The 288,358-nt window shown below is 38.8% G+C and overlaps 8 protein-coding genes, 1 non-coding gene and 2 pseudogenes across 18 annotated transcripts; 3 read left to right on the top strand and 8 right to left on the bottom strand.

Annotated features, from left to right (window-relative positions):
- Positions 1–26,856: 26,856 nt before the first annotated feature.
- On the bottom strand, positions 26,857–27,210 carry LOC143638618 (small ribosomal subunit protein eS26 pseudogene; annotated as a pseudogene).
- A 1,707-nt stretch (positions 27,211–28,917) lies between these two features.
- Positions 28,918–29,523, top strand: Rab9b (RAB9B, member RAS oncogene family). Its single transcript, XM_077107534.1, has one exon. The coding sequence runs from the start codon at positions 28,918–28,920 to the stop codon at positions 29,521–29,523; it is 606 nt and encodes a 201-aa protein (XP_076963649.1).
- Positions 29,524–67,869: 38,346 nt separating this feature from the next.
- On the bottom strand, positions 67,870–133,460 carry Plp1 (proteolipid protein 1). Of its 4 annotated transcripts, none has more exons than XM_077107555.1 (10): positions 133,430–133,460; positions 122,731–122,839; positions 86,306–86,454; positions 83,681–83,827; positions 74,819–75,005; positions 73,919–74,075; positions 72,500–72,668; positions 71,973–72,046; positions 70,969–71,034; positions 67,870–69,878 (listed from the first exon to the last, which is right to left on the bottom strand). In XM_077107555.1, the coding sequence occupies exons 4-10, from the start codon at positions 83,682–83,684 to the stop codon at positions 69,807–69,809; spliced, it is 729 nt and encodes a 242-aa protein (XP_076963670.1). In that variant the 5' UTR covers positions 83,685–83,827; positions 86,306–86,454; positions 122,731–122,839; positions 133,430–133,460; the 3' UTR covers positions 67,870–69,806. The 4 variants fall into 4 exon arrangements, with proteins under 4 accessions (XP_076963670.1, XP_076963669.1, XP_076963672.1 ...); XM_077107554.1 differs by lacking the exon at positions 133,430–133,460 and adding an exon at positions 128,430–128,767; XM_077107557.1 differs by lacking the exon at positions 133,430–133,460 and adding an exon at positions 128,430–128,767 and having other exon boundaries at positions 86,312–86,454.
- An 11-nt stretch (positions 133,461–133,471) lies between these two features.
- On the top strand, positions 133,472–158,336 carry LOC143639412 (glycine receptor subunit alpha-4). 3 transcript variants are annotated; one of them, XM_077107551.1, is made up of 9 exons: positions 133,472–133,542; positions 137,201–137,331; positions 137,599–137,666; positions 138,310–138,533; positions 138,671–138,753; positions 140,590–140,730; positions 144,298–144,512; positions 149,552–149,701; positions 158,247–158,336. In XM_077107551.1, exons 1-9 carry the CDS (start codon positions 133,472–133,474, stop codon positions 158,334–158,336), a joined length of 1,173 nt encoding a protein of 390 aa, XP_076963666.1. The 3 variants fall into 3 exon arrangements, with proteins under 3 accessions (XP_076963666.1, XP_076963664.1, XP_076963665.1); XM_077107549.1 differs by lacking the exon at positions 158,247–158,336 and adding an exon at positions 155,948–156,238; XM_077107550.1 differs by lacking the exons at positions 133,472–133,542; positions 137,599–137,666; positions 158,247–158,336 and adding an exon at positions 155,948–156,238 and having other exon boundaries at positions 137,221–137,331.
- Positions 158,337–171,688: 13,352 nt separating this feature from the next.
- Positions 171,689–182,527, top strand: Morf4l2 (mortality factor 4 like 2). 2 transcript variants are annotated; one of them, XM_077107553.1, is made up of 4 exons: positions 171,689–171,772; positions 174,410–174,499; positions 179,818–179,919; positions 181,021–182,527. In XM_077107553.1, exon 4 carries the CDS (start codon positions 181,045–181,047, stop codon positions 181,909–181,911), a length of 867 nt encoding a protein of 288 aa, XP_076963668.1. In that variant the 5' UTR covers positions 171,689–171,772; positions 174,410–174,499; positions 179,818–179,919; positions 181,021–181,044; the 3' UTR covers positions 181,912–182,527. The 2 variants fall into 2 exon arrangements, with proteins under 2 accessions (XP_076963668.1, XP_076963667.1); XM_077107552.1 differs by lacking the exon at positions 171,689–171,772 and adding an exon at positions 172,890–173,061.
- A 26,070-nt stretch (positions 182,528–208,597) lies between these two features.
- On the bottom strand, positions 208,598–210,578 carry Tceal1 (transcription elongation factor A like 1). 3 transcript variants are annotated; one of them, XM_077107243.1, is made up of 2 exons: positions 210,391–210,578; positions 208,598–209,656 (listed from the first exon to the last, which is right to left on the bottom strand). In XM_077107243.1, the coding sequence occupies exon 2, from the start codon at positions 209,622–209,624 to the stop codon at positions 209,142–209,144; it is 483 nt and encodes a 160-aa protein (XP_076963358.1). In that variant the 5' UTR covers positions 209,625–209,656; positions 210,391–210,578; the 3' UTR covers positions 208,598–209,141. The 3 variants fall into 3 exon arrangements, with proteins under 3 accessions (XP_076963358.1, XP_076963360.1, XP_076963359.1); XM_077107245.1 differs by having other exon boundaries at positions 210,456–210,578; XM_077107244.1 differs by having other exon boundaries at positions 210,485–210,578.
- A 6,245-nt stretch (positions 210,579–216,823) lies between these two features.
- Positions 216,824–230,574, bottom strand: LOC143638617 (syncoilin-like; annotated as a pseudogene).
- A 1,191-nt stretch (positions 230,575–231,765) lies between these two features.
- LOC143639612 (U6 spliceosomal RNA) lies at positions 231,766–231,872 on the bottom strand. The gene has a single exon (XR_013154755.1). It is a non-coding gene; the product is annotated as a U6 spliceosomal RNA (small nuclear RNA).
- A 13,219-nt stretch (positions 231,873–245,091) lies between these two features.
- Positions 245,092–246,768, bottom strand: Tceal3 (transcription elongation factor A like 3). The gene is made up of 3 exons (XM_077107535.1): positions 246,696–246,768; positions 246,076–246,155; positions 245,092–245,716 (listed from the first exon to the last, which is right to left on the bottom strand). Exon 3 carries the CDS (start codon positions 245,695–245,697, stop codon positions 245,092–245,094), a length of 606 nt encoding a protein of 201 aa, XP_076963650.1. The 5' UTR covers positions 245,698–245,716; positions 246,076–246,155; positions 246,696–246,768.
- Positions 246,769–257,673: 10,905 nt separating this feature from the next.
- LOC143403396 (small ubiquitin-related modifier 1) lies at positions 257,674–258,043 on the bottom strand. The gene has a single exon (XM_077106470.1). It carries the CDS (start codon positions 257,989–257,991, stop codon positions 257,674–257,676), a length of 318 nt encoding a protein of 105 aa, XP_076962585.1. The 5' UTR covers positions 257,992–258,043.
- Positions 258,044–274,574: 16,531 nt separating this feature from the next.
- Positions 274,575–276,888, bottom strand: Tceal4 (transcription elongation factor A like 4). Of its 2 annotated transcripts, none has more exons than XM_077107202.1 (3): positions 276,810–276,888; positions 276,177–276,248; positions 274,575–275,788 (listed from the first exon to the last, which is right to left on the bottom strand). In XM_077107202.1, the coding sequence occupies exon 3, from the start codon at positions 275,764–275,766 to the stop codon at positions 275,188–275,190; it is 579 nt and encodes a 192-aa protein (XP_076963317.1). In that variant the 5' UTR covers positions 275,767–275,788; positions 276,177–276,248; positions 276,810–276,888; the 3' UTR covers positions 274,575–275,187. The 2 variants fall into 2 exon arrangements, with proteins under 2 accessions (XP_076963317.1, XP_076963318.1); XM_077107203.1 differs by having other exon boundaries at positions 276,769–276,855.
- Positions 276,889–288,358: the final 11,470 nt, after the last annotated feature.

Genomic DNA, 288,358 nt, shown 5'->3' with positions numbered 1-288,358 from the left:
AAAAAAAACATTTAGCCATTACACAACGGCGCGACATTTCCTGAATTTGCTCAATTCTCCTTTTCTCTTCTTTGATTTTCTCCCTATACTCCCTAGGATTACAAATCCACTAACTAAGCCATTACTGTTAATTTCTCAAGCAGAGCAGTCTAGTACAGGTTTATTCTAACCATGATGCAAGGGTAATCTTTGAGCAATCAAAATGACCAACCAAAGTGTTAAGCTAAAACAAACATAGATTCTTCCCCCAAGAGGAAATTTACAGTTATTTAACTCTTAAACTGACACTTTTATTTTCTCTCCATTAGATAGTTCATGTTGTTTTTCAGGCATGAATTGATCAACACCTGGTCTAATAGAGTCATAATAGGATTGAAAATAAAAGGACAGGTGTGTGGTGCATTAGGTGAGAAAAATAAACCAACAAATTATGATACCTATCTAGATATGGATGAAAGCCCAGGAGAGGGAAGATATCCATTCAACAACAGGGCTTGAAGCCTAGGTGACTGAGAATCTTGATGTTTTAGGTTTAGCTTTGCTGGAGCCTGCTAAGAGTTTTGCTATCATTTTCTCTAGCAAATGATTAATTTGGCCACCATGAAATGTTGAATTCTTCCTCTTTCTCTCTCCACTCCCCCTACCTCTCTCATGTTTGTGTCACATGCAATGGATGTAGCATGAAGTGACAAAATTCTAGTCAGGCAAGTCCTACCAGAAAGACCTACCTATCCCACCTACCACTTGCCTAGTTGAAATGTGTACTTTCTTCATATTGTGTCCCTTTTACATTATTTAATCAGGCTCATTTCTGATCTTACACAAAGATATATAGAAGCTCAATGACATGATCTTTTCCATCCACTGGGAGTAAGATAGTTTGAATCCCAGGCTATGTTTCTCTCTTTGCTCTCCTTTTCTCCAATTTCTCTACTTTGCCTTATGCCAATTTTTTGTCTTCTAGAAGCCAGAGAGTGGATCTGGGCCATAGTCATAGATTCTTTAACCCACATCCCAACACCTTAAATAACCACACTAAGCCATATTTCCTCAATGTGAAAAATCAGACTTTCTCATATTGCTCCTGAAGCATTATAAAGGACCAATATCTAGCTGCCTTTTTATAAAATAACTTAACACACCATAAATTAACTCTTTAAAATGTATAATTTAGTTATTTTTAGTATATGCACTGAGTTGTACAACTACTACCATGATCTAATTTCAGAATATTTTCATTATTCTGAAAAGAAAACTTATACCCATTAAGAGCCACTCTTATCTCCTCGCCCCTTACATTCTCAGCAACCATTAATCTACTTTCTGTCTATATTTTTACATATTCTGGACATTTTATATAAATATGATTATTTTAACTGACTTCTTTCACTTAGCATAACCAAGGTTTATCCATGTTGTAGCATCAGCCAGAATTTCATTATTTTTTATGACTGAATAACATTCCAATGTGTGAATACACCATATTTGTTTATCAATTCACCAGTTGATGGACATTTGGTTGTTTCTACCTTTGGGCTATTATTAGTAACGTTGCTATTAATATTCATGTATGAGTCTTGTGTAAACATGCTTTCATTTTTTATGGCTATATACATGGCAGTGGAATTGCTGGGTTACATTTTGAAGAATTGTCTAACTGTTTTCCAAAGCAGCTGCACTGTTTGCTATTCCATCAGTAACATGTGTAGGTTCCAATTTTTTTTTGAATTTCTAACACTTGTTATTATTTGCCTTTTTAAATTTTATCCAACCTATGAGGAGGGAAGTGGTATTTCATTGTGGCTTTAATTTGCATCTTCCTGATTACTAGTGAGATTTTTTATATGCTTATTACCTATTTGTATGTCTTCTTTGGAGAAATGTCTATCCAGTTGGAAATGATTTTTTAAATTAGGCAATTCTTGTTATTTGGTTGTAAGAGTTCTTTATATATTCTCTGAAGTCCCTTGTGAGATATATGATTTGAAAAGATCTCCCATTGTTCAGGTCTCCCCTTTTCTTGATGGTATCCTTTGAAGCACAAAACATTTATATTTTGATAAAGTCCTGTATATCTGTTTTTATTCTCCGGTTATTGTACTTGGGGTGTCATATCTGAGAAACTATGGCCTAATCCAAAGTCAGAAAGATTTACCCCTGTGTTTTCTTCTTAGAGTTCTAAAATTTTAGCTCTTTGCAGCAGCTCAGGAGGCTGAGGCAGGAGGATCACGAGTTCAAAGCCAGTCTCAGCAGAAGTGAGGTGCTAAGCAACTCAGTGAGACCTTGTCTCTAAATAAAATATAAAAAATAGGACTGGAGATGTGGCTCAGTGCCAGAGTGTCCCTGATTTCAATCCCTGGTACCACCCCCCAAAATTTAGCTCTTTAATTCAGGTCTATAATCCATTTTGAATTAATTCTTGTAATATACTATAAAGAACAGGTTCCCTAACGAGCATACCATATCTTTCCACGTCAGTATTTTTTATCATTTTAAATTACTTTTGATGGCCAGTTATTATAGTCATGCCTTACTAATTTTTTTTCTTTCATAGCTTACTTTGTCAGAATATAGCTTAGCTAAGTATAGTGACCTTGGTACCACCGGTTATCCACAACAAGTCCTGCTTCCCCACATGTTGAAGTTTGAACATAGAGAAGCATGCCAAGGCAAGCATATGAAGCAGGATTTATTTAAAAAGGGGTAACATAGACTTCTGCCGCGAGGGAGAAGGGGGCCATAGTTGGTATCATGGTATCCCAAGAAACGGGGTGTTCTGCCCTTTTTATATGTCCTAGGCTTCCTTTGTTCACCTGCCCTCTTCCCCTTATCTTTCTCCTTCCTTCATGTGTGACTAGGCCCAGGAATACTCGGTGGGATGCCCAGATGGTGGGAAACAGGTGGGCTGAAGGGGGAAGTCCAGGATGGAGCAGCCCAGGACACATTAACAACCTTATAGCTCCCTGTAAGGAGGGGCAATTCCTGGGACAGGTTACCTTGGCAACAGTTGGAGCAGGGCAGGTTCTTGATAAGATCCCTCAGGGGACAGTCTCCAACTTCCCAGACTCACTCAAAATTGGCCTCCTTGATCTGACCTAACTGATTTACCTATCTACACTGACTGCCTGTGTAATTCTGGCTTCAACATTGGGCTTTTTTTTTTCTTTTTTTCTTTTCTTTCTTACTTTTCTTTTTCTTTTTCTTTTTTTTTTTTTTTTTTTTTTTTTAGGAGAGAGATTAAGGAGGGCTTTCATAGGAAAAGAAAAAAAGCCCCTGAAGTCAACCAGTGCTGCAATACATCTTTCCTACTTATAGGAGAAATGATAATGACAGCTTACTGCTGCCACCTGCTGTTAGGCACAGCTTAGACAACAATAGTTAGCTCTAGAAGTTAGTTGCCAGTTTTAGCAAACAACTTCAGGGACTGGGTAGGCAGTAACAATGAATGAAAGGTGCCGATTAGGAACTATGTTGAGTTAGCTAGCACCAGCCCATATTAAGTAGGCAGCAGCTGTTTTTGGTACGGGGATTGGACCCAGAGGCACTCAACCACTGAGCCACATCACATCCCCAGACCTTTATGTGTGTGTTTTATTTAGAGACAGGGTCTCCTTAAATTGCTTAGGGCCTCGCTAAATTGCCAAGGCTGACTTTGAACTTGCAATCCTTCTGCCTCACCCTCCTGAGTCACTAGGATTACAGGCAGGCAGCAACTCTTTACCTCCAGAGAATTATCACCACAAGGAAACACTGGTTCAGTAAGGCCAGATTTTTAGGGGTTTTTCTTTTGTTTTGTTTTATAAGATTATCCTGAAATCTAGATTTTAAATATGAACTCTCCCAATTTTTTACTGATAGTATAAATTATATAAAAAAATGCAAACCAAACAAAATAGTCTCTGGGATAGTAGTTTGCAATCTATCTCCTGCAACAGTCCTAAGGAATGGCTTGAAAAATAGAGGCATCTTCAGGCTGTCTGATTTATTTTTCAACCTGAAGACACATGGACTTTCTCGGGACTGGAGACTAAATGTTCTGCATCTGCATAGCCTCATCAGTGAGTAGATTCCCCAGATGGAGCAGATGTTCAATCGGCACAAGATGGGTGAACAAGTTTATGCTTTGGCCCTGCTGCTGAACAGCTATGAAATCTTGAGTGAATCAATTAGGCTTTCCGAGTGTCCATTTCTTCATCTATAAAATGTGAACTATGAGGCTTTATTTTTGTAGAAGTAATCTTTATTCAAACGCAACATCTTAGTGGCAAATGACCAGCTGGATAAAAGAATATTTAAATTCTTTGAAAAGAGGTTTCTGAGTACACACTGGGTTACCTATAGCCCAAATGTCTCCAGAACTCAGGGAAAGTAATGGAATATTAAATAGAACCCTGATGAAAATCAGTCCCAGAATAATTTAATACAGACTGAGAAGATGGAGTGTTTCAGTGTTCAAATATAAATTAAATTAGATGATTAAGGCTAAGTCCACAACTTTGCCTTCATTCACTATTCAAAACCCTCTGCCTAATTAATTTTATGAAGTATGAATATTTCCAGTCTTTAAAATTTTATAGATTATGGAGATTGTGAGAGTCAAGTGTCAAGATGCAAAGGTCAGTGAGTTGCAAGCCAGAGGAAATTTTTCCCAAAATTATCTGATCATAGCACTGTTCTCTATGTGGGCCTTATTAAAATACAGATTCCTCAAGATTATGGTTCAGTAGATAGGGAGAGACAGAATTTATCTGTATTTTCCAATACAGGTGATTCATGTGATCATGTAAGTTTGGAAAAGTCTGAAGGGTATGTGGCTCAAAATCTTGGGTCTAGGCACTTGCTGTAACATTCATTTGGTGAGTCATAAACTCTTTGAGTTTCCCCCACCTATAATAAAACGAGTTACCAGATTTAGTTTTAATTACCAGATTTGAAAGGGTGCTTTAAGATCTAAAAATCTATGTAGTATATTCACAAGTGTGTGTGTGTGTGTGTATATATATATATATATATATATATATATATATATATATATGAAAAAAAGACCATTAACTTCATTTCCTCATGCCTTTTGTTCCTACTCCTTCAGAAGCCCCATATCTCTAAAAAGGAAAAACCATTTCAAATAATTTTCGCATTCTATAAGGGCTCTATTTAGACTTTTAGTGATTTCTTCAGATAAGATTGCACATCTGGGAAATCCAGTTTGAGTTCCAGGGATAAAAATGACTAGATTGAAGAAAATGAAATGTATAAGACAACTTTAAACTTGTCTCTTATTACTGAACCACAGGCCACAAAGAACATTATTGATTACATTCTAAATCTTTTGTGGATATATTACATTACGTGGAGGATTTGGTGGTGTTAGAATTGTCAATGTGTTTAATATAATCATTTTAAACACCTCATGATGTTTAAAGCTTCTTTTAAATTGTCTTTATTGTTTTTTAATATATTAAGAAGCTTCAAAATAATGGTAATTGCCAAGGCATCTTTCAAACTCTATCTCTAAGTATCTCTAAGTATCTAAGTATCTCTAAGTATACACTGGAAATTTCCTTCATCTTATGCAGTGCTAATTGTTCCACTCATTCTCATTCTCTTAGTCCATTACTTCACCCTAGAGAAAACCTTTTCCCATTATTTGTTGCAGTGTGTCCCTCTTTAGGATCTCCCCTACATAACTTTTCCTTCTTTTAAAAAAAAATTAAAGTTATGGAGGGACATAGTATCTTTATTTTGTTTATTTATTTTTATGTGGTGCTGAGGATCAAACCCAGTGCCTCACATGTGCAAGGTAAATGCTTTGCCACCAAGCCACAACCCCAGCCTCAACTTTTCCTTCTTGATCTTCTTCAAATAATATTCTTCCTCCTTCAGTCCTCAGATGGGTTTTCCCAGCCTTCAGTCATGGTTCACACAAATTCTGCTCACAGGGGCCAGGCAGTACACATAAATGACTCAGTGTTGGTGGTTTCTACTTGGGTGTCTCAATATCCTATTCAAATTCCATTTCAATCAGTTCTCTGTCTACTCCTGCTTTATTTTCTTTGTCAGTGGCATGATAGTTACCCATATCCATCAGTCTAAGGGAAATGAAGAGTCTTGACAAAAATGAATCAGAAAAAGATGGGCTGGTGATACTAGCTTGGTCGGGATACTGGCACATCTCTAGTTAGAATTCGGGATGAGTCTGGAAACAGTCATCATGGTAATGGATGATGAAGTCAACATGGGTAATGGCATATCAGGACTAAGGAAGATTTAAGGTACTTTAGATAATGCCAAAAAGTATTTCAAAACCAGGGAAGTCTCAGGCAGACTTGTTCATAGATCCAAGGAAAGCCCTACAGAAATGGTTCCTTTAACTATGTTCTCTAGTTACACTTTAATTAAGGCAATTCAGAACTGCTGACTGGCCCAACTCCCAGGGAAGGACCAGTCCTTCAGTGAATGATTCTTAGCCTTTTCTGGGTCACGAACCCCTATGACAATCTAAAGAAAGCTATATAATTTTTTCCCTAGAAAATAAAACAGATTAACATATTTCTAGATTATTATTCCAAATTTCAGAGTTTCCATTAGCCATTTGAGCCAATATATACATCCCAGGCTAAGATCCTCTGCCACAGACCTTAAAGGACATTAGATAAATAAAGCAATACTGAATCTCCTTAGGAGCAGGGAGGGTCAGGGATAAATAATCCTTGCTTAGGAGTCTGAATTTAGGATCGGAGTTTCCTATGTCCTTCCTGTTTTTTGTTTTTGTTTTTTTCCTCCTGATGGATTCTATTGAGCTAGAAATCCAATATCTATTTTTCCTGGTACTGGGTGTTGAACCCAGGGGTGTTCTGCCACTGAGTTATATTTGCAGCCCTTTCTATTTGTATTTTGAGACAGGGTCTCGTAAAGTTGCTGAGGTCAGCCTCCAACTTGCAATCCTCCTGCCTCAGCCTTCTAAGTCACTAGGATTACAGGCTTGCACCACCATGCTTGACCACAATGTATTAAATAAAGCCCTCAGGCCTGTCATTTTAAACTTTTTGTTCAAGAATCATTTATTGATAGATTACTATATGTTGGGTATAAGGACAGGACTTGAGGAATCAGCTGTGAACAAGAGAGACAAACATGGTCTTTTGGCCTAGTGAGGGATATTGACATTAAACAAAATAAAATACATTAATGAAAAATTTGTAAGTTGTAAATGTTAATGAAATAAAAATTAAAGGCACAATTATTTCTCATAAGATGACAAGAAAAGGCCTTCTGAGGAAGAGACACATATGCTGAGACCTAAGAATTTTGTTTTGAGAAAAATCAACGTAAGAGTGTTCTAGATTGAATGGACAGTATTAAAAAGGCCTTGAAATAGTAAAGAGGTTTCTTTGTTTGAAAAGGTGAAAAAAGATAAATGTGGGGTTGGAATTGTGCTCAGTGGTAGAGCACTTGCCTAGCATGTGTGAGGCACTGGGTTTGCTCCTCAGCACCCCATATAAATAAATAAATAAAACAAAGGTATTGTGTCCATCTACAACTAAAAAGAATAAAATAATAAAAAAGACACAGCCCTGAGTATAAAATAAATCCTTTTAAGAAAACAAGTGTGCCTGGAGAAGAAAGCATGATGGGGAGAAGTGTGAAAGATGTGAGCATCAAAAAAGCAAGGAATCCAGGTCATGGTACCTGACTGAATTTTATTCAAAATATGACCAGAAACCATTGAACAATTCTAAGTAGGAAAATCACATTATTCACTCAATATTTTTAAAAAATTACTCTACTAGAATGGTAATCATTAAGAATACAAATAATGATTATTGCTGGTGAAGATATAGGGGAAGAGCTACACTTATACATTATTGGTGGGACTGAAAATTAGTATAACCATTTTGGAAAGCAGTACGGAGGTTCCTCAAAATATTAGGACTGGAACCTCCATATGACCTAGCTGTCCTATTCCTTCATATTTATCCAAAAAATCTAAAATCGGCATGCAAGAATGATATATGTATATCAATGTTTAGAACAGCCCAATCCAGCCTAGGTATCCATCAACAGAAGAATGGATAAAGAAAAGGTGTTATATATACCAAATGGAATTCTATTCAGCCATAAAGAGTGAAAATATGTGATTTGCTTATAAATGAATGGACTGGAGAACATTATGAAGAGTGAAATAACCCAGAGTCAGAAAGACAAGGGCCAAATGTTTTCTCTCATGTTTAGTGGAAGCTACAGAGAAAAAAAAAGGAATAATAAAAGGGTATCTCATAAAAATAGAAGGAATAACAGTAGAGTAGAAGCAGGGGACCAGGGATGAGGAAAGAGTCAAAGGGAAGGACCAGGGGAAAAAGTTGACAAAATTATGCCATGTATATATATGAATATATCATGATGCATTTCAACTATAAATATATGTGTATATAATGTACCAATTTAAATAAGGAAATAAATAAAAGGAAGACCAAGAGGAAAGGAATAGAGTAGAGGAAGAGATCAGGAGGAGTGAGGAGAGAAAGGAAGGTGATATTTCTCAGGAATAAAGTGGAGAAAACTCTTATATCCATTTATGTCTATGTCAAAATGAACCCAACTATAATGTAAAATTACAAGCACTAAAAATTTAAATCACTCTACTATGTAGTGAATTAATTAAAAGAGGCAATCATTGAAGCCAGGAAAACAGATTGGAAGCTACTGTAGTATGCTCAAGTGACATATACAGTGCTTTGACTAAAATGGTAGCAATAGAAGTCAAAGGTAGGTTCTATTTATATGTTGACACTGCAATTAGTATGATTTGCTGGTGTTTCTGTTTCAAGGAAGAGTAAGGCATTATGGATCTACTCAACCACCGACTGGAACCTCCAAAACTTTAAGCCAAAATAAACAGAAAGTTGACTTACACAACCCATACCTCTCAATATGATTGCATTTGGAGATAGGGTTTTAGGAGGTAAATTTAGGTTAAATTAAGTCGAGAGTGGAGCCCTAATCTGATATGGCTGATATTTTTAAAACAAGTGAATGAAAGATTAGAGTGAGACCTCCGTGTCTCTCTCTCTCTCTCTTTCCCCCCTCCCCCTCCCTCACTCCCTCTCTCCTGCTCTCTCTGTTTCTCTTTGATATGTGAGGATACAATGACTAGGAAGCCATTGGCATGCTAGGAAAAGAACCCTCACCGGAAACCAAATCTTTCCAGGCCTTCATCTTGGATTTTCCAGCCTCAAACAGAAATACATCTCTGTTTTTTATCAGTCTTTGGTATTCACTATGACAGATCCAGTTGACTAACACAGAAACCAATAGAATATTTCAAAAGAAGAAAGGAGTGTTATTGAGGAGTCAAATAAATAAAAAGAATGCAGTGATTACTGAACTTGATAGGTAATTATTGTTCTCAATGAAAACAGTCTCCATAGAGTGATGGAAATGGAAACCAGAAAAGGGTGATCTGAGGATAAATGAAGAGATGAGTTTGTCAAGACAGCACCTACAGACAGCTTTACTGGAAAGTTTGTTGTAAAAAGAAACAGAGAATCAGAACAGCGATTGAAGGGGGACCTAGATTCAAACTGCTTTTCTTGAGAAATTTTATGTTGATGGACGTGATCAAACAGAAACAGAAATTAAGGTGAAGGAGAGATAGAATAAACAATTAAAAGAGCAAGTTCCTTGAAAGATACATAGGGATAATGCTTAAAGCGCCTGTTGAGAATTTAACCTTGGTAAGAGGATGGATGCTTATTCAGTTATAAGGGAAAATAATAGGAAAATGTGGGTGAAAGCATAGGAAGGATTGGAGACTTGAGATGGGAAGAAACAGGAGTTTTATGTAATGGCTTGCATATTTGTTAAACGATATGAATCAAGGTCAGCAGATAGAAGTGAAAGCGAAGGAGGAGACATGGAAGGTTTGATGAGAGAAGAAAAAGTTTAAAAGAGTGTCATAAATTGTGCCTCTTAGACATACATTGGAACATTGTCAGACATAGTTATGCATGCATTTGGAGACAGAGGTCATGGATTTAAAAGAAGCTAGTCATTTATTAGCTTTAATGTTTTTAAAAGTGAATTTCATTGGAATATTTGAGGTATGCAACATGATATTAGGGGTATATGTAAATAACAAAATGGTTCACTGTAGTGTAGAAAATTGACATATCCATCATTTCACATAGTTACCTTTTTCTATTACAAGAGCAGTTAAATTTATTTAACAAAAATCTCTAATATGATTTTATTAACTGCAGTCTTTATGTTGTACATTACTTCTCTAGACTTGTTTGTCCTATGTATTTGCTACTTTGTATTCTTTGACCTATATCTCCTTATTTCTTTTCCCCACCCCATAATCATGATTTTATTCTATATCTCTGTATATTTGACCTTTTAAAAAGATTCTATCTATAAGTGAGATTATGCAATATTTTTCTTTCTGCTTCTGGCTTATTTCACTTAAAATGTTCATCTGTGTTGTGGCAAATGGCAGGATCTCTTTTTATGATTGAACAACATATACATTCATCAGTTGATGAATATAGGTTTATTCCATATCTGAGCTATTATTAAATGTGCTTCAGTGAACATGGGAGTGCAGATAGCTTTATCTGATGGATTTTCATCTCTTTGGGGTATACTTTCCAAAGCAGAATTTCTAGGTCTATAATTTCTTTAAGAATCTCTATACTGATTTCTATAACAATGCACAAGCATTCCCTCTTCTACACACCCTTGCCAACATTTATCTTTTGTCATTTTTATAATAATCATCTAGTGAGTATGAGGTAATATCTCATAGTGGTTTTGATTTGAATTTTCCTGATATTGTTGAGCACCTTTGTATATACTTGACAATTTTTATGTCTTCTTTGAATAAATATTTGTTCAGGTCCTTTGCAAGATTTTAAAATGGATTCCTTAGGATTTTCTATATTCAAGAACTTGTCATCTATAAATATTGTTTTACTTTTCCTTTTCAATCTGGGTGCCTTTTATCTAATCTTATTGTCTAATGGCTCTGGTTAGAACCTCAAATACAATGTTACATAGAAGTGATGAGAGTCGATCTCTGTGTCTTGTTCCTGATCTTAGGTTGAAAGTTTCTAGTCTTTTGCCCATTAAGTATAGTGGTGTCTTTGGGGTTTTTGTAGACGGTCTATGAGGTCAAGGAATTTACCTTTTACTCCTAGTCTGTTGAGAATTTTGTCAACTGCTTTTTGTATGTCTATCAAACAACACTTTTCTCAGCTTTCCTTTTTAAAGTTTTAAGTCAATTTCTTATTTTCTTTAATTGTTATTGCCGCAAACATCTGCAATGTTAAACAATTGACAGAGATTGTTTTACACAAATTCCCTGAAGAAAAGAGTGTTCTGCTATGAGCAAGCTATGAACAAGCTCTGAGGTAAAGTGAGTTAAAGAGAAGTTCTGTGAGTGGAGTTTTTAGGAAATTGCCAGACAGGACACATAATGACAGTTCTCTGGAAATGAGGTTTTGAAAGAGTCCAACCCCATTTTGACCCGTCTAGTAACTGTAAGTCTGCTGCTTTTCACTGTTACGATAGGCTGTTGGGTTTCAATGCTACCACAAAAGTGAGGAAAAAGGATGGGAATAGGATAAGTTAAAATGACAGAGAGCTTCCTATTCTTACTGAGATTCAGCTAACTTGCTTCAACAAATGCTCATTGAATTATTTCAAGTCTCTGGTAAATTTCCATGTGAGGCTGACACTGATAACACTTTGAGGACCACTGAATTAGATTATAACTATCACTTTAAAAATTCTACATTATCTGTTCTAATATCCTAGCTCCTTTATTTTATAGCAGTAGTTGAATATGAGAGTGGGGAGGGGACCAACTTAAGATAACATCATCAGCACTGATAACATATATATATATGATATATGATCAAATATATGATATTTCCTGGTATTGCATGCTGTTTGTTATTTGTTACCTTGTAAGTGAACAAGAAGGACAAGAGCCCATAACTCAGAGTGCTGAAGATATATAATTGTGGAAGATGAATATATTTGGAAGCCATTGGATTTACCCCTTAAACCTTGAAGCTTTTATAGGTTTTTGTTGGTTGGTTGGTGGGTTTTTTTTGGGGGGGGGGTGTACTGGGGATTGAACCCGTGCAGTGCTTTACCACTGAGTTACATCCCCAGCTCTGTTTCATTATTTTTATATTGAGGCAGGGTCTTGCTACATTGTTTAGGGCCTTACTAAGTTGCTGATGCTGGCCTTGAACTTGCAACCCCCTGCCTCAGCCTTCCAAGTTCCTGGGATTCCAGGTGTGTGCCACTTCACCTGGCTGCTTTTTTTTTTTTTTTAAGACTGAGTTTTTTTCAGGAACTGATTCATCTTCAGTAATTTCAGCACTATTCTGTCATTCTCCCCTAATTGTGATATTATGTTATATCTGATTCTTATTTTAAAAAGTACCCATGTGATATTTTTATTTATGCTGGCCTTAGAAAAGCTTCTAACAAATGCATTGGAAGTTCATAGACAAAATGAGACACTAGCAGGACCAAGATATGAACTTTCCATACAAAATGAATTATTACGTAATTAGAACTATTTCAAGAGGTAAAATACTTCATAATTTCAATTTACCTTTTACTAAAATGCATCATAAAAGTAATTATTTCTACATGAATCTTCATTTGGTCATGTGATGCCATAATTTTTGTGGGGAGGGGCATGATGTTTAAAAAAATAACTTTTGAAACTGTAAAGCAATATACAAATCATAGTGATCAATACCTTAAAGTTCCCTTATAAAAGAGCTATAGAGCTGTATGAGGGAATAACATCTTCCTAACCTATCTAGAATTAAAACAAAATTACTAATAAATGTAAGAAACTTATATTTCCAGGCTGCTTTTCATTTTCCAAAGGGCTCAGTGAACTTTATCTCATTTAGTTTTTCCCAGAAACATTATGATGATGGCAGGATAGGTAATATTACCCTCATTTTATAGATAAAGAAACTGTAGCCAAGGTTAAGTGACTTAGCAGAGTTCTCATATATCCTATATGACAGAGTCAGCCAGCACCAAGACCCAAGCATGCTAACAACTGGTTTCATACCCTTACCATGATGTCAAATGCCTCCTCCAAACAGTAATAGAAACACATTTCACCCATATATTAGCCTGCATTCTTTTTATATTTAATCGATAATAACCATGAACTCCATATTATCCCCTCCAGTCTGTGGCATAATATACTGTAGATTTGCTGTTTGTCTATAGTGTAGAATATACCCATGGTATTTCCTTCTATAGGCATTGAATGTGTGTGTTTGGATTATTGTACTGACAGGGCATCATATATGTCTTCCTTGATAGTGGAGTAATATCTTGTTTTGCTCAGCAGATGTTGAATTTTACAGCGAGTTACAGGGCAATCCAAACACTTTCCATCTAAACAAAGTTTCTCCTCTAAAGCGCTCCTGTGCTGGTGCAAGACATAACAACTGTTCCAGATTATTCTCTGTAATAATAGATGTTGCTGATATCCTATAGACATCATGGCATTTAGATTTTTATCCACTAAATTATAAATGTCTGACATGAGGTACCTTGTCTTTGTTTGCTTATCACCATATTTCCAGGTTCTAGAGCAAGGCCAGTCAGAGGGTAGGCACCCACCTGTGTTTATTAGTTGGATGAATCAATACCTGAATTATGGTATTGAGAACATGCTAACTAAATTAATAAATGAAACCAAATTAGGAGAAGATGCCAGCATCTTAAAAACACATAGTAAGAATAATTTTATATGACCATGACAAATGGAAGAAATAGCCAGAAATGAAACAAAATGATCACTGATAGAGCAAAATAAGTAACATTTTTGGAAATTATTGTTAATTCTATAAATGTGGTTGGAACATATTTGTATTGACTTCAGGGTAGGTACCATATTTCTGGAGGAACAGTATGTAACTTGTATTGGTAGAGAAGAATGAATTATCTAAAAATCTGCTCCACCTGAATACTGATTTTAAAACTTGAAGATTCTAAAAATGGGGAAAAGAAAGCTTAAATAGTATGAGAGAGCAACCTGGATATCTGGAAAACAGTTATGTTTAAGAGGGATTGCATTGGCTAGTACATGGTGTGTAGATTGCCATCATCCTGTTCCTGTCCCCATAGTAGACACTACAGTATTTTTTCCCATTGTTATCTAGCTAAATTGGCAAATGAAGTAAACTTTCATTAATTAAGCCAATAAACTTTTGTGCTACATATAAGATTTAAGGGGCTGGGGTTGTGGCTCAGCTGTAGAGTGCTGGCCTAGCATGTCCTAGGCTATGTGTTTGATCCACAGCACCACATAAAATAAATAAAATAAAGGTTAAAAAAAGATTTAAGGACACAATTTTCTAAGATAATCAGGAGATTAAACTTTATCTTTACTGTCAAGATAAATAGATCCTTTATAGACTTTGAACACAATGCTTTAATAAAGGTTGAGTCAGCTTACTTTGGATATTTTGTATTAGCTGACACAATTTTTAAAACATTAATTTTCATTCAAACCATTATATTATGACTTACATATTCATCAGAACAATGTTTTTCAGAATTTGGAACAACTATAAGACAACAGATCTGTAATGTTATTAAAAGGAATAAAAAGTAAATTATTGAATCTTTCAGCTTGAAAAAATCTTATAAAAGTGAAATTGTTAGTATCTTAGCAAATAAGAACTTCTTGCACAGAGATGCTGAACATTGTACTTTCTTTGAATTTTTTTCTTTAAACCTTCAATCTTGCTGGCAAGCAACCTATTTTTAGAAGCTATCCACATTCTCAAAGAAGAAACTTGTATTTCTGATTTTATTTGTCCCTATATTAAGAGAGACTTCTACAAAACCTATCCACCAGCTCTGAGATCAGGACTAGTATCAAATTAGTTTGAGTTAGAAATTTCAGATTTCATCATTTCATAAAGAAGAATTTTCTAGCAAAGCAAATTGCCTAAATGATAGGGTAGGCTAATTATAAAGTCATTATTCAGACAGGTGCTGAGTAACCACAAGTCAAGGAATTATAGAAAGAGCTAGGAAAAGTCCATGGTTCCTAAATGCTTGTAGATGGGCCATCTTATTAGAATTCCCTAAGGAACTTATTAAAAAATGTAGATTCCTGGTCCCCGCTGCAGAGATTTCCAAGGCAGGGACATCGACTCTGTACTTTTTTATGTGATTTTGATGTGCAACTAGATTTGAGAATCACTGGATTCGATGATTTCTAATGCCCCCATCAAAACCTAGAATCTATATAGTAAGTTGTATAGATATCAGGTGAAGGTTTGCTGTTTTAGCAGAACTTTGAAGGATGGAAGAACCATGGTGAATGGGCAAGATATGGCATATTGTATGTAGAGTTGCAGGTTCCAGAAAACTTCAAGGAGACTGATACATACTAATCAAACCCATGATGGTCATGGTCCCAATTTATTCACTTACAATGAAGAATCATATTCGACAAAACATGGATTCTCATATCATTCTACAGACTAAACCAGGACCAAGGTACTAAAGAAAGAGTAATATGAGGAGCTTTTAACAACATAGAAGGAAGCAAATAGAATGAAATAATGAGAACTCCAGAAAAAGGTTTAGATTCCTTTTACTCTATAGATTTGTCTATAGGTTCCCCTTCTATATCTTTTATTCTCCTCCCTGCAATTTTTGGGGCTCAACTTTATTGAGATATAATTGAGATATTTTTTCACTTTTTTGGTTTTTATCATGGAAATTTCAAACATGTACAAAAGGATAGTGTAGTATGTACTATGTACCCATTATACAGCTTCAATTATGTCCAGTTTAGTTTTATCTAAACCTCCATAATTCCACTTCCACCACTTGGATTATTTTTTAAAAATCCAAAATATTATATCACTTAATCTATAAACATTTCAGTATGCATCTGTAAAAGATAAAGATTCTTTCTAAATCATAACCACATTACTTTTATCACAACTGAAATAAATTATCAATTACTTAATATCATAAAATATATGTCCCAGTGCTCAAAATTTCCCTGATTATCTTTTTTTTTTTTTTTTTGTACTGTGGATTGAATCCAAGGGCGCTTTACCACTGAGCTGCATCCCCAGCCATTTCTTTGTTTTATTTAGAGACAGGGTCTAAGTTGCTTAGGGCCTTGCTAGGTTGCTGAGGCTGGCTTTGAATTTGAGATCCTCCTGTCTCAGACTCCCAAGCTGCTAGTAATACAGATGTGCACCACTACACCTGGATCCTGGTTGTCCTTTTTTTAAAAAAAACTTTTTATAGCTTTATTTTATTTTTTATTTCTATGTGGTGCTGAGGATCGAACCCAGTGCCTCACATGTGCTAAGAGAGGGCTCTACCACTGAACCACAACCCCAGCCCCTGATTGTCTTTTTTAACAGTTGTTTTACTTGTGTCAAAATCAGAATTAGGACTCTCCAGGAAAGGTAATAACACTGCAATTGGTTGATGTATTGCTTAGGTGGTGGTTGTTGTTTTAATGGTTTAAAGAGTTTAGTAGAGATGATGTTTAGTTTAACTTTAAATTAGAACTCCAGAAAAAGGTTTAGATTCCTTTTATTCTATAGATTTGTCTATAGGTTCCCCTTCTATATCTTTTATTCTCCTCCCTGCAATTTTTGGGGTTCAACTTTATTGAGATATAATTCATACATACAGCATAGTGTTGATCCATTTAAATGTACAATTAAAGAGGTTTTAGTACACCCACAGAGTTATGCAACCATCTTAACAATCAATTTTGGAACATCTTCATCACCTCAAAAAGAAAATTCATACCCTTTAGCTGTCAACCCCCAATATTCCCAATTACCTTCCAGTACTAAGCAATCATGAATCTATTTTTTCTGTATATTTGCTTATTGTTAGCATTTAATATAAATGCAATCACATAAGATGCAGTTTTTTGTGACTGGCTTCTTTCACCCGGCATAATGTTTTAAAGGTTCATGTATGTTATAGCATGTATCAGAACTTTGTTCCTTTTAATGGCTGAATAATATTCTTTTATAGGGATATATCACAATTTGTTAGCCATTAATCAGTTGACAGAAATTTAATATTTTCCTACCTTTTGTTTACCATGAATAATGCTACAATAAATGATCATGTAGAAATTTTATGTGGACATAAGTTTTCATTTCTCTTAGGTGCGTAAGTGCTTGATCACATGGTAATGTTATGTTTAACTTTTTTTTTCCTTTTTGGTACCAGGTATTGAACCCAGGGTTGCTTAAACACTGAGTCACCTGCAGCCCTTTTTAATATTTTATTTAGAGACAGGGTCTCGCTGAGTTGCTAAATGCCTTGCTAATCTGCTGAGACTGGCTTTGAATTTGCAATCCTTTTGCCTCAGCTCCCAAGTTGCTGGGATTGAAGGCATGCACCATTGAACCCAGGTATGTAACCTTCTAAGAAACTGCTGAGTGTTTTTCCAGAGTGGCTACAGCATTTTACGTTCCCACCCCTGTAGCATATGAAGGTAATACTTTACATTTTCTCCATATCATTGTCAACATTTGGTATTATCTGACTTTTTGATTGTAGCCATCCTAGCAGGTGTGGATTGGTATCTTATTGTAGCTTTGATTTGCATTTCTCTAATGAATAAAGGTGCTGAGCATCTTTTCATATATTTTTCGTCATTTGTACATGTTTAGAGAAAAGTCTATTCAGATCTTTAGCTTACTTTTTAAACTTGGGTTATCTTTTTATCTTTAAGTTGCAATAAACTTTTTATATGCTAGTCTCGCATTAGATATATGATATGCAAATATTTATCCTCATTCTGTGAGTTGTCTTTTTGAATTCTTGATAGTGTCCTTTGAAGTACAAAAGTTTTTCATTTCAATGAAGCCAGATGTATCTCTTTTGTCTTTTATTGCTCTTGCTTTTCGTATCATATCTAAGAATTCATTGCCTTAATCCAAGGCTATGAAGATTTACTACATTTTCTTCTAAGAGTTCCAAGTGTATAAACTCTTTTAATATACACTTTGCAGTTTATGAGAATCTGGGATAATATGGATTTTGCTTACTCCAAAGGGTCCAGTATTCTCCAAATGTCTAATGTCTTCCGCAATTATGAGGCCCTGAGTTCAGAACAAATTATCCAAAACTAGAAATTAAAATGCCTTTAAAACTTGCAAGTAGAGGGGCTGGGGTTGTGGCTCAGTGATGGGATACTCAGTGATGGAATACTAACATGTGTGAGGCATGGGGTTCAATCCTCAGAACCACATTAAAAAATAAATAAAATAAAGGTACAACTAAAAATATTTTTTAAAAATTGGAAGTAGGTTTGGGAATTCTCAAATATTATTAAACTGTTGGAAAATAGCATCTATGAGAAAAAGATAAAAGAGTCTAGATAATTACACTTCAAGATGAGACTTTAATGTGAAGAACAATTATTTAGTGTAATTCACAAAATAATTCATTGGGGTACAGAATGAAAACATCAATATACTTACTTTTCTCATCTTTAAAAATTTCTATGTTGAAGTATTTTAATGTACATATGTTATAGGTATAAAATAATGCATAGAATATGTTGTACATGTATATAATCTATAAATACATATAAAAATGTTGAGATTTGTCTTTTGTGTTGCTATAACAAAATGCTTGAGGTTGGGGGACTTATGAATCAAAGAAATTTATTTGGCTCATGATTCTAGTGGCTGGAGGATATGAACAGCATAGTACCAGCATCTTGGTGTAGGCCCTTCAGATGCATCACAGCATGCAGAAGGGAAAAGGTAAATGGCTAAGTGCAAAAGGGGTATCTAGTGTGCCCTCATTTTATAACAACTTGCTGTTGAAAAAGTATCTCACTACTGAGAGACCCAGACCACTCTTCAAGAACAGCATTAATCCATTTATGAATGTGGAGCCTCCTTGAGCTAATTACCTTTCCACTAGGCTCCACCTATTAAAGATTCTACCACTTAAACACCCCCACACTGCGGACCAAGCTTCCTGCACATGAACCTTTGGGGGATTAAACTATATTCAAACTCTAGCAGGGTCAATGCTCAATCATTTTCTGTCTTTTATTTCAGATTAGAATGAGTAAAAATTTAATTTAGAGGATTTATGTGTATGTATCTTTTCTCCATCAGAAGAGTATTATGCTGTATTTGTGTGGGAAGTAGTGCTGGTTTAAATTAAGAACACAAGGGATTCCATTAAATTGATTTTTTTAAAAAAAATAACCACAGTTATTGACGATACAGCCTTTATATTCAACAAATATTTTGTGAGTATATCATATGCATCTAGGCTCTGTGACTATGCTAGTGAACCTAAATAATCACAGTCCTTGACCTCATTGGGCAATATAGCTTAGTGGGGGAAGAAAATTATCAACCAAATAATTATACTTTTTAATTTACCACCATAAATGATAACTGTTATAAAGTAAAAATACAGCAAACTGCAGGAGACGATAAGATAATAACTTGAGGCACTGTCTCTATTCTGATGTTATGGAGCATGGTTATCCTGAGAAGTGATGTTTAAGCTGGGACCTGGTGGGATTGATTGAGTGGTGTTTGACTTGTGAAGAGGTAGAGGAAGAGTGTTCTAAATGGTGAGAGGTCGGGTGTGAAGGCCTTTCAGGGGCACATGGTGAATACAGGCAGTGCTACACAGACACAGGTTTTCAGACAACAGAGAAGCTTAAAAGATGAATCTGATTCACAGTGAGGTGGAGTGCAAGTTAAATGACCTCAAGAGATTTGTCTTTGATTCCAGGAGGTGTGGGGAATCACAAGCTATTTGACAGTACCAGAGACATAGGATTTGACAGTACCAGAGATGCAGGTAGGCACAACTGGAACACTGAATTTTACCCCAACAACAATTCTGAGAACCTCAAGTAATGGTGTCTGTGGTCCCCTAGACAATAACTGGTAAGGATAAAGGGCCCTGTGTCTTCTGTGCCTAAACTACAGATGTGGTGGGACTTTCCTTTTGGACTGTCATGAGAATTACATGAGCGGTAACCACCTCCAGGGACTATTAATGTTGTGATCGTATTTCCTGAGTTATTTGAAATGAGAAGATGTATGTGTGTCCCCTTGGCAAAAATGAAAGGATTTGGAGTTCCGGTAAACGCGGTAGATCGGTGGGTAACTGCAGGGAATGGGGCTGTGGCTAGCTCTGTCTGAGGACCTTATGCCCCTTGTTGCAGAGGAGCTAAACCGGAGAGCAATGTTTGATGCCCATTGTGCCTACTAATAATAAGGCTAGGGGCGGGGGGGAGGAGGATGAGGGAGATCAGGGTTGGGCACTGAGCAAGAAATAAGAACGAGCCAACCAGGGAGCGCTCTCCACATGGAAGGGCGAGAAGCGGCCACAATGGGTCCCCAGCGCCAAGAAAGGGGCACGAGGAGGCGGCGCGGGCCCCGCCCCCTCCCCTGGCGGGCGCGGGCGCGAGACGCTGCGCGGCGGCAGCGGCGGGAGCGAGCGGCAGCTGTCAGGCCACCGAGGTCCAAGCTGCACTTGCTGCCCCATTGAGGACGAGGCAGCAGCAGGAGCTGTGACGGTGTCGCTGAGGAGCCATACTCGCGGCACGCAGAACTGACCTGCCTGGTACCCGCAACCCTCTCCTTTCTCCTTCCCATTGTGTTGGGTAAGGTGCCTGTGCGTGGGCAGAAAGAGGGGCTAAGACTGGCGGACCCGGGAGGCCAGGAGGTGGGGGCCTGTGGGAAGAGGGAGAAGGGACCTTATAGGTGACCCCCAGGGCCACCTGCACCTTGGGAAAAGGGCCTAGGCTCTGCTGGGGTCGGAGTCGGGGATATTTGATGGTGGAGGGGGCGTTGCTGAGTAATCCGTAGTGGCTGCCAAAGCCCGGCAGAGGCGCAGAGCTCCTTGGGGAGCGGGTGTGGCCCAGTGCGCATGCGCCACAGCTGACTCGCTCTAAGAGCTGGGGGTGAGGTGAGAGGACCTGGGTTCTAGGTAGTTGGGACTATGCGTGGCATCTCACTTCCTAAGTCCTGAATGCTAACAGTGCAGATGAGGTACATTTGCCAGCATTCCTGGTCTCCTAAGCAAGCTTCTTTAATGTCATCAAAACCTTACCTACCTATATTGGGGGTGGGGGAGTGGCCTAGGAACAGTGCCAAATTGCTACCTAATGTGTCTTTGGGCTTATAGCCCCAGAGCTGTGATTGTGAAGAGCCAAAGATTAGACATGAAATTCCACATTGGACCCTTTGAGTTGCAAATAAGATATAAAAGTGGGCATGAATGTAGGAACAGCATTTCAGTGACATGGCAGCTATGACATTTGGACTCATAGCAGGTATATAGCTGAAAACTTGTTTCTGCAAAATGAATCTAGTGCGTCATAGAGCTTTCCCGCTTTGAAAGACCTCCCCCCCGCCAACACACACACACACACACACACACACACACACACACACACCAAGCATCAGGTTGTATTAGAAACAATCTACATCTTTTTATGTTAAAGGATCTGAAAGATCCAATCATTTCTTATTTGTGTTGGTTTTTACATATGTTAAAGAAAGCCGCACTCAATTCTCCAATTCAGTATTTCAGAATATTGTGCTAGAATTCAACAGTGAGTTGAATGGCCCTAATCAGTTTGTTGCAACAAGATGGGCTTTCCCCACAAATCCAGTTATGGCTTCTCCTCTGTGCAGACTTCCACGAAGGCTACTCTCATACACTGCCTAGCCATCCCCTGTTGCTCTTCCCCCACCCAGCCCTGCAGTACACATCCCTTTCAAGACTTGCTTTCAAATAATATGCACTACTGATTTTGAGCACAATTCCATCCCATGGCAACTGGACTGACATTGTCTGTTTGCTTGTCTGTCTCTCTCCTGTCATCACACTAAAGTGTACTATTTTCAAAGGTTCAATCTTTCTCTTCATTGTACTGCTTATCCTTCACCTCCACCCCCACTCACAAGCATCTCCAACTAAATACAATAATTTTAATAGCCTGTGTGGGTGCAGGAACAGCAGATTCAAAAGATTTCAAGTGTGCTGAAGAACAAAGAGCTGGGGATTATTGAATTCTCAATTCACTATACTGTCCAAGACTGAGACCCTAATTGGAAAAAAAATGAATAAGCTATCTTCAGAGAGTGCTTGTTAATCTGTTTGAGGAATAACAAAGGGGAATTGCATCTCTTGGATATTTGAGTCAAAGCCAGATCTTTCTCTGAATAAGATTAAAATCAGAATAAATATTTTGGTGCAAGGGCTGGAGTTGTAGCTCAGTGGTAGGGCACTTACCTAGCATGTGCAAGGTCCTAGGTTAAATCCCCAGGGCTGGGGAAAAATTGGGTCCAAATCATAGCCTATATAGGACTACAAGAAATGCATACAGAAGTTGACTTTTCTATTAAATGTATTTTTAATTATCAAAGTTTTTTGCCTTCTTAATCCTACCTTCTTTTAAGGTTTGGATTAAATATGGCATATTCTGGGGGAGAAAATTATTTCATTGGTTTTTATACTATGCAGGTTGTTTTTTAATTTAAATATGTAATGAAGGACATCGTATTCACTTTAAAACATTGACAAATAATAGTGGGGATGATAGCATCCATTGAAAACATGAAGTAATTTGCTCATGATATTTTTTGGGTACTGGGGACTGAACTCAGGGCACTTGGCCACTGAGCCACATCCCCAGCCCTATTCTGTATTTTATTTAGAGACAGGCTCTCACTGAGTTGCTTAGCATCTCACTTTTGCTGAGGCTGGCTTTGAATTCATGATCCTCCTATCTCAGCCTCCCAAACTGCTGGGATTATAGATGTGTGCTACCACACCCAGCTGCTCATAATTTTAGTAGTAATGGAGATAGTGTTTGAAATATTTATTAATTTTTAAAATGTGGTAGGGGAAGGAAACTGGAGCATTTCCAGATGGAATTCCTATTAAATCCTGTCTGAAAAATGATCCAGTGAAGTTCATCACTTCTACTCTTTAGGGACCTTTCATAAAATAATATTTGGACATTTTATAGAACTATAGATCTATTGTATCTTGGCATTAATTCAGAGGCATTAATTCTCCTGCCTGATCAGTTAATTCATAACCAAATCTTTATTGATTACCGCTATGAAGGTGTTGCATGCTAAAGGGGCTTCAGAGAAATATACAAACCAACATGGTATTGCACTCCTAGAATACCAGCTACTCAGGAGGCTGAGGGAGGAGAATGGCAAGTTCAAGGCCAGCCTGAAAAGCTTAATGAGACCCTGTCTCAAAATATAAAAAGAGCTGGGGATGTAGCTCAGTTGTAGAGTACCCTTGGGTTCAATCCCCAGTACCAAACAGAGGGAAAAATATACCAACAGAGGTCTTACTATCTGGGAATTCTTTTTGTACTTTTCAGTTATACATGACAGTAGAGTATAATTTACCTATTTATACAAACATGAAGTACATCTTATTCTAATTAGGATCCTGATATTATGGTTGTACACGATGTAAAGATTCACTGTAGCATATTCATATATGTACATAGGAAAATTATGTTAGAACCATTCCACTGTCTTTCGTATTCCCTTAAAATTCCTTCAGGAATTTTAAATTGATTGTGTAGGAAATACATACATTAAAATTTTGTTAACAAAATCAATGAGTATAATGTAAATTATATAGGATGAGTTTTTTAATTGAGACATAATATTTGGATACATCTGTGGGGTACAATATCACAATTTTATATGCATATATAATATGTAATGATCAAATCAGGGTAATAAGCACCTCCATCTCCTCAGGCATTAATAATTTGTGTGTTTTGGGAACTTTCATATTCTTCTAGTTATTTTGAAATAGATCATAGAATTTCACAGACAGTATATACCCTGCTTGAGATCTTAAGTTTATATGTTAATTTGTAAACTTGAGGGAAAGTCCTTGCCTTAAATACTTATGCATTTCAAATTTCATCATGGGTGTTCAAGTGATAAAGCTTTACAAAGATTGGGTAAAGTGAAACCAGAGGCAGGCAGAGAAGAGCCAGGAAGCTCTCAAAATAAATTGGATATGAGGAGATATGGATCAAATTGAGGATGGAGCTGGGTCTTGTGGCTTGTACCTGTATTCCCAGATACTTTGGGAGATTGAGGCAGGAAGATTGCTTGAGCCCAGGAGTTCAAGGCCAGCCTGAACAACATGGTAAGAATAGTGAGATCTTGTCTTAAAACAACAACAACAAGATGGTAGAAAAGGGCATTTTAAGGAAATGTCAGTAGGATTTAGTGACAGAGACAAGCCTAAATTTCATTCATTTCTACTTCCAGTGAACAAGTGGGAATTGGAAACATCAGGGGGTTTGTAGAGGATCATCTTGGTAAGAACACAGCACAAAATAGACAGTCAAATATCTCCTCAATGTCAGTAGCAGGATTAGACCAGAAGATCCTTTAGGTCCTTGCAGTGCTGAGATTCTGTGCCATAGGCAGATGCCCAAGATTATTCGGAAATAAGTTTTTCTTAGCTATGGAAGAAAGAAAAGGAAAATTTTTTATCCTCTAACTAGCAAGCCCTTTCTGAGAAGGGTGAATACTGAGACAGAGATCCCGACCAGTGAATGAAAGGGGATGGAGGAGCCAAGGGAACAGAAATCTCAAGCCAACACTTTCAAGAAATGCTTACAAATGTTTACAAACATCCTAAATTGTTCTCCTCTAAATCCCGTGAGTTAAATAGGGAGGGTATTTCCAGGTCTGTTTTTATAATAGGAAGATATTGAAACAGAGAAAGATTAAACAACCTGCCTAAGTACATAAAATAAATGAATAGTGTCACAGTGAGGAAGACCCTGATATTCTATTGGCTGCCAGCCCAGTGCTTTTGACAATGGAATAACATTGGTTTTCTTCCTTTATCCCTGGCACAAAGCCTATGTACCCAGAAGTTATGCGTGTACATAACCAAATGGAGAAATGTACAACTGAAGCATTATCTCAGATACGTATTAATACTTCATCATTATTCCTGGAGCTGAGCATTTGGTTTCCATATTCATTCAGTCCAAGAACCATCTATTGAGTTTATCCACAGCCGAGAATGTAAGGTTAGTGAGTCATTTAATGATATGAACACCTGTTTGCTAGGAACTTCAGGAAACTCACTTGACATGCACCATTAATAACAGCAATCAGTGTTGTGCCCAAGTTTGTACTTCCTTCTGTTACTTTTTAAAAGAGTTAAAGAGTACTGCATTGTAAAATTATCCTATAGATTGGTATGAAAAATAAGTGTGAGCTGGGGTGTAGCTCAGGGGAAACACACTTGCCTAGCATGGGCATGAAGACTTGGGTTCAAGCTCCAGCACAACAAAAAATAAATAAATCAAGAAACAAAAGAAACAAAGGAAGGAAAGAAGGAATAAAGGAAGAATATTATAAAGAGATAATAAAGAAGTGTGCTGACATTTGTTCCACCTCCATTACAAGAAATGTTTGTTCCTGGAGCTAGATTCAACAACACCTATTTGAAATCAGATAAAAATAGGACAAAAAAATTCAGGAGTTGTAGGAGACTTGAGAATTCTATAGAGTAGATACAGATCAAGAAGGAAGACAAAGCCTATTAAAATTTAGGAGATATTGTTTAAATTCATAATTACTTATTTTACATGAACTCCTGATTATTTTTTAAATAGCATGGAATTACTAAACCCAGGATTTTTGTAAAGCTTCTTTATCCCTCATTAAACAGTTCTAGGAACTGTTTTTCTTTTGAGGCCAGTACTTTTTTTTAATTTTGTATCAGGGATTTAACTCAGGGATACTCAACCACTGAGCCACATCCCCAGCCATATTTTATATTTTATTTAGAGAAAGGGTCTCACTGAGTAGCTTAGTGCCTTACTTTTGCTGAGGCTGGATTTGAACTCACAATCCTCCTGCCTCAGCCTCCTGAGCCACTGGGATTACAGACATGCGCCCCCATGCCCAGCTGGTGCTACTGGTGCCAATACTCTTGATGTTGCTTCAATAAGACTCTTACCATAATTAAGTATAATATTAAATGAAAGTATGTTTGAATGAAATAAGGCAAGCTAAATATTAACACCTGTGTTCAAGATGATGATTTAAATTAATGAATAAAATAATTAGCCAATAGTATATATTGTAAACAGGAAGCCCACAAACATAATTTTATTTTCTGCTGTGATCATGAGAAATCAATGAAACACAACCTCAAGGCAGATTGGTGAGTGTACTAATGACTTTTTGGAGTTGAGAATGTTGGTAGGTATAAAGGGAACGAGTTTTATTTCTGAATTAATATTTCAAAATATTTAGATTCCTCTGTGCTTTCTTTTTATGAACATCACCTATTAGGAAATCAGCTACTCTCTTTGATTTACTTTTATTTGAGTGAAGAATTCAATAGAAAAATGACATCATTTTAATTTTTTTTTAGTTGTTGATAGACCTTTATTTCATTTATTTATATGTGGTGCTGAGAATTGAACCCAGTGCCTCACACATGCCAGGCAAGTGCACTACCGCTGAGCCCCAGCCCCAGCCCTGACATCATTTTTTAAATTACATAAAGTACACTCAAATTAAGAAAAGTTAAATTTTTGTGATAGAATCATGTTCATCTGAATCAGTTTGAATTCAAGTATATTCGTGAAAAGTATCCTCTGAAAGTTACTCAAGATTGCTTTAGGGTCCCCCTTACTTGAATGTGTTTTCTTTTTTCATTATAATTTCCATTTTATTTTTTTATTTTTCCCTGAGGATAGCTTTTCTTTACTCCTTCAGGACCTTACATGGGCTTTGGTGGAAGTTATGGGGCAGCCCCAGCAGGTATAAATCATCTGGGTGGGGGTGTACCATCCTTCCAGGCTTCGCAAGATTAGGAAATCACCTTGCTGTGAATGGTACAACTGACACAGTAATGCAGTTTAACAAAGAGCTTGGGAAGCATGTAAGCATTAAAAACACTCTCCAGAAATGTCCTTGATGGCTGCAGCTTCTACAATGATGTTTTGAATGAGGAACTTTTTAATGGCCTTGTCCTGAGGTACACACTGGGTACAGTTCATACAATGAATAGGGTGCACAGGCCTTTTTTGGCACAAACATTATTTCTTCTTTTTTTTTTTTTTTTTTTGTTCATCTTGGAAGCAAGAACCAAAGAGAGCTTGAATGTATTTTTATATATAGACTTACCTTAATTTTATTATGCATGCTTTTTAAAAATAGTAATGTTTCTCATTCTGTTTTTTAGAATCATAAAAAGAAAAAAAATAAAGCAACAACTGGAAAAAAGAAAAAACGATTAAAATTTCGACAAAAACCTGACTAGGTAGGTATGTCATGGGGGTACACTCTGGATTTTGATATTTTAAAATTTGAAATATTTAAGACTGGGGCTGGGGCTCAGTGGCAGAGCTCTTGCCTAACATGTGTGAGACACTGGGTTAGATCCTCAGCACCACATAAAAATAAATATATAAAATAAAGGTATTATGTGCATCTACAATTAAAATATTTTTAAAAAGAAATATTTAGAAAATATATAGTTAGTACACATACATTTCAAAATAATTTTAAGACTACTGATTTTTTAAAATTATATTTTAAATATCTGTGCTTCCAGAAGCTCTTTGGTATGTACCCCTTTGATTAGTAATTAGTTTTCATCCCTTTGGGTGTCTTGCATAAATATCACTCAATTAGCATAATCATTGTTGAGTTCCCACAGTGGACCTAATGTGAAAAAGTACCTAACAGAATATGGCAAAAGGTACTTATTCAGTAGACATTTGATCTTTGTACTGTAAGATATACTCTGGTAGTCTATGAGTCAACATGTTGAAGAGGTAACAAGAAAGGTACTGTATAATTATTAGCACTTAGATTTCACCATGAGTTTTCATATGTTGCTTTTATGGAATTAGAACATACATCCAAACACTAGTTAGCTATTCAACATTCACTTCCTTAATAATCTGTTATATTGATAGTCAGTTAGCTATCATCAACTTAAGTGTCTGTAGCAATGCAAGTACAATGTGGTAAATGCCTGAAAAAACTTGACATTTTTCTCTCTTCCATATTCTGGGGTCTAGTCTGATTCTGACCCACACCTCTACTTGCAAATAAAAAAATACAGCTTATTTAGGCCTGGTGACATAGGCCTGTTATCTCTGTGTCTCAGGAGGCTGAGGCAGGAGGATCACAAATTCAAAGCTAGCCTCAGCAACTTAGCAAAGCCCTAAGCAACTTAGCGAGACCTTGTCTCCAAAATAAAATATAAAAAGGGCTGGGAAAGTGGCTCAGTGGTAAAGAACCCCTGAGTTAAATCCCTGGTACCAAAAAAAAAAAGTTTATGCAGCTTTCCCTCCTCAATACTTATTGAATTTTTTACATCCCTGAGGAGCAAATTTCAAACCTCAAATCAATTTCATACAATTTGTCTCTCATTTGGAACTCTCCAAATTGGAAGCTTCTATGATCACACATTTGAGTGGCATTTCTCTTCTAGGCTCTTTCCCCTAGAATAGGGTCACAACTGAACCAAATTATAGGACCATCTGCTAGTTGGTTTACTCATGGCATTCAGCCATTTTTCTGGCACAGGCAAAAGATTTGAGAAAAACAAGACCTGTTTTCCCCCATATGCAAAAAGTGTTATTTCTTCTGCTATTCTATGTCAATTAATGAGTGTAAATCAACAGAAGCTAAATTAGAAGACCTCATATTTCAGAGAAATGTGCTATAAAGTTGATTTCAGTTTCAGGTTTAACTGTTTCCCCACCACTTTTTCATATATTTTCAGGTTCTCTTGGTTACAAATTCCTCCCTGTCTGGTGCTGCAACAATGAGCGGGAAATCCCTCCTCTTAAAGGTCATTCTCTTGGGTGATGGTGGAGTGGGGAAAAGCTCGCTTATGAACCGTTATGTAACCAATAAGTTTGACTCCCAGGCTTTTCACACCATAGGGGTAGAGTTCTTAAATCGAGATCTGGAGGTAGATGGACGCTTTGTAACCCTCCAGATCTGGGACACTGCAGGGCAGGAACGGTTCAAGAGCCTTAGAACACCGTTCTACAGGGGAGCAGACTGCTGCCTCTTGACCTTCAGTGTGGATGACCGGCAGAGCTTCGAAAACCTTGGTAACTGGCAAAAAGAATTCATCTACTATGCAGATGTGAAAGACCCTGAGCACTTCCCCTTTGTAGTTCTGGGTAACAAGGTAGACAAAGAGGATAGGCAGGTAACTACTGAGGAAGCACAAGCCTGGTGCATGGAGAATGGGGATTACCCTTATTTAGAAACAAGTGCCAAAGATGATACTAATGTGACAGTGGCCTTTGAAGAAGCTGTCAGGCAAGTGCTGGCTGTAGAGGAACAGCTGGAGCATTGCATGTTAGGTCACACCATTGACTTGAACAGTGGCTCCAAAGCAGGTTCTTCATGCTGTTAAAAAAGTGTGCCCTAAATTGGTCAATCAGTAGTGTAAGAATTACTGTGCCCCTCTAAGTGTGCACACACACACAAGAGGGTAAGAGGTAAGGTTCTGATTGGGAATCAGAACCTTTCAAATTGAAGTTATAGAGTGATTTTAAAAAAGCTTTATTGAGCCAAGTGTATTTTGCGTGATTTCTGCTATTTTCCCTTCCTGTGTGTCTCAGAACACTTCAGAGAGTTTTAGTCCTAAGAGATTTAAATATTTTAAAAAATCACAGTTTAAATCTAGAACCCAGCCGCATGAAGGAGTTAAAGAGCTACAGCTATCCCTTAAGGCGTTCCATTAATCAACTAGCAAATGTCACCATCAGACTCCTGCCAAATAGTTTCTGACATTTCTGCTAAAGGGAAAAACACAAACAAACTCTGAGCTATGTTATGATAAAATAATATACAAACAAGAATTTCTAAGCTTGAATTATAAAGAGATTATGATGATTAGGAATATAAAAGTTTAAGATGTACACTGATTTGTTTAAATCCTTATATATGTTTACTCCCATCTGAGATTTAAAAAAAAATACCATCTCAATATGAGATTCTAATGATACTGGAAATTAATTGCAGTCCTGTGATCTAAAGTTACAGGATACTAGTGAATGGATTATGCTTAAATATTCCAATCACCCATGCAAATAAATGGTTGATCTGCTTTTTCTTCGTAAGTCTACTGTTGCTACATAGAGATGTTGCTTCTCTGACAACCTCTTTTCAATTTAGCAGTGCTGCTTAGTATATGGCTTTGGGTGCAGTGTTCCCTGTTCATAATTTAGATGGTCCTTTGGTTCACCATGCTGGCTTAAGGAGAAGGCTTCAGAAAAGTTTGGGAGATAACAGGCTTTTCTCACCAGGTTTGAGTCAAGATTCAAATAAATTTAGTAGAGAAGAAGGAACTGATTTCTTATATGTAGTACTGTATGTTTGGCCAGCCAATCTAGGACATTGAAGGTGACAAAAGAACAGATTTTAATATTGTGTTGGAATGAATTTTTTATAGCTAGAGTTGTCCAACAGTGGAATAGATTGCCTTAATAGCGAACTCCCTTCCAGTGAAAATACTCACTGAATGATCATCTGTTAAAATACTATAAAAAGAATTTCTGTATTGGCTACATGTTTAGCATAAGGTCTTTTCCAGCTCTAAGTTCTGTGAATTTATAAACCATGTCAGTGCCATGTTGTGGATACATTTATCTGAAGATAACAGCTAAGACTGCAGAGAGGGACTTTAAAAATTCTCAAACCATTCTGTGATCAGCTTTTAACAGCAACTATATAGCTTTTTGCTTTTGCACTATAGCAGGAAAAATCCTTAAGCTCTTATACAAACTGCCTAAAGATAGCATATTAAAAATGAAAATGGTTTGACAATTTTTATTACCATGACTGCCAATTGTGTACTGTATTATGAGCATGCAGTCTGGTTCTTGTTGGTTGATCTGTTCATCCTGCATAGTTTTAATCTGTACTTAAAACATCTATGAATCATGACCCAGTGTAGTAAGGGACAGTTAGAAAGGACCCTCAAAAGAGGGAACTTTCACAGTAATACAGCCTAGAACTCTCCATTGTAGCCACATATGGAATCAGCCTTACATGTGGGACCTTATGTGCTTTAAGAGCTCTGGGACTTTTTGGCCACATAGACAAGAGGAGACAGTTTCTCAACTCAGTCAAACTCAGTATTTCCAATTCATATATAGTCCTGACCCCATTGTCCAATTAACTTTGATGCCAGAAGTCAAAGCCAGAACTGGGACCCCACAGCTCTTAAGTATTGGTTCCTATCCTGCCTATGCCTATAGTGAGCCACACTGGTTTTCCAAGTCCTATGATCCTTTTGCTACAATCATGTTAGAGTGAAATCTGTATGTCAGAACTGTTAAATGCTAAGTATTTTTAAGTGCATGAGACCTGGGGCCTTCTCTTTCTACTTGCACTCTGCTTATAATAGTTTCTATTTGTAGATCTCAGGCCTTCGTAAAGACCTCCATCAATTCACAAAATTACTTGTCTTGTAGAGTGGCATGTGGTCATTTGAGTAAAAAGTTACATGGGTATTTAATTCATAGGTATCCTGTTCATCCAAGATAACTGTTAATTTTATCAGCAGGTCAACTGAAGCCCCTTTCTTCTTAGCCATACCATGTTTTTCTGCCAAATTACTACACAATATCTGAACAAAAGTACTTAATGTTAAGTTACAAAAACAGTGGCATTTTGGTATCACTCAGTGGGTGCTGGCATATAGTTTAGGTAAGATTAAAACACCAAAGGCTGATGTCTGTGTGTACCAGGAACTGTGCATATAGGTTTAGAATTTGACTGTGTACCCTAGAATGTGCAGTACAATATTTTCAATAGGTGTTTTTTAATGAACACTAGATTTTTGGAATAATATATTTCTAATTAGAAGTATAGTGTTTTTCAATGGTCCATTAAAACATCATGCAGAATATTTATTTAGTTTATTGTCATGTATTGGCTAACTTTCAGGGGGCCTCAGATTCCATATGTCTTTAGTGGATTGACAAATTTCAGGTTCATTTGTGCCTGCCTCAGCCATCTCTACATTATCTGAGGTATTCTATAATCTCTTGTTGCAGGTGCTGCTAAAAAATCTCAAAATTGTGTATCAGATATTTTCTTTCAATTGTATAAATTCATCTGTGTGAATAAAAGTGAATAAAAGTGCATTTTAAATAACCAATATACGATGTTTATGTTTCTTTCCTCCCTCATTTTGAGGGATTTGTGGGTGTGACAAATAGTATTTGTCCATCAAATCACTTTTTTTTTCCCAGATGTACCTGATGTGTCCTCCAGATCATATTTCATGTGATAAATTCCAAGCAGCTCTACCTAGTAATCAGGCAGATACTGCTGTATTGATTGGGAAGCAAACTCAAAAGATTGTGGTGGGGAGCTTCCTTTTACTTTATACTACTTTCTAATGCATGCAGTGTATTAGGAGTAGAAATCAGATCTTAACTATTTCTTTAGTACAATTTAAAATTAGTGTTAAAATATCATAAATAGAAACAAAATATAAATATTCCTTTTATATTCTTGACTGGTGAATTGTCCAGATCTTAGAAAAATATGAAAATATAGGTGAAACAAATCAGAAAACAAAGGCTAATTTTGTTAAATATTCTTATCTCTTGACTCTCACATAACAGACATTAAAGATACACCAGCATTTGGGCCTGGGGTTGTAACTCAGTGGTAGAGTGCTTGCCTAGCACGTGTGAGGCACTGGGTTCAATCCTCAGCACCACATAATAAATAAATAAATAAAGATATTTTTTAAATGTATTTTTTTAGTTGTAGATGGACACAATACTTTTATTTTTATGTGGTGCTGTGGATCCAACCCAGTGCCTCACGTGTGCCAAGCGTGTGCTCTACCCCTGAGCCACAGCCACAGCCCCTAAGAAAAATACTTTAAAAAAAGATACACTAGCATCACATGGCTTGGATATTCATGATGATGACCTTTTAATAATCTCTCCATTGCATATAATTTCATCATATTGATTCTATCTGCCATTTATTTATCCCTCTTTTCCCCTTTATCTACTATTGCCTATTGGAACTTTGGACAATTAATGTCAGAAAGAAAAAAATTATTTTTGCCATGTAATTTCACACCATGCTTCAAATACAGTACCTCAAATCCTTTAGATTACCTTATAATAATGCAACTTTCAGGCTATAGAAGGTCATAAATTTACAGCACCCTAAAAAGGATTTACTCAGGCTGATGATGTAGCTCAGTGGTAAAACATTTGCCTTGAAATGCATGAAGCCCTGGGTCTGATCCCCAGCAGTGCAATGGAAAAAAGTATTTTCTCATTCGTGACTGATATTATCAAAGCAGAAAGGTGGATTTCTGTTATTGTTGTATTTCTGCCTGATTCATCACCCAATAGGAAATCCCTTCTTGGTATCTTAAGAAATAGAATGGAGTCTGATTTAGGTGGGGGAATAGTTTACCTGTGGTGCTTCTAGAAAGTGGGGGGTGTAGAGTACATGGTTTCTCTTCTATTCTATAATCAAATTCTCAAAATGTACTGGAAAATTGAGGAATTCGCTTGGATAATTTCGGGCAGGAAGTTGAGGTGGGCATCTCTACTTTCATTTTATTTATCCAGAGTCATCCCTATGGCATTTTTTAACCTCAGTGATCCAGACAATTTCACTTCTTTCATCCAGATATTTCACTTCTTTCCTTACCGTGGAGATGTATCATTAATTATAGTGGAGTGATTTTTCTCACACTTGATTTTAGGGAAGGTAAACTATGATACCCTTAGTACAAACTGCTATAACAAAATGCCACATAATAGATGGCTTATAAAGAACAGAATTTTATTTCTCATGATTCTGAAGGATTGGGACTCCAACATCAAGATGCTGGCAGATTCATTGTCTGGTAAGGGCCTGATTTCTGGCTCATAAATGGCACCTTCTCGCTGTGTGGAGGAGACAAGGGGTCCCTCCGGGGCCTCTTTTATAAAAGCACTAGTCCCATTTATGGGAGCTATGCCCTCATCACCTTATTACCTCCCCAAAAGATCCACATCCTAATACTACCATCACCTTAGGAGTTATGATTTCAACATATATATTTGTGTGTGGGGGGGAACATTCATGTCATAGCAAAATGTTAATATGTGAGTGAGTTTTGGTATATTCACTAATATTCCCCTTTTCCAAGCTGATCTCTTTTATTTTCTCAAGTTTCCACACTAACAGAATCCACATTATTTAGTCTTTTTAACAGAAGTAAGGGATAATGACAGAATCTGGGCAAGTTTACAAAATAAAATAAAGATTATTAAAAGTCTTCTTATTGATGTGCTTACAAAATCTGATGATCAATTATCTGCCTTTTATTTTGCTTTGTGGTGGTGGTGGTGATATTTATGTAATGTTTTCTTGGATTTTTTTTTTCAGAGAATAAAGGGTTACTTAGTGTTTTCCTAGTGAGAAAAAAGCATTTTCACAGCTCAAGATGAGAGTTATCACCTTTAGTCATGTAGGAACTGCTGCAGTGATCTGTGTGTCTTCATAAATCTCTTTGTCTTCTCCAAGGAAACACAGAGAATTATGATTCAGCCATAGATGAATGACTTTTTAAACAGTGGGCTTTATGTGTGTGAACATGTGTATTTTAGGTAATCTGTCGATTCCTTTCTAGCTCTGTAAACTATGGGTAAATGTGCAATGAGTCTCACTATAGCATTTTTGAATTTTAACCAGACCTGCCAAACTGTGCTGCTTCCATGGAATTGATAAAAAGGAATTAGAAAATGTTGCCTTAATGAAAGAAATAGCTCTTAATTCCACATTAGCTCTATCGATTAGAGTAAAAATGCAAATCATGCCTTCCTGTGGTTCATGCGTGAGCAAGCAAAAAACAGGCTCATATCTTCTCTTTTCCCTTACATTGTTCCTGGCTGCTTCAGAAAAAGCATATATTCAGGGGTGTGTTCTGTAATATATCACTCAAAAGTCTGCTGATTGATGAACACATATTGGTAGCCCTTGAATCTTAATGTCACCAGTAAACATTTTTAAACTTTGTCTTTATTTTTTTTCTTATTACAAACATTCATGGCAGAAAAATGAGGGAACAGAAGAAAAAGAAAAGCAATAAAAAGAAAATGAAAGTCATCCTTAATCTTATTACTCCAAGATAAAGAGATTTTAATTTTTACTGAGGATTTTCAATATATATTTTATATCAAGAAGTTGATGAGATACTTATAGACTGATTGTAATATTTTTTATGCAATATAACTTTATTGTGAAAAGAAAAAAATAGAATTACATTACATTTTGATTGTAATATTTTTCACTTAGTACACACTAAACTCTTTGCTGTAATCTTTTCTTTTAGGAATTATATTTAATATTTGCAAAACAATATATTAAAGGATTAGCCAAAATATAAGTAATCAAACATGTACTGCTAGGCAGGTTATTTTCCAGTTGTCTCCTTTTCATGAAATAAAGCAGTAGTAAGTGTCCCTAATATTAATACTAATTCATATCTCTGTTTCCTATAAGTGAAATTTCTGGACCAAAGAATATGAATATTCTGATGGATTTTAGTATGTATTACCAAATTGTCATCTAGAAAATTGTCCCAAATGATATCAATACTAGTAGAATAAGAGCAGGCCTATTTTCCCAAACACCCACATATATAAAAAATTATCTTCCTTTTAAACCACATTTGCCCAAATTGAGGGATGAGAAAATGTGTGTTTTCATTTGCATTTATTTAATTCCTTGAGAGTCATATTTTCTCATATATGTATTGACTATTTTTGGTTTTTTAAAGTAAATGGACCCTTCTGCTTTTTAGCACATTTGGGATGGGGAACATTCATTTTTATTTCTTATTGATTTCTAGGAACTGCTTTTTATATAATTGGTATTACCTTCAATCTTATCCATATCACTGATTTTTGCAATCCCCTCCCATATCTCTTTCTTTTAATTTTGTTTATGGTATTTTAAACATATACTAGCAAATCATTAAAAGGATTGTGTTCTGATAAAATAGAAAACAATGGAAGGTGGGAGAGAAATGCTTCTTTGATTTGTCCTTTGTTCCGGATCACATTTGAGACCACATGTACTACTTTCTTTAGAAAGTTTATGAGCTTAAGCCGATGTCAACATGATAAGAACTTATCAAAAGCAAAATATTCATTCATCCAGATACCTTATCTGCATGGTATCACAGAGCTGGCTTGAATTGAGTTTATTTTTGTTATAAAAACAGATTATTCTGAAGTCTTATACAAATACAGTGAGAGGAACAGTTCAGCTTTCACCCACAAGAGGACAATAAAGACCAGTGTTCTGCCACAGACTAACCACAATAGGCTATACACTGTTACACTGATGGGGCACCTAGAAATCGCCCATTTAGTCCATCCCTCTCTTGTTTTATATACAAGAAAACCAAAGTCTGGAGCAGTTATGTGACTTGTTCAAGGTCACAGGGCTGGCTAGTCAAAAAGCTATGCATTAGGCACTTTCCAGTTTACCATACTGTGGTTTTTTTCCTGATTTTTAAATTGTTTTACTTTTTTTTTAATTGAAGTAAGATTCACATACAACCATTAACTATTTATTTATTTATTTATTTATGGTACTGGGGATTGAATCCAGAAGCACTTTACCACTGAAATATATCCCCAGCCTCTTTTTTATTGTTTTTAATTTTGACACAGGGTTTTGTTAAATTGCTGAGGGCTTTGCTAAATTGTTGAGGCTGGTCTTGAGCTTGTGATCCTCCAGACTCAGCCTCCCATTTTGCTATGATTACAGGCATGCACCTAGCCCATTAACCATTTTAAAGTATACAGTTTAGTTGTATTTACTGTACTCACAATTTTTTAAGCAAATACACTTAAATCTTCCTGAATTCAAATCACTAAACGGCTGTTACCTTAGGTTAGTTGTGTGAATTTGCTGAGCCTCAGTTTCTTCAGCTTGTGTGAGGGAGTAAACAATGTTTTCCTTATCCTATTGGTGTGAAGATTACCAGAAATTAAATGCATAAGTGCCTAGAAACTCCCCTGACAAAGAGTATATGGGAAATAAATAATTCCTATCCTTCAAGATGTTAATCAGCTATTCCCCTTCTAGCATTAGTATGTTTGTGTCACATTGAGAATAGATGCCAGAGTAGGATTTTTCCTTCTCTTGAATATTACTGCATTATTTATATTGGATTTAAGTGTGCTCAGAGGTTAAAAATTAATAATAAGAACGTCAGGTTCTTGTGACATAGTTGTCAAAATATTACAGCATATAATAGATGCAAAAGGTCCTCTTTAGAACAAATAGGTTTTATGCCTGACATGGTGGCACACGCCTGTCAACCTAGCAACTCAGGAGGCTGAGGCAGGAGGAGGCCCCCTCAGCAATTAGTGAGGCCCTCAGCAACTTAGTGAGACTCTGTCCCAAAAAAGGGGGGGCTGGGAATTTGGCTTGGTGTTAATGTGCCCCTGGGTCAAATCCCCAGTACCTAAATATGTAAATAAAATTGAAAAAAAGTAAAACAAATAGGTTTCTTAGAGGAATTCTGTAAAGGGAAAGGTGAGTCCGGCTTAGAAATGAGGCGCAGAAAGCATGATGATGTGTATGCCATTTAGAACAAATGTTGAAACAAATGTTAAGGAACTATGATCCAATCCCCTCTTTTTATAGATAATAAAAATGAGGAACAGGGAAGTTAAGCAAATTCCCAAAGTCTCCACATCAAACCAGTGACCAATCAAGCCTTTAAACTCTTGTCTCCTGCTTCTCAGTTCAGGACTGTTTCCAGCACACCTCTCTGTCTGGGGCCAGAATGTTAACAATGTAGTTGGAAGAACACAGAGGGATAGGGATAGAATGGAAATGAAACCAGAGAGGCAAAGAAAGGAAAAGTTTGGTTCTAAGCAAAGCAGAGTTTAATCTTCAGATAGTGTAAAGGACAGAAGCAAACAGTAGCAAACAGCTCTTGCCTGGAAGAAATTTCCTTGGAATCAATTATAACATTAGTGCTCCACAGGAATTAATTCTAGGAGCTACTGACAATATGTGCCTCCTCAATAGCTTTTGACCTATTGAATAAACAAAAGCTATTGAAAATTGCTAAGATCAGAGCTTATGGGTCTTCTTAGCTTCCCAAGTCTTTAAGAGTTTGACTAAAAATTACCAAACTAAAATCCAAGTTTTCCTTCTAATTAGAAAAAGGAAAGAAATGCTTGACAGGGAGATCATCTCCAAGATATTCTTGCTTAGTCCCACATTCTCTGTTTCTTTTATGTAGATGTAAAATAAGAAGAACATCTATGGGCAATAAATCATGAAAATTACTGATCAATTGATGACTATGAACTAAATGTTTGCATACCCTAAAATTCGTATAATAAAGCATTAATCCCCCCATATGATGCTATTTAGAGGTAAGGTCTTCAGGAATTAATTAGAGTCAGATGAGATTATGAGGGTGGAGCCTTCGTGATGGGATTAGTGCCCATATAAGAAGAGAAAGGGATAGGAGATTCTTTCTCTCTCTTACATGAGGATACACTAAGAAGGCAGCTGTCTGCAAACCAGGAAGAGAACTCTCACCAGACACCAAATCTGTCAGCATCTTGATCTTGGCCTTCCCAGCCTCCAGAACTATGAGAAATATATATCTGTTGTTGAAGCCACCCAGTCTATGGCTTTTTGTTATAGCAGCCTAAGCAGACTAAGATATTAGCTTTTGTTATTAGTTCCATTTAAACCAAATGATCGATCCTTCTAATGTCTGATGTTATGCTTTAGATTGTCATGGCACTTTGTCCTAATGCTAATTTTTTGTACATACTAAATTGAGCTGGAGAATTATTATCTCACAACATCATGCCCTTTTATTTATTTATCTATAATTACTTTTAGTCACAAGAATAAGAGCTGGTTTATCTGGTTTTAGTCTTAGGAGTAAAAGCTTGTTTATCTGACAGTCTAGGAGAGAACTTTCTTAAATGGCATTTCTGTATTTCAATATTGTAATCAGAATTAATGTTTATAACAGTGACCTCCAGATATTTTAAGAGCCCAAATTGCTCTCTGGATCATCAAAGAAACAATAAGGGTTATTATTATTAGTTCTGTTTTATAGTATGGAAAATAGGCATTCCATGTATAGCATGTATAGATATGGTATTTATGGTAACAATTAACCACCATACTTTGTTTCCCTTTAATGGAGAGTTCATTTTCTTTCCTTGCTCTCTTTACCTTTATTTCTCTCACAAAATCCCATAACTTCAAGAAAGTTTATTTTCTTGAAGTTTCTTATATTATTAATATATATATTTTAGTTGCAGATGGACACAATACCTTTATTTTACTTATTTATTAATTTTTATGTGGTGCTGAGGATCAAACCCAGTACCTCACATGTGCTAGGCAAGTGTTCTACCACTGAGCTACAATACCAGCCCCAAGAAAGGTAAGTTATTTTGTTTAAACTCCACTCAGTGCTTAAATACTTTCACCAAAAAGTCTAAGGACTCATAGAATCAATGCTGGAATAATTCAGGTGATGGTGAATATCGTTCAAAGTGGATTATTACATCTTGAAAACAGCAGTGATCTGTCATATTGAGTAAAATTATGACTTCTTAGGACTTCCACTACTTGGTCCTAGGGTCATTGGAAACAAGCATTCCTATGGCACAGACCTTCCACACATGAAGAAAGCTCTTTCCCTCCTAGACATTATTTTTATGACTTGAAATTTCCCCAGGTACTTTAGTGAAGTATGCCATATTTAAGCACCTCATTATTCTAGTAATTAGAGAAATATTTGTTCAGGGTCTACTGAACATCAAGAACAAATGGAAGCATGAAGATGAAGAGAATAAATGGCAGCAGCAGAAGTTAAGGCAAAAGCCAAAGCAGAAAACACAACTTATGCCATATTAAAGAATGTAGATATATTTTGAATAAAATGAATAAAAGTGGGTATTTTAAGAAAAGGAGTGGGAAGCTTAACTGTACAAAATGATTACTCTAGTGAGGTAGATGATGGGATTGTAGTGGGAGTGGGGGTAATCAAATGATGACTATGTCACAGTTGTTCTCTACTGTGAACTAAATGTTTGCATACCCTAAAATTCGTATAAAAAATAATGGTGTAAAAAGAACAACAGAACAGTTGTAGCAGAACCAACTAGAGACCTCCTTAAAATGCAAATTCTTAGGCCCCCAACCAGATCTCCTTTTTCAGATTTTCTGAAGGAGGTACAGCTCAGTGATCACCTTCACAGGTCTTCCTAGTGACTTTGATGCATGTGATCTGAGGAGGAGGGATTTAAAAAGCCCAGATGGTAGCAGAGTTTGTTATTTAAGTGAAAGCCAGCAGGCATCCAAACCTCAGAGAGCCTGACTACCAAGACAAAGTGTTTGATGATGCCCGAGCCCAGTGGCAGGGACACACCTCACCTCCACATACCCAAATCTCCTATCCACTATTGCCTAGCTGATGTCTTCTTTCTCCCTAGGGGTCGAAGCTTAAACATCATCTTCAAGTTATTCCCTGGCCGTCTACTCTTACAACACCGTGTTTTTGACTCTATTTTATTTATCACAATTTGCAATCTTATATCCATATGTAATCTTATATCCATATGTAATCATATCCATATGAATGGTTCTTCTTGGGTTCCCCTCCATACTAGACTTTGACTCCAAGAGGTGGAGGCCTGGGCCTGTTTATCTAATTGCTGTTCATTCTACAACATGTAGCTCAAGGCTGGGCACAGGGTACATGGTAGCTGAATCTTGTCAGATGAAAGACCATATCAGAATGGTCAACAATGCTGGTGGCAGTATTTCCATGGGGTCAGTCCTAGAGACACAGCTGGCAGGGTTTACAGTAATGCTGCTGTCTTAGCATGGGACTCCATAAAAATACTACAAACTGGGTGACTAAAAACAATGGAAACTTATTTCTCACAGTTCTGAAGCTGGAATTCTGAGATCAGTGTGCCTATACTGTTGGGTTATGGTGAGGTCCCACTTCCTAGCTGGAAGATGACTACCAGCTCACTGTGTCCTCATATAGGGGAGAAAGACAGAGGGAGGGATTCATTCAGGGTAAATGCATGGTCCATATCACACAATTTGCAGGAGGCAGAGCAGGGCTGTGAATCCTACACCTGGTCCTGTGACTGGAGGAGTGTCCAAGGAAGGCCCTCCAAAAGGGAGAAGGGAACTACACCTTGCCCTGGACAAGTTCTTGACTATCACCAAAGAAAAGAATTTCAGGGTCTTCAGACAATAAACAGAGATTTATTCAGTGAAAGAAAGCAATAGAGCAATATATGCACTGAAAGGAAGAAAGTGTTTGGGTAATTGCTCAAGAGTGAGACACACTTTTGGTGTGTTGGGCTAGTGTTTTAAAAGAAACTCTGTGAGAAGTGGGCATGGGAACGTATGTAGGAATGACATCACCCTGCTGAACTCAGTTCTTTGTTCATATATCAAAAGACATTTAGGACAGCCTGGCCTTCTAGGTTCTTCAAGTTGCCATTGTCTCCTCTATCTAGATAATGTTTGGCATGTTCCTATAGGAACATTAATATAGGAACTGAAATACATTTTCCTGTGCTTTATCTAATTAAAAATTACACTGTGTAGGTTAATAGTGCACATAATCTTTCATTAAAATGCAACAATTTTCATAAGTGGGTGAATTTACAGTAACTTCCATATTAGTAGATTTCTCAAAAATTTGGGAGTGGCAGACTTGGAGGAAAACCATGGAAATGGGTAGTAAGTCTGATCATGGGCTTTTAAATTTGGAGCTACAGTCTCTTTTTCCTTCCCTTTTGTCTCATTCTTTTTTTTCTATCCTACCTCAACCCCAGATCCCATACTCTGAATCCCTGCTGCACATAGTACTGTCCACCTATACAGCTGAGGACTCAGAGGAAGGGAAGACCAGCAATGCCCCTGGGTTCACACAGCCCATGAATGCCTGAGCTAGAGCTAGCAATTATGTCTCCTCTCCCCGTACCTTGTCCTTCCCACCACATGGCTTACATCTCTCTAGCTACAATAGAGATCACTTGTCCCTGCTTCCAGCCAGAGTCCCAATAGTCAGGCCCAGGTCTCTTGAGTCCCATGATTGCATTTTCTCTGACTGCTCAGCCTCAGAAGGCTCTTAAGACTGGGAAGGCTTGGTGGGAGCAGGCCTTCTGGGTTGGAAACAAGCTTTGGAGAAGGATGACAGCCCCGACTAGCACTGGGCTCATCTTATGGCCACAAGCCTCCAGAGGTTCTATTCATCCTCCCGAGGCTCTGTGTGTCAGGGTCTCTGCCTCACAGCCCCTTTGGGGGCAGCTCCCCTTGACTTTCTCTCTGGTTTGCTCTGGGGGCTGGGCCTAGTAGGTCCCTCCCACCCAGGGCTCTTAATGAGAAGTTTTGTCATGCCCAGGCAGCAAAGATGAATAATTCAGGGAAGGAAACCCAGGGAATGTTATTCTTTCAGAGAAGAGTCCCTTGACAGTGGAAGAGTCAGAGAACCACTGCATCTTATTATGGGAGTAATGGGGGATGGTCTGGAGCAGGAGAAAGGCCACACAAGAATCACTACAAGTGCTTGCTTTCACTATAGCGTTTTAAACAGAAATATGGTTGGAGACTAGAATTACCTTTTTAAAAGGATACTGTGGACTTTAGTGGGATGGATCAGATTTGACGCTATTTGAAGGCTGAAAGAGCAGACAGGAGGCTCTTTCAATCATTCAGTTTTCAATTGCAAAGAGAAGGGAAAGATAGAAATGACAGGACTAGATATATGTCATGAAGGAAGAGTCTTAGATAATTCTTTGGTTTCTGAGCACTGTCATGCTAACTCTACCTTGTTAATATCTATTTTAAAATATAATTTTAGGTATGCTCAAGGACCAGAGAGTTAAATCCAACCATTAATTGCTCTTCCCACACTATGGGAGGAATCTATGTCCTGGAACATACAAAATAGGCCATGTTTTGGGCCACAGGCAGTCCTTTGTCACTACTTTCTAACTTTCCCTCCCCCAGGAACTTCATTTCTGTGGGATTTTCTGAAAATAATAAATCCCTGTTAATTCAATCTCAGATGAAATTAGCTTCCTTTGCAACTATGTCAATCTTCCTTCACTTTCTTCTTCCTTTCCTTCTTCTTTCCCTTTACTTTAACCTTTCTTAAACAGTTTTTGAATGCTTACCATATAACAGTCACTAAACTAGTATGCAAAGTGCTCATTACCATTTAAACCTCCTAGTTGGATTTCTTCTGTGTTAATCCTTGAATCCCCATCTTGTGCTATCACAAATAATCTATAGTAGATAAGGATAGGAGGCAATATTACTATATCCAATATAAGGCAGCTAATGCTGTGTGAATACATTTAGCGTGGTTAAATCAAATTGCATCTTGTTAGAGCCATCCTGTAGTTAAAATCTTTTAAAATGCTTTCTTACCCTAATTCTGGTAGCCTATATTTACTATCACTTTCAACTTTTGTTATTCACAGGTACAATATGCAATATTTTTATCTTTATCTAAGTAATTGATTATAAATTTTAATGGAATGGTCTCAAGAATAGAATTTTTTGATTAACATTAACCCACTAATTAACATTTTAGGTTATAATCATGAAACTTATAATAAACCAACATAATATATCATCAAATAGTCAATGTTTTCCCATTTGATACTCAAGACTATCATGAAGAGAACTGGTTAAATCTCATCCTGAGGTCTGGCACAAAATTCTCTTACCACTTTGGCATAGAAGGGAACCTAGAGACCTTCAAAAATCTATTCCATATATGCATGTAACAATATAGGGCCAAAATACATGATGCAAAAAAACCTGACAGAATTGACGGGAGAAATAGACAATTCAATAATAATAGTTGAATACTTCAATACCTGGCTTTCAATAATAGGCAGAATAATTTGATCAACAAGGAAACAGAAGAACTGACTAGAACTATATACCAACTAGACTTAATAGGCGTCTATAAAAAAAACTCCACCCCCCAAAAAACAGAACTATGCATATTCTTTTCCAGTGCACGAGGCACACTCTCCAGGATAGATCTTATGTTAGGCCTCAGCACAAACCTTAATCAACTTAAAAGGACATATGTTATACAAAGAGTGTTATCTGGCCACAGTAGAATAAAATTAGAAATCAACAACAGAAGGGAATTTGGAAAATTTGCAAATATGTGGAAACTAAATAACACCCACCTAAATTACCAATAGATATAAGGAGAAATCAAAAGGAAAATTAGAAAATACTTTGAGATGAGTGAAGAAAATATGTCATGCCTAAACATAATGGATTCAGGAAAAAAAGTGCTCTGAGGGAAATTTATAGTTGTTAACCACCTATGTTAAAATATAAGACTGGGAGCAGTGACATAATTCCTGTAATTCCAGCTTTCAGGAAGTGAAGCAAGAGAATTGCATGTTCAAGGCCAACCTGGGCAATTTAGCAAGACCTTGTCTCAAAAAAAAATTAATATAAATAAATAAATAAACGGCTGGGGATGTCTCTCTGTGGTAGGGCACCCCTGGCTTCAATCCCTAGTACCACGTTAAATAAATAAATAAATAAATAAAATTTTTAGGATTGAATGATCTCAAATCCACAAACTAACTTTTCATCTTAAGAAAATAGAAAAAGGCCAAGCAGAGTGGAATTCCTATAATTCCAGCAACAGGAGGCTTAGACAGAAGGATCACAAATTCAAGTCCAGCTTCAACAACACAAGACTCTTCTAAGCAACTTAAAGAGACCTGTCTCAAAAAAAAAAAAAAAAATTAAAAGTGTGAGGGATTTGGCTCAGTGGTAGAGCACCCTTGGGTTCAATCCCTAGTACCAAAGGAAAAATAAGTAAAAAATGAAGAAAGAAGATAAAATGCATATCATGCAGACAAAAATAGCAAAATTGTAACTATAGGGAATAGAAAAACAGAAAATCAATAAAACCAGGAGAAAGAAGAAAATAATAAAAATTAGAATGCAAGTAAATGAAACTGAGAATAGAAAAACAATAGATAAAATCAATGAATTCAATAGTTGGCTCTTTGAAAAGATCAACAAAATTGACAAAACTTTAGCTACGTCTACCAAGAAAAGAAAGATGACTCAACTTACAAAAGTAGGAATGAAAATTCATCTTTTTAAAAAATATTTTTATTAGTTATTAATGGACCTTTATTTATTTGTTTGTATGTGGTGCTGAGAATCGAACCCAGAGCCTCACACATGCTAGGCAAGTGCTCTACCACTGAGCCACAGCCCCAGCCCCAAAAGATCATCTTAAATTGTTTTTTAAAAAAGATTATAGAGGAAACTATGAACAATTCTAGGTAAATAAATTTGAAACTATTAACAATTCTAGGTAATCAAACTTGATAATTAAGATGAAATTCCTATACAAGTGCACAAACCAAAACTAACTAAAGAGAGAATTTAAGAGACTGAATTCATAATTTAAAAATTTACCTAGTGGCATATGCCTGTAATCTCAGTGGATCAGGAAGCTGAGGCAGGAGGAAGCTGAGGCAGGAGGATCCTGAGGTCAAAGCCAGCCTCATAACTCAGTGAGGACGTAAACAACTTAGCGAGATCCTATCTCAAAATAAAAAATAAAAATAAGGGCTGGGGTTGTGGCTCAGTGGTAGATCACTTGCCTAGCATCTGTGAGGTACTAGGTTCGATCCTCAGCACCACATATAAATAAATAAAAATAAAGGCCCATTGACAACTAAAAATATTTTAAAAAATAAAAATAAAAAGGGCTGAGGATATAGCTCAGTGGTTGAGATCCCTGGGTTCAATGGAGATATCAAACAAACAACAGCAAAAACAAATTTTAAAAAAACCACAAAAAACCTTACCAAAAAACCCACAAAAATCCCAGGACTAGAAGACATTACTACTCAATTACATTGACTTTTTAAGGACTAATAGAAATCCTTCATAAGTCCTCTCCAAAACAGAGGGTAGAAAGCTTCCCAGCTAATTATATGAGGCCAGTACTACTCATATATCAAAAGCAGATAAAGAAATATGAGAAAACAGAGGCCAATAGTCCTTTTAAAGATATACACAGACATTTTCATACCTTCATCAAAACAATAGAAAAAGGAGTCAAGCAACATAAAAAAGGATCATACACTATGAACAAATAGACTTTATCCCAGGAATACAAAACTGGTTCATTTCTGAAAATTGATCAATGTGATACAGCATATTGATAGGATAAAGGGATAAAACATATCATCATCTTAAGAGATGATGAAATTGAACACCCTTTCATGATTAAAAAAATTCAACAAGCTAGAAATACAGGTAAATTCCTTAACCAGAAAATGGCATCAATTAAAAGTCTACAGTTGGGCTGGGGTTGTGGCTCAGTGGTAGAGCACTCGCCTGGCATGTGTGAGGCACTGGGTTTGATCCTCAGCACCACATAAAAATAAATAAAGATATTGTGTCCATACAATTAAAAAACTATTTTTCTAAAAAAGTCTACGGTCGGGGCTATAGCTCAGTGGTAGAGTACGTGTTTCGCATGTGTGAGGCACTGGGTTCCATCCTCAGCACCACATAAAAATGAATAAAGATATAAAAAAGTCTACAGCAAACATATGCTTAACACTAGTGGAAGACTGAAAGCTTTCCTCCTGTGATCAACAAAAAGACAAGCTGTCGACTCTCTCCAATTTTATTTGATATTGTAATAAAAATTTTATTTGATATAGTAATAAAAATTCTAACCAGTTTAATTAGGCAAGATCAAGAAAAAAAGGCATCCAAATTGGAAAGAAAAATGTAGGATTATTTGTATTCACAAATGATATTAATTATTAAAAAAATTTAAAAAATCATAAAGCTGGTGATTGGGATGTACTTCCAATGTACTTCCAAGGTACAGTGCTATCTCTGGGTTTGATCTCTAGGACTGCAAAAAAAAAAAATCAAACAAAAACAAAGAAATCACAAAAATCTAAGCTATTATAGCAAATAAATCCAGCAAAGTTGCAGAATATAAGATCAACACATAAAATCACTCATATTTCTATATTCTGAAAATGAACAATCTAAAAAGGAAATTAAAAATCAAAAAGAAAAAAATACTTAGACATAAATTTAATAAAGTTAAGTCTTCTATACAGAAAAATACAAAACTATTGAAAGAAATTAAAGAAAACCTAAGTAAATGAGTAAATGGAAAAACATCCTGTGCTCATGAATTGGAAGTCTCAATATTCTGATGGCAACACTACCCAAATTGATCTATAGAATCACCACAATCCTTAGCAAAATTCCAGCTATCTTTTTTGGTAAAGATTGATAAGCTGATGTTGGAAATGGAAAGAATCCAGAATAGCTAAGACAATCTTGAAAAAGAACAAAGTTTGAGAATTCACTTCTTAATTTCAAAATTTGCTACAAAGCTACAGTAAGGAAGATATTGTGGTAATTACATAATAGTGAACATATAGATTAATGGAATAGACTTGAAAGCCCATAAATAAACCTTACATGTATTGACAGTTGACTTTCAACAAGGGTGCAAAGATAACTGAATAGTGAAAGAAATCTTTTCAACAAATGATTCTGGGTTAGCTGACTATTCATATGGAAAAGAATGAAATCAGATCCCTATTCATATTATATACAAAACTTAGATTAAAAATGGATAATAAAACTAGCCAGGTGCAGTGGCATGTGCCTGTAATCCCAGCGACTGGGAAGGCTGAGGCAGGTGGATCACAAGTTCAAAGCCAATCTCAGCAACTTATCAAGACCCTGTCTCAAAATAAAATATAAAAAGGGCTTGGGATGTGGTGATGGTTGAGTGCCCCTGGATTCAATCCCCAGGACCAAAATAATAATAATAATAATAATAATAATAATAATAATAATAATAATAATAACAGAATCTAAATGTTAGAATTAAAACTATAAAACTCTTAGAAGAAAACATAAGTGAATACCTAAGTGACCTTGAATTAGGCAATGGTTTGTTAGATCTGCTATCAAAAGCAAGAGCAACTAAGAAAAAAATAGATAAATTAAACTTTATCAAAATTAAAGATATTTTCACCAGGAGAAAGTGAAAAAACAACTCAAAGAATGGGAGAAAATATTTGAAACCATATTTCTGATAAGGAACTGGCAAATAAAGTATATAAAGCACTCCTAGAACTCAGTAAAAGACAACCCAATTTTAAAATTACAGAATAGCCATCTCTGTAAATATATACAAATGGCCAATAAGCACATAAAAAGATGCCCAAGATCATTAGTAATCGGGGAAATGCAAATAGAAACCATAATGAGATATTGCTTCATACCCTCTGAGATGACTATAATCAAAAATTCAGATAGTATCAAATGTTGATGAGGATATGGAGAAATTGGAACTTTCATACATTGCTGTTAGAAATGTATGATGTTGCAGCCATTGTGGAGATAAGTCTGATAGTTTCTCAAAAAGTTAAACATAACTAGGTGTGGTAGCACATACCTATAAGCCCAACCACTCCAGAGACTGAGGCAGGAGTATTTCAAGTTCAAAGCCAGCCTCAGCGATTTAGTGAAGCTCTAAGAAACTTAGGGAGATACTGTATCAAGATAAAAAATAAAAAGGGCTGGGGATGTGGCTCAGGGGTTAAGCATCCTTGAGTTCAATCCCCTGTACAAAAAAAAATGTTAAACAAAATTGCCATATGTCTTAGTGATTCTGCTCTTAGGTATGTATCCAAGAGAATTGAAAATATTTTCTATCAAAAACATATGCAGTAATGTTTATTGCAGCAATATTCATAATATCAAACAAGTGGGAAAACCCCAAATACATATTAACTGAAAAATAGAAAAATTGTGGCATATCCATACATCAGAATGTATATTATTCAAAAGATGGAATATGTATCACTTGGCAATAAAAGGAATAAAGTACTGGCAGATGTTATGACAAGGATAGGCCTCAAAAATATTATATGAAGGGAAAGTAACCAGTCACATAAAACCATTTAGGGACTGGGGTTGTGGCTCAGCAGTACAGCACTTATCTAGCACCTGTGAGGCACTGGGTTTGATCCTTAGCACCACATAAAAAATAAATAAAATAAAGGTATTGTTTCCAACTACAAATAAAAAATATTTTAAAAAACCACTTAGTGTCTGGTGCTGTTTATATGAACTGTTCAGAATAGACAAATCCACAGAAAGTAGATTAATGGTTGCCTGGGGCTGAAAGGGTAGAAGCAAGAAAATGGAGAGTGACTGCTAATGGGTATAGAGTTTCTTTGGGAGGTGATACAGAAGTTTTTAAATTGATTGTGGTGATGGTTGCACAATTCTGTGAGCCTACTAAATTTCATTGAATCGTACACTTAGGGTCAATTGTTTGTGTGTAAATCACATATATTCATGAAGTTGTTAAAAAGTAAACCGTCAAACAATTCACAATAGCCAAGTTATGGAACCAGCCCAGGTGCCAGTCAACAGATGAATGGATCAAGAAAATGAGGTATATGTACAGAATGGAATAATACTCATGCATACAGAAGAATAAAATTATGGCATTTGCTGGTAAATGGATGGAACCGAAGAACATCATACTAAGTGAAATAAGCCAGACTCAGAAAGTCAAGGGTCAAGTGTTTGCTCTCATATACAGAAACAAGATCAAAATAAAGGGAAAATGGGAGGATCCCATGAAAATAGATGGGAGATCAGTGGAGTAGAGGAAGGGGATTGGGGGGGAGGAGGGAAGGAAAGAGGAAGCACTGGGGGCTGAGTGGAACGAATTATATTCAATGCACGTATGGTTATGTCAAAATGAACCCCAATATTATATATATATATATATATATATATATATATATATATATATATATATCACTAATAAAACCACTTTTAAAAGTAATATGTCACACATGGCCTCTTTAATGAGTTTATTTTCACATGTAACTGCAAAGAAAAGCAGAGGCAAAGAACAACCTAGTCATTTCCCAGTAAAGCAAAGGCTATATCAGAGTTCATTCCTACACAGTGACTCCTTAGAATTCTATCCTTTTTACACTTGCAATGTATCAGAAATTTTATATTTCTAATCAGAAAAATACACCCTCAAAAGCAAAGGATATCATTCTAGGGCAACTGTGTTTTTTTTTTTTTTTTTTTTTTTTGTTGTTGTTTTTTCAGTTGCCCTAGAATGATATCCTTGTTGTTGTTTGTTTAATTTGGAACTCAGGAAGGCGCCCGGTGCCAGCCAAGCCAGACCGGAGGAGGAAGCCAGGCCTCGCCCCGTGTGCTAGTCCAGAGGAAGCCCATCAACCCTTAAAACCCATCAAAGGAGGTATGGCTACAGCACGGTTCTGCGGCTGATCCAGGTACCCGGTTTCCAACTCCCCGACCCTTAGCTGCGATAACTCAAAATATTTCCCACAAGCTTTTGGGGGTTGTATCTATCAACGCAAAACAACAACTGTACAGGCACCTGGTTTCTACCTCAGAGACTAGAGTATGGAAGATACAGGTGGAAGCTCATTTCCTTTCACACTGGCTACCACCCTGAATACAGAGGCTCAAGCTAGGAATAGACAACGCCACCTACTGGAAGCAAGGAAAACAGTGTTCTGAGAGACTTTTTTTTCCTCTTTCTTTCTCTCTTTTCTTCTCTCTCTTCCACAACTTCAACATATGTGAAACCAAAAACTGTGCATGAACAACCGAATTACCAAAGTAATATAATATAGAGGAATTGCATATACCCCACCTTCCCCCCATTTTTTTCTTTATTTCTATTGTACTTTCCTTTTCCTTCTCTCTTATTTCTCTTTTCTTCCTTGTTATTTTTTTCTTTTTTTTTCATTCATATTCTCTCTATCCCACTTTCAATCTCCTAACTTTTTTGGGTAACTATCTAAATACAGATAGGAGGTTGAGTCTATACATTCTTCCATAAACTACCAGTGTATTGGTTAGAGTTCTCCAAAGGTGCTAAGTTAGTTTAACCTCTTACCCTCACTCCTTTCCCTCTAAGTATAACATCCTTCATCTGAAATTAAGTTTTCTATATGCCACCAGATATGGTATGCCTTTTATAAAACTAATGAATATATTCTTAAGTAATAATTAAAACCAATATCTATAGACTTAGAATCTAACTATAAATGTATTAATAATGAAAACTTGTGCTTAGATGATGTACTGTTGATATTGGGAACTGTTAACATTGTCTTTCTCCGCAAAAGAGGGATTTTGGAGCTATACAAGAACAATACAAATATATAAGGGGAAAAACATTAGCACAACAGTTTCACAAAGCTAGAAAGAATCATGAGCAGTATGAAAAGACAAGGAAAAAAGGACCACAAACAATACAGGTCAATTCAACATTAGATGAGGTAATATCTGCAGCTGATGGAATGTCAGACAAAGAGTTCAGGATATACATGCTTCAGATGATCTGGAGTCTCAAGGAAGACATTATACAGCAAATTCAGACAATGAAAGATCACTTTGACAATGAATTACATAAACAAATCCAAGAAGCAAAAGATCAACTCTATAGGGAGATAGAGGATATAAAAAACAAACAGAAATCCTGGGAATGCAGGAAACAATAAACCAAATTAAAAACTCAAATGAGAGTATTATACAGCAGAGTAGAACACTTAGAAGATAGAACTTCAGACAACGAAGACAAAGTTTTTCAACTTGAAAAGAACATAGACAGCTCAGCAAGAATGTTAAGAAATCATGGGCAGAACATCCAAGAATTATGGGATAACATAAAGAAACCAAACCTAAGAGTTATTGGGATACAAGAGGGTATAGAGGTCCAAACCAAGGGAATGAGCAATCTATTCAATGAAATAATACTAGAAAATTTCCCAGAATTAAAGAATGAAAAAGAAATCCAAATACTAGAAGCCTACAGAACACCGAATGTACAAAATCATAAGAGATCCACACCAAGACACATAATAATGAAGATGCCCAACATACAGAATAAGGAGAGAATCTTAAAAGCCACAAGAGAGAGGAAGCAGATTACATTTAGGGGTAAACCAATCAGGTAACTGCTGATCTTTCAACACAGACTCTGAAAGCTAGAAGATCCTGGAACAACATATTTCAAACGCTGAAAGAAAAAGGGTTCCAACCAAGAATTATGTATCCAGCAAAATTAAGCTTCAGGATTGAAGATGAAATAAAAATCTTCCACGATAAACAAAAGTTAAAAGAATTTGCAACTAGAAAACCACCTCTTCAAAACATCCCTGGCAAAACATTACAGGAAGAGGAAATGAAAAATAACAATGAAAACCAACAGTGGGAGGTAGTACAGTAAAGGAAAAACTAATCATAGAGGAAAAACAAATCATGTTAAGTAACATACATAATCAAATATGGCTGGAAGTACAAACCATATCTCAATAGTAACCCTAAATGTTAATGGCTTAAATGCACCAATCAAAAGACATAGGCTAGTAGAATGGATTAAAAAAAAGATCCAAAAATATATTGCCTACAGGAGACTCATCTGATAGGAAAAGACATACACAGACTGAAGGTGAAAGGTTGGGAAAAATCATATCACTCATACGGACCCCAGAAGCTAGCAGGGGTGTCCATACTAGTATCAAATAAAATAGACGTTAAGCCAAAGTTAATCAAAAGGGATAAACAAGGACACTACATACTGCTCAAGGGAACCATACACCAACAAGACTTGATGATCATTAATATATATATGCCCCAAACAATGGTGCAGCTACGTTCATCAAACAAACTCTTCTCAAGTTCAAGAGTCAAATAGACCACAACACAATAATCATGGGAGATTTTAACACACCTCTCTCACCACTGGACAGATCTTCCAAACAAAAGTTGAATAAGAAACCATAGAGCTCAATAATACAATTAATAATTTAGACTTAATTGATATATACAGAATGTACCACCCAACATCAAGCAGATACACTTTCTTCTCAGCAGCACATGGATCCTTCTCAAAAATAGACCATATATTATGTCACAGGGCAAATCTTAGCAATTACAAAGAAGTAGAGATAATACCATGTGTTTTATCTGATCATAATGGAATGAAATTGGAAATCAGTAATAAAATGAAAAAGGAAAAATCCTACATCACATGGAGATTAAACAATATGCTACTGAATAAACAAAGGGTTACAGAAGACATCAAAGAGGAAATTAAAAAATTCTTAGAGGTAAATGAAAACTCAGACACAACATATCGAAATCTCTGGGACACTATGAAAGCAGTACTAAGAGGAAAATTCATTGCATGGAGTTCATTCCTTAAAAGAAGGAAAAGCCAACAAATAAATGACCTCATACTACACCTCGAAGCCTTAGAAAAAGAAGAACAAATCAGCAGCAAATACAGTAGAAGGCAAGAAATAATTAAAATTAGAGCTGAAATCAATGAAATCAAAACAAAAGAAACAATCGAAAAAATTGACAAAACTAAAAGTTGGTTCTTTGAAAAAATAAATAAGATTGATAGACCACTAGCCACGCTAACAAAGAGAAGAAGAGAGAGAACCCAAATTACTAGCTTACAGGATGAAAAAGGCAACATCACAACAGATAATTCAGAAATACAGAAGATAATTAGAAATTATTTTGAAACCCTATATTCTAATAACTTAGAAGACAGTGAAGGCACTGATAAATTCCTTAAGACATATGAACTACCCAGATTGAGTCAGGAAGATATAAACAACCTAAACAGACCAATAACAAGTGAGGAAATAGAAAAAGCCATCAAAAGACTACCAACCAAGAAAAGCCCAGGACCGGATGGATATACAGCAGAGTTTTACAAGAACTTTAAAGAAGAACTAATACCAATACTCTACAATCTATTTTAGGAGATAGAAAAAGAGGGAGAACTTCCAAATTCATTTTATGAGGCCAATATCACCCTGATTCCCAAACCAGATAAAGACACCTCAAAGAAAGAAAACTACAGACCAATATCCCTAATGAATTTAGATGCAAAAATCCTCAATAAAATTCTGGTGAATCGGATACAAAAACATATCAAAAAGATCATGCACCATGATCAAGTAGGATTCATCCCTTGGATGCAAGGCTGGTTCAATATACGGAAATCAATAAACGTTATTCACCACTTAAATAGACTTAAAGATAAGAACCATATGATCATCTTGATAGATGCAGAAAAAGCATTTGACAAAGTACAGCATCCCTTTATGTTCAAAACACTAGAAAAACTAGGGATAATAGGAACTTACCTCAACATTGTAAAAGCTATCTATGCTAAGCCTCAGGCTAGCATCATTCTAAATGGAGAAAAACTGAAGGCATTCCCTCTAAAATCTGGAACAAGACAGGGATGCCCTCTCTCACCACTTCTATTCAATATAGTTCTCAAAATGCTGGCCAGAGCAATTAGACAGACAAAAGAAATTAAAGGCATTAAGATAGGAAAAGAAGAACTTAAATTATCAATATTTGCGGTTGATATGATCCTATACCTGGAAGACAAAAAGGGTCTACAAAGGAACTACTAGAGCTAATAAATAAATTCAGCAAAGTGGCAGGATATAAAATCAACACGCATAAATCAAGGGCATTCCTGTATATCAGCGACAAATCTTCTGAACTGGAAATGAGGAAAACCACCCCATTCACAATATCCTCAAAAAAAATAAAATACTTGGGAATCAACCTAACAAAAGAGGTGAAAGATTTATACAGTGAAAACTACAGAACCCTAAAGAGAGAAATAGAAGAAGATCTTAGAAGATGGAAAAATATACCCTGTTCATGGATAGGCAGAACTAACATCATCAAAATGGCGATTTTACCAAAAGTTCTCTATAGGTTCAATGCAATGCCAATCAAAATCCCAACAGCATTTCTTGTAGAAATAGATAAAGCGATCATGAAATTCATATGGAAAAATAAAAGACCCAGAATAGCAAAAACAATTCTAAGCAGGAAGTGTGAATCAGGAGGTATAGCGATACCAGATTTCAAACTGTACTACAGAGCAATAGTAACAAAAACAGCATGGTACTGGTACCAAAACAGGTGGGTGGACCAATGGTACAGAATAGAGGACACAGAAACCAATCCGCAAAATTACAACTATCTTATAATCGATAAAGGGGCTAAAAGCATGCAATGGAGGAAGGATAGCATCTTCAACAAATGGTGCTGGGAAAACTGGAAATCCATATGCAACAAAATGAAACTGAATCCCTTTCTCTCACCATGCACAAAAGTTAACTCAAAATGAATCAAGGAGCTTGATATCAAATCAGAGACTCTGCGTCTGATAGAAGAAAAAGTTGGCTCCGATCTACATATTGTGGGGTCAGGCTCCAAATTCCTTAATAGGACACCCATAGCACAAGAGTTAAAAACAAGAATCAACAAATGGGACTTACTCAAACTAAAAAGTTTTTTCTCCGCAAGAGAAACAATAAGAGAGGTAAATAGGGAGCCTACATCCTGGGAACAAATCTTTACTCTTCACACTTCAGATAGAGCCCTAATATCCAGAGTATACAAAGAACTCAAAAAATTAAGCAATAAGAAAACATACAACCCAATCAACAAATGGGCCAAGTACCTGAACAGACACTTCTCAGAGGAGGATATACAATCAATCAACAAGTACATGAAAAAATGCTCACCATCTCTAGCAGTCAGAGAAATGCAAATCAAAACCACCCTAAGATACCATCTCACTCCAGTAAGATTGGCAGCCATTAGGAAGTCAAACAACAACAAGTGCTGGCGAGGATGTGGGGAAAAGGGTACACTTGTACATTGCTGGTGGGACTGCAAATTGGTGCCGCCAATTTGGAAAGAAGTATGGAGATTTCTGGGAAAGCTGGGAATGGAACCACCATTTGACCCAGCTATTGCCCTTCTCGGACTATTCCCTGAAGACCTTAAAAGAGCGTACTATAGGGATACTGCTACATCAATGATCATAGCAGCACAATTCACAATAGCTAGACTGTGGAACCAACTTAGATGCCCTTCAATAGATGAATGGATTTTAAAAATGTGGCATTTATACACAATGGAGTATTACTCAGCACTAAAAAATGACAAAATCATGGAATTTGCAGGGAAATGGATGGCATTAGAGCAGATTATGCTAAGTGAAGCTAGCCAATCCCTAAAAAACAAATGCCAAATGTCTTCTTTGATATAAGGAGAGCAACTAAAAACAGAGCAGGGAGGAAGAGCATGAGAAAAAGATTAACATTAAACAGGGACGAGAGGTGGGAACGAAAGGGAGAGAGAACGGAAATTGCATGGAAATGGAAGGAGACCCTCATTGTTATACAAAATTACATATAAGAGGATGTGAGGGGAAAGGGGAAAAAAATCAAGAGAGAGAAATGAATTACAGTAGATGGGGTAGAGAGAGAAGATGGGAGGGGAGGGGAGGGGAGGGGATAGTAGAGGATAGGAAAGGCAGCAGAATACAACAGTCACTAGTATGGCAATATGTAAAAACATGGATGTGTAACCGATGTGAATCTGCAATATGTATACAGGGTTAAAATGGGAGTTCATAATCTGCTTGTATCAAATGTATGAAAAATGATATGTCAAGAGCTTTATAATGTTTTGAACAACCAATTTTAAAAAAAGGAAAAAAAATAAAAAATAAAAAATAAAGTCCATGGATCAGTGGGTTCAGAGAATTCATAGGGTGAGGACAGCACCACTAAAATTGATGTGATCACCCGAAAGAGACCTCATATACACACACAGTCACTCTCTAATCCACCACCAAGCCCCCTCGTCCTAGCCCACCTCCGTCCTCCTCTGTGTGAACTGGTGTGTCCTCAACTCTTCATGTAAGAGGACTTGTGTGATGTGTGGTCCTGGGGTCTGGCTTCTTGCACACAGCATGATGTTTTTCAGACTCATCTACAAAATGTGTGGCAGTGTGTGTTGGGATGTCCTCCTTCATGGCTGATAACCTCTGTTACTCCTGCTCCCATGTGTGGCGCTGGCCTTGACAACTCAGCTGATATAAGCTGGGGGACATCTGGGTTGTCTAAATTTGGGGCTCTTGTGAATAATGTGATCGCTCAGATTCATAAACGAGTGCTGGTATACACATTTGTTTTTCTTTTTTAATGAAATAAACCAGAGTAGTGAAAAAAAAATTGGAACTCAGGTTGCTCAGAATTTAATTGATCATATTCTTGAGTTCTGAATAAATTTTCGTCATCATTCTGGGTAAGGTCTCCTGTCGTCAGTGTCGTTATCCTCTTCCCCCTCCTCCTTCTGTGATCCCTATTTGCATTTCCTTCTTCCACCCCGAGCACCCACTTTATAGTATTTAATATAGTTCTTAAACATGCTGGTATCTGTGTCAATTATCTGCTGATGTTTGTGTAGTATTTATTTTTTAGTTCTTTATTTTTTGATAAAACTTGCTCTGCATTTAGTGGCTACATAATTTGCACAGTATCATTTATGAAATGGGATTCTTCTTCATGGTGTGGACTCAGTGTTCCAAGTTCTGATTGCCTTGTCCTGTCCTGCAGCATTCTGTTCTTATTAATCTCACTTTATGCTTGACATTACTCTCTCTGGGACAAACAGGATAGTTTTGTTACATAAAATGTTTTCTTTTATTTTAAAGAACTGCTCCCCGCAATAAGATGTTTCTTATGCTGAAAAAAAAAAAATTGATCAGTGTTTAAGTGCAGAGACTCTAGAATCTGACTACCTAGGTTTAAATCATAGTCTCGCCATTTTTTGCTTGTAATTCAGTGATACATTTAACTTATCTGTCTCATTTCTTCTTTAAAATTGGAATAATAATAATAGAATTATTATGAAAATTTTATGAGTTGAAATTTATAAAGTGTTAACAATGTTGGTACATAGTAAAAGTCATATGTGCTTATTGTTATTGATTTCCAGGTTGTCAATCATATCTCAGGATCCTCTCATGAAACAATAATTTACTCACACCCAGTATAGAAGCTGGACTCAACAGTAAACAATCTTATATAGAGTTTCAGACAGGTTAGTTGTGGTTATTAGGAGTCCTGTCATTACTTAACAGGAATCGGATACCTGGAAACATGGTGGAACCAACTGATTAAAAATAAGTCTGAACAAGATTCTAGTAGGGGAATGGAGCAATAAGTGTGGTAATGACTTGAAAAAGAGACAATCCTGAGTGGATACTCAGGCTGCAAGAATGGGATGCTGGTATCAAATAATAACAGTAAAACCCAGTACTGGAGACATCATTGTACTCAATTTGGAAGAAAGACTGAGGCAGAACCTATAACGGATTCATGTGTGGTAACCCTGTTTTAAAGCAATAATTGGCACAAGATATAGCTCAGTGGTGGAGCACTTACCAAGCATGCATGAGGCCCTGAGTTCAATCCCTAGTGTCACAAAAATAACTAACTAAATAAATAAACAACAATCCCCATTTTAAAATTTGTTGTTTATTTTGGGGTATCCGAGATTGAATCAGGGGCACTTGACCACTGAGCCACATCCCCAGCCCTATTTTGTATTTTATTTAGAGATAGGGTTTCACTGAGTTGCTTAGCACCTCCCTTTTGCTGAGGTGGCTTTGAACTAGCAATCCTCCTGCCTCAGCAACCTGAGCAACTGGGATTACAGGAGTGTGCCACCACGCCTGGCTAACAATCCTCATATCTTTTAGAATTGAAAATTATCGGGGCTGGGGTTGTGGCTCAGTGGTAGCATACTTATCTGGCATGTGTGAGGCACTGGGTTCAATCCTCCGCACCACATAAAAATAAATAAATGAAATAAAGGTATTGTGTCTACCTACAATTTAAAAATATTTTTAAAAAATTATCACTTATTGTAGTTAACCTAAAACAATTAAAAATGCATGACATGACTTTCAAAATTTAGCTGCATAAAAATCTTATTCACATCATTTTTCTGATACTCGTTAAAACAATTGAAGATACCCCAGGATGTTGAAAACAACTATGAGAATTATCTACTTTTACTTTGGAAAGGAGGTACTGAGAAGTATCAAAATAGAGTAGACAAAGGGGAATAAAGGGAGGGATAGGATTGGAAAAGACAGTGGAATGAACTGACATAACTTTCTTATGTTCATATATGAATATATCACAGTGAATTTCTATATCATGTACCCATAAGGCTCTAATTTAAAAATTACTATAAGTAAAAAGCAGAAAGATCAGTAGAGTAGAGGGAAAGAAACAGGAGAGGAAGGAGGGGAGAGGAAGAGGAAGTACAGGGGACTGAATAAGAACAAATTATATTTTATATTCAAATTATTTGTGTCAAAATAAATTCTTTATTTGGTGTCAAAATTTATTCTTTTATCATGTATTAAAAAGTTTTTAAAAGCCTTCCTCATGTGTGGAAGTAAAAGCTTTGGGAATGCTGTCAGTCATTTGAATTCAATTTTATATCTATTTCTAGAAGTGTTTGCCACAGGGTCTCTTTCACATTGAAGTATTAAAACGAGCAAAGATCCTAGAATTCTTATTAGGGCTGGAGTATCCAATATATCCTGGTCTAGTTAAAAGAAGATGTTAATTCACCATACTTGAATCCATCTATTAACTTGCAGACCAAAACATATCTAAGCCCAGTATTTTAGGGTTTTTTTTAATTCTAAAGTTTAAAGTGAGAGCTAGGAAAGAACGACCTTGAACTATTTTCTTTCTACTTCTTTCAATGCTGACTACCCTGTGTACCTCCATGGAAATGATTGTGGAAAGAGAAAAAGAACTCAACAAACAAGAGATTGTTTTGGAACTAACAGTTCAAAAACAGATTAAATTACTAATGTGAAGAATGTGTTTCTACCCTGCAAAAATTACAAAACACAGTTACATTAGTAATCACAATAGCACTGTCTTACTCTACCACTCAAATAAAGCACCACTATTTTGGTACTGAGACTGAAGAGAAATGCCTCTCCCTTAGCTGGCTTTCTGGAAGTGTATAATATAATGAGTGACTCACAAAACATGCCCATAGTAAACATAGCCACTGTTGTGTAGGATTGCTTTTTTAAAACACCTACTAAAGCTGGATATAAGGGCACACACCTGTAATCCCAGTTACCTGGGAGGCTGAGACAGGAGGACCCCAAGTTTGAGGCCAGCCTGGGCAACTTAGGGAGACCCTGTCTCAAAAAAATAAAAAGGGCTGGGGATGTAGCACCATGGTGGAGCATTTGCCTAGCATGTGTGAGACTTCGGTTCTATCTCCAGTAAAACACACACACACACATACACACACACACACACACACACACACACACACACACACCTTTACTATACTACACTTACATAACAAAGCACAGAAATTCAGTAAAAATAATTCCATAGAGGCCATCAATGGCTACCTGTTTATCTGGCTTAAATCAGGAAGATACATTTAAATAAAAATATTTCCCAAGCTTTGATGCTCTGTCTTCTTATGAGTAGGTTAGAAAAATGAGGCATTTTTTAAGGAATTCCCATAGCCATCAAACATTAAGGGTTGTCAGTAGAATGGATGAATGATGTATCTTCATATGTATGAGCATTAATAAAATACAAACTCATTTTAAAGTGCTACTGAATACTGATCATTACTGAAGCTGAGTGATGGTTATATGAGGTTCTATTTACTTTTGTGTGAGTTTAAAATTTCCTGTCAAAAAAAAGTTTTGAAGAGTGTTACAGAATTGATGGTAGATTTTAAGCATGTTCCCAACCAATGGATACTAGAAGTAAAGCCACTATTGTGGTAGAGGCCTGCTATAAGTGATCACCTTAGAGTTTTTTGTACTCAAAATCATTTGGAAAAACTGCTGCACAGTATTGGTGCTAATGTGGAAGGTATGTACTGCATGGAGATTGCAATATGATCCATTAGAAACTGTTTCTATTAATTTTTAATATTAAAATAAGAAAAAATGTTTTAGTAATATCAAATATTAAAAAAAGTAACTCTGGTTTTCTCACTCTATTTGTCAAGGAAAGATGTGTTTTTACAATGAATAAGAAAGCAAGTGACTTTCAAAAGAAGCATGCCATAGAAAGAGCATTTGAAAACAGATGTTTGGAAATGTTTTCATCATCTTGTGATTTTGTGAAAACTGTGTCAACTGCTTGCCCAATTAGAAAGAAAATAGTAACAGGATATTTTTTAAAATAATTTTTTAGTTGCTGATTGACTTTATTGTCTTTATTTTTATGTGATGCTGAGAATTGAACCTAGTGCCTCATGCAGGCTAGGTGAGCACATTACCACTGAGCCACAATCCCAGCCCCATAACAGGACATTTTTAAATGCCTAAAACAGTCCATTCCAATAGCTTGAACTCATTTATGAAAAATATTTTAGTTTGCAAGAGCCGCCAAATGATGTTAGGGAGAGTGGAAATTTAATAAGCCAAATTTCAACAAAAACCTTTGCAAACTGTGTAGTGAGAAAATTGAGTAGCACAATTTACTGAGCACTGTCAATGACATTCTGTGTCCATTTAGATCTAAGAATCTTTGTAAGGTATCATTGTCAGCTATGACATCTGTTCAAGTCAATTGTCAGTTTAAACTGAACTCAGTGTTCCAGAATGTTAAACCACTATTTCAAGATTAATGAGACATATTCAATTACATTGTTCACACCAAAATATTAACAATAGCATGTTTCAAATAAGAAATAAATTTTATATACTATCAAATAAAAGAAAATATTTTTAAATATTATCTCATATTTCTCATTCTTTTAAACATTCTATTTTGCATTGTTTACAGTGCATTTAGTATACTAGGACAGAAGCACATGAGTATAATGTTAATTTTGTAAACATCAGGGCTAGGGTTGTGGCTCAGCGATAGAGCTCTCACCTAGCATGTGAGAGGCCCTGGGTTCAATCCTCACCACTACATAAAAATAAATAAATAAAGGTATTGTGCCCAACTAAAAAATAAATATAAAAAATGTTGTAAACATCAGTGTGTTGTACACCTTAATACATTTTACTGTGATTATACTCAGCAAGTCTCCTCAAATTTTAATGTATATACAAATCATCCTGGGATCTTGTTAAAGTACAGTTTCTATTCCAGCAGTTGTAGAGCAGGACCTGAGATTCTGCATTTCCAACCAGCTCCCAAATTATCCTGATGCTGCTTGTCCTCAGATCACATTTTAGGCAGCAAGGGTGTGGTGGAGGAGGTGAGTCCACTGAGTTTTACTTAATAGGGTCAAACAATACAAAATGTTTGGAGGTGTTTGGGGAATTCATTAACTACACTGTGGGGGGCCATTGTGTTGAATGACTGGCATTTTCCTTCCCATGATTGGAAGAGACTCTGTCAGTCATTTTCATAGTGACCTGGTCACTTTCATAGTGGCCTAGACACTGCCCCATCCTCGAAGTAGCAGAATGTGTCTTCATACATAGGCGTGGCTTCCCGCAGTCCCAGGGGTTGAATTACCTTACCTGTCCTTGTAACCCTGCCCCTCTTGAACTTTTCTAGATGGAACTTTCTAAAGAATGAGTGTCCCCCACAATAAAAATTCACTTCTGAACGTGCTAGCTTTCTCTCGCCTGCCTCTCCTTGCTCTCCCATTTGGGAAGCTTGAGCGAAGGAGCTGTCCTGAAGCTTGATTTAAAGGTAAAATGTGTGTCTGTGTTTTATTTGATATTATCCCAGGAAATTCACCAGAGCGACCTTCAGCTGGTCGGTAGCAGAACTACACTTCTTTCTTATCCTTCTTAACCACTGCTTCTGACAGTGGAGTTTTTGGTTGGTACCGAGCTACAATCACTGCAATTTTACTCCTTCAGATCTCTATGGTTATTAATTAGGTAAGCTGTGATAGGATCAACATTCTCTTGTATAAACTGATGTGACCATTAAGGGTTCATGCTTGAGCATGTTGCTGCTGCTTCCTCCCAAGATTGATATTAAATGAGATAAGACCTGTAAGTACTTTGTGGAGTACTCAATCAAGTACAGATATTATTGCTGGAGGTGACTACCTATGGACTGAGCTAAGATTTATTAATTTGGGGTCTTCTTGAACACTGAGACAAATAGGTCATCAAAACCCTATGTCCTGATGAATGTCTAAAATTATTTAAACCTGAAAGATATTTTAAAATGGCCGAAACCACTTCAGCTATTACGAACAAACACATAATGACAACAATACACACACATGCAAATTCAGTAAACACCTATATACCACATGGCTTTAAGAAATGTAATTATTTTTGTATCCTCCCAGATAAACTAGATGCAGAATAAATCCCGAGGAACTTGCTCTATGGAATTATTTACACTATTCACCAATAAGGAATTGGAAACATCTACTGAAAATGACAAATTTGTTTTTTAAAATGTTGGCATGTAGGCTTTTTTCCCTAGAAATAATTATCTGAGCCATTTCTTCACTGACCACTTCTACCTTATAATTATCATCTGCATATAGAACAATTCTTATGTTAGTATTTCTTCTTCTTCTTCTCCCTCTCCTTATTTTTGGTACTGAAAATAGAACTCAGGGCTTCAGACGTGCTAAGAAAGTGCTCTGCCATGGAACTACACCCTCAATCCTTTTTTATTTTTTATTTTGAGGCAGGGTGTTGATAAATTGCCCAGGCTGGCCTCTATCATGTGATCCTCCCGCCTCAGCGTCTCTAATAGCTGGGTTTATAGTTGTGTACTTCTGTGTCTGGCTAGCTTCCCTTCTTTAATTAATTAATTAATTAATTAATTTTACTGGGGATTGCACCCAGGGGGCACAGAGCCACATCCACAGCCCTTTTTATGTTTTATTTTGAGACAGGCTTTTGATAAATTGCTTAGGGACTCCCAAAATGAAGCTGGCCTCAAACTTTCGATCTTGCCTCTGCCTCTGAAGTTGCTGGGATTACAGGTGTGCCCTACAGCACCTGGCCTGGTTTCCCTTCTTTAAAAAATGTTTTAAAGTTTAAGAATTTTTGAAGATGTCAATTAGAATTAAAAACCATCTATAAACTTTCAAATACCAGTTAGCTCATTTGGTTTCAATATTGCAACCCTCAGAGTGCAGTATTGTGGTATTCCTTTTTGATGTTTGAAAGATAAGAGTTTCACATAATATATACAATATCAATGAATCTAGATGGAACCCAGAACTAGGTTACTTTTCATGTTTGTAAGCAAAATAGTCCAATGTTATTAAACATTTTTAACCTTAAATATCATAACATGGGCCTCTTTCTCTAGATACACACTTGAATGTCTGTGTCTTCTTTTATGTGAACCTTTGTTTCTTTTGGAACTGCACAAATTTCTCCCTGATTTTCTTTTTCCAAAGGATAGGTAGTCTCATTATTCACTATGCTTCCTATCTCCCTTTGTAACCCTTTTTATCTTTTATTGAGCTTTTAAAAACATCCAGCATAACACTTGCAAAAAGGATTTGTTAAATAAACATGTCAAAAGTTTGAATAAAATGCTAAAGTTGGATTATTTTTTAATCTGTAAATTATTCATGAGTTTATCTTATTTTTTTTCCTTTGAAATAAAGTAGATCAATTCAAGGAGTACCAGATTAGGAACACATAAATGGCAAATTTCATTGTGGAACAATGAAAATAATGCAGGGTATGGCTGCTTGGTTCAAAGCAATGGAGTGAACAAGGAAAATCTTTCCCAATTTAAGGACATTGAATTCCTTACCTGTTTATTGATGTAGGAAAATGCCATGCCATACATGGTGGCACACATCTGTAACAGCAACTTGGGAGGCTGAGGCAGGAGGATTGCAAGTTCAAGGCAGCCTCAGCAATTTAGGGGACCCTAAGCACTTTGACCCTGTGTCAAAATTAAAAAGGACTGTGGATGTGGCCCAGTGGTTAAATGCCCCTGGGTTCAATCCCTGGTACAAAAAAAGGCTAAGTATTGCTTTTTAAGATATAAATAGACACACTATCTGTATTCACTATAAGGAAATTCTATAAGGAAATTCAAAGAAAAAAGGACATTATAACTTATATTTCCCTTCCTTGGCTTCTGAGATTTAGGCTTGATGGGGAGGAAAAGTCAGGCTGAATTGTTTGTGTTTATACAGATCCTGATCCATGTGCCCTCTGACTCCTCAAATGATGGAGTGGGTAGAAGCAAGCACATGCATTGTGCCAGGGTGTGCACAAATACTGTCACATGTAAGGCAAGGAGCAGAGTAACAGGGAGAGCAAGTCACAAGTTTTTAAGATTCTAAATTGATGTTTTGTTTTTATCAGGGCCCTAGAAAACCAGAGCCATTTGAAGTCATGACCCTTAACCACTACCTCTCCCACATACTAAGGGGAAAAGTCAGATGCCCATTGCAGTCAGCCAATCAGATTCCCTTTTGAATGCTCCCTGCCTCCACTCTAGCCACCCTGGGAGACTTCTTTGCTGTGGATGAAGCTGAGAAAGACCCTTGATATAAGATCATGTCTCCATCAGCTTTCTATTCACAGTCCCAAATGTGAACCTCCCAGGGTTTATCACAAAGCTTAGTAGGTATTCAATAAATATATACAAGAATGGATGAATGACCGAATGTTGCTTTGGACAAAGTGCAGCTTTCACACGCTGCATAACTACACTCAGTACTGACCCTGAAAATTGGAAAAAGCCATACAACTGATGCTGTAAGAAAATGTTTCTTGTTTATACTGCTGCATCTTGATCTTTGGCTGATCTAAGCACAAAAAGAGCTCTTTCATTTCTCAGAAAGGAGGTTTATGGTGTGTGGGACAGCTATGAACAATGAGCTCAATTGATAGACTGGAGATGCTCTCAGCTTCTGAGAGCCTGGAAACTCCATCTATAGATCTGTCCCAGAGGGCAGAGCCAAATAAGGGCAGATGGAAAACGCAGCTTTCTTGGGAACTGGCTTTCAGCTCCTCTAAGGCAAAAATACTTTCATTCTGTAGCACCCTGAATCAATTCTCCAAAATATGGTGCTGTGCCCTTGTTTGCCAGTGTCTAAAAATAAGTCCTTGTCATATTTTTATTCTTTTTGTCTTAAAGTCATTCAACCAGACTCGCTTGCAGAATATTAATTATGGTGAAGTAGAAATCAGATTACTTTGAAACTACTTTTGAACGGAGCTCCTTAACTGCTGACTGACTTGTTGCCTCCAGCTAAAGCCTCCACTCTCACCCATCATGTTCTTTGCTAGCTTCAACTATGGGGCAATGAGTCTACAGCAATTTTAAGTTATCTTTCCTTAGGCTGGTCATCAGTCTGCTGCCCAAATGTGCCAAATTTTAACCTAGGGTTGTAACAGGGCTTTAATGCTATGTCAGGTGGATTAGTGGGCTAACCCATCCAGGGAAGTGGGTGTCACTAATTTATTTAAATGGTGCCCTGCCATAGCCTATTTACATTTACATTGCCCTTGACTTATCTGCTCTGCCCTGTAAACATTATACCCAGCCCACACTTGCAGTGCCAGCTACTTGGGAGGCTGCTTGAGCCTGGGGAGTTCAAGGTTGGCCTGGGCAAGATAGCAAAAGGCCCGTCTCTTTAAAAAAGCTTCAAACCTTTCATCTAGTACTTTCCAGACAAAACTAAGTATTAGTCATGTATGAAGCACCACACTATCATTATTGAAGTGGCTTAACAATTTAAAGTAAAGGTAATAATTTAATCCTATACACACCAGGGGCTGGAGCACCACTAGGACAGTGAAGAGGTAACCTATTTGAATTAGCAGAACGCTCTCACACCCAACTTCAAAGATAGAAGAAACCTTTAAATAGGTGATGAATTGGTATCAAGACCTGGAGTTCTAGCCCAAGTTCTGCACTTATTTTTTTTAAAATAAACAACAGAAATTTATTTATTATTTCTGGAGGCTGGGAAATCCAAATCAGAGGCATACTCAGTGTCTGGTTGGGGCCCACTACTCAAGGATGCCATCTCCATGGTGATAGGAGAGATGGAAGGGCCAGGCAGCTCTGGAAGCTTCACAGGACATTAATCCCATTGGAGAGGGTGGAGCCCCACAAGCTCTACCTCTTATTACCAACACCTGGGGGTGAGAGTTCCTGCATGTGAATATTGGAGTTATGCATTTGCAGTAGATTCATACATCCTCTGATACACCAAATTCTTTGAGGACCAGAGCAGCCATGTGCCTTCATAGGCTCTGCCTCTCTGCTTCACTCTTTGTGGTCCCTTCTGGACAGGGTGATAGCGGTCACTGGTGCCTTCCTGAGTGTACTTGGTTTGCAACTGGGCAGCCAACTTCACTGGGCACACATGCCCATTAGCCATGTCAGGAGCCTGTCAGAGGGGCTAGCACAGGACATGGGGCCCAGACTGCAGACAGGGGCAGCTGGGCTGCACAGTGGGGCACTCACTGGATTTTTTTGGGAAAATTTTTTTGCCTCTATTTCTTAGTGTCTCCAGCTATAAAAAATAGAAGTGATCTATTTATCTACTATTTCAGAGAAGTAGTTTGAGAATGACTTAGGTGACCTGAAAAATAAACTTCTTCAACAAGATACAATTCTTAAGTTTCTATCATGAGATCAAACAGAACATTTCACTCAAAGGACACAATGTTTGAGAACATTCTTAATTTTATTTTCTTTAATTTTATAAAATACATTTTGTAAGATAAGTTTCTAAAAGTTTATTCTTTATGTGTGTTAAAATTGAAATTCTATATCAGAAATGAAGGAAACACTTTCAGTTGATTAACTCTCTTTGTGTGTGTACATGTGTGTATGTATGCATGTGAGGTTTTCAGGGGAGGGTTGGTTACTTATTATGTTATTAAATCAAAATAAAACACAAGGTATAGATTACTTCACTTCCCTTGATCTTGATTGGTTTCTCACAAAACTTTTTCCCTCTCCTTCCTCTATGCAGCCTGGAAGCTTATCTTGTATACTGGTATGAAAACAGGTATCAAGTGTCTTTTTGTAAAGATTTTGTATCTCCTTAAACACTGCTGAGACCATTTTTGGGGAAAAGAGCAAGTAACTCTTTACAACAAAAGAGCTACAGTAGAAACTGTCCTTTCAATAACAACCAATCAGATAAGTTTATCTACCCAAAGTTAACAAAAACAGGAAAAGACTGGGAACTACTCAGGTTTAAACTCTTTCTGTCTGTCCTTTTCCATGGAAGCTTACTAACTGAATAGCTGACAGCTGGTATTCTATTATGTGATCTATACCAGAAGAAAATAACCTCTACATTAAACCTAACTTTTAACACACCAAGAAAACACTGCTAAGTAAATCATCTCCCATTAGCTAGAAAGAACGATCAAACAGGTTATTCAAATTGAGGTTCAGATTCATCAGATCTGTTTCTGCAAACAGCAGAATATTTGTAGAAAATTCCAACAGATTCAAGCAACTAGCTAATTGTAAATATCATTTGTTATGCTTACTCTTCAACTTTCCTCTTTCTAAAAGAATTATAATCCAAAAATCATTCTCTAGCCCTTTCTGATACAACCCCAAACAAGCAATAAACAAACTGGAAACTGTGAAATGTGCATCATTCTGAAACAAATCAAGATCTTCAAATCACCTACTATGACTGAATGGATAAAACCCCATGAAAAGAGCACCATTGTGAAGATATGACAGAGGCCAGAGTACACAACTAATTAACAGAAAAAAGACATGCTATCCAAAAAGTTATCTATCCTGTGCTACCAGAGGGCCATCTTGAGTTACACCGTTAGCCAACAGTAATTGCTGCTCCTTAGACCAGTCTGTTTTTCCCATAAGCTAGTTTCTTTCTGTTCTCAGCTCCTTGGAAACCACAGGGTTGTCATGGTAGCTGTTATCAAGGAGAAGGGAGTGAGAAGATGCTGACAACACTCTGTTTCTCTTCCTAACGAGGTGTAAGGCCAGATGCCCTCTTTGTCTACACAGACACTATGCGCTCCCTTATACTATAAGTAAGGTTGGCTGAGTTAGGGCTTCAAGAGTTCATCACCATCAGGGTCAGCGCTCTCTTTCTAAGGGTGAAAGATCCTTGCTTTGACCCCCTTCTCCCAGATGCAACAGGCAGATTTGGGAAAATGCTCTTAATGTTTTGCTGTTTTTTTCTTCTATCTTCAGTGGTAATAGGGATACAGGAATGATTTTCCTGTTTTGTACACCAAGGAGAATATATTTGGCTCCTCTAAATGGCAAGGGGACCAAGGACATTCCTTCTCTCTACCTGAGCATCTTTCTTTTCACTTTGTTTCTATCAGTGGAAGTGCCCTTTGAGAAGAAAGCACTGACTGGTCCTCAGGAGTTATATGGAAATTGAATTCGAGCCTCCATTCCTTGTGACTTGCAGTTGGGGAGTCACCTTCTCAGGCATTTCCCATTTCTCGCAGGAACCAGCTGTGAAGAAAAATGACTAAAAAAGGTCCATGAGAGGGAGAGTCCACAGAGAGACATTAATCACTGCAAGACCCTTCTTTCTTGTTACACTCATCAAGTAAGAAGAGGGCCAGTCAGCGGCAAAGGCAGAGTTAAGATGGGAGACGCAGCATTGTTGGCTGTGTGGTTAGAGCCTTGCTATTAGACAAAGGGGGATTTTTATGGAACATCAGAACTTGGTGCCTCGGCCCATGAGTTTAAGGACAGCGAAGTTGTAAGTGGCAGCAATCATGAAGGTGAGCTGTAGGGAACAGGAAAAAATATGAGTGACAGTAGACAAGGAAGCTCTCCCTCCTCAAATCCTTTTGGGAGTGAGGAAGGGGAGAAATGAAATCATAACTGAATAAAGGGGAAAATCCTGCTCTTCATAAGATAGCACATCCCAGGCTTCTCTCTACATGCTGATTAGAAATCCTCCCTGAGACATTTCCTTTCAATGGCCCACTACTGGAGAGTTGATCAATAAGGACTTATGTCACAACTATGCTTGACCTAGCATTGAGTTTTCCTCAAGGAAGTGAACAATGCATGGCTTTTGCCACATCCATACATCAGAGTGACTTGCAGTCATAGGCTGCTTGGTGTAGACACACAGTCATAACATAGCCTTCCCCTGCTGATTGCTCTATTTTACTAAGTGAGAAATTAGTTGATTTTGTATGAAAGCCGCAGCAATAGAAGGAGGATTCTATGATCTCATTCTTTTCTGTTCATCGTTTATTCAATGACTTCAGGTAAATTGATTTACCCCTTAATATCTTAGGTTTTTAATCTTCATAGTGAATGAAGCAAACTTCATTTAACACTGCACTGTAACACTATGGGAAAGACCTGGAACATAGAATTGCAATTCTAATAATGTTAGGAGGTCCTTCCAGTATTTCCCTGAGAGTAAGCAGATCCACTGGAGAGTTTCAAAATGGACTCATATTTATAGCACATAGAATCCTAAGCTATAGCAAACATGTTAGCAATTTTCAGTGTTCTTGTCACCAATCAGACTCAGCTGTGTTGAGAATTAACTATAATTTTCACTGCAATGCACTTGGCAATATTACATGATTCGTAAATGCTCTAAATTATCAGTCATGACTAATCTCTTACCTTCTCTTTTCTCAATGCCACTTTCCTTCTTCCCATCTAATTCCTGCAATATTTCTGCCTTGCCAACCCAAAGAAGAAATATATAGCCCTATACCTTACTATATCTTCCTAGTAGATTCTCTCCAGCATTTCATATTTGAAAGGAGTCATTTTCTTGTCTTTTAACATAATCATACCCAAGCTAACTCAGGACCATTTGTTTGCAAAATCATTGAAAAACTACTTACCAGGGAAACCAGTGTGGCTGCAGCCCCCACAAATGCAGCAATAAACAGGTGGAAGGTCATTTGGAACTGTAGAAAAATCCAAGAGGAAAAACTATTTCTTGTAGCAGCAAAAAACATGCTCCACTATTAATTACAAATGCAGTTTTTCAAACATGTTGATATCGTCCTTATGTGTTAATTCTGCATCACTAATTACTATTTTCACTTCTCTAAATGTAGACCTCCCAATCTGTAATGTACACCATAGTACCCAGAACACAAAAGACTCATAAAATAATGATAGTGCTATCAAAGAATCAACTTATTCCCTATAGTTATGCCCATGATCCCAAAGTTTAAAGTCAATAATTTGCCTTCAAAGAAATAGTTTATAAGCCAGGCATAGTGGCACATACCCATAATCCCAGCAACTTAGTGAGGCCTTTTCTCAAAATTAAAAAAATAAAATAAAATAAAGAGGGCTGGGGATATAGCTCAGTGGTAAAGTACCCCTGGGTTCAATCCCCAGTACCAAAAAAGAAAAAGAAATAGTTTACTGCCTTCCTCTCCAGGACTTACTTTTATTCCCCTGCCTCATTTGTGTATAATATCTATTCTCAATAGCACATTTTTCAAATGTACTTATTTTACCTCTCATTAGAGATTAAGAAGTTCCAAATTGAAACTGTTTTATAGAAACCATGTGTGTCTCTGCACATAGCCCATTCTTTTGATGAGGTTTTTAACTAAAAGAATCTAAATTTTCATTTGGGGAATTCTGCTATTAAGCTCTATATTTACCTAAAGCTACGCATTTCTTTTTTAGGGGAGAAAATTTTGGGAATTTGTTTTCACCATCCATGCTCATTGGCTCGAGCATACTTAGGCAATATTTTGTAGAGGGACAATCTGCTAACTCCAAATCCAATAAAGAGAAATTTGAGTCTTGAAAATTGAAGGCCACAGATAGAAATTTCTATAGTATTTGCCATTCTATTGCAAAATAGACCAAATGGACCACTTACCTCAGCTGTTTTGCAGATGGACAGAAGGTTGGAGCCACAAACTTTGCCTGGGAAAGCATTCCATGGGAGAACACCTAAGGAAGATGCACAAATCAACCATGGTAAGCTTCATGGAATATGGGGCCACATTGAAGAGTTTCCCCTAGAGCCTTCTCTAATTATCCTGGTTGTAAAGTTGCATGTTGCCAACAATCAGGGTCCTCTTTTCTAGAGACTTACAAAAAAACAAAGGTGGTACTGAATAACTGTTTGTTATTGAAATGTGCTGCTTTGGGGTTGGGAACAGCAGTCCATCAGAATAGAGCAAGCAGTATGAATAGCCAAGAAAACTCCCACCACTTCCAAGTACCCTTCCCAGGGAAGAAACATCTCTGGTTTCAGTGGGAAGGGATTAACAATCTAAGACCCAAGTGTTCATCATCTTATATTTCTCTCATAATCACCACCCCCTTACCCTATGAAAAGAATATATGATATGTCACTTCCATAGTTGGTAGGGGAGCTAAGACACCCATACCCTAACTTACCATACATTCTGGCATCAGCACAGAGGCTGCCTATACTGGCAGAAGTCTTGCTGGGGAAGGCAATAGACTGGCAGGTGGTCCATGTATTGAAGTAAATGTACACAGGCACAGCTGAGCAGGCAAACACCAGGAGCCATACAACGGTCAGGGCATAGGTGATGCCCACAAACTAAAACAATTGACATGGGGTGGTTAGAAACCAGCATCAGCCTGCAGATGTCGAAATACAAACTGGGAGACCCTGGAGTGGCATAAGTCAATGAAACCAGATTCCAGAGATCTCCCCCAAATGAAATTAGTGAATAGAGCATCTCTGCCATGTATCACTGGCAGTATTTACTAGAGAACCGGCCCCAAGTATGAGGGATGGTAGGGGGAACGGGTAGGGGTTGGAGTGAGGAGGATCCCTGGGTTAGAGAGGCTTCAGGGAAATTTTTGGGCAGATAAGGTGTAAAGAAATCAAAACAGATCTTGAAAGAAAGTCGTGCCATTTTGTGCCTTAGGCTGAGCTTAGAAAATGTTCCTTGTCACAAGATTTTTGTTCCCTAGTCATTGAGCAAAGCCAATAGGAAATTTAAATTTTAGATATAAAAACCCTTCTAAGCTAACTGCTGGCCACAAAAAGAGATCGCCACAACCCGCACATATTTAGCCCTCCCCCCCAATTTTTTTGTGATGTTAAAGATAGAATCCAGAGCCTTGCACTTATAGGCAAACACTCTACCTCTGAGCCATAACCCAGCCCAGCCCCTGAAAGATCAACTGAAAACCCATGTATGTCTTACTAGAAGCATGGATAGCCCTCGGGCAGAGACAAAACATTAAATATGCAAGTCTACTCTAATTCAGTCTGGGACCCCCAACAGTGTAAGATCCCAGAATATTATGCATTCCACCTCGAAGTCAATTATTTAATTTCTATGATCCACTCTCCCTCTCAGATCAGATGTCTAAGACTCAATCCCATGAGCATTTTACACTCTTGTACAGTCAGATCCACTCTTGTGGTTCCTGCTAAGAAGGGAGTAAAGAGATACCAACAGATGGCTTAGAAATGGTCTGATTATACAAAGTATCCCAGAAAACTCATGTTTTTCATTTCAAGATGAAATTTTCTAGGGAATCTGTGAAGTGAGGCTAAGCCGGCCAGGCACCACGTTCTTCCTGACCTCTCGTTCGGCTGTGGCCATCGCTTCCTCACTCAAAAGCCAGGTCCTGACACAGGACCTTGTCTTGGGTGGGGATGAGGCCACAGACTCACGCCCAATTTTCCCCCACCCCTTGTTATTGTCACAAAATCCTGAGGATGATCACCTTGTCGGGATGTCCTAGCCATTTTCCCAAACAATGACACACCCGCTCCAAAGAATGAGCTTGATGTTGGCCTCTGGAACCCCTCCCCTTCTGGCCCCCTGTTACCGTTGCACTCAGGCCCTTGCCGCAGATGGTGGTCTTGTAGTCGCCAAAGATCTGCCTCACTGCGCCGGTGGTGTAGAAGCCCTCAGCCAGCAGGAGGGCTCCATAAAGGAAGAAGAAAGAGGCAGTTCCATAGATGACATACTGGAAGGCATGGATCCTGCATTGAGACCAGACATTCATATTCATTGAGGACCCAGATCTTTTCTCACACAAGTGAGGTACACATGTAAATGGGCACATTAACAAGGATAGAGGTTCTTTAGAGGAATCACTCATCACTGTTCCAGGGTTTCATCTTATCTTTATTGAACAGAGAGCAGGTGGCCAGAAGCACAGGCTCCTCCACCCACCCCTGCTTACCCTGCAACCTAGAGAACAAAGGCCCTGCCCTTCTTGCTTGATCCTTCAGAGATGCTACCTCACAGGAAGGAGGAGCTAGGTAAAAAGGGAAAGATGAAAGAACAGTAATCTAACTGCTCTGGGAGCAGGAGAAACTCAGTACTAAGCCTGAGCAGATGCAAGCAGTGTATCAAACCAAGAAGTGACCCCACTCTATCTAGTCATTGTGCCTCCCTTGGGTTCTCCATATCTACCATTGTGGAGGCAACTCAAGCAATATTGACCATATCCAGCAGGAATAGAACATGGATGAGGAAATGAGGAGTGGGTAGGATGGAATGGCAGGCAGGTAGACCACCCTCTCTATGAATCTGGTACTCTCCCCTCATTTAGGGCTTCTGATGTGGTATAAGTGGAATATGAACACAGAGAGAATACTCAAGAATCCTGCCTCACTCCACTCCTTTTCCCTACTAGTCACAAAGGTACTGATGAATTCTGTAGCTTCAGGATGGAGAGAAGGAAAAAGAGATGAATTTCTGTAGGAGGATAGGTACTTACACATTGATGAGATACTCATAGTCCTGGTAGTTTTTGGAGAAATAAGTCTCAATTAGCTTTTCTGTGCCAGTGAGTGCTTCATGTCCACAGCCACAGAACAGTGCTACCCCAAAAAAACACAATCCAGTGGCCACCAGGGAAGCAAATGGGGCCCCTACCAGACATCTTGCACAGCACTCTAACAAACCTGGGGAAGAAAAGGGGAAAAGAGTCAGGCATGCACATTAGGTAGCTCATGCCCTCATGCCACTTTGCTGTACCTGGCAGCTCCTAGGCTCCCAAATATGGATAAAGTGATCACCCTGGAGTCTAAAATCAGGAGAATCTAGAATTTGGGGCTTTGGAAATGTAAGATTGATATAAAATCCTTATTTTGTTTCATTCTTGAAAATAAATCCTTACCTTTAATTCCCAGAACTTATAGTGTTTTAAAAACAGTTCAGTAATTCAAGTATCAAGGCAAAGAGATTATGGAATCAGTCCCTCTTTTATGTTGTTCCAGTCTGTTTGTTTCAGTCATTCATTAATTATTTATGGAATGCTTACTCTGTGCCCAGCATTGTGCTGGGTATTTTATGGGATATGAAGACAGAAAAGATACAGACTCTACCAGATGGGAACACTTAGTTCACTGAGGAAGAATTAACTAGGTACACCTAATATTCTCAACTAACAATTCCAGCAGCCAAGTAAATTATTATAGAGGGTAAATGTGCTTGGTGTTCAGAAGAGATGAGTAAAAATCAGAGATATTGGTATTATAAGACAGGATTTGGGCTTAAAGAGAATTCCAGGTGGAAAAAACATTGGAAACTTCATGTCCTGGATGTTGCTGAATATTGAGAATAATTTTTGCAAGAGACGCTTAATTCTTCTTAGTCTAGATATGTGAGAAAGATTCCAAAGAAAAAAGGAAACTTGTATAGGACAAGAAATGATAATAGGAAGATTATTATTACAAAAATAAAAATGCAGGCTTAGGGCTGGGGTTGTGGCTGGGGTTGTGGCTCAGTGGTAGAACACTTGTCTAGCATGTGTAAGACACTGGGTTCAATCCTCAGCCACACATAAAAATAAATAAATAAAATAAATGTATCGCATTCATCTATAACTAAAAAATATTTTTTAAAAAAACGTAGGCTTAGTGGGGCTAGGGTTGTGGCTCAGTGGTAGAGCACTTGCCTAGTATGTGCAAGGCACTGGGTTCTATCCTCCATACCACATAAAAATAAATAAATAAAATAAAGGCATAAAAAATGTTGTATCTGTTAGAAATTTTTTAAAAAATGTAGGCTTAGTGATTTGGGGGTAGTTCGAATGGCTGTTTTGCCCCCCAGCCCATACTGCAGCTTGGCAAACATCCCTACCTATTGTCCTACACTGAAATTTTGTCAATATTCCTCAAAGGAAGTTTATACAAAGTCATCAAAGCATAAAACGTATTTCTGGCATGAGGAAAATACACTAGGACTTGGGACACACAGGTATCTCAAAATGCTAAGAGTCCCCAAGATTCTCAGATCTGATACACCAGCCCCATGCCAGTGTTGCTGAGAAATGAGAAAGGCATACAAGTCACAGGCTCTGGAAACAGCTATGTCCCAAGTATTAGTCCCATTTTCTAAGGTGTCATATGCAATGAAGTATGTCAAATGCCAAATAGATGACTGACTAGATGGTAAATGGATGGTTCCCTCTGGCTTCTTGGCCAGATCCCTAAAAGATGGAAAAATTAAAATGTTAAGTTCCACAAACAAAAATTCTTAATTTATACATGTATGTGTACATATACTTGTATAAACATGTATATACACACACAAACTTTCTATATGCATGTATGTGTACATATACACATTATATATTTTATATGTAATTTATACACATATAAATTAAATATATGCATTTCTCTATTCATACTAACTTATAGATCTATTCATGTAGTATGCATACACACAAATAATCAGCAAATGTGCTGAGAAGGTGCTATTTTGGATGAATAGAATGAAAATTAATTCTATTAATGTCTTACGTTTGGATTTTCATGTTCAAGCATTCTGCCAAGACAAGTTCACTTATCTATATCATGATACCAGGGGAAATGGGAATCCTTTGCCTGCTTCTCTTAATAATACTGCAGCTTCTTTTTATCCTTGAGTGCTTGAACACTTCGTGATCTGCATGGCTAAACTGCATCAATGTGAACATATTTTCAAGGACCAAATTTTCTCTATGATGGGAAAGTTGAGATAGAGACATGTCTTTATTCCCAGAGCCACAAAATGAGTAAGAGCTATTACTCACCATCTCCTGAAATTACAGCCCTTCCCTGAACTTCAAAGAGTTTCTTCTCCAAAGATCCTTATGTATCATGTTAGAGAGGAGGCTTGGAAGCCCAAGCCAAGTGAAATACATAGCAAACATTTGCAGCAGAATTGAGTTTCTTTCCTTTTCTATGAACTGAAGCTCTGCTGCCAGAAATCTTGGCCTCCATAAGAAACAGTTTCTAGCTGTGCTAATGCGAGTGGAAGCTGTTTACTCAGCATGAACTCTGCAAGTCTGCTTGATAAGAATGCTTCATCTGTGCTGGCCTGTGGAGTGTTTATACACACACGTGCACACACGCACATGTTCACAAATGGGCACATGCACACGTATATGCTAGAGATGAAAATACAACAGCTGAAACTAATCACTGTTCTCAGGAGGCATTCCAGAAATTGATCCTCCTTTCTTTTTTTCAATAAAATATTAGATGTATCCTGTAAGTCAAGAATGGATACTTGGAAGTCAACAGTACTATTATTTTCCTTCCCTGCCTTTCTTATTCCTCCCCAGTCTCAAACTTGTTGACTCTTCTAGTAAAGAAGGTATCTGAAGACAGGGGGTTGGGGGAGGGGATGGCCAGTGACCCCAGTGTTCCCTCTCTCCCCAGCACAGGGTCAGGGCTTAGACAGAGCCCTCCATAGCTCCCCTAGACAAAGAAGCCTTGTTTTTCCTAAGATCTCAGGAGCCTCATTGGTATTCTGCAAGGGCCTGCAGGCCTAGGGTAGGGAAGGGGTTAGACCCAGAAAACAATGGCAGGACTGTTTGTTTAGCCCAGGGTAAGGAGGGTCATCCACCCTAGCAAGTGGCCATCCTGGGCCCACTCACTCACCCCTGCCTTTTCACCATGGGAAGGGCTAAATGGTGGTACAGGTATGATTAGAGATGGAGGAACTTGAACTCTTGCTAGGCAAACAGAGAATTTCACTCTAAGTTTTAGCTGATGTCCCTTCTAAACAACACACTAAGGATGATTTTTCATCTCATCACATTAAGATAACCTGCCTTTAAAAATTAGAGGATAAATTGGAGGCTGGGGCTGTGGCTCAGTGGTAGCACACTTGCCTAGTATGCGTGAGGCACTGGGTTCGATTCTCAGCACCACACATAAATAAAATAAATGTCCATCAACGACTAAAAATAATTTTTAAAATTTTAAATAAAATTGGAGCATAAATTATCCTTAGTATATTTGATCCCTTGACCATCATTCAAGCAATCAGAAAGTGTCATATGTAGTATTATTACTGGGTGACAAAGGGCTAAGCCATGGGAGCAACTGTGAATCACCAAGTGATGTTTTCTTTTTACATCCATTTGTCCTTGTTTTCTTAGAGCTTAGATAAATTTTCGTCCCCTTTTTTTCTGTTGCACTGTTGCTTAAATCAAGAGACAAGAAGGACGTAGGCTTTAATGAGATTTTAATGACAAGTCTGAAATAAATAGCCTTGGATAAATCAATCACTATTGAGCTACAAACAGTTCAACAATAACAGCGTAAGCATTAGATGTCCATCTTTTCATGATTGAGATGAAAGATTTGTTCTGAGGGTATTTAAGTTCAGTAGAAGTGAAGAATCTTAGTCTAAGCAAAAATCAATTTGAATTCCAACTTTGAAAACCTCAGAACATACAATAAACTGTCTTTTCATCAAAGTAAGTGACAAAGAATTCTGAAAAAGGTCCATTGGGTTCACTTTGATTTTTCACAAACCAAGAAATGAGCTTGGGGATGTGTGAACAATAGTCTTAAGACCACAACGTCTCCATTTCAGAACACTTCATAGTTAAAAGGGTGTGAAGTGGATTCAGGAAACATGTGAGAAATCAGGAAGAGAAGTTCCTTGGCTCTCTGAAGAGACATCCTCACATTTCCAGGCTAAGTACAGACAGAAACATGGTAGAGTTGGCATAAAAGAACTGTATAGTAATAACATTACCCAATGCAATTCAATTGGATTAAACTGCCTGACTTTGATGAGAGATCATAGAGAAAACTAATGACCCTCTCTAGTATTTTCTTTTATTTCTGTTTATGTGGATTCAGCACAAGCATTAAACACATTAGCAGTGACCTAAGCACTATGAGAAATAGAAGTAATTTGGAGGCCCAGTCCCTTTTCTTGAGAGAATCTTGTTTGGGAGAACAAACTTATATCTATGAATCAAAAAACAAAGCTACCTATTATCAAGTAATGAAATGGATAAAACCAAGTCCTGTGGACAAAATGCAAGCAAAGGAAAGAAATCAGTTTAGAGTTGGATACATTTACCTGTAAACTCCCCCAAATAAGTCTAATCAATCTGTAATAGAACTTCAGGCACTTCTCACAATGTTCTTTGACAGAGATTAACAGAACCATTGCAACTCAGATCCAGGTCCATCCCAGTGACTGTGTTGATCCTGATGCTGTCTCTTTAAGCAGTAGCCAAGAGCTCCCAAGCCCTCCCTCCTTTCCCATGCCCTGGGCATGCGTCAAGGACCAGCTCCATGATGGAAATTCAGTGTGAATCTGGGAACTCATCAAAGGGAAGAGAGGAAGGGCTTTCATCGAAAGGAATGGTAGAAAAAGACCAATTGTACCCTGCACAATTCCTAGCTTGTCCCTTAAATCCAGCTGACAAAGGGAGAGATGGAAGAACCCTATACAATAGAGCTAAATAACAGGCAGTCTCATTGAGTGAGAAACTGGCCCCATCTCCTTAAGTCTCTAATCTGCACTACAGTCTTACCCTCCTACCAGAACCCACCCCTTAACCTCACCCCATGAACAGAGGCCTCCTTGATAAGGGCCTATAGCAGTTGACAGGGCCAAGATACTAGAGCAGCCGTGACTGGTACTAGGGATGGATGGGGATCAGTGGGTGGGTTCTAGGAGTAAAACAACAATCATCAGGAGGTTCCAGAGACAAAGACTTTTGCTTTGGGTCTTATCCTGGTCAGACAAAGCCCTGCCTATGATCCTGTCTGTTCTACATGATATCAGCACTTCTGCCACATTGAAGTGCTGGAAAGGAGCCCTGTAGCCACTGGAGCCTGGGAATCCAAGCCTGCTAGATAGTCATGTGGACTCAGTCATGTGGACAAGGTTAGATGACAAGGAATCCCAGCCTCCTCTTTAATGGTATTATTATCACCATGGACACAGCATCTGGACCACCTTGTTTCCTATACTCCTTTTCTCTCCCTCCCCACCCCCACAAATTTATGTGCAAACATTAGGAGGCTGAGGTACAAGTTTGACTATTAAAATCTATCCCTGGCAAATGGTCTCCACTATTCCCATTTTTGGAGAGATGAACAAATACCTGGACCTAGAGAGAGAAGTTCTTTAGGTCACTCTCCTACCAACTTTTCCTCTTTCCTTGGCAGCAGTGTGAGGCTGACCTTGTTATTTTTCCTTGGGATGTCACTATTTTGCAGAGCCCTGCTTGGCAGAGAGCTCAGAGGCCAGTGAAGAGCTAAGAGATGGCCCTTAAGACCATTTTGCAATAGCCAAGAAGAGATTAATCAATCAGTATTTGCTGAGCTTTTGATGTAAGTTTGGCACTGGGTAGAACCTGTGAGTGGAAAAGGAAGGGGAAAAATGCTCTGTTTACCTACTATGGTTGATGAGACTCTTCCTGATCATGTTACTGCCCTGAATTGATCTCTAGACTTGAAGTTCTATGGGAAGGGAGGACACATCTGTGCATTCTTTCAAGACATAAGAGTTAGTACAATATGACATGCAAATAGGTAAGATGGAAAAAGATGCCACTGGCTGGGGTTCTACCTTAATAGGTTTGGAGACTATATGTTCCCTCCCGCCCACCCTCCTGGGTTGAGGATGTTACTACTCAGATAGCCCTGCGAGGACAGTTCTGTTGTCAGGCTGCTGAGTAGACTTCTCATTTTCCTAGCTCTGAGCCAGGGTGAAAGCCCCCTGGAGCAGGAGAAATCTTATAATCTCTCTGATTTTCCAAGAGCTCCTGTGACTCTTCAGGACCAAGGTGAGAAGTAGGGTAGGGAAGGCCTCCCTTCATTATTTTAGTCAGTATCTCTAGGAAAAATAAGTGAACATACTTATTTGCATATGGTTTCTTTTTAACACCTGGCATTCTTGTGGCTTTCTTGCCACCTTGATGGAATTCAGTTAATCCTCATTCTTTTGGTAAAAGTGGATCTCTGCTCTGCCTTCACATTTTTTTCCACTTGGGCTACACCCACTTAACTCTAAGTCAGCCAAAACTATGCTGCTCAGCAAATAGCCACTTTTGGAGGGAAGCATCCAAGTCTGGTTACCAAGGTAACAGCTACTGTTCTCAGACAACAACGGGCTTGCAGAAGCCAACATTTTGCTATTCAGTAATGGCATTGTGTTACTGAGCAGAGAATAATCAGCTGCTGCTCTTTGGCTCCTTTCCGGTTCTATTGTATCCCAAACACTCATTTGGAAGTCTCCCTCCTAAGTCAGGACAAAGTTTAATGAGCTCTAACTTCCCCCATAAAACCTTCTGTGCAGACATCACTACATTCAGTGTTCCTCTTCACTTCCAATCCTAAAATAATCTACATGGTTGAAATAGTAAACTTCCTGTTCCTGGAGGTAAATAAGAAGAGGCTGTGTGAATGTTTAATTGACTGTTGTAGAAATGAATTCTGCATTGAAGGTTATTCAGATAACTTCTAAGTTCCTTCCATTCTCAGATTCTATGATATGCTTTGTCTACTGCAATAGTTAAACAGCAAGAAACTCCACATCAGAAGTAATAGCAATTTAGTACCTTGTTAGGGATAGCCTATAATTCACAAAGTAATTTCATTAGCCACTGAAAACTCAATGGCTAATGCATCAGATGTAATTGGTTCAAGTGTTGTCCACCCCACTAGCTAGGACCCAATACACACCCCTCAATGGTGGACATATTTGTGTCAATCTTTCTCTAGAAGAAATCATCCTGCCTCTGTAACAGGAAACTGATCCTGTCATTGCCTTATTTACTCCACTTTTTCAGGGCTTTCATTCCCTAAGGATGTAACACTCTGCATCATACAGAGGAAGTAACACTCTGTGTTTTGAATGTCAACCCACCCAATCACATGCCTTGACAATAGAGAGGGTCCTTGATGTTATCCAGGAAGGGAATTGAGTTCCTCCAAAATTTACCTCTCACCTGGCCACAATGAATTGGTCCTATGATTCTTACCCAAGTACACAAACTGTGCCCAAAGCAAATCCAAACACCTTGGAAAGAAGAAGAGTCAGCCAATTCACAAAATGTTATATAATATTTGGTATCATCAAGATTTACAATTGTTATAGGGATTGTCCATTTTCAAAGGACTTCCACAACAATACTGATTCTCAGCCATGAAAGTAGACAAAGCATCATTTTCCAGATGATGAAGTGGTGATTCACAGTGACCTGCTTGAGGCTGTACAGTTCATTAAAGGCAGATCTGAAATTTGAACCTGGATATTCAGAGTCCTAGTCCAGAACTCTGCCTTCTTAACCATCATACCTAAATATGTGCTTCAAAAAGCTCTCTCTGTGATTTGGGATGAAACAACCTAAAGGCTGATACTGTCTCAATATATTTGAAAAACCCATCTCCATAGATCTTGTCTACTTGGTACTATATTGATGGTCAATATATGGGACATTGAGTCTAATTTCACTCAGGATGTGTTCAAGCTGCTACCCTTGTTTTGCCAAACATGAGCAATGTCTACATGTCTCTATGCCATCCTATATGGACCCTTTTGTTCTTTACATCTTACTCTGAATATAAACTACCAGATATCAGAACCTCCTCACTTCTTTCTTTGTTCATGGAACTGAGAGAAGCCCTCAGTTCTCAACCAATTCATCAAGAGCCCTAAGGTCCCAGCAGCCTCTTTGTCCCAACTGGGGTTCAGGCTAAGTCTGTGATATTCATTAGAAACGGTCACCTATATGCATGCACACACACACAAACACATATACACACACCCATATCTGTTTCCCATAAAAAAAGCCATTGAGGATTTTGCTTCCTTTTCCCGAACCTAAGAATGACCTCATAAGCCATGGCCAAGCCTGAATCCAGTTTGCCAAATCCCCCAACTTACTACTGATGCCAAACAGGGTCCAAATTTTGTATCAAGCAAGCAGTTGTTTTGTATATCTGAGGGCTAGCCAACACTCAGGTGCTTCCAACAGAACCAGGGATGCCAGCTGACCTGGACATAATGAGGGCCTTAGCATGGGGAAAGAGAAGGAAGAAGGAAGTGAGGAGGTAGGAAGACACATGACCACATCCATTCTGCTGGTGACTCTCTCCAGGAATTCATGGGACCCCACATGTTCTGTTAGAATTTTTTGACAATAAAGCATCATATTCAGTACAACAGAAAAGGGGTTAATCTAATTGAATGCTAAGAAATTTAAAAAGAAAACAAATGCCAAAATACGACTCATTTAAACTATTGGAAATCCCAAACCCCAAAGTTGGGAATTCTCTTGTGAATTCCTGTGCCTGCTTGAATCTTCCATGCTAAAGTTTTTGAAACTCACCCATGTCTTTGGGACTCTGAATCCAATTGTAGCCGGCTAGCTAGTCTGCTTTTCGGCTGACTTTGTTCAGCTGGAAGGATCCTGGTCTCTCCAGTCTCCTTCTTCGGTCCTTTACTTTTTCTCTCTGAGTATCTTTGTCCTCTTCTCCTGCAATGAAAAGGGCTTTCTGATTGACAGCCAACCCCCTTAAAGGGACAGCCTCACTTTCCTCCTCCTCTCCTCCTCCCCTTCTCCTCCCCTTGTCCCCACCTCCTCAGGGATACTCCCTTCTTCAAGAGATCCATCTTCTCTTTCTGTCTTTCACTGCCAATTGTTTTGTTTTCTTTTTTCTTTTCTAAGGCTTCTATGGAATTTCACTTTGCTGCAAAGATACCTGGAAATGTGGACTAGGAGTGAGAATAAAATGAAGAGATCCTAGAAGATTCCAAGTGATTCTGGGGGACTATTTGGTGTGGGATGTGGCAGCAAAAGCATGAGAAGCCATGGAACTGATAGCCCTGATGAGGGGGTCAGGATCAAAAGCCTACATGTTATCTCCCAGAGTTCTTCCAAATCTGCCCCAATCCTACCCCTCATTTCTAGCTTCTAAGGGCCCTGTCCACCTTTCCCCACCCCTTACTCCTTAGCAAATTAGGACTCCTGCCCCTCCCAACTCTAGAAACATAATCAAGAAGAAAAAAATTGTCTTTTAAAATAATTTCTTCCAAATCCTTCTTTTTTTCAGCTGAATGAGGACAAAATGCAAGCTGTTGATTTCATGAACAGATTGTGAGCAAGCTGGGGGAGGCTAGAACCATAATCATTTTAGGGAGAAAATAACAGAGACCCAGAGGAGAGCAAGACCTGTGTGAATTCACAGAATAGGCTAATGAAAAGGTCAGAGTCAAGGATGTGGGTGATTTCCAAGGAGAATAATCAACTTTGAGACAAGTCAATAACACAGTCTAGGAATTAGGTAGTAGAAAGAACGTAGTGTCTTCATCAAAGACCTGAGGCCAGACTAGGGAGTAGCAGGGAATGGGTTGGGGTGAAGCATTGGGTGACAGTGGGGGTGAAGAGGAGGAGAAAGGAAATATAGCATTTGCCTTAGAGAAAGAAACAACATCATGGGAAAAAAATGTTCAAGCAGCAAAAACAGGAAAATAATATATAAAATCTGCCTTACCAATAATAGTGATTTCTGAAGACTGTAAAGGTATTTGATCACCCAGTGATAGGTGGGGTTAGTCAGGGAAGGATTTCTAGAACAGGCTAATCTTAAGCAGCATTTATCTGGGCACTTTGTCAGTGTTTGCTCTACGTTCAGAAGCCTCACACAAGTAGAGCTCTCTTGACCTACAAGACAAAGTCTAACCATGGATGGCCTATAAGGAAACTGGTTGGCATAAAATAGGAGGAGTACCTGTTGGAAGACCCCAGAAAAGAAACGTATGGCCTCTTGGAACTTTTCATGTAGTTTGCCTTGGAGTAAGAGATAAGAGGAGGGAAGTACTGAGCAGAGCCTAGAATCTTCCTATGTCGTGAGAAAAGCAAGTTTGTGTCTTACAGTTTACTCTTTAAGCCATGATCTTGGACATATTTGTGGCTTGGGCTCTGCTATTAGGAAATAGGTTAGTCTTCTGCAGAGGCCCCTAGGGACCCACTGGAATACAGGAGTCCTTCAATGTTTGAAGCTTGCTCAGAGTTCTAGAACTCTAGATTCATTGATCTTATACCATCTCAAGGTGAAAAGATCCCTATAATCTGAGCTATCACAGAACAGTATAGTAGTAGCATTCCATAACAGAACACTTTAACACCACTGACTGAGGATAGAGAATCCTAAGGCTCCTGCACTCCCAAGCCCCTTCTCTAGCCATAGACCATACCTGCTGTGGAAGCACAGTTGTAAAACTGTGCCGGCAACATACTTTTGGATGGCCCTTGTCAAAATGGCCCTGAAGGAGGAGGAGAAGAATGAGTAAGAAGTTGCAAAATGGGTGCCCCCTCAGCTCATCAGACAACAGAAGGAACTGAGCTTAAACTTTGGGCATTCTGATGTAGGGTAGCAAAAAGATGATCTTTCACAACTTAAATAGACAAGACAGACAGCTCTGCAAGCAGGGAAAATTTCTCAGACTGAGCCCTCTCAAAATCTTTCCCTGGATTTTCAGCAGCAGCTCTGGGAATGGCTGTACTGCTCAGAAGAAAATATATTTCCCCAATAAACTCACAAATATGAATTCATCAACCACATTCCCTTAATGTACATTTCTCTTCTCCTTTCCTCCATATCTACTGTCTTATCATTGATTGTATTTTCTCCCAAGTCTCAACCTCTGTTACTTCATATCTGTGTGTATTTGTGTGTGCGCATGTGTGTGCACATGCATACATGCACACGCACCTCTTTTTCTCTCTCCATTCTTCTTCGTGAAACAAATCTTCCTGCCTCTGTCTTGCTCTTGTGCCCAGAGGTAGGAAAGGGGTGCAGAAACTGACCCCAGTGCCTTAAGATTCCCAACTCCCTAAGATCTGGTGTGTTCCAGTCACTCTGTATATCCTGACAATAGCTGGAGAACCCCTCTACACTCTTCTCCTGGGCCCTCCCCACCACCCTCAAGAAGCCTTTTTTAATCCACTCACCCCCACCTATTTCTGTGATTCTGCTTCTATTGGTTCTGCTGGGCGCCCTTGGCAAAATGTTCCTGAGCTGGGTTGCTGCAGTGCCTGTGGATTCCTCAAGAGGGCACTGCCAGCCTTCATGGTGGCAGTCTGCTGCCTGCATTGGGTGCCTGTGGGAACAATGCAGGATTGTATGAAACTCGTAAACAGTTTGCTTCATGTAGTTCTGATGGTACCTCAGAGAATCTGGGTCCCCTAGATCACAGCTTAGTTGGTTATTCAACTTTCTGGCAAATAACTCCAAAACACTTCAATATTAACTCCATTCTCTGCTCTGTGATCCCACAGTACCAGATTCTTAAAGGCTACAGGGCAAGTGGTTCTCCTTGTTTCAGTGTATAGCATGAATGCTGAAATTCAGGGAAGTCCAGCAAATTTCTCCCAGAAATCTCTAAAGGCATTCAAGTGCCCAATCCAGCGGTATACTTCTCCTTGGCCATGTAGAAGATGATAAAGAGGATAGAGTAGGCACAATACCAGTGAGAGGCTGGGATCACCTGTTAACATTTGGGCTTCTAGAGATAAGGGTTTGCTTCTCCTCCCCATGATGACTTCCTCACAGATCAAATTTGGGGAGGCAACCGGCTGCTTATTACAGCACTTCTAGCACTGGCATAGAAGGCTGGCTGGCTAGCAGTGTATTATATCCTATGCATTTGTGACTAGAACTTTCCACACCCAACTTTATGCCAATTGGTTTGGCCATGGATTTCTGGCCAAGAGAACTGAAGTCTGAGGACCAGAAATTTCATATATTTAAGCTAGCCTGAAATGTGGGGAGGTGTCCTTCTGCCTCTCCTGAAGATTCAAGGAGCAGTACCAGGGTAGATGGGGGTAGCTGGTGAATAGGATATGTATTTGTAAGGGGAAGATGTTCATGGCTTGGGGATAGAGTAAAGAGTAGCCTGGAAGCCAAAATAATCAGATTAATAAACTCAAGAAAGAGCACCGGAGGAGTACCAAATAGCTACCAGTAGTATAGAGAAACCAGTTGACCACATAACCCACCTCCGTCACCATGAAAACTTGGCCAGCTCTGACAGGGTGGCCCTATAGAGAGGCCTCTTGTTTGATATGATCTCTGAACACAGAGATGTTGCCTGTCAAATACTTACCTTGCCTGTCAAATACTTGCCTAACTTCAGGGGGCCAATGATATCTTTTTTTCACTTGACCAATGGGGTGCCTACTAGTAGTCAAGGGAAAGAAACACCTCTAGAAAATACCTCTCTTCAGACCCTTATTGCTTAGAAGTTGCCAGGAAGATTGGTGCTCTGAAAGAATGCTTAAATACAGAGGCTGGGCCTGGACAGCAGCAGGAGTTGGGAAGTGGGGGAAGGGCAGGCTTCAGGCTGCTATGGTCCAAGTTTCCAACCCTCTATATTTCTCAGGCTAAGTAGGAGGCCCATGTTTGAAATCCAGGAGAGCAGTAAGTTGCATATAGTTTGTAGGATCAGTGGGATTACAAATCAGGGAAATTCAGTAAAGATTAAATAATACAAATGATTTTTGTTATATGTTAGCTGTGATAATAGCAATCATAATTACTTTTTAATTTTTTTAAAAAATTGTTGGTACTAGGAATTGAGCCCAGGGGTGCTTTACCACTGAATAACCTTCCCAGTCCATTTTATTTTTTAAATTTTGAGATGGGTCTTGCTCAGTTGCTGAGGCTGGCCTCCAACTTGCAATGATCCTCCTGAATCAGCCTCCAGAGTAGGTATGACCATAGGTGTGTGCCACTGTACCCAGCTAGGATTCCTTTCTTTAAAAAGGGTCTGTATCAGGGCTGGGGTTGTGGCTCAGTTGTACAGTGCTCACCTAGCATGTGCAAGGCGCTGGGTTTGATGCTCAGCACCACATAAAAATAAATAAAGGTATTGTGTCTAACTACAACTAAAAAATGGGGGGGGGTCTGTATTAGTTAGAGATGCATAGAGAAATATTTATAGGTGAAATGTCATGAGACCTGGAATTTTCCCTTTTCAGAAAATTTTAGTTTTGAGGTTAGATGAAATAACATTGGCCACATTTTGATAAAGCTAGGTGATGGGTACATGGGTTTATTATCCTGTTTTCTCTACTTTGTGTATGGTTGAACAGGAGGTCAGAAAAGTGGAGCCATTAAAGTTAAGATTCAGACTCACTCAGAAGAAAGGAAAAACATGTCCAAGAGAAATGTGATATTTCTGGGAGAATGCACATAGCCGGCTAAGACCAGCTACTCTGGGAAAAGGTTGGGGATTTAGAGTAGGAGGGAGATTTTTCATTCTATGCCCTTTAGTACAGTTGTAATTTGTAATTATATGCATTTCTTGTGTGGTCTATTGAAAAAACACTCATGAAAAATCCTTCAGGCTGGGTTGAGGGACATCAGTCTGTAGGCTCTCTGGGGCTGTTCCACTGATCTCAAGTGGCTCTTGACAGTAAATCCCTCACTGTGGCAGGTTAGCCAGCCTCCACTGTCCACACATACTATTCATACTGCCCATTGCTTTCTGTGTCTCTGAAACACTGCCTAGTTTGAAACACAGGAGGGGATTCCCAGGAACCTCTTCCTGAGGCACAGCTGGATGGGGAAAAATGGTTGCATTAGCCCTGTGGGAAGAAAAGACATGTGGTCTTAAAAGTTAAAAAGGGTCTCTGCCCAACAAGGCAGACTTCCAGGGTAACAAGTCCCCTTTTTGCTCCTCTACTGTCTCTACATACACTGAGGGCTACGTGTGCCCCTACAGGGTCTGGCTCTGGCAGCTGCCAGACCTCTTCCTTTCAGAGCTGTAGCCATGGGCAGCCACTTCAGAGATGTGATTCCCCCTCCTCATCCTCCTCTTCCTCCTTCATCATCACCACCACCACCATCATCATCATCATCAAAGTTTACATCCCCTTTGAGAGAAACCAGGCCAAGCCTCTGGCTTCTTAGCCGGTTGAAGGTGTCACTTGGGGCTGTGATACTTCCACTGAAGGCTAGGGAGGCTGTGGAGCAGATTGTCTAACCCAGAGGCTGAGGTCCATTCCTCAGAAAACAGTGCCAGCAACCAGAATGGATAAGGAAGGGAAACCTTGGTTGTTCCTGCTGAGAGTTACAGTTTAGATAAAACTAAGAACAGATCCTGTTGCTGGAGCTCCTAGCAAATATCTCACACATGGAGACTTTGTTTCCCCTTTCCTCCCCCCAGCCCCAGCCAAACCCTGGGCCAGGACTAGGCAGCTACTCTCCCACCAGCAAGGACCCAAGTGGCAACCCATATCTTGGCACAAGGAGGGCAGACATGCTCCATCTGTAGGATGGGGCAGGCTCTGGGCTGATGAGCTCCCACCCTTCAACTATTCCTGCCTGAGGAGCTCCATTACTGCAGGATTCTCTGTGTGAAACCAGGAGGTCATGAGGGGCACTGGGCCCTGGAGCTAAGGCCTCTGCAGGCTCTGCTGAGCCACTGCCTATCCCCAGCCCCCACCATAGGGAGGGGCTAATGCATCCTCCACCCAGGCCTATCCCTTCCTAGGCCGTGAGCACCCTGGCCCTCAGAGAAAAATGCTTTCTTTTTTTAAGCACAATTAATCCAAAACCATAAAGTCTAAGAAGCGATTCCCCTGGAGGACCCTCCAAACAGGGTTTTACACGCTCCTTGGGTTATCCTTGAAAATCCTTCAAAATTTCTAAAGCATTGCAATTATTTCCACAGGCAGAATCCAGCAGTTCTTGGAAAGATTTCAAAGGGTACAGTGGCAGCAGCTCCCTGCAGCCTCTCTTCCATGCCCACAGCAGAAATTTTCAGAAATAAAAACAAACCCCAACTGGGATATCTTCTCTGCCATGACTCTACCACTGTGACCTTCATTTCTTTGCCTAAGAGACCCCCCTCAAGGAACTGTCTTCCAGGAGAGCCACTGAACCTAAGCTATAAGCCAGAAGATATCAGATGTTCTCAAATTTCTTCAAAAAGGGCAACATAGAGCTGACTGGTGGAGGCTGCTGTGGGGCTGGATACCTCTGTTAAAGCTGAGTTTGGAGAGATTCGTTTTCCTGGGTTTCCTAGAAGTAGCTAGCCTCTCTCCACTAATAACTGAGCAATACAAAAGCTGTAAGAACTGCAGCATGAAGGATTTTAGCTAGACATCAAGTAGGTCTTCCAGATGATCAGAGCTCTCCATAAGCAGTGGTACATAGTGATTAAGAACACAGACACTGAGCTGGGTATGGGAGCACCCACCTATATTACCAGCTCCTTGGGAGGCTGAGGCAGGAGGATTGCAGGTTTGAGGTCAGCCTGAGCAACTTAGGGACTGGGGATGTGACTCAATTATTGAGCATTTCCCTGGTATGCATGAGTCCCTGGGTCATTCCCCATTACTGAGAAAAAAAATACAGACTCTGAAGTCAGATACACCAGAGATGGGCAATCAATTTTACCAAATGCCAGGTCTGTGACTTTGGATACTGATTTAACTTCTCTAGTCTCCAATTTTCATTCCTAAAAAAAGATATAAGAATAGTGGTGACCTCACAAGGGTATTGAGAATATTACATAAAATAATGTACATAAAATTAATAGCACAGTGTCTGTGTTAAGGTACAATAACAATTATAATCATAACAACCTGTGGGGGTGGTGACAGAGCAGTTCTTGAAATGTTTGATAAATATTTAACAAACAAAGGCTAAAATGTAGAGGTCTCTAGAACTAACACGTCTCAGATATCATATTTCTAGATTTCCTTCAACCGGCCTACTTTTAAAATGGAGCCTAGGAAGTGGAAGAAATACTGAAACTCTTTGAGACTCACCTAGTAGTTTTGGCATAAATGTGTTGTCTTCCCTAGACAGCTCCAGCTCCTCCAGATATATCCATCACTAGGGTGACCAACTGTGCCAGTTTGCCCAGAATAGTTTTCTCAAGTTATGGGACTCTCAGTGCTAAAACTGGACAAGTCTTGGAAAAATCGGGACAAAATAGTCAGCATATGCTAGAGTACAGTGTTAGAGTACAGCACTAAGCCTTGTACTGAAGCAGTTGTGTCAAGTGCTACAGGCAATAGCAGGTGTTCAATTCCCCTGAGCTGAAGCTACTGTATGGGAGCTTTCAAAAGCCCCAATTTCTCCATTCTGAAAGATCATGCCTAGGCAAGTAGGGTTCCCACATAAAATAGATGACATCCAGTTATATTTGATGGACACAATATCTTAATTTTATTTATTTATTTTTATGTGGTGCTGAGGATGGAACCCAGTGCCTCATATGTGCTAGGCAAGTGCTCTACCACTGAGCCACAACTCTAGCCACCCCAGTTATATTTGTATTGCACATAAACAATAAATAATTGTTTAGGATAAGTATGCCCCAAATACTAGATGGAACATATTATACTAAAGAAACTGTTCATTGTTTATCTGAAAGTCATATTTAACTGGGTGCCTTGTATTTTGATTTGTTAAACTGGCCACCCTATAGACAAGGGCAGTCAGCAGGCCATGGCAAGTCAAGCTGGCTTCCGGGGACAGAGCCAGGAGAGATTCTGGGAAAACCTCAAACAAGAAATCATGTTCCCTATGGACATACCTTCCACTCTGCATTCAGCCCCCAATTCCTTCATCTTATGGGCCTGCCCTAGGCTCCTTATCATGCTTTGATCTAAGGAAGATCATCTGGGGCAATAAGTCCTGAGGCAAGCTGCAGAATGCACATTAGTTAAGGTTTCGGGCTTTGTGGTCAGCCATATTGGGTTTATTTCCCACCTCAGCCTGGGGAATAGCACAGTTAAGTGGAAATTGTTGTTAATAGTTAGAGCCTGATCTTTCTCCTTTCTTTTCTCTTTCCTTCTTATGCTGTATCCAGCACTTTGTCAGATATTGAGAGGAATATAGAGAATGGGATGGTCCCTTGACACAGTCCTTGCTGGAGAGATCTGACAGCCTCATTGGAAAACATATTAGATATATTAACCAACAGAGATCATGACAAAACTAACATTAACATTAACATTGTGCTTGGCCTTGCCCTAAGTGTACATATAAGCTGATGTTAGCAGAGGGGCTACCTGTCCTTTCAAATTCAAATTAGCTCAAGCCTCCATCCCACCCATCCCTTATAAAGGAAGTATAGTGTCTTCTTTAAGATTTCTGGCTAGGCGTAATGGTACATGCCTGTAATCCCAGTGGCTCTGGAGGCTGAGGCAGGAGGATCAAAAGTTCAAATCTAGTCTCAGGATCTTAGTGAGGCCCTAAGCACTCAGTGAGACCCTATCTCTAAATTATACACACACACACACACACACACACACACACACACACACACACATTATATAAAGGCTGGGATGTGGGTCAGTGGTTAAGCACCCCTGGGTTCAATCCCTAGTACAAAAAGGAAAAAAAAAAGATTTCTGAAAATTCTGAAGGGCACACCATCCCATATGGTTCTGAATCTGGGCTCCTAATGAACTTCTGGTTTTACCATTCATCTTTCATGGCCACTCTCTTCTTCCTATTTTTTTGTGACACTACATCAGGAGAGAGTGAACACTGTCTTTCTTTCCTGATTTCTAATTTAAAAAAATGAAAACAACTACTCATAGGAAGGATTTGTGCAAGTCAAAGGATTTTATCCAGGTTTGGGTAGATGAAGAGGACATATATTATAGTAACAGAAATAATGAAAAACTGACGACTAGATGTTTCAGTATTTTAAAGTCCTTGGCGGCCAGGCATGATAGTGCATCCCTGTAATTCCTGCTACTTGGGAAGCTAAAACAGGAGGATCAAGAGTTTTGAGGCCACACATGGCAACATAGTGAGGCCCTGTCTCCAAAATAAAAAAAAAAAAATTGAGGTTTTGGGCTACATTGTCACTTGGAATTTCTCTGCAAACTCCAAATTCTTTCTGTGGACCCACTCTTGATCCTTCTCCCATTTCCTCCCCTTTCTTCCCTGGATCATCCTAAATTCATGTTCATGCCCTTTTCTTATGAAAAAAGATTAGCTCCATATGTGCTATATTTAATTCCTTTCCATCAAAGATTCTCTTTCTTTCCCTGGGTTGGCTTATCAGGGTTATTTTCCTTTAAAAAGACTGTTCCATCATAATAGAGACCTTGATGTCAACTGATGAAATAATCATTTTGTCACTATATTCCTCTCATACAAACATGATCACTGTTTATCCTACAATATATGAGGTCAGGTTATTATACCCATTTCACACATTACCAAACTGAGTCTTCTGAAGTACACTGCTAGAACCAAGAGAGCTTGGATTCAAGCCTAGTCTTCTAAATCTGAATCTAGTGTGCTTCAAACTACACAAGGGTATTACAGCAGAAAGAATATATCAGAAAATGCTACTATGTACTACAGACAATTAAAGAACAAATATTCTAGGTATGGGGGCCAGAGAAATTGCTACCAGGTAGAGGACTCTCTGACCCTGTGAAAAGGCAGGCTGAAGATTCTCCCTTAGGATTGCTCCAGAGTGAACAAAACAGAGCTCAGTGTGTGCAGCAAGATCACAGACCTCCAGAAGCTCTAGACCACTGAATTCCTGAGTTGTTTAGTCTAGGAACAACTTTAAAGATGGCCTGGCTATCACACTTTTGTTTTATTTTTAAATGATTTTTACTTCTCGGTCTTCTATCAATTCAAAGAAATGAGTACTATTCCTATGTCCAATTTACAGATGAGCAAACTGAGTATCAGAGAACTCAAGTGACTTACCCAAGGTCACATAGCTAGTAAGCAGCAGAAGCCAGAATGTGCTAACAATGCCTGTCAGCCAAAGTCCACCAGGAATACACCTTGGGCTGATCAAGTTGGGTTTCTCCTTGCAGCAAAGAGAAACAACCCCACTGTTCCCCACTCTGCATTTTCCCTCACAGCAACAAACAATAAGCATGGCTGGGTCAAGCAAAGGTGTGCTTCTTGTGGTCTTTGGCTGGAGGGCATTGATAGAAATGGAGGTTCATGGAATCTTCACCCTGAAGAAGTCCTCACTAGCTTGGACCCAGATCTTCTACTTAGTAATAATGATCATATCTGAAACTCCTTCTATCTACCTCTTTAAGATGCCAGGCTGTCCATATCTGGGAGGTAAGTTCACACTGAATTCATGTTAGACTTCACTGAAACTCTTTAGCTTTGGACTTTTTTCCTAGAAATGAGGTCCCTTGGGGAATTTTTGTTTATCTGATTCATATGGATCCTTGGCAAAACACTTTTTTAGGTTTATAATACACTTTTCTATCTTCTGTTTGCTTGTCTAATGTCTTTGATGATGTTGGTTTATAAAAGGAAAAGTCTATAGGGAAAGGATAGACATAGATTCAATAAGCTTGTCCTTGAGCTGTCCCTGGTAACTGAGGAGTTCAAATGGTCTCCTCAGATCATGTCCTTTGGAGGAACTTTGCCTCATGTAATCATTTCAAAACCTTACAGATGAGCTAGGGATTAGTTGGTAAAGTGCTTGCCTCAAATGCACAAGGCTCTGGATTCAATCCCTACCACCACAGAAAACAAACAAACAAAAAACCTTACAGAGGCTTCTCAATATTGTCTTTGTGTCCCTGAGAACTGTTTTCTTTAGTTTCATCTACCCAGAATCAGAGGGTTTTATCTGGCCCTGATCAGCAATGATTGGCCTTTGGTCAAGCTCTAGAAATATAAAGTTCACCACCACCATCTTTATAGATTTTTGAGTTCTCCTGGGGTGTTCTCTGTCTAAAAATACACTTCTTCCAGGCTAAACAGCTGCTTCCCTCATGTTTTCTCACCACAATGCTAACTTGTACGTTTATCCCTCTGACTGGCACAATTTCACCAGGGACAATTTAAAATTGCAGTAGGCACTTTGGGGGAGATTTGGACATGAACCAAAGAGGTACTTTAGAACAAAAAGCAAAAGAAACCCCCACTAGGAGATGGTCTTTTTGGTCTACAAGAGATCATTATGTTTAATGTAGGAGATATCGCTTCTTACGTTTCCATACTTTAAAAATTAATAAATGCTGGCTGCCTTTTTAATTATATAGTCTGATAAAACTGTCAAGGACCCATGTTAGGTCAAACTCAGCTATATGCCACTCTTTCATGTCAATCTCTCTCAAAGTCTGTATTTCTACATGGTAGCCATCTTCTTCTCATAGAGGAAACATGACTAGTTTTTTTTTTTTTTTTTTCCTTTTTTTTTAAGAGAGAGAGAGAGAATTTTTTAATATTTATTTTTTAGTTTTCCGGGGACACAACATCTTTATTTTATTTTTATGTGGTGCTAAGGATCGAACCCAGCACCCCGCGCATGCCAGGCAAGCACGCTACCGCTTGAGCCACATCCCTAGCCCCATGACTCGTTTTTTACAGTGGTAATTGCATGTTTGACTGTAGCTAACTTATTCTTCTGTTTTGTGCACATTTTTTTTCTGTTCCTTTTCCTCTCTTTTTTCCCTGTCTTGTGAAACTTTAAAGATTAGCTGATCAAAAACTCAGTTGTCTTGCATACACTCTAGAAATATTTCATCCAGATAAAAATCAAACATATCTAAAAATGTTTAAGTTATTAAAATGTTTTTAAGTTATTAAACTGTTTTACTTTTTAAAATTTGTTGTTTTTAGACATACATTACAATAGGGAAACTGTTTTACTTTTGTGTGCAGGTAAAAGTATATTTACATAATCACCTTGTTACTATGGATATAAGAAAATAAGGACTGGGGTTGTGGCTCAAGTGGTAGAGCGCTCACCTATCATGCATGAGGTTCTGGGTTCAATCCTCAGCACCACATAAAAAAATATTGTGTCCATCTAAAACTAAGAAATAATATTTAAAAAAAGAAAATAAGAAGAGGCTTTAATTCCAAGGCACAAGCAGAATTTGGGTGTGATTCAGAGTATTAGAACACTTCTTTGTTTTGTTAAATTTCTCATAATTCAAACTTCTTTAATTTCCCACATTGGTTTTATGAATTAAATTACCACTCTTTCCATAACTTGTTTAAAATTAAATTATATACATGATATTGTATTCAATTAATGGAATCATAACAGGGGATATCATTGGAAGGGTTTAATTTTATAAAATTCTTACAATGCCATAAATCACAAGAATTAAGTGTGTTAATTAACTTGTAATTTTTTAAAAATTTTAGTTGTAGATGGACACAATACCTTTATTTATTTTTATGTGGTGCTGAGGATCAAACCCAGTGCCTCACATGTGCTAGGCAATGGTCTACCACTGAGCCACAACTTCAACCCAAATTACAATTTTTTCCTTTTAATTTATTCTTTAATTATTGATATAACTTGCATTGTTTCAATTTGTACATAATGCTGTTGTAAACATTGTTTCATATGGTGACCCAATTGTAATTTCTTGATTCTCAGTTAAAATTAAGACTTTAGACCTAAGTAATTATAATCTTGGAATATCTAGAAAGTTCAGAAAAAAGAAAACAGATACACTTAGATTTATACAGATTTTTTAATGGCAATCAACTAAGAAAATGTGTAAAAGCTTTTGGATAATATTTTATATATATTTTGTCTTCTAAAACTATTAAAATGAGAGTAAATAATTATTTGTGGAGAAAACATAGTTAAACAATCCTTTATCTAATACACTCTAGTTTTCTCTTACGTTTGAAGAAAAGTTGATTACTTTGATTAAAAATAAGAATTAAGAATGAATAAAAATGGTCAGTACAATAAGAAAAAATATATATACAAGAAACTAGACATTATTTGCAGCTTCCTTATAAAGAAAGTTGTTATAGTTTATTCTTATGATTAATATGAGAGTTTTATTCATTTAACATACTAACATTAATTATATTTAAAGTTGTAGTTAAAAGCTTATGATTATAATCTGTTCTACATTTATATATCTGTGTATTGCATATAAAGGTATATCAGTAATATTTTCCTATACATGGATAATGTGTCAAAAGAGTAAGGTTTGAATTTGATTCTTTTCTCTTTAGAGTAACCAGGTTATTTTTTGCCCAGATTAGTAGAGATTTCTTTTTGGCACCAAATTATTCTACTAACTCCCAGAGCTTTTAGACATATTCTGAAATCACTTTTTAAAGGGGTCTTTACTTTTAAACAAAAGCTAATTTCCTAATAGACATTGTTTATTGCTGAGTGACTTTACAATGTTTACTATAAATTCTCTTGCTTGAGATACAGATATGTCTTCTACCTTGTTCCTTCTAACAGTTAGTCTTAATTTTACTTTATCTAAATGTAGAATAGTAACATTATTAAGAAACCATTTATGCTTCAACTATCTTTGGGGTCTTCTAAATTGGCCATTAAGTTACCCAAAGATTTGTGCTTGCATCTTATTGCCAAAAGAAATGGCAATGAGAATAACGGCTTCTTAGAATAAATAGGAGAAATTAAATTTCTCCAACTTTTAGTTAAGTCAACTGCTATGAAAACTGTCTATCAATCTCAGTATTAAAATAACTGGACAAATTAAAATTTTTTTCAGGATTCACAAACTCTTTTTCCCTTTTTGTTCATGAAGTTCCTGTGTAGGTGTTAAGGGTACTAAATGGTCAGAAGTATATTGCTTATTTCTGTCTTTCATTAGATTTAGTAGCTAAAGCATAGCTCTTTCATCTAAGAGCTATAATAACAATAGCACAACACGTAAAAACTTCAATTATCTTATTTCTAGATCACCACTAGACTTGATGGTTCCCCATGCTGGGCAAATTCTTCTTCTTCTTTTTTTAAAATTTGTATTGGGAATTGAATCCAGGGGTGCTTAAAAACTGAGCCACATTCCCGGTCCTTTTTTATATTTTATTTAGAGACAGAGTCTGGCTAAGTTGCTCAGGGCCTCATTAAATGGCTGAGGCTGGCTTTGAACTCATGATGCTCTTGCCTCAGCCTCCTGAGCCTCTGGGATTATAGACATGTGTCACCACACCCAGCCAATGAAAACTCTTCTATTAACAACAACAACAAAAAAAAACTCTTAATACTTTTCAGCTAGTTGCCTAACCTATGAAAAATTACTGCTTCCCCTTTCACACCATCTCTGGGATCCTCTAAATCCAATCATGCCTCTTAATTTACTTGAAGAAGAAAAAATCCACAATTGCTTACTTCTATTAGGGAATTCATATCCTGCATAGACCTTCAGAGACATTTCAGCCCACTTTGCAGGAATTGTTTACCTCTACTAAAAATTTTGGTTAACTGGGGCTGGGTTGTGGCTCAGTGGTAGAGCACTTGCCTAGCATGTGTGAGGCACTCACTGGGTTTGATCCTCAGTACCTTATAAAACTAAATGAAATAAAGGCATCGTGTCCATCTACAACTATTTTTTTTTAATTTTGGTTAACTTAGAGGGACACAAAAATGGATTCACTCCCCTTGTAATAAATGATACTTTTCCTCTCAAAATAATCTGTGTCCTGCTGGTTACCAAAAATATGTGGATATCAGCTATCAATGCCAGCCACATCCTAGCCTGTGTGTTTAGAATAATTTTAGAGACTTTTATTTTTTAAAAAAATTTAATTCTTTTTTTTTTGGTACCAGGGATTGAACTCAGGGCACTTGATCAATGAGCCACATCCCCAGCCCTATTTTGTATTTTATTTAGAGACAGGGTCTCACTGAGTTGCTTAGTGTCTCACTTTTGCTGAGGCTGGTTTTGAACTCGTGATACTCCTGCCTCAGCCTCCTGAGCCACTGGGATTACAGGTGTGCACCACTGCACCCAGCTAAAATTTGTTCTTTTTAGATATACATGTCAGCAGAGTTTATTTTGACATATTATATATACATGAAGTATATCTTATTTTAATTAGAATCCCATTCTTGTGATTATACATGATGTGGAGATTCACTGTGGTATATTCATATATGAACATAGGAAATCCAGAATAAGCCAGAACAAAGCCTTACTTTCTGATATTTAAAACTACCATTCCTCCAAAAAGATCATGCTTCTTTAATTTTTTAAATTATCCTCAAATCGTAGGAAAGATGGTGGAATGAGAGGGTCATCATTACTCTAAGTACATGTATGAAGACACAAATGATGTGACTCTATGTTGTGCACAACCAGAGATATGAAAAATTGTGCTCTATATGTGTAATATGAATTGAAATGCATTCTGCTGTCATATATAACAATTAGTATAAGTTTAAAAAATTATCCCAAATCACCCAACGACCTCCTGAATGAGACACACACAGACTACTTTGGAGAATTCTCAAAAGGGATGACTGATTGCCTCTTCATGTATACTCCACAAACTGGGATTCCCACATTAGGAAAAATATAACTGGCAAAAATTATGTCAAACTTGCTTCTGACTTCTAGTACCAGTCATAACCTCTATTGTGAAAGCCCATCAAAATATTCTAAATTCAAAAGCAAGCTTTGTTATGAACAATCACATTACCCTTGATTTCCTCTTAACTAATCAAGGGGATTATATGCCATCACAAATACTTCCTGCTATGTCTATATCCTATAAGATAAAAAAAATACAAGTGAAAAATTTAAAAAGTCATTTGTTTCCTGGACTAATAATGATTTCATTTCTGATAGTTGTTGAGCTTTATAGTTGGCTAACATGTCCTGTCCAGTTTCAAATAACCATTGTCATATTAGAGGATTCAGATAGTCCTGCAATAAAATGGGCAGAACAGACCAATTCTAGCCTTACTACAGACTACATTCTCTAAATGAAATCTTGGAAAAGGTGAAGATTTGGCTATGGCTGACTCACAGTCTGACTTTGCCTGCCCTCAGCTATAAGGGAGGTCCTAAGAAAAACACAAGCAGCCCCTAAGAAGTAGGGCCTAGTCTGGTCCTACCAGTTGTGCCGTGCTGTTCTCCTGCTAAATAATTTCACAGAATATCAACATTAGACAAGGTCACTCTATGACCATGGAGGATTAAGACAAATGAACACCATTGTGTAATCAGATGTGAACACAGACAAAACAAATAGTAACTAAGTTATAGACATGACCAAACTCCCCCTATTGTGGTTAATATGAATGACTGTTACTTCTTTAATTACATCTTTATTTCTGCTTTAATATCCCCTTCCTATAGATGAGGTTTATTGAACCCCCAATTATAGAACTACCCTGCTTCCTAACAGCATCCAATCCAGAAAAAAGCCTTACTTCCTTTGGCCCTCCCCCAAATTATTTAAGACAAATCTAAATCCTAAAATAAGTCATTCCTAGCACCCTCTTATTGAGGTACCACATGATTTCCCATGGTGTGCATTCTCCCTCACTGCAATAAGTAATACGTATATTACCTGTCTTTTATCCCACAAGGAAAACATTATTGTCATCCCCATTTTACAGATAATGAAAGTGAGACTCAGAATTTAAATAACATTCCCCAAACTACCCAGATAGTAAGCTGAGAAACACACAAGAACAGAGGCTTGCTCTTTGCATTATGCTACACTGCTCAGAAAAAAAAGAATGCATAATGGGAGATTCTATTAAGCTCTTGGCAATTCCTCTAAAGAAAATTCAATTTTTTCAACATATTGGCATATCTTCTCTGTGATAATATTTGGCAACTTTAAATGCTCTCACTAACTTTGCACCACAATAGCTTCTCATTAAATTTTGTGTGTGTGTGTGTGTGTGTGTGTGTGTGTGTATGCAATTAGTGGGTGGGTTGTGATACATCTTGATGTGTGATATGATTCGTTTTGTGGTTGCACCTGGTTAAAAGAATTACTGCTACCATATCTGCACAGACCAAAATTAGGCAAACCTCTTTCTTTGTGCCCCTTCCAAGCTGGCCCTAATAGAGTTGAGGAGCTCAGCAGGCCATAGTGTGGTTGCTGCTAGCTCAGCATAGGAGATTCAAAGGAGCAGGAAAGGAGAGGCCAGAGCTCCCACTGCAGAACTTCTATTTAGTGCTGACAGAAGGGAATTGGCAGTCAGTCTCCCCACAAGGATGGAGTGAATTCTTACTACTATCAGCCTCCTGCCCACCTTGTGGTGTAAATAAAGAGTGAAGGAGGGTTAAGAAGGGGTATAAGATATGGTGTCTGCTCTGGGAAGGTTACTTTACTTTAGTCCCCCACCCCATAATGGGTAAAGTCTGTTCTCCTCTCCTTTCTATTTGGGACTAAGTGCTGAGATACTAAGGGAAACACTCTTAAGGGGAGGGGAACAGATGTGTTGGCTGATGCAGGCATTAAGCCCAGCCATGAAGGCCCTTAGATGAAGAAATGTGAGCACTCATTGATCTAGGAATGTCTGCTCTGAGACATTTACCAGGCAAAAAAGTTTCCATGTATAGATTGTAGGGAATATGGGGGGGGGGGGGATTGTAGCCATTTTTATGCAATAGTGGCTTAGGTATAGCAATCTGAAATGTGCATTAGAACAGGGGAATTTGCCTAGAGGCTGCATTTGTTTAAGGGTACTTTATTTAGATTATACTTTCATTTAAGGTGGCTTAGTAAGCAGGTGATAGTTAATATCAGTAAGAGTAGAGCTAAAGCTGTTCCCAGATATCCCTGCTTTTAGGTGTCATGAGAGGAGCTCCTTCTCTGGACAAGCTAGACAAGAGAGATAAGATCAAGGAGGAGGTTCTGGAGTCTTGTAAAGAGGCCAGCAATGGGGCTGGGGATGTGGCTCAAGCGGTAGCGCGCTCGCCTGGTGTGCGTGCGGCCCGGGTTCGATCCTCAGCACCACATACAAACAAAGATGTTGTGTCCGCCGAGAACTAAAAAATAAATATTAAAAATTCATATTCTCTCTCTCTCTCTCTCTCTCTCTCTAAAAAAAAAAAAAAGAGGCCAGCAATGGACAAACTATTCTCAGATACAGTGGGTCCTTCTTAAATGGATGGAACTGGAGAATATCATGCTAAATCAAATAAGCCAATCCCCAAAAGCCAAAGACCAAATGTTCTTTCTGATTTGTGGATGCTAACCCAAAACAAGGGAGGTTGGGGCGGGGAATAACAGCAATCCACTGGATTAGACAAAGGGAAACAAAGGGAAGGGAGGGGGAAGGGAATAGGAAAGACAGTAGAATTAATTGGTCATACCTTTCCTAGTTTTGTATTTGTATACACCACCCAAGGTAATTCCACATCATGTACAACCACAAGAGTGGGAACCTAAACAGAATAAGTTATACTTTATTTATGTATATTCTACCAAAATACATTCTACTGTCATATATAACTAAAAATTTTTTTAAAAGAATCAGCTGGGATAATGACTGTTATGATCTGCCCAAGACCATATTTAGGACCTTTTCCACAAGAGTTCAGTGGTGGTAGGGGAAGGGGGTGTATGCTAGATAGATCCTACATGTTGGGTTATAGGGATTACAAATCCTCTGTATAGGACCCTAGACTAACACAGTGTCTTGGCATGGCTGCCTTTATGAAATAATCAGAGAACATAATAGATATAGGAGAGTATTAGGATCATTTGAATTATCTATGGTTGAGATTTGATCCTCCAAACTTGGATCTAGGAGGATAGAGTAGAGGGCAGACTTGGCCCATCTGGACTTTCATTCTGCTGTTTATCCACAGCCACCACAACTACCAGCCCAGTTTGTGCTCCTCCTCCTAGAAAGCCCCAAACCCAACAATAATACAATGCCTCTTTTTCCTTCCCACAACCCAGCTGATACAGTCTGCATTTTTTATTTATTTTTATTTTTTATTTATTTTTTAGTATAAAATTTATCTTTTTTTTATTGGTTGTTCAAAACATTACAAAGCTCATGATAAATCATCTTTCATACATTTGACTCAATTGGATTATGAACTCCCACAAATACATATTGCAGAATCACATCGGTTACACACTCACCTTTTTACATAATGGCATATTAGTGACTGTTGTATTCTGCTACCTTTCCTATCCCCTACTATCCCCCCTCCCCTCCCCTCCTATCTTCCCTCTCTACCTCTTGTGCTGTTGTTCAATTGTCTCCCTTATTTCCCCCCCTTTCCCCTCACAACCTCTTCTATGTATTTTGTGTAACACTGAGGGTCTCCTACCATTTCCATACGTTTTCCCTTCTCTCTCCCTCTCTCTCCCCCCAATCGTCTTTGTTTAATGTTAATCTTTTCCTCACAGTCTGCATTTTTTAAAAAGAACCTCCCTTCATCTTCCCTTGAACAGGAGATAATGGATAGAAAAAAAGTATCAACTAAATCCAGTAAAAACAGTTCTAAAACACGGACAAATTCTATTAGAGTCCCTCACTGGAAGGAGATGGGGAGATTTGCAAAGCAAGTTTCAGAGAATACCAGTTCTATAGGATGGTGAAAGTTGTAATACAAAAAAAGAGCATTTTGCAGACAAATACCTTTAGGAAAGGCTGGTACTATAGTTTGAATATGGTTTGTCCCCTCCAAAAACCATGTTGAAATTTGATTCCTGATTTGTAAGTGTTAAAAGGTGGTGGGATCTTAAAGAAGTAATTAGGTAGTTAAGAGGGATTAATAAGAGGTTGTGAGGGGAAAGGGGGAGGGAAACAAGGGAGAGAATTGAACAACAGCAGAGGAGGTAGAGAGGGAAGATGGGAGGGGAGGGGAGGGGGGATAGTAGGGGATAGGAAAAGTAGCAGAATACAACAGTCACTAATATGCCATTATGTAAAAAGGTGAGTGTGTAACCGATGTGATTCTATAATTTGTATTTGGGGTAAAAATGGGAGTTCATAACCCAATTGAGTCAAATGTATGAAAGATGATATATCATGAGCTTTGTAATGTTTTGAACAACCAATAATAAAAAAAAGAAATCACCGTGAATGGTACATCTCAATAAAATGGTTATACAAATGTTAAAAAAAAAAAAAAGAGGGATTAATGTCTTTCTTGCAGGAGTGAGCTCTCACTCCTGAGAGTAATCTCTCTTGTGATTAGTTATCACAAGAACAGGTTTGTCTCTTCTGCACATGCCTGCTTGCCCTTCCTCTTTCCATATTAGTTGAAGAAGCAAAAAATCCTCACTACTGCCATGCTGTTAGACTTCTTAAACTCCAGAACCCTGGGCCAATAAATCTCTCTTCTTTAAAAATTACCCAGTCTCGGGATTTTGTTATATCAATATAAAAACAAAGCTAGCTGGGTTAACCAAAGTTTATTAAAAAAAGTCTCTAAGACTTCTCAGAACCTCTACTATGTGACTATGGTCTCTAAAAGATAAACAGAATAGAATCTGCAGCTTGGTGCCATTTATAAGCACTTATTATATGCTGCACTGATCTATATGTATTAATCTTCATTTATTCCTCAAGCATCTATTTATAAGATAGATGCTACTATTATCTTAATTCTATAGGTGAAGCAATTGAGGCACAGAGAAGTTATATAACCCAGCCAAGGTCACAAGCTAGTATTCAGAATAGCTGATAATTTGGGGGACTGCAATACAGAGTACTGGATCAGTGTGGCAGAGACTGCACAGATGCTCATGAAACCCATTTCCTCTTCTTACAGGTCCACAACTAAATTACACACTTCCCAGACTCCCTTGCAATGAGGTGGTCAGTCCTTAACTTCAGAATGTTGGCAGAGACGCTTTAATCCTTACCAGCCTGAAGAAGTTCAGAGTAGGTTTTTCCCCTCCATATTCTCTTTCCTCAACTGTTTGCCGAATGCAGAGTAGCCAATAAAGTTCCCCCAAAACATAAAAGATGGCCAAGCCACTGTATGAACTGATGTTGGGTCCCTGAATGACTGAAAATTAGAACCCACTAGCTTACCTCACCCCTACCCTCTCTAAGCAGCACTGCAGTCTCATATGGATAAGAAATCATTGCTGATTACATTAAACCAGTGAGATTTGGGAGCTGTTTGTTATAATACTTACCCTATGCCAACATATCCAATGCAAATCAGAACATTCTTTCTTCCTGTAGCTTCTGCTAGACCAAAGATTCTGAGGTATTTGTTTACAATGAGGAATGAAAAATGTAGTGTAGTGAACACTAGCTGTGAAGTCATTCAGAACCAGATTCAATTCTCAGCTCTCTCACCAGCTACATAATTTTGGGCAAACTGCTTAACTATTCTGAGCTTCTGATGCTTAATTTAAAAGTGGAGATGTTAATGCCAAACTTAAGAGTAGTCATGATGATTAAATGAGATCACACAGAGAAAGTGTCTGACACATAGTAGGTGCTTATTTAAAAGTAGCCATTGTCATTACAGGGAAGCCCTGGCACTCTACTTTTACACATAATAAAGACTAGATAAACAGAAGTCCCTTTTCTGTCATTCCTTCCCACATCCGGATAGCATAAGCCCTGGCTTGGCTTGGCAGTACCCTGTCTGGATTACTACCCTCCCAGATCCCTCCTGGCTAGTGTTTTTTTTGGCAGTACCTCCCCTTGTCCAATCCTTAGCAATGTGTCTATGCTCCATTCTCATCCTATTCCAGACAAATGCCAAAGCCCCAAGTGAAACTATTCTCTACTGACCTCAACTCTTTAAAAGGTGATATGAATTATGTTCCTCTTCTAGACTCATGCCCTCAGCTCCACCTACTCTGGGGTCCTCAGAGGTGACTCCTATGTCTGGAATAGGCCAAGACTATGTTACCTCCTCTACTCCTAGTGTCCAATTTAATGCCAGCTTCAGTTCACAGGGACCAAATGTGGATTCTTCAAGTGTCAGTCAACATACTGCCACTGAATATTGCAAAAAGGCATGCTTAAGTCCTGCAAAGAACAGAAGTTGCCAACGCAGAAAGCTAGTGCATGTTGGGGGATGCCCAACTGCAAAACAAAAAATTCTATGGCAAGGGGATCCTTGATCTATGGCAATGTATTATGACCCTGAACAGTGATCCAGAAAACTAAATTCACACCCACCCACCTCTGGGAGGTGGAGCAGGCAGAACAAATGTTTCTTCTGACCTGTCTATTTCCAGCCCTCCTCAATCACCTTCACCACCACACAAAAAGAAAAAAATAATATATATGATATATACATATGTGTGTGTGCATATATAAAAGTTCAGCTATTTTTAATTCTGTTTCTCCAATGTTGGCCTGAATATCTCAACTGTTTCTCCTGCTCCCTCTATGCTCAAGTTTTCATTGATTTGAGGCTCTTGTTCCCTTAGGCCTCGGGCTGATGAGGATCCTGAGGTAACCTCTTCCATGGGCTATGTTGGTGGGTGTCAGTGAGGAGCATGTTCTTGCTGAGAGTATGGAGGGCCTTCCCTCAGCCCCTGCACACCATGAACACCTCCCCAGCTCTCTCTGGCATTTCCTGATGTTCTTAACTATGAGGCCTATGGACACATTACCCCTCCCCCAATACTATTCTCTCTTCTGTAAGGTCTTAAGCCCTGGAAGAATCAGAGTATTAGAGCCAGCACAGGAAACACATCCTAGAGGTCTCCAAGGCTTCAGGGCTAATCACACTGAGCGGAGGCTGATCCAATGATCCATGAGCAGAAAACTTTAAAAGATGCCATGGTCCCTTATCAGAGCAGGCATCTAATGGGAGCCCTTTGCAGCTTGGAAGTTCAGAACAAATGCTCCTGAACCTATTCCCTAGAAGGTAGACTAAATCTATTTATAGCTAATAAGTTACTGAGTGTTTGGTAAATACCCAACCCTGCTCTAACCACTTTATATATAATTATGCACTGAATCTGTGAAACACCCCTATAAGAAAGGTACTATTATCATCCCCATTGTATAGGCAAAGTAACTGAGGCATAGAGAGGTTACATAGCTGGAAAAAATTTTGAACCAGGCTTGGGATATAATTCAGTTGGTAGACCACTTGCCTTGAATGCACAAGGACCTGGGTTCAACCACCAAAAAAAAAAAAAAAAAAAAAAAATGCAAAAAATTTTGAACCTAGACAATCTTCCTTCCAGAAACCATACTCCTAACCATGCACCAACTGGTTAGCATGAGTATGCATAGACAAACCCCCATGGTGCCCTCCACCTACCAAGTGAGCCATTAGTCACTCAGGACCTGGTTTCCAATGCCTGGATGCTTCATCCACCTCAGAGAAAATCCTAGTGTTTTTCTCTTGTAAGACCTTGGAACAGTGTAGCCTTAGGGCACAGAGCAGGGAGACCCTCCCAGGAATATGAAGCAGGCTTAAAATGGAAAGGCTGGGGGCGGGGGTAGAAAAATCAAATATCTGAAGAGTGAAGCAGCTAGTATGGTAATGAGAAAGCAGGAGAGAATCCCCTCCTTTTCCCAGGCAATACAACTGCTACCCTAGCCTCCCCCACAAACACACTTATGTTCACACTCACATGCACATACTTCAGCGTTTATTTCAGCAGAAGGGCAGAGCCAGCCTGCCAGAGAAGACATTGCTTGTTAGTGAAAGAGCTTGGCAGATGTGCCGTCTAGCTCTGCTTTTGAAAGAAGGAAGAGCACTGGGGGCTGGGTGACCTGCAGAACTCCCGGGGCTCAGTGAGCACCTCCAGGAAGCATGGTCACTGGGATAACACTTGGTTGCTCTGTAAGACTGGATCATTCAAGAAGCAGTGAGCATAGCTTTATGGGGAGCCTACTGGGCTTTCATTCTGGAACCTTTCTGAGGCTAGTTCAGTAGAGACACCCAGAAGAAGCCTCATTCCCTCTCAACTCTCCTTATCCTCCTTCTTCTCAACCAGTGGGCTACCTGAGGATAGAGCTGAGTCTCCCATCAGTTTCTAGGCTTTGACTCCTCTGCATAAATATGTTTTCTTGATGACCCTTTAGTACCCAAAGAATAAGCTGGCTAAACAGTGAAGCAAAAGCTTTCCTTACTGCTTCTCTACCAATGGCTCACCATCCTGAGTGGTTAAAATCTGTCTACATCACATCATTAGACATCCATCTTGGCAACTGGCACCTATTCTTCTTTCTCTTCTCTCATATTTACAGGTACATTGTCTCATATGTATCTATGAGACTCAGTTTAATCATTTGTAAAATGAAGATGATATTGCCTTGCATATCTCCTAGAAATTTTTGCTTTATTTTGCTTTTTGTAGTGCTGAAGATCTATTCCAGGACCTCATGCATGCTAAGCAAGTACTCTACCACTGAGTTACATCCCCAGTCCCTCCTAGAAGTATATGAGAATCTGATAAACTTCCCATAGTTCCCAAGAGCAGTGTCAGGTGATGCCAAATGAACTCAATAACACTCATTTTTTTTTCAGTGGGAGTAGTTCTACACTGAGCTCTAAGCAGATTGGGTCAAGGTACAGTTTCTTCCCCACCCCATATTAATGAAAAGGAGGTAGCATGAGGCAATAGATAATATCGGCCAACATTGTGAAGGTAGAGTGTGATAGAGGGATAGTAGGAAACATGGAGACTCTTTGGTTTCTGGATACTTATTCACTGCAAATCTTTTTAGACCCAGTCAATGTGAACATAGTGAAGGAAGAAGGCTGAGTAGGATCTTTTCACTTCAGCAGCAGACAGATGGCCTAAGACTCAAGAGAGGGGAAATGATCAAAGACCCACAGAACTTTGGAACCTTTAAGGCCACCTCCTTCATTTTATAGTCGAGGCCCAGAAACCTGAATTAATTCATTTAAGGTCACAGAACTAAGAAAGGACACAGCCATGACTTGAATCCAAGCAGCCCAACTCACAGACTAGGGTTCATTTTATTCCCTACCATTCCAACTGGAGGTAAAGGTCTTTTTTATTATTCCATATCCCATAGTCAATTCAATTTCCACAGAAATCCCAGAAGCTTGGAAAGACAAAGCTTGTCATTCCCACTTATGCCAGAGGAAACTGAAGCCCAGGGAGGTTTTTTCACTAATAGCCACATGTATGGGTGGCATGACCAGGAGCATAACCTAATGCTCCTGACAAAGCAGCTCTGTGGCTAAAGGCAACACAGCTGAAATCAGACAAATATGGGTTTGAATCTCAGCTCCACAGATTTCTGTCCATGAGATCTTGGGAGAGTTGCCTGTGTTTGTTTGTTTGGGGCTCAGTTTTCTTAATTACAAACTAGGGAATGATAATATTACTGACCTCCCCAGGCTGTTGTGAGTGTTAAGTAAAGCAAAGTATGTAGAGTTCCTGGCATAGTTGGAAGCACAGAGTAAACGCTCCATAGCTCACTAAGATTTTCTTTTCCTTTGCACCCTCCTGAACTTAGTGTCCAGTAGGAGGAGGAGGGAGGGAAGTTGATAACAGAAGCTGAGAAACTGAACTTTGGAACACATAACTTCCAGTGTTCCCTTATCACTTGGACCAACCCCCTTCCTCCCTCCCTCATTTCACCAAGGATATTGGACAAAAGAGTATCTGGAGTGGACTGGCATTTCCCATGCCATTTGTGTTCCTGGGCAGGCAGCCTGCAAAATCTTTAAATACATTTTTTTTTAATCAGCAAATCCCAATGGTCTGACCTTGGAGGCAAAGAGACAGATAGATAGACAACAGATGTAGAAGCATGATCCAGAAGGCCCCACAGCTTGGGAGTGGGGGAGGAGGTGGAGGCAAAAACTAAGGAAAGGAAATAAATATGCACAAATATGGATGCTCACCACATGATCAAGTCCCTTTTTCCCCAGACAGACAGCCAAGCAGCTTTGTGGCCTGGTAAGACCAGGACTCCATTTCTCTCAATACCACTAAAATCAAGGTCAGTAACACCAGCTCAATGAGAATCCTAGCTAGCAGGAGATTGGCTCAGAAGAAGTGAAAAAGAAATGATAAGCAATCACACTTTCTAGAGCCCTCCCCCTTTTGTGTCCCCATGTATATCTGTGTGCTCCTTTTGACTTGCTTCTATCTAGAGACCACTACAAGGAAGTATTACCCCTCAGTTATAAAATATTCCAGAGCCAGACTGGAGACTTGCATTCCTGTCTGGATACCTTCTTTGTCATGACTCAAGTCTCAGAGATTGCTCTTGCTTTTTATGCCCTTGGGAGCATTGTTTTTTTTGTTGTTTTTGTTTGTTTGTTTGTTTGTTTTTGGTATGGGGATTGAGCCCAGGGGCACTTAACCACTGAGCCATATCTCTTGTCCTTTTTTTTTTTTACATTTTATTCTGAGACAGGGTCTCACTGAGTTGCTTAGGGCCAGTTCCTGAAGCTGATTTTGAACTCTGATCCTCCTGCCTCAGTCTCCTGAGCTACTGTGATTACAAGTGTGTGCTACCATGCTGGCCCTTTTCATCTCTTTACTGGCAGCAAATCCCTAAAGTCTGCCCTCTCCAGAACTAGCCCTCTTGGGGCGGAACCCAGCTGGGCAAAACTGATGGGCCTACAGCACTCAAGGCTGAAGCAGGTGAAAAGCAGACTTTCCAGGCACTTCCCTGCTAGGGATTCTTCAGCATAGTGTTTGGGCTGTGTTCAACTAAACAGTATCCCTGCCTTTGGGTTCATTTACTATATCTACTCAAGGAAAGCAGTTCTCCCAGCTCCCAGATGTCTTGGCTTTCAGGTTCCTAAGCTATATATCTAGCCTATCTCCCAGGTGGCCCAGGGGAATCTTTGGGCAAGTGTAGTATTGGCTCTGTGAGTAGAAAAAGTAAAGCTTCTCCCAACTCCTGAGCAATTGGGGAGGCTTATCTCACTGATCTAGGACTGGCAGGTTGGCGGCCTTACTGACTGGGTATCCTGGGTCAAGTACTCAGCACAAAAATGGAGAGATTTGGAAAATGAGGAGCGAAGGGAGCTCACATTCCAATGAGACACATTCAAAATATGGAGGGCCCTTGAAGGTCTCTAACCAGCTTGTTTCACTTCCAGTGCCTTCTTGTAGGGGCATCTCCTCCAGGTAGACCAATTGGCATCCAATGACAGTGACCAATCCAAATGTCCAGGTTCTATGGCCTAAATGTGTCCCCCAACATTCATGTGTTGAAAATTTAATCCCCAAAGGAATATTGTTGGGAGATAGGCCATTTGGGTACGTGTTTAGAAGTGTGAGGGCGCCACCTTCATGAGTGAATTAATGCCTGTATAAAAGGGCTTGTGAACATGGTTTCACTCTCTGTTGCCCTTCCATTTTCTGCCATGTGAAGACATGCATTCATCCTTTATGGAGGATGCTGCAACAAGGTGCCGTCTCAGAACCAGAAACTGAATCTGCTGCCCCTTAATCTTGAATTTACCAGCCTCTAAAACTGTGAGAAATAAATTTCTGATTTTTACAAATCATCCAGTCTGTGGTATTCTGTTACAGAAACACAAAATGGGCTATAAGAGCAAGTGTTTGGCTCCTGGGCTCTTAGTATTCCCTGCTGACTATCATTTCCCATTATAAGAAGAAAAATGGTTAAGCAGGAAAAAAAAAAGGAAAATTACATTTGCTGAACAAAAATTGGTTTCCATACACTGTCCTGAGCATGTTCTTATACTGTATCTCATCCCTTCATTCTATTTTCTTCCCCTAGGATTGGGTAATGTGCCCCAAGTGCAAAGAACTGCATTGAATGGAATTTTGTTAGTCATATGTCACCATCAGTTCATGAATAATGCACTTTCTTTTATATTCTATTTTGTATTTTTTTCTTTCCCTCTTCATCACACTTTTTAGTTCCAACTCCTTTCCTGATGGACACTCTTGTGTATTTGATTTACATAAATAGTATCATTCCATACACCTTTTATGCTTCTTTGTTTCATGTAATATGAGATTATAATAGACAGCTAATTCTATTAATACCTATGGATCTAACATGTTCATTTTAACTACTGCATAGTATTTTGTGATTCCCATATGTTGCATGATTTTTAATTCATTCTCCTGTAAATGAATATATAGGTTGTTTCCAATTCCTCCTTATTACAACATTGCAACAAAAACTTTCATGCAAGCCATTTTGTGTACCTATGAGAATAGTTCTTGGGTGATTTATATTGAGAAATAAAATTGTTCTGTCAGAATACATATACAAATTCAAGTTCTCTAAATACTTCCAAATTCCTCTCCAAAATGGCCATATCTATGTACATAATCCTTAGCAGTATGTGAGGATTCCTGTCTCCCTATTTTGTTACTCATGTTTATTAGCTTCTTCTTTTTAAATATTTTGCCAGTATGGTGTGTACAAAATAATATCTTGCTGGCTGGGTGTGGTGGCACATGCCTGGGATCCCATGGCTTGGGAGGCTGAGGCAAGAGGACCATGGTTCAAAGCCAGCCTCTGCAACTTAGTAAGACCCTAAGCAACTCAGCAAGACCCTGTCTCTAAATAAAAAATTTAGAAAGGGCTGGGGATGTGGCTCTGTGGTTAAGCAAGCCTGGTATTCCGCCCCCCACCAAAAAAAAAAAAAAAATCAGTATCTTGCTGCTATTTTGTTTTTCACCGATTAAAATGAGGTTCATCAGTTGTTCACATGATTATTATCTGTTTATTTGGGCTTCCCCTTTTGTAAGCTGCCTTGCCCAGTTGTTGTTTTTTCTATTGGATTTCCTGTCTCTTTTTTTGCCTCACATTTTCTGGATATTTATTTTTTTGCTCATATATATCATAAATATTTTCTTCCAATCTGTCATTTTTCTGTTCAATATGCCCATTTTGTCCTTGGTAGAGCAGAGATCTTTATTTCCAATAAAAATCAAATCCACCCACTTTTCCCTTTATGATTTGTGTTCTCCACACTTTAATAGAACCTTTCTACCCCAAATACTACAAAGATATCCTCCTATATTTTCTGCTAATAATTGTCTAATTTTGCCTTTTATGTTTTAAGTCTTCAGAGTTCCAGAGTTCATTTTGTATCTTATGTAACATAAGAATTTAATCTTTTTTTCTATTTAATAAGTCAGTTTTCCCACTATTACCATATTATGCCTGTTATACACAGCATGGGCCTTTCCTGTGGCTCTCAGTTCATGAACAGTAAGTTAAGATACATTCACTGAGCTCCTATTGTGTTCAGAGCCCTGAAGAAGGATACTAGTGGAGTTTATGATGCAGAACTTGCCTTCAGGAAACATGCCCATCTAGCTGGGTAAACAAAGCATGGACACAGAAAAGAATTTGAGAGTCTACATAAAGCTACAAATAAATTTTTTAAAAGTCCTTGGAAGCCGAGAATACAAGTTTGGGAAGTTAAAAAGGAGCAAGATACCTATTCTAGGCTAGGGTGGATAAAAAGTTTGGACTAGGGCTATAGGAACAACATTTGATAGCTTCACTCTGAGATGCTCATTCAATCAAGCTAGCTTTATGCAATTGCCACAGGATGAAAAAAGAGAGAAAAGACACTGAGACTTCAATATATGCCATGTTCTGGCCCTGCTAGTGCACTAAGGGTTTCCTTCCCTTCCTATTGCTCCTCAGCCCCAGGGTACCAATTAAGAAGGAAGCAAAATCAGTTCTGACTGCAATCCAGGTACCCAGTCTACACAATCTCCCTGAATCAGCTGTCTCCCTTCTCAGAGGCATGAATTGAACTATTTATAAAATAATGATAATAAAAATAGTAATTACTATCATTATTATTAGTAACAATATTACTAATTATTATCATATCATTAATAATAATTATAACAAGTAATAATTATAATAATTATTATAATACAAAAACTTCATAACCTTTCTGGAGCCCAATTTCCTTAACAAATCTGCTTTACCTTGTCACCAGTGGAAAGGAAGGCAGCTGATTAAGAGAATTTGTGGACTGGAAGCCTGGACCCCAATCAAAAACAAACTCTGAGTGTGGGAGACACAGGACAAAAGTTTCAAGACTGAGCTGCCTCTCTTCAGCCTAAACTATTGTCTTTTAGTTTTCCTATGCCTCACCTATTCTTTGGTTTGAAAGGAAAAACTATGAAGATTTTAGAGAGCTTCAGCACCCTACCCGCTGCAGTCCTTCCCAGCCTCAGGATGTTTCTCCATGCCACAAAGGTATAACATCTTGTGTTCCAAACTTGGCCCTCCCAGGTGTTTGCATTGCAAAGTACACACCAATTATCCTCAGCAGGGCAGCCTGCATTTAGTGTAGCCTGCATCAGGAGTTGATTTTGCTCCTAGTAAACTTCTGCTTTAGTGGTTTGAGACTCTGGAGGGGCAGGCAGGAGGGGAAGTGAGGGGAGGGGAATGTTGGGGAAGAAAAGCAAACAGAACTCACCAAAACCAACAAATAAAAATCTCAAACTCCCAGCTCCTTAATCCTCCCAGGGCCTACTCCTCACCATGGCAACCAGTAAGCCTCTAGGCCTCCTCAGTCCTCAACCCAGTTGTTAGTGGAAAGCGGAGGCTGACTGCTTTGTCTGGGATGATTTCAATACTGGATAAATTAAACTGGTCCCCTGGGGAGATGGGAAGCTAAAGGAGGGAAATGACAGAGAGAAGCAAGGGAAGACTTAGGTGATGACTGGCAAGTTTCTATTAGGCAGCATCTCTCAGGAATTCTCTTGGGAAAGTGGTATCTCTAACGCCAACTTGTATTAACCCTCAACAGTCTTGGTGACAACCAACCCTGCCCTTCTCTTCCCCAGTCCCCCCAGGCAAGACTCTGCAATGTAAGGGAAGCTGCAGCATGTGTGGATACTAGTCAGCTCTTTGCAGTACAAAGGGATTTGCTTCTTCCTTGACCAAAAGTAAGAAAAGACAGAAAGTAAAAGTCAGCAGGGTATCCACTTTCACCTTGCCAAGGAGGTACCAGGACAATGGTGAAAGTATAACTCTTTCCAAAGAAACAGGAAGTACACTTACTCCTTAGGAAAGATCCCTGGCAACTCAGCATCTCCGACCTCCAACTCTCCTCCCCAAGCTTCCCCAAAGCACTGTTGCTACAGCCCTAATTTGCTTCTGTCTGACCACTACAGGTCAGAACAGGACACTGTTCTGACTACAGGACACTGACCCTACACTATAGAACAGGACACTGTTCCCACTACAGGACACTGACCCTTATGGACAGACAATCATCTTCCACTGTAGGCAGTCCTTCACGTCACATCACAGACTGTATAATTCCTACTGGCTATTACCTTGGTAATGTTTTTCCTAAAAGCCTAAGGCTGGAGCTGGATGTGGGGCAGGAGCCAAATTTGCTTTCCTATAGAATGACCTTAGCATTGACTTAGAAATAAACATGAGGTTAGACCCAGGTAGCTCACATTGGTCCTGCACCACAGAAGTATGGGTGAATTCTTAAAACCTTTCCTAAATTCATGCTTTGACAAGGAAAGGCAAGTCAATAATTTGGGGTATGGGAGAGAATTCAGAGGAGGTCCTGGGTGTTTCGTTCATGTCAACAGCTAGTAAAAGGTTACTGCTCATTTGGTTTTCCTAGTGGTCTTTGTTTCTGCCTTTGAGAAGGAAAATAGGCATCCATTATTCCTTAAAAACAGTATGATCTCTGGCTCCTGATACAATGTGCACAATATTCCCCATTCCTTTAGTGAGTAGCCGAGTCCCAGAATCTGAAAAACTAATCATCTCCCCTTCATCCTAAACTTCCAGGACCTTAATAACTTAGAGATAATAATTTATGAACTGGGGTAGAATCTTGCTTTTGCTCACCCACTCACCAAACATTTATGGAGGGTTACTAGACTAAATTCCATGAGGACAGGTGCTCACCACTGTGTCTCCAGTGCTTCTTGGCAGACATTATTCAGTGAAGATTGTTTTTGAAATGAAACCTACTATGTATATAATCTCAGAGTCTGTTGATCATTTAAAATAACAATAGCATGTAAAGCCACCTTTCATTGAACAACTACTATGTGCCAAGACCTGTGTTAAGTAGTTCACATGCACATAAAACTGAGTACAGGGCTGGGGATGTGGCTCAAGCGGTAGCGCGCTCACCTGGCATGCGTGCGGCCCGGGTTGGATCCTCAGCATCACATACAAACAAAGATGTTGTGTCCACCAAAAACTAAAAAATAAATATTAAAAAACATTCTCTCTCTCTCTCTCTCTCTCTTAAAAAAAAAAAACAACTGAATACAACCCTTGCCGCAGTCTGGCTGGGCACAATTCAGGAGCCACTTGTCAAAAGAAACTAACTTTGTTTTTAGAACCACACAAGATAAACAAAACAGCTCCTCAGGAAAAACCCTCAGAGCCCAACTGCCACCACGGGCTTCCCACAAACCTCTCCCACAACCCCCAGCCTCTCCACCTCCCACAATCCTCCTGCTCTTGAGGCCGATTGGCTGGGTCGCGTGGGCGGAGCCAAAAAAGTCCCGCAATGAGCAGTTCAGTGGCCAGAAAGGGCAGGGAAACAGCCCAATGAGCATCACCACAGAGGAGCCAATCAGCTAGATGTTGCTGGGGCCGCTGTGAGCCAATCATCAGCTGGCAGTCTGAAAGTTTGCTGGGGCCCCTTCGGCTGTGGCTCTCAACAAACCCTGAATGGTAGAAACTATTATTGACTCCATTCTACAGATGAGGTATGATGATGTTTATTAAATTTTCCAAACTCACACGGTTAATAAACGGCAGATCTTGATGCCAAACTCAGATCACTGGACTCCAAACCTGGCCTCTCCTACACCTCTGGAGATAGGGAAATGCCTTGAGACTAAGGTCACTATTTGTCTCCCTAAAATGCCATTTAGCTTTGTACAGACACAGTTCCTTGACCACATTCTTTCTTACCAACTTTAGTAAATGGATTTGCTCAAAGGGGCCCAGGTAAGAGCTTGTGGGTTGCTGAGTACACCTTTCAAATTATAAATATATCTGACACAAGCACAGTTTCATATTTTATAAAACATGTATTTATATATCCTATCATCTTAACAGCAATCATATGAGGGAGTTATGTTAGCTGGTACTCATTTTACAATTAAGGACATTGAGACTCAGGAAGGTTATGACAATTGCCTAGGGTCACTCTTTTAAGGAGTAGTAGAGATGATGCTCAAATCCACTCTTTCCTGATCAGAGAACATCAGAGCCTGAAAAGCTAGGTCCCCTTGGCACATAAAACATTGGAAACCTTGTTTTGTGCCATGTGTTAACTCCCACTAAGACATTGTTGCCTCTTCTTCAGACAAGGATAAGCTAGGGCCCCATTGCTGTGTCCCAGTTGCGGGGAAGACCTGTATCCTCCATGCTGTCAGATTTAGGTACAAATCACCTTGTAGGAAAAACCTGTCTTCTTCTCAAAGGTGCTAAGAATGACCCCTGTAGCTGCCCCCCAACAGGAATATGTGCTCAGATGCAGTGCAAGCTGGCAAGTTGCTTCTGTGTTTGTTTTTTTCCCCCTAGCATCTAAATAAGAACTAAGAATGCATGTCACTCCTTCCCTCCATCAGTACGTTTTTTGGTACCAGGGATTAAACTCAGGAGCCCTTAAGCACTGAGCCACATCCTGAGTCCCATTTTTATATTTTTATTTAGAGACAGGGTCTCTCTGAGTTGCTTAGGGCCTTGCTAAATTGCTGAGGCTGGCTTTGAACTCATGATCCTCCTGCCTTAGCCTCCAGAGCTGCTGGGATTACAGGTGTGTGGCACTGTGCCTGGCTACTCATCAGTACTCTTTCCTCTCGGAGTACTCTTAATCATTTGAAAGTTCAATGAATAAAGGGACAGGCCACCACCCCTAGATATGACAACACTACTCTTTGGAGTTAGGCAATGACTATAAAGAGATCAGTGATTCACTGGGGAAAAGTCACTAGATTACTAGGGATGTTGCACCAGCTGAAGTAGGATTAACTCCTAAGTGGCAAAGAGGATTTGAAAAGGATCCCTTAGAATTCTGCCAGTGATTCTTGTGTGGCCTTTCTCCTGCTCCAGACCATCCCCCATTACTCCCATAATAAGATGCAGTGGTTCTCTGACTCTTCCACTGTCAAGGGACTCTTCTCTGAAAGAATAACATTCCCTGGGTTTCCTTCCCTGAATTATTCATCTTTGCTGCCTGGGCATGACAAAACTTCTCATTAAGAGCCCTGGGTGGGAGGGACCTACTAGGCCCAGCCCACAGAGCAAACCAGAGAGAAAGTCAAGGGGAGCTGCCCCCAAAGGGGCTGTGAGGCAGAGACCCTGACACACAGAGCCTCGGGAGGATGAATAGAACCTCTGGAGGCTTGTGGCCATAAGATGAGCCCAGTGCTAGTTGGGGCTGTCATCCTTCTCCAAAGCTTGTTTCCAACCCAGAAGGCCTGCTCCCACCAAGCCTTCCCAGTCTTAAGAGCCTTCTGAGGCTGAGCAGTCAGAGAAAATGCAATCATGGGACTCAAGAGACCTGGGCCTGACTATTGGGACTCTGGCTGGAAGCAGGGACAAGTGATCTCTATTGTAGCTAGAGAGATGTAAGCCATGTGGTGGGAAGGACAAGGTACGGGGAGAGGAGACATAATTGCTAGCTCTAGCTCAGGCATTCATGGGCTGTGTGAACCCAGGGGCATTGCTGGTCTTCCCTTCCTCTGAGTCCTCAGCTGTATAGGTGGACAGTACTATGTGCAGCAGGGATTCAGAGTATGGGATCTGGGGACAGACTGTAGGGTTCACATCTCAGCTCTGGGATACAATAGTGCTACCTTGAAAAATTGCTACAAATGTATGTAAAGCAACCAACACTCAGCCCTAATAAACATTCAATAATCATTGTCTTCTTGCATTTCACGAGTCTCTCATTCTCTAGAACTTGATGCACTTTCAGGTCTATCTTTCCAGAGGGAAGATCATATTTTTGCAGGTTTGTAGGTTGTCTAAGTCACTCCTTCAGAATACAGACAGATCAATACCTATCACATGGGAGTTTATGCAAATGTAAACATGACCCACTCATTTCCTAGACACCCTTGAAAAGACACTGACATAGAGAATAATGATCCCACCACTCATCCAGACTCTGCATGCAATAGGGGTACACAAACATCGAGGACCCCCTCAGAGAGGCAGGGAAGCTGAAAAGCTAGGGCAAGAGGGACAGCAAGAACCAGGCGCTCTCCTTCTCGCACAAAGTCTGGCTGCCTTGGCTTCACTACAGTACATTTTGGGAGTGACTTAAGATTCTGCCTAGGATAGGAACTTATGGAGAGAGGGTTTAGTCCCTTGCTTTGTCACCTTTGAAGACATTAATAGTTGTTACAGACTGAATGTTTGTGAAATTCATATGATGAAATGCTAACTAACCCCTAATATGATTACAGATGGGGCCTTTGGGAGGTGTTTAGGTTCAAATGAGGTCATGAGAGTAGGCCCTACACAGTGGGATTATCAGCATAAGAACATGAAGAGACCAGAATGCTTATACTCGTATCCCCCCCCCTCTCTCCCTCCCCACTTCCCTATGTGAGTACACAGTGAACTGGTAACCATATTCTAGCTAGGAAGTGGAACCTCACCAGAACTGAAAAACACAGGCACCCTGATCTCAGACTTCTGGATTCCAGAACTGTAGACAACTGGTTGCTGTTGTTTTTAGGTACCCAGCCTGTGATATTTTTATGGTGGCCCCGCTGACTAAGTCAATGTCATTACTACAAACTGCACTCCCAGGACAGACCACATGGAAGTACTGTTACCAGCATTGTCAACCAGAATGGGATGGGCACCAGTGTCTCCCCATCCATTCTTTTATTCATGCGTTCATCCAACAAGATTTATTTGGCATGTATCCTGTGCTTGGCCCTCTGCTACATGCTGTAAAATGCACAGCAATGAGATGAATAGACCTAGGCCTCAATCTCTTGGAGTCTAAATACTAATAGAGAGAGGAACCAATGAAGAACCATTCATGTGGATATGAGATTACAAATTTCAATAAACACAACAGAATCAAGAAACGGGATGTGAGAGCCTATAAGATAAAAAGTAAATATAAAGTAAAAGGCCAGGAAAGAATTAAGAGGAAGTGATATTTAAGCCTCCACCCAGAGAAAGAAAGAAGACACCAGCTAGCTCTGTTCCTGCCCCTGAGAAAGAGCATTTCTGAACCCTTTGTCTTGGTAGAGTCAGTATCTCTGAGGTCTGGATACCTGCTAGCTTTCACTTGTGTACAAACATTCTGGGCTTTTTCAACCCCTCCCCATCAGACCACAAGCTTCCACCACTAGGAAGACTGTGTAAAGGTAATGACTGGGCTGAACCTCCTCCAGAGACTATGAAAAATCAGGTTAGGGTTAAGTCTAAGAATTTCCATTTTAACCAGGCCCCCAGGAAAGTGATTCTAAAGTTGCTGGAATTTGGAGAATCTTTTGGATACAGGATGAATAAGGCAAGTTCCAAAGGCAAAATCCAAGCTAATAAATCATGGCCCATGTTTAGAGGCCTGTGAAAAATTTCTAAGTGTTTTTTCTTAGGCTGACCAACCATGGTGGTTTGCTTTGTACCCACCCAACTTTAGCATCAAAAGTTCTTTTTTGGGCTAGGGTTGTGGCTAGGCTTGCCTAGCATGTGTAAGGACTGAACTGGATCCTCAGTATCACATAAAAATAAATAAATAAGTAAATAAAGGTATTGTGTCCATCTACAACTAAAAAAAATATATTAAAAAAAGTACTGTGTCCCAGGAAATCCTTCAGTCCTGGGCAAACCAGGATATTGATCACCCAAATTTCCTAGAGAAATGCCCACCTGGATTCACCTTAAAAGGGAGGAGTCATTAAAGGTCTCTCCAATCTCTATGGCCAAGGTGCTAAATTTGCCTTCTTATCCATCTGGCAAGAGGTGAGCAGAATGTCTTCCTCTAGCTCTCTGGCATGCACTCTGTCTTTCTTTTCTTTCTAGACAGGTGTCATGAAAATAGAACTGTGACAACTAGCCAGTAGGTCCAACAGCAAAACCAAAGTACTAAAGATGAGAACACCAATGCTTCTCCAAAGGCTATGCCCTGGTATTAAAAACTAAAGCAGAAAGAAACCATCAACTGACAGATTCACAGGGTAATAGAAAATAAGACATATAGCATCACTATGGCAACCAGCCTCCAAAGGCCGCCAGCACCTGCTTCTTTCTACATGAGATTTCCCCAAAACAAGGATATTTCTTACTTCCTTGTTTCTCTTTCAATAAAGATGTTAATTTTATTTCCCCTCATTTGTGTTTAATGTTCCAGGAGCAATTTAGCTTCCTCTCAACTCTCATAGCCCCTCCCTGTCTCTCCCAAACCTTTTCTTCCCCCGAATCCCCATCTTTTCCTTTCCCCACTATGTCTTCTCTGTTTTTTCTCTGTTCCTGCAATTTCCTGCCCCTCTCCCCCAAAGCAATATTTCTAACTACGCCTTTTCCCAGAGCTAAATCTTCATCCAGGATGTTTCATCAGCTGTAGTTCTAATGGCCTAGTAAGCATTGGTCTTTGCTCTGGGTATGTTCCAATGTCCCCATCCTCTGTTCTGGTATTCCCCCTACTCTAAAGCTGGGAGATACAGTACAGTAAAACCATGTCAGCCCACAGAGCAAATAAAGGGAAAGAAGGGCTCCAAGGTAAAAATAATAATAATAATAATTTTTGTTAAGTGCTGACTATGTGCCTGATGCTACTCTAGAACTTTATATCTGTTATCACACTTAATCTTCATGATGACCCTAATGACATAGATATTGTTTATTTTCTCACTTAACAAATGGGGAAATGGAGACCAGTTATGATGCTTTTAAAAGGTCACATAGCTAATAAGTGGCAGAGCTAGAATTTAAACCCAGGCAGTGTAACATCAAAGCCTGCTCTTTATTACTACTTTCAAAAGAAGTTTCAGAAAGAAGACCTTCCCTTTCTCATTAAGTGAGAAGAATGGGGTCTAGGTAAAGCCTTTAACTGGCATTCTCTAAAATGTGTCTGGTTAATAAAGAGGCCCTGAACAACACACACACACACACACACACACACACACACACACACACACACTTGCTCTGGTCCACAGGGACAATAAAGCAGAAAGGTGAGCAAGGGAATGCAGGTGTCCCTCATTGTGAATCTCTTCTCTTTTTCAGACATTCATCTAACACATATTTAGCCAATATTTTCCACAAGGCTCTGTTCAGCCTATCCAGAGGCCTCTGTATTGTTTGGGGGAGACCATTAAGTACCAAAAGCCCTGTCTGTGAGGCCTGGATCTCTAGTTGCCATTTTTGACGTGTTTCTAGGGATAATGATACTTACTAGTTGACCAAAAGCATGGCTATGAAAATACCAAACACAGTGCTTGACAGAAAAGGGTCAACTTTGTAGAGACAGAATCATTTCTACATGTGAAATTTCCACCCAAGACAAAGGGTCAGGCTGAACTTTTCCAGAAATGGGATGGATCTGGGGTACAGGGTGCCTCTCTCAGGTTGGGCTCTCTCAAAGCAGAGGAACTCAAGGCTGCCTACAGAATCTACCTTCTTTTTAAAAAATATTTTTAGTTGTAGATGGACACAATATCTTCATTTTATGTATTTATTTTTATGTGGTGCTAAGGATTGAACCCAATTCCTCACACATTCTAGGCAAGCACTCTACCACTGAGCTACAACCAATGCCAGCATCTGCCTTCTTACCTCCTGGAAAGGGGCAGCTTTCTCTTTCCACTTCTTGTGATCAGAGATCCAGCCCTCCGGAAAGTACAACACTCGGTTCCAAAACCAATCTTCTATCCTGATGAGGACTCTGGATAAAGGAAGATGATGCCAAGACAACATAATTATTATCATCATATTGTGACAAGACATGCCCAAGATTGCAAGGGAAGGTGGTCCCACAGGACAGAGTTTAAAGAAGTGGTTTGGGTAGAGGGGAGAATGCCAGGAAATTCTCAGGAAATCTAGCCATTTCTGTTTCTCTTTCTTGCTTTCTACACTCTTATCCTCTTCTTTCTTTCTTTGGCTCTGTTTTTTGGAGAATAGTTACTGAGTAAACAGTGGAAGAAGGAGATTACATGTGCATAAATTGCTGACTTGTGGCTTAATATAAAGGGACTCCTTTGGCCTTAGTGCTGAATCTTTACTGCAAAGTGGCGATTCAGGAGGACAAGACTGCCTGTGCCTGTGCTCTTCCAAGAAGATCTCATGGCTACAAGGTGCAGAGCAGAGTATAGGTGTGCACACACATGTCTCGTGGGGAGAGGGAATAGGAGAAATGCCACAGAACACAAAGCAGAAGACCAGTTTGGGTTTTTGGTGTCAGACAACAGTGTGGCAGCAAATGGTTGGCTTCTGAGCCAACATTTCTAAGATCTAATCCTAGTTCTATACCAAATCATTAGATCACCTTGAGCCTTTCATTGTACCTTTCTGGTCTCTTCTGTGAATTTTATAATGAGAGTTTTTTATTTGATCTCTATGATCTAGCTATTTCTATGTTGATGATTTTGTATGAGATTTTTGAGGGGTATGGGTAATGCTAGCTCTTCTTCCTTTGTCCTATACAAGCCTTTCCTCTCAAATTTCAGTCTTTCTCCCCATTTCTCACCCACAAGGCACTTCTAAATCACCTGAGAGGACAGTTAAGGCTCCTACCATCTCTGTTCATGGTAGAGTTAGGCCAAACTACTGAGCAGGATTAAAGAGAATTGGTGGCAGGGGGCAGGAGGCTATGGAACAAAGAAGAATCAAAGCCTTTAGGAAAAAAAATGTGTGTTCATTTCATCCATGATTCATCTGGTGGCTGAAAGGACCTCCTTATTGGGATGAAGACAACTTCACTACTAATCACAGCAAAGTCTGATTTGGAAGGAGATTTTTTTTTTTTTTTTGGTACTAGAGATTAAATCCAGGGGTGCTTTACCACTGAGATACATCCCCAGCCCTTTTTATTTTTGAGACAGGGTCTCACTGAGTTGCTTAGGGCCTTGCTGAATCACTGAGGCTGGCCTCGAACTCATGATCCTCCTGTCTCAGCCTCTAGAGTCATTAGGATTATAGGCATGTGCCACCACGACTGTCTTGGAAGGTGGTATTGATGGAACTAGCCACTGTTCCATAACTTTTTTTGTTCCATAATATTTTAAGGTAATTTTAAGGATCTAGTTTGTTTTCACTTGACTAGAACAGTCAGTTGGAATTTACCTGGCTTTGTCCCCTAATTTGATGGCCAACTTGTTTGACCTTTGGGGAAAAGACCTATATCATGACCAACCTCTGTGGAACACAGGTTGGAGAATGTATTTGTCCAGGGTGAGCTTTGATTCATTTTGGGGTGGGAGTAATAGGGATTGAACTCAGGGTCACTTAACCACTGAGCCACATCCCCAGTCCTTTTTATTGTTTGAGACAGGGTCTTGCTAAGTTGCTTAGGGCCTTGCTAAGTTGCTAAAGCTGGCTTTGAACTCACAATCCTCCTGCCTCAGCTTCCCAAGCCAGTAGGATTAAGGCATGCACCACCATGCCTGGCTGGCCTTTGACTCTCAAAACAGCAGGGTACCTGTCCTTTCATTACTTTCTACTCTCTTCCTGAGATCAGGGAAGCTACATAGAAGAATCAAGTGCTATGATGAATACATGAATAAATCATTCTTCTCCTCCTATCATCCCACTTATTTAAATGAAGAGATCAATCTTCACCCTTGATGAGCATCAGGAGATTTCAATTCACCTCTAGAAGATGACACTCTAAACATGCTGGTTAGTAGAGGTCCAAGTAGGTACAGGACAATGGAGAGGCCAAAAACTGAGTATGGAATTGGACATTAGACAGACACCTAAGTATTTCTTGGCCACTAAATACAAAAAAAGAGTGTTGTTAATGTCATTTTAATCATTACTGCTTGTCTACCTTCATTTTCACCAACTTGTAATCATGATACAGCTATATTTGAGAAAGTGGAGGTAGGATGAGAGTGAAAGTACAAGATGAGAGGGAGAAAAGACAGATGTATGGTATTGAGGGTCTTCATTTTCACATCTGTAAAATGGTCTAAGAAGGGCCCATAATAGCAGATAAAATTAAACTTAGAAGGTAAAGATTCTGAAAAATATCAAATAATTGTTCTGTATCCCACCAAGTTGGAACAAAGAGTCTTCCATACCTCTGACATTACCCTTGGATGCCAGAAGCTTCTCTCTCATAATAACTATATCTTGTTTCTAGTATGTACAGGGATGAGATAATCCCCTCAGGGCAAAGGGATTGGAAAAGCAGTTTGTTGCTGCTTTATTGTGAGTGGGATCCCAGCAAACTTTCTGCCAAATCATCAAAGAGAAGGTGGAAGAGAAGGAGGAGAAGAGAAGGAGGGAAACAGGAAAAAACCACTTCAAATTCTTTCCCTCTAGTACCTGAGAATGAGTTAAGCTACCCTACTCTCATTTCCAGTTTCTTCCTGGGTGCTTCGGTACAGTGCTAAAATGGTTATCCCTACTCAGTGAACCTTCTAAACCATATCCTCTCCTTTATCATTTCATAGGCCTGGTTCTATACACAGAGAAGACATGGTTTCCCAAGTGCTTTTGCTTAAGATGATGCAACTGAGCAAATTTTCTGTCTATGCATTATTGCTTGCCTGAAAATGTCAAGACCTCAGCATCCTATTTGTCTTTCCTGAAACTGGACCATAATTGAGGCTAGTTGTACTAGGTTTGCAGTTGTGAAACAGCACCTGCCTTTGACTCAGCAGTGGGCACACCGCTGTGGAAAGTGAGGGGATTATAGAACACGTGGGAGGTAATGCATGGTAGAAAGGCAATGTGAAGGTTACAGAAAGAAACTGACAATGGGCAGAAAAGAAAAGTCAGAGTTCTCAAAGGAACACTCGGCATTTGAAAATGATGTTGCTGACAATGCAGGAGTGGATGGCAGCAAAAAATGATGTGTGTGACCTGCTGGGATTTGAAGTAGCCTGTTGTCTAACTAGTATCTCTGGTAACTTTTTAGGAGTGCCTGTCATTGATTATAACTTGCCACTTCGGGTCATATGCAGCATAATTTTACAAAATAAATAATGTCACCCCTGTACAAAAAGAAGTAGTTTAATTTGGCACCGTACCTAGTATTTCCAATTATTCTGGGTAAGTGACTGGCAAGAAGGACTTCATTAGTATAGTACAAGTAGAGGCCACAGCCACAAATTAAAAGGACTGCTCTTCACACCCAAACTTCTCTGGCCATAGTCACATTCTTGAAAAATAATTGCTAACAGCAGGGACATGACCCTCATGTTATGACAAAGAGTTCTGTGTGTGTGTTTTCATACACACTTGTATAGATACCCAAATGATGAACCCTATAGGAGGGCATAATGCATTGTTCATAACGTTAAATTTACAATTCTTGGCATATAAAATTTGCAGACTCGGGCTGGGGATGTGGCTCAAGAGGTAGCGTGCTTGCCTGGCATGCGTGCAGCCCGGGTTCGATCCTCAGCACCACATACAAACAAAGATGTTGTGTTTGCAGAAAACTAAAAAATAAATATTAAAAATTCTCTCTCTTTCTCTCTCCCTCTCTCTCTCTCTCACTCTCTCTTTAAAAAAATTTGCAGACTTAATGATATTTATATTACTGACATATAATTAATGCAATTTTGGTTTTCTGTGTAATTCTATATAATTATCCAACAAACTTTTCCTTACTTCAGTGTTCGGGATCTTATTGCAGAAAACATTAAATTTATCCATGGTAAAAGCAAAAAGGAAAATACAGGAGGATGGTCAGACAGGAAAACAGATTAAAAGAAAGGTAGAAAGAAAGGAGGAAGGAAAGAATCCTAAATAATTGGAGACCACTTAGAGAAGCACCACAGTTAAGAGTGCTGTTAATGTCACATAATTCTTCTAGTGAGGAAGGTGCTTATTAGCAGTTGCAGACAAATATGTATGCACCACGAAAGACAATTATGAGATATAGACATATGTATTCTGTAGGGTTGGATTATTATAGGATAAGCTTCTTGGGAGGGTGTCTGGCAGGTTATGACTTGTGTGATGTGACTAGCAGATAGATTCTGAGATGGATGGATATGACACTCATTACTGCCTGCTGGAAATTAGTCTGTTTTCTAGGCCATGTACTAAATGATCTACTCAAATGCTAAGAGAAGCACTCAGGCCTGGCAACTGATGACCCATACAGAAGCCTTCTTTGGGAAGGATTTACATTACAAACCCACTAAAATATAAACTACAAGAAGGTATGAATTACTACTGTGTTCATTATTGTATCTCGGTCACCTAGAACATATGGGAGATGATTTGCCTTCAATACATATTTGTTGAATGTATGCACAAATTAATGGAAGTTAAACCCATTCCACACAGTAAATATTTATTCACTCTCCAAGTTCTGTTGTTTTTGTTATGTAAAGACACATATCTTACACAGCATGGATTAGAACAATCCCCCAAATGAGTGAAATAAGATATTCATGTGCATGATCACAAGTATAAACCAATTTACCTTTGAGGAGAGGTGTGACATGGTCCTATCATCCCCTAACAAGAAGGTTGCAGAGTTATGAGAGCCAAGAGACAAGGAGAGTCAATGCAAGTGCTATGGAAACCTTAATGAAACTCTTCTGCATGGGTAGTGAATTGCTCTCAAGTGGCTAATTGGATGAGTGATGATTCTGAGGGTCCATCAACAGAGAAATGATGCATACTGGGATGTTTGTCAATATGTCTTCCCTAGCAGGAGCTCTACCACTCTGTTGTGTCCTGGACACTGAACAGAGAAGTCAGCAACAAAGGCAGGGCCATTCGATTACTTGGTGCCATGCTGGTGCCTCTACCTAATGTGTCTTTGAAGATGGGAAGGAACTTGGTTAACCTCTCCAGCAGACTCCTCCAAATTAAGACACCCCAGGCTTTGTCTACAAAACCCATACTTACAGGGGCTGGGGATATAGCTCAGTCAGTACAAGGCCCTGGGTTCAATCCCCAGCACTACACACACACACACACAAAAAAAAAAAAAAAAAAAAAAACTTAAATATTTCATTAAGCTGGGCACAGTGGTGCAACCTGTAATCCCAGAAGCTCAGGAGGCTGAGGCAGGAGGATCATGAGTTCAAAGCCAACCTCAGCAACTTAGCAAGGCCCTAAGTAACTCAGTGAGACCCTGTCTCTAAATAAAATATTTTAATAACCCTGTCTCTAAATAAAATATTTTAATAAGGCTGGAGATGTGGCTCAGTGGTTAAGTGACCCTGGGTTCAATCCCTGATATCAAAAAATATATTTTTTTTCATTAAAAGGAGGTTAAATCTTTGAAGTGTCAGACTTGTACCATTCTCCAAAAGTCAAGAGAAAATTGAACATGTCTAACATACCTTCAATTTGGTTCAACCTTGCTCCATTTGAGTCTAGGACTGAAACCCCCACAGCCAGTACTGCCCACAAACACACTTGGTCTGTCTCCTGAAGTCTGGAGGGCTAAGTTATTTCCGGCCTCTGCCACCAATGCTGGTAAGTATTGGTAGAAAAGCTCCCACTTAGGAGTACACTGTCACATCCTTGGAAGTTGAAAATGACCCTGAAAAGAAAAATTCACACACAGCAAAAAGATGCAGACTTGTTCCTTAGAGATCCAACTGAAATGCCCCAGTCATCGTCAGCAGATTTTTAAAAAGGCATCTGTCTTTTATTTCAAACCCCCTCCATCTTCCTACCCCAATGCTTCTAAAAGGTGGCTAACACTCTGGGAGGGTCCTTGGATTTGGAATACAGTCTGACTTCTGAGGTACCCCACAGGCCACTTTCTACTTCAATGAGATAAGAAATGGGGGGGAGGGGGCACACCATGTGAGTAATTGTAGTTGGATTCAGGAAGCTATACTAAATGATTATCCAACTTTGCCCCTCAAAATGCAGCCCTAGAAGTCACTGAATTTATAAACAAAACCCATCCCAATATGGACATGCTGCCCCTCAGATGGAGGGTTCAGGAAGACTGCATGTCAGCAGGGTGCAAATGCAATTTTTCCTGCATAGGACTAAAATGTGATGGAATCTTTCCTGCAATGAAAGATTTATGAAAATGTGCTTAATCCATTTTTAGCAGCTCAGTAGTTTTTTTCATGACAAAATAATGTATTTCATCCTGAAAACATATTGACTATTGTAGCTTCCACACCACCTCAGCACTGCAACAAACCCACTTCTCATACCAGCAAGGCAACCACACACCACAGTTTGTAACAAGAAGGAAAAGGTTATGGGGTAAGGATAGACACAACTTTGTACCCTTTAAACACCAGAAGATACTGAGTTCAACTTCAGAGAGTGTAACTTCCTTTTGGTACAGGGAATTCTTGGAACTGGCTTATTCAACTCCTAGCAGAAGTTTACCCAGTTCTTTGTCTCATTTCCTCCCATCTTTACCAAGAATTTGTTTCTAGAACCTTAAGAAAACTATATATCTTCATCATGTGCTCATTCCTGTAGCCTCACACAAGAAGGGATATGTCCTCCCAGAAACTGACCCTGCCATGCTGTCAGCTCTCCGGGATCCCATGGGACATATGGGAGGCGACACTATAGACAATGGATACATCCCCAGAAACCTATGGCTTCCATTAGGCAAGAACTCCAGAGTGTGAGGCCACAGGCCCAAGGGGCAAGAGAATAAAAACTGCTTCCTTGTTTCTCCTTATTACCATTAGCTCATACTTGCCCCCTCTCTGTGTGTGTCAAACTTATCATTCTTCTTTGACACAGAGAGATGGAGAGGCAGTGAGCTTGAGAAAGTATCCCTGGGTGCCCAGGATGCATCTTTTAATAAATGATCCCTAATTGCCTATAGTATACTGGGGATTTGGCAGGTAATGTGTCTTTGCTGTCAGGGAACTCTCTATATAATAGGAGGGAGAGAGATGAGTAAGGGAAAGTGTGGTAGAGTATGACCATACTAAGAAGGATGAGAGTCCTGCAGGAACATAAGGGAGGATCTCCAGACTCAGATCTGAGGCTACTGGGGGAAGTTCAAGAAATCATCTTTGACAAAGTGACAACAAAATTCAGTTCAGAAGGGAAAGAGTGTAAGGAAGAGTACTTTGTAGGGAACAGCAAATGAAAATACCCAGAACTGGCCAGGCATGGTGGTGCATACCTTTACTCCCAGCCACTCAGAAGGCTGAGGCAAGAGGACCACAAGTTCAAGTCCAGCCTAGGCAATTTAATGAGACCCTGTCTCAAAATAAAACAGAAAAAAAAGGCTGGGGATATAGCTTAATGGTATAGTACTTGTCTAGCATTTGCAAGGCCCTGGATTTGATTCCCCTGTTCTGGGAGAAAAAAGAAAACACTCAGAACCAGAAAGACAAAATGGACAATTCTGGACACATCAATGCAAGAAGAGGAGTAACCAGATCACACAGTCTTGGACTGCAGCCTGAGAGCAATGGGGAACTGTTGAGGCAGGGGAAGTGAAATGATTGATCAGGGTTGTCAGAGGTAGGAAGTTACACAAAGGAGACAAGTCCCCCCCACACTTTTATTCCCCATCCTGGAGCGCTGCTCTGAGAGGTTCTGTAAGGCTCAGTTCAGGGCCATGGAGTGGAAATTGTTATGCTTGGGAGAAACAAGGAGGAAGGGTGAGCAGACAATAGGGTGGCTAAAGATGTTTCTAGGATAATTAATATTTTGCTTTGTGACCATATTGGCACTATTTGAGGCTTATAATGTTTTCAGTTTCAATCCCAAAAGCTCAGCTCACTCATCAATATTTCAGCATATATTCTTGAAAATTATCTTCTTCCCTTTCACTTGTGGTTTCAAAATTCCTCTTCTTTAATAAGAAGACAGGCAAAGAGAGATGTTGTACAAGTTCCATGCGTGCATATTTTGTTATTAATCCTTCTATATAACCAATGGGCCACCTGAGAACAGCTTCCAATCCTCACAAACTCCTCTCTGATCAGGTTGGGAAGCCTGCAATCAGCCTTAGGACTGACCCGTGTAAAGTGGCATGGACCGTTTCCCCAATACATACTCAAATTCAGCAGACCTGCAGGATGCAGTGGTACATGTCTGTAATCCCAGTGGCTTGGGAGGCTGAGGCAGGAGGATTGAGAGTTCAAAGCTAGCCTCAGCAATTTAGCAAGGCCCTAAGCAACTCAATGAGACCCCCTGTCTCAAAATAAAATACAAAAGGGGCTGGGGATATGGCTTAGTGGTTAAGTGTCCCTGGGTTCAATCCCCAGTACCCCCCCCCACCAAAAAAAAAAAAAAAACCAGAAGACCTGGTGGCTAAGTTTGAAAGGGTAAAGTTTCTATGCTGCAAAGCCCGAGTTAAAATGTAAAGGACCAGATATTGTAAAGTTTCTGAACTGCACACAGAACCTGAAATTCCTGAGGCAGTTAAGACAATACCCAGGACTCCCCATTAGATATGTGACGAAATTCCCCACCCTTTGACCACTTAGTTGTTTAACGACCTGGACCCAGTGCAGTTCGGCACGTAGGCACTCCGGGGCCTAAACCAATCAGTTTGAATGTGTACCCCGTTTTAGTACTGACCTATCACCCCCGCCCGACCTGTTCCCGCCAATGAATGTACTAATCATGTTTGAGAGTTGTTGTTTGATTTCCCCGCGCCTCATGATGATTTGCTCTGATGTATGCAAAGCCCCCCGCCCTCCCCAGAAACTGTACTTAAGCACTGCTTAACCCCTGCTCGGGGCTCTTGGCCGCTCTCCCTTCTTGAGTGAGCACCACGGAGCCCCAGCTAGCTGGATTCTTCAATAAACCCCCTTTTGCTGTTGCATGAGTCGGTCTCTTGGTGGTCTCTTCCTCCGACGTTCGCCGGACCCTTACAAGTTTCACCTGAAAAGTCTTGGATTCTCACTGATGTAATTTAGGAAGAAAGAATCTGAGACTGAAGGTACAAGGGAGCTAGAGAGAAAAGAGAAAGGGAGCAAATTGTGAGAGAGAAAGAAGAGAAAGACCCAGAAGGTGAGACACAGAGAAGAAGCAGGGAGGGAGACTGGAATGGAGAGAGGACAGATGAAAGAAAACTTCAGTGAGAGAGGGAAAAAGAGAGAAAAAGAGAGAAAAGGAGGGAGGAAGAGGCACTGGGAGGGGGAAGTCCCAGAGCTGTTTAGATGATGCACAGGAAAGTTTGGGCAAGGGTCAGAAAGGAGAAAATGGAGCTGCTGAAGCACCTGGATGCCAATAAGCAAATGTGCAGAAGGCAAGGGAGGAGGCAAGCCCACCCTCTCGCCTCTTCTCCATCCAGTGCTGGAGGCAGTTAGGTCTCTGTGCCCTGCCCCCACTGGGATTCCTCTGAAACTTGCAAAACCTGCAGTGTCCCAACCTTGCTCTGTCCTGCCCCCACCTAGGACAGTTGTCCATTCCCTTGAGCAGCCTTAGGGAAGGACTGTCAAGGAGGAAGGATTCTGAGAGCCATAGAGGACCCCAAGCCCCCCAGGGATGGCCTAATGGAGGAAGGCAGGGAAAAGAACACAAATCTAAAAGGATAAAGGGGGATTGGGTAGGCAGGCAGGCAGACAGACAGACTCTCAGGCAGGCAGACTACATAGAAGGGCTCTGAAGTTCCTCTATCATCCATTCACTGTGCCTCCATCCAGAGGGTGAAAAAAAAAAAAAACATTGCCCCTGCCCTTTAGCCTCCTTCTTCCCTCCTTTCTGACCTAAAGCTATTACCTTGAGGATACCCAGTGGCTGTTGCCTAACCCTTCTGAGGTCTTTTTTACAAAATTCATTGGAACTTTACTGCTGAGCCCCAGTTTGGCTCTAGGCTAAAAGGAAAGTGGTTGAGTGGGGGACAGCAGGCCCACTTATGTGCCCTCCTCCAGCTGCAGAGTTGGAGGCTGAACAGAACACCTCTGGCTCTTCTCAAGCAGTAGCGGCAGCCCAAGCTCCTCCCCAGCACAGGGACACACTCTGAACCCCACTCCAGCTGCTGGTGACTGTGCCTTTAAATTGCTGCTTTCAGAGGGTGCATCTAGGGGGAGGTGGGAGGGAGGGAAACATCTTTCTACCGGTCTCCCTCCTCCCTCCCCTCCAAGACTCTCCAGGGTTTAGAGGGTGATTGCTGCCCAAAGAGAATCTTTTTTGGCTCCCTGGCTGGCAGGCTGAGGCCCTCCGCAGCCCAAGGCGAGCCCAAGCAGGAGCCGGTAGGGTTATCTGTGTCAGGATCATTTCCAGGGGAATAGTTCTGGCCCCTGACTGATAAAGACAGGGCAGAGGAGAAGAGGCAGAAGAGGAAAGAGAGCGCAACTCCTAGCCCAGCCCCACGGGCTCCTTGGAGCAGCCCAAGTTGGAGGAAGGTTTTATACTTTCAGCGTTCCCACAGGGATATTCCCCTCACCTTGGCAGCCAGGCTGAGAAAGGGATCCAAGGTCCCCACGGAATGACAACTCTTGTTCCTGCAACCCTCTCCTTCCTTCTTCTGTGGACTCTGCCAGGGCAGGTCCTCCTCAGGTGAGCTGAGTGGGGTGAGAAGAAGGTGCATGCAAACACTGGCAGGAGGTTGGGGGCAACCTGGGCAGCGGGCACAGTTTCCTCTAAGTTTACAAAAAGCCCACAGTCTGGAGGGTTCCAGGGGAGGGCACACGCTCCCCTAAACAGGACCCAGGAGCTTTCCATTAGAGATGTCAAAGCTGGTAGGAAGTCTTTTGCATGGGCAGGTTTCCTGGACCTGAGGTAGGGGCTAGGTAGCTGAGCCCCCAAATGGAGGCCATCTAACTTGCCACCTAATCCTGTCTCCCTACCAGCTGGGCCACAACCTTGCTCGGTTCCCTAAATACAACAGCAATATCTGGCAGTTGCCTGCACAAGAGTCTTCAAGTAACACAGGTTTGCCCTAAGACCACATGAAGATGGAGATGGGCTGCCCAAACTTTGGCCTTCTGCAATCACCCTATCACTCTGACTGTGCATACATGGCTGCTCACTGTCCCTTGAGGGGCACCAACTAGCAATCATTTCCTGGGCTTGCATGCAAGGCATGCTTGGGCTCCTTGTAAATGTCTCCCAACCAACTGCCCCTTTCTTGTTAGGTCAGGAGCCAGTCTAGGTTGACAGGATGAGCTGAGCAGGAAAGATAGTTATGGCTTGGACTGAAATGCATCCCAAGAGCAGTGTACCCCAAAGCAGAAGGAGCAAGTGTCACTGCAGTATCCTCCTCCCCCTCTTAATCCAAGGAACACCCCAGAGCTGCTTGTTTCTGGGGAGTCTCCTATCCTACTGCTTGCAGATACATTGGCTGGCAGGCAAACAAGGATGCAGAGTACAACAATAAACTTTAGACTAAAAAGTAGCTCAGAGTGGAATGGCAGTTCACCTGGAGTTGACAGGAGGATATAGAAAAAAAGGAGGGCATGAAGCTGCGACTTGCTGGCCCTCTTGGAAGGGAGGCTGCCTCAACGACCCAAGCTCCAATGGCAGCTTTTCTACTTGGGTTTGGAGACTGAAGGCGATTAGAGCAAGATGGGCAATTTGATATGCCCATATGAACAATATGGAAACTGAAGCCTAAAGAGGGGGAATGACCGACCGATGTTGTTCTGGTATTCAGTAACTGATTCAGAGTTCTCCTCTTACCCCACCCCAGGGCCTTGTATGAGAAAGCCTGTCAGTTCTGGAACCTCCTAGGTCCTGTCGGTGTTTGGGACTTTTGCAGGAATGAAAGGGAGGAAGGAGTGGCTATACACAGTCACTTTCCTCTCAGGTCCTCAGACAAAGTAGCCCCAGAAGTGGGGGCCAAAAGAGGAATTGGGGCTGAAGACAGCTTATCCCACAGTATGTATTGGGTTCCTAGGGCTGATACTAGTGGGAGAAGCGACCTGAGAGTGGGGATGAGGACAGTAGAAGGTCTGGTTGTTCCATTGGGCAGGGCCATGTGGCCTCCCAGAAGGCAGGTGGCAGGTGGCCAGCAGCAGCAGCAGCAGTAGCAGCACCTGGCTAGCATGGACATCCTGTGGTGAAGTTGCAGACTTCTGCTTGTTCCAGCACCACCACCAGCCTCCTCGGATTTCCACAGCCTGCTTAGGCCACCTGCTCTGGCTGTTCCTGCTGGGGGCCAGGGGAGCCTCTGTCTCCAGGGTAAGGGCTTTCCCCTGCTTGGGGGAATTCAAGGAGATAAGACTCTAGGAGGTCATGAAAGAGCTGCCACTGAACTTCCCCAACTCTGGTCCCTTGGCAGCTCACCCTGTCACACTTGCCTCATAGTACTATGGTAGATTTGGTCTGAAGTCAATAGCTCTGGGTTCAAATCTTGACTTTAGTATTTGCTAGCTAGATGATTTTGAGGATATCACTTCACCTCATGAGTTCTCAGCCTCTACATGTATATATAGTTGGCCCTTCATATTCATAGGTTCCACATGCATGGATTCAAGCAACCATAGGTCAAAAATATATTGAAATAATAGCACCTACACTGAACATGTACAGACTTTTTTCTACCATTATTGCCTAAATGTACTAGTATAACAAGTATTGGCTTAACAGTTACAACGTTTTGGGCCTTATAAGTAATCCAAAGATAATTTAAAGCACACATGAAAATGTGCATGGGTTATATGCAAATATTACATCATTTTATATAAGGGATTTGAGCATCTATGGATTTTGGTATCTGAAAGGGGGTCCTAGAATCAATCCCCTATGGATAACAAAGCATGAGTATAATAGGGATGATCAGAAAGGACTGATATGAGAACTAAATGAGATATTATATGTGAAGAGTTTAGTATGGTGTTTAGCTATCTTTATTATTCTATTGGTCACTGGCTGGTGCATGGGAAAGAGAGGCCCACTAACTCAAAGAAGAGACTCAGAAGGAGACAGCAGCCACCCTGCTGCCCAGTTCCACAGAAGGAGCAACCATGTCAGCAGTGGAGCTGGTTGTCATACCTGGCACAATGATGATACCAAGATGAAGTAGGAGACAACTGGCCTAGCTAGGAGTCCAGCCTGAGCTCTGCCCCTGCCCCCAAGGTTTTGCTGAGTTTCTGGTCCCTAGTCTATATATTGGCTGGTAAGCTGGTAAGCAGGCATGCCAAAGAGACTTTGCTGCACTTGAAAGGAAACTTCTCAAGGGAAAAGGAAACTGGCTTCTAGGCCAGGCCAAACAATACTGGCCCCTTCCTCAAAATCAGGCTGTTCAGGGGGAAAGATGGGAGTTAAGCTTCTTTGCATGATCACCCTACTGGGGAGTTTTCCCATGAACAGGGACCTGCTTCCTCACAATAGTTGAGTACACTTGCTAGCAGTGGCCATGGCCCTGAACCAAAAGAACTCAAAACCTAGCTTCTTACTACAAACAAATGCCAAAAGCCACACCTCCCTCTTCAGAAGCAGTGCCTTACATCCTGTTCATTCTCAACGTGAAGCCCAAGCAACTGACACCAATTCTCAGGGATGTAATTTGTCCCTAAACCCCTCCCATCTTTGGTCAGACCAGATTAGCTGAACATCCCAATGGCCCTATCATAATCAAAACACTGCAGTGAGATATCACTTTTCTTTGAGTACTTTCAAAGCTCCTTCACAAAAAGAACACTGTACAAGACCACAGTATGATGTTTAAATTCTAACCCTATATCTGACCAGCCCTGAGACTTTGAACAAGTCACTCTTTTTCAAACCTCCATTTTCTTATCTGTAAAATGGAAATAACAATCCTCACCCCCCAACTCAATGAAAATTGTAGGTTAAAAAAAATCTAATCTTGGGGCTGGGGATGTGGCTCAAGTAGTAGCGTACTCGCCTGGCATGCGTGGGGCATTGGGTTTGATCCTCAGCACCACATAAAAATAAAAGATGTTGTGTCCACTGAAAACTAAAAAATAAATATTAAAAAATTCTCTCTCTCTCTCTCTCTCTCTCTCTCTCTCTCTCAAAAAAAAAAAAAAATCTAATCTATGTGAAAGCCATTTCCTAGGACTAGTGGCCGAGCTGTCATGTTGGCTTATGGCTATTATTGTTCTCCTCATTTTGTACATTGTTACTCAGAGACCCATTCTCTCTTATCCTCCTGCTTGATGAGGAGGCCAGTCAGGGGTGGATGAGGATGAGAATGGAGAATCTCTGACAAATGCAACTGGCCTCAGACTTCTTTACCTCTCGTGTTCAGGGTGGCTTTGGCAAAGGAGGATGTCAAATCTGGAGACAAGGGGTCTCAGCCCATGTCCCCCTCTGATTTCCTGGACAAGCTTATGGGGCGAACATCTGGATATGATGCCAGAATTCGGCCCAATTTTAAAGGTAAGAAAAGTCATTCTATAAAACCATTCCCTCCTTACCACTTTTTGTGACACACTACCCAGTCAGCCCCTGTGAATTGCCTTAAGGAAGGAGGCTGGTATTCCAGGGCTAGTTCTTATAGCTCAGAAACAGCCTCCCTTCCTTATAGTCCAAAGGCCTGTGTAGCTGGCACTATCTTCTCCCAGCCTGAAGCTCAGGGAGAGTCCTCAAACCTGCTCCCTGTCTTCTGGAATGCCCTGCCAATGGGCTGTGCTTTGCTACCCTTAGGCCCACCTGTGAATGTGACCTGCAACATCTTCATCAACAGTTTTGGCTCCGTCACTGAGACCACCATGGTAAGCAGTCTTCCTGTTTCCCATTTACACCCCAATGTGAATGGAGAAGCCAACCAGGCCACACACATTTCATACCTCTGTTGTCCACTTCCTGTTTCATTGTCATGGCTAAAGCCATAGGGGTCTGAATTTGGCCACTGGGAGAATATTTTTCCCTAGCCTTAGATTTCTATAGTTAAAGATGAACTAGCTAAGCAACAAACAGATGGCCAAATATGTGAAGTAGCTCCATGCAGACAACAAGCTTTGGAATTAGACAAACCTGGGTTCAAATGCTGGCTCTACTAACTAACAGTGGTGTTAAGGTATGTCTACTTAAATCTTTCTTGGTCTCAGTTTCTCATCTGTAAAATAGAGATCATGATAGCACTCTCCTCAAAAGATTGGTGTAAAATTTAGATGAGATGATACATATAAATAAAGCACTTAGCAGAGAGCCTGGCACACAGTAGATGCTTAAATAAATGCCTTTTTCCTTCCCATCTTTGCTTTATTAGCCCCAAACAAGCTCCTCCAGTGGAAAATGCCTACTGTCCCCAATATGCCCCAGCATTTCCTCCTCATGACTCTCCTGCTCATGTAGGGTTGCTGAGCCCCTGGAAATAGCACTGCCTCTGATGGACCCATATCTGCACCCTCCCAGGACTACAGAGTCAATGTCTTCTTGCGGCAACAGTGGAATGACCCACGCCTGGCCTACCGAGAATATCCTGATGACTCTCTAGACCTCGACCCCTCCATGCTGGACTCTATTTGGAAGCCAGACCTTTTCTTTGCCAATGAGAAAGGGGCCAATTTCCACGAAGTGACCACAGACAACAAGTTGTTGCGCATCTTCAAGAATGGAAATGTGCTCTACAGCATCAGGTACACCTGGTGAATGACCAGGAGAATTTGCATCAAGGGGAAGAAGACAGATGGAGGCTGAGGGTGGAAGAAGTGTCCCCTATGCAGTGTTAGATCCCAGTAAGCTGATGTCACTTCTTTCTTACTGTCACCACCAGATTGACCCTCATTTTATCCTGCCCAATGGACCTCAAGAACTTCCCTATGGACATCCAGACCTGCACGATGCAGCTAGAAAGCTGTAAGTGTCTGTAGAAAGTCATGGAGCAAGGCCTGAAACAGCAGCTAGTAAACCCCATCTCATGACATCCCAGGTATTAAAAGGGCTACTCAGAGTCAGGCGGGATCTACACAAGCACACACAGACAATTCTTGGCACAGATGAGACTAGAATCTAGGGTTTTCTGACACTCAGTCCAGTACATTTTTCCATTTTCTGGCCTGGATATTCCAAAGACTAGGACATGGGATAGCACAAGCCTGATACACAAATATGCTTGTAATGACTATGGAGGGGGATTTGAAAGGGTGTCCTCTGCCTAAAGATATGTTCCCTTAGTATTTCCCTGAGTTAAGACCTTAAAGATGTCTATAAAATGCCACTGTTGGGCAGGTTAGGGTATTCTCTGAACTCTGATTCCCATGAACAGAGATAATCATTATAGAGAAGTAGGAGAGGATAGTTTCAAACATAGAAAAGTGGCTCTAAAGGAGAAGTCAACCAAGGGTTCCTCTTTGGCAGAGGTACCAGTCTGTGAGGGCTGTCCTAAGTGCAGAGGAGCCAAAGGATGGCAAGGCTGGTCTGTTACCTGTTTCCATTCCTTCCCCATCTCCTGGGTGAGTTGAGACTACAAAATCAGAACACATCCACAAGGTCCTCAGAGAAGTCATCCCATAAGGCTATTTCTAGTACATAATAACAGTGACACATAGAATGTTTCCTGTGGTCAGCTCTTTAAGAATTTTTAAACCACAATCACATCCAGGTTCCCATAATCCATTCACAACAACTTTGAATACTGAGCAGAGCTAGGCACGATTGTGCACAATTAACGATCCCAATAGCTCAGGAGGCTGAGACAGGAGGATCATGAGTTCAATGCCAGCCTCAGCAATTTAGGGAGGCCCTAAGTAACTTAGTGAGAGCATGTCTCACAATAAAAAATAAAAAAGGAACTGGGGATGTGGTTTGGTGGTTAAGCATCTCTGTGTTCAATCCCTGGTATGGAAGGAAGGAAAGAATTATGGAAGAAAGGAAGGGAGGGAGGAGGGAGGAAGGAAAGAAGGAAGGGAAGGAGGGAAGAAGGAAGGAAGGAAGGGAGACAGACAGACAGAAAAATAAATAGAGCAGCTGCTGTTCTCATTAAACAGAAGGGGAAGTGACTCACCCAAAGTCACACAGCTACTCTGGGTCAAAGCCCTACACTGGATTCTGTAAGCCTTAGTGTTTTTGTTCCCTTCTTGACTGACATACAAGAATTGGTACTATAAATGGCATGAACTTTCATGAACTGCTCTCTGTGAGAGATTTGCATGTTCAGATAGTAACCCTAAATTTGACCCAATTCAAGGCTCTGGCTAGGAGTCTGTGGTATGCACATTGTCCCATGCATGACTGGCAAAATATAAATAGCTCTCTCTTCCCTGAGGTGAAGTGGCAGAAGCCCTGGCTCTGAGGCTGGCTCAGCTCAAGACATGTGGTCAGTACACATGCTTGCTCCTCTGGGCTTGAGATATAGCAGGATGTTCCCAGCTGGGGCCCTTGATATCATTCCAACCATCCTGGCCTTCATTCTAGGTCTGCCAGAATAATTCTTCTCTGTCCTTTCTCATGCTTTTGAACTTGGTAGGAGGGTAGGAGAGGAGTCTGGAATCTTCCTGACTTACCCACTTAGGACAGGCCCATGAGACAAATGAACAAATATCCTTTTAGGAAAAGTTTTCCTTTCCAAGATGAGCTGAAGTTCCTAAACCCCAGGACATGTTTTTCATCTGTTCTTGCCTGCTTGTTTTAACACTACCTCTAACCCTACCCAACAGCCACTCTGCAGCTCTCTGCCATCTCTGTCCCTTGCAGTTGGCTACACCATGAATGACCTCGTGTTTGAGTGGCTAGAAGATGCTCCCGCTGTCCAAGTGGCTGAGGGGCTGACTTTGCCCCAATTTATCTTGCGGGATGAGAAGGATCTAGGTTATTGTACCAAACACTACAACACAGGTAAGAACCAGGCTTTTTACTTGCTAGGAGGAACACGAAGGCCTCCAGATGGGAAGCAAGGGGACAAGACAGCTAGCCTCTACAGAAGTTCCAGTCTAGGTGAGAAATGATGTTATGTGCTTCATAAATTTTATCTCATTGTGGTCATGATTATCAACACATTTTTCAGAAAGAGAACACTGAAGTTCTATGAGGTTACATTAATTGTCCAAGTCACACAGCTTTTAAGTGGCAGATTCAGAATTCAAATCCAAATCTAAATCTAAAGCCCATATGTTTGTCCCTGTCACATGAAGTAGAGCTGACAGTGAGTAGCAGGAATTTTCCACTTTTCCTGGGGCCAACTTTGTGTGAAAGCTGGGAAATCCACATTTTGAAGTAGTCAATGGCTGTGCTGAACAGGGAACAGGCCTGAGAGCAGCAGCCAGCTTAGCATCCATACCTCTCAGGTGTGAAATATAGGTCCAGAAGTGAAGAGAGGCTGCTTTTCTAGCCAGAGTGTCTACTCTTTGCAGCTTCCCTAAGAGTTGCCGATTCTTCATTTCCCCTGACAATTTGTGAGGAGCTCAGATTCTAAGATAGAGGTAACAGACTAAAGGGAGGGAGATCCTGGGTTCCTCCTATGGTGTTCTGATATATTTTGGGTGCTCCTTATCAACATGTGTGTGCACATATGTGAGATGCATGGGTGTGGGGAATGGGTAGAGAAATAGTTCATTGAATTCAGAAAAGGCCAGTGGAAGTAGACATTGATATAACATTTGGGGGCTAAAAAATTGGCAATTTTTATGTAGGTCAGTGGTTTTCAAACTTTGGTATGTAATATATTTCCCTGGGGAGTCTGCTAAAATGTTGATTCCTGGACTCTACCTCTCAGGCATTCTAATTACACATGCCAGGAATGATGTCTGGAAATTTGCATTTTAACAAGCATCCTGAGGATTCTAATGCAGGTAATCCAGGAAAAAAAAATGGTACTTTGAGAAACTTTTTAATCTACAAGTTAAAATTTTTTTGTACTTGTTTATCAGGAATTCTACTCCTTGAAATGTATTATAAGGAAATGTTCCAACATATCACATTGACTTTAGACCCCAAGATGGCTCCTGGGTCACTGTTTATACTGCCCAAACCTTGGAATTGTTCTCACTATCCACCAGTAGGGCAAGGTTAAGTGTGCCTGCTTGGTGCAATAGTATGCAGACATTAAAAAGGATGCTTGTGCTGGGTGTGGTAGTGCACACCTGTAATCACAGTGACTCGGGAGGCTGAAGTAGGAGAACTGCAAGTTCAAAGCCAGCCTCACAACTTAGTGAGTCCCTGTCTCAAAATTTAAAAAAATAAATAAATAAAAAGGGCTGGGGATGTGGCTCAGGGGTAAAGCACCCCTGGGGTCAATCCCTCAATCCCCAGTTCAAGAAAGAAAGAAAGAAAGAAAGATGCTTGCAAGGTTCTTTTATTTACATGGAAATGTACAAATTTTAAAAAGTAAGATTCAAAGTTGAATACACAGAACATTTGTATTGTGATAAAAGAAACAAACAAAAAACATGCATTTAAAATCCTAGAAGGAAATATGAGCACTAAATGTAAAGTAGTGTGATACAACAGATATGAGCAAGAACTATGGAGTCGGATAGTCCTGAGTTTGGATTCTGGCTATATTATTCACTAGTTGAGTGTCCTTGAGAAATATAACAATCCCTTCATGCCTCAGTGTCCCTATCTGTAATACGGGAAATAATAATAGTACCTGCCTCAAAGAATTACTATAGTTTTAAATGAGATAATGTCAGGGTACTTAATAAGGGCTTCATAAATGTGAGCTTATGAATATTATTATTTTCCCATTCTTATTTTTTTCTAGTGCATTGGCCCCAGGCATCTGTACCAGTGCTCTGCCTCTCCTGCCAACCGCCTTCTAAACAAGTATTAATTTCATAATGAAAAACAACTGCTATTACAGGAAAAGGAAGGAATGAACAAAGGGAAAGAAAATATAGGTACTTAGTAAAAACATGTCATGGCAAGAAGCTCAGAGTGGCATGAGGTAGGGTAGGGTCAGGGAACAGTAGGTAGTCATAGTGTTACATAGGTTCTCAAAACCTTCATCAGTCATTGATGAAATCACTGGGCTTGAGAAATCTGGTAGGCCTGGTAAGAGTAAGCCTGGATCAGGATACAATAACAATACACAGTTGGCCCTCCATGTCCACAGGTTCTACATCCAAGGATTCAACCAACTGCAGATAAAAAATATTCAAGAAGAAATTGCATTTATGCCAAACATGTACAGACTTATTTACTTTTAATATTTTTTAGTTGTAGATGGACATAATACCTTTATTTTATTTATTTATTATTTTATGTGGTGCTGAGGATTGAACCCATTGCCTCACACATGCTAGGAAAGCACTCTACCACTAAGCTACAACCCCAGCCCTAGACTTATTTTCTTTGTCATTATTCTCTAAGTAATACAGTGCAACAACTATTTACATATTGCTTTATATTGTGTTAGGTATTATAAGTAATCTATAGTTTATTTAAGGTATATAGGGGGATGTACACAGGTTATATACAAATCCTGTGACATTTTATATAAGGGACTTGAGCATCCACAGGTTTTGGTTTTTGCAGAGAGGTCTTGGAACAAATCCCCCATGGAAATCAAAAGATGACTATATATATCCTCTCGTTTTTGTTTGGGTTGTCTTAGGCTTCTTCTTCTGGAGAATCTATAAGCAACTGTTTTCTTAGCCTCAGGGTCATGGGAAGCAGGGTAAAGTGAAGATGGCTGAGCACTGGTACATGTACCTAGGGCTAATGTACCTTTTGTTGGTAGAATATAATGCTGCTGCCTAATGCTCTATGGGAAACTACTGCCCACTGTCCAGAGCCAGTCTCTGATGGGCATTGTTTATAGATGTCTGTTATATGGCTTTTCTCACTTGCTTAAGACACAGGCAGTCTTTATCCCAGTTCTGTTGCTAGACAGCTTCTGGGATACTAGCAGTTGCAAGCAAGGTTGCTTATATATGAGTAGAGTCTGAACTAATTGTCTTATTAATAATCATACAGCAATAATAATAGCTACTTATGAGTTAAACACCTCAAATACATCATTTTATTCAATTTTTCCAATAGGCCAGTGATGGCACTGATATTGCGACTACTCTGTTTTATAGGCAAAGAGTCTGAAGTTCAAAAAGCTTGGGTGTTTTGCCCAGGGTCACACAACTAGTAAGTGAAAGGTTCAGGATTCAAACCCAGTCAGTCTGACTCTGGAGCCTTCTTGCTTTTATCCTCTTGCTGTGCTGTCACTCAAAAGACCTCCTGCTGGAAGCCAAAGTGCTAGGAGCAAGAGGGCATGTCCTTTATGGCTGCTCTGTGAACTTTCTTAGTAAATGTCAGGCACTAACTGTGGCCATTTTCAAAGGCTCATTTATTGGCCCAGCTGAGGTGCCCCAAATTGTTCAACAGAGACAGGGATATCCTAGTTCTGCCACTTAGGATCAGCAGAAGGCTGAGGACCCAGGGCCTGATACTTCACCTCTTTCCTTGCAGGGAAATTCACCTGCATCGAGGTAAAGTTTCACCTGGAACGGCAAATGGGATATTATCTGATTCAGATGTATATCCCCAGTCTACTCATCGTCATCCTGTCCTGGGTCTCCTTCTGGATCAACATGGATGCTGCCCCTGCCCGTGTAGGCCTCGGTATCACTACTGTGCTCACCATGACAACCCAGAGCTCTGGTTCCCGGGCCTCTTTGCCTAAGGTGAAGAGACATGCAAGGGAACCTGCTTGTCATCAAGTTTCCCATTTCTCATTCATCACATGCTACCTCCTGATCACTACTGACCTTGGATTTAAGGTTGAGAGGAGCCACTGAGTGGGAACAGGCATCCAACATACTCTCTTCCCCCACAACATATACCAATAATATAGATAACAACGTGGAGGCTGAGGTTAGGGATTCTGTCTGGTTAGGGAGTGAGTACTTTCTTCAGGACATACTAGCATGTCCAAGATCAAAAGACCCTCATCAAGTAAAAAGTCATACTCCCTCATGGTACAGATGAGGAAACAGCTCAGATGGGTAAAATGACCTTCTCAAGGTCATGTCCCACCAGAAACAACCAAAGCAGTATCAGGATTCTGAACCAACTTCTGTCTTCTTACTATGGGAGAACCAAGATACTATTACAAAGAGCTCTAGATATAGTGTCTATTCTTTGAAGATGAAAAAAATTTGAGGTAGCAAATAGAAATTAAAGGCAATAGACTCTAATCATCTGGGGCCTAGTTATGTTTTGATTACGCAGAAAGATTTGTGCTGATGGGACTAGGAACAGCTCTCCCTGTCTCATGTCTTCCTGTAGGCAATTTAGAGGTCACCTCAAAGTCCTTAGAGTCAGCAAGGCTCTGAGCACATCGGGGAGTTAGAACACTCATTTATTCAATAAATATTTATTGAACATTTACTATATACCAGACACTGTACTTGATCATGGAAAAACAAGGGAAAGGAAAAACACAGTTTCTCCTGGATCTTTCAGTGAACATATTCCCTCTTGCTCTGATTCATTAGGAACCAGAACCTTTGATCTCCCTTCTCTCAGTGCTTGTTCATAATAAGACTTTTTACTTAGGGCAGGGGGTAATCTGGAACATTCATGGCAAATTTATGAATTTGCTATATGGGGGGAATAGTGGTTAAGTGTATGAAATTAGAGTCAAGCCAATTTGGGTTTAAATCCCAGACTCATCATTTACTAATAGTGTGACCTTAGGTAAATTCCTTAACCTCTCTGTCTTACTTGAAACATGGGAATAAGAATGCTATTGCAGCTGGATGTGGTGACTTACACCTGTAATTCCAGTAGCTTGGGAGGTTGAGGCTAGCGGACTGTGAGTTCAAAGCCAGCCTTAGCACTTTAGCAAGGCTCTAAGTAACTTACCAAGAACCTGCCTCTAAATAAAATATAAAACAGGCTAGGAATGTGGCTCAATGGTTAAGCACCCTTGGGTTCAATCCCTAATACTAAAAAATTTTTAAAAATGCAAATATATATATCAATATATAAGGCAGTGTTTGACAATAATAACCACTCAATAAATGTTAATTATTATTATATTTACCATGTGTCAGATTTGAAAAGAAATGTGATGGATATGATAAAGCAGCAGCTAATATTCACCCCAATTATTTTTGATCTGCTGAGAAACCATTGAGGTAGTCCAAAGTTCTAGAGAGAGAAATAATTAAGATCAGGATCAAGTATCCAGGGAAAAGTTATTGGGGTCACTTCCTGCAAATATGTTTCCTAGATGGACAGGGATATTTATGAGGCTCTGAGAGGCAGGATGGATTTAGGCAAGGACCACAGGGCCCAGGCTGGGCTGTGGTAGCTATGTTTTGATAGTGGCCTATATGGAGACCAGAGGCAGTAAAGTAATTCAGCCCTAAGAACTCTGCCCTAGTTTATTGTTTCTGCCATATCAAGGATATTCTTCTCTAACTCTAGGAGCTATTGTAATTTATGCCTTCCTTTTGCCAAGAGAACTTCCTTTTCTGGTCCCCTCCTGTGAGTGAGCACAATCCATCTGCCCCCAGGAATCACTTAGTTTCCTCATTTGGAAAAAGTAGACTTTATTGGGAGGTTGTTTGTTTACAACATTTTGTGCCTTCTTTTACCTCACTGGACAGGAAGCAAAATACCCAGGCATGCACCCCAAATGAAACAGCCTCATTAGTCAGCCCCACAGAGCAAGAAACTCAGTAACCTAGGAAGCATCTGCTCACTCTTGAGTTTGTGCAGCATTAAGTTCAGTGGAAGCCCTGAGAAAAGGGATGGGGCCAAGCCAGGGGACTCTGAATTCCACTCCACAACACAACTTAAGTGTCTAGGATGAAATTCGCAGAGACTTGCTTTGTAGGGGAACTCAGCTGGTGTGTCCATTCTCCATAATCCCATGAAACCACTCCTTTGCTCTTATGGGGGACCTCCAAAGACACTCACCACTATCTCTTTCCAAGGCCCTTGATATCCACAAATGCAGACGCCTCAGAAAAGAGTAGAAGGGCTAAATGAAAGATTTTTCCAGGTTAGACCTAAAGTTGTAGAATAAAGGAAGGACCCAATTCTCTCTAGATCTTGTTATCTAACTAGCCTTTAGTTTTCAGGGCAAGCAGTGGAAAGGAGAGCATAGAGAGCAAGTAGAAGACAGTAGAGAAAAACTCATTGCCATTCATTCATTTTAAAAAATTAACTATGTGCCAAGAACTCACCTGGGCACTGGGACTAGAACAGTGATGAGCATATAAATAATCCCTGTCATGGAAGAGCTCACAGTCTAGTGGAGGGAATAGTCAGGTATGTGATGGATGCTAAGAAGGTATAGGTAACCTGGACACATATACCAGGACAACCAACACAGACTGGAAAGATCAGGGAAGGCTTCCTAGAAGATGTGTATCTAAAGTGGAAGCTGGAGGATATATAAAAGTTATCTAAGTAAAAGACAGACAGAAAAGCAGAGATTTGCTTCTTAGAAAACTACTAAAATAGTTCACCATAGTGGATCATAGATTGCAAGGGGCATGATGAGGCTGGAGAGGTAGGCAGAGGCTCCATGTCATGATTAAGTGGAGTGTGGACTGTAGCATAAGGGTAATAAAGAACCACAAAGGGGTATAAGTTTGGAGGGTAATATGATCAGATTTACATTTCATAAACAAAACTCACTATCATTTCGAAAACATATTGGAGGTGGCAAATGTTTGAAGCTGGGAGACCATTTAGAAACTGTTTTAGTCCTTCAGACAAGCTATAATAGTAGGGGATGGACTCCTGAGATTTAAAAAAAATATATTGATACATTCATCATTAACAAGACATTATTCCTGGTGCTTAATGTGTCCTTTCCTTTGATGGTTCAAAGCCCTTCATTATGCTCCTTTGTCATTGACTCATCATTGATCTTCACAACACACATTTGCCATCCCTGGGGGCACAGTGGGACTGGGAGATGGGGAATGAAATAAGTGGCAAAGTGGAGACACCAAGGGATGTCTAATCGTAGTTGCCTAGCAACGCATTACCACCCTTTGTGGTATCACCCTAAAACAAGTAGAATAGGATTTCTCAGCCTCATAGCATTACTGCCATTTGAGGGAGATAATTCTTTGGTGTGTGTGTGTGTGTGTGTGTGTGTATACTGAGGGAAGGCTGTGCATTGTAGGATATTTACTGCCACCCTAAAATTTTACAACCAAAAATGTCACCAAACATTGCCAAATGATCCTCAGAAACTGAACAAAGGTTTTTTTTTTTTTTTTTTTTTTTTTTTCAGTTAAGAAAAAACTGAAAAACTGGCAGGGGTTGGAGGTATAACTCAGTGGTAGAATGCTTACCTAGCATGCCCTGGGTTTGATCCCCAGCATTAAAACAAAACAAAAACTAAGGTAAAGAATTATTCCATGAGACCTTCTCCTTACCTGGGATCCATAGCACCCTTGCTGCCCAACAAAACAGAAGCTGATGAAAGAAGTCATGTGTCCTGAATTCTACCCCTGCTGAGGAAGGAGCCTTATGCCATGAGCTCAAAACTAGGTAGAATTATATCTAGTTATGGAGGTGAAAGGATTTCAGAAATCTGAGCTCTACTCTCCTCCTGGCCCCACCCAGCTCTAGCCTTGTTCCAGGAGAGGTCCATGTTCAACCTCCACAAGAGTAGTAGGAGAGAAAAGTACTTAAAGACTGCCAAGGAAGGTAGTGAGAGGAGAGTACTAGAGTGAATAATTGCATGCCAACAATGCATCCTCATGATACTGTCCTATTTTCCTCTCCAGGATGAGCCCCATTCCTAAGTAGGCACTCTTAAAAAAGAGCAGGAAAAAACAGAACTCCCAATCACACCTTCACATTGGGTAATCTTTGCTAAACCCTTCTCTCTGAGCTTTAAGTGTCCTCATGTCTCTCACATGGGCATGGTGAACCCTGCCCAGTTACCACCAGGGTTGTAAGAACTTGAGGAGATAACACAGGCAAACAAATGCAGTACTCGTGATTACTGTTGTTTATTGAAATAAAACAATCAGAAGACGAATGAAAAGAATAATAAAAAGCAGAAGGAAGTCGGGCACGGTGGTGCATGCCTACAATCCCACTGGCTCAGGAGGCTGATGTAGGAGGATTGAGAGTTCAAAGCCAGCCTCAGCAAAAGCAAGGCACTAAGCAACTCAATGAGACCCTGTCTCTAAATAAAATACAAAACAGGGCTGAGGATGTGGCTCAGTAGTTGAGTACCCCTGAGTTCAATCCCTGGTATCAAAAAAAAAAAAAAGCAGAAGCAGAAGTAGAAATGCAAGAAGAATATAAAGGAAGAAAGGAAAATAAGTACAGGGAGGAAATGAAGATGGAAATAGAAGGTAGAGAGTGCAGAGAGGTGAAAGATGATAAGTAGGGGCTGGGTTGTAGTTCAGTAGCAAAGTGCTTGCCTAGCATATGTGAGGCACTGGGTTCGATTCTCAGCACCGCATATAAATAAATGAATAAAATAAAGGTTCATCAACATCTAAATAAAGGTTCATCAACATCTACTTTTTATCTTTAAAAAAATATGATAAGTAACCCAATCTCTTTGACATGAGCTTTCAGACAATGGGACATATCATGGAAAGCTTCTTTAAAAAACAAAAGAAATTCAGGATAAAACCGAAGAACATCAGGCAGTTGATACAGGCTAGAAATCCACTGGATAGACCATGGAGGGATGTCAAGATGGCTGACTGCTCTTTGGTGGATGTTATAGGTATCCTACGTGAAGGCAATTGACATCTGGATGGCCGTGTGTCTGCTATTTGTATTTGCTGCCCTGCTGGAGTATGCTGCTGTCAATTTTGTCTCCCGTCAGCATAAGGAATTCATGCGACTTCGAAGAAGGCAGAGGCGCCAACGCATGGTAAGTACAACTAAGGAGGTGCCCGCTTTCTTTTTCCTTTGGACTCCTTCTTCCCTACTACTACTCCCACAAACCAAGACCCAACCTAAGCTGCAAGAACTGAACAAGCAGTCAGGAACCCTGGATTTTAGTCCCAGGCTGGGCACAGTTAAGCTAAGTTGGTTTTGTTTCCTATGTATTCAACAGGACACTAACCCCTTTAAGGCAGTATAGTAGAATGATTTAAGACCATGGGCATAGTGCCTAGCATACAGTATGCACTGAAAATGTGTCCGTTAGTATTAGAACCTTACCAAGTTCATTCATATGACATTGCTTTGAGAAATAACAATGGTTGCTCCTGGCTCTCTCTGCACCAAGAAGGACCCCAGGTTTTCCACACTAATCAGTGGTAAAGAATTCAAGAGTCAGCCATTGGTGCCTTTCTAGGGAGCATTATAAGAGGGTTCTTATAATTAAGTTAGAATTGAAAGAACACTACTTGCCTCTTCTGATTGTTGGATTTCTTCTTGATCTTCACTGGACACATCAGAGTTGTTGGGCTTGGACTGTTGTTCTCCCTCACTCTTGTTTATTAACCCCATTTCTTCTACAGTAGAATGATCACCTAGGGAAATATAAGAGGAAGCTTGTTGTCATGACAACACAGGCAGTTTACCCTCAATTGCCCAGACAATAGGTGCTAAGTAAGTTGTCATGACAACAGAGGTACCTGGGCTATCCTCACAGAAGCAAGCTTCCAATTATGAGCAAAGCTAAAAGTCTTTGCTAAGCTACATGCTAGTTGCTTAATCTCCAGGGACACAGAGTTCTGGTCTGTCTTCAACTGTGACCCTATGTTTTCTGCCTAATTTCAATACTTTAAAACTAAAGGGGCAAGTGCAGAATGACCTCTAGGGGATAGGAAACAATTACAGTTGCCTAGGGTGTATAGCGCCCTGGATTCCACTCCCAGCATCAAACATACGCATACAGAATCCTGGCTCTTGCCAGTCTGAACCACAAACTGTATCTATGGTTTCATGCCCCTTGCTAAGGTCCTTCTCTGCAGAGGGTGGGGTTCCTGGATCATATAGGGGTTTTATGTACTCTTGGCTCACTTCATCCCTTTAACTGGGTCCTGGGCAGCATGCCCTCTAGTGGATTGATCTATAACTGCATGTCCTTGGGTAGGACTTTTTTTTTTCTGATCTTTTTTTTTTTTTATTGGTTGTTCAAAACATTACAGAGCTCTTGACATATCATATTTCATACATTAGATTCAAGTGGGTTATGAACTCCCATTTTTACCCCAAATACAGATTGTAGAATCACATCGGTTACACATACACATTTTTACATAATGCCATATTAGTGACTGTTGTATTCTGCTACCTTTCCTACCTCAACTATCACCCTTCCCCTCCCCTCCCATCTTCTCTCTCTACCCCATCTACTGTAATTCATTTCTCTCCTTGTTTATTTTCCCATTCCCCTCACAACCTCTTATATGTAATTTTGTATAACAATGAGGGTCTCCTTCCATTTCCATGCAATTTCCCTTTTCTCTCCCTTTCCTTGAAGAAAGACTTTCCTGTCCCATACTGAGGGTTAGGGCAGAAATATAGAATTGACAGGGAAAGGAAAGAGGATTCTCCTTCTAAGCTAACTGTCTCCACCCTTTCTTTTGTTGGGTCAAACCTACTTGCAGGTACCAAAATCTTATTCTTATAGGGGGTCTGACCTTGACAACTTCTGAATGTTTTCCTTGGAAAAGAAAAGTAGGTCACCAACCAGTCCAGAGTCCTTTTCCCAGTTACACTGCATGTGTTGATGTCTCAGCACCAAAATATTGCTAAATTTACCATAGACCTACTCCATGTTGACACTAGTCCCACCTTTTTCCCTGCATTCACCCAACCCCCAACTGGCCACAAGCTGTCCCCTCCTGCTTATATATAGGTTGACCCTGAGTTCATAATGGAGTCTGTCATAACCAGTGCTCAATTGTTACAAAGTTATAACAGCATCTTGGGGCCTGCTTAGGACCCTGAAGCCTTCCTGCAAGTGGTCTGGGGTTTACTATTAAGGTGAATAAATCTGTGCCATAAATCATGTTCCTTTTCAAGTCTCCTAAAGCTACTATCATTCCAGTAGAACTGTAACAGGAATACTGGAGGCAACAGGCAGGCTGAACAAGTTGATGGAGAGTTCACCCATTACTAGAACCTCTCTGGGTCCTACCATTTCAGCGGAAGGAAATCCTTAGCCAAAAAAAAAGATAGGAGGGGCTGTGGTATAGCTTAGTAGGTAGAATGCCTGCCTCGCAAAGGCCCTGGGTTCAATCCCCTGCACCACCAAAAAAAGAAAGAAAAAAAAGATAGGAAAATAGGAGCCAGTCATCCCAGGCTCTTCGGGCTTAATCCTTTTCTTCTCTAATCTCTCCTCAACCACCCATTTCCACTACGTGGTGATCTCCTTCCATGTCACTTACTAAAATATTTGAGGTGTTTTTTCCCATGTGTTTCTGCTTTATCTTCCCAGTTAGTCTACAAGATTTATAGGGAAGGATGAAGCTCTCTTTTTTGTCATCTCTGCAGGCCTTAGCACCAGGCTTTAAAAATAGCAACCATATAACCCAGCCCACCAACTTTTGCAGGCTGTTTGGTAAGGGTACTCTGTCAAATTGGACAGAGAGAAAACCTTGCCATTATCAACAGAATAACTTGAAAATGGAAAGAATTTTCAAAGTACTGCCAAGTTCTCTCAGAAACTTAGTCCCAGAATCCTGCTTATCTCTGCCATCCTCCATCCAGCACCTTCCCCCACCTCCAGTCTCTTTTTCCTGCCTCTCTCACGTCAATACTGATTACTTCACCTCCCACACTGTGTCTTCACTCCCCAGCTTGATTTGGAATATCTTCTCTCTCTAGCTTCTCAGTCCTCCTCCCTTATAGATATCTGGGAAAAAAATGGAGTTCTGTGTCAACAGCAACAGAAAGTGGTATTTATGGCTCCATTTTCCCTCCCCAACACACACACACACACACACACACACACACACACACACACACACACATTCACACATCTCAGAATTTGGCCTAAATGGATAAGATACAAATCCAGGACTCCCTATTTCAGGTCACTCATCTTTATTCCTCCAGTTACAAAAAATACCTGTTAAAATCAAAAAGAGCCTAGACTCATTTATTAGCCATATTTTTTCTACTGTATGAAATGTCTTTTTATGGCCTGGGAAATATTTTCAAATAATTCTTTTTAGATTTACTGTGATTGGAGAAAGAAAAATTAATTGGATATAGAAACAGAAATAGCAGTTGTAATCTAACCTCCCCTGTGAAAATGAATTAGAAAATTCATGTGAGATGAGACAAGTCCTGTGGAGAAAGAGACAATGGGAATTATCTTGAACATAGAGCTAAGACTTCCCTATTACAACCACTTGGGGTTAAGGTACACCACAACAGCAAATTGTCTCTGGCCTACCCACATACAACTCTTTCCACAAAGACCCTGACAAATCAAGGATAGGGCAGCAAAGTTCTAGAGTGGGCAGACAGATTCTTTCCTATGCCAAAATGCTAATCCCTTTCTGGAAGTCAAAGAGCATCAGGCCATTGTGCAGAGTGGGCAAGGAGTAATTATTTTTCCTGCAAAGTATTTTATAACCCAGGGAGTTTCACTTCTGAGTAAACTTTGGGTTTGGGATCTTGAAAGGATGCTGGCTGCATAAGAACAAAAAGCTCTTCTCTTCCTATATTCTGAAGCATGTGGCTCACCAGTCCATTCGTTCACTCCACCAGTCTACTGAGTTCCTGTTATGTTTCAGGCACAGAAGTAGACACTGGAAATACAGCAGTGAACAAGACCAACACAATGCCTACTTGACAGGCTTGCCCTCGTGACAGGTCAGCTTCTGGTGATATAAGAATCAAGGGTTACTAGGACTTAACACAGCAATGTCCAATTGGCATTTCAATGTGCTATCATAGCTGCAGAGGTCCCATTATGAAGATCCTATGATGTCCCTCTAACTGCACAAAATGTTTAAAAATCTATTTGATCCACATTTTAAAAATATCTATGTCATACCCATATAATACACCTGTATCTTGTTCTTATAATTATACTAACTACCTTAGGTAGCTGTATGGTGATTAACTCTTTCTGGTTTTCCTTGGTCTTCCCTAGTTTTAGCACTAAAGACTCAAGTCTCAGGAATCCCCTCAGTTTGGGGCAAATTGAGATAGCAATTGGCATTTCAGGTGATTTCCTTTAGATAGCTGAAGATTTTGCCCCCATACCTTCAATACTTTCTAAAATTATAAATATCTTTCAAGGATATATTTCTTAACACTTCCCTTTAGAGGAAGATAAAATCAGGCTTGTTTGGGTCTTTTATAAAATAAAAGTAAATAGGTTCTAAATGGGTGCCTGACAGCCTCTTATATTACTAACACTCCATTGATCACTCAGGGGCTTTTGTCTTTTCTCTTTCCTATATCTATCTTTCTGTGCTTACTTCCTGGCTCCCATCTGACTACTGGATCAATGGACGTTTTGTAGTTTGCCATATTACTTAGTGCTTAATGAGTTTATCATTATGCACATATTATATATGAATGGAAAGTGCATTGGGTAATAACTGTCACTCTGGATATATTGACCCTTCTGTCAAATCTGTTGCTATGCTTAGAAGTACACATATCTGTAACAGAGTCATTAGCTTTACTCTGCTTTGGATAACCCATTAAGTTATTTAAAACTTTTGGAATTCTCAGCTTTGAATCAAGATAATTGAACTTTCAAAAGATACTACATTCAAGAAATACTATTTCTGAAGCTTTTGAAATTCATTAAAGTCAATTTCACCGAGTCTAAATATCTCAGCTCCACTATTTGATGTTTTATTTATTTTTTGAAACCAGGAATTAAACCCAGGGGCACTCAACCACTGAGTCACATCCTCAGGCCTTTTTAAAAATATTTTTATTTTTTTGTGGTGCCAGGGATTGAACCCAGGGCCTTGTGCATGTGAGGTAAGCACTCTACCAATTAAGCTATATCAAATTGACAAACTATATTTATATTGGTTATTTGAGCCAATAATTTATGGTGCTAATCATGGCTGTACTTATAAAGATGGCTCAACTACTCTAGGCCATATTTTCTCTATATTCTCCCATTTCTCATGAGACTGAGGTCTGGCCTTGTTTCTGGAGCCAGGATGACTTTCTGCCCTTGCTGGGGCCCCCTCTTTTCCACTACTCCAGTGGAGAATATTCAGACCATTGCACTAGTTTCTGATGTTTGTCATCTTAATATAGCTTTTTTAAATTTTAAGACAGGGTCTTACTAAGTTGCTTAGGGCCTCAGTAAGTTGCTGAGGAGGCTTTGAATGGAATGTGCATTGGGTAATAAATGTCCTACCTCAGCCTCCCAAGCCACTGGGATTACAAGCATATGCCACCATGCCCAGCTGGTTTTGTTCTTTTGTTTGTTTACTACCAAAGATGACTTAATGTTGAGATGTCCCTTACAGTTGGCATTTCACTGGATTTTAAATGACTTTAAATTATGTTATACATTTTTAAAAGGCAGCTCAGGGCCTAACTGTAAATACAGAAATTATAACATATCATATGTAGCACATATAGCTGCTTAGCCTTCATCTACCTCATGAAGAGTTTTGTGGCCATCAAAAAGCATGTGCCTGGTGAATCTGGAGACTATCATGCTAAGTGAAATAAGCCAATCCCAAAATACCAAAAGGTCAAATGTTTTCACTGATTTGTGGGAGCTAATCCACAATAAAGAGGGGTAATAGGGAACAAAAGAAATTCAGTAGATTAGACAAAGGGGGGAAAAAAGAAGAGGGGGATGATAGGAAAAGGAAAGACAGTGGAATTAATCTGATATAATTTTCCTATAATTTTCCAGATATAATTAATCTGATATAATTTCATATATATGTGAAAATACCTAAGTAAATCCCACCATCATGTGGATCCACAAGAATGGGGTCCTAATTAGAATAAGATATAACCTATGCTTGTATAATTTTTATCAAAATGGATTCTACCATCTGCATGATTTAAAAGAATCAATAAAAAAAAGCTTGGCTTGTGTATACAGCCACCTTCTCTGCATTAAGCTATATGTGAGATAGTTATATGAGGCCTGGTCTTTATCCCTCTACTTTACAGGTTTGACCTCAACTTTTGCCTTTTCTTCCTTGTAATCCAGGAGGAAGACATCATAAGAGAAAGCCGCTTCTATTTCCGTGGCTATGGCCTGGGCCACTGCCTGCAGGGAAGGGATGGAGGCCCAATGGAAGGTTCTAGTATTTATAGCCCCCAAACTCCAGCCCCTCTTCTAAAAGGAGGAGAAACCATGCGGAAACTCTATGTGGACCGGGCCAAGAGAATTGACACCATCTCCCGGGCTGTCTTCCCTTTTACTTTCCTCATTTTCAACATTTTCTACTGGGTTGTCTATAAAGTGCTACAGTCAGAAGATATCCACCAGGCACTGTGAATAAGGTGGAGGTTATAGAATCCAGCTTATGGCTTTCTGCTTCTTCCTGGGTGGGCTTTCCCTCCCCATTAGACTCCATTGGGGAAGACAGTTCCTTCGCAATTTCCCATTCAGAATTTCCAACTACCAGTCCCAAAGCTATGTGAGCCAATACTGCATGGTGCCAATTGTGGCTGTACTTATAAAGACGGCTCATCTACCCTAGTCCATATTTTCTCTATATTCTCCCATTTCTCATGAGATTAAGGTGCCAAGATGACTTTCTGTCCTTGCTGGGCTCCCTCCTTTCCTCTACTCCAGTGGAGATATTCAGACCATTGCTACTAGTTTCTGATGTTTGTCATCTTAATCTATACCAGTCCTCACCCTACCACCTCCCCCCACCAGATCCTAGCTCTTACTTGACCCCCTATCCCTCCTATCACAACCTCAAATAGGAAGTCTTTCCCATACTCAAGTGCTGCCTGTGTGACCCAGTCAGGTTTCCTTACAGTGAGAGGAAGACAAAGATATAGGTTTTCTTCCTCTTAAAAAGAATGGAAGAGTCACAGGCTGAACAGGGCTAGGAAGGCATGTGAACATTGGGAATATGACCCAACAAAGGACTGTTCAAGTTTTCTGAGAAATTCAACACTATCAGAATTGGGGAAGAAACCCTTGGGGCCTCAGAAAGATCACCCCTCCATATCCACCTGAATTTCCTCATCTCAGAAATATCTATTCTATTCCATAGTTAGCATGGTGGCAGGGTTCATTATGCTGGATAGTGTAAAGAGAGAAAAAAAAATCTTCTCAAAGAAAAAAATTCTTTATGAAGTGTATGATACTAGGAAACTCAATAAAAGTGAGATAAAAAGTAGTAGAACCCAGGAAGAATATAAATATAGGAACCATCCTCAGAGAGTTTGTTGTTGACTAGGTTTTCATTTGTTTCTTCTTTTTTCTCCCAAGTCTTTATTTTCCAGGACCCTCATTTAAAACTTGCTCCTTCATTTCCTTTTAATGAGCAAGTAATGGTGCCATGCAACCCTGTTCAGGTCAGAGTGGGCTTCAAAATTCCTGGGAAGGAACTAGGCATATAAAGGACCGCTATCCTGGACAAACATTGACTCAACCAACCTCAGAGTAGTAGCTGTAGAAGTTAGAGAGCCATAATAAGTGTTAGTTCACCCTTCTCTTGTTTCCCTTTCTCCTTCTATAGTAAGGAACAGTGAGAGATATAGCAGTCAGTTAAAGCTACTAGAAATGTCAGAATAGAGAGGTTGATGTGGTATGTTTCAGGCTTAACATACCACTGCAATGTGGGACAGCATGGCCTGGTACACTAAATTCTTTGAATTATCCTAACTATGGAGGAACAGAAACAAGATATGAGAGATTAAAGTGTGGGGATAACAGCTGGACCAAGTGATCAAATAATCTCTCAGACATCTTGACCTTTTCTCTGGAGCTAGAATAATTAACTATGGAAGTCCAATCTTCTCTCCCTATGTCTCACTATCTCCCAACTCACTCATTCCACATGGTATCCAATTGAAAGTCAATAAATCCAACGATCAAAGTAAATCCTATAGTCAAACAAAAAACTCTTGCTTTCTTTCTTCTTTGAGGTTGTCTGCTCTTTCCTGTTCACACAAATGCTCTTTTCGTGAAGAGAATATTCTGGTCTCTTCATCGTGAAGAGAATATTCTGGGGTGACCAAGGTAGCTTTTCTAGAAGTTATTTTTGTTTGTCACTTTGGTGACAAGAAGACTCAAGATTTAAAAACTGGTTTAAAGGAAGAGATAGAATGGAGAATAGCAGAGAGCCCCTGTTTTCCCATTTCTGCTCAGGTAGTGCCAATGAATGAGAGGCCACAAGCAATACCCCTTTGAAAGGAGCAGAGAGTATCTCTTTGATACTCTCCATGGTGGGGCTGGGGTGTCAGGCTGCTGCAGCCCGAAGGCGGGGGTAGAGGGGGGTGGACTATGGAGATGAGCTTATTGCACAGAGCTCTGCTTGTTGTAGATCTTGTCCAGATGGGCCAACTGCACAAATCTGCCCTGTTGGAAATCTCAAGAACAATGCCCTGGAGACAGCTACAGCACTGAGCAATAGAGCCTGCCCAACTGGGATCCAGATCAGGGCATCAGCTGGTGCTGGGAGCCAAAGAAGTCAAAGTACCAACCAACATAATAGCCCAAAGGAGCTCACAGAGCTACTCAGAGGCAGCATCAGGTGGAAGGTATTATCCCTTCCATGGGAGTCCCTAAAAGGAGAAGGGTGATGCATTGTGTCAGAATCAGGTACACCCTTCCCACATATGTACAGGGGCTGGGGAAATGTTAGGTCTCACGGAGAGCATCAGGTGCCTAGCAATCCATTCAATCATGGAATTCTTAAACTTAGACCCTTCTAACCAGAGTGCATTGGCAAGAGGTGATATGAAAGACTCACTTGGAGGTCACTTCCATTTATGTAGTTATTTATGTAGTACTCACCCCTCCAGAGACCCACACTACTTTCTGCCCGAATCACATCTGAAGTGATTTTGAAATTTAAAATAGCATTTTTTAAAAGGGGAAAAACTTCCTACATAAATAAAGTATTTTGGGTGTTTTCATTAATTCATTGTTAATATTTAATGTCAGTTAAATATTTTATACATATATTTTTCCAGAGAAAAGGCTTTATTTATTCAGTTGTTGTTAAGACTATCATCTCCCCTTGAGCATGCTCTGCTCTTTGGAAAACCAGCAGTCTGTCCTCCCTTTTCCACTTAATCCACTAGCAGAGCTTCTTGCTCTCCCAGAATTCACAGGCAAAGCCAAAAGAACTTTCTATATGGAAGAAGGATAGTAGATAAAATTTATTTCTTTAACTTTCTCCCATAAGCATTTTTCCCTACCTATCTCCAAAGAATAGGTGCTCTTCTATTTAAAATGTTAAGCTGGCTTAAAGTTATTTTCTCTTTTCACTAAGTTACACAAATATCCCAATGTTGTACAGAACATATCACATCCTGGGAATCTTTATATGTATCCTCATTTGCCTCTCTCCACTCTCATTCTACTATTATCAATACTGTAGTTCTTGTCTCATCATTTCTGGCTACCAAAATCTTAAATTTGACTTCAATATATTAGTATTAATGATTTTAGGCTGCTCTGTTCATTCAGACAAATCAAACAAGCATGGGAACCACCCAGGGATTGGGAAGTCAGGGAGTATTGCCACTGGTTCAGTGGAAGAAATGTAGAATATGCTCTTTGTTATACAACTTGTTAGCCCATTCTGCTCCTGGTATCTAGCAATACTCCATATGTGTACAAAATAAAAGCAAGACTTCCCACTTTCCTTATCATATACCATACTTCAGTTCATTCCCTCTCCATGAATGTATTAATCACAGAAAACCAGACCAGAAAGAGATCTTATAAAATCACATAGAGTTCACACACACATGCATGTGCACACAGGCTAATCTTTGGTTAAGTTAAAGTTAAGAAGACAGCAAAACCTTATAAATTGCATTACTGAATTAAGAATGATAATGAATTAAGAATCATAATGTTGCCAGGCACAGTCGCACATATCTGAAATCCCAGTGGCTTGGGAGGCTGAGGCAGGAGGATTGCAAGTCCAAAGCCAGATTCAGCAACTTAGTGAGGCCCTAAGCAACTCAGCAAGACCCTGTCTCTAAATAAAATATTAAAAAGGGTTGGAGATGTGGCTCAGTGGTTAAGTGTCCCTGGGTTCAATCTCCTATACCTAAAAAAAAAAAAAAGAACCATAATGTTCTTTTTAAATTATTTTTTAGTTGTAGTTAGACACAATACCCTTATTTCACTTATTTATTTTTATGTGGTGCTGAGGATCAAATCCAGGGTCTCACACGTGCGAGGCAAGCACTCCACCACTGAGCCACAACCCCAGCCCCATAATGTTCTTATTAAACATCAATAATACTCCATATAGCCAGCCATGGGGTGCACACCTGTAATCCCAGGTACTCAGGAGGCTGAGACACGAGGATCACAAGTCCCAAGGTCAGCCTCAGCACCTTAGCAAGATCCTGTCTCAAAAGTAAAAATAAAATAAAATAAAAAGGTCTGGGGATGTAGCTCAGAGATAAATCACCCTGGGTTCAATCCCCAGTGCTACAAAAATGATAATAGTAATAATACTCCATATCTGAAGACTAATATCAAGCTATATTTCAAAAACCAATCACCAGAGGACCCTGGTGGTGGCAAGCAAGTACAGTAGTAGGGATTTGGGCATCTGCATCCCTTCACCCTATTCCACACATTGTTCTTGCTGGGGAGACAATAATTTCCGAAGTTGCTCTTCCTAGCCTCACACTATGCTACATCATAATTCACTACTATGATAATATCTACAGATATGGGCTGGTGACATTATAACAACCCTGTTAGCAAATCTTAGGATTAGGAGGAAGAAGGACATCTGAGCCAATGCACCCTCACAGAGCATTCTCCCTGTAGAAGAATGACAAAGAATGTCTGCCATCACAGGGCCACCTGAAGAAGTCTCATGAGAACCCAACTATTGCCACCCATCATAAGTAGCTTTTTGCAGCCTGTTTTCACCATGAGTCTTTCTACAAGTATCCTGGCACATTATACCACGTGGTGCATTACAAAGGAAGTGTACCTTTTTTATGATCAATTTCCTGGAGTAAGGGCAAATTCTTACCATCTCCAAAATTTAGTGTGCATTTTTGCCTTACTGAGCTGAATTGAAAAAATATACACATATTCTCTATTTTAACAGTTTCCATTCATGACTGTGGTGATTAGGATAATGTGCTGGCTTTGGTACCAGAAAGACCCTGGGTTTGAATTACAATTCCAGCAATAGATATAGGTTCTTGGAAAAATTACTTCACCTCCTTCAGTCTAAATTTCTTCCTCTAAAGGGTCATTTGAAGTCTTGGGAAGATTCTGTACACAGTAACTATGTGGTCTTGTGTAAATTATTGAACCATTCTGTGCTTCAGTGGTAATAATACTACCTATTTGAGAGGGTTAATGTGGGAATTAAATTAGGTAATGTGGATAAAGTGCTTAACTCAGAACCTGGCACACAGAGGCTGGGGTTGTGGCTCAGTGGTAGAGAGCTTGCCTAGCATGGGTGAGACACTGGGTTTGATTCTCAGCACTGCATATAAACAAATGAATAAAACAAGGTCCATTAACATCTAAAATTTTTTTTAAAAAAACTTGCCACATACTAAGCGCTCAACAAAAATTATTAATATTACATGAGCAAACTACATCATCATAGTCTCTCTTCTATACCTGTCAAATTTCTAATACATTTACCTATTTGGAAATTCAATTTCCATTTTATGAATTATCTTTATGAGCCCATAAATACAAAAAAAAAGTTCAAGCTAAAATCACTTTTTATATTTTCAGTCTCTTTACCTTCACTGTGTTCTTCCTGCTGGTATATAACATGCTTACAAATTATGTTACCATGGAAAATTGCTTAATTTCTACAAGCCTCAGCTTTCTGAGAGAAAACAAAGAAGAAGAAAGAAAGGCGGCGGGGGGGTGGGTGTGAGGTGGTAGTGGAAAAGTCGTCTCTCCTCACCAAATGCCTACTGCTTGGTTGTTCTCGACTATTTCCTGCATCCCACAAGTACTTCAAACTCCACATGTCTAGAGTCAATTTATGATCTCCTTCAAACTTTCTCCCCACCACATCTTAAAAACTTTTCAATTTGAGGAGGAAGAACTCATGCGAGAACACTGACTTTTTAAAAAAAAAATTAGATGTTCAAAGTCCCCATAGAAAGGGGATACCTCAAATGTTGACAATGATTAGGATAATATAACAGGGGTAGAAAGGCCATGCTGAACTACCATTCTAGAAACTTGTGGTTCCTTCACAAGAGTTTCTTTGTGAATTTATGAATCTCATAGATTTATGCTTCTTTTGGCTCTTCCTTAGTAGAAATATGATGTTATCATCATTTGATTGACCTAAACTTCAGGATGGTCCTTTAAGGAAGGAGATAATGTAGTTTCTGATTAATATAGCATTATCCTTCTCTGAAATGCATTCCTTTGATTTTTTTTACTCCACTGATTTGAAATTAATCCGTCCTGTCCCATCTCATTAGGATTTCAAATTCCAGTATTATTATGAACCTTTTTCACCTAAAGACACCTAACAGAGAAGAAATCATAGGAATTAATCTCATTCATTTCTATCTGTTACTCACACAGTCTCCTTCCATAATATCCTGATAGTGGAGTCATATTCAGTGTAAAGGATTCAAGGCAGAGAGTGAGAGTCAAATCTAATAAATTTAATTTCAAAGTGTAATTGATAACTATGTCTGATATTATTCTTAAACCAAGAGATATCCAACTAGGAATACAGCTACAAAATAGTATGCTTCTTCCTTTTAACCTTCCTTGGTGCAGGAGTCAGGGAGTGAATGGGGTGTGTATGCACTACTTCTCTGATATCTTCATTTGCTGTCCTCCTAACTACCTGGGACCTGAATCAGAGATGAACAGAAGCCAATCCCCTGGCATTCATGGCTACCCCAGTGTAAGGATGGTTTTTCTCCAAATGTCTCTGGAAATCTTCTTGGAAATATATCATTGTTTCATCCCCCTCAGGATATTGGGCAGCTTCTCTATTTTTTTTTTTAATTCAGAAATCCCATTCCTTTTCCATTCCTTGAGTTCCTCAACCTAGCTTCACTTAAGAGGATGTGCCTTGGTGGCCTATTTGCATTAGTAAGATGAGTCTAATAAAGTTAAAGGATGACTACTGCCTGAACATCTTTCCAGATATTCTCTATACTGCCATTAGGAAGGGGGAAAGTCTGGTGTAAATTGGCATGTGCATTTGTTTTTGGAATCTCATGGACTCCCCAGTTTTGCAAAGAGTCTACCCAAGATTGAGGTCCTTTTTCAGCTACAGCACCCTGAAAAGTCTCCCAAATTGAGCCCAGGTAAGACAAAGCCCAGAAATTTGAACCTATCAGGTGAGTGAGCATTGTAAGGGATTCACTCAATTGTGAGAACGATTAAGGAAAGGAGAAAGTTTCCATCATCTGCAGCTATGAGTGCCATGCTTGGAACAATGGAGGTAGAATAAATGCCAGCTGAATGAACAACTGTCCATGAAGAAATAAATGTATTTGTCCATACTGTCAAAGCTCTCTGGATAGGAGCCCCAATGAGAGTAAGTATTCTTGTGCTTCTAGAGGAGGAATAGGAGGAAATGGGGGGGGGGGGCAAAGGAGGTAACATGGGCCCACAGAAAACTAGGATGCAAAGTTTTGGGCTAAGTTAAGGTTGGAGTTCTCTGGGTTTTGTTATTTCAGAAGTTAGTGTTCTCTCAGAGGCTAGGGTATAGCTCAGTAGTAAAACACTTACCTAGCATTTTTTAGACCCTGAGCTTAATGCCTAGCACCCCCAAAAGCAAGTTAACAAAATAAGTCAGTGTTCTCTCATGATTTCTTTCTCCCATAACTGAAAACTTTTAAAGGTTTCTCTTTGCACATAGGTATAAGATCAATCCTTTAGGCTGGCTTTCATCTACCAATACTGCTTCATCTCTTTGGATTCATTCAAAAATCTCTGAGGAGTACCCGCCACAATACATCAGGCACTGTACTAAATACCAAGGACACATAGTGAAAAAGAAACACCTCCTGCTTTCAGAGGGTTTATATTCTGGCTAGAGAAACAAACTTGAATTAAGTTGTTGGAGAACAGCAATATGGAGAAAATATGCAGGAATTACAGAAATATATAAGAGGAGGACTTCAACTATTGTGGTAAAAGTTAGAGAAGAGGATGTCATGGAAGGCTTCCCTAAGAGATAGACAGTTTAAGATGTTATCTGAAGGGAAAGATAAAGGGAAAAGAGCAGAAAGGAGAAAGGAAGAAAAGAAGAAGGAAGGAGTGAGAGATAGGAGAGTTTTAAATACAGAAGTAAGGAAAGGATTTGTATTTTGCAAAAAAAAAAAAATACTGATTACAGTGTGGAGAAGAAATTGTAGGGAGAGAAGAGGGAGTCATCGGGTGAAAATGGTGGTGTCTTGGGAAGAAGAAAGTAGCAAGTGCTACAGAAACATTCAGCAAGATAACTTAGTCCTGGACATCAGGGAAGACATTGTTGAAGAAGTGACATTTAAAGAAAGACTTACTTAAAAGCTTGGTAAGCCATGGTGAGAAGGGTGAGAGAGTGAGAAGTGAACAGAATCTATGGCACACTAATTTTCTGCTTAAGCCAAAGCTGTCCTATTTTTACTAATTACTTGGTCATATCTTGGAATGCCATGCACCTTTTTTTCCTAGTCAAATCATGTCTATCTTTCTACAACCCTCTCAAATTCTACCTTCTCTAATAATGACCAGAGAGGGCGACTGTTGCTTCTAACCTTGTGTTTCATGTTTTTCACTTAGCATTTAAGGAGCTACTACTGGTATTGTTACTTAACTTCACCCACATTCCCAAACTCCTTGTAAGATCCTTCAATGTATGTACTGTCTTCTATTACTTCAGCATCACCCAGGATACTTAGTACAGTGATGGGCATATAAGATACTTATTGAATGAGTGAATGAATGAATGATATACTACAGTCTCTGTAGGCCTCCATTAGTAATTCATTACTATCTGTGAAGTTGACACACGAATGGGGGCTGCTTTCTCTAAAAGATTTCTAGTACTTGCATCCAAAGACCTAAAATCTAAAATTGACATCTCCTTCTCAGTGGTCACTGCTTCTCAACCCCTGCAATCTCCCCCGACCTTCTATTGTTTCCTCTGTCTCCTGGGTGTCAGCCAGGATGAGAAAATGGTCTAGCTGTCCTCAGAGACTTACACCAGCCTGGACTGCTCTGCAGTGCCATGAAGGGCTAGGACTTTTGTTTACAGCTGGGAGCCTGGTGAGGCAGTGAGCACAGCTGACAGCCCCACACTGGAGCAAATATCAATCTTCCTCTGTCCTCTCAGCCAAGTTTCACAGACCAGCTCTATTGAAAGCTGGCTATACCCGCCTGGATCCCACTGACATCCCACCCACAACTCTGGTATGGGAGCAGCTGGGTGAATCTCAGCTTTGTACCTTTTAGGAACTGCTCTTGCTCTCTTCTCTGTCCTCAATTTCAATCACTTTATCTCAACCTCAGGGCCTTGAAAGAAGATGTTCTCTGATGTCCACATACCCTAAAGAGTACCCCACATCTCCAACCATATCTGTTCACTCCTAGCAGTGTGTGAACACCTTCATTTGCTTAATTACATGCTAAAAATACAACAAAAAATTAAAATGAAACCACAGTTTCAATGTGTATTTTGCAGAACCTGTCTTTCCAAGCTGAGCAGTTTTCATGTCTTTAAAAGTGTGTTGCTAAGTGCAGTACTTCATGTCTATAATCCCAGCTACTTAGGAGGCTGAGGCAGGAGGATCACAAATTAAAGGCCATCTTGGGCAACTCAGTGAGACCCTTTCTCAAAATAAAAAATAAAAAGGTCTGAAGATATAGCTCAGTGGTAAAGTGCCCCTAGGTTCAATCCCCAGTGCCAAAAAAAAAAAGTGAGCATGTGTGCACACTCAAACACAAGATCTGTCTTTTCAGATAAACCACAAACCAGGGAGCTGGGGCTGTGCTCAGTGGTAGAGCACTTGCCTAGCAAGTGTGAGGCCTGGGCTTGATCCTCAGCACCACATAAAAATAAATAAATAAATAAATAAATAAATAAAAGATATTGTGTTCATCTACAACAAAAAAATATGTTTAAAAAAAACACAAACCAAATGGGACATGGCACCTTCCAAAGGATACCCATGAGATCCTGAGTGAGAGCCTCTGTTACATATTCTATTCCCTGGTCTCCTCCCTCCTTAGCAGCTTTGTCGTCTGTAGCACTCATCTAGGGTGAACATGAAGGCCCATTACACTCCCAGTTCTCTCTTGCCCCCAGATTCCCTTTGCCTGTGTTTCTCTGCCTGCTAGCTGACATGGTTTTCACCAATTAGCTGAGGCCTCTTTCTGCAGTTTTCAACCTCCCTCCACTCCTAAATGCCTGAGGGATCTGAGACACTTCTTTCACTAACAGTGGCTCATTATAGCGATGCTTCTTATGAAATCTGGTGGAGGGGGACTGTAGGCAAGGGGAGATTTCCTCCTAGGAGACCTTATCAGAATTTCTGGGGAAGAGGCTTCTTTAGATTTAAGTCTCCCCTCCCCAAATTCTTACATGGTCCATCTCTATTAACAAGCATCCATTTTGCCCAAATTTTTAGTTAATAAGGGAACTTCTAAAGAGAAACTCAAGTGTTCTTTTCCCCAGAAATGATAAAGCACTTTTAATTTTTTTCTCTTTTAAAAATATTTGATTATGGAAACGTTCAAAATTACACAAAAGGCTGGGCACAGTGGCACACTCCTATAATCCCAGCAGCTTAGGAGGCTGAGGCAGAAGGATCACAGGTTCAAAGGTAGCCTCAACAACTTAAGAAGACTCTAAGCAACTTAGCAAAACTCTGTCTCAAAATAAAAAATAAAAGAGCTGGGGATGTGGCTCAGGGATTAAGTGTCCTTGGTTCAATCTCTGGTACAAAAAAAAAAAAAAAAAAACAAAAACATAAAAATAGGAAAAATAGTATGAACCTGCATGTACCCATCATTAAGCTTCATTAATTTAGATGTATCACCTTAAGTACTAGTAGCTTGTCCTTTTTAAATAATATTACAGCTAATATTTTCAAATTCCATAACTTATATCATTTCCAGTGAAAAATGAGCTGTAGGTGGAGGTTAAAAGCATAAGCAAACTTAACTCTCGAAGAGTGGCTCAAAGCATCTTCTTGAGGCAAAGCTCAAATTATAGGTATCAGCAAACACTGGTAGAAATCAGTTCTCATCTTTTTGGTTGATGTGTAACACAGTCAACTTTATATGATCATTGTAAGTGAAGCGCAATATTCATTTAAAAAATTAGGAAATTGCATGCTAAACTAATAACCCAGGAAGAGAAAAATAAAATAATGTGCAAGTCTGGTATCCCAAGGTCATCCAAGGACATTATTAATTAGGTTCAGCTTCTCAGTATTTTCAGTCATTTGAAATAACCTCTTTCTGTCAAACAGATGGGTCAATCAGCAGTGGAAGTTAACTGCAGGAGGAGAGAATAGGTATTACTAAAACAATAAAATTTTCCCGTTACTACTTCCAATTTTTGCTTTGTCACAGGCTAACAAACTAGAGAGATTCAGACTAATTTTCTGGACTGGTTTTCTGAAATTGTATGGAATGAGGCAGGTATAAATAGATGGAAAAGCATCATCATTACAGAAATACCATTTTGCTTAGGCTTGAATTATTACATTTTGTTTTTAACTTTCACATCAAATAAACATTCTTTTAAAAATATCCAATAAGCTAGCAAGAATCAATTTTTTTTAAATGTTGAAACCTTAGGATACACCAATTTCATCTACTACCCAAAATCCACAGGAGGACATTGGTGTCTCTCCCTACCCTCCAGAACAGACTACTGCCTTTCAGACATAGGAAGGCTCTTAGCCACAAGATAAAACAAGTAAGGCCAGCAGATAATGTTGGGCAGGTTGAACCTTGTACAAAAGCAATCAACTAAGAGAGCACAAGTTTAGGCTGAAATTTATTTTTCAACTGCCCGAGAGAGGCTGCAGCAGTCCAGGGGTTGGGGGACATTTTTCTCATTGTTCCACTGAGTGGACATGTCCCTGCAATTTGTCTGCCCCCAGGTGGCACATGTTTCTAATTAGCACAAAGGCATTGTATGAGCTAATGGTGGTCTTGCAAATTAACACAGGGTTCTTGGAGTCACTGGGTATACTGTGAAGGCTGGGACATAAATAGTTTCTGTCTGGCCTTGGGCCTTAGAACCAAACAAACCTAAGCTGTCTTTCCCTTCCAATTGAAATAAAATGTGAAGACAATGGTTCAGCTGTAAATTCTAAAGAATAACAACCAGCATTTTCAGAGGACCCACTTAAGTCAAGAATCTGCTGAAGCCTTATCCCTCTAATAAGTGGAGATGAAGGGGAATATTCATATTGAGAAAGTAGTATTGCATAGTAAGATAAAGCCTACACTTTAGAATCAGAGAAATTTAAATCCTTGCTCTGCCATTTACTTGCTGAGTAACTAGGGGTGGGTGTTTTAACTTCTCTGGGCCTCAGTGAGGATTTGCTAAGATAATAGATGTAAATTGCTGGCCACAGTGCTGCCTGGCACATGGGAAGCATTCAGTTTCTATACCTTTTTCTGCTACCACTATGACTCCAAAGTTAATTCACATTAATTCATGTCCTTGACCTTGAAATCTCACTCAGTAAAGCATAAGGATGGGTCTACGAGACAGAATGTTAGAACAACACAGGAGACATGGATCCCAGTGCCAGACATACCTCATGTTATGGTAACCTTGGGTAAGTTACTCCTGCATCCTCACTTCACACCATCAATAAAAGTGAATACCCCTAGCTCTGATGCTGAAAGGAATGAGCAGAGGAAATCCCTTTTTGGGGAGCACCTACCATTATGCATTTAGTATAGTAGGCCCTTTTACATGCCTTATGTCCTCTAAATCTGTACTGTTCAGCAGAATTGTGATGGTGGGATTATTTCATTTCTGTGCTAATAGGATAGTCACTAGCCATTCATAGCTATAGAACCCTTGAAATGTGGCTTGTAAAACTGAGGAACTGCTTCTTTAAATTTTTATTTAATTTTAATTATCTTACATCGAAATAACCACATATGCTAGTGGCTACTATATTCAAAACTGTGGCTCCAAGGTATATATTTGTTCCTATTTAATATACAGTGACATTGAACCTTAGAAAAGTTACAAAATTTATTAAAAAGAACTTAAATAGTAAGTAGCTAAACCAGATTCAAAGCAGAGAAGAAAGTTTGGTAGAATCATAGGGTCAGATATACCAGAAATTATAAAAGCACCACTACTTACAAGTTATATGACCAAAGAAATATAATTAAAGATTCTAGACCTCATTTTTGGTATCTACAAAATAATGATAATTGTCACATAACTTATAGGCCTATTGTTAGGATTAATGGGTATAGAGCAATATAAAGTGTATATCCAATAATAGGTTTTCAATATGTCTGTTTCCACACCACACTGATTCCTCTATCACTCCTAAGAAATTAAGACATAAAAAGATAAATGTACAGCAGAGACAGTGCTGAGAAACAAAAAAGCAAGAAGGAAAACACTCATGAGTTTTTATGTGATAATCATAAAATGTAAATGAGGAAGAATATAAAAATCATCAGCATATTTCATTTACTTGATTTGCTTTCTTACCCTCTTTTTAACACTCCAGTCAACATTAGCCAAAGCAGGGTATACCTATAATATATCTTGAGGCTCTGCAAGATAAGCTATCATGGTTGAACAAAAGAAGTACTGTTAAGGGATTAGGCTCAAGAAGCAGGTAAAGTTCAAATCCTAGTCCCTATACTTGTTGATTACACAGATATGAAATAACCCCACCATCACAATTCTGCTGAACAGTACATAAGGTATGTAAAAGGGCCTACTATACTAAATGCATAATGGTAAGTGCCCCCAAAAGAGTGATTTCCTCTGCTCATTCCTTTCAGCATAAGAGCTAGGGGGTGTTCACTTTTATTGATGGTGTGAGGTGAGGATGCAGAAGTAACTTACCCAAGGTTACCATAGCATGAGGTATGTCTGGCACTACACATTGGTCCTCAATCTGTAAACCAGGACTGATAATATGCATTGTCACAGGATACACACATTTTTTTTTTTTTTTTGCTTTACATTCTGTGGCACCCTCTAGTGGTGTGTACAAAAATAAGCATTGCATTTCTGCCCCACCAAGCAGTGGTTCTCAAACTTCAATGTGCATTGGAATCACTGGAGCAGTTTATAGCAATACAGATTGTCAAATTCCACCTCCAGAATTTCTGATTTGTTAGGTCTGAGGTGGGACCTGAGAATCTGAATTTCTGACAACTCCCCAGATGATGCTGATACTTCTGGTGTGTCCAGAAGATACTTTTGAGAACTAATGCTCTTTAAAAATCCCTGGCTGCTATGTGTACAAGTATACAAGCTTGATAAGGGAAAGATTTTTGTTGTGATTTTGATGTAGTAGTACCCATCTAATGAGAATTTGGGAAAGAAAAAAGAAAATCTATGTGAAGGTTATAAAACAGCATCTAAAATGTAGAAAGCATGAAAAAAAAAATAAAGCTGAAGATCACAACTTAAACACATTTTCCCAGGGTCAGATGGCTAATAAGTAGTGAAAGAAGGTTTACAATTAAGTGTCTAGCTCTAAAGACACGATAAAATTTAGTTTTACCACTACTGAAAATAAAAGTGTAAACACACCTGATAAAAACTTTTTAAAAAATCGGTTTTCAATTCCAGGGTCTAACTTTGTCCTCTCAGTTGTTACTGATCTTTATTGGCTAACTAAATCATCTTTATTTTCCATCTGGGAATACTGTGAGCAAAATGGTTGGATTTACACCAGCATCAGCACCTAGGATCATTCCTCAACTCTCTAAAAACTCCAAGGGAACCAGACCTCAGCAATCAGGGACACTGAAGCAGGAGGACTGCAAATTGGAGGACAGCTTGGGCAACTTAGCTGCAAGATAAGCTATCATGGTTGAACAAAAGAAGTACTGTTAAGGGCTTAGGCTCAAGAAGCAAGTAAAGTTCAAATCCTAGTCCCCATACTTGCTGACTACACAGATATGAAATAATCCCACCATCATAATTCTGCTGAACTGACACAAAATTAAAAAAAAGCCAGGTGCAGTGGCACACATCTATAATCCCAGCGACTATGGAGGCTGAAACAGGAGGATTGCCAAATTCAAAACCAGCCCCAGTAACTTAGCAAGGCCTTAAGCAACTTAGCAAGACCCTGTCTCAAAATAGAAAATGACAAGGGCTGGGGATGTGGCTCAGTGGTTAAGCACCCCTTGGTTCAATCACTAGTACCAAAAAACAAAAGTAAAAACAAATAAACAAAAGGAGGCTGGGGATGTACTCAGTGGTAAAGTGCCCCTGGGTTCAAGGATCAATCTCCAATACCAAAGAAGCAGGGGACACAAGGGACAAAAAGAGAGGGGGAATTTTTTTAAGGAAAGAAATTTGTAAAAATATTTGGATCTTGGGTCCTAGACCTCTGGCTAACAGGGTTATTTACAGAAGCTGGGTTTTTATTTTTCCTTAAAAGAATATCCGCAACAACCCCCCCTACCCTCTGCTGCCCCCATTGTTTGGCTTGTTCAGCAAACCAAGAAGGTGGGGGCCGGCGAGGAAGACAAATCCCATAATTCCAGGGACCAAACAGCCAATCCTTTACTGGGATTTGGCGGCATCTAGCGGCAGGCTTGAGAGGTATAAACCTTACGCAGAGAACTTTCTGGAAAATTAGCTGAATGTGAATTTGAAGAAGGACACAGTGCTTGGAGACCAGGGACAAAAAGGTAAGAGAAACTCGGCACTCACAGGAATTTGGGATCGCCAGCTGAGGGGAAGGGAAGTGTGTTGTATGTATCACTGGAAAATATTTTTGCAAAGAGAACTGCCAGCAACTTGGTGGGCGGGGTGGGGGGTGGGCAGGAGAGGGGAGGATACTAGAGAATTGAAGCCGCCCCTTGTTGTTGCTAATATGGGAATGGGAGGGTATGATTCTGAACTATTGGAGAACTAGTTTAGAGTAGGATTTTGGCAAAAAGAAAAATGTGGAAGGAAAGTGTTCTTTCAGGGTCTAAAATCGAATTGGTAGGGTAGCCGAGCTACTTTGAACAAAAGCCCTTTTTTTTTTTTTTTTATGACCACCTTGCCTAAATTATTTTCCTTGTCGTTCAAACATATACAGATAGAAAACCAACAGAGAGGCGCTCACGTACACACACTCACTCTCCCCTACCCCCGCCCCAAAGCTAGGGCTGACGCCTGCGCACACCCACCTCCTCCGGCGCCACGAGGGCTGGCGCGCGATCACACCCCAACCCCCCAGGCCACGCGAACTTGCCCGCGCTTGTACACCCTGGCCCACACGCCAGCGGCACTCACCACCCCCATTCGCGCACACACATCAAAACTTCGATTTCGCCTTTTTTTTCCCATGCTCGGAGAATTGCGCAACAGGCTCGGGGGCGTGGCTTTACTTTGACCTCGCTCTTCCCCACTCGCTGGAACCTTAGCTCATTTCCGCCTATCCTATTTCCGCAGGCCACGTAGACACTTCCTTTCCCAGCTGGGGGAGGGGAACAAACCCATAATGCCTCCCTGCCAGAAAGAGAAAAAAAAAAAAAAGCCCCTCTGGTCTGGTCAGGGGAACTCTGGGTCGTGAAAATAGGCCACGTGAACACTCTGCCCTATAGACTTATGACCCAACGGCTGTCGCGCTTCGGAGGGCGGGCTAAGAACCTAAGAGGGGGAACGTCATTGGCTGAAACTCGCACTAAAGGAAGACGATGGTTGGTTGGTTTCAGGCCTTAACCATGAAGAAGCAGGTTGCTAGCACCCGCCTTTACTGCGGCTAAGTGTCACTGCTGACGTGGGGGTCGTGGTCCAATCATTTGGTTATGGAACATTCTAAAACTTAGGCAAGACGATTGTGATTGGTTGGTGGGCATAGGCCCGCCTCCAGAGTGACGTGTCTGCCTATGGATATCAGTTGCCAGAGAAACCTGGCTTTACTATGGCGGTTGGAGGGACGGCAGTGATCACACGTCGGCTGCTGGAAAGAACTGGATTCTCGTTTCAGGTTTCGGGGTGGGGGTGGGGAAAAAGGGTCGATGATTTTCTCTTCTTGTCGCGTATATAGACAGGATTAGCAAGTGGCTTTACGATCGGCAGAGCTAGATTCATATTCCTATTCGCCAACGCCCAGCCTGGGCAAGGCTTCTGTTCTTTCTGTGTCTCGGTTTCCATGTTTGTAAAATGGTGATAATAATAGTATCTACCTTATCAGAGACGTGTACTCAGACGTGTACTGTATTATAGTGCGTAGAAGGCACCTAATAAGAAGCCTGGCTCTTAAAGATAATTAGCTATTGTTAATGGAGATAAATATTCGCGTAACAGAATGAGAAAATTTATAGTTGATGTAAATACTCTCATTATAGTGCCTTTTCTGCATATCGTCTTTCCTAGAAGAAATTAAAGATAAAAGGGATAAATTAATTTTTACCGATGAAATAATGTGCTACCTGAGAAATGCCTCATACCGCGGGGATTGGAATTTTCCCATATTGAAAAGTTAAAAGATGGGGGGAGGGGGAAGATCGGGAACGAGAGCGAGGTAGAGATGAACCATGCGCGATAAGTAGGCCTTGTTTGGATCCTGATTTGAGCAAGGCAACTGTAAAAATCCGTTTAAGACGCATCAGGGAAATTTGAACGCGGATTCGATATTTGATGTTTGTTAAGGAATCCATGTCAGTTTTTTTAGACATTACAGTGGGATTGTGGTTATGTTTTCAAATTGTCTTTATTTTGTGGTCATGTATGTATAAATGCTTAAGGATTAAATAATATATTGAGATTGGTTTCAAAATACGTTGGATGACTAGGATTTGCTTCAAAATTTCAGCGGTAGAAGGAAATAGGATGGAGGGGTATGAAGGAAAAAAATGGGGCTCTAAATTAATAATCATTTAAGCTGAGTGAAGGGTAGATGGGTTTCTTTATATTAATGTTTTCCTTGGTATATTTTTGGAATTTTTCATTATACAGAAATAAGCTATTCGGTGAGCTAAAAAAGTCAGGGGGGGGAGCAGTGGGTGGGGTTACAGATGAAACAAGATGGCCTTCAGTTGGTAATTACTGAAGCTAGATGATGGATTCGTCGTGGGTTTGTAATACTGTTCCCTCTACATTTTTATTCATTTGAGATTATCCTTAATAAAGAGTAAACATTTTTCAAAAATTAGATAAAGGTTCAACAAAGTAAATTTGAAAATATAACCACAAGAAAGGGGAAAATCACTTTTACATTATTTATCAGCTTTGGTATCCTTTGTGTGTGATAAAATTGCATTGACTCATGAAGAAGAAAATCATCATCTCATATATTTGTATGTCCTTTCCTGTCCCTTTGTTTGACCTTCCAGATCACCATCAGAAAAGCTAAGTTTGCCTTACAGTAAGGATCAGGAGATCTGATCCTGTTTGCAGAACCATCCCTGATTACAGAGCCTTGGGTAAGTGCCTTCCTTCTCCTGGCCTCAGTGCTCAAATAAGAAAATACCACATAACCTTCCTAACTGTCCAAGAATATTTTGAAGATAAGCCTCCTATCTGGAAAGTAAATTCTGAAAAAGGAATAATGGAGGCAAATCTATTGCTGCCTCTAGTACAGACAGTGAATAAGCATCTGAAGGCTGCATAATTTTATATCCTTTAATAAAAGATACTAAAATGGATCCCCTGCAGTAATTTTACATATCCAAATATTACATTATTTTTTTCTTTGCTACAGATGCAGAATAGTATTGTGGTTGAAATTAAATAACTGACTTGCTAAATTTAAATTCTGGCTCTGCCATTTAATTTTGTGAATCCTGAGAATAATATTTATTTTGTACCTAAGCTTTCTTGTGTGTAAAATACAAATAATAATAATAATAGTTCCTTCATGTGATTGTTGAGGTTGAGGGGATTACATGTAAAGTAACCAAGACGGTACATAACACATCCTGTTTTCCCTGTGGACACTTATAAACACTTCTAAAACAATGGATACCTTTTTTTGAAATGAAAGAAAATTAAGATTGATGATTTCACTAATTTTCCAGAAAAAGCAGTTACTGCTAGAATTCTGAAATTATGGCTTCTGGCTTATCCTAACAATCTAAAGGTTTTTAACTATATTATATTTATTGATGAGAAAATTTCCAGGAGCCATAATTTTAACTAGCAAATCATACCATATTCACTCTGCTAATAGTTGTTATGTTATTCCTCTTTATTCAGACTAAAAAAAAAAAATCTGATAAACAAAGGAAATGTTCAGCATCCAAAACAGAAAATTGATATAAATGTAACTAACAATGGCACATGTGAATTTAAAGTTTTTTTTTCCACCAGACTGTAGGAGTTTATAATTACACTCATCCTAGTACACACATACACAAAAGATGTTAGCCTTTGGAGTCTGATTCACAAATGGCCGATTGCTTACATGAAGAGGGGAGGGAAGATTTCCCCATCTCTTGACAGCTGTGTTTTCTTAGGAAGCCACAGTATTTTTTCTTCTTTATTTTCCTCCCTTTTGAAAGCTAGATTTTATAGGAGGGTCCTTCCCTGGTTGGTAGAAGAGATAAATTAGGTGGGTAGGCTCAGAACCCCTTTCCATGAGGCCATTTAGGAATGATTAAAAGCTGTTGGGGAGGGTAGACCATTAGGTCAGTAGGAGCTCGGAGAAAGCAAGGGCCAAAGTGATTTGAAAGAGCAAGCTTCAAAGAGGAAGACCTTGACTTGGATCTCTAAGGATGGGCAGAATCTAGAAGGAAGGTGGGAATTCAATCCAAATGATATGCCTACAAATTATAGAGTAGACTCAATTTTACTTTTCTCACCACCTTTTACTCTCCGTAGAATTAATCACTTTTATCATTTTGCTCTGTTTCTTTCCGGACTTGTGTACTATCTTGAATGTTTTCATGTCTATTCATAAGAGTTGTGATTTCAGTTGTAGTGACATTCCCTTAACTAGCATGATATTCAATATTAAAATTGTAACACATTATTTTGCCAATTCACTGTTGATATCCTTATAGATTTACTCCAGTGTTCTGCTATTTCAAATAATACTGCATCAATATCCTTGGTGCCCATTTACAAGTGTTATTCTAGGGCAGTATTTGTGTCTTGAGCTGATAATTAAACCATCGTGATATTGGTGTGAGAACATTAAAATATAGCACTGACGTGGATGGACTCAACACAGTGATACCTTTAAAATTAAATAATCAAAAATCATTGGGAAGAAGGTACCTTAAAAGACTCACATTACTTTGGGAATTTGAAATGTTGTGAAATAGCATTTCAAATCATTGGAGAAAAGATGGACTCTTCAGTAATGAATATTAGGAAAAGATTGTTATAAATTTGAGGGAAACTATAAGAAGGCATAAGAAATCACTTTCACAATATTGGTTTTGGAGCCTTTTCTTAAACATGACATAAAGCCAAAGGTCACAGAGGAAAATAATGACCAATTTTGTCTGTGATAATGAAATAATGCATATTCACACAGTCTCATAGTATGATATCATTAAGCACTTGAAATATTTTGAACATACAAAAACCCATAATTATTATAAATCAATAAAAAGCAGCAAAAGACCTCACAGAAAAGGTAATGAAAATACTCATATAAGAAAAAGATAAAATAGCCAAAAAGAGATATTCAATACCTCACAAATTCAAATGAAAGGGGCTGGGGTTGTGGCTCAGCGCTAAAGCACTTGCCTCCCACGTGCGAGACCCTGGGTTCGATCCTCAGCACCACATAAAAATAAAATAAGTGAAATAAAGGTGTTGTGTCCAACTACAACTAAAAATAAAATATTAAAAAAATTCAATGAAAGTACCTTACTAAAAAAGAAGTTTTTTAGGGTGTAGTTAAGTGCTGGAGAGCTTTCCTAGCATGCACAGGGCCCTGGATTTGTTCCTCGGCACCATAAACAAAAGAAAGAAAAAAACATTTAGTGTTGCTACAGGTATGGAAAAATGAACTTACATATTTCTGTTATGAATAAAAATTAAAATAGTTATTTTTAAGATGAATATATTTAAAATTATAAAATTTCATTTTTTTTTGTTCTTAATTTTTAAACTTAGATGGAAAAACTACCCATCTGATAATATAGAACTTTAAAAATCCTAAAATCAGACTAAAAGAATACCCAAGGGGGAAATATTTGCCAAAAGAAATTCTGGCCAGGCACAGTGGTACATGCCTGTAATTCCAGTGGTTCCAGAGGCTGAGGCAGGAAGATCACAAGTTCAAAGCCAGCCCCAGCAAAAGCAAGGTACTAAGCAACTCAGTGAGAATCCTGTCTCTTAAAAAAAAAAAAAAAAAAAAAAGGCTGGGGATGTGGCTCAGTGGTCAGGTACCCCTGAGATCAATCACAGTACACACTCTACAAGTGTTGAACTCACTTGTAGAATGAGCCATACCTGGTGGTTCATACCTGTAATCCCAGCTGTTCAGGAGGCAGAGGCAGGAGGATCACAAATTCAAGGTCAGCCTCAGCAATTTAGCAAGGTTCTAAGCAATTTAGTGAGACCTTTAGAATTTAAAGAAAAGGGGAGGGGAGCCAGGAAAGTGGCTCAGTGGTTAAGCATCTTTGGGTTCAATCTCTTGGGCCCTCCAGTGAACTCAAGGACAAAAACAAATGGACAGTGGACATTTTTTAAATGTTGATGCCCACTGAGCAATGAAAGTGATCCATTTTAGCAGATTTATACAGTTTTAAGTGAAGATTCTCCATTGCTGGCTAAAGTATGGGATATGATTTTTGCTGTGCTGCAGATTGAACCCAGGGGACTTTACCACTGGTTCACATGCCCAACCCTTAAAGACAGGATCTTGCAGAATTCCCCAGGCTGACCTTGAACAGGTGGTCCTGCCTCAACCTCCAGAGTTGCTAGGGATGTGTGCACTGAACTGTGATTGACATTTTTACCTGCTATTTTTAGAGGAAGAAGAAGTTTTGGCAACATTAAGAGCTTTAAAAGTGTTTTATCTCTTGGCCCACTAAATCTGCTGCTTTTTAAAATATTTTTATTAGTTATTGATGGACTTTTATTTATTTATATGTGGTGCTGAGACTCAAACCCAGTGCCTCACACATGCTAGGCAAGCACTCTACCACTGAGCCACAACCCAGCCCTAAATCTGCTTTTTGTAGTCTTATAGGAACAAAGGGAAATTATCCAAAAGTGTTTATACTATGTTTAAATAATTTAAATAAGGATGAATAGCTGGTAGAACACAGACTATTTCCAGAAAATGAGTGGTTAAGTTATGCCATTCAGAAGAGCTCTGAAAGCATATGTGTTATAACCTTAACATGGGGAAATGATTCATTACAATAGTTTTTTTTTAATGAAATCTTTAATTGTATGAGTTAATTTCTTCAAATGTAGAGACCAAATAAACTTATGAAATTAAAGCAAAACTATAGCAAATGTAAACATGTTTTCTCAATTTCTGAAGCAGATGGGAAAGTAAGTGACTGTTACCCCTAGTTTATATCTCCATTTTCTCCATGTTGGATCATACCCGCTCTTTGATTTGGTATATATTCAGGGACTTGAGTGCTGATGTGCAAGAAGTAGGATAGGTATAGTATAAGCCCTGTGGCAAATTGAAATGAATAATACAATTTCATATAGTTTTGGAGATTGGGGAAATGGTCTAGGATAGGAAAGATTTAGAGAGGAGGTGGGACTTTTCTTGGTATTTAGTTAAAGCCTGGTGGACAAAGAGTAGGTATACTGAGTAAGCTATATTAACAGTATGAAACTCAAACACTCAGTTTAAAAAAGGTGATAAATAATGGCAGCTTTTTAGTGAAGACAGACACAGAGTGTCTGTCATGGATCCCTGAAGCAGTGTATGCAAGTGTATGTAGTAGGTTCAGCTATCAAGTTTCTCAGTAAGGAATGGCTAATGACCATTTATCTTTTCATAGCTAATTCATTTTTATTAAAAAGAAACATTTTGAAAGGGATAACATCATGACACACCACTATCACCACTATTTGAATCTTTACATGCTGTATCTATCCTCCTCAACCAGGTTTCTGATTCCCACAGGGCAAGTCGTCATATTCACAGATTGTGTTACTTTGAAAGTTGGTTTTGCCCTTCACTGCTTGCCCAAAGCTTTGTGTCCTTGCAGTTAGAAGGTACTGTTTGCTTAGTGATACCAAAAAGTTTTCCTAATCCAGGGCTCTCATTTTCAAGCATATCTTAGGCCTACCCTTTAACTGCCCACAGGAGTCTTAAGGGTTATTGATTGGCTGGTGACCCTCTCTGGATGAAACTTATTACTGGAGATACCTAGCTGAAGGCTGGTCAGTCTTCATCCCTTTTTCAGAATCTCCCTGACTTTAACAAGCTGAAGAATATGTAGGTTTCCAGTTCTTCCATGTTACAAACCCCACTACAGCAGACATCTTTGTATCTACATTTGCATGTGCAGGTATCCCTATAAGATACTGTGCTAGCAGTTCAACCACATCACATTCATGTAATTTTTTTTAAAGCCTGTGAAGGCTAGGAATAATTTGTTATAGGCATAAATGAGAAGAGGCTGATAGCATACTTACCTTGTCCAAGGTCTCACAACTCCTTGTTGGAACCTAATTGGAATAAATGTCCGTCTGACAAACTGACTCTTGTATTTTGTTTCACCTCTATTGAATACCATGTTTATAAAAGGTATTTCTCTTAGATGACTTCACAAAAGTTTATCTTAATTGCAGATACCTGTTTCCTTTCTAGGCTGTGTCTCTCACTTCATCCTTCCAGATCATCCCAGAAGATCTGTAAGATTCCATCTGGGAAATCACTAGGAGTTCTTGGAAGGGAAAGAAGGAAGATTGTGTAAGTCAAAGGAATTGTTTCATCTGTCACACCATACGAACAGTAGGAGACTGTTTTCATCCTTATCTTATTAGTTCTCCCTCCTGCAATTTTTCAGTTTAGGTATCTCTTTCCCTTGGAATTTTCCATTTCTTTGGCTTCCAAAATAACATTCTCCTAATTCTGTGGCTACTCAACATTTTTGTTTCATTTGTTGTTTCTCACCCCTTAAGTATCTTTCTTCCCTAGGTTTTCCAGTATTCCATACGTGAAATTCTGCCTCTCTTAACCCTGAAAGATTTCACTTACTTTCAGTGTCCACAACAGCTAAATAACAATCATGTTAAACTTCCATTTCTGGCTCTGAACTCTGACCTGAGTTTTAAAGTCACATGCTTAACTGCACAGTTCACATGCAATAAGTCTAACACTAAACTTCTTTCCCCTGAAGTCACTTTCCATCTATATATAGCGTCTCACTTCGTGAAAATACCAATGACCTCATCACCGTCTTATTTTATAATTGTCACTTTAGATATTTGAATCCCTTGCACTTATAGTATTTGCCTGGAAGCAGATAAACTGAATAGATTAACAAATGAATTACCGTGCTTTTATTTTCTGCAGATTTCAACTTTAAAATCATTCTTAGTTAATTTAATAATTACCCAGGCTTAAAATGGCAAGATAATTACACTTTTTCCTCTCCTCAGTTACCATATTCTTCAGTATAAGTTCTGTAATTTCTGAAGAATTCCAGTTTTCTCTTTACTGTCATCAGAGTAGTTCAGGCCTATCTGGACTTATCAACAAAAACCTTTACTCTTATATTGCCTCCAGTCAGCTAAATTAATTTCAACTGTAGTTCCTTCCATGATTTGCCATTTAATTCCTTCGTTTTCTAAAATTACTTCCTTGGCTTATGGATGGCATTGAAGAACTAATTTATGGGCATATTTGATGAGCAGTGGGTTGGAGGGAGGAGGTAGAAAGTTACTAATAAATGGTCCTGAAATAGGATTTGAGATCCAAGACAGTTAGCATGTATTTTGCTCTTATGGGCTTTTATGAAGATAAAGGTTACCATAGAAAACAGTCAAGTAAAATACTTTATATTTACAGTGGTTGGAATAAAAACAGGGTTGAATGAGTTCCAGAAAGCAGGGTTCTCAAACTCGTGGACAACAATCTGCCGAAGAAGACAACTTTAAAAAACCAACTCGAAGCAACATGCAGAGAAGTAAGATGAGAGGGGCCTCCTCAGGAAAGAAGACAGCTGCTCCACAGCCAAAGAATCTTGAGCCAGCTCTCCCTGGAAGATGGGGGGGTCGCTCTGCAGAAAACCCCCCTTCGGGATCTGTGAGGAAGACAAGAAAGAACAAACAGAAGACCCCTGGAAATGGAGATGGTGGCAGTACCAGTGAAGCACCCCAGCCCCCACGGAAGAAAAGGGCCCGGGCTGACCCCACTGTGGAAAGTGAAGAGGCATTTAAGAATAGAATGGAAGTTAAAGTGAAGATTCCTGAAGAATTAAAACCATGGCTCGTCGAAGACTGGGACTTGGTAACCAGGCAGAAGCAGCTGTTTCAGCTCCCAGCTAAGAAGAATGTAGATGCTATTCTGGAAGAGTATGCCAATTGTAAGAAATCACAGGGGAATGTTGATAACAAAGAATATGCGGTTAATGAAGTTGTGGCAGGAATAAAAGAGTATTTCAATGTGATGTTGGGCACTCAGCTGCTGTACAAATTTGAGAGGCCCCAGTATGCTGAGATCCTTTTGGCCCACCCTGATGCGCCAATGTCCCAGGTTTATGGAGCGCCACACCTACTGAGATTATTTGTAAGAATTGGAGCAATGTTGGCCTATACGCCTCTTGATGAGAAGAGCCTTGCATTATTGTTGGGCTATCTGCATGATTTCCTAAAATATCTGGCAAAGAATTCTGCATCTCTGTTTACTGCCAGTGATTACAAAGTGGCTTCTGCTGAGTACCACCGCAAAGCCCTGTGAGGGTCTACTGACCACTCACTATTATGTCTGGTATCTGTAAACACTTTCTGTTCTTAGTCCTTTCCTTGTAAAATTGATGTTCTTTAAAATTGTTAATGTATAACAGGGCTTATGTTTCAGTTTGTTTTCTGTTCTGTTTAAACAAAATAAAAGGAGTACAAGCTCCTTTCCTCATTTCAAAGTTGCTACCAGTGTATGCAGTAATTAGATAAAGAAGAAAACATTCAGTAGAACATTTTATTGCCTAGTTGACAACATTGCTTGAATGCTGGTGGTTCTATCCCTTTGACACTACACAATTTTCTAATATGTGTTAAATGCTATGTGACGAAATGCCCTGATTCCTAGTGCCAAAGGTTCAACTTAATGTATATACCCGAAAACCCATGCATTTGTGCTCTTTTTTTTTTATGGTGCTTGAAGTAAAACAGCCCATCCTCTGCAAATCCATCTATGTTGTTCCTTAGGCATTCTATCCTTGCTCAAATTGTTGAAGGATGGTGGTTTGTTTCATGGTTTTTGTATTTGAGTCTAATGCACGTTCTAACATGATAGAGGCAATGCATTATTGTGTAGCCACAGTTTTCTGGAGAAGTTGATATTTTAGGAATTGTATTTCAGATCTTAAATAAAATTTGTTTCTAAATTTCAAAGCAAGAAATTTTGCAGTGTGCTTTTAATGTTACCGAGGCTAACTCATCAGGCCCAGGAAAGATCTAGGTGGTATCACTGAAGAGTTCTGACTCCACGTGAAAGACTTCCTTTTCCTGCTAGGTGTGGCAACCAGGTGTGTGCCATGTGAAGCCATTTCCCCTGCTCTCAATGTGGCTTCTCAATAAGAGTGGAATGCTTACTCAGGGTGCTTGTATGAGCCAGTTTTGTTCCTGATAACTCCCTGAGTCTGGCTAGTATAATGGGCATTTAATAGGTATTATAACAGGACCTTACCGAGCTTTGCTTTTTCCCATCAGAGGAGGCATGGTTTCCCACCTTAAGTATTGTGTCCATCAGAGAAACTTGCAGATTTTTGGTCAAGAATGTTAGACTTCCTAATACCAGTGGAGGTGTCATATTCCCATTTTTTAATTCCTTCCATAAAATATTGGCAATTCCAGATAGAGGATCTCTGGAGCACAGAGGTAGTACTGGATGCCTATGTTTACAATTCTATCCTGAAGTGAAAATTTCCCAGTCAAACCAAGTTTTTTTCATGACAACACTTTAATGTGTTTAGCAAGAAAAGTATTATTGTCAATGTTTTTGATAATACAGTGTAGAAAGAAGAATCACCTCTAATACTAACTGGATCAGTCAGAGTCCCAGCAAAAAACAAGTGAGACTCAAAATGGATGTATTGAGGAGCATTTAATTATAGAGAAATTTTTACCATGTTTTCAGCAGAGGCTTAAGGTTATTGTGTGTCTTAGCTCAGGCTGCCATAACAAAGTGCGACAGACTGTTGAGCTTAAACAACAGGAATTTACTTCACAGTTCTGGAGGCTACAAATCATTTAGTTGTTGGCAGAGTTGGTTTGAAGCTTCTCTCCTGGGCTTGCAGAAAGATGTTGCCTCCCTGTGTCTTCAAATAGTCTTTTCCTCTATCTGGCTATAACCTAATCTTAGAAGGACATCAGTCATTGGATTGAAGCCTACCTAGTTGACTCATTTTGACTTAGTTGTATCTATAAAGTCCCTATTTTCAAATACAGTTGCATTCTGAGTTACTAAGGGTTAGAACTTCAACATGAGTTTGTTGGGGGACACATTTAAGCCCATCACATCAGGTTTCTACTCCTAGGGAAAGGGTGAGATGGGGGTGGGAAGAGGGGATGAGCAGGGGAGGGGTTGCTGGAATGGTGTACAGCTGTACGGAAAGGACATCCTCAGCAGCTGTGATGGAGTTGGCGCGCAGTGTCCCTGAAAAGAATCCAGGATGAGGAGACCTCATCTGATCTCACCCTTCCCTTACTCTCTTGCTCAGTATTTTCCTTTGGCCAAACTGGAAGCCAGAAGACAAGGCAGACCTTTGATGTAGTCCATATTGGTAATCCTGGGGTACACAGATAAAGGGAAGAAAGAGGATGGAGGGAGGCTGGGTACAAATTGGAGATATCTAGAACACCTGAAATAACTATAATTACTCTTGCTATATATCCATAGAATTATGCATATTTATCTATAAGAACAATCATGCTTTTGACAAAATTAGGATCAGATTCTACAGTTCTCATAAGTATATTTCTTGCCAAATTGATTAAAAAGATTAAAACCAGTTTCTTTTTAAATGACAATAAAATGTAAAAACTTTCTAAATATTAGGTTATTGGCAGGGTGCCAACAGGAGACATCAAGTTAGATCTTAGCTTTCATTCTAACCCATGTAGGATTTATCCCTTTTTTTAAAATATGGTACCAGGGATTGAACTGAGGGGCATTCAACCACTGAGCCACATCCCCAGCCCTATTTTGAGACAGGGTCTCACTGAGTTGCTTAGCACCTTGCGGTTGCTGAGGCTGGTTTTGAATTTGCAGTTCTCCTCTTCAGCCTCCCAAGCCACTGAGATTATAGGCATGAGCCACCACGCCCAGTCAGAAATATCCCATTTTCAAATTGCCATAAAATAACATACATATGACCTAGAATGCTGGTGGGAAATCAAGTTATTAACAGTGGTTCCCCATCTCCATTAGTTGTACAAATGTTCTAGAGTCTCAACCTAGCATAAAACCTGAGAATAACCCTTGTTGTCAGCTGTCTGTCTACATTGGAAATAACATGCCTTTGTTCTGAACAGGCACAATATCTTCAGATCCTTTGTCCCTAAGTGTTCCCATCCATCTATCTGTGTAGGGGATTCTTTGTCAAGAATAGACACTGAGGAATGGGATATATCTCATTTATAGAGTACTTACTTGCCTGCCATTCATGAGGCCCCATGTTCGGTCCCCAGCACTGACATGGAGAAATGCTCATATCTGCTACTAAAAGGGCCTACAAACCCTGACCTCTCTTCTCTTGCTGGCTTCCAGTGCCCTCCATTCCCATCCAGGGACACTGGGCTTGATTTCTTCAATGAAAACAATTCTTGTTAAAATGTAAGAAGTCTGACTTCAAGCAGCTTCTGCTTCCAGCTGTGTCACAAACATCCCTCTCCCAGATCTCTGCTGGAAATGACAGGAGATAGAGTATATAATATGCATGTTAATATCTAAATGGCTGATAATTTAATATTTTACAGTTCATTATTTTGGCCGACTTGTTTCATTTTTCAAAAAAATTCTTAGGAATATTATAGAATATAATTCTTAAGAATAAAATACTTTAATAAGGCCCTAAACTGGGCCATCCTATTGATTTTTTTATTTGTTTTAATTGGTTACACATGACAGTACAATGATCTTGACATCATACATTTGAATCAAATGGGATATAATTTCTCATTTTTCTGAGTGTATAGTTTGCAGAATCACATTGATCATACAGTCACGTATATACCCACAGCAATAATAATGTCTGTTTTATTCTGCTGTTCTTCCATTCCCCCCTTCCCCTCCCCTCCCCTCCCATCACTTCTCACTACCCAATCTAGTGTGACACACTTTTTTTTTTTTTAAAAAAAAAAGGTAATTCTAATGAGTGTATCTAAATTCTTACCTGAATATCCATTGATTTAGCATGTTTCTCTATATTGAACTACACAGGTAGTGTAGTTTCATCTGTCTAGGTAGCTAGATGGCCTTTCTTCAAAGAGTAGGGGTTTTTTTGTTATTTGTTTTCTGTGGTACTAAGGATTGAACCCAGAGCCTCACACATGATTAGGCAAGTGCTCTACCATGGAGCTACATCCCCAGACCTTTTTATTTTGAGAGGAAGTCTCACTGTGTCACTGAGGCTGGCTTCAAACTCATGATTCTCCTGCCTCAGCCTCCCAGAGTAGCTGGGATTACCAGATGTAAGCCACCACATCCAGCTTAAGTAGTAGTTTTAAGAGTATATTTACTCACATGACATTCAGCACCTAGCTAACTTAAGTCCATAATAAATGGCTATTTGGATTTTTGTGTATTATTGTTAGTATCATCAACAACATAAATAGCACCATTTTCCATCCAGGAGAAAACAGTGGATTTGTACAGAATCATGTTGTGAAATAACTTATGTGACACTCATAAAGCACCTAAGAAAAAGGTAGCTATTGAATATAAGGCTTTTTTGCCTAAGGCAAATTTCTGGCACAGAATAAATGTTCAAAAATGACACCTCTCTCCCTTCCCAAAAAGAAAGGGAGAAGGATATATTTCTCAAACTGGTAGTTCTCAGCCTGAGGTCTCCAACCTTGAGGGCTTTAAGGATACCATTAAGAACTGAAGAGTTCTGGTCTTCACTGTTTTTTTTTCCTAATTTATTATGGAGTTAATTCTTAGTTGGCAGTTTTCTAGAATCATTTGAGGTAATAATTTAAAGTGCAAAATTTCTGTGTGCAGTGTTGCCTGTTTATAATCCCAGAGACTCAAGAGGCTGAGGCAGGGGGATTGCAAGCTTGAAGCCAGCCTCCTCAATTTAGCAAAACTCTATCTCAAAATTAAAAATAGAGGGCTGCAGTTGTGTCTCAGTGGTAGAGCACTTTCCTGGTATATGTGAGGCCCTGGGTTCGAGTCTCAGAACCACATATAAATAAAATAAAAATCCATTTACAACTAAAATAAATATATATATTTTTTTAAATTAAAAATAAATAAAAATAGTTTTTTAATAAAATTTTTTAAAAGATGTAGCTTAGTGGTAAAACACTCCTGTGTTCAATTCCTAGTGCTGCAAAAAAAGCATAATTAACTGCAAATCAAAATGGTGATAATGATTAATAGTTTCCTTTTTTATGGAAAAGTCAATTATCAGAATTTATATTTCTTCCAAAATGCAAGAATCTACAAGGATAGATGTGAGAGAGATTCCAGATTTTATTTAAAAATCAATTTAGAAAAATCTTCACAATAAGCACTAGAATATTAAAAATATTAAAAACTGGGCTGGGGATATAACTCAGTTCGTAGAGTGCTTGCCTTGCATGCACAAAGCTGTGGGTTCAATCCCCAGCACCATACACACACACACACACACACACACACACACACACACACACACACACTATATATATATATAAAACTGCATGTGATGGTGCATTCCTAGAATCCCAGCTACTCCATAGGCTGAGGCAGAAGCATTGCCAAATTCTGGGCCAGCCCAGCCAATTTACCAATGCACTATAGCAAAATAAATAAAAAGGGCTGGGGAGTTGTAGCTCAGTGGTAGAGCACTCCTGGATTTCCTGGATTTACTCCCCAGGACTGAAAAAAAAATTAGAATGTGTAAATTTCCAAATTCCAAAGAAAACTCCATTGGTCCAGGAGTAGGCAGGAAAGGAAGGGAGGGGAAGAGGCACAGAAAACACATGGTAAATAGAAAACAAGAATGTGAAGGTAGACATATATTAACAATATGTCAATAATAATAAATATATGTAGAATAAGTTCACATATGAAGAGAAAAGCTCAGATTGGCATTTTACCAAAGATTCTAGTTTCATTCTTTTTCTTAGAGGTGCACTTAAAAGTATCCAGAAAAGTTCAATGGATGGAGTGAGGTGTGGTGGTACACACCTGTAATTCCAGCCATTCAAAAGGGTGAGGCAGGAGGATTTCATCCTGGGCAACATAGCAAAGCCCCATCTCTAAGTAAATAAAATAAATAAAAGGATGAAAGGGCATTGGTAGAATGCCTAGCATGTTCAAGGCCCTACGTTCAACCCCCAGCACTGCAAAAGAAGAAAAAGATTAAAATATATACAAATATACATCAGGCAAATAAATACTAAGCAAAAGAAAGCTAGTATAGTAAAATTAATGCAAAAACAATAGTAGTATTCATCCATAGGAGCATGGCACATGACAAACACTATATTGAAGCAAACAGTCAAAATACAAGAACTGCTGGTGAGATATCAAAATGCAACTTTTGTCTAATACTATGCCTTTAAGTTCAAGTTTTTCTCAGTTCCATGGTTTTGCTGCTCACTCTAAAGAGCCCTATGGTCACTTTCAGTCACAAGCCTCAATTCAGTGATTAGGGTGTCCTTTACCAAATCATAAAGACCTCCTGAATTTGATTCAGAATTAAATGTCCTCTGCCTAGCTAGCACCAACTTATGTGACCCTCCACCTCCACCTTTAAGGGAAGCTATATGCTGAGTTTCTCTTCTGCTCATCCTCCTTCCCTAGCTTGCTGATTTTGACTTCAGGCCTATTTGGGTGTCGAATGGAGGGAATAAAAGGGAAAGGAGCTATATATATGTTCTTGACTGGTCAAATAGTAAGTTGACTTCTTCCTTAGCTGATCTAGCAAATGTTTAAAGCTTACTCATCAGAGCTCCCCTACTACAATTCTGGTATCGACCACAAACATTCTATTAATGTTTCCCCTTAAGTTTGGGGTTTTCCAGCTGTCCATTCCATAAAGATTCTCTGCAGGAATCCATAGCACCCCAAATGGTTTTCTGGCAAGCCTCAATGTCCAGCAGCTTGCTCTCTTCCTGGTCTACTTCTGGTACATGGAAAACACATATGCATCTTTTCCCCCCAATAGATTGGTAAATACATAGAGATTCACAATAAGGTCCTCTCTCCTTTGTTCCTATCATTACCACAGCCACATTCTCTAACCAATAAGATTTCTCATTCTGGAATCAGATTGCATTCCACTGTGCCTCTGAATTTCAAAGATACATATCAAGTTTTTAGGGACCCAGTTGAACTTAATGCATTTAATGGGGAAGCACTCCAATCTATGACCATAGAAGTACATTCCAAAGAAATCCACCTCACAAAAAGTCCATTTTTTTTACTCCTTTTTTGACCCTTTTAACACTTATGGTTTTTTTTCTTTGTTTACTTATTGTTGTTGGTTTTTTTTTTTTTTTTTTTTTTTTGGTACTAAGGATTGAACCCAAGGGCACTTAATCACTGTGCTACATCCCCAGCCCTTTTTATTTTTTTATTTCGAGACAGGGTCTCACTAATTTGCTTAGGGCCTTGCTAAGTTTTTGAGGTTGGTCTCAAACTTGCAATTCCCCTGCCTCAGCCTCACTAGTCACTGGGATTACAGGCATGCAGCACCACACCTAGCACCATTGATTATTTGTTCATTCTCATTTTATCATAGACCAGTTATTATAATATAATATAATATATAATATTATATAATATATTATGTATAATATTTTATATATAATATATAATATATAATGTTATATATTATAATATAATAAATATATTATTATATTTATTACCTCTTCCACTCATTGAAAGACATGACTTGACATATTCTACCATAAAGAATATTTGCAAATAAATGGAATAGGAAAACACAAGTATAATCTTTGGTGTAATTTCTGTATTCCAGAATAAGTTGTTTGATAGATACATAAATAAAGGAAAGGGAACAATATTATCACAGCATTTTCACTTTGGTAGTTACTCACTCAGTGGATTTGAAAATAGGGGATAAAAATCACATCATGCTATTTGTCTCGTGTTTTTTTCCTAAAACTCAACTTAGGAACTAGGTTAAAAAAAACAATAAAGCATATGGACTTAAGAGCTCCACAAGTTTAGAATGAGAGTTCCCTCCTCTGACTTTCTTTGTCTATCAAAGATAACAAAAATAACTGATATTAATTATATACTATGTGTTGACCCTAAATGGTCTATATAATAAGTAATGTAAACTTCACAACAACCGTAAGAGGAAGTAATGTAATTATCCCCGTATTATAAAAGGAGCACCGAAGGCCTGTAAATACAGGCCTGTGATATAGTAATGGGTGAGGCTGTGGGTTCAGTTCGCAGCACCAAAAATATGGGAAGGCACAGAGGCTAAGGACAGACAACTAAGAGTGGCAAACCTAGGATTAGGTTCTGCAAACCTAGGATTAGAATCCAGTTAGTAAGTACTATAACTACGCTCACCCATGCTAGGCGAGTGCCCTAACACTGAGCTACAACCCAGCCCTATAACCACTCTTAACTACTGTACTATCCAACTTCTTCAGAATCTAATAACTATTGAAAAATGTGAAAATTGAATTCTCATCTGTGGAAAGTACCCTATATGAATTCAGATATGACCCTGTATGAGATAAGGCCATCCTAGAATCAGATGCCAAAACAAGATCAGACATATACAAGATATTTGTTGAGGAAATACCTATGATAGATGGGGAGAAAGCAAGAAAAGATGAGGAGAGTCTTCAAATTATAATGCATATCTCACACCTGTGAAAGGAAAGGAAGAGGATTAGGCAGAAGAGCCACAGACTACAGTGCATTAGTGAGGATCCATAACAAGCCAATGATATATAAGCAAATTTTAAAGGAGTCCCCTATCAAATAGTAAATGTTTCACTGTAATGGCCCAGCTATGTTCAGTCATAGTGTGGAAGCAATCTGTGCAATGTGTAGCCTTAATATGAATCACAAATGTAGGGTAGATGCAGTGACTATTTCTTTGTAGTTATTCACATACTTTCTGCTGAGTGAAGCCCAAACATGTTCCTAGAACTTGAGCCTGATCCCTTCTTCTCTGCTTCAACAGAGACTCCTACTCTTTTGTTAGTGTTGTTGTCCAGAATTAGCAATTGAACCCAGGAATGGTTTACCACAGGGAAACATGCTCAGCCCATTAATTTTTTTTTTTTTATTTTGAGATACGGTCTAAATTGCTGAGGCTGGCCTGGAACTTGTGATCCTCCTGTATCAGCCTCCCAAGTAACTGGGATTATAGGTGGACACTGGAGACTATCTGAAGGGTTCTCAAACTTACACACTGTCTCCTAAGAGAAACGAGATCCAAATTACCAGAGGGTTCACTCTCTAGGGTCTTAAATGTTCAATGCTTTCTGCTCTGGAAGTGGTCAGGCAAGTCACTTCTCAGACATGTGATTGACATACCAGCCTCAGTGTGGGCAGGGACGTGATAAGGGCCTGTCTTAGTTTTACTCTGCTATAACAGAACACCTGAGACTGGGCCATCTATAAAGAACAGAAATGTATTCTCCCACAGTTCTAGAGGCTGGGAAGTCCAAGGTACCAGGATCTGGTGTGCACTGTCCTACTATGTCCTCAGGTGGTGAAATGTGGAAGGGCAAAAGAGAAACCATGTGCTCTTATGGCAGAGAGAGAAGAGGGAGAACCCACTCTGGCAAGCCCTTTTTATAGCAGCATTAAGCCATTCATGAGGACAGAGCCACCTTTCATTAGGCCCCAACTCTAGTACATGAATTGTGGGGAATATATTCATACCACAGCAGGAGCCCAGAGAACTGGGCTCTGGACACTGCCGACCCTCCACCATCAATGCCTTAAGAAGTATCTTTACACCAGCTCACAGTCTGACTGCCTTCATCCCCAAGTCAAGGAATGGGTACACAGTGCATGTGTGTTTTCAGACAGGACGTGACACCCCTCTTCTCCCAAGTTGCAGGACCACGAGCCTTTGTGAGCTCCCTTTACCTGGGGTCTCCTGTACTCCTGGGTCTGGGCTGACTCAGACATCAGATGCTCTGTGCCAAGCAGACACAGAGCTAAGTCATCACAGAACCAACAGGCCAGGGCATATCCTAGGCCCTCCTGTGAGTCTGGGCAAGGCGGGTGGGAGAGAGATGGGTGAGGTCTTGTCTGCTGGCTAACCTCATTTTACCCAATTGTTTTGGACACTGGACACTGAGGGAGGGGTCAGCCCCCTCTGCTTCAACCCAGTTTACCTGCTCTTAACCTGGTGCAGACACCTGCCTGCTCAAAGACTATCCTAAGCATGTTTCTAACTAGGAAGCTTTGGGGCCTCCCCCCTTACAAAAAGATCCCCCAAGGAGAAAGGGCAAAGGAGGGAAAGGCAGCATGCTCCAACCTGCAGTGTGGACCATCGTCATCCTCCAGGTAAGTCTGTTCCTCTCAGCCCAGCCATTGGCTCCAGAGATCCTGATTCCTGCTGCAGTCTGGAGCAGAGAACAAAGGCAGACCCAACCTGGAGAGGAGTGTGGCTTGGGGGAGCCCTTCCATGCCTGCCTGCCACTTGCCTCCCCATAAGTGTGAGGGGTTGGATGCCTTATAAAACTGGCATGGTGAGCCCCTGGAATCTTACATCATTCTGGTCAGAATTCCAGCTCTTCCAGCATCCATCAGGCTGCCATGACCTTGAAGAATGGTCTGAGAATACAAGAGTTACCAAAATGGCATCACAGAGAGAAATAAATGCAAAGGGAACTTCATGTTTGTTTGTTGTTTTCATAAAAATAAGTTACTCATATTACACTTGATTTTTCTTCATGATTTTTAATTATTTGTTTTAGTGCTTTAGAAAGACATGATGCCCCTTTAAAGTTTTATGAATATTTTCTTGTTTATTTTTCTTACTTTCTAGTTTACACTCCGCTACACAGAAAATTATACTTTCTCATTAGTTTAACACCCTAATCTTTGAGGTGAATCCCCTCGGTTAATTTTAGCTAATCAGCTGTTAACACCAGTAACATATTATTTCTAGACTACTGTGTAGTGGTTGATAGATTTTCATGACTCTCTCCACCTGCCACAGTGATCAGGTTCCAGGTTATGGAGTTTCTTATCACGGGTCCCTAAGAGACCATGTGGAGCAGAGACCCTTTACTCTTGACCTTCATTAGCATATGTTGGGCATTTATTTTGAGCTTGAAATAATCCTTTGCTGTGTTAAGTCACTAGTATTTTTTTCCAAAAGGATTGGGGAAGTGGGGCAGGATTGTAGGGAATGCAGTCTCAAAAAACATCCAAAAGTTGTCCCCCATTTCCCACCCTTGGGTGCACCAGCCACTCTCATTACAGGGATGCAGAATGCTTACCTCTTTTCTGTCTTCTATCAACATGCCGCAGTGTCCACAATAGGAAGCTGGCACCTATACTGTGTTCCACTCACCTCCCTAACATTCCTGCATGCCCACCATTTTCTGAATTAAAATGGACAGAGAGCATAGATGTAGTATGGGAACTGCAACCTAATGACCATCCTCTTCCCAGATCCCTCCCCAAAGTCCACTGGTTTTTTGTTTGTTTGTTTGTTTTGTTTTTTTTTTTTTTTTTTTTTTGCCATAAAATCAATTGGAATAGGGGCAGGAAAGGGGTAGAGGTAATGCAGTCCCAGATCCTTTGTGGTCTTGATCCTCACCTTCACCTAGTCTTTGGACATCTTCTGGTCATTCAAATCTCTTCAGATCCAGAGCTGACAGCAGTCTCCTCTTTTTCTTTCTAGTGGCCAAAAGTACACCAGCCCACCTCCAAGGCTATAGGGAGGTGATACTTAGGTGGACATGTACTATAAAGTGACTTTAATACATGTCAGCCCTTTATCTAGCAATGTCTGTTAAAAGGGAGCTCAGGTCTTCAATTACCCCAACAGTTCTTCAACAGGAGCTGTCTCACCCCTCCTCATCCCCTTGCCTGACACTGCCAATCTTTTCTGAATTTGCTGAAAACACTAAAGTGTATCACCTTCCTGGCATTTCTTTTTACCTTTCTCAGATTATTAGGGAGGATTTGGGGGTGAACAGACCATGTCTCTTCTTTTCTCTCCTACTCCCTAGACTCTCTACAGCCCCTCCAAGACCCTAAGGGATACCATTTCCCTTGAAATCCTGTCCAGACACTGAGATGGGGCTCAGGAAGTGAGGCCAAGAGTGATAATGAGAGATTTTTTACTAGTTATTTTCAGTATTTGTTCTGTTCCTTATTAGTTGTTGCTGTTGTTGTTATTACCCTTATTATTATCAGCCTAATCCTGCTTGTTATTAGAAAATAGAAAAGAATTACTTTCATTTGGGAAATCAAGAGGTAGATAAAATAGGGTGTGGGTAAACAAATAACTCAGCCACCTGTTTTCGCTGCTCAGTGATAATACAAATATAGATCCTCTATTCAGTCACTATTTTAGAATGTTTGAAATGTACAGAGCAGCTGGAGGCTCCCTTATGAAGGGCCCCTGTATGATAAGCTTTTCCATGAAGTCAGACACTGTGGTCACATAATCCCACAGTAAGGAGGACACTTAGGACTTTCAGATCTTAAAAGCTTGTTTCAATGTTCTGGCCTACAAAGATTACATTGATTGAACTTCTGCAATTGCTGTATTTCCAAGCTCTTTACCAAATCCACATCCCTATTAACCCTTTTCAATTACAACACATTATAAAATTTGAAGAACTTCCAGGTATAAAAACATTCAAATTCCTATAAAAAATGATATTTTATTAATTAACTGCCCAAGACACCTCTATAATGATTTTTCCCCTACTGTTTTTGGCTACAAATTAGTTAATCCTCTCTTCATGTGACATTTTTGTAGTATTGTTTTCCCTAGAAAAAAATTAAAAGATAATTCAATCTTTGGCACAGTTAATCAACTTTTTTTAGAGAGAGAGAGAGAGAAAATTTTTTAATATTTATTTTTTAGTTTTCGGTGGACACATCTTTATTTTATTTTTATGTGGTGCTGAGGATCGAACCCAGCACCCCACGCATGCCAGGCGAGCGCGCTACCGCTTGAGCCATATCCCCAGCCCATGAACTTTTTATTACTGATTTTTAAATTTTCAGTGTTATAACTCATTATTGGTAATGGATAAATTTTCAGTATTGTCAAATTTGAGGAAACCCCTACCAACCTCTGTCAAATGTCTGTATTATATGTGCTTAAGATTGCAGAGCATTTCAAGTTTTCTTGCAGTGATACTAATCTTTAAATATTCTCTTGTTTCAGTTTTGGGATGAAACCATGGGCTTTATTCATGCTAGGAAAGTGCCCTACCACTAAGCTACATCCCCAGCCCATAATCCTGAATATTCTCAACACATATAAACCAGTTCAATGTTAATGTCCTCATTGTGGTAGTGTATTTTGGGTTTTATAGTATCAGTCCACATCAGTATTTTATGCCAAATCACAAAGAAATAAATATGAACCCATGTAGATGTAATTGGACAAAGCCACAGACATAGCTGCCATAAAAAGGGTCAGGGTTTCATTTTGGATAAATTATATGATACTTACAAGGCTGTAGTGGAAGATAAGACTAAATAGGTAACTTGGAATCAGGGAAGTGGGAACTACTATCAACTTCTGGCAAAAGGCTGAGATAGAACATCATGCTTTCACATTGTGGTATGAGATTTGTTGATTGTTTACTAAGCCTATGAAAGGCAATGGAGCATAGCAGTTAGCATTAGAGTTGGACAACCCTAGTTTGAATCCTAGGGCTTCCACTTACTACTTTGTAATTACCCTTACTTGTAATTACTTAGTTATACATGGAAAGGACTTAGAAATACATGAAGAAATTATCTAACTAAACTTAAAGCAAATATAATTTCAGATCAGCTACCTTTTACTTTTTCTTCTAGAGGACAAAGTACTATTTCCTTGTGGTTGGCCTTTGTGTCTCTGCCAACCTGACATATACCCACATCCATCTCACCACCATCAACAGAAGAGGAAGTCAAATTAGAAACAGCAAGTAGTCCCAAATTCTTGTCAATATTTTTCTTTTGCTAACCATACAAAAGTACAAGACATAGTTATAGCCTGTACATTAGTTTTCTATTGGCATGTAACAAAATACCACAAACTCAGTAGCTTAAAATAATGCCCGTTTATTTGGCTCACAGTTGGGTAAGTCAAAAGTCCAGGCATGGTATGACTGGGTTCTCTGCTCAGGGCCTTATAAGGCTGAAATCAATGTATTAGGCTCCATTCTCATCTTGAGCTGGTGGTCCTTTTCTAAATTTACATAACTGTGACAGAATTTAGTTCCATTCCTATTTTCTTCCTGGCCATCTACCAGGGATTATTTTCAGTACCTAGACATCACTCACACTCTTTGACCCATGGTCCCCTCCATCTTCAAAGCCATCAATTGAATATATCTCTCACATCAAATCCCTTTTATGCTTCAAATATTACTGACATAAGGAAGAACCAGTCCCTTTAAGGAATAACCTGTTTAGATTGGGCCCTTTAGTTGTTGCCATTTTGATTAATTCAATGATTTAGAACCTTGATCATAAGTATAAAACCTCCCTTGCAAAAGGCTGAGATAGAATATCATGCTTTTACATTGTGGTATAAGATTTGTTGATTGTTTACTAAACCTATGAAAGGCAATACAGTGAGTGAAAGCTCATCATATTCACAGGTTCCATCTACAATCTAGAAGAAGGAATTATATATAAGTGTGAAATCCTTTAGAATTTTCCTTTCCACAACCCTTCCTGGAGGCCTTATAGGTATCTGTACAAATCAAGGGGCCCTGAAGCTTAAGTTTCATTAGGTTCTAGGAGAATTCATCTCTCCATTACATCTAACCATTCAGTTTTTTTCACTTCTATCTAACTGCATTCTGCTAATGAGTTCCCAAACCACATAATCATAGATTAGTCAGCACTTACAATTCTAACATAAATTACATGGTGAATTGGCCAGTACTGTTTTTGTTTTGTTTTCCAGTTGTGGGGATCAAACAAAGGGCCCTGTGCATGCCAGGCAAGTACTCCATCACTGAGCCAGATCCCCAGGCCTGAACAAATACTATTTTGCTGTTAAGGTTTTTAGCATTTATCTATTTTGGGGATGATAGATCTTCATATCTTGGGCAGTCATGTTTTCTTTATCCACTGGAGTGTGTCAGGTTGGAAGAGACACAAAGGCCAACCACAAGGAAACAGTACTTTGTCCTCTAGAGACCTCTGGGCACTTCACCATTTCTGAGTGCCTGACATGTGCCCCACATGGAGACAGCTTCTCTTTGTAGGCCAGTGAGCTATCCATGTCCCTACTCACCATTCTGAGAATTAGGGATTATTACCAGGTCAATAAAATTTAGAAAAGATAGAGTCCAGTGTGGACTTGAGTTATCACGGAAAAATTCAAAGAACAAGTAAATGACTAAATTAATCTATTTCCTGATTTCATCTTGTCGTTCTCCTGCTTTCAAAGGCCCTGATATTCAGGGATCTTTGGAATTCAGTCTGAGTCACAAATTGTAAACTTTGTTATCCATCTGTTTTCTAATTTGTCCACTGCTCCAGCCAAAAGACACTACCCAATCAACGTGACCCAAATATACTTTATACACTTCCCCTCTGTTCCATTCTCCTAGAATGAGTAATTTCTCCAGGGCTAATGCCATAAAGGCCTACATCACTGTGCTATTAACTTTCTCATCTCTGTGACAAACAATTTAGAGGAGGAATGCTTTATTTTGATTCATGGTTTCAGAGGTTTCAGTTCATGGCTAGTTGGCGCCATTGCATTGGGCTTGAGGTGAGGCAAAACAATCAAGACAGAAGGGCATGGCAGAGGAAAGGTGATCAGCTCATGATAGCTGGGAAGAAGGGTTGGGGGACAGGGACAAGGTATAGTCCCCATGGGCATGCCCCTGTGTCCTACTTCCTTTAACCATGCTCCACCTATCTATAGTTTTTGCCATTTTCCAGTACTCTGTTAAGCCATAAATTCATTTCTCCAATGTTAAGGTCAAATCTCTCATTATCTAATAATTCTCCCAAATCCCCATCTCTGAACCTTGCTGCATAGGGGACCAAGTATTTAATACATGAGGCTTTGAGTGACATTCCAGATCCAAATCATAATGATTCCATAAAGGATTTTATCCTTGTGATGTTTCAGAAGTATTAAAATAGACAAACACACTGAGAGCCATTATCAGCCAGAACCGTGACAGCACAGGCTTTACACCACTGTTTCTGGGGAGAACCACATGATTTACTTAGACTAGTGAAAAAGGGATTTTTGCAGAACATTGTGAACCTATTGCTTTGTTTGTGTATCTGATTTCATCACTGCCATAATATATACAGATGTCCTTCACTTGGAACATTTTTTTACCTCTCTTCCCATTCTCCCTCATGGCTCCTCTTAGCTATAAATGTACCAATTCCTTTCCATTCACTCTTTTTTTAAAAAAAAAAAATTAGTTGTAGATGGACACAATACCTTTATTTTATGTATTCATTCATTTGTATGTGGTGCTGAGAGTCAAACCAAGTGCCTCACACATGCTAGGCATGTGCTCTACCACTGAGCCACATCCCAAGCCCCCACTCACTTTTAAAATAAATACCCTGGGACATTTCTTCTTCCATATTGAGCAAAGGTAGAAAGATTCTTTTCCCACTGAAGTAGATTGAAGCCAGCCTTGTAACCAAAAGCCCCTACACAGGTATGAATTGAAAAATTTCTTCAGTGAACACAGAGAAGGAAAGATGGTCCAAGTCCTGTCACAGAAAGAAGATCAAGGCCAAGTACCTGGACATTAGGTATTACTGAACTGGCTCACTAAGCAGCAGATCTATTGCTTTGTGGTGTTGTTCAAAGTTATTACTGAAGCTGACAAGACTACAAGTTTGAAAAGCAGTAAACTTGTGGCTAAGGATATAGTTCAGTGGCAGAGCACTGGCCTAGAGAGCATGAGGCCCTGGGCTCAATCCCCAGCACTACAAAGAAAAAAACAAACAAACAAAACAGTAAACTCATATTTCTCAACCCTGCTCTGACTTCGTGAGTATCATGTTACAGAAGATACCAAGAACAATGAGCTATGGCTACACCTGAGTGACTTGCAAGACATACAATGGATTGCCACATTTAATCACTTGCACTGGCATCTCTTTTTGAACCTTTGTATTACATTTGCTGCTTCAGTAGTACTAATAAACCCAACACCATTTTGAATCAAGTCCAAATTATCATTCTTACATATCTCTGAATGCAGACCAGGTTCTGAAAAAATATTAAGTATATATTTATAAGCAATCTAAGGATACAATTCTTTTATTTTTAAGTTTGTTTTATTTATTTATGTGGTGCTAAGCACATGCCATCCCAAGGTACATAATTTTCAAATCTCTTTTTGACCTCATTTACAGATGAGAAAATAGAAATAAATAGAGATTAAATTAACTGCTAAGAAGCCAGAAAGAGGTTAGCCCTGAAATCCATGTCTGTGATCTCTATTTATTCCTTCGAGAGTGTATGACTAGCCTGTGTGATAGTCTTGCATCCCATGTCTCATCTAGAGTTTCTTAGAATAGGGTACTAGCACCCGTTCAGTGGTACATACCTGGAATCCCAACAACTTAGGAGACTGAGGCAGGAGAATCACAAGTTTGACTCTAGCCTGGACAACTTATTGAGACCCTGTCTCAAAACAAAATTTTAAAAAAGACTGGGGGCGTAGCTCATTGATAGAGTACTTGCCTAGCACACGAGAGGCCCTGGGTTCAATCCTCAGTATGGAAGAATAAAAATAAAAATAAAACCTAAGCAGGGCCTGGGAGTATAGCCCAAGTGGTAGAGCACTTGCCTAGCATGCATGAAGCCCTGGGTTCCATCCCCAGAACTACTACAGTGTGACATGAGAGGTTGTGCTTTTAACCACTCTGTAAAACAGAGCATTGGTTCCAGTCACATTTATGTACAGCCAGGATGGGCAGCACAGATATTTTCAGGAAGCAGGAGCTGGAAGTATCTGAAGGCAGACAGAGCAGCCATGCAGAAAGGAGGAAGGCAGTCAGCCTGGCCAGCTGCTGCCATGACAACAGTCTCCAGGGCTGTGCCCTCCTCTGGGGAATCTGAGGAAGCCCAGGGCAGGTTTCTGGTTCATGAGTTTCTGGCCCAGGGATTCCCATTCCTGGTGGGGCTGCACTTCTGTGGCAGGAACAGAGACTCCCTCCCTCTGAGTCCCTATCATTTCACTTGGCAGGGCCTGTGAGAAGCTCTGCCCTCCCCAGCTCAAGGTGCCCCCTGCTGCTGCCTCCTCTGCATTCTTTCCTAATGGCACTAATGGCAGTCCTTGCTCTCAGACTTGCAGCTGTTGACTGCAGCAGGCCCTGTCCAGCCTGTGGCTCTCCTGCTTTCCTCCCCCAGCTCTGCCCCAGGGGAAATCTCCAGGTGGGAAAATGCAATGACAAGAGCCTTCTCTTTTCTGCTTCTGGCCTCATCCTAACAGGGGCCTAGAGACACCAGTGCACTCACAAGCACCCCCTGAGCCCACACATGTATGTGCTCAGAGAAGCAAGGAAGGGGCCCTGAGAAAAGGTGGGCTAGCAGCTGAGTCTGCTAGAAACACACAGGGACAGAGAAGACAGGTCCAGACCTGGGCTGAAGGCAGACAGTAGCAGCTGGGTGCTGGGTGGGACTCCTGCTGTCATTCATCCACTGTGGCTCTGGACACTTGGGAATCTTCTAACCTTCTTCTTGCCTCATTTTATGACTTTTTCATCCCTAAAAGATAGGTAGGACTGTACTAAAATCATGAGTGAGGTCCCTTCCAGCTCTAGGGTTCTATGGACTCTACCCTGTCCACAATGCTGAGGAGACTCTTCTCATAGGAATGAAGCCAGCTAATGGGTTAACTAGTTCTTTGCAAACTTGCTTTTAAAAAAATCTTTTCCCCATGGGCTGGGTTTGTGGCTTAGTGGTAGAGCACTTTCCTAGCACATGAGATGCCCTGGGTTCGATCCTCAGCACCACATAAAAATAAATAAAAGTATTGTGTCCAACTAAAAAATAAATATTAAAAAAAAACTTTTCCCCAGCTTTTAAATTCTAAAAAAAAGCTACATCTAAATGATTAAGATATTAACTGCTAGAAGATATGGGGATGTAGCTTAGTGATAGAGTGCTTTCCCAGCTGTATGAGGTCCTGGCTTTGAATCATGGTACTATAAAAGTAACTAAGTATTTTAACTGCTAGAGTCCATTATTCTGGGGAAAAGTAACAAAAAATCTTTGTTCATAAGACCTCTAATCTGTAATCTTCATTTTAGATTTTTAGAATGTAGAACATCTGGTAACCTTCATATAACTTAGATTGTGAGTCAAAGAAATGGACCACTGAAGGATTGATGAGTACTCTGTCACCCATCCATCTGTGGCTAAAAATACACTCCCTTTAATTTCCTATATATGAGCTGGGGTTGTGGCTCAGTGGTAGAGTGTTTGCCTCACACGTGTGAAGCACTGGGTTTGAGTCTCAGCAGCACATATAAATAAATGAATAAAATAAAGGTCCACCAACAACTAATTTTTTTTTTTTTTTAGAAATTCCTATATAAGCTTGCCACTTTCTGTTGTTAGCTAAGATGGTCCTTGGGACAATAGTCTGGCCATTTTCCCATCACCTAGCTCACCATAATAGTTTTTTCTCCACCACCACCTTGTCCCTTGACTAATTGGCTTCTGTTGCATTGGGAGCAAACCAAACCTTTTGCTTGCTAAAAGGAACACCATTTGGCCTGTGTGGGTACTTCTTCCAATTGATAGCTGCTTCCACTTGTTCTGGAATCCAGATAAACTCAGAACACAGAACTTGCCCTATGCTAGCCTGCCTTGCTGGGCTCTAACACCCTCACAGCTTCTGTTCACCTTAGTTACTCTCTAAAGGGTCCAGAACAACCCCAGTCTGAGGTGTGGGTGCAGAGGTTGGAACAAGGATATAGTGTCAGAATCTTGAATAATTAGTTTAATAAGTTCATATTTAATGAATATTTGTTCTCTCCTCCATCCTGTATATGCTGATGTATAAGATACAGGTGTCCTTGTGGTATTTCTTGATTTGTAGAGGAGATAAATACCTAAAATAGTTTTAGCACATAATAATAAAGTCTATATCACTTGGTACTTTAGGAGCACCAGGGAAGGATATCTAAATCAGCTTGCTTTTGTGGCTGTCAGGAACATTCTAAGAATAAGTGATACCTCAGTTGAATTTTCATTATTGAATAGGATTTTGCTGAACAGAAAAATGGACAGTCTAGACAGAGGCAGCAGCATAAGCAAAGGCCTGGAGGTTTGGCCTCAAAGGCCTGACTGACGCAGAGCAGGCAAAGTCTGAATTCAGATGACAAATGTTCATTACAGAGGCCAATTTGGCAATGTACCAAAAATGAACCTTATGACTCAACAAGTCTATTTCTAGTTACCTATCCTAGAGAAAGACTCACACATTATATGAATAAAATGGCATGCACAGGAAAGGCATCCTAGCATGTTTGCAATAGCAAAGCACTACAAACCACCTAAATAGCTGTTCTAGGTAACAAACTGCAGCATTTTCAGAGTATGTAATATGTTCTTCATCTACATATGAACTGGATTTAGATGTAAAAACATGGATAGATTTCCAGGATATGCCCTTTAGTGAAAAAGAGAATATTTTGTTGAATAACATGTATGATATGATGCCATTTAGATTCTATAAATATATGCATTTGTATTTATATGTATGTATACTTCATATGTATAAATATATTTTATATGTAATATATAGTTTATGTGTGCATATGTGTGCATATACATACACATATATATGTGTATGTGTATGTAAAATTTGTACTGCTTCTCATGTGAATTAACTTCTCCATGTACTTTATTCGCCTTCTATTGTGTTTTTTAATTTCTAAAAGATATCTTGATCTATAAATATGTTTTCAAAATTTCATTCCAATTTCTCATGTGCCATTTAATATTTCTTATGATATATAATTTTTTACTTTAAAGATTTTGAAAGCGATTGAGAGAGAAGGATGGGAAAAGTTTGGGCAATAGGTACTCAGTTAACAGTTAGATAGGAGAATAAGTTCTGGTGTTCTATTTCACAGTAGGGTAACTAAAGATAATGGTACTGTACTGTGTATTTCAAAAAAGCTTGAAGAAAGGATTTTGAATGTTTTTACCACAAATAAATGACAAATGTTTGAGAAGACAGATATCAGGTTACCCTGATTTATACATTATACAATATATACATGTTTCAAAACACACCGTGGTAACTTATTAATAAGTACAATTTTTCCTGATATGTCAAGGATCAAACCCAAGGCCTTGTGCAAGATATATGACTGAGTTATATAATTTACATATATTAATATATTTATATATATTATATAGGGCTGCCACTGAGCCCCAATATTATTTTAGTGTCAATTAAAATGCAAATCAAAAAATTGTTAAAAATTAAATGAGATAATCCTTCATTGATATTTTTTATGACTATAAAAGTATTCTCATAGCAAAAATTCAAACAACACAAGAGGAAAGCATGAGAATAAGAGAGTGTTCACGAACTTTTCTGACATTGGAAAGATGTCATTAGACTCAGCAATAAGAAAGTGTGAAAGTTTAGGAATAAACAGGTATAATGGCTAAGAGATATGACTTAAGAATCAAACATATTTGAATTCCAATTCAGGTTCCTAGACGGGGGTATAGCTCAGTGGTAGTGCACTTTTCTAGCATTCACAAGTCCTTGGGTTCAATCCCCATGCACTGCAAAAAATATACAAATAAATCCAGGCTCTACCAGTTACTGGTGGTACAACACTATATAAATCATCTAAATTTTATGGGCTTTAGTTTCATCATCTATAATAAATAATACTTTTTCTCAAAGAGTTTTACATTTAAAGGAGTTGTCAATTATGAAGTTAATATTCTGAAGCTTGATCATTTTGAATTTCTTTCCTCAACTCCAAAGTTGGTTCACTTTCTTCTACCTTATGTTTTTTTTTGGATCTCTTCATTCATATGGTATTAGATGTAGATCTCTCAGATCAAAGAGCATAATTTTATTTCCATCACTTACATTAGCATCAAGGGATGTGGTTCATGATATACCTATACAGATGAATATTATGGTACATATGTAAATAAAAATAAAAGAATAAATAAAATATATGTTCTATAAGATATAACTACAAATACATAATGAGGCATTTTCATGTTCAATACATTAATATGTAAAGTAATACATATGCATACTATATAACAAAGTAAATTGGTAGAGTACTTAAAAGGAGATATACACACACAATGTAAGTACATGCACCTCAGTATTAACAATGATTTTCTCTGGGTAGAGGAAGAATAGGTGATTTATATATTATAGTTCTATGTATTCCCAGATATTTTCTTGTAGAAACATATAGGTTCCACATTCAGATAAAAAGTGATAATGGTATAAGACCATTCATTTTAAACACACACACACACATATGCATGCAAATACTTATCTTGACTTGAGACAAGGAAAAACCACCTAATCATTTGCTTCTTCTTATGTGACCAAAAACCCCATGAAGACCCCAACACTCATGTCAGGCATGTGTCAGTCGGGGTTGAGGCATTCCTCTCCCAAATATCAACTCTGCACCACCCCCTTAGCTTCTCTCCTGCCTTTGTTAGGTATGTTCAACCGGCAATTCTGGCTCTGGACACCAGATGGCACTTGGCAGTCTTTCTAAATATTTCCACAAAAGGTATTGTCTCAGCAAAGAGGTTAATGTTTTCTCTGATATGCGGATTCTAATTCACAATAAGGGGTCAGGGGTGGGAAGAACAGAGTTACTTTAGATTAGGTAGAGGGAAGTTAAGGGAGGGGAGGGGGTATGGGGATATGAAGGATAGTAGAATGAAACAGACATTGTTACCCTATGTACATATATAACTATACTACCAGTGGGATTCTACATCATGTACAATCAGAAGAATGAGAAATTATACTCCATCTATGTATGATGTATCAAAGTGCATTCTAATGTCATGTATAACTAATTAGAAAAAATTTTTAAAATGTAAAAGTTTTTCTTTTACACATGGGTTATGAACTACTGCATTTAGTATATTCTCACTTCTTTGAAAACATATTCATAGAAAAGTGTAGAAGGGATCTAAAATTGGATTATTCATTTAATTCAGCAAATATTTGTAGAGTGCTTGCTAGGTGCCAGGTACCACTAGCCACAATCCTTATTTTCTTTCCAGCTTCTTTTCTAAATTCCAGACACTTATATACAGCTGCCTACTGGACATTAGCTACAGCAAAACAAAAATGTGAAAACTCACTAAAACCCACACACCAACAAGGATAACATATTACTCAATACAAATCAAGTATTCCCTGTGCTCTGAAAAGCTACCATGTAAATTAGAGGTAGTATTATAGATGAGTAGAACACAGGATTTGAAGCAAGTAAATTTGAGACAGAACACAAGACCTGCCTTTAAATTATGTTATCTTATTCTTCACTTGTAAACATAACTGAGTTTGTTTACATTTTTATATCTGAATAAGAGAGAGAGGAGTCTCTGGTCACTGTGCCTGATTTCTTCCACCTGCCTCAACAGGGGTGCTCCCACTCTTTGTTAGTGTGTGCGTGTTGGGGGGGCTGGGGATAAAACTCAGGGCCTGTGCATATAAAGCAAATGCTCTACCACTGAGCCATAAGGGTGCTCCCACTATTATTCTCTGTCTTCTAAGAGCAGGGGGATCCTAATTACCAAAGGGCTCACTCTAGGGTATCAAGTGTTCAATGTTTTCTGCTCTGGAAGTGGTCAGGCAAGTCACTTCTCAGACATGTGATTGACATACCAGCCTCAGTGTGGGCAGGGACGTGATAAGGGCCTGTCTTAGTTTTACTCTGCTATAACAGAACACCTGAGACTGGGCCATCTATAAAGAACAGAAATGTATTCTCCCACAGTTCTAGAGGCTGGGAAGTCCAAGGTACCAGGATCTGGTGTGCACTGTCCTACTATGTCCTCAGGTGGTGAAATGTGGAAGGGCAAAAGAGAAACCATGTGCTCTTATGGCAGAGAGAGAAGAGGGAGAACCCACTCTGGCAAGCCCTTTTTATAGCAGCATTAAGCCATTCATGAGGACAGAGCCACCTTTCATTAGGCCCCAACTCTAGTACATGAATTGTGGGGAATATATTCATACCACAGCAGGAGCCCAGAGAACTGGGCTCTGGACACTGCCGACCCTCCACCATCAATGCCTTAAGAAGTATCTTTACACCAGCTCACAGTCTGACTGCCTTCATCCCCAAGTCAAGGAATGGGTACACAGTGCATGTGTGTTTTCAGACAGGACGTGACACCCCTCTTCTCCCAAGTTGCAGGACCACGAGCCTTTGTGAGCTCCCTTTACCTGGGGTCTCCTGTACTCCTGGGTCTGGGCTGACTCAGACATCAGATGCTCTGTGCCAAGCAGACACAGAGCTAAGTCATCACAGAACCAACAGGCCAGGGCATATCCTAGGCCCTCCTGTGAGTCTGGGCAAGGCGGGTGGGAGAGAGATGGGTGAGGTCTTGTCTGCTGGCTAACCTCATTTTACCCAATTGTTTTGGACACTGGACACTGAGGGAGGGGTCAGCCCCCTCTGCTTCAACCCAGTTTACCTGCTCTTAACCTGGTGCAGACACCTGCCTGCTCAAAGACTATCCTAAGCATGTTTCTAACTAGGAAGCTTTGGGGCCTCCCCCCTTACAAAAAGATCCCCCAAGGAGAAAGGGCAAAGGAGGGAAAGGCAGCATGCTCCAACCTGCAGTGTGGACCATCGTCATCCTCCAGGTAAGTCTGTTCCTCTCAGCCCAGCCATTGGCTCCAGAGATCCTGATTCCTGCTGCAGTCTGGAGCAGAGAACAAAGGCAGACCCAACCTGGAGAGGAGTGTGGCTTGGGGGAGCCCTTCCATGCCTGCCTGCCACTTGCCTCCCCATAAGTGTGAGGGGTTGGATGCCTTATAAAACTGGCATGGTGAGCCCCTGGAATCTTACATCATTCTGGTCAGAATTCCAGCTCTTCCAGCATCCATCAGGCTGCCATGACCTTGAAGAATGGTCTGGAGAGATGAAGAGCTCTCAAAATGGCATCATACAGGGGAAAAAATAAAAGTCAAATTAGAGCCAAAGGATCAGGGTTTGCTCAAGCATTTTGTAACTTGAGTACCAGAGGAAAACTTTGAATTTATTTGTGATGTATTTTACTCACATAAGAAAGGAGCAGAAGACATTACATAAAGTTCATCATGAAAATGCATCTAGCTATTAAGTCATGTCTTTGCTTTTTATTTTGTGTATATCTTGCTTTGCTGTAAGAAATCTAAATTTTATGTTGTAAAATTAGTAATGTTGTCTTTAGTTTGTCACTGAAAATATGAACAAACTTTATACCTTTTAATTCTGATGCAATTACCTATACTTTTATGTCATAGTTTCTTGTTACTAAAATTAGCAGTATATTGTATATGCCAGTGGCTTTCCAATTTTAGTGTGCTAATTTGCAAAAGAGCAGGTTTAGTGGGACTAGAATAATTTTAAAGAGAAACATTTTAAAGAGAAACATTGATATATAAAATATAAATAACATTAATGCTGAATTTGAGGAAACAATCTCTCCCCACTATGTTCTTTTTGGAATTGCAAATCATAATTCTAGAAAAGTGCACACACTTACTGATGGCAACATAGTCAAACAAAAACTCTGAGTTCATGACAGGTCATAATGTTTAAAAAAGTTATTAAGTACTATCTATATTTCTAACATTAACAGGATCAACAAAATAAAAATCTTAGGACTTACCAAGGTAGTTTAATGAAGAATTCATAATATATATACAAATACACATATAGTACTTTAATATTTTTCAAAGTATTTTTCATATTTCTTAGGGATATGGAGTAGTATAGATGAATGTCCGAGTTTGAGTCTAAGCTTTGTTTTCCTCTTTTATTCATACAAGTTAGATAAATTTGTAAGGTTAATTTCCCTGAAGCCCCTGATAGAACTTAACAAAAGGCAAGGTAGGCAACTGAAATCATAATTATTCTTGTATTTGGGAGGGGGGTTTAATTCTGAGTTCATATAATAGTGTCTTTCTCACAAATTTGTCCTAACCCAGGACCCAAAGGAACTCTTGTTTGAGTCCAGGGAAGAAAATGGAGTCTTTAAGAGGAAAAAATGGACAGGATTATTTTGTTCAGAATTCCTCCCCCTGGGCACATACTGGGTATTGAACCCAGGGTGCTTTACCACTCAGCTACATCCCCAGTCCTTTTTTTTTTTTTCATTAGAGGTCTTGCTAAGTTACTGAGAGTCTCACAAAGTTGGTGAGGTTGCAATTGAACTTGCAATCCTCCTGTCTCAGCCTCCTGAGATGCTGGGATTAGAGGCATGCACCAACCTTGCTAAGCATTCTTTTAAAACATCAAGGTCTAAGCAGCATTTGGGATGGTATACATTGGGTAAGTGTAATTTCCCAGCTGGAAGAGGGGAATTCTGCATATACCTATAGGAGTCAAAGTGCAGCTCTGTCTCATCAGGGACTGCAAAGCAATCACTAAGGTGGTGCACTTTAAGGACATTAGCAGCATGGGGGCTGGTGGCAGGAGCAGGACCTACAAGAAGGAGCAGCTTTACCTGGTAAGTATGGCAGTGTCTGAGAGTATAGTAGGATAGGAACAGAATGTGCCACTCACCTGGAATATCACAGGAATTTGTGAGCATGAAGGAAACCTCCCCTGTGTTTGAAGAGAATCTATAGTAGTTGGGATCCTGCAGTGTAGGTGACGAAAGAAAAGAACACAGTTCACACAATCTTTATCTCATTTTGTCCCACAGCAGCACTGTAAGGCAGGTCGTATTCATATTCATATGTGAAAATAAGACTCTTAGCTATAGTAAATACCTGATTTATAATCCTGCCTAAGAGATTCAGAAGAAACATGAATCAGTTTTCTTTAAGTTCTGACAAATATTTATTAAGGGTCACATTGTCTTTATAAGCTGATTAACAGGGTTTTGTTTTATTTTTTACAAAATTGCTTTGCATTTTTTCCATTACATTGTTTCTTTTGCAACAGTAGAATTTTTTCAGGGAAAATGGGAATTTCAGATAAAGCAAAAATTAAAAAGATAAAAATCACCTACTATACTGCTTAGATAGCCATTGTTAAGCCTTTTAAGTATATACTTTTAGTTTTTTCTTTGCATATTAATATATAAATATATGCGGTTTTTTTTTTACAAAAACGGGATACTATATATACCTTTTGAAAATTGCTTTTTTTTCCACTTCACAATATATAATGTACATCTTTCCATGCAAATGGGTGGGAGTCAGATTTTAGGAGGCAAAAGAGCCAATTTTATGCCAGTTACAAGCCAGACATGTAAAATAAACTGCATACAAATATAAAATGAAGACAGAAAAAAAAAGCCATAAGAGAACGCAAACAGAAAGTCCAGGTGGCAATACTGTTATGATTCAAAACTGCACTGAAGGCCAAACACATTAAATAGGATAAGGACGGCTCCGTTTTGCCTTCCAATGCATTATCATGAGTTTATTTCTTACTCTTTTCATCTCTTCCATTTCATCTGCTGCCTGTATCATCTCCTCATTACTTAAATTTCTGCCATGGATGTCCCCTCTAAACTGCGGGCGAGAACGGGCCAGCCTTTCTTTGAAACTTCCCTCTTCCAGCTTATGTTTGCCCACTCCACAAGGAGGCTGCTCCATGGGAGGGCGCTCCGCCAGCAGGTCCTTCCGGGAGAGGCGCTCCCGCGGAGGGCGCTCCTCACACAGCAGCATCTCAGGCAGGAGCTCAGGCAGGAGTTCCTCGGGAAAGAACTCCTCCTCAGAGGAGCAATCCTCAGAGGACTGCTCGTCCTCGGAACACTGGTTGTCAGGAAGCTGCTCCTCCGGAGACCGGTCCTCATCAACCTTTGGCGAGTTCTGTGGCTGTTCTTCGTTTTCTCTGCATGATTTTTCCATGTTGAGATTTTTCTTCTTCAAGCACAGTTATTCTTAAGAGACAAGAAAAGGCAGTCGAGTCACAATACTTGGCAGCTGGCCAATACCCCGGCCCTGGGTACTAATACCTGCTTTGCCCTGATTCGTGGCCCAAGTCCTTAAACCTGCGTTTACTTAGAGGCTCTTGGGGCTCTCGTCACCAAGTCGCTTTCTTGGTTGCCCCCTCCTTCCCGAAAGCCCACCATTTTCCCAGCAGGCCTTGCCACAGGCTTCTCCCACTGTGACAGGGGCGGGGCAGTGGGGGCCCTGCAGACTCCGTTCCTTTCGGCATCCTCCCTTGCACCCCTATCCTGGGTCGCTTCCCTTCCCCCACCTGGACCTCTCACATCCATGCACCCCTAAGTCGTCCCCTCCTTAAGGTGCCCCGCTGAGACTGCAGACAGACGCCAGACAGGGTAGGGGGCGGAGAGAGAGAAGGAGGGCGAATTGACTGACGCACACCCCCAGTTTCAGCCGCCGACCCCATGCCAACCCCCTTGGGGTTCGCTTCCCTACTCAGACCCTACATCAAGCTTTGTCCTCTATGTCCCCACTTCTCCACCCAGCAAAGCTGGTCATTTCTTTTCAGGCGGGAAGTGGAAGCGAAGGTTACTTAGAAATTGTTTCCAAGTGTTTTCACCTCCCTTCCGGGAGGAGGGCTTCACCCACCTCTTCCCCGAAACCCCAAGACCACCATTTTCTTTAACAAAATTGTGGGCGCGGGGTGGAGGGCGGGGCTGGAGCCTACCGAAAGGCCTGGACTCAGCCATCCGGATCTGTTCCCAGGGATTACAAGGCAGCACCAACACTCACATCGATTTCAGAGGATCGAGGGAACTTACTTCCTTCTGCTTTCCCTCTCGACCAAAGGGTAATAGGGAGATGGTGTCTGGACAGGCAAAAAGGACCAGGACGAGAGGGACTTGGGCAGACATAGGCTCCTGGTCACGTGAGGGCCGCGCGTCACTGCCGAGCTCAGATCCCCAGTTACCACTTTGACCGGCGACTGTTCGCAGCAACCTTCCAGAATCTCCTGACTCCAGACACACCAGGCATTGTCACTCACCTTTCTTTGTTTATATTTGTCTGTTCCCTGGTTACCAGAGACGATTAGCATCAGGTCTCAGTGGTTATTGTCTCTTCCTGCCTGCTGCTTGCCTCTCTCCCACCACCGTCCCTTCCTCACCCACTAAAGCCTCTGATTTCCCCTTCTCTTCAGATCCTGCAATGCAATTTGACTTTCACGAATCACCGCAACTCTCAAGTTTAATCCACATCTATAACGGTGTCATGTCCATTTAGGCTCCATCAGCATGTTTTCATTTCTTCTCACTTTCATGGAAGGCAAACTTTCATATTTCTTTGACATCACTATTTTTTGTGTGTGTTTTGAGGCCCCAGACCTATATCACAAAGAAAAGCTCCAATATAAATTGATAATCATTCACTTCTACACTTTTAGAAAGAGTTGTTTGTAAAGTATGCAAATCTAAAAAGATTCAGTACTTTGGTTTTCATAAATCAAAATATACATTTGTCCACCTAAGTACAAATAATCCAGAAAATGTATTTATTAATTATTTGAAGTGGGAGAGTTCTTGATGGATAGCATGGCATTTTTCTCTTCCCCCTCTCTCTATATACACACATATATACATACACACATGCAGATCTATCTATCTAGATACATGTATGTACACATAGGCACAATAAATAGTTTATATGAATATCTAAATTATTACTATTCATAACAGAAAAAAATAGATTTTACTGGGACTCTTAAATCCTTAGTCAGCCAGTTATTGGTGCTTCTGGTTGAGAAAGTTTATATTAATTCATTAAATCAACAAATACTTTGATTCCTGGAATTGCTGGACCCCAAAATTTAGATGCAACAGAGAAGACAGTCAATAATAAACCATGCTAGGGCTGGGGTTGTGGCTCAGTGGCAGAGCACTTGCCTAGCATGTGTGAGGCACTGGGTTCAATTCTCAACACTGCATATAAATAAATAAAATGAAAAGGTCCATTGATAGCTAAAAATATTTTAAAAAATAACAAATCATGCAATAATTCAATTTACCACATACTGAGAAGTAGGATTAAAACCACACTAACAAACTCAATTATCATTACAAGTACTATATATTTTTGGATCCGTTTTATGATCTCCAACCTCATGCCTACAACTCACCTGTTCAAAAAGCATAGATGGTACTTTCTCATGCAGATGCCCTTTCATCCAGAGAGTAGACTACCTCTCCTCTCCCTGTTTTATACTTTCAGGGTATGTGGTCATCAGATCTGTGAGGATTCTGGAACTGTTTTTTTTTTCTTTTTCTTTTAAACCAAGGTTGTTTAGTAAGTTTCTGAACAGAAATTCATATGTGAAATTTCCCATTTTGTGAAATTGTTGATTTTCTCCAGCACCTAATTTACTTTGTGTTGATATAGCAACTAGACAAATATTAGTTTATCTTTTGCTTTATTGTTTTAATTTTCAGCTTTTCTGTACTGTGTGTCTTTAAAGCCAAGTTTTACTATGACTTCATTATTCTTTCACCAAGGATTGGTTTCTTATTTGTTGGTTTTTTTCTTAGAGAAGTCCAACTTCATCCATTCCTTCATTTCTATTCTTATTCTCCTTTCATCTTATGATGGACAACTCACTACTTTATGACTTCTCAATGAAATTTTAGATAGTTCTAATCATTTGGAGTTCATAGGTTAACTAATTTATTTATGCATTTGTTGAGTTGCAATCTGCCTCCCAGTTTTCACACATTGATTGGTCCTGGCTCTGCCCTCTGAACTGGTAGAAAACAAGTATAAAATAATTAAACTGCCTTTTACCCTTGATAACTTGAAATGCCAAGGGTTTTGTTCTGGTCCTTTCCCTTTCCCATCAGAGAGACACACTGGACAACCTACTTAACCTTTCTATGACTCAGCTTCCTCATCTAAAAAAAAATTAGAAATGAACTGGGCTTTGTGGCACATGCCTGTAATTCCAGCGGCTTGGGAGGCTGAAGCAGGAGAATCATGAATTTAAAGCTAGGCTCTGCAATTTAGCAAGGTCCTAAGCAGCACAGTGAGACCCTGTCTCAAAATGAAATATATATAAAAAAGGGCTAGGGACAAAAATTGGGAATGATAATAGTTTACCTTTATATCTTTTCCATAATTGTTTTAATTTTCTGTTTTTCTGTGACATGTGTCTTTAAAACAAAGTTTCACTCTACTTCTTTTTTAAAAAAAGTTTCAGTGCCACAGATTGAACCCAGGGGTACTTAACCACTGAACCACATCCCCAGCCCATTTTTAATATTTTATTTAGAGACAGGGTCTCACTGTGTTGCTTAAGGCCTTGCTAAGATTCTGAGGATGGCTTTGAACTTGTGATGATCCTGTTTCAGACTCCAGAGCCACTGGGATTACATACATGTGCCACTGCATCCAGTTTGTCTTTATTCTTTTGCCAAGGATTGGTTTCTCAATAGTAGTACCTATCCCATTGGATTGGTAAGTAGAGTACATGAGTCAGTGAGTCAGTATATGTGCAGGATCTGGAATATTGCCTAGCACATAGAAAGTGCTGTATATGGATTAAGTATAATAATGGGAAGAGTACATAATACTGTGAAAAAGCACTAACAATACTATTAATTATTATTCTTTTATTATAAATATTGTAGCCAAAGAAAAACCTCAATAAACCCTCTAGCTTCACTTGTTTCTAGTTGATTTTTAAAATGATTAATTTTTGGAGGTCATGAAGATGAGCAATATATTATTAGCCTCCTACTAGCTTTGCTGTAGATAACACCTCTGACATGTGGGTGATGATGATAATAGTTGCCTAGGTTACTCTTCAGGGACTTAAAGGTCACTTTTGCTGAAAGCACTGACTCTACACTTGGACCTGCAGGTGTCCAGTGGGTGACTAAAATAGGATGAAAAAGATTGGCATCTTTGCCTTCATATTGCATCTGTCTCCTTTGCTACCCTAACCTTTGAGTCAGATTTCTGCCTAATTCTGCACATAGACATATTAGTCCAGAACTGGCAGTGCAAATTGGTGCATCAAAACCCCCCAAATCTTCTTTTTCCTTGTCAAATAGAGGATGACAAGACAAAGATAACTGAAATATTTTCAAGGCTCATGAGGCATTATGACCCTGGACTTACATACCAACCACCAGTTTTCATAATGTCCTATTTCAGATCACCTGAGTGATGCCACAAAAGACTCCAGTCATCAGTCCTCTCTCCACATAAGCCCTCCTTCCCTTCCTGCTGCCTAGTAGAAGGAGCTTGAAACCTAGACTGAGTTAAGGTTTGTGTTTTGTTTTGTTTTAATAGTACTGTGGGTTGAACCCAGGGGAGTTCTACTACTGAGCTACATCCCCAGCCTTTTTCTTTTTTTTTTTTCATTTTTTTCATTTTGAGACAGGGTCTCTTTAACTTGCTGAGGCTGGCCTTGAATTTGTGATCCTCCTGCCTCCCAAGTAGCTGGGAATACATGTGTGCTCCACCATATCCAGCAAGATTTACTTGGGTTTGGTAACAATAGTAATGAAGTTTTTATTTTTTCAGTACTGGAGATTAAACCCATGACTTCATGCATTCTAGGTATGCAATATACCACTGAGCTATATCCCCAGCCCTAGAGCTATTTTCCATATGCTACCTCATGTAATTCCTTTTTTTAAAGTGGATACAATACCTTTATTTTATTTATTTTTATGTGGTGCTGAGGATCAAACCCAGTGCTAGGCAAGTGTTCTACCACTGAGCTACAACTCCAGCCCCCTCAAGTAATTCTTAATATATATGCTCCTACCAAGACATTTTTCTCCAGTTACTTAGGCTATTTCAGATATGACAATTTTCAAGCTCACTCACCATTCTACATGTTCCTGAACCTGTAAATGTCTTGGAAAATACCACATATTCTGCCTAAACTGGGCATGGTGGCGCATCATAGGACTATCCTAGTGACTTGGAAGGCTGAGGCAGGAGGAATGCAAGTTCAAAGCCAGCCTCAGCAACTTAGTGAGGCTCTAAGCAAAATAGCAAGACCCTGTCTCGAAATAAAAAAATAAAAAGGGGTGGGGATGTGGCTCAGTGGTTAAGCCATCCTGGGTTCAATCCCTGGTACCAAAACAACAAAACATATTCTGCCTAATGTAGAATTCAGTGATTTTTATCACCCATATCATTCTTGAATAGGTACCATACATATACAGATGAATCCTAAATTTGTAGTAGATTTTGGGAATGCCATCACAAAGTTGAATCTAGTTTAAGTTGCAGTCAGTTGATAACTCCTCAATGTGTTTCATGTATCCAGCTACTAATGCTTTTTTGTAAACCATTTTAATCTTAATCCAAGTACAGAAGCTTCTGTTTTTTTGGGCTAAATGTTATCTTGTTAGATTCACTACCTCATTGTTTGAATCCAGACTCTCATTCAGTATATTAGCTACAAAGTAGTAATTTAAGGTATACCATTAGTACTAAACAGAATAATAAAGTCAGCAAGCTCAGGAAATATCTAGGGAAAATCTCAACAGAATTCTGACTCCAAATTTTTTTTAAAAAATCCTTTTTCATAATGTGTGTGGCAGCCCTGAATTTGTCCTTTCTGGCTTGTTCACCTCCTGTCATCTCAGTGAGACTTCTCAAGGTGGGATAACTTTTTTTCTGGTGCTCCTGATAGAAGACAAAATTGTCCATGAAAACCTTCAAACCATCTTAAATTATCCCTTGATGATAATTTGGTAAATATGGGGATGAGGTATATAAGAAAATTGTGAGGAAGTAGAAGGAAGAAAAGAGGAATGAAGATAGACTCTCCATATAGGCTCTAAGTCTCTGCCCAGCAGTAGCTGATTTGAGGTCCCCTTGAGAGAAAGGACTGTCAAAAAAGGAATAAGGTGAAGGTGGTTCTGCTGAAGTGACAATCATTTGTAATAAAGGAAAGATCCACCACTGTAGAGTTTGGGTGCAAGCAGAGGGCTGAAAAACAATCCTTCTGATGAATTTGATTTGATACTGACGACTTGGGGTACTAGGAGGGTATGTTGCTTGGTTCACTATCATTAGCAAAGGTTTAAGCCTAAGGAACCCATTTAAAATATAAGAGAGAATCACAGCCTTTGGGACAGGAGTCCCCTCTGTTTCTCCTTTGCTAACAAAGCAATAAAACTTCTATTTCTTTTTCTCAAAAACAAAACAAACAAACAAAAAAAAAATCAGTAAACTCTGGGAGGTTACAAATTGTTCCCATGGAAATGTAGTAGCAGAGATGGGATTTAAAACCCAAGGCAGGTTGCCTGGCCTGGTGGCACAAGCCTGTAATCCCAGCAAATCCACAAGCTGAGGTAGGTGAATCACAATTTCAAGACCAGTCTGGACAATTTAGCAAGACCCTGTCTCAAAATAAAATTTAAAAGGGGCTCGGGATTTAGTTCAGTGAGTGAATACCCATGGATTCAATCCCCAGTACCAATAGAAAATAAATGAATAAATAAATAAAACCTAGGCAGGAATAGGGGAGTACTGAGTAATAAAATCTTCCAAATTATGCTGTGTGTATGTACAAATATACTACAATGAACTCCACATTAATGCAGCAATTAGAATAATAATAATAGAAGAGAAATCAATAGAGTAGAGCAAGCAGATCAGGAGAGAAAGAAAAGGGAAAGTACTGGGGAATGAGAATGATTAAATTGTGTTATGTACATGTATGAATATGGCATAATGGATCCCACTTTTGTTAAGTATAGTGCACCAATGATTTTTTTAAAAACGACCTGGGCAGGAGCCAATGCAATGGTGCATTCCTGTAATTCCAGGAAGACTGAAAAGTTTGACTCCAGCCTGGACAACTTATTGAGACCCTGTCTCAAAACAAAATTTTAAAAAGGACTGGGGGCGTAGCTCATTGATAGAGTACTTGCCTAGCACACGAGAGGCCCTGGGTTCAATCCTCAGTATGGAAGAATAAAAATAAAAATAAAACCTAAGCAGGGCCTGGGAGTATAGCCCAAGTGATAGAGCACTTGCCTAGCATGCATGAAGCCCTGGGTTCCATCCCCAGAACTACTACAGTGTGACATGAGAGGTTGTGCTTTTAACCACTCTGTAAAACAGAGCATTGGTTCCAGTCACATTTATGTACAGCCAGGATGGGCAGCACAGATATTTTCAGGAAGCAGGAGCTGGAAGTATCTGAAGGCAGACAGAGCAGCCATGCAGAAAGGAGGAAGGCAGTCAGCCTGGCCAGCTGCTGCCATGACAACAGTCTCCAGGGCTGTGCCCTCCTCTGGGGAATCTGAGGAAGCCCAGGGCAGGTTTCTGGTTCATGAGTTTCTGGCCCAGGGATTCCCATTCCTGGTGGGGCTGCACTTCTGTGGCAGGAACAGAGACTCCCTCCCTCTGAGTCCCTATCATTTCACTTGGCAGGGCCTGTGAGAAGCTCTGCCCTCCCCAGCTCAAGGTGCCCCCTGCTGCTGCCTCCTCTGCATTCTTTCCTAATGGCACTAATGGCAGTCCTTGCTCTCAGACTTGCAGCTGTTGACTGCAGCAGGCCCTGTCCAGCCTGTGGCTCTCCTGCTTTCCTCCCCCAGCTCTGCCCCAGGGGAAATCTCCAGGTAGGAAAATGCAATGACAAGAGCCTTCTCTTTTCTGCTTCTGGCCTCATCCTAACAGGGGCCTAGAGACACCAGTGCACTCACAAGCACCCCCTGAGCCCACACATGTATGTGCTCAGAGAAGCAAGGAAGGGGCCCTGAGAAAAGGTGGGCTAGCAGCTGAGTCTGCTAGAAACACACAGGGACAGAGAAGACAGGTCCAGACCTGGGCTGAAGGCAGACAGTAGCAGCTGGGTGCTGGGTGGGACTCCTGCTGTCATTCATCCACTGTGGCTCTGGACACTTGGGAATCTTCTAACCTTCTTCTTGCCTCATTTTATGACTTTTTCATCCCTAAAAGATAGGTAGGACTGTACTAAAATCATGAGTGAGGTCCCTTCCAGCTCTAGGGTTCTATGGACTCCACCCTGTCCACAATGCTGAGGAGAGGCTTCTCTTAGAAACATTATTTGGCCTGTGTGGGGACCTCCTCCAGACTGTAGCTGCTGCTTCTGCCTGTCCTGGAATCCAGATAAGTTCAGAGCATAGAACTTACCCTATGCTGGCCTGCCTGGCTGGGCTCCAATTAACAGTTTACTCATCACCTCACGGACTCTCACAAACACCCAGAACTACCCCAGCCTGAGACCTGAGAAGAAAACACTGGGACAGAGGCAGGACTGGCTACCTAATTTGTGGGGGCCAATTTAAAATGACAAGGAAAGTCCCCTTGTTCGAAAAATATGGGGGAAATTCATTAAAGGTACTTTTTTCCTCTGGTCTGTTTTTTGATATGCATTTATATTTCCTTTTAAAAGAGCCTTCTTTTTTTAAGAATTATTGTAAATTTGTAAATTTTATAATTTATGAATTTTAATTTATAGCCCATTTGGCCTATTATTAGCATCTTACAATATTTTGGTGCATTTTTCTATAATTCATGGACCAATATCGATATATTAACAATAACTAAACTGCATACTTTATTTAAATTTTCTCTGCTTTACAAATGTACTTTTTCCTTCCCGAATCCAATCTAGAATACCATAATTCTTTTATTTGCTGTCTCCACAGGCTTCTTTTGGCTGTGACAGTTTCTCAGATTTTGTTTGGGGTGACCTTGAATATTTGGAGTACTACTCAGATATTTTGTAGACTGTCCTTGTATTGGAATTTTTCTGGTATTTATTTTATCATGGTTAGACTGGAGTTATGGATTTTGAGAAGTAGATTAATGAGGTAAAACGCTGTTTCATCACAATATATCAAGGCTATCTGCCCTCATTGTAATTGATGACTATTGATTTCTTTTTTTTGGTACCAGTGATTGAACTCAGGGGCACTCAACCACTGAGCCACATCCCCAGTCCTATTTTGTATTTTATTTAAAGGGGGTCTCACTGAGTTGCTTAGGGCCTTGCCATTGCTGAGGCTGGCTTTGAACTCGCGATCCTTCTGTCTCAGCTTCCCAAAACATTGGGATTACAGGTGTGCACCACTGTGCCCAGCATGACTATTTTTTTTTTTAAAGAGAGAGTGGGACAGAGAGAGAGAGAGAGAGAGAGAGAGAGAGAGAGAGAGAGAGAGAGAATCTTTCAATATTTATTTTCTAGTTTTCGGCGGACACAACATCTTTGTTTGTATGTGGTACTGAGGATCGAACCTGGGCCGCACGCACACCAGGAGAGTGCGCTACCACTTGAGCCACATCCCCAGCCCCCAGCATGACTATTGATCTCAACCTTAACATTATGTTTTTACCTATCATATAATGACATTGTAAATAAAGTCAAAAAATTTTAACTTATCAGCATGAATTATACAGCCCAATATACTATTGTATAAAAGACAGTTTTAAATGCATTTATAGGGGCTGAGGGTGTAGCCCAGTAGTAGAGCACTTGCCTAGCATGTGTGAGACTATAGGTTCATTTAATCTCCAGAAACACATACACACACTGTTATGGTTTGAATGTGAGGTGTCTCCAAAAAGCTCCTGTGTGAGACAATGCAAGAAAGATCAGAGGAGAAATGATTGGGTTGTAAGAGTCTTAACCCAATCAGTGAGTAAATTCCCTCTCCTGATAGGAGTTAACTTAGTGATAACTAAATTGTAGGGTGTGGCTGCAGGAGATGAAAATTGAGGGCATGGCTTTAGGGTATATATTTTGTATCTGGAGAGTGGAGTTTTTCTATCTCTCTGCTTCCTGATTATCATGTGCATTGCTTCTCTCCACCACAGTCTTCTGCCATGATGTTCAGTCTCACTTTGAGCCCCAAGGAATGGAGCAGGCCTTCTATGGACTAAGACCTCTGAAACCGTGAGCCCTCAAATAAACTCTTCCCCCCTACAATTGTGCTGGTCAGGCCTTTTAGTCATAGTGGCCAAAAAAAAAAAAAAACTGACTAAAACTCACACATACACACTCATACACAAAGATAAGAGCCTTTGACTTGCATTGAGAATCACCAGAATAACACATGTCATATTTTGTAGATTGCATATATATTTCTTTTCTTTTTTTCTTCTTCTTCTTTTTTTTTTTTTTTTGGTGGTACTGGTGATCAAACCCAGGATTTAGCATATGCTAGGCAAGTACTCTACTACTTAACTACACACCTAGTTCATTTTTAGATTTTATTTGGAGACAGGGTCTTACTGAGGTGCTCAGGCTGGCCTTGAACTTGCAAACCTCCTACCTCAGCCTGCAAGAGTAGCTGGAATTATAGTTGAGTATCACCACTGTAAATACTGGTGTATTTACTTCTTATCAGAACAGTGGAATCACTGCCCAAACCAACTAGCAGTTTTTATTTCACTTCTTGATGTGTGCACATGAACACATTCTGCAAACACTCTCCACTTTCCTCTTGCTCATGAGTAAAGAAGAAATGAAAGGAAAAGACTTATGGATTTCTCCATATTTCCTTTATTTGTCATCATTTTCAATATAGGTGTTTAGTGAATAGAAAGGAAAAACATGTGAAGAAAAGACATCATTGGGTATCGTGGTTGTTCCTGTTTCTTAGAATGTAATTTTGTTTGATTTAAGTTCTAAATGGGTACAAAAGGATGGTGTATCTTGGCTTTCAGCACCCAAACCCTGATCCTTTGTCATAGATGTAGCCTGCTTACCTTTTATTTGATTTGATTCTTGCTGAACTCTCATGCATCACAGGATCACTGGAATTCTGTGCTCATGGGGCATCAGAAATACCATAAGCAAATTGGGCAGCAGGAATGGCAGACACACAATATGTGCATGCCCTTATAAATTTTATAACCAGATTGTAGATTTACACATGTTCACACACACATACACACACACAAGCCTGCTAGGATCTTAATTGGAATTACTCTAATATATACAGATCAGTCTGGGGAAAATTGCCAATTTGGCAATATTGAGTATTCTGATACATGAATATGGTATACTTCTTCATTTATTTTGGCCTTCCATAATTACTTTCAATTATGTATTATATATTTCAGCATACACATTTTCACTTATTTCATAAAATTTAATCCTCATTATTTCATGCTTTGGGTGCCTTTGCTTAAGCATTTCAAGTTTTTCATCTTCAAATTTATTTATAGTATGTAAAAGAGTTGGTTTTTGTATATTGCCCCTTTAGCCTGAACTAATGTTAAATTCACTTAGTAGTTCTAATAAGTTTTTAATAGATCTATAGGGAATTATATGTACATGCTCATGATTCTCTTGCAAATAGTGTTACATCTTCCATTCCCATCTACATGACTTTTTATCCTTGTCTTATTACACTCACTAGAATTTCCAGTATGTTTTTCTTTTATCTTTTTTTTTGTATGTGGGGTGGAGTGATATGGATTGAATATAGGGGCTCATGCATGCTAGGGAAGTGGTCTAACTCTGAACTACATCCCCACCCCTTTTTAAAATTTTATTCTGGTACAGGGTCTCACTAAGTTGCCAAGGCTGGCCTCGAACTTACAATCCTCCTGTCTCAACCTCCTGAGTAGCTGGAATTATAGGTGTGTGCCACCACACTGAGCTTCATTTTTGAATAGCAGTAGTGAGAGTAGACATTCTTGCATGGCTCTCAGTCATAAAAAGAAAATATTCTGTCTTTCACTATTAAGTATGATATCAGCTTCAGTTTTTCATAGATGCCCTTTTTCAGGTTAAGGAAATTCCTTTCTATTCATAATTTCCTGAGAGTTTTTTTTCAATGCTGTGTATAAAACCTTTTATAACCCAGCCTCCTGAAAGATTTGATCATAAATGAGTATTGACTTTTATCAAGTTTTTTAAGGTATCTGTTGTGATACTTACATTTTTCTCCTTTATTATGTTAATGTTGAATTATATTGACTTTCAAACACTCAACCAATTTTGCATTCCTGGAGTAATTCTTTACTAGGTCATAATAAATTTATATACTTTTAATATATTGCTGAATTACATTTCCCAAAATTTTGTTAAGGATTTTTGCCTCTGAGAGACTGGGGATATAGCTCATTGGTAGAGCACATACATGAGGCTCTGAGTTCAATCCCCAGTACAACATACATGATGAATAAAAATAATAATTTTTGAATCTGTATTCATGAAGTCTGTAGTTTTCTGTTAATGTTTTTATATTAATATCAGAATAATTCAGCCTTACTGTATAGAGAAGATCTCTTCCTCTACTTTCTCAAAGAATTTGTTTAAAACTTGTATTATTTTAACCTTAAGTACTAGATATAATTCACTAGTGAAGATATTTATTTAAGCCTGAAGTTTTCGTAGAAGTTTTTTTTTTTTTTTAATAACTCGTTTTCTTTTATAGATATAGTGAGTGGTTGCTGGAGCTGGCATGGATCAGCCAATGAGATCTGATTGTTACCATCTCTTATTAAATCCACATTCAGTGATAACACATTTACAATTTGGAATTGGCTGTGGTTTATGTGATGGGAATTAGATAGTTTATGAATGAGGGTTTTAATTTTCTAAATACCACTTTTTAATTATTTTTTATGGACACAATATCTTTATTTTATTTATTTATTTTTATGTGGTGTTGAGAATTGAATCCAGTGCCTCACACGTGCTAGGCAGGCACTCTACCACTGAGCTACAGCCCCAGCCCTAAACACCACTGTTATGTTCATGTTTTCCATTTATATTTTGAGTGAGATTGGTAATTTGTGTCTTTCAGGGAATTTGACCATTTTATCTATGTAATCAAGTTTGTTGGCTTGAAGTTGTTCCTCATATTACCACTCTATCCTTTATTTTTAATTAAAAATTTTTGTGTGTGTGTGGTGCTGGGGATTCAACCCAGGGCCTTATGCATGCTAGGCAAGAGTTCTGCCACTGGGTTGAATTCATAGCCCTCCCATACTACCCTTTAAATGTTAAATGTTGGGGGATCTATAAAAATAATAGCCCTCTTTCTTTCTTCCTTCCTTCTTCCCTCCCTCCTTCCCTTCCTTCCTTTCTTTCTTTCTTTCTTTCTTTTTTTTTTTTTTTGGTGGAAGGATGGTTCTGGGGATCAAACCCAGGATCATATGCATGTGGAAATATATTGGTTAATGAATAAAATGTGGTGCATCCAGATAATAAAATATTATTTGGCCATAAAAAGTAGATACTTATATATGCTACAACATGGTGGACCTTGCTAAATTTAAGTGAAATAAGCTAATCATAAAAGACCATATGTCACATGATTCCATTTACATGAAATGTAGAGAATAACCAATTCCATGGAGGCAGGAAGTAGATTGGTGGCTGGCTAGGGTTTCCATTTCTTATCATCACCAACACATTTAGCTTGTTCATTGAAAAATATAAGAATCACAACAGACACATTAAAAAACTTGATAAAATTCAATATTCATTTATGATCAAATCTACCACTGAGCTTAGCCCTTAGCTCCATTCTTATTTTTTTAAACAGCTTCTTTTTTTTTCTTTTTTTTTTGCACTGGAGATTGAACTCAGGGGCACTTAACCACTGAGCTATATCTCCAGACCTTTTTTTTTATTTTATTTTTTGTTTTGAGACAGCGTCTTGCTAAACATCTGAGGCTGGATTTTAACTTGAGATCCTCCTACTGCAGCCCCCTGAGTCACTAGAATTACAGATATGCACCATTACACACAGCTTAAAAACAGCTTTATTACAATATTGTTCATATAATATTCAGTTCATTCATTGGAATGCAATTCAGTGGCTTTAATATCTTCACAGATACATGTAATGATATCAAAGTCAATTTTAGAACTTTTTCATCACCCCCAATATATCATACCCTTTATTTATGATTCCCTTTCCCTAATCCTCCTCAATCCTAGCCAGCCACCAATCTACTTCCTGCCTCCATGTAATTGGCTATTCTCTACATTTCATATAAATTGAATCATGTGACATATGGTCTTTTATGATTAGCTTATTTTACTTAGCATAAGTTTAGCAAGGTCCACCCATGTTGTAGCATATATAAGTATCTAGTTTTTATGGCCAAATAATATTCTATTATCTGGATGTACCACATTTTATCCATTAATCAATTACTGGACATTTTTTTGGGTTGTTTTCACATTTGGGCTTTTATGAATGATGTTGCTATAAACAGTCATATACAAATATTTATGTAGATTTTTTTCTCTTGGATATTCAACTAAGGGTAGAATTGCTGGGTCATTTGGTAACTCTGTTGAATATTTTGAGGAACTACCATTTTACATTCCCACCAGTGATGTATAAGGGTTTCCATTTCTTATCATTACCAACACATTATTATTTAGCTTGTTCATTGGAAATATAGAGAAATACAATTGATTTTATATTGTTATGTACCCTACCACCTTCCTGACCACATTTATTAATTTTAATATTTTTTCATGAATTCCTTAGAATTTTCTATATAAAATTATGTCACCTGAATAGACATTGCTATGGTATGAAAGTTTGTGTCACCTCAAAACTTGTAGTTTGAACTTAATCTCCAATCTCATAGAATTAAAAGGTGGGACATTTGGGAACTGACTAGGTCATGAGGACAGAGCACTATAAAAACTTGGCCTCTTGGGCTAGGGTTGTAGCTCAGTGGTAGTGCACTTGCCTAACATGCGTGAGGCACTGGGTTCAATTCTTAGCACCACATAAAAATAAAAATAAATAAAATAATATTTCATCAACAATTAAAAAAAAAAAAAGAATTAGGCCTCTTGTAAAGTCTGAGGAAGCTGTTTGCCCTTTCTGCCATGAGGACAAAAGATGCTGTTTATAAACCAGAGATTGAAACACCAAATCTGCCAGCATATTTATCTTGAATTTCCCATCCTCTAGAACTTGGCATGGTGGCACATACCTGAAATCCCAAGTGCTTGGGAGACTGAAGCTGAAGGATCACAAGTAAAAGGCTAGCCTGGGCAATTTAGTAAGATCCTGTCTCAAAATAAAATTATAAAAAGGGCTATAGGGAATGTATCTTAGTGATAAGAGGGCATGAGGCCCTGAGTTCAATCCCTGGTATGACCGAAAACAAACAAACAAACACAAACACACACACACACACACACACACACACACAGGAAAAGCAACAATAAAAAAAAAGAAAAGAAAATCTGTCAGAGCCAGGCGTGGTTGTGCATACCTGTAATCCCAGTGACTCAGAAGATGAAGGCAGGGGGATCGCATGTTCAAAGCCAGCCTCAGCAATTTAGCAAGGCCCTAAGCAACTTAGTAAGATCCTGTCTCAAAGTAAAAAATAAAAAGTGTTGGGGATGTGGCTCAGGGGTAAATCATCCCTGGGTTTCATCCCCAGGACCAAAACAAAACAAAACAAATAAAAAATAAATTTCTGTAGCTAATAAGCTGCCCAGTTTACGATATTTTGGTGTAGCAGCCTGAAATATGACAGAGTTAGTTTTACTTTTTTTCTTTCTGACCTGGGTGCCTTTTTTCTTGCCTAACTTTCCGTGGCAGAACCTCTAGTGCAATATTAAATAGAAGTGGAGGGATTATTTTCTATGTTCATATATGAATACGTGACAAGTGAAACTCCACAGCATGTGCACTCACAAGATTGGTTACTAATTAGAATAAGTTATACTCCATATATGTACAATATGTCAAAATACACTCTACTGTCATGTATATCTAAAAAGAATTTTAAAAAAAACTGATGCAAGTTAAAAAAAATAAAAAAGAAAAACTAGAGAGATTAGACATACTTGTCTTGTTCCTGATCTTGAGAGGAAAGTACACAGAAGAATATGTTCTTAGGTTTTTTTTTTTTTTTTTTTTTTTTTTTTTTTGGTGTTGTTGTTTTACTGTGAGATGTCATTTTCATTCAGGAATTAGGGGAGATTCAAGTCATATAGAGTCCTACTCCAAAATCTTCACACCTGCCTTTCTAGGATGTACATTGTCCTGTATAGTCTCTTCTTGGTTTCTTCAGTTAAGTCAAAACTGTATGTTCCTCCTTTTCCCTATGTATTTTTGCTTCCTACTGTATTTCATATATTAATTTCCTTGCTGTGAAATGCTACTTTGGTTTTTAAATTTGGAATCACCAAGTTGTAAAGATATATATTTCTACCTGACAGGTATAGTACTGGTGAACTTTCAAGTTGAGAAGAGTAAATTGATAATTTATATGTATTTTTAAAATTAATCCTTTATAAGTGTTTTTTTAAGGAGTTAGTCCTTGACCACTAGTTTGATACCATCTGCATTTTAGGTGACCTGCTTCACCAGCATGTTTGTCACTCTCTATGACTAACTGTTTAAGTACTTATAACGGAAGAAATTGCTTTTCTACATAACTTCATGTTGGTGGGGTTATTTAGTATATAATGTCCATCAAACCCCTGTCTCTGGCTTTTTGAAGAGTTGCTCGGATGACAGTTATTTTCTATCATCTTTGACTGTCAAGAGTAGAATTAAATATAATAGACTCAGATCTATAGAAAACAGCTTTACTCCTTCACATGGAAAGTGCAAGACATAAAACATTGAACCAGAGATGCACATATAAGTCTGTGATAAAATGACATCTTTTTGAAGTCTATCCCTAGAGAACTCTACAGGCTTTCAAGCGTCCGAGTTGGTGTGGGGAAAAGAATTTAAGGCATAATTTAAAATATAAAAGGTGCTGAGCCTCTTCTAAAAAAGAAGTTGAATCTCTAATTATGTTTTTCATTGAGGCCTGCACTTAGAGGTTAGAAACATTAGGTTTTGAAAGCTTTTATTACCACATGCCATAACCAGATAACATGCCCAGTTATTTCTAGCCATTCAGTTTCTGTTTTGATTGAGTAGATCACTCTAACCCCAAAATACTTAAGATCTTTGGGAAAATCTGAATAATTTTAAACCATTATGTTCAAACCTGTACTGGTTCCTTTTCACCAAAACTAATTGTTTTAGAGTATAGTGAAATTTATCTTGACACTCTTTTTTTTTTATGGTAATAGGGGTTGAACCAGGGACACTTTACCACTCAGCTACTGCCCAGTACTTTTTGTTTATTTATTTATTTTTTGAGACATGGTCTCTTTAAGTTGCCCAGGCTGGACTTGAACATGTAATCCTCCTTCCTCAGCCTCCTGAGTTGCTGGGATTACAGGCCTATGCCTGGCCTCGACACATTTTTAAGCATGTACTACATTAATTTGCATAGCCTTTAAGAAAAAAAAAAGAACTTTATGAGGATTCATTTAAAATCTAACAGTTGGTGCAGTGATTCTAATCCCAGCTATTCAGGAGGCCAAGGCAGGAGGATCATTAATTCAAGGCCAGCCTCAGCAACTTAGTGAACACCTGTCTTAAAATAACAAGGGCTGGGGATGTAGCTCTGTGGTAGAGCTCCCAGGGTTCAATTCTTGGTATTGGAAACAATAACAACAATATTTATGGGGCAAAAGAATTCATACTTTAAAGGTGTGTAAGGAAAATCAACTGCTATTTTGACCCCAGTTATGTCCCCCAAAATGCTTTTGATTTGAATCATAAGGCAAAATACATTCTTCATAATAATGCAAGATGAGTCCATACATTCATCATTTTCTAAATGTGCAAATGAAGGTTGCTGCTGGAAGATAGGAGGCATTTTTCCATTCTTCAGTACATTGACATTAGTACCAGCAGCCTAAGAAATAGAATCCAGCTGAGAGTTGACTGTTCTGCTTCCAGCCAATCCTACAGTCTTTTAAAACAGGTCAGTCAGTATTTGCAATTTTCACAGGGTGAATTGCTTGCCAAGTTCTGGCATTCACTTGTCTTTTTGAGAAAAAGTATGCCTAAAGGGTACTTAATGATCTTTTGCCAAGAAGTGATTTTTTGTTGTTTCTGGATTACAGATTTGACAATATATTTTTTCCTCCTTCATACCTTCCTTACTCTCTTTATTTCCCTTTTCTTTTCCCTTCCCTTTCCCTTCCTTTCTTTCTTTCCCCCACCCTCTCTCTCTTTCTCTCTTTCTTTTCTTCATCCTGGGGATCTAACCCAGGTACTCACGCACACTAGGCAAGCCCTCAATCACTGATCTACTAACCCAGCCTTTTAATTTTTATTTGTGAGAGAGGGTCTTGCCAAGTTGCCAGACTGTCAGACATACATTCTAAACAACCCTTATAAGTTGAGAGCTCTTCAGCAAAACTGATCCTTAGCTGCCCCATCTCTTTGTTTTGTTTCTGGGATTGAAGCCCACTTCTTAACTGCCTCTGTCATTCTTCCATTTACTCTAGCTGTTCCCTGTCCTGCCTGTGCCCCCACCCCCTCATCAGGAGTTAAACCCAGGGGCACTTAACCACTGAGCTGCATCCCTAGCTCTATTTATTTACTTATTTTAATTTTGAGACAAGATCTCAACTAAATTGTTTAGGGCAAATTTCAAGCTTGTGAGCCTCCCACCTCAGCCTCCCAAGTTGCTAGGATTACAGGTAAGTGCCACTGCACCCAGTTCTTCATCTCATTTTTGTCTCACAAGTGTGATCTAGTCCTGAAGGTTCCTGTTTTGCAGGTGGAGCTGCCTGGCCTCCGCTTGCAGGAATCTCAGAGCATTCATCTCCTGGATCTTGGCCTGGTTTTTCATGGAACTTTTTTTTCTTTCTTTTCCAGAAGCCACAGCAGCTGAGGCCCATATACTTCTTCCAGGGCCTGGAAGATTTTCAAACCACAGTCTCTTCTGGAGAAATTACCTGTCCCTCTGACTTGCAGCTGCTTCTAGTTGTTGTAGCTTCTCCATCTGCTTCTGATAAGCATCCTGGAGCTGGGCTGGGTCCCCCAAGTACTGGACTGCACATGCAGTCAGTGCTTCCCAGAAGTCCACAAACTGCTGATGGCACTACTGCTGGTAGTATTAGGCCACACATTCCTTGGTAACTTTTAATAGCCCCTGCTTGACCTGCAGGATCTTCTCTTAGCTGACAAAACTGTCCAGTTCTCTCTGGACAGGGCACCATTTGTAGGGGCCAAAATGTCCCGATGTACTTGCTGCACCTCCTACAGAGCTGGTTCATGGAACAGCATGGATGGGCTGATCTCTCTCCTCTTCCAGCTGTATTATACTCACACATACTGCTAGAAATGGCCCTCTGCCAGTTCCAGGTCCTCCATGCTCAGGTTCTCCTCTGTGCTTGGGCTCAGTACTGCTCTGTGGCTCTCCTTAGGATAAGATTTCTACTCCCTTGCAACAGTCTCCCCCTCACAAACAATCTGCCCTGGGCTCAGGCTTTTTGCTGGCTCCACAGACTGCTCCACAAATGGTACCTCATCTGGTTTCATGGTCTTCTTCCCATACCGCATCTCCCCTGTACTACAGGCCCTTTCATGTACAGTACCTCCTTTGGCTGCCTGGTCTCTTCAATGTACAGTGCTTCCTCTGGCTTCTCAGTCTCTTCCACATAATGTCTCTTCAAATTCACCAGTGGAACAAGGCAGAGAATGTCTTCTAGGTTCATGGTCCCCTCCAAAGATTGAGTAGTTTCAGGTTCAAGGTCTTGGCCTCATTAAGAGATTCAAAGTTCTCCTGGAGAATTGTCCTCTGATCTTGTTTCCTAGGCCTGGGCAGCACTGTCCTCACTGTGCTAGGGCTCTGGATGGCCATGGTTGCACAATCCCATGCTCAGCAGGTATGTTATCAATAGCTGGCTTGTCCACTGCTATTCCAGTGCTTACCCTGCCACCCTACTAACTGCATTGAATACCAGGTCCCTCTGTACTATATGTGATTCATGATACCTTTACTTATTTATTTACTCTGGTTTCAGTTTACCATTGGTAGTCATTTCTTTTATCAAATATTGTTCTTAATATTGTCCCAAATTTCTCCAAGTTTCTGTACATTTTTCTTTAGCTTTTTGTTCTTGGATGTTCAGATTGCATGATCTCTATCAGTCTAGCTTTCAAGTCACTAATTCTTTTGGCAGTTCAGAACTACTATTGAATTTCTCATTTTAGTCATCGTACTGTTCAATTCCATAATTTCTGTTTTTATGATTTTCTGCTTTTATTAATATTCTGTATTTGAACATCTTCCTCCTCTACTTCTTCATCGAGGTTTCCTTTTGTTCTGTGAACATATTATGAAGCTGAAGTTCCCTGAAGAAACCATATGTTTATTAAAGTACCTACAGAATGTTTGACCCTGGCTGGATATAACATCATGTTTCTGGAGAGATGGAACATTGTAGATTGAGAGTCAAAGTTATCTTGGGCTATCCTAAGCCATTTAGAAAAATAGCCATTTACTTTTAACCTTTGTATCTGACCTAATATTCCCATGACTATAAGTAATCCTCTCAGATTAAGTTTAGCAGACCTCAAACTTCCATCAACCCCAAAGCTAAGAATGCTATAATATCTGAAACCTTTAGCAAAGATTTCCCTGCTTTGCTGTAGCCCTGATGTAGGACAGCAGAAAAATTGGTAGAAAGAAGACAGAGAAGAAAAGAGAGACTATAGCTTTTAATCTAAAAACTCCATGAACTCTCTTCACTCCTCAGGCCTGTTTAATTCTTAAAAGTTCTAATAAGTTTTAGAGCACTGTAAGTCCAGAATAATTGGTGCCTACATGCCTTGTTAGCTTACAGAATGTATTTTAGACTGATTAAAAGGAACAGAGAGAGAGAGAGAGACACAGAGAGAGAGAGATAAAAAAATCTCATGATATGTTACAGTCTAAGTGGTATTAACTAAATAATGTCAACCTAAAGATTCTGAGAAAAACCATGTCACTGTGACCCACTCTGCTCCATGATCAAAAGAATGGAACTCATTATGCTGATGTCACCACACATACCTCTCATGCTCACCATTTACAAAGTATCCTTTAAAGGAACTCTGAGACCCCCAAAGCATGTCTCACTCTCTAGCACCCTCACCCTCTCCCTTTGAGTACATGTCCTGCTCTATTGATTGCTTTCCTGAATAAATCTTTATGTGTGCTTCTTTTGACTCATTCTGAAATTCCTTTCTGCAGCATCAGTCAAGAACCTGCCAGCACTGAGTTAAGGTTCCTTTTTCCCTTTGGGAAATTCTTCAGACCCCATCCAGTGACACCCCCACCAAGTATTTGACTAATGCATTGACTTATGACTTTCTTTGTTCTTTCGCTATAAAAATTCATGTAACCTCTTTTCATTTAGGAACACATCATTCAGGGAACTTGAATCTACATTCCCAGGCAATGGCCACTCATATTTAGCTCAGAACAAACTGCTTGTTTCAATTAAAACAGAATTGCTATTTTATGTCTTGACATGTATAATATGTACTTTAAAGTTTTTGTTAAATCTATCATCTGGTCACTTTGTCAGGCAATATCTATTGTTTGCTTTTCCTGGTATATGGGTCATACTTCCCTATTTCTTTGCAAATATCACTGATTTTTTTTTGGTTGGAAACTGAACATTTTAAATAATATGGAAGTTCTGGGTACTGGTTCTGCCTTACCCATCTGGGTCTTGTTATTGTTACTTCCATGTTTATTTGTTTAGTGAATAACTGGATTATTTTAGTAAAATCTATGTCCACACATAGTGTGAAGTTCTTTGCTACTCTTCGGGATGCACAGCTTTGGCTATGCCCACAGTCACCCTAGGATTAGGGTAGTTTTGGCAGGGCTTTCTTTGATAGTCTTTTCCCTGACCACACCCAACTGTTAAACTCCACTAATTGCCTGCTAATTGTTCTGTTGTTTTCAACTATGCCTTGAGGCATACATTGTTCTACCTAATGAGATTTTTTTTCTGATCCCAGGAGGAGTCTTCCCAGCTTTCCCCTTCTGGATTGTCACTGGCAATTAGCAGGTCTATAGTTTAGTCTATATCTCTAATGAATTTACCAAGGTCCTCTCAACTGTCTTTCACAATGTGTGATATTTTCAGGCACTTTTTTTTTCTTGGTGTCTGAACAACATTTATTAAAATAGACAAATGAATTGCTGTCAGTAGTCAAAATGAGAGAACTTGGAAACTTTCTCAGGAGAGGACCTGATTAAAAATATGGAATGCTTCATGAATTTGCATGTCATCCTTGTGCAGGGGCCATGCTAATCTTCTCTGTATTGTTCCAATTTTAGTATATGTGCTGCCAAAGTGAGCATTGGGCACTACTTCTGACACTAAATGTGTAGTTGTTTTTCAACACCAACCAATTGTCTAATTCTCTGATAACAATTTTATGTCCTATAATTCTTTCTAATTATGACACTAAAATCAGCAAAGGTCTGTACACACTAGGACATAAATTCCTTAAATAACAAAGTTTTAAGTGGTCTTTCAGAAAAATCCTCCAGACTCCACTCACGGATGGTTTGGAATTGACTTTTCAAGAAGGGACATGTGCAGAAGAAGCCAATGACCTTTTAACATCTCAAGCTCAAAATCCCCTGTGCAGAACTCCCTGAAATGAAACATACAATCTGTGAAGAGTCATGACCACCGTCTATGCTTGTGTAAAAGAACCCTAAACCTGCTGTCTTCTTACATCCAGTCAACAAGTGGCTTCTCCCCTCTCCCTTTTTATAAATTCTCCCACTAACAACTGATCAAGGAGATAGATTCGAGCTCATTTTTAGCTCCTGGCCCTCTTACCCATTTATCATGTGTGTGTGTGTGTGTGTGTGTGTGAGTGAGAGAGAGAGAGAGAGTTGTGTGTGTATATATATATATATATGTGTGTGTGTGTGTGTGTGTGTGTGTGTGTATAATATATACATAACAGTTTCTTTATCCATTCATCTATTGAAGGGCATCTAGGTTGGTTCCACAGTTTGGCTATTGTGAATTGTGCTGCTATGAACATTGATGTGGCTATGTCACTGCAGTATGCTGTTTTTAAGTCCTTTGGGTATAGACCGAGGAGTGGGATAGCTGGGTCAAGTGGTGGTTCCATTCCAAGTTTTCTAAGGAATCTCCATACTGCTTTCCTAAGTGGTTGCATCAATTTGCAGTCTTACCAGCAATGTATGAGCAAAACTTTTCCCCCACATCCTCACCAACATTTATTGTTGTCTGTATTCTTTTAAAAAAATATTTTGCTTTATTTGTAGCTGGGCACAATACCTTTATTTTATTTTTATGTGGTGCTGAGGATCGAACTCAGAGCCCCGCACATGCTAGGTGAGTGCTCTACCACTGAGTCACAACCCCAGCCCTATTGTGTGTATTCTTGATAACTGCCATTCTGACAGGCATGAGATGAAATCTTAGAGTAGTCTTGATTTGCATTTGTCTAATTACTAGAGATGTTGTTCATTTTTTTCATTTATTTGTTGATCGATTGTATATCTTCTAAGAATTGTCTGTTCAGCTCCTTTGCCCATTTATTGATTGGGTTGTTTGTTTGTTTGGTGTTAAGATTTTTGAGTTCTTTATATATCCTGTAGATTAGTGCTCTATCTGACATGCATTTGGCAAAAATTTGTTCCCAAAATGTAGATAGACCCTTTTATTTTTGAAAAAAAAAGTGATGCCATAGTATTAGCTTCAATATGCATAGGGCAGCAAGCCTATGTCAACATTAATGCCTCAGAATTAGTAAAGATCTGTTATGGTTTAGGTATTAGGTGTCCCCCAAAAGCTCATGTGTGAGATTTTGGGGTGAAACAAGGTTTGGGGGTGAAACATTTGGGTTATGAGGGCCTTAACCTAATCAGCGTGTTAATCCCCTGATAGGTATTAACTGAGTGGTAATTGTAGGCAGATAGGTTGTAGCCAGAAGTCAGTCCCTCAGGGCCTGACTTTGGGGTTGATATTTTGTCCTTGCTGAGCAGAGTGCTCTCTACTTCCGGGCATCCTTTCCCTTGCCTCACACTTCTGCCATGATGTTCTTCCTCACCTCAAGCCCTGAGACCTCTGAAACCATGAGTCCCCAAACAAACTTTTCCTCCTCTAATTGTTCTTGTCAGGTCTTTTTGGTCACAGCTGTGAAAAAGCTAACTAAAACAAGACTATACAGGTTAAGGGTTAAGTCTCATAAGACTTTCCCCACTTCATATGCCAGAAGCAAATGGGGTGCCCAGGCTACCCACAATTCTGCCTGGCCAATTACAAATTTGAGGGTTCCTCTCACCCCCTCTTTAAGCTTAGTAATTTGCTAGAATGACTCAGAATTCATGAAAGTAATTTACTTACTATAACCAGCTTATCACAAAAGATATGTTAGCAAGGTAGTTAGCTACAAATGAGCAGGAATGGAAGGAGGGGGGAATGCGAAAAGAGAGCAGTTGTAAACATCCCATGATCAGAAATGGATCCAAAGGTACCAGTCTTCTGCCACATTCCAGAAAGAGGCCCAACACTATCTCCTGTAGATTTATAGGCACACATCCTGTTTCCAAGGTGACACATGCACCCACAAGCTGCTCCAAGGATCAGTTCCACAATTATATTTCCTTCTGCTTGTGGCACTAGGCCAAAAAGAGCAAAACAAACTAAGTACTTAGGTACATGCTCACAATTTTAACACAACATAGACACATGAATTTTCCTAAACAGACAACAACTATGCAAAACACCAGGCCCAAAGAGACACGGCCAAGGTTTCATGCCAATACACATTCCCACCCCATATCCTAATAAAAGGGAAAAGCTTCATCATTTCCATGCATTTTGGTCCCCAGTGGATCTGCCTGCCCCTCTCACTGGGTTCTATCTCACTTTCTCTTGCCTTGTAATAAGCCTTCCCTAAACACTATCTACCTCTGCCTCATTGTATAATTCTGTATCTGTGCTGGCATAATTGCCTAATCTTAGACAATTACACTCAAGAAAAGAGAAATAAATCACATGCTCACAGATGACTCTCAACCTCCAGTAACAGATACAACTCAGGAACAGCTAAATGAGACACTCACAGGGTAAGGTATGGGATATATTTGGCACAGCACTTCCATGCCATTTATGAGTATCCTGTCTATCCATTATTTAAATGTGTTTACTAACACAGAAACTCTTGAGTGAATTCATTTTGTGGTTTTAATGGAGGAATGATTGACTACATCATTGGCCACTAGTGATTAAACTACATATCCAACTCTTGTTCCTTCTTTGGTGGGGGGCAAGGTTAAAGTTCCAACTCCCTAATCATCTGTTTAGTCTTTCTGGTGACCAGTCCCTGTTCTGAAGTTATCTAGGGGCTCCACATTGAGTCACTCATTAGTGGAAATTCAGGTATTGTCAAATTTGTCTCATATGAAAAATTAAAGGCAACATATTTCAGGAAATTCCAAGGGTTTTAGGTGTTCTGTGCCAGGAACTGGGGACACAGAACAAATATATATTTTCATTACACCACATATCAAAATCTTTACTATTTTTGAGAGCTCTCTTATGTTTGATCTCCATATTCTGTTGTAAGTGAAATGATTTTCATTGGAAAGAGGTTTCCAGCTCTCTGTTTTACACCTGCTCCCTACCCATCAAAATCTCTGACCCATGAATCTGGAGTTTGTAATATATATCCTAGGTTATCACATTCTACCATCAAATAAAATATGACTTCATGGGTAAAGGAAGAACCTTGTAATTGTGCATTCTCCCTCCCATCTTTTCTCTATCATTGTATATTTTACTTCTATGTATGTTATGAATCCATTGTTATTATTTTTAATGTATGCAATTAATTATATATGCTTAACCTTGAGTTAAGCATATATAATTATATATATGACCTTGGGTTAAGCATTTTTTCTTCATGTTGAAAACAAATGCATATATGAAAAAAGACAAGATACATTTGACCTCATCAAGAGGATATATATATGCCTATGTTTTCTTATGAGTTTTAAAGTTTTAGCTATCACTTTTTTGATTTCAGGGATTTTTTTTCTGTTTTAGTGGTACTGGGGATTGAACCCAGGAGCTCTCTACCATTAAGTTACCTTCCCAGTCCTTTTTATTTTTATCTTTGAAGCAGAGTCTTACTAAATTTCCCAGGCTAGTCTTTTTTTTTTTTTTTTTTTTAAAGAGAGAGTGAGAAAGAATTTCAATATTTATTTTTTAGTTCTCGGCGGACACAACATCTTTGTTTGTATGTGGTGCTGAGGATCGAACCTGGGCCGCACGCATGCCAGGCGAGCGCACTACCGCTTGAGCCACATCCCCAGCCCTCCCAGGCTAGTCTTAAAGTTGAGATCCTTCTCATCTTCCAAAGTAGTTGGGATTATAGTTATGTACCACTACACCTAGCAAGATTATTATTTAAAAATAGAAACACTTTTAATTTTTCCTTTCCTATCTGGATGCTTTATTTATTTACTTAATTATATTTTTTAAGCCTAATTGCCTGGCTAGAATAATCCAATACAGAGTTGAGTAGAAACAGTGAGAGACTTCTTTGTCATGTTCTTGTTCTTAGGGAGGAGTTTTTCTTTATTACACTGTGAAGTATGATGTAACTTGCTTATTTTTCATAGATGTCCTTCATCAAGTTGTGGAGGCTCTTTTGTTTATTAGTCCACTTTCCATCACTGTGACCAAAATACCTGACAAGAACAACATAGAGGTGGAAAAGTTTATTTTGGCTCATGGTTTCAGAGGTCTCAGTCCATGTTCCAATGACTCCATTGCTCTGGACTTGAGGTGAGACAGAACACCAAGGTGAAAGGGCATGGTGCAGGAAACCTGTCAGTTCATGGCAGCCAGGAAGCAGAGAGAGAGACAGAGAGAGACAGAGAGAGAGAGAGAGAGAGAGAGAGAGAGAGAGAGAGCGCACAAGGAGCCAGGGACAAAATATAATCCCCAAAGGCACACCTCCAATGACCTACTTCTTCCAGCCATTCCCACTTGCCTACAGTTACCACCCAGTAATCCACTCAAATTATTAATCCATACAATGTATTAATCCACCAATTAGATTATAGCTTTTATAATCCATTCATTTCACTTCTGAAAATTCATTTCACTTTTATAATCCATTCATTTCACTTCTGAAAATTCCTGCATTGCCAAATGAGCTTTTCAGGAGATATCTCATATCCAAACCATGACACCTTGTATTCCTGTTGTGTTGTAGGTTTTTTTTTTTTTTTTTTTTTTTTTTTTTTTTTTTTTTTTTTTTTTTTATCATGCAAGGGTGCTGGATTTAGTCAGAATATTTTCCTGCATCTACTGAAATAGTTTTGGGCCTTTATTCTATTAATATGGTTTTATATTGACTGATTTTTATGTGCTATACCAAGCTTGCTTTCCTGAGATAAATTCCATTTGGTCACTGAATATTCTTTTTACATGCTGGTAACTCATTTTGCTAGTAATTTCTTGAGGAGTTTTTGTATCTATATTCATAAATGATATCAAGCTATAGTCTTTTGTTATGTCTAGTCCTATTTTGATATAAGAGTGCTCCTAGTCTCATATTCTTTGGGGAGTATTCCTTCCTCTGGGCCTGGGATTTTCTTTGTAGGATTTTAAAAATTACTAATTCAATCTCTTTACTTGTTACTGGTCTATCCAAAAGTTCTATTTCTTCTTGTGTCACTTTTGGTAGTTTGTCTTCCTAGGAATTTGTCCAATTCATCTAGGCTATCGGATTCATTGTTATATAATTATTAATAGTATGCTCCTATAATCCTTTCTCTCTCTGTAAGTGTGGTAGTAATGTCTCCTCTTTCAGTCCTGATATTACTAACTTGAATCTTCTCATGTTTTCCTATTTTTTTTTATTCATCAATACAGTTAATGACTCATTGTTTTGTTGACCTTTTCAAAGAACAAAATTTTGGCTTCATTTTTTTCTCTACTGTTTTTGTATTCTTTATTTCATTAATTTCCACTCTCATCTATTTTATTTACTTTCTTCTACTTGCTTTGTTTTTAGTTCTCTATTCTTTTCATAGTTTTTAAAAGGTGGAATATTAGGTTATTAAACAAATTCTTTCTTCTTTTTATAGGTGTCTCCAGCTATGAATTTTCCTCTAAATTCTGTTTTAGTTACATCCAGTAAACTTTGGTATGTTTTCATTTTCTTTGAACTCAAATTATTATGTCATAGTATGTGTTTATTCTTTGACCGATTGGTTATTTAGAAGTGTTTTTATTGTCCACATATTCTCAAATTTCCCAATTTTCCTTATGTTATTGATTTCTAATTTCATGCCATTTTAGTCTTAGAACATATTTTATATTAATTTGATCCTTCTAAATATTTTGAGCCTTGTTACATGGTTTAACATAGTTACTTGGAAAAACAGAACACCCTAAACCCAAAGGAAGTCACAAAGATTAGAGCATAAATAAATGAGAATAGAAAAACAACACAGAAATTGAAACCAAATTTGTTTTTCAAAAACCAACAAAATTGATCAACTGCTAGCTTACATTCATCAAGAAAAAGCAGAGGGCTGGGGATATAGCTTAGTGGTAGAGCATTTACCTTGTGGGTGTGAGGCCCTGGGTTTGACCTCCAGCACCTTAAAAAAATGAAAAAGAATAAAGTAAGAGTAAGAAAGAAAGAAAGAGAGAAAGAAATAAAGAACAAGAAGACCCACATTATCAAAATCAATAATGAAATTGGGGGCATAACTACTGACTTTACAGAGAAGAAGAGTACTATAATAGAATACTGTGAACAACCATATGGCAATAAATTATATAACCTAGATGAAATAGATATTTTCCAAAAAAGATACAGTGTATTGAAACCAACTCAGGAATAATTAGAAAATTTGAATAGATCTCTGTTTTGGTTGGCATCTGGAATGCCCATAAAAGCTCATGTGTTGGAGGCATGGTCCCCAATACAGTATTTTTCAGAGGTGGGGCTTTTAGGCAATGATTAGGGCTCTGACTTCATCAGAGGATTAATCCTTTTGCTGAATTAATCTATTAATAGCTGAATGGACTACTGGGAGTTAGGACCTAGTTGGAGGAAGTAGGTCACTGAGGACGTGCATTGTAAGGGTTTATCTAGTCCCCAAGCCCTTCACCTCTCTCTCTCCTTCTTATCTGCTGTGAACTGAACAGCTTTCCCCTTCCACTGTCATGTTTTTTTCTGCCTTACAGCCAAATGACCATGAACAAACAGAGACTGCTGAAACTGTAAGCCAAAATAAAACTTTTATTCCTATAAGTTGTTCTTATCAGATATTTTGATCAAAGTAATGAAAAACTGATTAATACAACCTATAACAATTAAAGAGATTGAAATAGTAATAAAAAAATTCCCACAAAGAAATTTCCATGCCCAGATAACTTCATTTATTCTAGAAAACTCTAAAAAATAACTACCCTTCAAAATCTCTTACAAAAATAGTTGGAGAAAGTACTTCCTAATTCATTTTATGACATGTACATTATCCCAATACTTAACCAGTTAAAACCATCTTAAGAAAAATAAACTGTAGATCAATAACCCTTATGGATATAGAAACAAAAATCCTCAACAAAATGCTAACAAAATACTAAATATGGTGATTAATCCAGCATAATATATAAAGAACCAAATGAAATTCATCCTCAGAATGATGAAATGAAATTCATCCTAGGAATACAAATCTAATTCAACATCTGAAAATCAATTAATATAAAATGTCATTTTAATAAAACAAAGGGAAAATCAAATGATCATACCAGACCCAGAAAACACACTTGACAAAATGAAACTTCCTTGATCTGATAAGAACATATACAAGTGTAAGCTATAGATTACAATACACCTCATGGTTAAAGACTCATTACTGTATTTTACTAAGATCAGGAACAACACAAGAATATTTAATCTTAATATTTTTAGTCAGTATTATACTGGAGATTTTATCTTGTGCAATTAGGAAAGAGAAACAAGTAAAAGTCATCTAGATTGAAATGAAGAAGTAAATTTATCTCCATTCATAGATAAAACTATCTTTCTTTTTAAAAAAAAAATGGTGCTAGGGGAAAAAACCTGGGGCCTCACACACACTACATGAGAATTCTACCACGGGGCTTCATCTCCAGCCCAATAAAATAATCTTGTAAATAGTATTCCTAAGGTATCCACACCTCCAAATAAATGTGTTCAGTAAGGTTGCAGAGTATAATATCAATATATAAAACGAATTGTATTTCTTTTTTTTTCAGTACTAGGGATTGAACTCAGGAGTGTTCTCCTACTGAACTACATACCCAACATATTTTACTTTTTTTTAAAAAAAATTTGAGACAGGGACTCACTCAGTTGCCAAGGCTGGCCTTGAACTTGCAATCCTCCTGTCTCAGTTTCCCAAGTAGCTGGGATTATAGGCATGCAAAACTGTACCTGGCTATATGAATCATATTCCTATACACTAGCAATGAATCAACTGAAAATGAAATAAAGAAGTTATTTCATTTACATAGCATTAAAAAGAATAAAATGGACTTAGGTGTAGCTCAATGGTAGAGTGCTTGCCTAGTATGTGCAAGGCCTCAAGTTTAATCCTCAGTACTATAAAACAAAAAGAAAAAAATGTTTAGGAATAAAGTTAACTGAATAAGTTCATGAATTACACACTGAAAACTAAAAAAAATTGAAATTAAATTCTTAAATATATGTAAAGACACACTATATTTGTGTATTAGAAGACAATATTGTTAAAGTAGCAGTAATCCTCAAATTGACCTACAGATTCACAGCAAGCCCTTTCAAAATTTCAGCAGACTTCTTTGCAGAAATTGACAAGGTTATCCCAAAATTCATGTGGACATGCAAGGTACCCAAAACAGGCAAAATGATCCTGAAAAAGGAGAAGAAATTCGGAGGCCTCACATTTCTCTTTTTCTAAACTTCTTGCAAAGCTATAGTAATCAAGGCAGTATGCTATTGGCAGAAGACAGACATATATATGTAAAACAATTGAATGTATAGAACTAAACCCTCACATTTATGGTCAATGGACTTTTGAGGAATGTTTCAAAAATCATTCAATACCAAAATAACTGTTTTTCAAGAAAAGGTACAACTGGATATCTTCATGCAAAAGAATGAGCATAAACCCTTATCCTACAAAATGCATTCTATTGTCATGTATAACTAATTAGAACAATTTCTTTAAAAGTAAAAAAAAAAAATTCTTGAAAAATAAATAAATAAAAATCCTGTTCCCTAAAAAAAGAAAAAGAAAAACAAACAAAAAAAAACCCTATCTTACATCATATGAAAACTCAAAATGAATCAAATATCTAAGTGTAAGGAGTGAAACTATAAAAATCAGAAGAAGGGGCTGGGGTTGTGGCTCAGAGGTAGAGCACTAGCCTAGTATGTGTGAGGCACTGGGTTCGATCCTCAGCACCACATAAAAATAAAATAAAGATATGTGTTCACCTATAACTAAAAAATAAATATTTTTTTAAAAGTCAGAAGAAAACATAGGAGTTGGGGCTGAGGTTGTGCTTCAGCAGGAGAGCATTCGCCTAGCACGTGCAAGGCCCTGGGTTCAATCCTCAGCACCAAATAAATAAATAAATAAATGGTATTGTGTCCAACTACAACTAAAAAATAAATGTCAAAAAATCATAGGAGTAAATATTCACAACCATGGGTTAGACAATGTTTCCTTAAATAAGCCATCAAAAGCATAGAAGGGGCTGGGATTGTACCTCAATGGCAGAGTCCTTGCCTAGCACGTGTGAGGTACTGGGTTCAATCCTCAGCACAACATAAATATAAATAAATAAAAAGGTATTGTGTCCATCTACAACTAAAAATATTTGTTTTAAAAAGAAGAAAGATGAAACAGATAAATTGGACTTAGTTAAAAAAATTTTGTACTTCAAAGCACATCATACAAAGATTTAAAAGACAATCCACATAATGGGAGAAAACATTTGCAAATCATTTACATGATAAGGGAATTGACCCTAGAATATATAAAGTTCTCTTACAAGTGAACATCAAAAGAAAAAATAAACCCAACTTAAACAAGGGCAAATGGTTTATTTAGACAATTCTCTGAAGAAGAAGATATACAAATGGTCCCCATGCCAATAAAGATATTTAAATTGTTAGCAATTATGGGAATGCAAATCAGATGACAGGAAGATCCACACCCATTAGAATGAATAAAATAAAGGCAGAAAATAGCGAATTTGGGGAGAATATGGGGAAATTGTAACCCTCATGTGCTGTAGGTGTAAGTGCAAAATGATAAATTTCCCTTGGAAAATAGTTGGGCAGTTTTTAAAAATATTAAGCATATAATTACCATATGACCCAGCAATTTTACTCCTAAGAATATCCTCCAAAAAATTGAAAACAGTGTTCAAACACAAAATTTTACATAAATATCCATAGCAACATTATCTATAGTAGCCAAAGGTGAAAAGAACTCAAATGTTGTGACCAATTAAATGAATTTTTAAAATGTGGTTTACCATTTAATTGAATATTATTAGATGGTAAGATAGTAATGGAGTACTAATGCATCCTACAACATGGATGAACTTTCAAAATACAAGCTATGTGAAATAAACTAGTCACAAAGCCCACATATTGAGCTAGAGGAAGTGGCACACTCCTGTAATCCCAGTCACTTGAGAAACTGAGGCAGGAGGATCACAATTCAAGGATAGACTCAGCAATTTAGCAAGACCCTGTTTCAACATAAACAGCAAAAAGGGCTAGAAATGTGTCTCAGTGGTAGAATGCCCCAGCTTCAAGCTCCAGTACCCTCACCAAACCCATATAGTATATGATAACATTTATATTAAATGTCAACAATATTCAACCATGGAGACAAATTAGTGGTTGCCAGAAAGTTGGGTTGAGGGATGGAGAAAAAAGGGGAATGTATAATGTTTGCTAATGTATAAAGGGTTTCTTTTTTTGGATGATGAGGATGTTATAAAATTAGATAGTGCGATACACAACTCTGGATATACTAAATGCCATTACATTGTATGCTTTAAAAGCACACAAATTTATGGTATGTGAATTATACCTCAATAAAACTGTAAAAAGTACAATTGTTTCCATTTAAGGATCAGGTATTGCCTCTCCCTGGTGGAAGAAGCCCACTGTTATCAACCTTCCTTCTGGAAATGCTACAATATCTGAGACTCATCACTGGTTTCTGCTTTTGACAGATTCCAAACTCGGCTGTAACAATAGTTAGATTAGGTTGGTGAGGGAAGTCGATATTATTGACTTCTTTCATAGCACTATTCTTACTTTGTATGGTCACTTCATACATGGGCCCATGGAACAAACCCTGGCCTAGTGGGATGTGGGAAGAGGCTGACAGACACTACAGAGATGGTCATTTTTTTTCCTCTCAATTATTGAGAGTTTGTTCTGCAGTGGATGCCTTCAGTGGACACACTCAGTATCTGAATAAGCAGATATGGCTAGTTAGAGGGGAATGATGTGGCCTGCTAGCATTTAGATCTCAAGACTCTTCCAATGAGTAAAAACAAAAAGAATCTTGGTCAGGACATTAAACCATGAGGGAGTTGCCCTGGGCCCCTGTTTCTTGACCACCATTCAGGTAGCTTCTGAATGGGAAAATGAAGTGCACTGGTGCCTGAACAAGGCAGGGAGGATGAGCCTGATCTCTTTCACACTGCTTTTGCAGAGCAGACTCCACTGACAATTCTTTCCAAAGAGTCTGGGAAAACACATTAGCAGAGGTGTCTCTCCCTCCTGGAACCTCGACTCTAAACCTTTGTTACTCTAGGATTCGATGGGTAAGTCTTGTCCTTGAAAAATTAATTGAAACAGACTTTTAAAAATTAGAGCACAAGGCTAGCTTAACTATTTTGCAAGCTGAGCCCAGAGATATAACTTTGAATTCTACTTTTTAAAATAGTTTTGTAGTTGTAGATGGACATGATACCTTTATTTTATTTATTTATTTTTATGTGGTGCTGAGGATTGAATCCAGGGCCCCACATGTGCTAGACAAGTGCTCTACCACTGAGCTACAACCCCAGCTCCTGAATTTTATTTTTGATAAATTTTAGTAACATTTAATTGAAAAATTTCATGGCATAACAGGGTGTTCCACTAAGGAAAACACATGTTACCAAAAGTTGAGTATCCCTTAACAGAAAGGCTTGGGGCCAGAAATATTTCAGATTTCAAAGTTTTTTTGGATTTTGGAAGATTTACATAGGATTTACCTGTTGAGCACCCCTAATCCAAAAGTCTGACATGCAGAATGCTCCAAAATATGCATTAGGAGAGGGCCTTTATGCATATTCCTTTGGGGGTCAAATAGGGGTTTTAGCTCTTTGGGGACTGTAGAGAATCAGTTGGGCCTTGTCACCATGAGGACTCCATTATAGAAGAGGTTGTCAGGAGGGAGTACAGTTATAGGTCATAGCATGATGGGACTGCCCAAACAGATATGGTTGTATTCAAAGAAGAATGACACACCTTCTCAGCTCTTGGAGTTCTTCCTGGGCATGGGTAAGAACTACCTTCAACTTCCACTTCAGTGTATAATAAGGTCCAGGGTCCTGCTACTGCAAGGGAGCTAGCTCAAAACATATCACATATTTATCATGCCATCTGATGCACTGTGCAGTCCTGTGAAGCAAGTAATTATCCCCATTTCACAGATGATAAGACTAACTCTTATAGCAAGAACAACCCTGATATAAGTGCCAGGCTGATTTTAGTTCTGAGTCCTAGAGGTATTGTTAACTTTATTTGTTTTACATTCTGATAGCAAGAATTTTAAATATCTTTATTGCCCTCATAATGTTCTTCAATAATTCAGTCACTTATCACATATTGCTTTCTGGTTTTGGTTTTTAAAAATATTATATGGAAAATGTAATCCATATAAGTTAGGGAAAAGTAAATATGAGTGAGCAAAAAGAAAGGAAAGATAAAAGGGAAAGCACCACACACTAGGGAGCAATAAGATGGTAGAGAACCCAGGAGAAGGAGCAACAGTGACTACTGACCTGGTACCACCTAGGGAAGACTCACTTTGGGCACACCAGCAAAGGAATGGCATGAAGTTACCTAATCCTCAGGTGGTAAGACTAACAGGTAGTATCTATTCTTGGTCACCTTGGAGGTCACTATTGCCTACTTTTTTAGTGTACACACTTGCAGAGTTTTCTCTGAGCACAAATGCATTATGCAAACATATTTACATTTTTACAAAAATGGACTGACACTGTATATGTGGTTTTGCAAACTTTTTATTGTTATTATACAATGGACATGCACATGGGTGAAAATCCTGTACTAAAAGAGCGCTGTAGTTGGGTCAAAAGGCTGCTGGTAACAAGAGTGACACCTAAAGCAAAATATCAGCTTAAGGTTAAAGCACAGGACCTGGCAAGTATCTACCAGGGAAAGCAGGGCCGGCAATATCTCATCAGAGAAGTCTGAATCCATGACCAAAGGCATTAAAGGTAGGGAATATCGTGTAAGCCCCTTTGGCCCCTACCTCCGCCCCTCACTCCCCTGACACCCCGCTGGCCCCTTGGGTTGAACGCATCCTGAGCATCTCTTTGCATCCAGTGAAAACTACCCATTTTCTGTTGTTTTTTCCTTAGCTCTTCCTGAGCCCTTGACACATCTGCACATTCTCTCATCATCTCCTCACTGCTCAAATGCCTGTCCTGTAAGTCCTCCTGAGAGTCCTTGGGGGAATCGTCGGTGCCCCTGTCCGTTTTTCTTTTGGCTTTCCGGGGCACATAATCTTCAGCGGGGCGCTTTTCAGCGGCCCGCGGCTCGCTGGCTGGCTTTGCCTGGGATTCTGGCTTGCCCTCCCCTGGTGGCTTGCTCTGACCTTCCGACTTGCCCTGCTTTTCTGCCTTGCCCCCATCTTTCGATTGTCCCTTCTCTTCTGGCTCTCCCTCATCCTCTAGCTTTCCCTCCCTTGCTGGCTTCCCCTCCTCGTCTGGCTTTTCTTCTTCATCTGACTTTCTTTCATCTTCAGGCTCTACTTCGTCTTCTGGCTTTTCCTCGTTTTCCAGTTTTCCTTCATTTTCACGGTAGGGTTTTTCCATGTCGAGATTCCCCCTCCTTCTGTCATGGTGGGTAGGGATGCAGAGAAGAGGAGACAAAAAGGAGACATGGGAGACTGAAGGTCTGGGGGTGTACGCAGGCCCACAGAGTATTGCATCTCGCCCTTGAGAGGGTTCCCCTAAGCTGATCCGGCCCTCCGAGTGTGCCTCTGCAGGTCCCTTACCCCACACTCCTCCCTGACAGGGAGCCAACCATTCCTGTCACCTTCTCCATGCCGCTTCAGCATGGCGAGGTGCGTGTAATCCATGTGGTGGGGGTGGGCGGTGGGGCACCACAGTCTGCCCGGGCCGTGTCCTCTGCACTCACACCCCTCTGGGTCCCTGTCCATGCTCCCTCCTCCCTCCCCTCCCCCCACTGACCTGCAGGGATCCTGGGCGGGTTGCTCCTCAGCTCCTCTCTTCAGGCCCTGCAGAGCACTGGGAACAACAGAAGCACAAACCTGCAGACAGACAGGATGCGGGGGCGGGAGAGGCGCTCTCAGGACTGACAGGGACTCTTTCCTGAATCCAGGCCCACCTCACTCAACCTTTTCCTCTGCTACCCTCTCCCGCACCCCAGCCGCCATTTCTTTTCAGGCCTTGGGCACCAAACCAGGATGCTTTCCAAACTACGTTTGGGTCTGCATGTCCCCCTTCCCGGAGGCGACCTGTCCAACCCATTCCCCTTTCACTCAAGTCGTTCAATTTGTGTTCGCAGGCGCAGAGCGTGAGAAGGGGTTATCCCCAGAATGCGTCTACGTTTCACTGCCGCACTGCGGGGAAGCCCCCCCACCATGGTTTGCTCTAAAATGGATGGAGAGATGGGGGTCCAGAAAGCAGCTGGGCCACTGCGAGGGCCCACCCTCCCCAACTGCTCTGCACCCCTCTTCTCACCGATATCGCAGATCCCTTCCCCAGCCCCCTGCCCGCTGCTGCGGGATCCTGCCACCCACCTCCACCCCTGCCCCGGGTCCGCTGGCAGTGCCCGCCTGTTTACTGACCTGCGAGGACCCGGGACAGGCCTGCGCCTCCTCGGGCTCGCAGAAGCCCGCTCGCTGCTCGCCCGCCGCCCAGCTCAGCTCAGGGAGCTGGTTCCGCGCGGGCGCCGGGACCGGACCGCAGGGCGGGCGGGCGGGCGCGGGGGCTGGTGCCCACGTCGGCGCCCGGCCGGTCACGTGAACGTCGCGTCACCCGAGCTCGCCCCCCCTCCTGCCTGACCCACCTCACCACCCCCCATCCCCGAGGGGCTGAGAAGATGCGGACAGTGGGGAATGTATGTGGCAAATGGGGAGGGGGGAGGGAAGACTTCTTAACTCCAGGTGCTTTACCTGGTGTATCTCACCACATCGTCGTACAGCATACCTCTCAGATGCCCATTAAAGTTGTGACAGCTGATCAGAGAGCATATCCGATTTTGTTGAGAGCGCTCAGCTCCTGAACCCCAACAACTGTTTTTCAAAACCAGCTCTGCCTGATTCTAGAGCCCGGTGGTTTCTCCGGGAAGCTGAGCTGCCACCCTGAACTGGAGCGTTCCCTAGGGTTCTGTCCTGGGCCTCCTTTCTCCTCAAGTTCTCTTTAGCTGGGTGTTCTCATTCGTTTGCCTCTAAAAACTGAACTCCCAAATTTGCATCTCCATATTTTCTCCCCAAACCTCAGATTTATTTTTCCTTTATCACCAAAAATACTAGTGTTTACTGATACTCTTTCCAACATACCATATGAAATACGTTTAAGGATTCACTAATATCATAGTTGAGAAGTAGTATCTCAGTGGCTTTTCCTTTTGCCTTTCTCTATGTTCAAAGGCAATTTAAATATCTTTCTGTGTGCATTGTCTATTCATGGCTTTTCCATATTTTTCTAGTGGGAATTTATACAGTAACTTTATTAAACCTGTTGTATATGTTGCAAATATTACCTTCTAGCTTGTCAGCTGTGTTTTGGCTTTGCTTATGGCATTTTCTGCCGTGCATTGAAAAATGTAGTCAAATATATTAAGCGTTTCTCACCTCTATGCTTTCATTCATAATTAAGAAATCTTTTCCTACTTATGGTCAGAGAAGTATTAACCTGTGTTTTCTTCTCATATGAATATTGTTTTGTTTATATTTAGAGTTTATACTTTGTAGGTATGAGGTATGGATCTCCACTCCACAAGGCCAATGTTCTTTTTCTAACTAGTTTCTCAGTTGTTCCTGCATCATTTATTTAAAAGTCCATCTTTGCCCCTGTGATTTGAGATGCTACCTTTATTACATGCTAAATTTTCATATGTATTTGGGAAGCTTTCTGGGCTTTTTATTCTATTGCATTGGTGTGTTTGATATTCATACTACCAGTTTGAATTATAGATGATTATATTAAGTTCACATATCTGGAAGAGCTACTACCCCCCAATAATTTTTCTTTTTCAGATTTTCCCTATATGTTCTTGCATATTTACTTTTCCGTCTGAACTTTAAAGTCAACTTGATTCAGATACATTTTAAATAACTATTAGACATATCCACTCAGATATCTCTGGAATACCTCAAATTCAGTGTCCCCAAGTGATTTCATCATCTTTCATTTCCTTTCTTCCCACACAATCTCCCTCTCTTCTTTCCTTTATCTTAGTTGATGGTCGCAGAAACCACACAGTTGCCCATGCAAAAGTCTGGGAATCATCCCTGATTCCCTTTTTCTCCCTGTGACCAAGTACAGTCACATATTACTTGATAATGGGCATACATTCTGAGATTTGTATCAATTGGCAATTTTGGCATTGTGCAAACATCATATAAGGTATTTATATAAAATAGGATAACTACAGTGCCATTAGGTGACATAATCTTATGGAATCACTATTATATATGAAGTCCATCATCTATCAAAATATCATTGTGTGGCACATAATTATACTCTTACAAATCCTTTTAGTTCTCCCCCATTTCTACTCTTATTGTGCACTTTCAGACAACCAACTCCTCTTTTTTGGCCCACAGTGTCAGGTCCCTTTCTGGTTTTAGTATCTCAAGTCTTGCTGTCCTCTAATATATTCATTTTTCTAAAATATTTTATATCATATTGTCTCCATACCTTTTCTTGTTCCATCTCTTGAAGCAACTATTGGTAATACATTATCTCTCATTCAGAAGCTATTCTATATGTCAGGTTAAAAAGGGTCCCTGTCCTTAGTTTGATTATATTCAAATCATTTTTTAGTCATTATTGAAGATCTAAAGTAAACTTTGAATTTTGTTGAGATAATTGATAAGAAATGTGTCTTTTGGATGTTTAGACAATTAGGAGGCCAGATTTCCAGATGGGATGACTCAGTCTTACAAAGCTGTGAATTCTATCTACCCATCTTAACACATGAGAGCTTCTAATAATAAATAATTAAAACAGTGTGGTACTGGTTTATCTTCTAGTAGAAGATAAGAATGCTCTTCTATACTCCTAGGTTTTAATGCACTTTTAATATGTGGATAAGGTAGCATTTCAATATAGTGCCAAAAAACTGGCCTATCAGTACATGGACATTTTACTCTAACTTCATAGCCCAGGACCCTAAACCTAAGGAGATAATTCATCTTTGTTATCATCATCATCAAGAGGTTTTGTTGTTATTTTATGTGCATCACATCATATGGTTACCATATTACATACACTTTGACAGCCAGTCTCATTATTTACTGTGGAGGTCAAAAACTAAAATACCAGCTTTGCAACTTATTGGTTGTGTGAACTTGGAAAAGTTCCTAAAACTCCATGAGCCTTAGTTTTCTTATCTGGAAAGTTGGAATAACATTATCAGCATCAGAGGATTATTGTGAATTCTAAACAAAAATGCTTATAGAAGTGTTCAACATATAGTAAGTAGATCTTTAAAAAATGTTGTTTTGAACCTTATCTCGAACTCCCATTAAAGATATAATTTTGTAGTAAGAGGAACTAATATATATAATATGAGCTTCAGTGACATCAGATCAACAGATGATTGGATAGGAGAAAAACACACTGCACTATCAATGACTCTTCTGCCCCATTATGTTACCTTCTAGATGAACATCTGGGAAGCGCAGGTATATGAGAAACAGAAATACAAGTTACTGTGGATGCTGCTTCTGTTTGGACCAAATACTGGAATCAGGAGATCCCTTTGAATTTCCAGAGAAAAAAAAAATCACTACTTTGTGTCCTTGAGTAAGTCACTTCTATTGTGTTGCCTCCACATCTGAAACACATGGAAATAATAATACATCTTGGGCCCTCAATAAAATGCAGTCATAAGGATTTCTTATACATCCACCAGAGTATGTGAGGATGGGGGAGGCACAAAGACCAATCACAAAGAAACAGTACTTTTCCTCTGGAGACCTCTGAGACATTCACCATTACTTAGTGCTTGCTAAGTGTCTTGAATGGAGACAGCTGCTTTATATAGGTCAGTGGGGTAATAAGGTGCCCTCTCACCAATCTATGAAGTAAGGATTCATTGCCTCATTGAATCAACTAGGAACCTGAGGCTCAGTGTTTATTCACAGTTAAGAATTTTTAAAATTATTATTATTATTTTATTGACAGTTCTGGGGATGGAACCCCTGGCCTTGAGCACACTAAGCTATCTCCCTATCCTGTTTAAGAGTTTAAGTTTACACAAGCTGGATAGTGCCAGGTCATAGAATTAGGCCGTCTCTATGTTCCTCTGTTATCTCCCACTTTCTCAATTTCTTTCTCTGTTGGGTGATGAGTTAATATTTATTTCTTCAGGAGCCTAAGGATGCCTATCACTTCCTTGCATCCCTAAATGGAAAGGGCTATGTCTCAGAGCAGGGCACAACCTTGTTGGAAGATATGCTCTCTCAGTAGGCAGAAAACTTCTTTACATGAGGCCATCTGTGGAAAGGGCTAAAGGGAAGGATGGAATCTTGGGTCAACAGGGGCTCAAAGAAGACAATGGTGATATTGGTCTGAAATATACAGAGAAAGCTTTCAAAAGGAAATGGGGGCTGGGGATGTGGCTCAAGCAGTAGCGTGCTTGCCTGGCATGTGTGGGCACTGGGTTTGATCCTCAGCACCACATAAAAATAAAATAAAGATGTTGTGTCCACTGAAAACTAAAAAATAAATATTAAAAAATTCTCTCTCTCTCTTTAAAAAAAAAAAAAAAAAAAGGAAATGGACCTTGACCTAAGCCCCAGAAGATGGTCAGGATGTAGAAAGAGGGAGGGAGCAACTAGCCTGTTTTGACTACAAATCCCAACCTGACATTAATTAACTTTGCCTATCTTTACAAAAGGATCAGGTAACGTCAACTTGAAATCAAAGTATCATCTGATTTTTCTCTCCCAGTCAACAAGTCCCCTTCTTGCTTCAGGGTATCTCCTTAATCTATAACTACCTTAAAACCTCATAATCTCATGTCTGAACTCTATGATAGTTCCTTCTTTAGTTTTCCTGCTTCCTTACCTACCCACTTCCATTCCAATAAATTTTGTATATTACCATCAAGTTAAACTTGACCCTCTCCCAGTTTCAACATGTTATCATCCTGCTCGAAGGCCCTGAATGGCAAGCCCGTCGCTTACAGAGCAAAACCTATTCTCTTAATCCTAACATTAAGCATCATCAGAATTGTGCCCCAGGACACACATTCATGTGCTAGTCATGTACTTCTCTGCTTTCACTACTTGTGACCCAAGCACACTATATTTGTTTCTTATTGTCTTTACATGCCATTTTCTTCCTGCTACCTGCTCTCTTATTCCTCCCAGATCCTGGTCCTTCTCATTATTAGAGGTCTGGTATTCATCCTCTTTCATTCGTCCTTTGAACCCCCCCAGCTGGAAGTGATCTTTCCCTTCTCTGTGCCTACTGCACATAGGGTCTACACCCCTCATGTGGCCTTTAACAAAGGCTACCTTGTACCCATCTCTCCTCCTCCTCTTCCTTCTTGTTGTCCCTCCCCACTCTCTCTGTAGAAAGAGTTATCTCATCAGAAAGGTGGTCAGATGTAGCAGATCAAATGTGATCTTATCCTGCATTACAGGTCTCTATGCTGGTACATGGTGATTTACTCAGAAATCTATCTCAGAAGTAGCTGTTTACCTATTGGCTCACAGCTTAATCTGCTTTCTGAGTGCACAAAAATTGGAGCAGATGGGGGTTTTTGTTTGTTTGTTTTGCTTTTTTTTTTTTTGGTACTGGGGATTGAATCCAGGAGCACTTAACAACCAAGCTACATCCCCAGCCCTTTTTATTTTTTTTTTTTTAATTTTGAGACAGGGTCTCACTATGTTGTGCAGGCTAGCTTCAAATTCCCAGGCTCGAGTGATCATTCTGGCTCAACCTCCCAAGTAATTGGGACTACATATATATGACACCAAGCTGGACATGTATCTTGGGTTTACATCATCTAGATTGACTAGTAAACTTTAAGATATGAATATAGATTATTATAGTGATTCCAGACAGTAAGCACACTTACGGCCCTGACCAAAGCAAACAAAATATTCCATCATCCTAGGCCTAAAGTTAATCCAGTAAGTAATTGCTCAAGTATAATATCCAGAAATCAGAAATAACCAGAGGTACAAGAAAAAAGACATTATGAGTAATAAGTAGTAGAGACAACAGGTAGCACAAACAGATCCATGAGATTTGAATTACTTGATTACGACTATTAAACCATAAAGCTTAGAGTATTTGGTTATACAAAATCTAATCTTGGAGATTTCAACAGGGAACTCAAAATCAGAAAATTTGAAAAACAAGCAAAGGGAAGTTATTTTAGTAAACAACTTACAAAACTTAGCTGAAATTAGTAACTAAATAGATGGTTTAACAGGAGTTATGCAGCTTGAAATTAAAGAACTAGAAATGGTGTTCAGAAGAAACTTACCCATAAAGCTGCACAGAAAGTAAAGAAGATGAGGACTAATAGAAGGGAAATTATGAGATGTAGAAGAAAAAAAAAGATTGAACATGTTCAACTGAACTTTCATAAGAAAAAGATAAATGGAATTGTTCAGAAGCAATCTCCAAAAATATTATGACTGAAAAATTTTCAAAACAAATGAAAGATGCTGATATATAGATCCAAGAGTCCCAACATATCCCAAAGAGAAACTCACCAAATGCACCGTACAGCAATCTTCCCTTACCTATGGTTTTGTTTTCAGTTACCTCCAGTCAATCATAATTCAAAAACATTAAATGGAATATTCCAGAAATAATAAGTTTTAGATTGCCTACTGCTCTGAGTAGCACAATGAAATCTCAGGCTATCCCACTCCATCCCTTTCTCCAGCACATCCATGCTATATATTATATCCATCTGAGTCACTTAGTCTCATTTATCAAATCTACTGTTATGGTATCACAGTACTGTGTTCAAGTAATCCTTATTTTACTTAGTAGTGAACCCAAGGCACAAAAGTAGTGATTACTGCAATTCAGACATGCCAAAGAGAAGACATAAAGTACTTCCCTGAAGTGAAAAGGTAGGAGTTCTCAACTTAACTTAATAAGTAAAAATATCATGTTCTAGGCTAGGGTTGTGGCTCAGAGGTAGAGCGCTCGCCTAGCACATGAGAGGCCCTGGGTTTGATCCTCAGCACCACCACATAAAAATAAATAAATAAAGGTATTGTGTCCAACTTCAACTAAAAAATAAATATTTAAAAAATATCATATACTGAGGTTGCTAAGATCTATGGTAAGAATTAATCTTCTATCTATGAAATTTTGGAGAAAGAAAAAGAAATTCATGCTAGTTTTACTGTTGCACCTCAACAGCAAACATTATGGCCACTGTACATGGTAAGGTGCTTAGTTAAATTATAGAAAAAACATTAAATTATGAAGTTTGGTACTACCTACTGTGTTAGATCTGGGTTTTGGAACATGTCCTCTGAAGATGGGGGTGGGGGTACTAATGTAGTGCATTTGTAGAGAATCAAAGACAAATAGAAAATTTTAAAGTAGCCAGAAAAAATAGATTATGCCTTGAAAGAAATAATTTAGACTGATTGCTGATTTCTCAACAGTAACAATGGCAACATGAAGAAAGTCAAATATAGGTTGTGTTTTCCAAAAAAGTGCCAACCTAGACATTGATAACCATCAATAATACACTTCAGAAATTAAGATGAAATAAAGACTTTTACAAATAAACAAAAAGTGAGAATGCTTGACACCAGCAGGTATGAAGTAAAGGAAATCCTAGAGAACACTTTTCAGATAAAAGGAAAATGATCTCAGATGGAAGATTGGAGAGGGAAGGAATATGAAGCAATTAAAAAAATAAATATCTACATAAATTTAAATCAATATTTATAAAACAATAATATTATCATATTGCTAATCCATTTTGACAAAAATATGAGTTAAGAGGGTGAGATTAAAAGTATTTAAAATGTAATATTTTGGGAATGTGTAAAATTATAATAAATCAAAGAAGTCTCTATTCCTATTTGATAATAGTTTGTTATGAATATATTCTGAACATAATAAATTATATCTATTCATGTTTTGAGATAATCATATAGTTAGACTTTATTCTCTTAATATAATGAATTATATCAATTGATTTTCAAATGTTATATCTATCTTTCAACTCTTGAATACTTTAACTTGTTTTCAGTATATTATTCTTTTCATAAATGGTAGATTTTTTTCTCTTATAGGATTTTTTTATCAGCTATGTTAACAAGAAAGATTGGCTTGGATATTTCCTTTCCCATAATGGCCTTGTTAAAGTATAAGTATTAGCATTTAATAAGCCAAGAATGCATGCTTTAAAATGATCCTAAAGAGAAAACTATCTGGGAGTGGTGATGGATGCCTGTAATCCTAGCGACTCTGGAGACTGAGGCAGGGGGATTGAAATTTCCAGGCCAGCCTCAGCAACATAGCAAGACACTGTCTCAAAAAGGACTGAACTTGGGCTGGGGTTGTGGCTCAGTGGTAGAGTGCTCACCTAGCATGCACGAGGCACTGGATTCAATCCTCAGGACCACATAAATGTAAAATAAAGATTTTGTGTCTACCTAAAAAACTAAAAAATAAATAAAATTTTAAAAAAGAAAAAAAAAAGGACTGAAATTAGATTTGGGGTTGAAGTGCATGTGTGCGCACACCACACACACACACACACACACACACACACACACTCATGTACACATAATATGCTACTTGAGATTTGACATCATGCAAGTTTCTTTCTTTGTCTAAGCATCATTTTCTTCATATTATTTAATTATAACTTAACTTTTTCCATAGAGTTTTGAGATGATAAAGTGAATTTCATGGATAGAAAATTGTTGTAATTAATGTGGATGTTATTATTATAATAATTATGCAGCAAAACTGGATATGATTTGCATCATGTTATGAAAAAGTGCTTCACATTGGTGTTCCAAAAACACTACTTTGGCAGGACATTTTCCAAACTACTTTCCCCAATAATTTGACCTGATCTTTGAACTTAACATATTTCAAGCTATTCTTTAATTCAACAAATCTTGGCTGAATGAATGAATGATGCTACCAAAAAAGGACTGGAGATGTAACTCAGTGGTAAACTGCCCCTGGGTTCAATTCCCAGCACCTATATATGAAAGAAAACTAATATGGATCATATGGGATAAACAGAAGGAATTTGATACAATGATCAATTTATACCTATTACTATCAATAATTACAGTAATGCAAATGGTCTACGTGTAACAAATTAAAAACAAAGATTTTTAGACTGGAAAAAAAGCCCAACTATATGCTCCTTACAAAAGGCAAACCTGAGGGACTAGTGAGGTAGCTCAGTGGCAGAGAATGTACATCCTAAGGCCCTAGGTTCAATTCTCAATACCAAAAAAGAAAATTAAAAAAAGACAAACCTGAAAGATGAAGATTCATGAAGATTGAAAGTAAATATATAGAAAAATCATAACATGGAAAGACTAATCAAAATAAAGCCATTGGAGTTATATTAATAATAAAATAAACTTTAAAGCAAACAGAATTAGAAGAGTTAAGGAGTGTCACTTCATTATAATATTTAAATATTTTTATGCATCTATTAACTTGATCTCAAAACAAAATTTTTAAAATTTCCAGAATTACAAGGATAAACAACTTTTCTATATTATTGTTAACACCCTTCTCTCTGTAACTGATAAAAGAAAAAATCAGTAGAGATACAAATTAAATGAACAAAATCATGAGTAAATTTGACCTACAGTGACATTTAAAACACTGAACAATGACAGCACTCTGCATATTTGTTTAAAATGAATGCAAATCATTTACTAAAATTGAATAGATTCTAGGTTATAAAATAAATCTTAACAAATTTCATTAAAAAAACTGAAATAAGGGGATTGAGAATTTAGCTCAGTGGCAAAGCACTTGCCTAGCACATGCAAGGTCCTAAGTTTGGTCCTTGCCCCCCCCCCCAAAAAAAAAAAACAATAACCCTGAAATAATATAGAGTAACTTCTTTGTCACAGTGTAATTAAGCAAGAATCAATAGTAAAAATAATTACAAAATGTTTGGAATTTAAATAACAAATTTGTCCAATGAAAAATTTTAAAATGTTTGCAGTGAAGGGTAATTAAAATTACATATCAAACATTATTTGAAAGAAAAAAGCTTGAGGACTATAACTGAATCATACCTAGAGAGAAATTTATAACATGAAGTACACATATTAGAATAGAAGAAACACTGAAAATCAATGACCCAGGCAACTAGCTTCAGAATATGGAAACAGAAAACAATCTATACCAAATGAATTAGAGGCAAGGAGACATAAATCTACAAGCAGAATTTAATGAAATAGAAAACAGACATACAATAAAATACATCAACAAAACTAAAGTTGATTATTTAGTAAATGATAATAAAAGTAAGAAATACATAGTCTGGCCTGTGATAAAATGAAAATGAACAAATAATAAATGGCAGGAACAAAAATTGAAGTATTTCCTCAAAACCTACAGATTTAAAAATATATAAAAAATAATTTTATGTCAATAATTTCAAATTTTAAATAAATATATGAATTTCTAATGATATGCATCTTATAAATATTGAAACACAAATAATTAAAATTCTTATTTATTCTTTAAATATAAAAGAAAAAATCCAAAATTTAAAATCTTTTAAGATGTTTTCCACCAAGAAAATTTCAGACCCAGATAACTTCTGTAGTGAATACTTCTACACATACATCTTTTTAAAAGGTTTTTACAAATATTGTTTATTTTAATGAAGCTGGTACAGACAATGTCCATTTAAAACACATATCCCAGGCCAAAAGTACAAATAAAATAAAAGTAGCAGTGTTCTGTTGTATACAGTTCTGCATAAATAACTTTATTAACTGCTAATGAAAATTAGTACTTTTCCAGGATCTTCTGACAAGAATTTTTTTTTTAATTTTAAAACGTTTTCTCTTCAGTGAAGCCATCTTTAGAGTTAGTTTTTACTCTCCCCATGTCTGTTTGTCTTGACTCCAAAGCTGATATTCCTCCTCTTTTGGTCCAGACCCTCAGATTTTAAAAGTAGCATCAGGTTAAGGAAAGGTCATTTTCCCACAGTTTAGTTCTCTGAAAAACTTCCATCTCTCACTGAAAGTCACAGTCCAGGAGTGAAGCAGTCACATGCTAGAACTTCAGGGCCAATTGGAAAGTCATTATAGACAGTCACATTGGTCAATCTTATTTACCACCAAAAGTCTGAAAATGTACAGTCCTGAAAAAGGTGGCCTCTCTGTAAAGATGTGTAATTTTTTAAAAGGAGAGGCAATATGAAAGGAGCTGAGGTTTGATCACCAAAAACTCAGCACAATGAAAACAAACAATAATGAATAATGAGCACTAGAATTCAAATTACCAGATGTTGTAAAGAGATGGGTGCCAGTTTTCAATTCCATTTGAACACCATATTACAAAAGAACTATTTTTTTAAAATAAAAAATGATTAAGGGAAAATTAAAAAATAAAAGAATATCTAAACCGTTGAATGGTTTGTTCCTGATAAACTTCAATCACATCTTCTTCCTCCATTTCCAGTTCTTTTGGAGTATGATTATCAGCAATTCTCTGACCTTCAAATAGAAACCCGAGTGAATTCATTGGAACTCCCTGTCTTTGACAGTATGATTCTTTGAGTTTCTTGAGATGTGTTGTCATTTTCACTTTCAAGTGAATCTCACTGCTATCCTGTCCAATTACTTTGTATTTAATGCATTCTCCTTCTTTCTTATCCCCCAAATCCTCAGTTGAAGGTTTTGCCTCCTGATCAGACATGGTGACTGTGGCTTCACCTGGGGGTCTCCGCACAGCAGCGGCCTTGGGTAGGTAGAACTGGCTCCGGGGTTTACAATCCTTCCACACATACATCTAAGGAAGAAAATAGTATTCATCTAAAAGAGTCTTTTAGAGAATTATAGAAGAGGAAATACTCTGAATGCCATTTAAGAGTACAGTATAACCTTAATATCAAAACCTAACAAGGCTATTATGGGAAAGGAAAAACCCAGGCCAATCTTTCTTGTTAACATAGCTGAAAAAAAATCCTATATGAGAAAAAATTCTACCATATATGAAAAGAATAATATACTGCAAACAAGTTAAAGTATTCAAGAGTTGAAAGATAGATATAAAATTTGAAAATCAATTGATATAATTCATTATATTAAGAGAATAAAGTTTATATGGTTATCTCAAAACATGAGTAGATATAATTTACTAATATTCAGCATGAATTCATAATATAAACCATTATCAAATAGGAATAGAGACTTCCTTGATTTATTAAAATAAATTTGTAAAACACACGTAGAAAACATCAAATTCAATGGTGAGAATTGAAATCTTTCTCTTTGAAATTAAGAATAAGACAAGGAAGCCCTAGATCTTTTCAAAATACTGCAAGTCATAGAAAGTAAAAGAAAAGAAATCAAAACAGAGGAAAGGAAGTATTGGAAAGGAATAAACTAAACAGTCCCACACAGACAAGATGATTTTGTAATTTAGGAAATCTAAAAGAATCTATATGTGTATTTTACAATGAATGAGTTTAAGTGCTCAGGATACAACAATATACAAAATTTCAATTTCATTTTTTAAAAAAATAGCTTGAGATATAATTCACAACTTACGAAGTCCACCCTTTTAAGATGTGCAATTCCATAGTTTTTAGTATATCCATAAGATTGTGCAATCAACACCACTATCTAATTTTAGAATTTTTTTTTTTCTCTCCAGGAAAAGAAGTTCTGTAGCGCTTAACAGTGAAATCCCATTTCCTCCCCATCAGGCTCTAGCAACTACTAATGTACTTTCTATCTCTTGGATTTGCCTTGCTGGACATTTGGTATAAATGGAGCATATAACAATTTTTTTTTTAAAAAAGCAAATATTAGTTTTATCAGCACCAATCTCCAAATGACAGTATTCAAATATTTGCTTATAGAACACAGGTGCTGAAGGGAAAATATAATTTATGACACAGAAACCATATTCTAAAGTTAATTTAGAAAAAATGTAAGCATTATGTATTCATTATTATGGTCACTGGAACAATCTGAATGAGATCCTGGCTCTGCCATGTAATAATGATTTGACCTTGAACAAGGTGCCTAAAGTCTTTCTGCACCTCAGTTCCCTCAATTTATAATGAAAACAATAACATAATCTATTTCATAGGATTATTACAAAAATTGACACATTTAGGTCATTAGAGAGTGCCAACAGGAAATATTAGCTGTTTTTCAATGCTCCATAACCTATACATTGCATGGCCAATGCCAATATCTAATAATTAAGTATAACACAATCCAATCAGGATAAAAAAGGATTAGTTTGTTTTCAAATAATTGGAAAAAGTAAAAAGGAGACTACAAAACTAATTTCAACAGAATCTATTCTTTCTTCTTTAAGAGTCATTGAATACTTAAATACTATTGCTGTCTTTTAAATTTTAATTGTCATATTATTATTGTACAAATTTGTAGGACACAAAGCGATGCTTTGAAAATATGTATACACTATTTCATCAGTGTATTTAGCATATTCATCACCTCAAATGGGACAAACAAAGAGAAAGAAATCAAATCTTATCACTCAAGAAAACCACCAAAACACAAAGATGGGGAAGAAAAGAATAAAGGATATACAAAATAATCAGAAAATAATTAACAAAATTACAGGAGTAAATTCTTTTTTAAAATTTGTGCTTATTAGTTATACGTGACAGTAGAATGTATTTTGACACATTATACATATATGGAGTATAACTTCCCATTCTTCTGGTTGTACATGATGTGGAATTACATGAGTCACATATTCATATATGCACATAGGAAAGTAATATCCAATTCATTCTACTATCTTTCCTATTCCCATTCCCCTTCCTTCCCTTAATTCTCCTTTGTCTAATCCAAAGTACTTCTATTCTTTCCTACTCCCCTTATTGTGAGTTAGCATCCACCTATGAGAGAGAACATTCAGCCTTTGTGTTTTGGGGACTGGCTTATTTCACTTAGCATGATAGTCTCCAGTTGAATCCCAATCCACAAACTCTGCCTGTATAAAAATTATTCAAAAAAAAAGGGGGGGGCGGGGCGCACTGAGCTTTCTTTGCCTCGGGTACTTACAATCCACTGCTGATTACACATTCAGCTTCTCTGCCCGGGGCAAAGCAAAAGCGCCCGCAGCTCTGAGCAGCCAAGCGTCCGGGATCCAAGCCCTGGCAAATGCCATAATTTTGTTCTTTTAAAAATATTTTTTAGTTGTAGTTGGACACAATACCTTTATTTCACTTATTTATTTTTATGTGGTGCTGAGAATCCAACCCAGGGTCTTGCACGTGCAAGGCGAGCGCTCTACCACTGAGCCGCAACCCCAGTCCAATTTTATTCTTCTCTATGGCTGAGTAACATTTCATTGTGTATATATACCACACTTTCTTTATCCATTCATCTGTTGAAGGGCACCTAGGCTGGTTCAATAATTTAGCTATTGTGAATTGAGCTGCTATAAACATTGATGTGGCTATGTCACTGTGTTATGCTGATTTTATGTCCTTTGGGTATAAACCTAGGAGTGGGATAACTGGGTCAAATGGTGTTTCCATTCCAAGTTTTCTAAGGAAACTCCATACTGCTTTCCACAGTGGTTGCACCAATTTGTAGTCCCACCAGCAATATATGAGTGTTGCTTTTCCCACACATCCTTGCCAACATTTATTGTTACTTGTATTCTTGATAATTGCCATTCTGACTGGAGTAAGATGAAATCTCAGTGTAGTTTTAATTTGCATTTCTCTAATTGACTAGAGATGTTGAACATTTTTTCATATATGTGTTGGCCAATCATATGTGTCTTTCTGTAAAGTGCCTGTTCAATTCCTTTCCTCATTTATTGATTGGGTTATTTGTGGGGGGTTTTTGGTGTTAATGTTTTGAGTTTTTTATATATTCTAGAGATTAACGCTCTATCTGAGGTGTGGGTGGAAAAATTTTTCTTCCATTCTCTAGGCTCTCTCTTCACAAGAGTAAGTTCTTACACGAAAATAATAGCCTTGAATGTAAAAAGGAATTAAATCCCCTAATTAGAAGATAGATGAGTGGATTTAAAAAAAGAGAAGAAGAAAACAAGGACCCAATTATTTGCTGCCTATAAGAAACTCAATTCACTGGTACAGACACAAATAGACTGAACGCAAATAGATGGAAATAGATATTCTATGCCAAAAGACACCAAATGTGAGCAGGAGTGGCTATACTTACAACAGATGAAATAGACTTTAGGTCAAAAATTGTAAAAGAGACAAAAGAGAAATGAAAAAGAGAGAATTTCATCCACACAATATAGCCATTGTTAAATATATATGCGCCCAACACTGGAGCACCCAAATACACAAAGCAATATTATTAGATCTACAAGAAGAGTTAGATTCTAATACAATAAAATTTAGCACCTTAATTTCTTTAGGGACTTTAACACCCCAGTTTCAACAATGAACAGATCATCCAGGCAGAAAATCAACCAAAAAAAATTTAAATTAAATCATATCTAGTAGACATTTACAGAACACTTCATTCCACAGCTACAGAATCTGTATTCTTTTCATTAGTACAAGAAAAATTCTCCAGGATAGACCAATTGCAGTTCTTTTTTTAAATTTATAACAATTGCAGTTCTTAATCAGCAAAATAATTGCAAAATAGAAATTTTAAATCCAGTACATGATATTCAAAACTTATATGGTAAAAAACATTACTGAGAAAAATGGAATGCCTAACTAAATGGAAGATATACCATAGTCATGGACTGGATAACTCAATATTAAGAAAATGGCATTTTCTATTAACTAACTAATCATATGTTTAATACAATCCTAAGTAAAACTCTTCCTTCCTACTCTCCTTTAATCCGTTCTGCCTTTCATGGACCTTAATAAGCTGTTTCTAAAGTATATATAAAAATGCAAAAAGTTAAGAATAGACTAAACATTAATGAAAAAACTAATTTGGAAAGACTTTGTTCATCAAATATGAATACTAATATAAAGTCTAAATATCAATACATATTATTAAGTCCTAGTAATTTAGTGTGATGTTAATTCAAGGATAGCCAAAGAGACCAATGGAATCGAATAGATACCAGAAACATATTCATGCATTATGGATCTTTGATTTATAATAAAATTGGGGAAGAGGATAACTATTTAACAAATAATACTGAGTAAACTATATGCTCATGTGGAAAATATAAATCTTGACTCCTGCCTCACGTCACAGTGTAGTTAATATTATGTGTTAACTTGACTGGGCTACAGGATGCTCAGACGTTTATGCAAACATTATTTTGAGGTGTTCTGGATAAGATTAGTATTTGAATAATTAAAATAGATTGCCTTCTTTAATGTGGGTGAGTCTCAGCCAATCAATTAAAGACCTGAACAGAATACAAAACCTGAGTTAGAGAGGTCTTCTCTTGATTAATTGCTTGAGCTGAGAACTTACACCATGGCTTTCCTGTATCTCTAGCTTTCTGAATGTAAATCTTTAGAGAGAAAACACCAATACAATACACAGAAACCCACTTCTGGTCAATTGTACATGAATCTCTAGAAAAAATATAAAAATCTTCATAATTATGAAGTAGGAAGAGACTTTTTAAATTGGACACAAATGTGTTGATTATAACAGAAAAAAATGAGAACTCTGATTTGGCTGAGGTAAGATTTTCCATTAATCAAATGACACCATTGAGAGAGTAAATAAAATATGCTACAGAGTGGGTGAACTATTTATATAATGTATATAAAATATATACATTAAAAACTGCTATAAAGCAATGTGGAAACATATATAAGCCAATAGTGGGACAAAAACCATATGAGAATAATATAATCACTAAGGATATCCAGCCAGACATGGTGGTGCACACCAGAATCCCAGTTACTCTGTAGGCTGAGGCAGGAGGATCACAAGTTCAAGGCCAGCCTGGGCAACCTAGTGAGATCCTGTCTTAAAACCAAAAATAAAAAGGAGCCGTGGCACATGCCTGTAATCCCAGCAGCTCAAGAGGCTGAGATAGGAGGATCACAAGTTCAAAGCAGCCTCAGAAATGGCAAGGCCTTAAGCAACTCAATGAGACCCTGTCTCTAAATAAAATACAAAATAGGGCTGGGGATGTGGTTCAGTGGTTGAGTGCCCCTGGGTTCAATTCCTGGTACTAGGAAAAAAAAAGTACTGGGGGATGTAGCTCAGTGGTAGAGCACCCCACTATCCCCCACCCCTACAAATGAAGGTACTGGGCTGGGTTTGTGGCTCAGTGGTAGAGCGCTTGCCTAGCACATGTGAAACACTGGGTTTGGTCCTCAGCACCACATAAAATAAATAAATAAAGTAAAGGTATTGTGTCCATCTGCAACTAAAAAAATTGAAAAATGAAGATACTCAAATCATCAAAAATATATGAAAATGTGCTCAACTTCATTAGTTATCAATGAAATTAAAATAACAAGTGATGATGAGAATATAGTTACTGCTGATAAGAGTGTAAATTGATACAAGCACTTTGAAAAAGTTTGATTTCATCTATTAAAGTTGAATATGTAACTCCACTCATAAATAGCTTCCTAACAGAAATATGTACACACATAAACCAAGATACATAAATGACAATGTATATGTCAGCATTATTTATAAAATTTAAAACTGGAAATAACCCAAATGTCCATAAAGAGTAAAATAATAGTATAAACTGTGTTATTTTTACTAACAGTACACTACACATCAATGAAAATAACATAATACCTTAACATAAACATGGATTAATATCATAAGTGTAGCGTTTTAGCTTGGGCTGCTATAATAAAATACCTGGACTGAGTGGCTTATAAACAACCAAAATTAATTTCTCATAGTTTTTGAAGCTGGGAAATGCAAGATTAGAGGCTAACAGGTTTGATACCTGGTGAGAACATACTTCCTTATAAATGACACTCTTTTTACTATAACCTTATGTGTCAGAAGGTTAAGGGATCTCTCTGGGGTCCTTTTTTAAATATAAGGGCACTAATCTCATTCATGGAGGCTATGTTCTCATGACCTAATCACCTTCCAAAGGCCTCTGATTCCCAACACTATCACCTTGGAAATTAGGAGTTCAGTTTATGAATTTGGAGAGGGCATAAAGATTTGGTCCAATTCACATGCTGTTTAATAAAATATGCCATCCATAAAAATATGTGCTATATAATTCCAATTATATGAAGTTAAATATTTGATAAAACTAAACTATACTGCCTAAGTCATAAAATATAAAGAAAATTAAGGAAATGATTAACACAAAATTCAATATCATTATTATCTCTAGTGGGGAAGGAAGTTGGAATGATTGAGAGAGGATGTCAGTACTATCTCTGGGGTGTTAATGTTATTTTATTTCTTGATATGAGTGGTTGTAATCCAGGTTTTCATTATGTAATAAACAATTTAGCTCTATATTTTATGTATATGTGTGACTTTGAATGTGTGCCTTCATGATAAAATGTTAAAATTGCAGAACTATGAGGAGAAATAAATCCACAACCATCATGAGATATTAACATATGTCTATCAATAATTGATAGAACAAAGCTGGGTGTAATAGTTCACATCTATAATCCCAGCTACTAGGGAAGCTGAGGCAGGAAGGTTGCATGTTCATAGTTAGTCTGAGCAAATTACCAGGATGTTGTCTCAAAAATAATATTAAAAATGGATGGGGGTGTTGGGGTTGTGGTTCAGTAGTAGAGCCCTTACTTTCCTAGCATGTGTGAGGCACTGGGTTTGATTCTCAGCACCACATATGAATAAATGAATGAAAATAAAAGTCCCTCAATATGTAAAAAAATTAAAAACCAATTGATGGGGATGTAGCTCAGTAGCAATGCACTTGCCTAGAATGTGCAAGGCCCTGGCCTCAATCCCCAGTACCACCCAAAACAAAACAAGCAGATAGAAAAATCTGAAATGATAAAGATTGAAGCAATTCAAGTAATAAACTCTCCTAAGGACATAAATAGAACAATGTAGAAATAGTATTGGAACTTGGTTTGACTCAATAATCCATGATATTAGACAGCTTTATTGCTGTTCTTTCTATGTGCATTACTATCTTTCTTATATCTGCATTACCAGTTTATGAATTGTGTGCGTGGTGGTGGGGAAGAGTCAGCTACTTTGGGCTCCATTTTGAAGGGAAAAAAGACACAATTGGTACTGAAACCCATATCTGTGGCCTCCAAGGTACTCCTGGTACACTTGAAGATAAGCTTGTATAATTCAAGAGGGCATTGTCCCTGTACCTCAAAGCTTTCTTTATAAGAAAAGTGTACACTCTAAGGGAATGATTTTTTTGAGAGTCTTTTCTTGGAGCTGTGGTGGACTGTTAGTTACCCCAATCCATTGCCCTCTGACTTTCTGTATCATCTAAAGTGAGATTAGGATATGTTTTAAAAAAAGCCTTGTGAAGGTCTTTAACTTATGTTAAAGAAATAAGTCCACTAAGATGGAAGTTTAACTGGACATATATAGAATACCCCCCTTATCTTTTATCTTACCACCATATTATCAAGGGTCTAGTGTAATAATATTAATTACAATGGAAAAAGCTGCAAATGACTCAGTCTCTCTCTGAAGACTACTTAGGAAAGTCCAAAGTCAAGAAGGGAAACAAAAACACTGAAAAATCTAACACCTATAACAACAGCAAAAAGGAATCAAAACCCAACTCCTAGCCAGATTAACATAATCCTTCCACTAGAGGCCTATTTACCTCAGTTCCTATTATCTGATATGACACATCTGATTTTAATGACAAAATAATAAGACACCACAAAAGATAAGACAAAAAGATCTGAAGGGATAAAGCAACCTGGGAACCAGACTCACATATGATACAGTGTTTGAATTTATAAGCCAAGAATTTAAAATAATTCGTGCACTAATGAAAAAAGCAGACAACGTAAAAGAATAGATAGGCAATGTAGCCAGAGAGATGAAAACTCCAATAAAGACTCCAAAGAAAAATCTAGATATAGAAATCATGGACTGAGTTTGTGGCTCAGTGGTAGAACACTTGCCTAGAATGTGTGAGGTACTGGGTTCAATTCTCAGCACCACATATAAACAAATAAATAAAATAAAGGTATTTATTTTATCTTTTTGTTTATATAATAAATAAACAACTAAAATATTTTAAAAAAGGAAAAAATCTAGAAATCAAAAAGCTCTAACAGAAATGATAAATGCATTTGAAACATTCATGAATAGATTGGGCACAGTCAAGGAGGAAAAATCATTAAGTTTAAAGATTTGTCAATAGAAACTTTTCAAACTGAAATGCAAATACAAAAAAAAAGAATGAAAAAAACCTAGACTAGAACATCCAAGAATTGTGGAACAATTTAAAAATAAATAGCATGTTTAATTGAAATACCAGAAAAAGGAAGAGAGAACAAGGCAGAAGAAATATTTGAAATAACAGTGGCTGAGAGCTTCTAAAATAAGAGACACTAAACCATATATGGGGACAAGCAGAATCAATGTGAAAAAAATAAAGAAAGGAAGGAAGGAAGAGAAGGAAAATCCTATAGGTAGGCATATAATATCCTAACTGTTGAAACCAAAGATGAAGAGAAAATCATATATAAAAAAAAAAAGGAAAAAACCCACCTTACCTGGCAAGGAACAAGGATAAGAACTGCAGCAGTATTCTCACCATAAACCATGCACACAAGAAAAGAGTAGAGTGAAATATTTAAAGAGTTGAAAGAAAATAAACCAACCTAAAATTCTATATCTGGCAAAATATCCTTCAAAAGTGAAGAGGAAATAAAGACTTCCTCGTCCAAACAAAAACTGATAAAATTCAACACCAACAAAGTTGCCCTTCAAGAAATGTTATTTTTTTTCCTTTGGGCAGAAGAAAAAGAATATTGGTCAATGATTAGATATACATAAAGAATGGAAGAGTACTGGAAATGGAGTAAATGAAAGCAAAGTAACATTTTGTTATTCTTATTCTTAATTGATATAAAAGATAACTATCTAAAGAAATAATAGCAACAATGAATTGAGTGATTATAGAGTATGAAAAGAATGACATGACAAGTACTCTATATTAAGTCAACTGAACTACAAGCAGATTAAACAGAAGAGTATTATTAGAGAAATCACTAAAAGATTTTTTAAAGGAATAAAATTGAGATATCAAGAGAGGAGACAAAACAGAATCATGGCAAATACTCAATTAAGCAGGACACAATGGCACAATCCTGTAACCCCAGTGGCTTGGGAGGCTGAGGAAGGAGAATCATGAGTTTAAAACTAGCCCCAGCAAAAGCAAGGTGCTAGGCAACTCAGTGAGATTCTGTCTCTAAATAAAATATAAAATTGGGCTGGATGGGAATCAACTTAATGAAAGAGGTGAAATATCTATACAATGAAAACTACAGAACCCTAAAGACAGAAATCAAAGAAGACCTTAGAAGATGGAAAGATATACCTTACTCTTGGATGGGCAGAATTAATATTATCAAAATGAACATAGTACCAAAAGCACTGTACAGATTTAATGCAATTCCCATCAAAATCCCAATGGCATTTCTCACAGAAATAGAGAAAGTAATCATGAAATTTATCTTGAAAAATAAGAGACCCAAAATAGCTAGAACAATCCTTAGCAGGAAGAGTGAAGCAGGTGGCATCAGTATACCAGACCTTAAACTATACTACATAGCAATAGTAACAAAACCAGCATGGCATTGGCACCAAAACAGACTGGTAGACTAATGGTACAGAATAGAGGACACAGAGACTAACCCACAAAATTACAATTATCTTATATTAGACAAAGGTGCCAAAAACATACATTGGAGAAAAGATAGCCTCTTCAACAAATGGTGCTGGGAAAACTGGAAATCCATATGCAACAAAATGAAATTAAACTCATATCTCTTACCATGCACAAAACTCAACTAAAAGTAGGCAAAAGACCTAGGAATTAAACCAGAGACCCTTCATCTAATAGAAGAAAAAGTAGGCCCTAATCTCCATCATGTATGATTACGCCCCAACTTCCTTAACAAGACTCCTGTGGAGCAAGAATTAAAATCAAGAATCAATAAATGGTATGGACTCAAACTAAAAAGTTTTTTCTCAGCAAAAGAAACAATCTGTGAGGTGAATAGAGAGCCTACATCTTGGGAGCAAATCTTTACCCCTCTCACATCAGATAGAGCACTAATCTCTAGGATATATAAAGAACTCAAAAAGCTAAACACCAAAAACAAAAACAAACCACATAACCTAAACAATAAATGGGCCAAAGACCTGAACAGCTGAACAGACACTTCTCAGAAGAGGATATACAATCAATCAGCAAATAGATGAAAAAATGTTCATCATCTTGGGGCTGGAGCTGTGGCTCAGCGGTAGAGTGCTTGCCTAGCACATGTGAGGCACTGGATTTGATCCTCAGCACCACATGAAAAAATAAATGAGTAAATAAAATAGAGGTATCGTGTCCAACTACAAATAAAAATATTTTAAAATGTTTATCATCTCTAGCAATTAGAGAAATGCAAATCAAAACTACTCTAAGATTTCATCTAACTCCTGTCAGAATGGCAGCTATAAAGAACACAAACAACAGTAAGTGTTGGCAAGAATGTGGGAAAAAAGATACATTCATACATTACTGGTGGGACTGCAAATTTGTGTAGCCAATATGGAAAGCAGCATGGAGATTCCTTGGAAAACTGGGAATGGAACCACCCTTTGACCCAGCTATCCCTATCCTTGGTCTATACCCACAGGACTTAAAAACAGCATACTACAGGGACACAGCCACATCAATCTTTATAGCAGCACAATTCACAATAGCTAAACTGTGGAACAAACCTAGACGCCCTTCAGTAGATGAATGGATAAAAAAAATTTGGCATACATACACAATGGAATATTACTCAGCAATAAAAGAGAATAAAATCATGGCATTTGCAGGTAAATGGATGGCATTGGAGAAGATTATCCTAAGTGAAGTTAGTCAATCCCCAAAAAACAAATGCTGAATGTTTTCTCTGATGTAAGGAGGCTGATTCATAGTGGGGTACGGACGGGGGGCATAGGAGGAATAGATGAACTCTAGATAGGGCAGAGGGGTGGGAGGGGAAGAGAGGGGGTATGGGGTTAGAAATGATGGTAGAATGTGATGGACATCACTATCCAAAATACATGTATGAAGACACATATTGGTGTGAATATACTTTATATACAACCAGAGATATGAAAAAATGTAATCTATATGTGCAATATGAATTATAATGCATTCCACTGTCGTATATTAAAAAATCAATAAAAAATAAATAAATTAACAAATGAAATATTTTTAAAAATTGGGCTGGGGATGTGGCTGAATGGTCAAGTGCCCCTGAGTTCAATCCCAGGTTCTCCAAAAAATAAATTAAAACCAGAGAAGATAGATGAAGAAATGTCTGGTAACAGAAAACATTTATAAACATGGTTGATATTAATCCAGATATATTAAGAATCACTTTCAATGAGAATGTCTAGATATACAAATTAAAACCAGAAATAGTCAATGTAGATAAAAAATAAACAAGACCCAAGGGCTGGTGTGGTGTGTAGCTCACTGGTAATAAAGCACATTCCTAATATGTTCAAGGCTCTGGATTTGATCACAGTACTAAAAATAAATAGCAACAAGTTGTCTATAAGAAGCCCACTTTAAATATAATACCTTGGGAGGTTAAACATAAAATAATGGAGAAAGATATATCATACTATACCATTCAAAAGAAAACTGGAGTACCTATATAATATTTGAATGAGAAGATATCAGAACAAAAAGTATTAGGGTTAAAAAGGGACAGTACATAATAATGGGATTAATTCTCCAACAACACATCATAATCCCAAACATGTATACACCTAACAGAGTATCAAAATATGTGAGGCAAAACCTGATACAACTGAAAAGATATACACAAATCCATTATTAGAGTAGTCAACTTCAACACCCCCCTGTCAGTAGCTGATAGATTAAGTAGGCAGAAAATCAATAAGGATATAGTTGATCTGAACAACACTATCAATCAACTTGATCTAATTGACCCTTGGCCTAATTTATAGGATATTCCATCCAACAGAAGAACACTATTCCCCCCACCAAGCTTATATTGAACATTTGCCACCAAGAGAGACCATGTTCTAGGCCCTAAAATACACCATAAGAAATTAAAAAGAAAGGAAATCAAGAAAGTATGCTCTCAATGTTACTAAAAATCAGTAACATTTAATGTCTGAAAATGAAACAAACTTCTTCATAGTATGAGTGAAAGAAGAATTCCCAAGAGAAATGTAAATGCATTCTGAACTAAATTAAAACATATCAAATTTGTGGGATATAACAAAAGCAGTGCTTACAGGATAATTTCTAGCTTAAAAGGATATACAAGAAAAGAAGAAGGATCTAAAATCAATAACCAAAGCTTTCACCTCAGGAAAGTAGAGTTCGAAGAGTAATATAAGATATAATGACAATTACAGAAATCAATGAAATTGCAAATAGAAAAACAATAGAGGAAAGCAATGAAACAAAAAACTCGTTCTTTAAAAAGATTAGTAAAATCGATATATCTCTTCCCAGGCAATCCAAGAAAAAAGAAGACAATCTAAATAACTATATCAGAAAGAAAAATTGGGGGTTATCACTACTGATTCCATGGACATTAAGAGGATAATGAAGGAATACTATGAACAATTCTATGCTTATACATTTGTTAATACATATTAAGTTCACCAATTCCTTGAAAGACACAGATTACCAAAACTCACAAAAGGATAAGCAAACCACCTGAATAGACTATTAGCTATCAAATAAATTTAATCAATAATTAATAACCTTCCAAAATAGAAATTGCTGGGACCATAAGTTTCAACAATGAAACCTACTAAACATTTAAGAATTAAATAATACCAATTCTCCACAATTTCTTACATAAAATAGAAGCAGAAAGAGCCATTCTTTGAGGCAAGCATTTCTTTAATTCCCAAGCCAGATAAAACATTACAAAAAAGGAAAACTATAGATGAATCTGTATCATGAAAACAGATGTAAAATCCTCAACAAAATACTGACAACTCAAATGTATAAGAATTATGCTAGGCATTTGGAAATCAAACAATGTGATCATAGAATAAAAGATGAAAAGATATGACCACATCACTTGATGAAGACAAAGCATTTGACAAAATTCAATACAGATTCATGATAATAACACTCAACAAAATAGAATTAGAAAGGAGGTTCCTCAATGTGATAAAAACATCTCCAAAAAACTATGTCTAACATCAAAATTAATGGTGAGAAAGTGATGCTCTTCAACTTAAAATTAGGTATAAGGGAGGCATTGGTGTCCTTTTTCATTGCTCCAATTAAACATAATACTGTAATTCCCAGCTAGTGTAATAAGAAAATTGGAAATAAAACATATATAAATAGATCAGAAGGAAATAGAACTGTTTCTATGAAGATGATGGGAAATGCCAAAGAACTGACAAACCCCTGGCTTCAAGTTTCCAGGATAAAGGTTAATATACAAGTCAATTGCTTTCCTATATACTAGCCAAAAAAAAAAAAAAAAACAGTTGGAATTTGAAATTTTAAAATACCATTTATGAGTGTGGGGCTCACATCTGTAATCACAGCTACTTAGGAAGCTGAGGTGGAAGATCCCAAATTTGAGGTCAGACTGGGCAACTTGGAAAAATCCTGCCTCAAAATAATAAAAAATAAAAGGGCTGGGATGTATATTTCAGTAGAGATTTCCTAGCATGTCTGAGGCCCTGGGTTCAGTCCCCAATACTGCAATGAACAAATAAAGATCATTTATAATAGGAACCCCCAAATGTAGAATGTGACAAAAGAATCTAAACGTCTTACAAATGTATCAACAATCTCACTGAAAGGAATTGGGGAATAATATACTGACATGTAAATTTGGAAATGAGTAGCATCTGTAAGACTAAAGGCAAAAGAAACAATACGTAACATTTTATTCTAGGTGGTAAAGTTGTTTCCACAAGGGAAACAATTTGGAAACTGTTATGCATGAACACTGAAATTGAATAATTAACAAAAAACATGATGGAGAGTAGGAGACAGGTTTCTTTAACTGGAAGGTTAAAGATAAAGGAGCTTAGTACGATCCATGTAGTAATGGATTGCTGTAGAAATACCATTATAAACTTATATTTAGATTCATATAAACACAGACGGTTATATAGAGAAATATTTAAAATTTTCTGTATGTTTTCTGTGTAAACATAGAGGTACACACACACACACACACACATGGGTTACTATATACATATATATTTGCTCATTCTGTTAACAGAAACAGCCTAGAAGCAATGATATCTCTACAGCAATGGTTATGCCAAGCACTCATACCTTGCTTTTATTTTTCTTCTGTAATGGGGATTGAACACAGGGGTACTTTATCACTGAATTACATCCCCAGTTCTTGCTATTCTTTATCTTGAGATGGGGGAGTCTCCTTAAGTTGTCCAGGCTGGCCTTGAACTTGTGATTCTCCTGCCTCAGCCTTCTGAGTAGCTGGGATTACAAGCATGCATCATGGTGCCTAGTTTAGATCTTGCTTTTAAAATACCATTTTCCAACAAAAGTTACCAGGGCTTCTTGAAGAAATGGCTGATTCCAGGAACAGGGCAGAAAATATGCAAGATAAGGCTGGAACATCTTTTAGTGCCAGAAAGTACTAAAAACAAAAACCCCACACAATACAATGATGGAATATGTCAAATGAATACAGGAGCCAATTGATAAAGCTCCCAATTGTCAAAGCAGGAACTATTTGAGCAACAAAATGTGAAATAGTACTGCATTATAATTCAAATTATACAATAAATATTTATGCATCTATATTGATATAAATAAATGGAATAGATAAATAAAGGAGTGTAAAATATCCTATGTGTTAGAATTAGACATGATTTTTGTAGCTACTATTATCAAGGAGGTGGAGCATAAGTGTGTACTGCCAATAGTGACTATTCCAAAAAGTAGTTTGGAAAGGGAGAAATGATATAGCAACTTTTCCAAGGAGAAAAATGACAAGTACTACCTCAGCCAGGTGAACAAGTTTAACATCATCAGTGGTAAATAATATTGAATAGTTTGTACCCTTTATATGATGGAATGACATTTTTACCTTTGTGATTTTTTTTTCCCAAAACATGTAACACCTGTATAACTACAAGAAGAAAATAAAGCAAATCCAACCTGTGGGGCATTAAATACATGATCATTGTTCTCAAAAGTGTGAAGGTCATCAAAAACAAGTAAAGTCTAAGAAATTCTCACAGCCAAGAGGAGCCTATGGGAGAGATGATGACTAAATATACTGTGGTAACCTGGATGGGATTCTAGGATAGAAAAAGGACATCAGGGGAAATCTGAATGAAGAATACACTTCAGTTAATAATAATTTGTCAATATTGGTTCGTTATGACAAATGCAAAACACTAATGTAGGATGTTAAGAATAGGATACTGGGTATGGAATATATAGAAACTCTATATTACCACTGCAATAATTCTCTAAATCTGTAACTGTCCTAAAATAAAGGTTATTTGAAAAACACTGTAAGCAAATAAAAGGCTAATGAAAATCCAGGGGGCAAAAAATTACATAGGCAGAACAGTCTGTTGAAATGGTAAGGTAGGGCTTAACAGGAATTTCCTGGGAGACAATTCCTAAGGGAAAAATAATGTCAGCAGATAGGAGATTACCAGGTGAGAATAGCACAGCATCTGCTGTCTCAGATTTGTTTTCCTGGCTCAATCTCCAGTATCTAAATCCTGAGGAGACAACTAAATCAACAAAAAATATGGAAAGGAGTGTTTTATATGAACTTTATAAAGCATCAAGACCCAAGTGACAATTGGGTACCCATCTGGGTTAAGGTGACTCTGTTGTAGGTAAAGAAAAATTCTCCACCCTGTTGTTGGGACACCGAGTTGCTTTAGTTAATCATTTCCAGCCCACCACCAGCAGAAGGGACTTTAGGGAGGTTTAAGTTTCCATGAGAAGAGGTACAAACCCAGGAGACATGATACTACCCAGGGGACACTGGTACTCACCTTTCAGTTGTCTGGATTTATTCTGGACATGGATGAGACCTGTGAGACCTCCCTCAGTATCCACCAAGTATCTGTTAGTATTGGTTCTGTTAGTGCAGCAGAAAAGGTAGGAGCCAGCCCAAAATACTCAATACCTCATTTAATTTTGTACACAATCCTGGAAGACAAGTTTTATTCCCATTTCATAGATGACAATACAGTCCTTTACAACAATGGACATGTAGTAACCATTAAATTGCTCCAGAATGGAGTCCCAGAGGTAACACAATTTTTATCTATTATTTTACATCCTGATAACAGAATTTTAATGTCGCCACTGCCTTTATAAGTTTACTGGACAGTTTTTTGATTAGTTACATATTATTTCCCTGATATTTTCTTTTATTAATTTTATGACAACATTAATCTCTTTTAGGAGATGAACAAACAAAAAAGAACAGAAAATCACCACAAATAACCAGTTAATTGTTCAGTGAATACAACTTTAAAGTTGTTTTCTCTACATAGTTTACTATGTAAATATCTTTGTAGATTTACATAAGTGGGTTGATGCCATATATATAGGGTTCTGCAAGTTTTGTTTAGATTTACAAAGGAACTATAAACATTTTTCCATGCAGTGAATGAAAGTCTGCTACTGACACATAGAATGTTGCAGGTGGGTCAAAGGGCTGCTGGTAACAGGAGGGATGCCTAAAGGAAAGAATTAGTAAAAGATTAAAGCACAGGACCTGGCAAATGTTCGCTAGGGATACTACACATAAGGAATGTCTTCAAGGTCCCTTCGTGGGGCCCTGCAGCCACCCCTGAATTCCCTTGGGCCCCTTGGGTAGAAAGGGTCCTCTAAATTTCTTTGCATCCACAAAAGCCTCCCTAATTTCTGTCTGCTTTTTCTCATGTCATCCTCCACCTTAGCCATACTGTCAAATTCTCTTATCATATCCTCATTGCTGAAATTCATATCATGTATGGACTCTTTATACTCTTTAAGGTAATGAGCCAGCCCCTTGTTGGTTTTTCTTTTGGCTTTCCTGGGTATGTCATCCTCAGCGGGGCGCTTTCCTGCAGCCCTTGTTTCACTCTCTGGCTTTCTCTCCTCTTGTGGTTTTCTCTTGTTTTCTGGCTTTCCTTCCTCTTTTGCTGTTCTCTCACTCTCTGGCTTTTCCTTGTCATTCAGCATTTCCTCATCTGCTGTCTTTTCCTCGTTTTCTAATATTTCCTTGTCTTTCAGAGTACAGGCTTCTTCTGGCTTTTCTTCATCCTGTGGCTCTTCATTTTCCCTCTTTCCTTTGTTGGAAGGTGTTCCTTCATTTTCACTGTGAAGTTCTTCCATGACAGGATTTCCTCTACCTCTCCTATCCCGGGAATGGAGGTAGAGAGAAGAGAAGACAAAGAGGATACTTGGGAGAGTGAAGGATGGGGATGGGGGTGGGACGACGATGCAGGTCCATAGGGCATTGCATCTTGTCCTTCTGAGGGTTCCCCTAAACTGGCCCGGCCCTCCAAGTGTGCCTATGAAGACCCCTTACCCTAGATTCCTCCCCCACAGCGAGCCAACCACTCCCTGGCAAGCCCTGCCACCTTCTCCACGCTGCTTCAGCGTGTCAAGGTGCGTGTTTTCCATGTGGTGGGGGCGGGCGGAGAGGCCCCACACTCTGCCTGAGGCCATGTCCTCTGCACTCTCACCCCTTCTGGGTCCAAGTCCGTGCTGCCCGCCCGCCCCCGCCCCCCCCCCGCAATCACCTGCAAGAATCCTGGGCGGGTTGTTCCTCTGTTCAGGTCACGCAGAGCGCTGGGAACAACAGACGCACAGACCTGCAGAGGAGACGCGGAGGCGGAGAAGGCGGTCTCAGTGAATTGACTGGGACTCGGGTCCCTATCCTGAATCTAGGCCCTCCTCACCCAACCTTCCCCTCTACTACCCCCTCCCGCACCCCAGCCGCCATTTCTTTTCAAGCCTCGGGCGCCAGACTACGATGTTTTCCAAACTACGTTTGGGTCTGCGTGTCCTTCTGCCTTGGACACAACTTGCATTCCCACCTTCGCAATCAATATTCTCCTCTAAGTACGGAATGGTAGAGAGGGGGTTATTTCCATATCTCACTGCTGAGGCGCTTTACCGGCCCACCATCTCAGACTCCAAAATGGACGGAGGGCAGAGGAGGTGCCTAGAAATGCGGCAAGAATACTTGGGGTATTCCTCTTCTCTACCCTCTGCCCACAGGCTGCTTGCTCCCCCTCAGCCAATGTTTTCCCACTGCCATCTCTATCTACGCTCGGGCCAATTTCCCGTCACCCAAACCCCACCTCCAACCTTCCCCTCGTCGGTACCCACCCTGGGGTCCCGTTAGCAGGGTGCAACGCCCTCACGCTGACCTGAAAGAAGCTGAAGCAACAATTAGGAGACCTGACTGGAGCGGATGGCTCCCGGGCAACACCGAAGGGAAGAAGGGCGGGCACCACAACTGGCAGGTCACGTGAACTTCCCAGCCCCAGAGTTGGAGCTCGACACACCCCGCCTACTAACTGACGTCTGCTCTCCACCCACTTTTCTTGAGCAGGTATCCCCTCACTTCTCTGAACCCCTTTGTCATTTTCCTCTTGTTGAGAAGTTGGTCAAAAAAGAATATTAATGAAAACCACAAGGGTTTATTTTGTGTGTGTGGTGGGGGGAGATTGGGCGGTCTGAGGGAGGAGACTTGACAATATTGCTTTTAAATACCGTTGCAAGAATACCAGCCAACTGAATGGAATGAATGCTTAAATATTGTATGGAGGGTTGACTACAGCATTTAGAAAAAAATTAGACCATTTTCCCCAAATAATGGAAATTTCTCCTCTTTCTGACACACAGAAATATTTTCTCATGAATAAAAAAATGAAACTATATTTGAAGCTGAATAAAAGAATGATTAATTTATCTTCCTGAGAAACTGAATGTATAAGGGATAATGATCAGACCATATGACAATAGAACTTTAACTCACAACATTTGCAGCAAGCAGTCCAGACAGCCAAATCACAGCCTCTGTAGCAATCTTCAGGATTTAAATACTGATGAACTTCCAGACTTTCCATTCCTTGTCACTGACAAACAAGAAAAATAACAAATGTGAACCGTTAACACAGGATGCCCCACTTGTAATTGGCCTTCCTCTTGCTTCCCCATGAAACAAACTCAGGTCAGATCATTCCTGAAGTCTTCCTTCTTTGTTGTTTTGTTTTTATTTTTAATGCATTAAAAGTTAAATGAATAAATTACTGCTACAAACAATAATATGAGATAAATATAACACTTAATACTTTCATTGTAATCCATCTACCTCCCCCCTGCTCACCAAAACCATATACCTGCAGAGTCAAAATTAGATTGGTTTGAGGACACAAGAAAGAATGCAGGCAGAGAGAAAAGCAGAAGCAGCCCTCAAAACTCAACCTCATGGCTGACACCTCTAGCTGTTGGAGTTTGTTAGAACAAAAATGTACTTATATATTATCATTTGAATTAGTCACTCAAGTAGAGATTAAGGTAACTTATGCAAATGAATAGTACATTTGCATTTATTTTAACTTTTTTCTTATCAAGCAGGTTAATGCAGAAAAACACAGTTTCTATGATCATCTAATAGGTTCAAACACCTAAAAGCTAATGCTGTGTCTGATGGATCAGACACTGAAGTGAGATTCAGATCAACCTGGGTCTTAGTGTTCAATCTAGCCCAGTAGTGATATAACACATTGGGTAAGTCCCTTCACTTTTCTGAGAGGATCCATCTGTGAAAGGACTTTCAGTTCCTAGAAGAAATAGAATTCATTATGCCAGGCCAACTATTTCAACAAGCACAATAATTACATATCTTATTTGTTTTTAAGACAAAATTCCCAGTGGTATGTGACAAAATACCTGGTCAGGTATCAGGTCTGCCTGTTACCAACTCTGAGGGTTCTTGTGCTCTCTATCAGATGAGTCAGGTAAAAAGGCACATTGGCACAGACACAAGGCTTTTTATTTTTACACTTGAGCGTAAGGGAGGTGGCACATGGGGGACAGTCATCCCAGGCTGACTCCAACAAAAAAATGAAGGTTTACAGCTTTTATGGGATCTGCAGGATAGGCATGAGACCCAGTCTCTTAATGTCATTACACATAGAAATAAGAGTTTTAGCTGTGCCTGGGGTTTTCTTTAACATGCTTCCTCAATCAGTGTGTGTCTTACTACCACTTTAAGTTCCTACTTCAGCATGTGATTTTTACTAGGCTAAGAAAATAAGGGTAAATGTAGGTTACTCTAATGAGTAATTTATGTCTGGATTTATCCCTTACCACCAGGAATTTGGCCCTTACCTGGGAAAGTTTCTAATTGGATCTTAGAGGAGGGCAGATCATTTCCCTGCCTCAGTGTGTTTCGTTTTAATGATCTTATTTTTCTTGATTTTGTCTTTCTGAAATCTATTATGATCACATAGTCTTTGAAGGCTGAAATGACTTCCCATCCTCCTATCTCCTGGTGTGTTGTCTTAATTTTATAGCATTAAAGACAAGTCTACTTTTAAAAAAAATTTTTTTAGTTGTAGATGGACACAATATCTTTATTTATTTTCATGTGGTGCTGAGGCTCGAACCCAGTGCCTCACACATGCAAAGCAGGCACTCTACAGCCCCAGCCCCAAGACAGGTCTACTTTTAAACTCCCAATTTTATGGTATGTTTGTCAACCCTGGAAGACTTAGAACAAACTTATCTGTCTCATACCCCAAATCATATGTTCTCTGCCTAATTTCATTTACTGGGAGACACTGTTATCCATACTCACCTTTGCATGGGAAAATCTTGGAATCAAAGGCAGTTAAATTCTAATTTGGGGGGCTGGGGTTGTGGCTTAGCCGTAGAGCACTCACCTAGCATGTGCGAGATGCTGGGTTTGATCCTCAGCACCAGATAAAAATAAATAAATAAAATAAAGATATTGTGTCCAACTACAACTAAAAAAAATTTTGAAAAAGAATTTCATGGTAACAGCAGAGGCCATGATGGACAAAACTTGTCTGTTTCAACCCTTAGTTGGATGCAAGGGCAGGATTGATGACCCAATAAGCAGGAGTCTTCATGTTTTCATGCTCCATTAATGTCCTCCTCAGGGGTTGGTCAGAACTTGAGAGTGATGTGAGATTTATATTTAAATTCCTTCCTAACAAGAAAAAAAGGGTAAGCCATGTACAGTGGAGTGTACCTGTAGTCCCAGGTACTTGGAGGCTGAAGTAGGAGGACTGCTTAACTGCAGGAATTGGAAACCTCAGTAATATGGCAAGACCTGGACACATACACACACCAAAAAAAAAAAAAAAAAAAAAAAGGAAGGAAGGAAGGAAGTGTATGTGGGTGAATGGCATTTTTCAAGCTTCCTCCTCCCCATACCACACTCCTTCTGGACACCACCCTCATTCTTCTCATATCCAGGAATAACTTACCACAATCAATCTGGAATAACCCCACTTTATTGACCATTAAACTGGTGTCTGGCATTTCATCTTGCCAAAATAACATGGTAAGTTTTATTTTTAGACAAACATGCTCAAAAATGAAAACAAAAATCCAAAAATAAATAGCTTGAATGCAGGGGAGGATAAAGTCACCTGGTCCACCCCCACTGCTCTTGTGCTGGGGATCAAACCTAGGGCCCCAAGCACACCAGGCAAATGTTCTACCAATGAGTTACATACCCACCTTCTTCTTGTCCTTAGTTGGTTATTATGTGCTGCAGTTTTAATTGTGTCTTCTCAAAAATTCATGTTTAGACAGTCCCCAATGCAGTCATGTTAAGGAGCTTCTAGGAGGTGATTAGTCCACAAGGGCTCTGGCTTCATGAATGTTGTGAACAACATTATAAAAGAACTGGAAGGAAATATCTGGGTCCTTTTTGCCCTCTGTCAAGTGAGGATACAGCAAAGACTGGGGTCTCGCCAGACACAAAAAACTGCCAGCACCATGATCATGTACTTCCAACCTTCATAACTGTAAGAATTAATTTTTGTTCTTTAAAAATCACCCAGTGTTAAGTATTTTGCTATAACAGCATGAATGGACTAAGACATCCAATTCTCTTAATTAAGATGTAAGAGACAAGAGATATCTACTACGTTGGACATTTGCCCTGGATTCATATGCTTAAATTACCATTATTGGAAGCAAAGGTTTTCACAATTAAGCAATAATCTAATGACAGGTAATGACACACCAATTTTCTCTACCAAAGGTTGAGCATTCCCATGAAAGCTCTTATTTGATCATCCTGGGTCACCTCCTCACACTTTGGGCAATATCTGTGGCTCAGGGGCTGCAAGTCCTTCATTGACTGAACCAGAGGAAAGTGGAACATGAACTACTGTAATTGGCTTCTCTCATTGTTCAGTCATGCACAGTTTCAAGTTGCAGGTCATAAAGATTTGTGTGTGCACATGTGCGCATGTGCACATTGGGGATTGAATCTGGGGGTGCTTTATCATTGAGCTACATCCCCAGCTCTCTCTATTTTTATTTATTTTGAGACAGGGTCTTGCTAAGTTGCTTAGGGACTTGCTAAATTGCTGAGGCTGGCTTCAAACTTGTGATCCTCCTGCTTCAGCCTCCCCAGTCACTGGGTTTACAGGTATGTGCTACTGTGCCCAGCCAAAAATTGTAAGATTTGTGTTTTTAGAATTGATCTATTATAGACTGGAAAAGAATAGAATTTAATAAATCTGAATGAAATAGAATAGTAATTTCAAAGTCAAGGGAGCTTGGTAATTTTTTTCTTGACATTTTAAAATTTATGTTTCTGTACTATTTGTTTGTTTCCATTATATAGTAAAAAAAAAAAATATATATATATATATATATATATATATATATATATATATATATATATATATATATATTTTATGGTCTTTTTATTCCAAAACACTATTTTTGCCAGGCTTCTGTTTTCAATATATTACTTGCATCCATTAAAGCTGTTTCTCTTAATGTTTTTCATAAAACAGAAAATTAAAGCATGACTGCTCACTTAGTCTCTTTGTTCCTCATTTTCCCACCAGGTTAATAATCAGATGTATCAATTGGCCCTTTTGGTCTTTTAGCATCAAACCTCATGTTTTTCTCTACTTAAAAGATTCATCTGTCTTAATTACCCCTGTACATTCAGCCAAATTATGGTGCATTTTTTATTTCTTTTGCTAATGGCCAAAAATGGCCAAAACACTATGACTATCCTAATGGATTTGATATATTAAAATACCTTTTCACGTAATATAATCTGTATAAGACCAATATGTTACAATAACTTTGGTAAAATGTTTGTGTTAGCATACTGACACATTGGCACTTTGAAGCACCAATTAGTATGATATAAATTAAATGACTTAATGGATTATTGTTGCCTCCAAGCATGTGGCAGCTCTTTATCTAGACACATACAAGGCTCTGAAAAAAGCCTTTGGTTTCACAAAATTTTATTACAAATGTGTGAGTCAGTCATGTGATACTCCCTTAGGGGATTTACTTGCAAATGATTTTGTGATAGGTTTTCTTTAGTTCTTCTTTGCAATAAAATCCTTTTTCAAGGCCTTTTATTTTAAAAAAAAACCACTAATATACCAGTTAATGATCAATAATAGTCCTGATGATAGGGCTCATTATCACTTAGTCCTGATTCTGTTGATGGTAATGCTACAATTTCACCATGAAACAAACATTATCCATTTCATCATATTAACAAAGGAATTTAAAGTGTGTACTGAGAGTAACTGAAGACTTTCCGTTGTCCTTTAACATTCATCACATGAATTCTATTTGTATTTTACTAATACATATTTGTATTCTTTGATGGATCTTGATTTGTCCTTTTTGGTTAATCTTTTATTGTGACTCCAGACATAATTGTTAATATTTTAAATAGGACTTTAATATCTTTATTTATGAATGTGAGTGCTCAGGATTCTTCTTACATGCTTTCTTCACATTTTATTTTCTTCAAATAAAAGTGAGATTTTTCCCTCATAATCTGACATCATCTAATTAACAGGAAAAAAAAACCCTCTTCTTTAATGTTATGACATGTAGTACTTTTCGAAGCCTGGCCATTTGAGATAGTGACTCAATGATTACCTCAGTTTTTCCCATTTTCTTTGTCTTTAAGTCCCTTTTTAGGGGAGAAGGTGAGTTTAATTTCTCTGGTTAATTTCCCCCACAAATTCATATATTTTAATCAATATTTTCAGACATACTATCATAGACATTTGAAAGAGATCATTGTTACATTGAATATTTCCCATGTTGTCCCCTTTTTCTCCCTAAGGAGACTACTTAGATGTGTCATTTAATATTTGTTTTTAGCCAAGAGCTCTTATACTCTAACATTTGTTCACAAATTATATGGTTTAGGGTTTTTTATTCCCTAGGACCTAAGATTGTTGTGAAGGAAACAATTTTAAACTCGTTTAATGTTTAAGGATATTTTACATTTTAATAAACCTATTTTGTTCCGTGTTCTGTGTTCGGAGACTGATTTCACCATTTTTCCCTTTTTCTGATGACTGAGGTTTTTCATCAGAATTGGAAGCAGTGGCCGGTCAGCCAAGCCTCTTGTTTTCCAGGAGTTCCTCCTCGATATCAGAGAGTTCCTGCTTAAGCCAGAGTGGCTTAACCCTGGATGACATTAGAGTTTGTGTTGTTCGACAAATACCCAAATGTTGCCAGTGTCATTTCTCTGGGCATCATGGACCATGGTTAAGGAGGTCAGATTCTCTCAAGGAGTTGAAGCTAAAATTTCTGCAATTTAAGTACTGTAGATGGCATCTTCAAAGTGCTCATGATGGAGCCTACAGGAAGCTTTCAGTATGCTTGAATACTCCATGCCTTCTAATTGGATAATGGCTTCATTGCATTTCATTCAATCAGACATTGTATGCAAGACTTCGATTGACTACAGGGCCTATGAATGAGCAACACCCTTTCACTAATCAGCATCCCCTTTAACTCCAAGCTACTGAAAAATATGTACATCATGGCTGACCATTCTTCTAAATCTGTCTTTATCAAGAAGTGCTTTAAGGGCTGGGGCTGTGGTTCAGCAGTAGAGCTCTTGCCTAGCACGTGCAAGGCCCTAGGTTTGATCCTCAGCACCACATAAAAATAAATAAATAAAATAAAGGTATTATGTCCAACTACAACTAAAAATAAATATTTAAAGGAAAAGAAATGCTTTAAGAGCTGGGCACAGTGGCACATGCCTGTAATCCTAGTGGCTCAGGAGACTGAGACAAGAGGATCAACAGTTCAAAGCCACCTTCAGCAACCTAGAAATGCCCTAAGCAACATAGTGAGACATTGTCTCAAAACTAAAAAAAAAAAAAAATGGCTGGGGATGTTGCTCTGTGGTTAAACACCCCTGGATTAAATATCCAGTATCAAAAAGGGGGAGATTAAGAAAGACATTAGACAATTAGACATTAAAAAAAAAAAAAAAAAACGGAAGGGGAGGATGTGAAAAGATGCTGCCAAGACAAGTTACTCCATCTATGTCTAAAAGTTTCTAATGCAGGTTCACCTTCATTTTGCTTTTCATTAGATGTCATGTATATCATGAACTATTTTCTTATTGACATCTTCAGTGCATTGCCAACAACAGTAGCCACCTGCCCCACCAGACCAAGTGCTCAACCATCATCTCCAGAGATACAGACAGCCTGTATCTCTGGAGATCCTGCTGCCCAGGAAGAGCATGCTGTGTCCAAACCAATGACTCTTTTCTGAGCCACATAGGTTTTTCTGAAAAAAAAATTTATTCCAGTAAAATTGAACGCAATTTAGTTATTGAATTGTGGTCTCCTGATAATTTTAAAATATTTGTATAACAAACTAAATAATATCAAATTTAGTAGAGCTATAAACCCATTTGCTTAAAAATTAGATTTTGCTTGATAATGTTACATTATATTACTTTACTAAAGAGTAATTTCTTTTGATTATTTTTTCTAGGTGAACTTTCATGGTATGGCAACAGATTAAGTGCACGAACTGATATAAGAATCCAGCAAACTTCTATTAGGATAGATATGAAAGATATTTTCAATTTAAAAAAAAATCATGACTGTTTTTGAAAATACATTTTTCATGTGAATGTGCAATACAGTTTTATGTGATGAAATGAATATTGTGTTGTAGACTTTAAATGAATTAAAATAAAAAATATATCAAAATTTCTCAGTTTTGATATCTAGTAAACATTGACAGATATGACCACATGAAAATTTAAAACTCCATTGTTTTTAAACTGAAAATAATTAGCCCCTTTCTCAGAGTTGTTTTTCCCCAGCAGAGGGGAGGGGCATCTCTTTCTCCTGTTGACAAACAATATTTATTTGCATTTTTATAGACAAGGGTTATTTCCAATGCTCTAATTTACCTCTTACAGAGTTATAAGATAGTTCTCATAGAATCAGAATCCTACATCTAGGAGGGTGTTCTATAAATAACACATAATTTTCCATTGAAAAACACTTTTAATCTATAGTCTCCTTTTTTTAAGTACTGGGGATTGAACCCATGAGTGCTGTACCACTGAGCTATATTCCCAACTCTTTTTAGTTTTTATTTTGAGATGAAAAGTCTTACTAAGTTTCTGAGAGTCTCACTAAGTTGCTGAGGCTGGGATCCTCCTGCCTCACCCTACCTTGTCACTGGGATTACAGGCATACACCACAGTGCCTGGCTTAGTCTCTCCATTAAAAATAAAATTAGTTGTAGATAGACACATATCTTTATTTTATTTGTTTATTTTTATGTGGTGCCAGGGATTGAACCCAGTGCCTCATGCATGATTGGCAAGTGCTCTAACACTGAGCCATAACCCAAGCCCCAGTCTCTCCATTTAAAAAAAAGTTTTTAAAAGTATTTTTTTTTAGTTGTAGATGAACACAATACCTTTATTTTATTTATTTTTATGTAGTGTTGAGAATCAAACCCAGTGCCTCCTCCATGCGAGATGAGCACTCTACCACTGAGCCACAACCCCAGTCCCTAGTCTCCATTTCTTTAAAAAATATTTTTAATTGTAGATGGACACAATACCTTTATTTTTTATATGTGGTGCTGAGGATCAAACCTAGTGCCTTATACATGCTAGGCAAGCAATCCACCACTGAGGTACAACCCCATCCCTCTCCATTTCTGATAAACATTAATTTTAAAAAACAGTTATTCCTGACCACAAAATAAGGTTGAACCCATTAGAATTGCATTGATTATTTACATAAATGAATTGGAAATGCTAATTTACTATGTAACTCTTCTTAATTTTCTTTGCAGAGAGTTTTCATTACAATCATACTTCTTATTGTGATAAAATATACATGATTTAAAATTGGCCATGTAAGCCAATTTTTGGTGTACAGTATAGTGACATTAAATATATTAGCACTGTTGTGCAAACATTACCAACACCTATCTCCAGATTTTTAATCTTCCCAAACTGAGACTCTACCCATTAAACAATAACTTCCCAAACTCCCTCTCTCCAGCTCCTGATAACCACAGTTATACTTCATTAATTTGACTACTCTACATATCTCATATAAATGGAGTCAAACATTACTGCTTTTTCTATTTCTATGAGGAATGTCATTGAGATTTTAATTGGAACTGCATAATATCTGTATAGTATTTTTGGTAGTATGGTCATTTTGATATTAATTCTTCCTATCCAAGAGCAAGGTGGATATTTCCATCTTCTAAGGACTCCTTTGATTTCTTTCTTTAGGGTTCTGTAATTTTCATCATATAGATCTTTCACCTCTTTCATTGATTCCCAAGTATTTTATTTTATTGTTTTGAGGCTATTGTAAATGGAGTAGTTTTCCTCGTTTTCCTTTCTGAGGATTTGTCACTGATATACAGAAATGCATTTGATTTGTGGGTGTTGATTTTATTTCCTGCTACTTTGCTGAATTCATTTACTAGTTCTAGAAGTTTTCTGGTGGAACTTTTAGGGTCTTCTAGGTATAGAACCATATCATCAGCAAATAGTGACAATTTGAGTTCTTCTTTTCCTATGTGTATCCCTTTAATTTCTTTTGTCTGTCTAATTGCTCTGGCCAGTGTTTCAAGAACTATGTTAAATAGAAGTGGTGAAAGAGGGCCTCCCTGTCTTGTTCCAGTTTTTAGAAGGAATGCCTTCAGTTTTTCTCCATTTGGAATGATATTGGCCTGGGGCTTAGGATAGATAGCCTTATTGATTTTGAGACATGTTCCTGTTATTCCTATTTTTTTTCTAGCATTTTGAACATTAAGGGGTGTTGTATTTTGTCAAATGCTTTTTCTGTGTCTATTCAGGTGATCATATGATTCTTATCTTTAAGTCTATTGACGTGAACAATAGAGTACTTGTCCTTTTGTGTCTGGTTTATTTTATTTAGCATAGTATTGTTAAATTTCATCCAAGTTGTAGCATGTATCAGAATTTTATTCCCTTTTAAAAGGCTGAATAATACTCCATTATATGTATATACTATATTCTGTTTATCCATTTTATCCCTTTATATGCACGTGGGTTATTTCCAGTTTGGTTGTTGAGAATAATGCTGCTGTGAATATTGGCATACAATATCTATTCAAGCCCCTGCTTTTAATACTTTAATGTATGTATTTAGAAGTAGACTTGGTGGATCCTATACTATTTGTATGTTTATTTTTTCTTAGAAATTTTCATGTGGTTTTCTATAGTTGTTGCACCATTTTACATTCCCATCAATAATGTGCTAGGGTTCTAATTTTGCCACATCCTTCCAACATATTTAATTTTCTGTTTTTTTATATTAGCCATTCTAATGGGTCTGATCTGATATCTCATTGTGGTTTTGATTTGCATTTCCCTAAAGATTATTGATGTTGAACATCTTTTCATGTGCTTATTGACTATATTTATATATTCTTCAGAGAAATAGCCATTCATGTTTTTTACCTATTTGTGTGTGTGTGTGTGTGTGTGTGTGTGTGTGTGTGTTGTACAGGTGATTGAACCCAGGAACACTAAGCTACATCCCCACCACTTTTTTGAAAATTTTATTTTGAGTGAGGGTCTTGCTAAGTTGCTGAGGCTAACCTTGACTTGTGATCCTCCTTCCTCAGCCTCCTGATAACTTGGATTAGAAGCATGCATCATTGTTCCAAGAATGAGTTGTTTTTTTACTCAGCTAATAGTGTCCTTTGATGAACAAAAGTTTTTCATTTAGATGAAGTCCAATTTATCTATTTTACCTTTTATTGCTTATGTTTTTGGTATCATATCCAAGAATTCATTGCCAAATTCAATGTCATGAATCTTCTCTCCTAGGTTTTCATTTTTTATAATTTAATTTATTGTTTTTATTAGCTACACATGAAATTACAATGATCTTGGCAATTCATACATTTAATTCATTGGGATATAATTTCTCATTTTTCTAATTGTACAGATTGCAGAATCACACTGGTCATAGAGTCACCTATATACACACAACAATCATAATGTATTCTATTCTGCTGCCCTTCCTATCCCCCCTTCTCCTAGGTTTTCTTCTAAGAGTTTTATAGTCTTAGCTTTTACATTTTGGTCTTTGATCTATTTTGAATTCATTTTTGCATATCCTGTAAGGGAAAGGTCTAACTTTATTCTTCAGCATGTGGATATCCAGTTTTCCAAACACATTTGTTAAAAATACTGTACTTAATCCATTGAATAATCTTGGCATCCTCATCAAAAATAAATTGATCATATATGTGAAAGCTTATTTCTGGATGGTCTATTCTATTCCACTTATCTATATTTCTGTTTCTTTTTTTATGCAGAAGTCTTGGTAAAATTGCTTACACTGGTCTCAAACCTGGCCATCCTGCTGGTTCAGCCTCCCAA

The sequence above is a fragment of the Callospermophilus lateralis genome, chromosome X (genome assembly GCF_048772815.1).
Source record: "Callospermophilus lateralis isolate mCalLat2 chromosome X, mCalLat2.hap1, whole genome shotgun sequence".
Taxonomy (NCBI): domain Eukaryota; kingdom Metazoa; phylum Chordata; class Mammalia; order Rodentia; family Sciuridae; genus Callospermophilus; species Callospermophilus lateralis.
The sequence above is the reverse complement of the archived record's forward strand: the minus strand, read 5'-3'. Positions and strand labels throughout refer to the sequence as shown.

Bases quoted from the DNA above. Each gene is read 5' to 3' on its own strand.
- Plp1 (XM_077107555.1), bottom strand. The intron at 74,076-74,818 runs GTAAGTACCTAT...GTCTCAATGCAG, and splicing joins TATGAGTATCTCATCAATGT to GATCCATGCCTTCCAGTATG. The intron at 71,035-71,972 runs GTAAGTGGTCCA...ATTTTTCTACAG, and splicing joins CCATCTGCAAAACAGCTGAG to TTCCAAATGACCTTCCACCT.
- Tceal3 (XM_077107535.1), bottom strand. From the start codon at position 245,697: ATGGAAAAACCCTACCGTGAAAATGAAGGAAAACTGGAAAACGAGGAA.
- LOC143639412 (XM_077107549.1), top strand. From the start codon at position 133,472: ATGACAACTCTTGTTCCTGCAACCCTCTCCTTCCTTCTTCTGTGGACT. The intron at 137,332-137,598 runs GTAAGAAAAGTC...TGCTACCCTTAG, and splicing joins AATTCGGCCCAATTTTAAAG to GCCCACCTGTGAATGTGACC. The intron at 137,667-138,309 runs GTAAGCAGTCTT...GCACCCTCCCAG, and splicing joins CCGTCACTGAGACCACCATG to GACTACAGAGTCAATGTCTT.
- Tceal1 (XM_077107243.1), bottom strand. From the start codon at position 209,624: ATGGAAAAATCATGCAGAGAAAACGAAGAACAGCCACAGAACTCGCCA.
- LOC143403396 (XM_077106470.1), bottom strand. From the start codon at position 257,991: ATGTCTGATCAGGAGGCAAAACCTTCAACTGAGGATTTGGGGGATAAG.
- Tceal4 (XM_077107202.1), bottom strand. From the start codon at position 275,766: ATGGAAGAACTTCACAGTGAAAATGAAGGAACACCTTCCAACAAAGGA.
- Rab9b (XM_077107534.1), top strand. From the start codon at position 28,918: ATGAGCGGGAAATCCCTCCTCTTAAAGGTCATTCTCTTGGGTGATGGT.
- Morf4l2 (XM_077107553.1), top strand. From the start codon at position 181,045: ATGAGTTCCAGAAAGCAGGGTTCTCAAACTCGTGGACAACAATCTGCC.